The 281456-nt window shown below is 39.3% G+C and overlaps 4 protein-coding genes across 11 annotated transcripts; 2 read left to right on the forward strand and 2 right to left on the reverse strand.

Annotated features, from left to right (window-relative positions):
* Positions 1 to 5921: 5921 nt before the first annotated feature.
* Positions 5922 to 35860, reverse strand: LOC138213574 (coiled-coil domain-containing protein 85A-like). Of its 3 annotated transcripts, XR_011179536.1 has the most exons (5): positions 35616 to 35860; positions 33272 to 34352; positions 15314 to 15421; positions 13272 to 13329; positions 11461 to 11489 (listed from the first exon to the last, which is right to left on the reverse strand). XR_011179536.1 is itself a non-coding variant. In XM_069174766.1 (4 exons), the coding sequence occupies exons 1-4, from the start codon at positions 35838 to 35840 to the stop codon at positions 11474 to 11476; spliced, it is 1380 nt and encodes a 459-aa protein (XP_069030867.1). In that variant the 5' UTR covers positions 35841 to 35860; the 3' UTR covers positions 5922 to 11473. The 3 variants fall into 3 exon arrangements, 1 of the variants encoding a protein (XP_069030867.1); XM_069174766.1 differs by lacking the exon at positions 15314 to 15421 and having other exon boundaries at positions 5922 to 11489; XR_011179537.1 differs by lacking the exon at positions 15314 to 15421 and having other exon boundaries at positions 11462 to 11489; positions 33261 to 34352.
* Positions 35861 to 36156: 296 nt separating this feature from the next.
* LOC138213575 (uncharacterized) lies at positions 36157 to 43502 on the forward strand. Of its 3 annotated transcripts, none has more exons than XM_069174767.1 (5): positions 36157 to 36287; positions 39088 to 39274; positions 39380 to 39506; positions 41884 to 42040; positions 42443 to 43502. In XM_069174767.1, exons 1-5 carry the CDS (start codon positions 36157 to 36159, stop codon positions 42627 to 42629), a joined length of 789 nt encoding a protein of 262 aa, XP_069030868.1. In that variant the 3' UTR covers positions 42630 to 43502. The 3 variants fall into 3 exon arrangements, 2 of the variants coding, with proteins under 2 accessions (XP_069030868.1, XP_069030869.1); XM_069174768.1 differs by having other exon boundaries at positions 36227 to 36287; positions 37293 to 39274; XR_011179538.1 differs by having other exon boundaries at positions 36227 to 39274; positions 39358 to 39506.
* Positions 43503 to 74111: 30609 nt separating this feature from the next.
* On the forward strand, positions 74112 to 167778 carry slc24a3 (solute carrier family 24 member 3). 2 transcript variants are annotated; one of them, XM_069174807.1, is made up of 17 exons: positions 74112 to 74426; positions 112886 to 113005; positions 141106 to 141182; positions 144319 to 144393; positions 145690 to 145774; positions 146130 to 146233; positions 147134 to 147208; positions 147456 to 147481; positions 147646 to 147699; positions 150497 to 150624; positions 151830 to 151990; positions 156806 to 157046; positions 157382 to 157548; positions 158908 to 159022; positions 159386 to 159498; positions 161827 to 161892; positions 162007 to 167778. In XM_069174807.1, the coding sequence occupies exons 1-17, from the start codon at positions 74246 to 74248 to the stop codon at positions 162154 to 162156; spliced, it is 1938 nt and encodes a 645-aa protein (XP_069030908.1). In that variant the 5' UTR covers positions 74112 to 74245; the 3' UTR covers positions 162157 to 167778. The 2 variants fall into 2 exon arrangements, with proteins under 2 accessions (XP_069030908.1, XP_069030909.1); XM_069174808.1 differs by lacking the exon at positions 147646 to 147699.
* Positions 167779 to 167789: 11 nt separating this feature from the next.
* On the reverse strand, positions 167790 to 229209 carry LOC138213584 (ras and Rab interactor 2-like). Of its 3 annotated transcripts, XM_069174805.1 has the most exons (14): positions 228978 to 229209; positions 224982 to 225083; positions 223678 to 223733; positions 220516 to 220614; positions 218601 to 218698; positions 212876 to 213086; positions 211077 to 211188; positions 201878 to 201950; positions 195515 to 195606; positions 186203 to 187843; positions 174400 to 174708; positions 174150 to 174281; positions 173262 to 173425; positions 167790 to 172421 (listed from the first exon to the last, which is right to left on the reverse strand). In XM_069174805.1, the coding sequence occupies exons 4-14, from the start codon at positions 220573 to 220575 to the stop codon at positions 171945 to 171947; spliced, it is 3369 nt and encodes a 1122-aa protein (XP_069030906.1). In that variant the 5' UTR covers positions 220576 to 220614; positions 223678 to 223733; positions 224982 to 225083; positions 228978 to 229209; the 3' UTR covers positions 167790 to 171944. The 3 variants fall into 3 exon arrangements, with proteins under 3 accessions (XP_069030906.1, XP_069030905.1, XP_069030907.1); XM_069174804.1 differs by lacking the exon at positions 223678 to 223733; XM_069174806.1 differs by lacking the exons at positions 201878 to 201950; positions 211077 to 211188; positions 212876 to 213086; ... (3 more) ...; positions 224982 to 225083; positions 228978 to 229209 and adding an exon at positions 191435 to 191507 and having other exon boundaries at positions 195515 to 195532.
* Positions 229210 to 281456: the final 52247 nt, after the last annotated feature.

Here is a 281456-nt window from a genome sequence, read left to right on the forward strand (position 1 = left end):
CTAACCACTGGACCACCATGCCTTCAACCTCATCACAATATACCTGACATCATCCAAATCACTGCAACCTATGGTCAATTCAGAAGTCCAACACTCAATTTGTTAAAATATGCTAAATCAATTAATATGTCTAACTCAACAAATCCTTATTCGGACTCTACCAAAACTGACAGTGACATTCTTTGGATAGTAGATATAATTTTTAAAGGGGTTCAGTTTGGCCAAGCGGTGAGTCCGCAGTGATATTCAATATCTTCCTGTAATTTCTAAGCACAACATTTTCTATTTCCCCAAACATTTGATCAGACTTCAAAACAAGACACAGTCAGGGCTCAATCGCTCAACCTTCTTGCTGTGAAGCGACAGTGCTAACCACCCTGCCATTGCGGTCCATCTGACACCGTGAGAACAATATGTGATGTCTTTTGCACACGTGATATCTTTCTCTCAAGTTGATATACGGTTGTTCAAATGCATGTCTCCCCTGTTGCGCAGTGTAAGTCATCATCCCAGGGATCCAAAGGTTCATGGATGAAATCTCCTTTGGGACAAAACTGATCAACAATGTGTGAGGATTCCTGTCTGATCCTAGTGTGTTTCCCTCTATTTGTGTCCCCGATCACCTCTCCTCATGTGTGCTGTCATTTCCCTGTCTGTTTGTTATTGTATGCCACGTGCTTGTGTTTTGTTTTGTGTTCCTCGCAGTATCCTCCTCCGAGCTCTGCCCTCTGACGCACTTCCCTCTGTCAGCACAGCTGTGCCTCATCGCCAGCTGAGTTAAATACTCCGGTTATCATCCTGTTCCTCGTCAGTCCGTCCGTTAACCTACCCGACATCCCGTCCCATAAGTCTGTCCATCTCCTTGCCTGAGATCCCGGTTCTGACTCCCTGTCTGTTTCCTGCTTCCTGCCGTTCAGCATCGAGCCACGGGCATTCACCTGAACGAAGAAGATTCCAGTTCGTTCCACGAGATCAGCTGAGAAGCCTTGGCAATTCTGTGTGGAGCTTCAAGTGTCACACAGTGACCCTGCCTGTTTGCAGCCCGCTGTGGAGAAACCTGGGGATTCCCCAGCAAAGCCATACCCATGCTACGTACTTGTCTGCCTGTCTGCCTACCGCAATCTGCGACGGAGCTTCTGGCTCAGGAGGACAGGAGATTAGTCTCCTCGCTGAACATTGGGCTCAGGCCTCATACGGACTTGTATATTGTGTTTTCTCTGCCTACTGTGCGTCAGTGTTTGGTGAAAATAAAGGACTTCCTGGTTCAAAAAGAAACATTTTCCTCCTGTGTCTGGGTCCGTTACAACACCATATCGTAACACAATGTTGCGATGTGTGCATGTAATTTATTTTCATGTGCTTCCTGTCTTCTACTGCTTGCGACTTCCTTGTGATAATTGCAGCTATATTTTTCTCTTACAAGTTTTTAGAAAGAGTTCTAAAAACACTTTTAGTTGTCATTAAAACTGTCATCTAATAAAACAAATCACAACAGAATTCAGAGATCTGATGGGCAGTTTTTTTTTTTTTTATCACAATCTGTCTGTTTTCACTGGCAGACAGTTCCTTTCTGAAACCAAGTTCGTGGCCTCTGTAGTTTTGTCTTTGAATGATTTTTGGAAACAGGTCTATGCTTCTTTTTCTCCTCAGTCTCTCCAAAAATGCAGTGGCAATTCAGATTGTTACCTGAATTCCTAACACCATTCTCTGTATTAATGTTCACACACACACACACACACACACACACACACACACACACACACACACACACACACGTACGCGCCTGCGCACACTCTGACACGCGCACACAGAGCGAGAGGGAGATTCGTATGCTCACAGTTTTAAGTGTGCTGCTGAGGGATTCAGATGAGAGAATTGCAAGACAGCAGCAGCCCAGCTGACACTGAAGAATGAGAAAGCAATAAAGCTACTGAGACACTTTTTCATCCTTTTCCTTTCTTTAGCACTGATACGCACACTCACAAACATGTCATTGCGAGTGTGGATTAAAGCATGTTTTATTTTGATGTAGATGATCCTCTGACTGCATATGCAGGGATGCACAGACGTAGACGTTGTCACACGTGCTCAGTAACTGCGGTAGCAAACTGTAAAAAAATTATAATCGCACCAATAATGATTGGAATAAATGTGTGCAGATATAACTCATTTATCATGAATAATATGTTTAATGGTACACAATGATTTAGCTGAAAGATAGAAATATATGACATTTGGTTTTTACAAATATTTTATTGCAAATTGAATACCCTCAATTATGGTTAGACAGTTACACAATGTGTGTCCTTGGGCTCTAACTAATGGGTCAAATCAATGTTCTTCCTCATACAACATTTCTAAAATGCTCTCCTCTCACCCCAACTGGTTGAGGCAGATGGCCGCCCACCCCTGAGCCTGGTTCTGTCAGAGGTTTCTTCCTGTTAAGAGGAAGTTTTTCCTTCCCTCTGTTGGAGGTTTTTCTCCCTTAAAGAGGAGGTTTTTTTTTTTTTTCCCTCCTAGCTTATGTGGGAATTGTTGAATTGTTGGGTTTATCTGTATAATATTGTAACGTCTTGCTGTAAGGACTTTAATGTGTTAAGTGCCATGAAATAACCTATGTTGTGATTTGGCGCTACATAAATAAAGTTGAATTGAATTGAATTAAAGTTAATTGTTTAAAGTATTTCAAATCCTGTCTCGTTTCAGTGGGAATTTCATATTCATCACTGCTTTTATTGGCAACTTGCAGCACATCTGGGCATTTTACCACCACCTACAGGTCAGTGCAACAGTGAGAAACCACTGGCAATAATCTGTGTCCTTCCATCAATCCATGAGTCAAATAGAGTCCTAGAGAGCATATATTTTGTTTGTTTTTGAGAAAGAATTAACAAAAGTAACCATTCATTATCTGTCTGCCACATACTGCCATGGCATGAGGCAGTCATTGGGGCTGTCAGTAAACTGAGTTGGATATGGATTCATCAGTGGCTGATGTAAACCCATAATACCCAGCAGCGGTAATTGGAGCATTTCCTACCATTATCTGAACAGGTAAGAGCTCAAACCTCTTTGGAATGGATACAGTGGTAGATTGTCATGATAGATTGTTACTGCAATGTTTGAAGCTGCAGAGACTGTAGCTTGTCTCCTGACAAAGGATGTACACAATTTCTCAGTTTTGATAATCACATCATGGCAAGGGAGGAGAGTTTAGGTCTGTTACCATTGTGGCGGGGGTTATGTTAGCCAGCAGTTGTCCCGACTCAGCACACAATTATGTGAGAACAAGTAGGGTCAATGAGGCAGGAAGCAGTGTGTGTTTCTGTGTGTACATGAGTGTGTGTGTGCTTGTGATTTTGGGGATTAATGTGCACAGGAAATTTGCCTACATTTATCTTGACTATCTGCCTCACTGCCCATTACTTACTTATGACTGCCCATTTAGAACAAAGAGAAAGAAAGAGAGCATGTTAAATGAGATCTACGTAACTGCCCACTTCTCCTGTTGTCCAAAAATAAGCCCTCAGCTTCAGGGCTAGCAGGAGGAGGGCCAAGCAGACTCAGCTTGCATTCTTAGCTTGTAGACCAAACCAGATCTTTTGAGGCTTTATTCAAGAGCATGGTCTTTTTAATGAGAGCATGATTTCTTGATTTCACAAATCTGGATAGTGTAAGAATCCTTGTTTTTTTTTTTCTGACCATTCTTGAATCATATTTAGGTTTCACAGTAAATGGACAACACAGCATTTGAAAAAAGTCCATAACAGTAGATATCTATCTGATCATGCTCAGGGTTAGTTTATGACCAGGACATATCCTCTACCTGACATATAAAGCAAGTCTCAAGGATTATCATTGTGAGTTTTTAAACAGAAAGTTAACACAATACGCCATGAAGGAGTCCTGTGGGTGCCCAGTTTGAACAGCCACACTCTCTTATATCCTATATCACAGTGGCTGAAAAGATTCATATTTCTTTTTTTCTTTTTTTTTAAATCTTCAAAATACGTGTGGACTATTTCCTCTTTCAGTCAGCCAGCTAGAAATCAATCTGTTCACTGTACACAGCACATGCATACCAATACATTGTGCATGTGAATGAATACATAAAGAAAGCTTGAGCTGTTTACTGTACACATACACACACTACAAGTTATTGATGGGGCAACCATATGTGCACCGTAAGCAAAATGTGCTGCCGCAGAGCAGCTCCAGCCATCATCATAAACTACCATGTAGTAAATGGCAGCAGTTGGGTCCTGAATTGACTACATTGATTACATATTTTAACAGACAGATCTATCATTTAACTGGAACTACAAATGGCTCGTATTTTTTTCTCAATAATACAAAATTAAAATTTTCATAGTATTTGTATTTGAAATATCAAAAGGGACTCTACAATATTTATCTGAATGAGAAAGCATCTATATCAGCGAATTCTGCAACTTTCATATAACTTGAATGAAGATGTAAATGTTTTAATTTTAAAGAACAGCAAACAAAAAGTATTTTGTAATTTAATCGCGTATCTCCGCTACATGTAACAAGTTACTCAGAATGTCTCTTAAACCCAACTGGTCAAGTTAGATGGCTGCCCACCTCTGAGCCTGGTTCTGTGGGAGGTTTTTTCCTGTTAAATGGGAGTTTTTCCTTCCCTCTGTTGGAGGTTTTTCTCATTTAAAGAGGACCCCCTCTCCCCCGAGCTTATGTGGGAATTGTTGGGTTCTTCTGTATAATGCTGTAAAGTTCTGTTGTAGGGGCTTTATTATGTGAAGTGCCTGTATTTTAAATTGTATGTTCGCCTATCACATCCATTCTTGGCCTTGTATGTCCTTCCAGCAGGTTCTCTCATCTCTGTAGGACTTCTGTAGCTTTGTTACAGTTACAGTTGGGATCTTGGTCACCTCTCTTGTTTGGATACTCAGTTTGACAAAACGGCCCACTCTTGGAGTTTGTGGTGCATCCCAAGGTCACCTGGTCTTCAGGCCTGATCGTATGACAGATGATAGTAGGACAGAACCAAGGAGCAACTGACATATTATTTGGTTTTTGGCCTGACATGCACTGTGAATTGTGGACCTTGGATACACAAACTACTTTATATGTCAGGGAATGAACAGATGTTCTCGATACAAATCAAGGGTAGTTAAAGAAAAAAAGATGCAAATGACCATAATTTAATTTGGAGTGCTAGAGCCAATGAGAGATTTATATCTTTGATTTAGATTTAGATTTAGATTTAGATTTAGATTTTTGACTTTATTGATCCCACAGTGGGGAAATTCAGTCATCACAGCAGAATAGAAAGAACAAAAAGGTGAACACAATATGAAAAAGAGCAATGAATAAATACACACACACAGACTACATACACAAAAAAAATAAATAAATAAAAATAATTAAATACAGTTTGGGATGAATGGGAAAAGTCACCAGTGCAATAAAATGAAATAAAATGAATATGAATAGTGCCACATTATTTTATGGTGGTGTTGAAAAGACTAACAGCAGGCGGAACAAACAACCTGCGGTAGCGCTTTTTCCTGCAAGTCTGCCACTGAGGGAGCTGCTTAAAGCTCCTACAGTCTCATGGAGTGGGTGAGAGGTGTTGTCCATGATCGATGTCAGCTTGGCTAACATCTTCCTCTCACCCACCTCCTCTACGGAGTCCAGAGGACTGCCCAGGACAGAGCTGGCCCTTTTTGTATGACATTTTCAAATATTTTCTAATTTACTTTGTCATAGGGGGTATTGAGTGTAGATTGATGGATAATGTATCCATTTCAAATTTACGATAGGAAAAAGTATACACAAATTGAAGGGGTCTAAATACTTTCTGATTCTGCTGTATATGTGTGTATGTAGCCGATAAAAGCACATGTATACTGTACAAAGAACACTTTCTGCAAATTGAGTCAATTTTACATAAAGACATTTTATTAGTTGATGTATACATCTCTGAATATAATTATTATATAATACCAAGTCAAAAATAATAACTGTAGATATATATTTATAAAACTAAGCAGATATACTACTCTTGACTTTTTGAAAACATAAAGTCTATGATAATATATTATAGTTCCTGTCTTGTTGCATCGATCACCACCCCCCCCTCAAAAAAAAAAAAGAAGAAGAAAAAGAAAAACAGCCTCAGGGTTAAGAGGTTATACAGCATGGATTCAGAGTAGATGAATGTGTGCATGTCTTTTTGTGTACATTGTGAGGAGTCAAGGTGTGTATGCACTGAGTAAAATATTAAATTTTCCATACATCCAAAGCATCCAGTTTTAATAGGATAACACATCTTGATAATTTAATCTGGTAATGAACGCCCTGTTTCAAAGAAAACTATCTCCCTTATGAAGACAGATATCACCAAACATGAATCCAGCTGAAACTGAGATTACTGCAATGAAATCGAGCAGCCGTGGTGGATCTCCATTAGAATATATTTGTGACATAAACCTCCGCTTTGCTAAGTCAGTAAATCATTTATTTTTTATATTTTGACCTTCAATATTTTGCAGCTGTGCATTTACTTATTTTCCCATCTCAGAGAGAAATGAGCAGAACACAGTAAGGTATTTGTACATGGGAGAAGTTATTCATTAAAGAAAGCTGAAAATCCACAGACAATACAGCTTTAGTTCTGTCATAAACTCTGAAATAAACGACACTGCCGATACTCTGAAAACTAGGAGTCTGCATATGAATGAAACCAGTTGTTTAAATGTATGATTTCATATTTTTGTATCGGCATTGTAATTGAAAAATTTCGTTTGAAATAGAAATGTTATTTTATAACATACATAGTAGTCAACATCTAAATAAACTGCAGCAAATGAAAAGTTTCTGAGTTAGCAGGAAAATAAAAGTAATCTGGACTGGTTTCTGTAAATACAGTATATGAAGAGGAAAATTACTTTTGTTGGAGAAAAGGGACCAGTTTGCATCACTCGGATGATAAACAGGGGCTGTGTTTTGTCTTTTTGCAGTTCAAACTGGAAATTCTCAACAACTATTCAGCTGGTATTAATGAATAAAATCCACCCCTGAATATTGTTAATATTTCGTTGGTGCTAAGTCTACCGCTAATGTTGTACCTTAATAACTGTGGGGGAATCATTTTGTTATGTTGGGGAAGACTTGCAGAGCAGACTTGTGGAAGGCAAGGTATGAGGTGGAGGACAGCTGCATCCAGGTGTTCTAAAAACAACAGAAGGTTACTTATTGCCCACTTAACATAATTGACAGTTGAAGCAGCAACAGCAGCTAAAATAGCCTACTTTTAAATCTTTAACCCCAAGTGCTGTAAATTAAATCTGATGTCGGAGTCTTAACCTTCTCAAGTCTCAAAGTACATTTTCATGAATCCACTTAAAATAATATTAATACAAAAAACTTCAAAACTGGCCTGAAAATTATCTTCAGTGTCAAAGTAACAAGCAAATAGAAATTTCTAATTGCAAATTGCACCACTTAATTTCCAAAGATTTAACAAAGGCGGACAAAAAAACAGGGTTAATGTTGTACCCAGCAGCGTTACTAATTGAATCCATTGCAACATTACACTCCCTGTATGGTAAGTCTGTTAGTATAAACTAAGATTTGTTATGTTTATTTAAAGCTATGCAAAAGACAATGACGAAACATTTATGAAAATCAATAGTTGGGCTACTTTAATGATGAATAAATGGTTTCAAGGCACTGATTGGACTATATTTTGTAACTCCTTATTTCCTGACCATGCTGTGAGAAAATCTTTCTCAAGGCATGTTGTCGATAGCTGGATACTCAGCGGTGTGGAAAATGACAAGCATGCACACACACACACACACACACACACACACACACACACACACCTACAGAGCACCATATATCAGTCCCTCCAGGAAATCAAAAAGTAATTGCAATTATTAATGCTAATTCAACCAAAGCCCCCATTAGGGATAGCTTTTTTTTTTTTAAATCCACACAATATCTGCAGTAAAGGTACTCAATGGAAGCTTTTTGAAAGCATTACGGCACAAAGTAAGAATTTCCAAACAAAACTTTTTCAACAAAAGAACGCTTCATTGGCATGCAGCAAGGCCCTTCAATTTCCCCCTCTCATCATCAAAACAAAGCCCATGCCTGGCTAAACCAGAGGTGACAGGGTTTATGGGAAATGTGGTTTTATCACGAGAATTAAGTGTGTTTTACATTGCATCTTTATGACCCAGGAATTTTTGTCTAACTGTAAGCCCATGGTTGTTTATACCTGAAATGCATAACTTTTACATACAAATGAATGTCTGATTGCAACAAATACAAAAATAAAAAAAACTTGCAAAAGCTTGGAGGGACTGAAATATATGACTGAACGCTAATTCTGGTGTGATCCAAATTCACTGAGTGAATATATGGGTCTGGGTAAGCTCCATAAGGAATTGTTTTTAGTCATTGCATTTAAACCTTGGGGTTAATTATGAAACTCTTCGACCAGCTTTAACCAGTCAGTATGGCTGAAACCAGCCAAAACTCTACCAACTACATTAAAAAAAAAAAGAAAAAAAAAAAAAAAAAGCACAGACACTGGTAGCCAATTGGTCCACCCTTCAGAGTGTCTGAATGTTAATACAAAGAGGGTGTCCAGACTATAATCACAGCAAAGAAAAAGCTGTGAGCAAGAGTCTGGCGCAGCCAGGCTACTGAAAGCTAACACAAGGTTTAGAATTCTTTAACACTGTTGGTATTGAAACAGACCTTGACACAAAAGCTGAAAGAAAGAACAGAGAAAAAGCAAACCATTTCTTCTTCTCCCATACAATAACATATATAAAATCCCCCCATACATCCCTCTATTTTCTCTCTGTAACCCTTTAAATAACAGCACCCTAGTTAAATGCCATAAACACAGGAACGACATTTCACAGATTCTACACGTACTTTAAAACATGGCAACTGTATGTTTGATTCTCAGTTAGCTTATTCTTTTCAAACTGGAGGTAATTGTTAGCTGTGCTGGTACAACCCATTATCACGGCAAACGGCTGGAAACTGCTGTCAGATTTTATTCATTTTAATTTGGCTAGCTGGGTGATTGAGATTCCAAACTGACTTTGTTCTTCAAGAAGAAAACGGTTTGTTTAACTGTTAGTCAAAGGTATTCAAATAATAACCTATCTTAATTACAATCTGACTTTTAGTTTTATAGTTTGGACCATCATTTCTATCAGCATCAATAACCTTGTACCAGTGGAGACATAAATCTGTACAGCAAGTCCCTATAACATCCAAAAATTCTAACTTCAAGGTAGACTCGAGGGTTAGGTAATAGTATATTATTAAAAAAAAACCTAAAAAATAAATGTTTAGTGTGAGGACATATTTAGTGTTTGAGTGAGATAATCAGGGACGTGAAATAGTTGACTAAAATCCCGAATGCAAACACATTATAAACAGAGTATTTGTAATGAAAACAGCCAACCATATCCAAACCTTCAAGGCACAGAAAAAAATAACAATAACTCATATTGTGCAAGGAAACTGGAAGAGTTTTGATAAACTTGTCACTGTTTTGTGTAATATCAATATTTCCCTGTTATTTTTCACAAATGTATTTATCATGTGTCAATCAAGTGAGCAAATACTTTTCATAAAACAATACAATTTTTGTAGACAATGTTGTCTCTGTTCTATTTTAAATTAAATAGAGGTTCACATGATTTACAAATCACAATCACAATCTGTTTTTATTTACATTTTACACAGCGACCTGTTTTTGAAAACGGGGTTGTAGAGGATGGCTGCAACCCACTGTTGTTACTGCCTTAAATTAAGTTTTTCATTTTGCGGTGAATTCATTTCATCGGATTATTTTTTGCTGTGGTAATAAAATTTGTATCGAGAATTGTAGAATTTATTTGTATCGGTACTGACAAGAAAATTTCTGGTCAAGCGTTATCCCTAGTTTTTATATATAGGTTCAGCAGCCAGGGGTCTATACTAATAGGACAATATAAAATGCTCAGGATATGTTGTGTGTTAGTTTGCAAAAATCGCATGACCCTGCATTGTTTTTGTGAGCTCATTCTGCTACATTCATGATTATCTGTGAGGTGCAGTGCTTTAATTTTAACCATACTTTTTCTTTTTAAACATTTTCTTTTTAAAAGCCAAATTTGATAGGAATTCACTGTTAAAATGTTTGAGTCATGCAGCAGCAAGGGTAAATTAGTTCTGATACATCTGTGACAACACAGTCAGTACACTGTAATAAGGCTAATTATGTTACATGAAAATACAGTACTGACCTGAATATAGGACAAACCTTTTCAGGTTCCTTATTTTGGGGAAAAGTATTTTTTGAGAAAACATTTTTAAAATCATTCTGTTGGGAAGGTTTTCAATGACACTGAAGCCTTTTGTCTTGTATGCCAAAAAAAACTTTGGTGTCTTCATCAGTCACCAGACTCTCTCTCCTGTGAGAAAGATAAAGTGCCCTGTGACATTTAACATTTCCAGTCTCTTTATTCTCTTTTTTCATCATAAACCATAATTTCTTTGCTGCTTCTTTTATGTAATAAAGACATCAGAAGCAAAACATGTTACAATGCAGGTTAAACTTGGAAAATCAGTTATGCACTGCTGTTGGGGCTCAGTGAATGCATGTAGTTTTGCCTCCCCTGGCCATGGTTACATTTGAGGGTACATTACAGATCTAATTTACCTGCACAACAGTCTGTTTACCACCTGTCTGAACATGTTTAGCTTCTCACATTGTTTGTCCTTTTGGACTTTGCTGTAATACGTTCTTGTCCCCAAATCTCATCAGTCACTTTGGTTAGTACAAAATTATTATAATTGCTAAGAATGATGGCCAAAACTATCAAAATTACCCAAGAGAATGTTTTTCTTTGAAATGAAAATGTATTAGTAACTTTTGTGCTTTAAATTCAGCTCAACAAAAGTAGGTACCACCATCACAAGTTGGGTTTGCAAATGGATCCTTTCAAATGATCACTGGCTTGGCTGTGAAGAGATGGGGCTGTAACATCCAGTGGTATCAGGAGAAGTTGCACTTCACAGAGGGGCTCTATCTTTTCCCAGAGGTAGGACTATATTGTTGGCAACACATAGATTCTCGGCTGTCTTATTTATTTCATGTTTTTCCTTATGGCATTGTAGGAACAAGCCTCTGCCCATCCACACAATGTCATTCAGTCTTCTCTGGTGGTCCACAGGAAATGCATAGAGCAGCAGCAGCAGGAAGAGCAGACAGGCCAGAGAGTGTTCAAGTGTTTCCAGTGTTTTGCCACTTTGTTGGCTTGTTTCACTCATCTGTTCCCTCGCCTTTCCTTGCTTCATTTTGATTTTTGGGATCATTTATCCACTTAGTTATGCATCAATTATCTCATTCCTCTGTGTCTCTCTCTGGGGTGTGTGTTGTCGCAGCAGCATCTGATCAGGAGGCATGTTGTGGTCAGGAGGCATCGAAGCTGAAAGATAAAAAGCAAACGAAAAGTGTGTTTTTACATGTGTCTGTGTGTGTATGTGTATGGAGCCTGTGCCCAGCAGAATGCAGGGATGCATCCCTCTCCAGGTAAAAATGGTGGCTGACGTATTCAACCATTAGGAAATGCTTCATTATTAAATATTAACTCTGTGCCATCACTCAGTGATGCATTAAGGCATGGGTTACACTAGGCTGACCTTTACTACACGCACACAGACATGATTTTTCCAATACTGCAAGCCACTTTGTATTTGCTACTAATTTGGAGGCTGTAACTACTACAAAAGTCCTATTGTCAGTGATTTCCTTTCATTTTGTGGGTTTCACAACCTGATGAGAAATTCTATAATTACACATGAAACTTATTTTCTCAAACTGCCTCTCACAGAAAAACCTTGTTTTGCCAAAGTACAGTTTTGACTACTACACATTCCAGCAGTGGAAATCAACCTCTCCACTGCAGTGTTAGCACCACAGACTGTGTATACATCTGAGCAATATGGTAGCTCCTGAAAGTGAAGTCAGAATATCACCAAACTAGTAGCTGCCATTAAATAATGCCTTCTAACATTAGACTGTATGGAAATGGATACAAAGTATTTGTAATGTCCATTTTAAAATTAAATCTATATCGCACAATAAAGTGAGCAGGAATTGAAGGGTTCACATGGGTGTTTTTGGACTGTCAAAGTGTGAATACTTTCAAAAGTGATGCAAATCCATGTGATCCAATCCAAAATGTGCCCAAATGTTGCCGTTTTTGAAGAGGGACTTCAAGAGAACTCTAGTATATGAACACTAGATACCATCCGGGTACTGTACCGTGCTCTTAAGTTGTCTCTTTTTTTTTAATTTCATCAACATAATGTTATCTGTTATTCTAAAAATCAGGTTTTGGCATTGTGAATTGATTCAGAATTGTAGAAAGCAAACTTTTAATCCACCCTAACATCGGACTTCTGAACATTCAAAGGTGTTTTGTTTTTAGAGGCTTTAAATCTGCTGGTTGTAGAGTCAAAATTCTATTGTTATTACTCAACCTGAATTACATTTCTGCCATTGTGGAAATATCTTTAATACAGCACTAACAACATCATATAAAAGAAAACCCACTGAGAGTAAATATATTTCGATGGTTAAAATAGTATGTGAATTTGAGAAAATGTGAAAAACGTATTAACTTATTAAGTTGCCAGTGATAAACTAGTTAGCCTGTTTGGGTTAATTCTATAGAAATTCAGATTCATTACCTCAGTAGGAAGTCGGCATATTAACATACTATATTTATACATACACATAAAGAAAAGTTGCAAAATCTCCCTTTGTAAAAGTTGGAACCAGAGAATCAGTCATCAAAATAATTGCATGTTATTGTTCTGCCTATTTACAAATTGTTTCAAAACTAGAAACTAGTCTTAAAATCCTGACCATAGCCCTCCCATGCACCAACAGCTGGTGATATTTTTTCTAAGTTTGAGTTGGTGGAGATGAAAAACAGATTAAAAAAAGAGAGAAAATATGGATCTTACATTCATCAGGTAACACAGCTCCAAACCAATGATCAGCTGCTCAATTTCTGCTAAATGTTAAATTAGGCAACTGTTTATGAACCTTTTACGTGTAACATATTTATGAGGGCATAATGTGCGAGATGTTGTGTTGAAGGCTCATTGTGTTCCACTTTCTGTAAGTAGCCATGAAATCAATAAACGTAGAATTTGTTTGATTTTTTTTCTTTATATATGCTGGTGCTTATGCGACTCACCTGTCCCAAGGCTTTACACTTCGACAGGAGTTGGTGCAACAGCCAGCAGATATCAGAGCTGCAAAAGAAACCAACAGAAATAATCATAAAGTAACAGCACTCATCGTCAGTGTGTGTGTGTGTGTGTGTGTGTGTGTGTGTGTGTGTGTGTGTGTGTGTGTGTGCGTGCGTGCGTGCGTGTGTGTGCGTGCGTGCGTGCGTGCAAATTTAAACCACTGGCTGATTGTTTGGTTGTCTTTAAAAAAAATGAATTGCCACAGGCAGTGTTTGTTAGCCGTCATCTCCTGTCCTCTCTCTCTACCACAGAATCTGAATATTTTCTTGTTTTAATAATATAAAATACCTTGTTAAAATTCTAATGATTTCAGTTAGGCGAGGAGCTGCACAGCCAAAGACACCAACATTCCACCCGGTGCTATAAGGATTGTGAAAACTGCTTCATGTGTCCAGTTGTGACTCCTTGTTTATGTTTCTGAATAATGTCGCAACTAGTCACATCAAATATTATAAGCGTCTCCCAGACATATAATTACTCTGATTAAAGGAAAAGGAAGCTGTAATCTATAAATTGCTCTTGAATTCTGCTCTGTTTCACTGCCAGCAGATCTTTTTTTTTTTTTATAGCCACAGAGAGAATGCATCTAAAACAAGGATGTCAGCTCAGTTTGACAGGTTAGAAGACAACTCGCATCATTCTACACATCACACAAACATTTCTCTCACTGTCCGTGTGTTGTAAATCCAGTGATGATTTATATAGATTGGATGAATGTGTAGTATTACTTTTTAAGTCAGGTACTCTGAAAGAACCAGACTCAGGGAACCCTATGTACATCAGCTTAGGCGCAGCACAACTGCGCCAGTTGCGCAAGCAGGTGTGGCAAACTTGTTTGGTATGGTGGTGAACACAAGTGCAGGCGCAACTGGGGCGCAGCAAACCACAGTGGTGAAGTAGGACGAATTGACAATTAGTAGGTGTGTACCAGCCAACTTTCATCATGGCAAATCAAATCAGCTCCTCTTATTCATTTTAAACTGCTCTGGCACCATGTGTCGGCAGTTTCTAAGGGATGAACAAGGAGCAGATGGGTACTGCCATCCAAAATGTATGCAGCAGGAAACTCGAAAACTTTTCTGGAAGGTTCAGGTTCATAATCACCGAATTTATGGTACCACGAGTTGGCGTCCACATTCTGATGATGTGTAATTGGGCAGAGGTAACTAATGCCTATTCCCCTGGTATTATGAGAACTGATGCCCAGTGTTGAAAGCACTTCAATGATATAAGACAAAAACCTCCGTCTTATCGACACCAAACACTTCCATTAATTTAATGTCAAACTGAAAAAGGCATCCACTATACTGAAATCAAATTGGTGAAACGATGTTGAGGAGTGACTGTAAGAAAAATTCTGCACGCTTAAAGCTCTGGGAAAAATAAATGTATTACCAACACTGATAAAGGGCACTGTGAGCCGAAAGTCATTGATATTGTGGTGTTATGAACTGCATAGGGGGCTGTGAGTTGTCGGTTGATTTGGATTAAAAAAAAATGCTATCAAAGCCCAGCCCTTGGTCCTACTGCATTAGTTGGACAGTGTTGGTGGAATATTTATATTGCAAATCCCCTCATGAGGATGACCAAACACAGATGTGCAGTGTTTACCAGCACAAAGCGACTCCTTTGAGATGGCAGGGAAAGTAAAGGCATGCTGTTGTCACATAGCCACCCGTTTCTGACACTTTACCATAGTAACACCCAGGCCTGTTGAATGTGCTGTACCACTTCAAGTGAGCATGTGACACTGCAGCTGTGGAGAGGAAGAGGCTGACCAATGACTGTGGTCATCAGTGTGTGTGTGTGTGTGTGTGTGTGTGTGTGTGTGTGTGTGTGTGTGTGTGTGTGTGTGTGTGTAGGTGATGAATACTCTAATTAAAGAGCAAACACGGACAGTTTTTTGGATCAACATGTGCTACTCCACTTCTCTCTCACTCTCAATTCAACACTGAGACTGCCCTCGTTCTCATGTTGACCTGCTTACGCTTGTGGTCGAGTCCTAGTGGTCCAGGCTGTCACACACACACACAGATAGAACAGGCCTCTGGGCTGGTTCACAGCTGTGCGCTCTGCTTTGCTTCAGTGCATCTCACTGAGGGTGTCAGGCAGAATGATGTACAGAACGGAAGGATGAGAAGAAGAGAAGAGAGCGTTAAGATGAAGGAGAGGGAAGATTGGACACACAAACACATAAAAGAGGAACAAAGTGGTGGCTTTTCTGAATTTGAAGAAAATCTTATATATGCAATGCACAATCATAACCACCCACGTTTCCACACACACACACACACACACACACATACACACACACACACACACACACACACACACACACACACACACACACACACACACACACACACACACACACACACACACAAGGTGATAAGGCTGCATTTATTTGAATACATAACAGATAAAGCAGGCTTGGCACCAACACCTGCACACTTGTGGTTTTTATGTTCTCACATAAAGGGATTTTAAATATATGTGATTTTAAATATATGTGTGAGAACATGCATGTGAGTGTGTTGTATGTGTGTGGGGGAACCCGTGTGTGTTGATAAGCGTAATTGAATATAAGCTCCATTGATTTGCAAAATGTTCCCATGTTGAAATAATAGACGAAAAAAGTAGCTTCAAAGCTGACTGGAGATGAACTGTCATTGAAGCAGCTGTTGGCCTAGTTAGCAGGCCTGTCCTTAACACTGGACCTCTGATCACGCACACACACAGACTTCTATTACACACGCTAAAGCATGCTCACACACATTTAAACAAGTAGCATCGACTTGCACATGCATCACACAAGGTTCCATCTTCGTTTGCTCGTACAGCATTTTGTCTTCACCATATCTTTCTTGCTTTCCCCACATTGATACTGTCACACTCATTTTGCCAAGGTAATGCTCCCCTTCATCAGCATCAAAGTAACTGTGTTTTAATAGAGTAGCCGGAATCATGTGTAATATAAATCAGTATTCATAATAGCCAATGCATCTGTCGATGTGGCTTATTGTATGGTGTTTACTCTTTCTATTGATTTGTCAGCATCAGCTACATCTTAGCTTTGTTGCTATGCTGTGCTGTTGTTGTAGTTCTGCCACTGTAATACCTGCATAACACTTTTTCTTCATGGCTTTAATGACTTCAAATTACAGTAACACTGCACTGTGCAGTGCACTGCATTTTGTGATCAGCTGATTTGAGCTCAAGTAATAGTATGTTCTTGAAAGACTCCTTGGGGACTGCTTCAGCCTTTAGCTTGCTACCGCCAGTGCAAGCTGCCTCTGTTCTCCGCAGATCCCTAATCACTGCCAGGCGACCATCAATTGTTGTGAAACTACAATTATGATGTCATCTTGTAATTGCATTGTTTTTGATTTCGCAACTATTTTAGTTTTTTTTAAATAGATTGCTTTGTAACTTGATGACATGTTTCTTTATACAAAATTAATACAGAATTGAGGTTGTACTTTTCTCATCAAGCGATGTTCTACGGAATTTTACGCTGCAGGGTTCTGCTAGGTTTCTGGAGGGCATGGGAAGTGTGTGGGCAGTTATTTAATGAAAAACAATGCAGTTTCACATAAGTTTGGGCTCTTATCATAACAATATACATTTTAAAAAATGCACTCTGTAATATTTACAAAACATATGTAAAACAAGCCTGATAGTAAATGGATTTGAACTGCAATTTAATCATCCTTCCACAATCAGACTTTATCCACGAGCCAGTTATAGAGGTGGTTATGGTTATAGGCCCAATTTTACTTTCATTTTATCCATATTGTCATTGGTCTGGTCTTTATCAATATGCCTATGTTGTTGTTGTTGTTTTATTTATTTTTTTAAATCCTCATTCAAAAAAATAATACATTTAGAGAAGGATTACAATCATTTTTTTTTTATATTTTTTTTAAAATGTGACAAAATATTGGATTCTAAAGCAACAACAGTAATGCCCACCCTTTCATAGAGGCGGACATATGCGAGATTTCAGGACAGATGGCTGAAATGTTCTGTTTCAATCCTGTGGAGAAGATGGAAGTCATAATCCTCCAAAATGATGTCCTGCAAAAATCTCAACAGCATCCACAGCATTCCTGGAAACTAGGAAAACCAGAGAACTATAAGAACCTTCAACGAGCAGCTCTTAAAATATCTGCTATATTTGGGTCTACGTAACATTGTGAAGCAGCTTTTTCTGACGCGAATGCCATGAAATGTAACTTCAGAACAAGACTGACAGATGAACATTTAAATTACTCCATAAGTGTGAATTTAAGTGGATGCACTCGTGTTTATTTAGATGCTGTGCACAGATTAAACTGAGAAATCAAATTAAACTTGGAAGAGTTTCTGCTCTTAAGGCCATTATCGCCAGCTTCTCAGTTGCTAAATAAGTCACTGGTTTCCACATAGACATCCTCTGGTCTCTCAGCATTTTTATTATTGGCACACCACATACACTATAGGTTTTAAAAAGGAATAAGACTTGAAGAGAATAAAAAACAATCTGCGTCACTCTAAACTGAAACCATAAGCTAGCCCTTTTGATGAGCTGTGTGAATTGGAAGTTTACTTAGTTTAATGATAAGACTGAGCCAGCGTTACCCTCCTAATCACATCTCTCCTCTCCTCCTTCTTCCCACTCATTCCATGTATCCAATCACAGCACACGCCATCTGACATGGGTCATTCAGTTCAAATACTTTGCTCACTGTCCCTCTTGCTTGTCTCGCAGGCATTTACCGCCACCTCAGCTCTACCTACCACCATGGGGACTCAGATGCCCTCCTGCAGGGCACTCTGCAAGGATCTGTTCTGGCCACAATCACGCCAAATGATGTTACACGTTCTGCACCAAAATCTCTATATTCATATTGTCACAACCTTGTCAATGAATTGTTTCATTTCGTATTTATGTGGCGAAGTCTCTTCTAGTTGAACTGAGCTTTTGAAGCTTAACAGTGAAGTCTGCAGTGACACAGTCCCACCTTCCTGCCTAATCACTAACAGCTGTCCAGCTGTTTGAAGTAATAACTCTGACTTAATATGGAGATTACTCAGTGATATTAAAATGTTACATGTGGCATTTTAAGTACCAGAAAGAACTACTTACGTAGTTCAGATGGTCAGAGGATCTCTGAATGTGGTTGTGCTCACATTTATTTTAGTGACAGTCCAAAAGCTGCAGGTATCCACAACTGTGTGGCTTATGTTTATTATTAGAAGCAGCAGTGTAATATATTGTGCTCCCTTGACAGTGACAAGATGGCTGTGTGTGTGTGTGTGTGTGTGTGTGTGTGTGTGTGTGTGTGTGTGTGTGTGTGTGTGTGTGTGTGTACTTGGAGCTCTCTATGGCGATACTTTCCACTTATGCAGAGAAATGTGAGCTTGGGCCAACTGAGCCCAGTGCAAATTACTGTTTTCACCTGCACCTGGAGCACTGATGAAAGAAAACAAAGACAAACACTGACAGAAAAACTGTGTATTTGAAGTAAAGCTATGTGAATTTAAATAGAAACATTTAATTTATCTGGGACCTTACACTCAGCAGTAATTGTAATCATAACAGGGCATTGTAGAGGATTCAGCTTGTTCATTTTAAAGTCCATTAACAGATGAAGATGACAAAATCCTTTCTCATTTCCTGAATCCCATCTCAAAATAAGCGGGGTATCATTTAAGAGCCACAAATCCTTCAATCCATTTTGAAGCAATTTTAGAAGGGAAGATGTAATGAAGTAACTAACAATACTACTTAAATCAAAACCCTTTGGTGATCTTACCTCCCTTCTCTTTGTCTTAAAATTATATTACTTTACAACATTTGTGGGTAATCAGTGGAAATCGAATGTGGCAAAGGCAAAAAGAGAAAGAAAATAAATAGTTTTACTGCCTCCAAAAACTGCTTTAAGAAGCACAACATTTTGAACAAATTTCAACAGAAAGCAAGGACTTCTGTCAAATTTATTGCAGTTTCATGAGATTGTAATGATAACAATAAACAGAGATTAGGGAGAGGGGACTAGATAAGGACAGACCCGGAAGAAGGGAAGAATCCTTTCAAATCTTACACTTTTAATTTCCACTCAGAGGATCATTGGAAATATTTAAAGTAACACAATACCAGAAATCCATACATTTAATGGTCATTCTATTTGGCTAAATGGTCCAGACACGTGTTTACTAGAATTGAAATAACAGAAGCATGGGAAAAAGTGATTTAAGAAAATGTGACCTTCCTCACAGGAGGTGAACTCAGTTTAAATATGATTCCACAATTACCTGTAATGAAAAAAACTCCAAAACGCACGCTGTCAATGACTCCATAGTTGTATACGTCCCACTCTGCAGACATTAAAGGTCTTCACAAGTAAAAAAATTTGGTCCCCATCAAAAATTAACGCATTTATTTAAAAAAAAAAAAGAGACATCTGATTGAAGGTGGCACTGGGCACAACCAGACTTGACTCAATCAGATCCAAATCAGATTCTAGCCTGTCGGCACACCACTGTCTTAAACTGCAATTTCAAGAAATGGCCACATGTCATATTGTAACTGGGAACTGTCCTGCAGCGTGAAGCCACTTAAACTGAACATAACACACAATCCTGTGACAACTGCGTACTACACCTTTACTCTTTCTTATTACTAAGAAGACTGCTGGATCTGTGTCAGAGCAGCTTATAAAAAACTCTCTAATTGAAGAGACAGTCAGACGGATGATGGACCTTCATGAAAAAATGAAAAGTGAGATCATTTATGGAGAAGGAGAGGAAATGACAGCAGGAGGAAGGATGAGTGAATGTTAGATGGAGAATGTCAGCGTGTAGATGGACAATCGCAGAGGTGCATTGCCAGCTTAATCCCTCCCTCCTAGTTTGAGGATCTCTAGGGGGCAGTTTGACACCAAATCAGACCAAGTTCACTTTATGTATGCGAGCGCACACACACACACACACACACACACACACACACACGCATGCACACATTCATTCCACAAATTCAATTAGACCAGCACAGGCTAAATGGTCGTATCTGAACAGTGAAAGCTTGTTACATGAAGCCTTTAAGCCATGTGTGTGTGTGAGAGAGAGAGAGAGAGAGAGAGAGAGAGAGAGAGAGAGAGAGAGAATTCAAAGCAGAATAATTCTGTCCATTTTTACACCACAGCTAACTGACAGAGTAAGGAGCAGGGACAGATGACCCTCCCATTATGGTTTTGTTTATAGAGATGCTGTGTTGCTGTTGTTACAGATTCAGGTTTCATTTCTGTGTAGATGACAAAGGGTCCGACGGTTAAGATGTGAATGTTGCTGCTGCAAAACCTTTACACTGTGCGCACTGCATGCATAGACAGGGGATAAAACATGGTCTGTGTCAGGGAACGCATGCATGAAGCATGTGGGTTAGTTTACTGTCCAACTTGATCCCGAATCGTCTTGACAACATGTTATCACAGGCAACAATAATTAGAAATTGTTAGACCTCAAGGCATGATTGGAAACTCATCCCTGAATGGTTTGTATATTGGATTCTAAATTCAGACAAAACCGAAGTTATAGTATTTGGCCCTAAAACCTTAGAAGTCATATTCTAACCATAAAGTTACTCTGACCTTGACTTGACCTCCAGTACAACTGTGAGGAACTTTGGAGTTATTTTTGGCCAAGATATGTCCTATAAATTCACACATAAAGCAATTCTCTCGGAATGTCTTCTTGCACAAAATCAAAACATCTTTCAGAATAATGTCAAAAACTAGTACATGCAGTTCTTTCCTCCAGACGATTGTAATTCATTCCTATCTGGATCTACGAATTTCCCTCTGAAAAACCTGCAATCGATCCAAAATACTGATGAAATTTAGCCAGTGAGATAATATTTCTCCCATATAAGCCTCTCTTTATTGGCTTCTAGTAAAATCAAGAATATAATTTAAAACCCTTCTTCCTGCGTAAGAAAAACCTTAATGACTATAAACTCCAACATATACTGTATTAAAGATCTCATTATCCTAATAGAATCGCTCTCAGAGTGCAGGCTTATTTGTGGTTCCTAGTGTTTCCAAAAGTAGAACGGGAGGCATACCCTTTAGCTATCATTCCTCTCTCCTTTGGAACCAGAAGCCAGTTTGGGGTTAAAAAAAAGTTTAAAAATTCATCACGTTTTTACTGTCTGTCAGTCTTTTTACCGGTCCTTTGTTATTCAGGGAGCAGATAAGAGTGTGTTGTTGGTGTTTTTCCATGACTGTTTTCACTGACCAATCACTCAATTCTCTCAAGTTTCATCACCAAAGTTCAAAGTAGAGCCATAGTGCACATATGTCTATGGCAGGGGGAAGGAAACGTAGTTCCTGTCTTATTTCGACTGATTCTGGTGAAAGTGTAGTTTTTTTTTTCCTGTTGATAATACAATACACATTTAATTTAAATTACTGTCTTTAAATATCGATCTTTTAATAACCAAATTGATACTAGAAGAGAAACGTTTGGAATCGGAAGTATTGATATTTTTTGTATTAATGGGCACACTAGAAGGACATATTCCAAGCGATAAATGCAGAAGAACTTTTTCATAAGGTAGTTCTCATCTCAATGACAAAAGACAGAAAAAATATTATGATGATAGATTTAGAAAATATGGGATAAATCTTTATTGTCCAGCTGACACAGTGTCCACAGGTTTTAACGAGAGTAAAAAAAAAAATTTAACTTCCGAATTTTTTATTTTTTTTCTTCCAAATAATCCTCCTCCAAACTATTGTTATTATGCCGGCCTTTAAAAAAAACAGTTAGCTTTTGTTTAAAGGTAACAGGAGATTATAGGTATACCGATTGTGATTATACACTTATGAAAACATAATTAGCGTAAATATGTATTCCATTTCTACCCATACATCCCCTAAATCTTACAAACTTTTTTAAAGTTATACAAGATAACGGAATTTTGTTTATATGTTAATGTATGTTTGTCGATTATATAGGTCTGTTTAGTTGCAAGGCTATGTAATTGGGATACATGTAAGTGTGATCTTTTTGTGTTCAGTGTTTAAAGCTTGAAAGATACCAAACTATATTTAATGATACCATTTACTAACTCCACTAAATTTCCTCACACTTCACTGTACATATACTGGAAATTAATGTTCAAATGTCAGTGTCTGAATCTCATTTCAGGAGTTGAGAGGAGTGGTGATGATACTGAAAACAGCAGCACACACAGTTGAGTCACTTCTCAGGCTGAAGCCTCATTGCATTGGAGGGGCAATCCGAGGGGGGAGTCACAATCTATCACATCCTCACCAATAATAAGCGCCCCCCCCCCCCCAACCCCACCAGAGAAATACACGGTAGAGTGTGTCTAAGTGTGTATGATTGCTGCTGCTGATTAGAAGCGTGTGTGCATTAGCTTGTATGTGACTGCATACTTGTTGTGCTTCTGTAAGTGTGTGTGTGTACATATCTGTATGGACATGTTTAAATGAGATCGCATGCTTATGTAATGTGCCATTGTGTATGTGTGTTATCGGCCGTGTGTGCATGCCCTTAGCTCTGCCATGCATGCTTCGATCAAGAAAGATGTTGGGCTCCAAATGAAGTGAAGAGAGTCTTCTGTTCTCCTCCTCTGCAAGAACAAAGACTTTATCCAAAACCCACCATCATTTGTACTGAGGCCTGCTTTGGCTATGTACCAAGCCTAATGAGTTTTGCCTGCTAATTCTTCCCATCTGATTCAGCACATATCCACCCTGGGCTGGCAGCCACACCAGCTGGGCTCAACAGAACATCTCTACTAGAAAAAGGAAGACACAACTCGTTTATCCATGGCATCCATGCTGTTTTTTTTTTTTCAAACCAAAGCTCTTACAGTAAAAGTGAATGAAACCAAAAGTTATGTTGTCTTGAAAGAGCCACTGCAAAACATCATGTGGAAGTTTGTCATGGGTAGTACTAACGGCAGTTAGGCTGAGCGTCTTCTCTCAAGTTCTGAGAAAAAACCCTGAAGATGTCACAGGGATGTGATACAAGTTTTAAAGACATGGGCAACTCATTAGGCAGGGAAAAATACCAATGTTGACATACAATCCTTTCCTTTAGATCACTGCCATTCAAGTTACATTATGGGGGATGATCCAGACTTTTGGGTAATTGCAACATACTGGGGAATAAAAGTCAGGATACATTCATCTCAGGGCCCCAGTTTTATTCTGCCTTGGCAACACGCAGGCGCGCAATCATAATAAAACAGCTTTAGCTGCAGTGCCTTAATTGCCTTATTCCTTAGTTTGTAAATGGCCACTCAATGGCCTTGCACAGCTGGCTAAATTACTAAACCCGATGAGTTGGTGAAACGTTTTTTAAAATGTTACCCTTTTGTGTGTAATTTAATTGTAATTCATTTGTAGTTCATCCGAGTACCTTCTATATTTTATGGCTGACATTGGCTACTGCGTCATGACCATCAACTGTATATAAAAGTGGATGTAGTTTCCTGGTCAGAAAAAATGAGGCCAATGCTAGAGGGCCATAAACTGCAATACCACCGAGGGCCACTTGAGGTTGGCTCCAAAAAGCCTCCGGCTCCATAGATTCCTATTCAACTTCTCTAATGAAATACAAAGTCAATCTTTTTTTTTACACAAGTTATAATTATTAGTTTACCTCATAAAATAGCAACACAAAAACAATGAAGTGATCCTTCATTTGTCCAATTTTACAAAAGCTTGCAACTTCTGAAATGTCAGTCTTTATGCTGTAGTAGTAGGAACATCACAATACTCTGGTATTGCCAATACTGATACCAATGGTATACCAATATCATTGAAATTCCACGATTCTTGATACCAAATTCAATACCAACCAATAAATATGTTGTAAATCAAATTAATGTAACTTAACATAAACACTTTTTTTTTTTTTTTTTTTTTTTTTAATGGCTTGTGCTATCGCTATATTAGCCTGAATAAGCTAACGATAACCTTTCTGACCGCAGGTTATCAATTTTCTGACCAAATGTCAACAACTGTCTCAACTTCAGTTCTGTGTACAGATCTGGATGCCTGTCTTTGAGGTGCTTCAAAAGGTTTTAGGTGTGTCAGTATTTTCAGTCCATACAACACTGACGCTACTTTTGCTACCTATGCTACCACAGAAAATCAAATTCTGACATGTTTCCAGATTTTGGCATCAATTTAGTACGTTATCTGTTTTTTGTGACCTTCTCAATAGGTTAGGATTAAATGTGATACGATGAAGCACATCTCTGTGTAAGTGAAAATCACTCCGAAAATTTCAATATATTTCTTGTTTCCAATATGTAAGTCTTATATAACATGATCATAATAAAACAATAATGATTATGACATATCAGAAAGTTACTATTTGTTGCTACATTATGTTTTACCTACATACTTGGCTGATCGTAACTAACTCTATAAAAACAATCATAGTTTTTTTAAGCTGTTGTTATCTTATCAATGTCAATAACCCCAAATTACCTCAAAATACCTTCAGAAAGGATTTTGTTGAGACCATGGAACTGAAGAATCATTAATAATTCACAACACCCAGTGCTGCCATGAAGGCCCGTCTCATTCGTTGATGATAGTACTTTGACTGTGTGATGGTTCCGAAGTTCATCTGAATTTTTGTCACCAAACCATTTCCTCTTTATTGAAGTCACTTGCCTTCATGGAACAAACTTCACTGTGGAGCGCTTTCTGCAGTGCCTGTTATTTCTATGTGAAAGTTAACCACGGAACGTCTATCGTCCTGTTCTGCTGCCTATCGGTATTAAGTAGACTAATTACGTCAATAAGTTGGAATGCTCCCACTATCAAGATATGCATTTTATAAACCATAAGAAAAGTAAAACTGATATTTTTGGGAAATTCTACAACATGGAACACCTCTGGTTTACTGTCAAATAAAATACACACCTCATTTAATGCCCCAGCAGACAGCCTGAGGGTTACATTTGTTCTGTAAACAACACGTATTGTTACGAGCTGAACTCCTATAAAGGGGGGGGGGGAGAACACACAGCGCCTATTCAATTATAAGGCTGCAGTATAGACAGACCGTTGAAATTAATGACCTCAACTTGTAAAGGTGCTGGTACTTGATGGAGGCTGTTTAATGAGGATTTACACTCCCTGTGTGCAGGGCCCTGGATGGAAAATCAAGGTATGGGCAATCTGCCTGGTCACCGTGGGGCAGTATGACCCCAGAACCCACATGGTACGCCGATATTTTTTTTAATAAAAAATTAGTGTTTATTTTTTTATTTAAAAACAACAACAACATGATATACATAATACAACAATATGTAAACAAAATAGGAATTGAAGATAAAATTCTTGAAATAAATAAATTATTGTGTTTATGATCAGTATCGATGTTAACAAAAAATATTTGAGTGAGTGGAACATTTTTAATATACGGTATTTCTATGGCAAGTTTGTTATTCTCTGAAGTACTGAGAGTGAATTTTATTTTTTAGGTTTTTTAAATCTGACAAAATAATTATTTAAATATATATTAATATATATATTATTTATTTTATATTATTTATTATATATATATATATATATATATATATAATTTTTTGATATATCTCAAAATGTGATAACAGAAATTAAGAAAAAACACCCTGAGCATATATTCACTTTCATTCTTTTTTATATATATAACTATATATATATACACAAACAAACACACACTCTCTTCCCACTTAGAATACTCCAATGCTCTTTGGCAGAACATCTGTGGAGAGATGAGGAGTTACTAAACTTTAAATTCTTCTAAAAACATATGCTTGGTACTGTTTGGTGGTAATATATATGAAAAGGAATACAGCATCTCAGCTTACAGTACTGTACATTCAGCCACTATTGTTTCCTGGTAACAGCTGAGTCAGGGATCCTGCATCTACCTAAGGTACAAAGCTATTTCCCAAGGCCTAAGCTGTAATATAAAGCACTTCCACAGCACAGGAGAAATCATTGCTGTTCCTGGACTACCAGAGTGTCGCACCAATGTTACACTCATATTTTTAGCAAACTGAACTAAACATTTTGATGACGATACATTTTGGACTAAACATTTTTTTTATTTGGCTATCATGTAAAATAAATCCTCCTGCAATCCCTGATTTTAGACTTCCACAAATAGCTTCTCTAAAGAATAATGGTGTGAAGGACCTATTTTAATGTTCTTATTCTTTATGGGTTGAAGGAGTGTCGCTTTGCATTACGAGAACTCCTCTCATCTTTGCTCTCAGTAGGGATTGGAGCAGCTTCCCTTGTGTCGCAAAAACTCTTCTTGTCTTTTTACTTCTTAGTATGAGGGATTTGAGAAGCATCACTTGTGTAAACCCTTCCTGTCTTTGTTTTTACTAAGGGTCTAGCAACACTGCAGGAACCCTGTTGTTGTCTGAATATTGTATTTTAAGGAATTATTATTTTTCTTCATTTTTTTTACGGTGCCCCCTAAAATGCACCTCCACCCATAGTCACTTTTAGCTACATGTAACAAATGTGGTGGGCATTTGTATCTTATCAAGTTTTTTGGTGCCATAAACTAAACTTTATTGTCCATTATTTCTGATTTCAGGCTGATTTCAGGCTGGTCTCGTCCTGAAGGCATCGATGTGCCAATATTTGGTCATGGTCATAGCATCGCCTACTAGCAACAGGGAATGAAAAGCTTTATGCTTTCATGTGCTTCTTCAAGCAGGTTGACAAGATCAATTCCAGATTAGGTCAGAAAAGTCTTAAGACCCTGATGATGCCATATTCATAAGTTTGTCAAGTTTCATAAAGGGGTATTGATTTGGCGATGTGTCAAATTTCTTCATTTCAATTCTTCATGGCACAGGATTTTTTTGTTGAGGACCAGGGATGCTTGAAAACACACCAAACCTGCCATACCTGTCAGAAGAGGCAAAAATGTATATCTGATATGGGAGTCAGGATTGGGTGTTGCAAAGTGGCTGAAATATTGCGCCCTTTAAATGTTTAAGGAAGTAGCCCTGGTTAACTATTATGTACATTAACAATTAATCAGTTACTGATTGTTAACGTGGCCAACATGGCCCATGAAAGAAATTGGTTGGAATTTGTATCAGGCACAGTGCTGAGCGGTAGGTCACCCATGTTTTGGAAGCACTTAAAACCCAACACAGGAAAACTTACTTGAGGAGTAAAAATACTCTTCAGGTTGTGGTAAGGGGTGCACAGCTGAAGAAGAACACAAGTCATTCCTCCGCCTGTGTTAGCAGCTGGATTGATTAAAGTGCAAATCTGTTCCGTTGGAAACATTTTGTGAGATGAACAGAAAAACTCAGCTGAAACACCTCCTCTCCAAGGACAACTAGGACTTTCAAAGGGATGTGTCGACCACATTTGGCATTCTGAGTGAGTTTGTATATGTAAATGAAATTTTACATGCACAAGCAGATAGATATAAAATGGGAATTTATCACTGTGCGCTGTTGTGTTTGATGAATCTAAGTTTTCTTGGTTTTACAGATACAAACATGTTTCAAACCCTTTTCTATTCATGCTTTGAGAAATGAGGCTGCTGGAAGTCACTGTTCCTTAGCAAGAAAAAGTTGAGTAATTACTGTAGGCTTGAAATGTAATGCGATAAACATGATCAACACCTCCTCCATGTACCGTTTCATTGGACAGCCCAATCCCACCAGACCCTCCTGAAAGAATGATGTTCATCCCTCCAGTAGACTTCCACACACTTCAAGAACCTTTGACAACACACGCTGTTCTGGAGACATGTGGTAAAACACTATTTTGTCATATTTTATCATCAGTATATAACTATATTACAATGCTCAAACCCCTGAAAGTACAGCCAGCAACTAATAAACAGGTAAATGAGATTGGATTTCCCCTTATGCAGGACTCCTCTAAGTACTGCATACGGCAAAGCACATTACACACAAACAACTTATCACACACACACGCTACTACATGAATAGAGCAATACAAAGAAGTGCAGGAGCAGGTGCTCCTCCCAAACACCTTATCCACTAACAATCTTTTTAAAAGCAGTCTTAACAAAAACCTACCCTCAATGAAATTCCATTCCCTACTTTAAAAGATGGGTAAGTGAGTCGGGGCAGTTGTACTGTGCACTAGATCTGTGAACACAGTCGTCACACTCAAAGTTAATCCGCACAAACAGAGAAACAACTATAGCAGAAGTGCCACAAAGGAGCCCTTTAGAATATCTAATGGCAACCAAATTAAGCCAAGCTTAAAAGCTAAGAATTTTTTTTTTTTTAAATTCAATTACATTTTATTTATATAGCGCCAAATCAAAACATAGGTTAATTCATGGCACTTAACACATTAAAGTCCTTACAGCAGAACTTTACAGCATTATAGAGAAACCCAACAATTCAACAATTCCCACATAAGCTAGGAGAGAAAAACTCCTCTTTAAGGAAGAAAAACCTCCAACAGAGGGAAGAGCAGAGAGAAAAGGGCAGCATAGAGATTCACATCTGCTCTGCTATTTCAAAGCACAACATTTTTTGTTAAAATAAGCTTTTAAAAGTGTGCATCTGGGACAAATCAATGTGAACGTTAAATAAAAGTATTATTTGTAACACACTGTAATGACCTATTCGAATTGGAAATTTACAGTCAACAGGTGCATTTGACTGATTGAAGTAGTTTACCTTCAGATCCAGCAGAGGGTAGTCTAACAGTTTATCATCAGCTTGATATATTTGACCTGATTTGACAATTATTTTATGATACAATTATGAGGCAAAATGGAGGACACGAGTGAACAAAGACATCCTGAGCAGACAACCACAACACAAAAGCATCGGAGAAGCAGTATGTGGAAGTATTTCATCTCTGCAGCAGAGAGCACCGTCTATCATTCGGCACACTTCACCTCAGGAGGCCCTTTCGCCATAAGCTCGTAAAAATGGCATCACTATTAAGAAATCCAGTTGACACCAAGTCGCCAAATTCCAAGTCGCATGACAACCACAACTATGTGACACTTATCACAGACATGTAAACATTGCTGGCCAGACATGCTAATGTAACATTTATAGCTCATGGTTTTTCAGACTCCTGGGAAGTTAACAATTAAGTTTTGTGTGTTACCACATTGCAGAAGCAGTTAGGTTAGGTAGTTATTGTATTAATCCCCGAGGGGAAATATTTTCGCTGCTGCAGCATACAGAAGCAATAAGATAATAATAGAATAATAGAAAAGCAATAAAATAGCAGTAAAATAGCAGTAAAAATATAAAATATAAAATGCACAGCACAAACAACCAAGAAACACAGTCAACAGTGTTATTGTTATGTGATGGATTTTGCCAGAGGTGAGTTATTGTACAGTCATTGTTCGAATACTAGATTAATGTGACATCTCCCATAAAGAGCTGGCACCATGGCCTATGCTCTCGGGGCTTCCTAATGTACCCTGTTTGGTCCACACACTAAACTGGCAGAGTGTATAGCGTATAGACTAAAGCAAAACAGCAGCTCATTTTAGAAGGTCTCCAATTAGACTGCTTCTTGCGGCTTTTGAATAATTAATGGTTGAGCAACAAAAACACTCACTGACCTTAAAAAGTGGCAAAACCTACTTTACAGCATCAGCTGTCCTACCTCTGAAGCATGTCATGATATCTCAGAGGAGCACTCCTGATGCTTTTTATGAATCATCTCTCAAAGACGTGAGGCTACTTGACTTTTCTTTTGCATTAAATATTAAGTGCAAGCCTTAACCTAAACATTACAACAATAATTATCAATCAATATTAGCAATGTTAAAAGGTAAATAGCATGTGATATTGGGTATTGTTATCATTTACATGGGCAGGATGGTGGCATATTTAAAAATGTGCTAGGATGACGAGAGCACCAAATGGATGCTTTTCCAATAAAGTGGCCCTTCTGGACCCCTGATTCTCTTGCTTAGTCCAGCTTTCATAGTCTATGATAGCTTATCACAGGACACAAAAGAAAATGAGAGACGATGCCATTGTTGATCAGATCTAAGTCTCCTCTGATATTGAAAGTTGGATTGACATCTCTCAGTTAAACTAGAACCCTCTGGTAAGCACTCAAGTAGTGGCTTAAAATGCATATCTGTCCACACTTATATAGATGTGGCTGCAAAGAAGCTATAAATTCTAAAACCTGGATGTTTAACACAGCTACGTCAAGCCTGACAGTACAGAGGATCTATACAATCAGCACAATTTGTAAATGGACCCCCAGGGATAATGTCACCAATTCACTTTCTGTCGTGAATGAGAAATATGGTCACAATCTCCCTTTGTGCGCCTCAGTTATGGTGTTGAATACTAGACAGAAATGAAAAATAATCATTTTATCCCATTAAATATTTGTGCGAAATGGGTTTGATAACTAATGTATGAATTATTGAGTTATGGCCACATATAGGTTTTATGTTGACACAGTTACCTTTGAACTCCAGATTCTAATCAATACATCATTGATTCCAAGTTAATGGAAGTGCCAAATTATAAGAAATTACCTCCAGGCATTTCAGAGATATCTGAATATATTTAGAAGAACGAGATTGATGGATAGGACAGAAGGATTATTAAGGATGATGGACAGGTAGGTAACGGTACTGTAGTGCCACTTGTTGACGTAATTCAACAAAAATAGTATGCTTGCTCAGAGGCACTTACATGCTCCTGGGTCTAGTCAGAGGTTGAAATAAAGTGTTGCATGTATAAATTATATCCTAATTTCAGGGCATAATTTTTTTTCTCATCATTGCAACATTGCTCAGTGATTGTAGAAAAACTGTAAGGACCATCAACACCAACATTTCCAAACTATTTTTCAATTGTTAAAACATTTATCAGCAGTTTTGGTAAAGATTGGATGAAATATGGACAAAAATAATTTGTTTAGGGGCCATATTCCACAAAATGTATGTGTGTTCGATATTCCAATGTGCATAGATTTCTGAAGCTTGGTTTCAATGCCTTCATTCAAGTTACTTGAATTTGAAATTTTTAAGCACCCAAAAACCCTGCCCTCTAAACTTTGGAAACCAACTGCTCCTCCACATCGGGCGTATTCAATTTTTTGGGAGGATTGAATGTAGCCTGGTACAAACCAGTCCCAATTTTACCACGTGAATATGAGTCCAGGCACGCTTCATAGGAAATCGTTTGCAGTTGTTCCATCCTACTAGGTGTAAAACACTCTGCCACCGCTGTAACTACCTACAGCCCGTGCCCACCAAAGTGTTTTTTTTTTATAAAGCGTATTTTGAAAATTGTTTTAATAAATGCCAGCGGTGTTATGAGGTGCTGAGTGTTGAATGCGTGCTGAGCACTGAATGTTCAGCGATTTTTTTATTTTTTTAGTCAGCGAGAGTTTAAAATATTAACACTGCTCGTCACTGTCACCAGCCGTCCAATCACAGCTTAGAAGGGTTAGGAAAATTGCGGTTAACCACCGACACTGGTCAGTGATTGGTCTGCACTTCAGAGTGGTTGTGCAAACACTAATAAAAGCCGCGTTACCAGACTGCATTCACAGCAATGAAAAGTGAAGCTGGAGCCACAGACGGCGCAGCCAGGGTAGACTGAATGAACAGGGAGTGAAACATTTGTTTTACAGAAAAAAATGCAAATTGCCTGAAAATGTGTCCATGTTCAAGTCGGAGGTTCCAAATAGAAATTTTTTTACGATGGATCCAAGGAATTCCCCCCCAAAATTTTGTCTATCTTTCTATAAGTCATGGTGTGGATGTTATTAACGATAAACTGAAAAATAAAATAACTAATTATTGAGGTCATTTTTTTCACACAGAGGGAAATCCTTGTGGTATTAGTTCTACCAAGTGTAATGTCATTTGCTATTGCATTTTTTTTTATATTTCAGAAAGACAAAAACAATTCTATTCTCAAGTCATTCCTATGGGTCGCAACTTTATTATGATTTGAAAACAATTCAAGGGATCTCTACACCATTCCCAGTAGGGTCACCACATATTTGAATTTGGTGCATGTCATGTGCCAATGCTGGAGGAGGAGTAACCTGTGAAAACTTTAACGGCAGTGTAACAATAGCTCTTTGCACTTTTAGAGTGAGCACACCTAATTATGCTAATTAGATGTATTGCCAAGAGTTAGATGAAAATTTGGATACCCCTCTCATATGTATACTGTGTTAGCTATTGCAGCCAACAATTCTGTCATGCTAATTTTGAGGTTGCTAATTTCTGTTTTTGAGAAAGTAAGTTGACACTATAAGTTAGCAACAGATGCATACTTTCAAAAGGCTTCTCTTTGCTGACTCAAAAGACTGGACCTTAAGTTAACTTTTGCCAAACCTCTGATTCCAAAGTCAAAAATCAATTTTCATGCTTCCATCTTTTAATTTATAGCATGTACTAAAAACTGTTTTATAAAAACAGTATTTGGACCCTGTGAAAGCTTTTTCACTTTTTTCCTGTGTTCAGTATTTCTGATACCCCTCTTACCAGCAAAGTAACAATAAATCTACAGATAACCTACAGCCAGCAAGCTTATCATAGCATTAAAAAGACAGAGGTCTAATGTTTCAAGTAAATGTGATGCTCTCTAGTTTGTGTTAAAAAAGGGACCACAGAAACTAGAGGTTAGTACCACATGATAACTTCAAAAGGGTGACCATCTAGATTTAACTCTATTTAAGCGAATTAAGGAGGTTCATGTCACGTGCCATGATATATGTCAATGTGCCTGAATCCAAAAATCAGAGGTGGTTAAGTGATTAAGACTTTGAGCGGCCACAATAATAAGAATAAGTATCACATGAAGATACTTTTGGAAGGGTACTAATGTTCCTTACTGGGTCATAAATGGGTTATGAATATATGAACAAGGTAAAAGTTACCATGTGCCTACCGTTGTACAGACTCTGGTGGTGGGGGGCCATCTCCTCTCTCGCTGCCCTTCTCTGACCCCCATGCCTCCCAGGGGAGCCACTGCTATAACTCCCTTTGCTCTGCTCCACCCCGGGGCTGTGCTGATAGTGATGATGGTGCTGTATCAATTCTGGACTTCCCACAATCACCTGTCCCTTCCTCAGGTGCTCAGGCATCCCCATTGCCGCCTGGTTGGCCTTGGGACTCCCACAGCCAGCCTCCACCATGTTTACCAGCCGGTGTCTCTGACTAAGCTCTGGGCTGGACTTAGCTGAGCCCTTCCTGCAGCCTGGTGACGCCTGTCCTGACATCAGCACCTGTTTCTGAGATAATAGGTCAGAGCTGCAGGGTTTGGGCTGAGAATCACATGGTAGCCTGGTGGGTGACTTGCTGTGTTTCTCCAGACTGTGTCCTCGAAGGCCATGGGGGTCCAGGTTGGTGAGGGACCCCCCACGGGGGCGGCAGGACTGAGGGAACGTGTGGTACTCTGGGGTGGAGCTATGCCTCCTGCCGTTAGATTCGCACACATTTCCTGATTGCTCTGAGGAGATGCATAGTGACCCAGATCCGGGGCTGGCATTGGAGCTCCGGGGTGGAGGCTTTTGGTGGGGGTTATCGGGGCTGTCCGTGCTCCCAGCACTGGAAGTACTGCTCCCATCGCCAACGTCACGCAGCAGGCCAAGCGCAGGCAGGCCTCCACACAGCTGAGACAGACTATTCTGACTGTCTATAGAGCTCCTGCAGCCGGAGCCTCCTTGCCCAGACACTCCAACACCACCCCCCCCTCCTCCTCCAACGACAGCCACAGCCCTCTCCTCCTCCAGCATTAAACACACCTCCTTGAGCTCCAGGTTCTCTCGGATGACCTCCACCTGCCGCTGCTCCAGCTCCTTCAGCTTTTGCAGGTAGATGGCCATTTCCTTCCTCATCAGGCCGGCGCTGTAGCGGCCCAGGCGCTGCCACTCCCGTGACACCCGCTTCCCTTTCTGCCGGTCGTCATCCAGGAAGCAGCACAGGTCCCGCAGCTCCTGGTTATCCTCCTGAAGTTTCTGGTTCACGTCCTGGTTTACATAAACCCCCCCACACACACAGATGAACAGAAATACAGACACAGAGCAACACAACGGGGGATTACATACACATTCCTGCTGTGAACAATCATTTGGTGAATTAGATGAAAACTGTTCCCATTGAGTGTGTGTGTGTGTGTGTGTGTGTGTGTGTGTGTGTGTGTGTGTGTGTGTGTGTGTGTATGTATGTTTGTGTATGTTGAGGTGTTACTGCTATCAATCTTATATCACATTCCAATTATTTCATAATCTATTCTTTTTTTGAGCTACATTTAAAAAAATAAAACAACATACTTTTGCAGCATTCTCCTTTTTTCATATTGTAATATGATAGTAAACTGAATGTATTTAGCTTTTGGCCTGTTAAACAAAACAACAGTAATGATCATTTCTCAAAATTCCCCGGCATTCTATAGGCAAAAGGATGAATTGGTTTATGAAGAACACAAACATTAAACATGAGAGAAAACACAACTGCAATTAATAATTCCTGTCATTTTCAATTAGTCTGCCAATTTTTTTCTCCATTAACTAGTTAGTTGTTTTATGAATGAAAGGTTCAAAAATGGTGCAAATAATATCCAACACAGTTTTTCATTTTGTTGTTTTGTGCAACAACACAGATATTCAGTTGAAAATAAAATAACATAAAACAAAACAAAACAATCAAAAATGTAAAATCCACACACTGGGAAAGCGTGAAGCCATTTTTTTTTTAATTTTTTTTTTTACTATTTTTCCTTAAAAATGTTTACTCATTATCATAACTGCCAATTTGTTTTTAGCTGGTCCATTACTTGACCAATCATTTCAGCTCTAAATGAGACTATAGATGCAGCCCTTCTTGACTGGGTTAAACTGTATCATGTTTGAAAGCTGAAGATACAATCTACCTGAGGGCACCAATGAACATGTATTCATGTGTGGGGGAAATTCCATCATGTATATGTTAGTACAGAGGCACTTAATCCATATTATATTGTATTAACAATAAAGATAATTAAACTATTTTATAGATACCGTATACACTAATTTTTACTACCTCATATGCAACAGGTTTAACTCATTTCTATTCCTGATTATTTAGTTACTATTTTGACCTTTACTCACAATCTGTGAAATGGCCCTATCTCTGAAGGCTTCTTCTCCACATCCTGCCCGGGTCTAAATCAGTATGCTCGTTATAGCCAAAAAAACGGTATAACCCCCCCCCCCGGGGGCCCTGCTACAACCTAAGTTCCCCACCCATCTCACCTTCAAACTTCTTATCTCGTTCAAGTGCTGCTGGAGTCTCCGGTTCACCTCCCGCATTAGATTACCGTGCTCCACGATAACGCCCCTCTTCTCCGCCTCTGTCCTCCGCAGAAATTGAACCAGCTGCTCTTTGCCCCACTTCAGCAGCTCTTCGTCGCGGATTTTGGAGATGTCCTCGGCCGGACTCTCTGCGCTTTTGGGCAGCTGCTGTGCGCCTTTCTCCATCTTTTTAAACGCCGGTGGAGATTTAAAGGGAAACAAGTACTGTTTGGTGAAATTGAGAGAAAAAGACACCAAACCTAACCCCAATATGCACCTCTGATCCAAATGGTTCTCAGGATCCCCCCACCCAACTTCTTATACCCGTGGAATTACATCGCTTTTGCTTTGGATGTGCCTCTCTCTCACGCCCATGCTGTAGCTCCAATATCCACCCTGTGTTCTGCTGCTATATCCCCGTTGTTAGTGCACCAGTCTGCATGCTGCTGTGGCTCCGATTGAGCTCTTCGCCGGTTTGGCTGGGCGTTTTCTCTCCAGGTGCATGCAGGCCGCTTTGCGCATTCTCGCAGCTCAGTGCGCACTACCGTCGTTCGGAGAAACACGGAAGGAGGAGGAGGAAGACAAGGACTGCATGGAAAGGTTGCAGGTGCATCGCCACAGAGCCAAGATAAGGTACCTTTTCTCCTTCTCCATCACCCGCTCCTTCTCCTGAAGCTGCTTGGTTTTGTTGCGCCATCTGCTGTAGCTGTAAGGTATTGCTCCATCACTGTACTGACTGCTCAAAGTGGTGTTTCCATTTTCGATTAGTTTATCCTGGACTGGTAACACCTAATGTTGATTCTTCTCAGGGGAAGTTCAACTCTCCTCTTATTAAGAAAACCAATCACTAGTGTAGGAAGAGTCTATTCTTTTTTTACATGAGTAAAATTGTCAGTACCACATTGTAAAAACGATTATCCTAAGGGGTATGACATATAACTTGTCAGCACTGAAATGTGTTATATATTGTTTGGTTGTGTTTAGTGTTATGTTTTTAACAATGTTCAATCCGAAAGAATTCTGTAATTTTAATCAAGGTAATGGTCTGATTAATTAATATGCTCACCAACGTCGTCATTTGAAAAATTCCCCCTTGTGGGATCAATAAAGTCTCTATCTATCTATCTTTCTACCTACCTACCTACTAACCGACCGACCAACCGACCTACCTACCTACCTACCTACAACAAAAAAACTTTGAGAAAACTTTGAGTGCAAATTCTCGCACTCAAAACAAAAATAAAGTTTGCAATTTTGTAAGTTGGAAGCCACTAGACGACTACCAGTTAACGCACAATATGTGCCCACTACAAAAAAACGGCTGCTTACTGTGCTCAATCTCACCCCGGACTGCAGTGAAGATCTCCTTGCAGACACATGAAGAAAATGGCAATCAGCAACAAGTTCAACTGCTTCAGTTGAAATAAGGTTTTATACAAGATACTGTAAGCTTAAATCTCTTTTCTCTACTGTTAGTTGGATTTTTACAAACATATTTATTCTGAAGACTAAAAGGCTCTTATTTACCTTACATGTCTAATATGTGGTTTTATTGACATGATTAAAACTATAGTATGATGCCATCACATATTTCATTCAGTACAGTGCACACTCTGCACAATGTCATTGTTCTCACAGGTTTGTTACTGATGGTCACTCGATGGACTTCAAGACATCAAGACATCAACGCAGAAGGTGGTGTTTGTGACAAGGGTCTGGACTATGGCTAAACTTATTCAGGTTCCTCACACCTGCAATGCAATGGTTTATTTATTTTTTCTGAAAATGCAATTCTGACATTAAGGTATTGTTTGATTTCTATCACATTTCACATTATAGCGGCCTGAGCTCAACGTTTTTTTGTCAGTGACTAGCAGTCAGTGATTTGCAATAAATTTGTAAATAAGTTTTTTACTTTTACTTTATACATCTTTAATGTTTCATATATTTACAAATTTTATATTTCAACTTCATATTTAGATTTTTTTTTTCAAGTAAGATGAAATGCGGCAGTTATTGGCAGTGTGTAATGTGAAAATAATTGTATCTAAAATGCACTATATATTTTTCTTTTAACAGTTTCTGCAACCTCTTGATAATTTTTTTTTCTGTTCATGAGAACTTTGATCCATAAAGTAGTGCTCGACTGCACTAACCTGCATTTCACTGCACCTCCTAAGGATTGCATGGTATGGTCCTTCCTGGTGCAATGACCTTTGTGTCAGCTCTTAGTAAAGAGCTCTTGGCAATGTCTCTCTTCTCAAACCAACAATGGCCATCATGATGGACAAGGGGTACCTTGTGTGTGTGTGGGGGGGGGATGTGTGCCACATACATGCCTTGCTGTCCTGTCCGGTCAACAAGGTGTTTTACAGTGTTTGCCTCCCATGTATCCCATTCACACACACTTTTCCTGCCCATCACAGAATGTGTGACATTCCTCCATATTCTGGTTGCAGAGGATGTGTGCAATTAATCTTCTATTCAGTTTAACAATCCGAGACCCAAATTTTGTTAATGCTAATCTGAAAGTCAAAATCTTAGTTTCTCACACTAGAAAACACAAAAAACAGCTCTATTTGTTGTTGTTTATTGCCAGTTTAGTTGAAATGTATTTATAGCAGGGACCATGTACAGAATACATTAATCTCAAAAAGAGAGGAGATGCTCTGTACCACATTTTGATACAAGCTAATTTTCTTTTTCAGTCTTTGCACAGGCGCAGTTCTCTGATTTATAGTTTGATTTAGTGATTAGTACAGATAAAGTAATTATATCATGTTGATGTGAGCCATGGCATCCTCGAATATTGCATTTAATTCATTATTCGTCTTGATTGACTTTTATCAAAATGTTAATAAACCCACTTATTGTTATAATCTTAATGGACAAGCTCCAATTTATCTCCAGGACCTTATATTACCATCTTACTCCAATAAGGCTGTCCGAAAGATGGCCTGGTTGTGGTTCACCCTCTCTTGTGGAACCAGCTCCCAGTTTTGGTTTGGGAGCTTTTTTTTTGCAGGTATCCCTGACCCTCTCCTCTCACCTCTTCATCAGCCTCTTGAGGCTGATGAACTCCCACCTCTGAGACTCTGTTGGTTTCCTCTCTATAATGTTATATGGTACTTTTTTCAAGACATTACTATGTTAAGTGCCTTGACAAAACTTTTGTTGTGACTGAGCACTCTTCAAATAAAATTAAAAATACAAACATCCTGCAACAAATTAAATTTCTCACAGACTGGATACATGAATCTGTGTCATCATGTAGTCTGTGTTGTTTTTTTTCTCCAGAAAAGTGCAAGTGAAACCCTGTGCAGCAGTGCCATAGTAAACTGGCTTCTCTGCCTTTCAGGGACAAGAACTATGTGGAAGTGTCTGTCTGACCTGATAATCTGGTTCAAATGTTGGATAAGTATGTGCTTTAAAGCAGCAGGAAGGCTGCAGGGAGGCTACAGCTGTGCAGATTGTCTGTTAAGTCGGCGAGGATGGAACAACTGATGATCAAGATCATAGCTCTTGTCTTGGTGTCGTACTGGGTTGGACAAGCTAAGACGGATGAAGACTTCTGCTATAAGAAACAATGTCCTGAATACCGCCAGCTTGAGAAAAACGAGGTAGGCTTTGGCGTACATAATAATAAAAGACATAATAAAGAGCACACTGTCTGTTCTTCTTTTATATGTATGTATAAGTGTAGTTTTTGCTTCTGTTGTGTGCAGGTTTTTGAGAAGCGCTTGTATTATGCTGCTTACTGGACAACCACCAAGGTAGATGGCACTGGGAGCGCTGATGTCATGGCTGCACATGCAAGGCTGAAGGGTTATTTCCAGGGACACGGCTGGGCAAGTATGTCAGTGTCTGATACTTCAAGTTTCACTCGTACATTAGTTTGGTTTAAGATGCTAGAGCATCACAATGCAATTCCTGCCTATTTTTAAATAAATAAAACTCAGATATCCCTTCATGTAAATATGTTGTGAGGGAATAACAGCTTTCTAATGAACTAAGATGATAATCAAACCATTTCGTATGACATCTCAGTCAAAAGAATTCACTAGCTCTCAACTTAAGCACACTGCGCTAACAACAATCAAATCAAACCAAGCTTGAACTGGAATAGAATATAGATGGATTGTGTATCAAATGCTGGGAGGCTTTTAATTTGAAATAAGGGCTTTTAATTTCAAACATATATAGGAAGTTGCGGTATTAGGCCAACAGTGGTGTTTCCTCTGCAAGGAGTTTGCTTGCACCTTCCCGCCTGTGTTTAATACTATTGGGTAGGATATTAACTTTTGAAGCTCTGTTGTGTCATTGTTTTAGTCTGTTTGTGTTCTCTTTGTGCCCTTTAAGCCAGGCCAACATTCGTTTAAGGTTAATATAAATTTACTTAGACAAGCCGTTGATTAGTCACGATATATGTAAACTTCTTGATGTAGTGTATTGTAGTGTAGGGATATTCCCTTGGAGGAAACAACTTTGCCACTTCCTAGTTGCTCATGAAGGCGCCATTAATCCTCCCACAATGCAGCAATCAATCACAGTAAAGACTAACTCATCTGAGCTGTAGCTAAAAAGATCTGCTTGTGAGAAGTGTTGGTGCACAAGAAAAAGTCACAGTACAACAGGGTTAAATATAGAAGAGCCAGTACTCACTACCAGTAAGTACTACCCATTGTAAGCACCGGCCAAGACCTTATTAAATGGGTGAGGCGTATTATTGACAGAAAACAAACTGGCAGAGAATGGAATTAGAGACATGCTTTATACAGTATGTGAGTTAAAGGACTCCAAGATTCCTCACTGTGGTGCTGGAGACTGAGCCAATGTCATATAGAATAACTATTTGGTTTGATAAAGAATATCTAAGGTGTTTAGAGCTAAATACATCAACCATAGTTTTGTCTGAATTTAGAAGTGGAACAGTGTAGGTCATTCAGGCCTTTATGTCTTTTATATATGCTTGTTTCACCAACTGAAATGTTTTATTTAGTTTCATACGCTGATTGACATCTGCATATAAATGTAAATGTATGCTGTGTTTTCTGATAATATCGCCTAAGTAACCATGTATTCGGACCTGGCACTGAAGAACTTTGTGGAACTATATGGCCTTTTGTGTGTGTGGAAGAGTCGTTGTTGACATTGACAAATTGACATCTGTGGGGTAAATATGACTTAAACCAGCCTAATGCAGTTCCTCTGATCTTACTGACATGTTCTAGTCTCTACAATAAAATGTTGTCATAAATTGTTTCAAAAGCAGCATTGACATCACGGAGCACAAGTATAGAGATGAGTCCATCACCTGAAGCAATTAGATTGTCGGTCATTTTCACCAATGCCGTCTTTGTGCTATGATGTACTTTAAAGTCTGACTGAAAATCTTAAAAAAACATTCTGTGCGGATGGTTGTATAATCAATTTATAACAGTTCTTTCCAGGATTTGAGAAATAAACATGAGGTTATATATATATATATATATATATAGTTACCTAAACCAGCTGGATCAAGAGTAGGCTTTTAAAGTAAAGGTTTAATTACAGAAACCTTAAAAACCTGTGGTACATAAGCCTGTTAGTCAAAATACATCTGATCTGATCTGATATGGCTATGCTAATTGAGGCTGAAATGCGTTGTTGGGATGGGGTCTGAAAAAGAAGTTGAGTAGTTAGATAAAGCTAATTTTGCAGCTAGTTCAGTTCTCATCATAGACTATGAACTAATGTTACCCACCAGTCAAGCAGAAACAGGGCAACCTGCATCCATCTTCATGCCTTTCAACTCTCTGCAGTCTCTCCATTGTGAGAAAACCTCAGCAATAATGACACAGCTCTTCACCTTTGCCTGATCATATCATTTAATTGTCAATGTTGTTCTTATGACCTGTTATAAGACTGTTTATCAGTTATCTCTCTTCCTTAACATGCCATGTTGTGGAGATCCCCTGTCCTGCCATGTCCTCCTCCCCCTGTCATGTGGGTACCATGTTGTTGATTGGCTAGAATAGTGTGCGGCTTGATCTGAGTCACTTTGTTTGTTTCCTATTTATGGAGCCAGGGCAGAGTGAAATCATTGGATTTTTGTTCAAAATACACAGAGAATACACAGCGAGCAGACCATGAGTGATAATCTGTAAATTTTACAAAAAAGGCCAAGGATCAGAATTACAGGCTCCTCTTTAATTGTACATTTGTTTTGTACCTATTTTGTCTCTTCTAGCTGATAAAAACTACCCAGTACTGGTCAACGTCACAGAACGGGGAGGACCTTCTGATTATTCATTGTCCTGGTTTGTTCCTCCTGGTAACCAAATATCTGAAAGCTCTGATCCATCAGTCACACTGGAACTCAAACCGGAGGCCATCTTCTATGTCATGTGAGCATCACCTTCATTTTGATTTAATTTAATTTCTTTAAATCACAGTTATCTCTACAGGGGACTGTTTTTTATTTAACATTTCTGCAGTTCACTGATTCACAAATAGTAACAAGAAACAAAATTTTATCTCGGGGACATTCCAATCTAGATTTGAACTTTGGGGCTAAGAACTGAATGAAAAAGTGAGAATTCTGCACCCTGCTAATGTGGAGATTGAGGTGACAGGATAGTTTGGCACAACTCAGTGATAGCAATAGAAAAAAAAGTGTGTGTGAATGCATCCATCAGAGCAGACAGGGAAAAGAAATGAAACACACAGGCCTAAATCTCAGTGAATAATGGCTATAACAAATCTGAAACTATAACTCTATTCAATTTTGTTCTTGCATCTATCATAAGGTTTTTCCATGGTACTCCAAGCGTCGAGTTGTGCCTACAAAATGCAAACATTCTTCGTGAGGCCTTGGTGACGGCTGTGAAAACCTTTGATCCCCACACATACATTGGGGCTGGCTATGAGTCCTATTTTTCCATTCTTCACCACAATGAAGTCTGGATCCCCACCACAGCAGACGTCATCAGCTAAACCCGGTAAACTGTGCGTTATGAAATCACTGTGGCTTTTCTACTGTCATCCACTCAATCAAGGTTTTTACTGTTCCACTTTCTTTTTAAAATGTCAGAAAACTGTTACAGAAATACAGGCACTTTTTGCACTTATTGTACCTGCGTAGTCTGCATGATGTGATGCTGAAATGAACAGATATATATAGTTTAATAATAATTGCGGGGTTTTTTTTTACCAATATTTTTGTTGTCCGATACCAATTCCTGCTCCCAAACATACTGTATCTGCTGTTGATCAAAAAATATGCAGATGCAAATCTGTTCTTGCTTTCAACTATAAACTTATTGACAGTTTCATCTTTGCCTGCATGTGTATAGAAATGTTTTGTTTTTTGTTTGTTTTTCTGGTACAAGCTGTTCCTTTCTGACTCAGATAAATAGAATGTTTCCACCAAAGAACTTCCTGATCTCCTGTCACAAAAATGCAGGCTACTGGTTTGACTTGTTTTCTTGTTTGCACGAGCATAAAGCAGTTTCACATTCAATGCTGGTAGGGTTGTCCTAAAATACTTGTTTTGGAAGTAGATTATTAATTGTAAAGTGTGGTTTGTAGTTAAATATGTATTTGTCAAATTGTCTTTGGCAAAAGGTAAAGAAATTATTTCAGTTACACCCACTGGATCTAATTTTGAAAGATAGAGTAAATATTTTAACTGTTCCAAAGAATTCAGTTTCAGCATCTAGTTTGAATATCAGTAACTAGGTACATGTAATTAAATTACAAAATGAATGTAATTGTAAATCTGTAATTGCTATTCAAATTGTTGGTGATTCCAAAGGGGTTCAATTCAAATATATTATTTTTAATAAAAAGACTTGATGTAGAATATAATCATTCTGTTGCTTTGCATCTTTTCACAGGAGTGCCTTTTATCTAATTCTAGACAGGCTCCATTCATTTTGCAGTATTTGTATTTGGCAAATTTTGAGCTATGTTTTTTAATGGTTCTCTTGTTTAAATTTGCACAGCCCCTTGTCTGTGAATCAAATCATTGTGCATTACTTTAAATAACCACGCAGTTGTTGGTGCCATCTGATGACAAGAAGAGATATCTAAAAAGAGGCATTTAGGAACCAATGTCAAAAAATTGTCAACAGACAATCCTGATGATATTTTTATCTCTACTCAACATGGTGTTGACCTGATTTTAGACCTGGTTTGAGAAACTGGTAACATTTTTCCTTTTGCGTCAGTCACTTGTGATCTACTTACTTGTGATTTGTTTTGGTGGTTGTGGTTTAAAATCAAACACACTAATCTTAATTATATTTATATTGAAGAACTTTAATAAAAAGCAACAGTAATAAGTGTTGAGTACTGTGGTGAGATTTACACTGCCAAGTTTAAATGGATTTTTTTTAAAGACTTTTCAGGTTTATTGTACAGTTTAAATTACTTTGATGAAGTATTGCAAATATTGAACTTACTTTTTACATATTTAACAGGATAATTAGTAAGCTGTAACCTATTACATTTCAAAAGTAACACGGGACATCTGATTTGTTACACAAACATTCTGCCATAGAAATGTGTAAATCCAGATAAAGTAACTTGTTAAATGTGCAGTAACTACGGAGGTAAAACTGCACTATGGGTTGGTAATATGTTAACTGTATAGGACTCTCCAACAAACATGCTGTAGAAAGGCAGCTAACAACATAGCTAGGTAAACTGCACAGCTAAATTCATGGAAAGGTTATACGCTAACTTAGGCTAAGTTCAGTTTTCTTTTAGTGTCACCTGGAAATTAAAAAAACTTTTTTTTTTTTTTTTTTTTATACAGAATGAAACAAAAAGCAGCTAAACACCTGTAAAAGGAGGAACTCAACATATATCAGCTGCCACCTTTCGTTTTTCATGTGATAGAATTTAATGTGATTTGGTACTTAATTTGGTATTTTATATATTGTATTAATTTCAGAATAAATATTAATACTGGGACAGATAATAAACCAGTCAAACACACATAAACAGATGAAATGTATGTCTTTATTACAAGCAAAAGTTCTGTAGAGGTGAAAATATGGTTTTTTTTTTAAATTGTGTCTCAGAAGCTATAACGATTCATGCCCAAATAGCAATGAGGGACTGTAGTGAACTACAGGATAATTTACTTGGAGGAAACACGTGTATTGTGTTGCCCGATCTTTAACACTAGATGGTGATGTAGGAGTGGCTAGTTTATTTGTTCGGCCACACGTGCATGATTGTGTCCCACTTGCAGTGTTAGAAAAATGTATTAAGCTGACAGAGCTTGATTGTTTCCATGTCAATATAAGATACGAGATGTGAAAGATTGTAGAAACTACATCTTGTAGAAACTACATCTTGTAGAAAAAAAATTGTATACGAAAAAAAACAGCATTTGAAATCTTCAGAAAAGAATTGTGAAACAAATGTACTTGTAAGTAACATTACTAATTTATTCATGTGCAAGTGGAAGCAGTATTTTAATGTTGGTGTGGAGCCAATTTAATAAACCTATACACTTGGATATTTCAATCTACCAGAATGCCCATTTAAAAAAAATTAGGATAATTACTTCTTAATCTTAAAAAAGCCACTAACAAGTGTAATTCTACCTCTTTATGTTTAGCAAAGAGGAAAGTATTAGAAAATTAAAAAAAAAAAATCAACTTAAGTACTAATAAACTGGTTATACTGTAGAAAAAAAAAAAATCAGTCTTAATACAGTTCTTATATTATACAATTCACTGTACAGAAATGTGACCATGTGAACAAGTCTATAATTATATGATTTAAATTTTAGCTAGGTCTCAAGTTTAAAGAGTACTGTAATCATGTTGCACATAAAATTTAGTTTAAGTGGAGCATCATGCAGCAGAGTGGAGTCAACAAGATGAAGATTTTGTTTGTATTGTCTCCTGAAAGAGCAAAAATGGCTGAAAAAAAGTGTAAAACTGAGAATGGAACAAAGGAATGCACTGATTGTGCTTCTTAACAGCGTAACTGAATTGTGTTTGATATTGTGTAGCAGATGACCATGTTCAGGGACCAGGGGGTCCATATCGCTGCATCAGCACAGGGCAAGTGCTCTGCCCAGGCCCTACTTCCCACACAGCAAGGCATTTGGTCAATGCCTTGCTGTGCAGATGGGAACAGAGACTTACTGTATTTCACATTCTCCCAACTGTCTCTCCATAGGGCCCAAGGGTTGCCATTTAGATGGTTGTGGAGCTGTTACTGACTGAATTAAAAATATGAAATTGCATATGACTGACTTTACTTTAACAAAATAAATAGTAAAAAGTAACTGTATGTACAGTATGTATGTATGTACTTGTATGGCAATCCCAATAGAGGGCTGAATCTGAATTTACATGCTGCACACCAGACTTAGACTTTGACTTTATTAATCCCACAGTGGGGAAATTTAGTTGTCACAGCAGCATAAAAACACAAAAAGGTGCACACAAAAAGAAAAAAAAAAATACAAATACATATACATATACAATAAAATAAGATAGATACAAATATTTGTTGAGAAAAAAATAATAGCAATGAATAAATACACACACACACACACACACACACACACACACACACACAAACTATATCCACAAAAACAAATAAAATAAATAAATACAGCTTGGGATGAATGGAAAGTTTCAGTTGCCATAAAATTAAATGCAATACAGTGCAACGTTATTTTAGGGTGGTGTTGAATAGTCTGACAGCCGTCGGAACAAACGATCTGCGGTAGCGCTCCTTCCTGCACTGAGGATGCATCAGCTGAGGGAGCTGCTTAAAGCTCCTAGAGTCTCATGGTGGGGGTGAGAGGTGTTGTCCATGAGCGATGTCAGCTTGGCTGACATCCTTCTCTCACACACCTCCTCTATGGAGTCCAGAGGACTGTCCAGGACAGAGCTGGCCCTTTTGACCAGCTTGTTCAGTCTCCTCCTGTCCCTCTATGTGTCTGCACAGCCCCAGCAGACCACTGCATAAAAGATGGCCGACAGTATCGTAGAATGTCTTCAGCAGAGTCCTGCAGACTCTGAAGGACCTCAGTCTTCTTAGCAGATGGAGTTGACTCTGGCCCTTCTTGAAGAGAAAATCCGTGTCGTCCGACCAGTCCAGTTTATTGTTGAGGTGAACACCCAGGAATTTATGTGTCCACAATAACCAGGAACAACATCCATTGACTGTAGCCCCCTGTCATCATTACAGGATGAGGTCAAGTTATCTTTTTCTATCATGTAACAGTATGAATCATTGATTTAGAACCACAGCATCTCCAGAGGGCTCTAAAAACTGTTCCGCTATGGTTAAACAGCAGGTTTCTCTAAGAAAACAGAAAGCAGCCTTTCACTGAAGCAGTACATCACTGTTTCTAAGCGCAAAAGATATTAACTAGAAAGCTGAGACAACAACCATGCCTACAGATCCCATCAGGCTTTCTACTGTAAAAATACGAGGGGATTTTCCACAGGGTACCCTAAGCAGAACAAAGACGTCAGGCTCAATTCAAAACTGCGCTGTCCTCCATGTTCAATCTCTTTCCTGTTCATTGCCGATGCTGAAAGGTCATCACGCTGCTCATGTTTTTCTGTTGTGTCTGTTTTGTAAGTTCAGCCTAAGTCTTTAACCTTACTGGACGAGGCACAGGCTGTCTGTTTGTCTCTTTTTTGGTTTTACTTTCTTTCATTTTCTTTGAATTCAATTAAAGTTACACTGCAGAAGAGAAACAAATTGCATTTTCTGTAAGAAAGAGGAAGCCCTGAGCCTTTTCTTCCAAAAGTCGACTCCTTTGTTCCCTCTGCTGCTTATGGAGACCAGCCACCAGTGAGCCACTGAACGAACACCATCAACCCGCCACCACCTTTGAGTTGAAGGGGAATTCCACTGGACATTGGACGGACACACACACACACACACACACACACACACACACACACACACACACATATCAATCGCCTCTCAAGCGACTGAAGTTAGACGTTTCTGTTGTCTGGTCAGAGACAGTTTCATTAATGTGTTTTGAATGACCAGAGACTTGATTATAACAATAGCTGGGTGGTGAAGTCAATGCTCAGATTCTGGCCACCACTGCTCGCTTTATGAATGCTAACGCCTATCAGACATTGGCAATCATATGTGGACAACCTTTTGAGTCTGATTAGAGCTTGGTTATTGGTTCCTGGTAACAGGGTAGTGCGCCATAATTGATAAACACTATGAACAATTTCTAATAATATCAATAATTATATCTGATAATTATTTATAATCTGCCAATAACCAAACCTGCTTTATTAATGCACAACTCCACAGTGCCCATAAGGGGCGCCTGCGGCTCTGATGGTAGAGCAGGTTACTTACAAATCATAAGGTTGGCAGTTTAATCCCAGGGTCCTCCTGTCAACATGCTTTAATGTCTTTGGGCAGGAGGGCACTTTGCATGGCAGCTCTGTACCATTGGTGTGTTAATGCATGAATAGGACAAAAATTGTAAAGCACAGTGCAGACCATAGAAGGTGGGAAGCAAGGACTGTTGCTTCAAGTATAGTATGTATCCAGACAGTTTTTATGAAAAGCTGGAATAAAGGTAGAAGTGTGACCACATGACTCATACTTAAAGCTTATCTTACCTTATCTTTTATCTGCCCTCAGGCCATTGAGGGAATGAATCCACAACTTTAAAGTTGCATTAGGTACTATATTATCCCCATGAGGGAAACTATGGCAGAAGCACCAGATGATACGATGTGGACTTAAAAACGGGGAAAAAGCACAAGACATAGGTCTCCTTGTTAATAGTGCAGTAAGCGCACTCATGTCGGTTAAACGTTTTGGAGAAGTAGGACACGGGATGTTCCATCAGCACCATTCTTGAAGAAGAACGACTCCCGCTTCTAGTTCTCTAGCATCAATTGCCAGTTTAATTGAATAAGCTACATCACTATCATGTTTTAAGACAGTTATATATGAAGACCCATCAAAAAACAACTGCTTATGGGACAAAATCACTTCCACAATGTTCGCATGTTGAGTCTCAGGCAAATGTTCCAGTCTGGCACCTTCAGCACTGGACAGCGCCACCACACAAACATAAACAGACCTGCCAGGATCAGCACTGACCAGCTCTGCAGAGACAATGGCAGGACTTAAAAACTTGAGAGGTGAGGGACTGGCTGCCGCAAAGTCCGGACTAAGCAGAGCCTTATGCTCATGGTGCGACTTCAACATGTTAACGTCCATCCATCCATCCATCCATCCATCCATCCATCCATCCATCTATCCATCCATCCATCCATCTTCTTCCGCTTATCCGGGGTCGGGTTGCGATGGCAGCAGGCCAAGCAAGCTGACCCAGACTCCCCTCTCCCCCGCAACAATTTCCAGCTCATGCTGGGGGATCCCGAGGGGTTCCCAGGCCAGCCAGGAGATATAATCCCTCCAGTGTGTCCTGGGTCTTCCCCGGGGTCTCCTGCCAGTTGGGCATGCCCGGAAAACCTCCAGAGGGAGGTGCCCAGGAGGCATCCTGATTATATGCCCGAACCACCTCAGCTGACTCCTTTCGACGCAAAGCAGTAGCGACTCAACTCCAAGTTCCCTCCTAATGTCCGAGCTCCTAACCCTATCCCTAAGGCTGAGCCCGGCCACCCTACGGAGGAAACTAATTTCGTCCGCTTGTAGCCGTGACCTCGTTTTTTCGGTCACGACCCAGAGCTTGTGACCATAGGTGAGGGTCGGAACATAGATCGCCCGGTAAACTGAGAGCTTCACCTTCCGGCTCAGCTCCCTTTTCACCAACACGGTTCAGTGCAGCGCCTGTTATACTGCTGCAGCCACACCGATCTGCCTGTCGATCCCCCACTCCATCTTCCCCTCACTTGTGAACAAGACCCTGAGATACTTAAACTCCTTCGCTTGAGGCAGGCACTCCGTCCCCACCTGGAGGGAGCAATCCGTTGGTTTCCGGCAGAGAACCATGGCCTCAGATTTGTAGGTGCTAACCCTCATCCCCGCCACTTCACACTCGGCTGCAAACCGCCCCAGTGAATGCTGGAGGTCGTGGTCCGAAGAGGGCAAAAGGACCACATCATTTACAAACAGCAGAGAGGTGACCTGGAGACCCCCGCGCCTAGTTATCCTGTCCATGAAGGTTACAAACAGGATCGGTGACAAAGGACAGCCCTGGCGGAGGCCAACACCCACTGGAAACGAGTCTGACTTATTGCAGAGAATACGAACACAGCTCCTACTGCGGTTGTATGGAGCCCGGATGGTCCGTTGCAACGGGTCCGGTACCCCGTACTCCCGCAACATCCCCCACAAAACCCCCGAGGGACCCGGTCGAAAGCCTTCTCCAAGTCCACAAAACACATGTAGACTGGATGAGCAAACTCCCAGTAGCCCTCCAGTAGTCTTGTGAGGGTAAAGAGCTGGTCCACTGTTCCACGACGAGGACAGAATCCGCACTGCTCCTCTTGAATCTGAGGTTCGACAAACAGTCAGGGCCTCCTTTCCAGCACCCTGGCATAAGCTTTGCCGAGGAGATTGAGTAGTGTGATACCCCGATAGTTGGAGCACACTCACCGGTCCCCTTTTTTGAAAATGGGAACCACCACCCCAGTCTGCCAGTCCATGGGCACTGTTCCCGACCCCCATACGACATTGAAGAGGCATGCCAGCCAAGACAGCCCAGCAATGTCCAGCACCTTCAGCATCTCAGGGCGAATTTCATCCACCCCCGGCGCCTTGCCACCGAGGAGCTTTTTGACTACCTCAGAGGCCTCTGCCAGGGATATGGGTGTGACCCTCCCCAAGTCTTCAGACGCTGCCTCCTCTCCAGAGGACATGGTGGCCGGGTTTAGGGGTTCCTCAAAGAGCTCTTTACACTGCCCGACAATGTCCCCCATCCGAGTCAGCAGTCCCCCCCCCCTACCACCACCACTGAGAACAGCCTGGGGTAGTCCCTGCTTTCCCTTTCTGAGTCGTCGGATGATTTGCCAGAACTTCCTTGAGGCCAACCGAAAGTCCTTCTCAATGGCCTCCCCGAACTCCTCCCATGCCCGAGTTTTAGCATCAGGACCTCAAGATTCCCCCAGCACCACCTCCCTCCTGGTGAGAGTCGGTGGAGTTTCCCTCCCAACTTGGGAATCAGACACTGACTTTGGGTACCAGCTTTTGTTGAACAATAAAGACTGTTTTTTAACTATATCCTGCCTGTCACCTGAGTCTGTGTGCCTGCGTTTTGGTCCAGGAACACCTCACCTCATAACAGAGGTGTTTTTTGTGGACATCCTGCTTATTCACCAGAATATCTACATGTTGGGCTATTTGAGTATTTGGTTTCTAAGGTAGAAAGGCTATAGAAACTGATTAGTTCATACATTAGGGAGTGATTGAGGATTCCCCCATGCCTCAGTGGCGTAGCGTTGTATTACCACTATCCAGCGTCAAAGAGGAATTTAGGTGTACTAAGGTAAGAGTTGAGTTGCAGTTGGTAGTAAGCAAATATGAGGTTGCGAGGAAGTTGGGACCAGCGCTAATGATAGGAAAGAAGTGGAATGAAAGGCAGGCAACAAAAGGCAGGCAGAGGTGGTGGGTAGGATGCAGCAAAGAAGGGGAGGCTTAGGTTTTAGCACAGGGAGTCCAATGTTGAGTGCATTTGGCCATGCAGAGAAGGAAATTAGTGGTTGATCAGGTGCATTGTAAGGAGAGTAATAAGAGAGATATGTTAAGGCTAAGGGTAAGTAGGGACAGTGGATGAACTGGGAGAGTGTAGAATAGAGAATACTCAGTTAGAGGGACCTATGGTCCATGGAGGCGAGTCGTATAGCCTTTCTGCTGCAACCAACATATGACGTGCTTTCACCACCACAGGACCTCAGTCAGTGGGGAGGTGAGGACGCAACTTGCCCTTTATGTTCAGCGGTACAAACAGTTCAGTACATTCTGTCTGGCTATAAGACTAGTTTGGTGCATGGTAGGTACACATGGAGGCATAACCAGGTACTGAGGTGCTTGGCTGCAGCCATTGAGAGGGGGAGAGTGGAAGTAAGAGCAAGGAAGAGTGGAAACAATAAGCAGCTATTAGTTTTGTTAGAGAGGGGGATGGAAAGCAGGGAGGAAAGGGCCCAGATAGGCAAGCTGTTAGTGTGTTAAATAAAAGTAGGGACTGGGACATACAGGTAGATCTGGGTGGAAGCTAGTGATTCCACAAGAAATAATTTGTACTAGCCAGAGGCCAAATATTGTGTTGTAAACAGGTAGCCACGAATAGTTTATTTTATGAAGCTTGGGAAAGCTACTATTGTTGAAGCATGAGAGGTAAAGAGAAAGATATTCCGAACTAGCAGCTGAGATAGAGGGGTGTGGGTGGAGCGTAAAGGTGCGTCCACTAGATGTAGGTTGTTGAGGGTCATTTCTTGGGTCAACAACAGCACTATTGCTTGGAATCTGGGGACAAAGCCTGCAGCAGGCAGTGAGGGAGAAGCAGCTGCACAGGACAGTCTTTGGATTTGGCAGAAAAGGGATTGGTATTGGGCAGCACAGGGGTGCAGTGGTTAGCACTGTCGCCTCCCAGTGAGGAGGTTCTGGGTTTGATCCCAGCCTGGGTTTGCATGTTCTCCCTGTGCCAGCTTGGGTTCTCTCTAGGTACTCCAGTGTCCTCCCACTGTCCAAAGACACACATGTAAGGTTAATTGGTGATTCTACAAACTGCCCTTAGGTGTGAATGAGTGCGTGAATTGTCTTTGTTTTCTGTCCACGGTGTAATGTAAGTGTCTGGAACCATCAGCAAGTAGGTACGTGGTCATGGAGGCAAACAGTGATTCAATGGTCACTACTAACAGAGCTTTAAAAGTTCTCGCAAAGGTGGGAGAACCTGCAAGAAGGACAACAATCTCTGCCGCACTTTTTTTTTTAGCCTTTTCTGATTTAATTGAGCTTAAAGGCCTTTGTTAAAGACACTTACCATCCCCCTTGGAACTAACTTGATTGCATGTAAGGGACTAAGGGTGCAAGGAAAACAATTCTCTAAACTGATGAGTCAAAAACTCAAACTCTTTGGGCAGAAGTACAAGCATTTTTTCTGGGGAAAACCAACACTGCTGACATCATAGGCAGTATCAGGAAAACCCAATCATATCTATCAATGAAACCAGATGAAGAAAAAAATAATTTGTAAAACGTCTAGCACAGGGGTGTCAAACTCATTTTAGTTAAGGGGCCACATACTGCCCACTTTGATCTCAAATGGGCCAGACCAGTAAAATCATAGCATAATAACGCATACATAACGACAATATTTCTCTATGTTTAAATCATTGGTGAAGGTTTTTGGATGATAAACCCTATTTTAAGGTCTTTCTACAATAAACTAGAAACATAGAAACAAAGACCAAAAACTCAGACATCAGCCCACTGTTTATCTGCCTGGGCTCTCCTCTGAAGATTCCCTCGCTCTGTGACGCGGTTGTCGTCAAACGCGTCACAAAGCGAGCAGCGAGTGCTGCTGCCTGTGGCAACGAGCGCTTCTGCCTCCAGAGCAGACATCGCATTTACGCTGTTTTTGAAGCAATTACTGGATCGATTAAAAAAATTACAAAACGTTTGTACTTATAAATCTCCATATTCTCATAGAAATGCAATTTATGTCTTTCTGTAACTTTCACACTTAGCAAAGTCATGGGGGCTGTATGTTTGACACCCCCGGTCTAGCATGTCCAAATGACATAAATGCCTACCGCTTAATTTTAACAAAACAAAACGTGCTTTGTTCTTTGAGTTGTTTTTTTCTTTAATGATTTTGAAACGTCATAACTCATGACTCACATTTATGTGAGATGCTGAATTGGTGAACCTACTCCTGGGCTAGTAACTGTGGTGACTGGATAGAGCGTCATGCTGTCAGGATTGAAAATGTGTATGAAGCATTTTAGAATTTATAGCTTCTTTGCTGCAACAACCAGTTGTTTGGACAGATATGGATGCAAACTACAACTAAAGCACTTAGGAGAGGCATACAACCTTAAGGCTGTAATTCCAGTTGTTCTCTGTCTTTGTACTTCCTTAATAAGTTGTCTTGTTGTCTCCCTTTCTTGCTTTTATGCACATACACACATGGGTCTGCCTGAACCATGTGCCCATGGGATTTTGTGAGAGTGTGTGTGTGTGCGTGTGTGTGTGTGTGCGTGTGTGTGCGTGCGTGTGTGTGCGTGTGCGTGTGCGCGTGCGCACGCGTGCGTGTCCTCTTGAGGACAGGGCAGTCTGATAAGAGAAGTCAGTGTCAGCCCTGAGGGGAGACGCCTGCTAATAGAGTTTGCTCTGTGGACGAGAGTATTCTAAGAATGCAATGTGGATGTATTCAACTCAGTGTGTGGGTGTGGATGGGGGGCATACATGCACACAGTTCATAATGGTCCATCAAACTGACAAGCTCTTAAAAAGCTCCATCTGGGGATTTTTCTTTTACTCCACTGCAGAACACCTGCAGGTCTTTTGGGTTAGCATATCAACCCAAGTCGGTGCTTCCCATGTATCATCCAGACCACATTTTTGGAAAAGTAAATAGTAAGCAACCTCTTTTGGAGATAATGTTTTTCTTGTTTTATATTCTAATAAATATAAATATATAACAAAAAAATAATAAATAAATTACCTAATGTCCACCCCAAAAGTTATTATCGCATGCATAAGGAGCCCCAAGAACACAAATTACAAACATAGATGCTGTGTTCCAAATGGTGCATTATTGTACATTGTACATTTGTGGTGCATAGGTGTGTTCACACTGTCAAGTACAGAAATATGCAGTGCACTAAAAGTAGCAGGATGATGCAGTCAAAATGGCCAAAAAATAAGTGTGAAACACTGGATACTTTTCACCCAAAACGGTCATCAGTGTGTTTATTGAGTGTGTCAAACAGAGGGAATGAAAACACATTAATTTCTGGTTAAACTAATTAAAGCTGCAGATATTTTGACAGGTGATGTATTCACATGCTGAGGTTATTTCCACTCACCGCAGAAAGGCAAAGTACAATTTGAAACAACACTACCCTGTCAAAATTGCTGCACTACACAAGTAAGAGTCCTAACATGTAACAGCACTATTTATTAGAGTATTACTACAACTACTACTGATAATGATAATGATAATAATAATAATAATAATAATAATAATAATAATAATAATAATAATAATACAACTCAGAAGTTAAGATATAAAGTGAAACTTCCCTCAAATATGCAGAATAGATTTGTTTTTTTTACAACCAATACTTGACACTGACCTGCCCAACCCCACACATATTACACAGCAACACATATTACATATATGATCTGACCTACACCAGAGGAACTTCCCAGAATTCAAAACTTAGGTGACTTTTCAAAAACCCACGAGGTTTGACAACATTGTCCCCAATTCTGAAGGGAGTCCTGGAATGATCTTTATTATAACTGCTTTTTATATATATATATATATAATTTTATACTGTACATATTCACGTCACATTATTTTTTTTTCTTCAGATTCTTTTCCTTAAAGTCAAGACCAGAAACGTGTCCCTAACCTTAATATGTACAGCCTTAGGCTCCCCCCCCCCCCCCCCATTTCCACCAGAAGAAATATTCACAAATAAGTCACTGACAGGCGCACAAAAATGTGAGGTCAAAAATAAAATAAATTGGGCTCTGTGGATGAGACACTTACCAAAACTTTGGAATGCAGTAAGTCTCTCTGTTTCTTAACATGTTTGCTTCCACCTAATAAAGACAATCATAACTGTAGAGTAAACAATAAGACCCCCAAACCGTCAGTCTTGCTAAGATTTGATGCAGGGTAAGTGTTGCTTTGCTTTGAGTAACCAATTGACTTCTGACATTTTTACTTAATTCTGATTTAATTGGTTTCCACTATCACAATTCTACTTAGTAAGCAACGTCTGGCTGGAAATGTGAGGCACAGCTATATTCATGAAAGGTGAATAATGAACAACGGCTGCAAGTTGATTTACTTAAATAAGCCTCTGACAAGTTGGTGAAATCATGAGTGTTACCTGAAGGCTGCTTCAATGGAAGGATACAAGTTAAGGAATTCTGACCGTTTGTACTGATGAGTTAACATGGTCAATACCAGTAATTCACTTGAGTTTGATTGCTGACTTGGAAATAGTACAGAACCTTTAATATTCCTTCATAATTTTACATGTTAGAACATCTTGTGGTTTTCGAAGGATTCTAAATCCTAAAACGTATTTCTAGGCCTAGATTATATATGACACATAGTATGTGTGCTCTCAGATTTTTTGACCTCACTGTTTGGTATGTTTTTATACACCTGTATTTGCAGGAATCCATGCTGGCCATTCTGTAACACTGTCCAGCAGAGCTTTTAGGCTAGATACCAACTGGCTCACAATGTCAATGATAAAATGCCGAACTTTCACAGGTATACTCTTTGACATATTAATATATATCTCAGCATGCTAGCATAAGCTAAACAGCACAAAACAGAGAGTGTGGGTAATATGAGACATATTAGGTCAGCAAAGATTTATCCTCTGGGGAACATGTGTGTCTCAGCCAAATTACATGGAAACCGACCCATTAGTTTTAGACATTTCTTATTTGAAATGATTCCACATCACTGTGGTGGAGTGATAGGCCATCAGTAGAGCCATGAAGCCCCCCCCCCCCCCCCACACACACACACACTCTTCATTATTTTGCAAGTAGACAAAAGACCAAACACAGTCCAATCAGAAAGAGGAGAAAAATGCATTAAAAAAACATAAATGGCAGTTTAGCTCAAAAGCAGCAGCAGAGTAATTAGCGCTTAGCATGTTATATGATCTTGTTGCATAGAAAATGCCTCTTGGAAAATGTATTTTGGAAAGACACATTAATTCTGAGCGGGAAGCCTTTATATGGACATAGTGTCATATATTCATATATGTCCAAAAGTACAGTGTTGAGATGGACTTGTTTAGATTATATCATATATTAGTTTGCCTACATTGTGTTATGAGGTGGGTGTTTTACCAGGACCCAAATGCAGGCTCACAGACTCGGGTATCGTTTCCAAAATACAGTCTTTTATTTCCATAAATAAAAACAAACAAACGAACAAACAAACCAAAACGTGGCATCTATAGTGTCCACTTGCTTCCAAGTCGGGAGGGCAACTCAACCGACTGATCTAGGGAGATACGGCTGGCAGGGCAGCCGGCAGACCAGCAGACAGGACTGCTGGAAAAAGCAGAGTCAATAATCCTCCGAGTCGGGAGGGCAACTCCACTGACTGGTGACTCTGACAGGTAGCTCTGCAGGTGGAACTGGAGCAGAGGGAACGGGAACGGGAACAGGATGGATGGAGAACGGACGGAGGACGGACGGGTGACTAACTAATGAACCGACAACCAGAGGAGTGCAGGGGCAGGGTACATAGAGTCCAGGGAGGTGATCAGGGAGATGCAGCACACTGCAGGTGGTGATCAGGGGTGAGTGGCTGCAGCTGCTGGGACTGCTGAGGGGCGTGGCCACGGGAGATAAGAAGAGGAGGACACAGAACAAGCAGATGGGGGACTGAGGGGACATAGGAGGAGAGGTGATCGGGGGCAAAACGGAGGAAAACCGGACTCCTGACACATTGGGCTTTGTGCAAGATCAGCCGATTCATTTAACTTAAATTCAAAAGGCTTTATTGGCAATAAAGTTAAAAAGACAACAACAACAACAATATATCCAAAGCATGTCCAAATATTTGGACATCAGTAATATAACTTTTAACACCACATGTTGTATATTTATTATATATATATATATACAGTATACAGTATATACACATTATATTAATCCGTGTTTGTGTGTGAATATGTGTGTGTGCTGCGCACTGGCCTTCAGCTTGTGTCATGCTGATACATATTGGGCAACAAGATACGTCCTGTCTCCTTTTCTGAGGAGTCTTTATTTTTTTGGAAAAGTCATGAAGTTCTTTGAAATCTGAAATCAAAAAGTTGAACTTATAAAGGTAAGTGTTCCTTATTTTTTGAATGTTTTAAATTGTAGGAGGAAGTTAATCTGTTTTGTGGTGGGACTGGATAGGACCCAAACGCAGACACAGAACAAACTTTATTTTCACGAGGATGAACCAGAGGCGGGACTCTGGGAGGAGCAGGCTCGATGTCAGTGACGATATCTGTGGACGAAGCAGGACTTGGAGGCCAGAACTGACTGGTGACCTCCGTGGGACTACACAGGACAGCAGGTGAGAGTCGACAGTGGAATCTCCGTGGAGGGCATCAGGTCAGTCCAAGGCAAGACAAGGGGACAGGTCAGGTATAAACGCAGACACAGAACAAACTTTATTTTCACGAGGATGAACCAGAGACGGGACTCTGGGAGGAGCAGGTTAGTCCGAACAGACTGGTCAGAGACCAGTCTACCTGCACAAAGCACATGGCATACCACAATTTACAGGGAAATGACAGCACACATGGGGAGAGGAGATTGGCTCGAAACAAAGGTCAAAACACAGGGTCAGGCAGGGATCCTGACATAATCTTCATCTAAACCTCACCTGTCAAACAATAACCACATATTCAGTTTTTATTTTGTTTGCCATGATTTTTTGTGCTTTCTTATTTTTCCAGTGTTTCAAATAGGTTTTGTCAGCACTGAGTTATAATTTGATTTATGCTGATTGGTATGTGGAAAGCAGCATTGTTGTGAGACTGGTCAGAGTGTGTGAAAGGGGACATTTGGTGTCAGCACTAATTGACATAGAGCTCTTGGGTTTGGAATTCTTGTTTCTCTTGTGTGTAATTCATTAAATGTTAATTAGCAGCAGGTATTTGCCAAGTTCTACTCTACATGCATTCTTTGATGTTTCTGTGTTCCTGTGAAATATACTTGCAAAATTCTACATGTAAATATTCTGTTGGATATTTGTCTCAACAGGTATACTATAGCTATAATGACTGTATGGATTACTTAACTACCACACAGTGCAATAGGCTGGATGGCACTATCAAATGTTTGAAGCCATCTTAATTTGGATTCTAACATTTTCTCTCCATTCCATTTAGAGCTCTTTGATCTTTTTCGTTTTGTGCATTCACTGCCATGTGGTAACGTAGTGATGTTGTTATGCTGATAGTAGATCTCCTTTCTCAAGCAGTTTTTTTTCTTTTTTCTTAGCAGGTATCCCCGATACTGGAGCTGCAAGTTTCTGATCTGTTGTTACTTGCCCCACCATCAGTTCATTTTCTCCTGTATTTCTATGCTCTTCCTTTCTTTCTCCCTCTACCCTCACCCCAATCAGTCTCGCCAGATGCCTGCCCATCTCTGAACCTGGTTCCATCTGAGGTTTATTTCTATTCAGAGGGAGTTTTTCCTTCTCAGTTGTTTTTTTTCCTGTTGAAAGTTTTTTCAAGCTATTACTCATGTCAGAGATAACAATGTATGATTCTGTTTTTAAGGACTTCACTACTAAGTGCCTTGAGATAACTTGTGTTGTGATTTGGTGCTGTCGAAATAAAACTAAATTGAATGGGGGGAATGAACTTTTAGTTTCAGATGTCAGGAAAACCTCCTGATTGTAAAATGATATCAAACAACTTCAACAGAGCACCCTGAATCTATGGGGTGCTGCATTTGAGCATTTCATTTTTAGTACTGTCTGGATCACAGGCTTTCCTTGGCTGGAGTGATTGCATTTGTATGGTCAACTATTTCCAAATTTCAGGAATTTAAGGGTTTTTTGGTGGTTTTTAATACGTTATTCAAATGTTTGGAGTTTTTCCTTTGTCATACAATGATCTGAATCAGAGTTATTTATAAGTCCTTATGCATATTTAAAAAATGCTCTCTATCTTACCCTTTCGGCATAGTTAATACTTGTTGTTGCTTTGTCTTGAAGCTGTTCCACATACCCCAGAATGGATTTTGGTTCATGCCGTTTACGGTTTGTTCCTAATTTGACATAATATGGTAATATTATATCTTCAACCAGAAGAAGATTCTTCTGGTTGAGGTCGGGGTGCATGAAATTAGCTTCAGTTTACAAGTCAGCACTCTGACTTTGAGAGACGTTACATTATGGAGGAGATGAGAAATTCCAGGGTTTTCGATTAACTAGAGCTCAGCACAAATATAGGTCTTTAAAAGTGTTATTTTCTGCCGTGGACAGTTGGATGGAAATATTGGCAGGATTATTCGTTGACTGACAATATTTCAGCATTTCTTTGTCACAGCCGCTAATTTTTTTGACACCAGCCAGAGACATATTTTCAATCATTAAGTCATGCTGTATTTTTTTACCCAATCTCTTCCTCCAGCTTGTGTTTGTGTGTATCATGGTGTTACACAATGTGTCTCCTCTAATATGACATGCCAGTGTTTGATAATCTGCCATCAAGTCTCCCAGCTATCCCAAAATAACAGATTATTCTTCTGAAAGTGATGGCTGCAGATCGGTTCACTTATCTATTTATAGGCTTTTGCATCATCCCACCATGTCTTCCATTCTCTAGCTATTTTTAGCCACGTCTCCTTCTCTGGAGGGCTATAGGTGATCCATTTCTCATTGTAAATGTTTTAAGAGCCAGATCAGTTTCTATTTCTATTTTAAAGGCAAGCAGACTTGTACCGCACTTTGGACAACAAAAGTCAAAAAGTGCCTCACAGCATGAACAAATTAAACCATGCGTCTTTATCATTGCTAATGTTAAATGAGAGGCAGAAGCCCCAGGGACATGACACAGCCCCCCAAAAATTATGTCAACACCTCAAATATAGCATTTCCCCATGCTCCTACTGAAAACTAAGAAAAGTATTATTAACTTCTGCCTGAAGGAGGATGTGGCACTTAAACTTGAATCTCAGTGAATTTTGGACATGTTGTGTCACAGTATTCTTTGATACGCAGGAAACTAGTGTAAAGATGTTAGAACGGGATTGTTGCGATTCACTTCGCTGGTCTTGAAAGGACTCTATCAGTAGAAGTCTGAAACAAAGCACTTGTCTCATGGACCAGTTGGGACAGGGAAGAAACACTGGCAAGTTTTGTTAAATCCTGTCGAGATACACTGCTCAAAAAAATAAAGGAAACACTTAAACAACACATCCTGGATCTCAATGAATGAAATATTCCATTTGAAAATCTTTATTCATTACATAGTGGAATGTGTTGAGAACATAATAACATAGGAATGATCAATGGAAATCAAAATCATTATCCCATGGAGGTCTGGATTCAGAATCGTACTCAAAATAAAAGTGGAAAAATCAGATCACAGGCTGATCCAACTTCTGTGGAAATTCCTCAAGACAAGTCCAAATGAGGCTCAGTAGTGTGTGTGGCCTCCACGTGCCTGTATGCACTCCATACAATGCCTGGGCATGCTCCTGATGAGACGACGGATGTTCTCCTGAAGGATCTCCTCCCAGACCTGGATCAAAGCATCAGTCAACTCCTGGACAGTCTGTGGTGCGACGTGGCGTCCCAGATATGATGTCCCAGATGTGCTCGTTTGGATTCAGGTCTGGGGAACGGGCAGGCCAGTCCATAGCATCAATGCCTTCATCATGCAGGAACTACTTGCATATATTGCATACCATATTGTCGTGCATCAGAAGGAACCCAGGGCCCACTGCACCAGCATATGGTCTTCCAATGGGTCTGAGGATCTCATCCCGGGACCTAATGGCAGTCAGGGTACCTCTGGCTAGCACATGGAGGGCTGTGCAGCCCTCCAAAGAAATGCCTCCCCAGACCATCGCTGACCCACCGCCAAACCGGTCATGCTGAAGGATGTTGCAGGCAGCAGAACGTTCTCCACGGCGTCTCCAGACTCTGTCACTTGTGCTCAGTGTGAACCTGCTCTCATCCGTGAAGAGCACAGGGCGCCAATGGCGAAGCTGCCAATCTTGGTGTTCTCTGGCAAATGCCAATCGCCCTGCATGGTGTTGGGCTGTAAGCACAGGCCCCACTTGTGGACGTCGGGCCCTCGTACCACCCTCATGGAGTCTGTTTCTAACAGTTTGAGCAGAAACATGCACATTAGTGGCCTGCTGGAGGTCATTTTGTAGGGCTCTGGCAGTGCTCTCCCTGTTCCTCCTTGCACAAAGGAGCAGATAGCGGTCCTGCTGCTGGGTTGTTGTCCTCCTATGGCCCCCTCCACGTCTCCTGGTGTATTGGCCTGTCTCCTGGTATCTCCTCCATGCTCTTGACACTGTGCTGACAGACACAGCAAACCTTCTTGCCACAGCGTGCATTGATGTGCCATCCTGGATGAGCTGCACTACCTGAGCAACTTCTGTGGGTTGTAGACACCGCCTCATGCTACCTCTAGTGGTGAGGACACTGGCAAAATGCAAAAGGGACCAAAAATCAGCCAGAAAGGATGAGGACAGAGAAATGGTCTGTGGTCACCACCTGCAGAACCGTTCCTTTATAGGGTTGTCTTGATAATTGCCTCATTTCCACCTGTTGTCTGTTCCATTTGCACAACAGTAGGTAAAATTGATTCACAATCAGTGTTGCTTCCTAACTGGACAGGTTGATTTCCCAGAAGTGTGATTGACTTGGAGTTACATTGTGTTGTTTAAGTGCTCCCTTTATTTTTTTTGAGCAGTGTATATAGTGAGATCCCAAAGTTTAACAGCACTATATTTGTTATTAATTTTGAATTGACAATATTTTGCATCGCAAACGACATTATCAGCTTAATAATTTGAATAAAAAGGTGAATTTCGGACAAATGTCCACAAATCTTTTGCGCTTCGTGAAATGTTTTGCACTTTGTGAAATGACAGCTGTTTTGTGAAATGATTTTGCGTTTTGACCTTTGTAGCTGCAATCAACTGACTCATCACACTGGATCAAAAAACATTTGCACCGTTTTATGTGCTTCACTGCATCAGTAGCCAGTGCATACATTCTCCTTGCCACAGTGTTATCACCAAATTGTACATCGCCAATAGCAGACATAACTTCTGTCTTACTTTTATGGAATAAATAATAACATTTCAGCCACCACAGTCATTGCCTGTTTTACAATCCTGCCATAGATAAAGGGCTTTTTTTTTTTTGCTTCGTTAGGATGTACGCCACTTTAAACGAAGCCTCTGTTGCTGTGTTGGCCTTTGTGATCGGTTTGGTAAATAGAGACTGCTGTCTATTAAGTGCGGTTTTCTGCTCATTCACCTCCCCTGTTTGGAGAACACTTCCAGATGTCTTTCTCCTCTATTTAGTGATTTAAAACACAAACTGCTCATGATGTTTGTTTCACCAAAGCCTCCCCTGGGTTTAGCTGTTTTTCATCTGTAATTTCTGACACACATGAGACCCACAGCTGTGGAAGAGCCCCGCACTCTTCCATTGTTCAGATATCCACCAGATATTCCGCTGGAACAAGGAAATAATCTGAACACACCGATTGGTCCAGAGAATTCAGGTTGTAAATTACAAACTTTGTCTACTATACTGTGTCCATACATTTACAAAATGTGAAATAGGCCTACGTCATGAATTTCTAACAGATTAAGCATTAAATTAAGGCTCAGACAGATGTCTTTTTTTCCTCAACTCCTGCGTGCGTCTTTGTGCATGGATGAGTACAGACTATCCAACCACACTTTAGGCTGAGCAGGGAAAACTATTATTGAGTGACACATCCATAATTTTTCTTATTTAAACTCAATTTTGGGTAGGTCTACAAATAAAAATCAATCAGAAAGTTAGAATAATTTTATGTTGAAATCTGTGAGCATCTCACCATGTGCCTGTAGACTCTCCACCTTGTATTTGAATAGGATTTGTACAGTGTTGTGAACCGCTGCATCTACTTAATGTTTGTTATTTCCCTGTAAGAAAGACATGGTGAGTGCAGCTGCCTGTCGCTGTCAATCAGTGGTGGTGCTGAACCAATCCTTAATCGATGAACGTAAAGTGTCATGCGCTGTCCTTGGTGCTACACCATTTGAATGTGACTGGTAACCTGTTTTCTTTCTTTCTTTCTTTCTTTCTTTCTTTCTTCCTTTCTTTCTTTCTTTCTTTCCTTCTTTCCTTCTTTCTTGCTTTCTTGCTTTCTTGCTTTCTTGCTTTCTTTGTTTCTTTCTTTCTTTCTTTCTTTCTTTCTTTCTTTCTTTCTTTCTTTCTTTCTTTCTTTCTTTCTTTCTTTCTTTCTTTCTTTCTTTCTTTCTTTCTTTCCCCAGAACAAGTGAACAACTGATCATTATATTTATCTAATATGTGTTGCAGAAACGTTGTTGCAACAGGAACCATACGTCACTTAAATGAAATGACTCACTGATTTGTCACATTGCTCAAAGCAGAGAAGGAGAAGTGGTTGTAATCTTCCACTCAAGCTTATCAATCAATTTGAGACCAAAACTTAGTTATAACTCACTTTAAAGCTCTCATCTAAGCCTCTCACACCCAAACTGGAAAACACAGGAAACTGTTCTAATTGTAGTTGTTTATGGTCACTAGCCTATTACCCAGTATTTTTCTGGGTTCTCTGACTTTAACTGATGTTGCAAATGACAGTCTCAGCACTGCATTTAATTCATAAAAAGACTTAAAATTTATATAAATGCACTTATTGTTTTAATAACACTCTTGACCTTGTTCTGACATAGGTCATAGAAACTTAACATATAATAGTATTTTCTCCTTTGAACCCTTTTTTGTCTGACTATCTTTTAGGGAAAAATAATTTTGGATAATAAATATTGTGAAAAAGCTGCCTATCATTCTTGACATTCAAAAAAACCATACATTAAACACAGCCAGGTTGTTAAGAATATGACATTTTTCAATACAGAGACAAGCTAAAATTCTTACAGTCATGTGTCCCAAAGGAAGTACAGATTTCACCTGGCTTTTGTAGCAAGAGAAAGCACCTCACCATAAGTCACACCAGTGGCTATACAGTACATTTACCCAGAGAATCCTTTTACATTTACTTTGAACCTCCGCCTGTAGTTCTCTGGGACCAACTCACAGGCACAGAAGATGGCTGCCTTTACAACTTCATGATCAATACTTTGTGTGAGTGTTGGCCTCTTGAGCTTTATCTGTCAGTACACAGTGCAACAATAATGTCCAGGATTATTTAGGCCATGCTGAGGTGCTAGCTACATACTTATAATGGGGAAAGTGTTTTTTGACATCCTTTTCACAGACCTGAGGAACTAAACCTATACTGGGTTGTTTGTGTTTACAGTACTTACTACCGTTACAGTATATGATCAGTACTAGTATAGCTTCCTGCTGAATAACCACTTCTATTTTACGCTCTGCAAACAATATTGTCTGGCTGTTTTTTTATTGGGTGGATGCTACAAGAAGAGAAATCTAGCCAAAGGGGACTGAAGGATTTGGGAGTTTGAGATCAGAAACTTGCACACTCTGCATCCCGATAAATGTAGGCATGTGCCAGCACGTCTCTGCTAGCAGGTTAACTCAGGGAAATCTCAATTTAACATGCACAGAGGTGTTTATTGCTTCGGTTGACTACATTTACCATCAATAGTGAGTTGACATACACATTACACAAGTACAACAATTTCTTAAAGGTAATCATTTCATTATTCTGATGGTGTACCATAAGTGCCTCAGTACAAACTGATCTAGACATTATTTTGTTGCAACTGAAAATTACAACATTCCCCTCTGTAATTTTCAGCATATATCAAAAAGAATTACATTGTTACATACCCTGGATTGCTGCTTGTCATAATTTTTTACCATTTTTACATTTAGAACCTGATTTTCTAAGATCTCAAATAAAGGGTACTAAATGGCCTGTTTATTCCAAAAGTTTACACATTTATTTTGCACCCATTTTGCGGGTGATTTACGAAGATTAATTGCATCTTTGATATCAAGTGCAAATCGCTGTATTTAAATGAGATATTTGCATCTGTTGAAGTGATTCCAGCTGTTCTAACAGAACGATCGCAAAAGCAAAAGGAAATCTGATCCCACTGAAATGATTAAACAAGACAAACAAGATATAACAAGACAAAACGCTGTATAGGAGATTATCAGCGATGAAGTCAATGCTGTGGGAATAACAAAAAGATCAATAGATGAAATTATGAGAAGATGGTAAGATATTGGGCAGAAAAAAACCCCGGCTTATATTAAAACTTTGGCAAATAAAAGAGGAGGAACGGTGGATGAGATGCCTCTAACAAACACCGATCAGCAGGTCCAGCTCTTTCTGTGATGAGCAGGTGAATTAATTTCAGTCACTGCCTCGTGAGTGCTCGGGAACCGTAAGAAGCTACCTGTGAATTCTGTGGGACACATTCAGGACCTTGGACAGCACACCCGAATAACGGGACTGAGTGGGATATCCAAGCAGCGATACACTGGAATGACCCAGAGGCAGGACAATGCTGAGTCGTAAGAAGTTTTGACATTGCTGGTATTGCTTGGCTCCTCCTTGTTATTGCCTTTAAATCATCTTTCAGTTCATTCAATAACTCAGAAATGTTATCGCTGGATGGACGACATGTTTGAATAATGTATGCCCCTGGCATCAAAAATATTTACACAGGTGGAAAACCGCATTCTCTGCTTATTCTTTTGTTTCCCTGTGTCTTCCTCTCACCACAGTAAGAGCAGCCCTCTCTCCTCATGTGCGCATCTGATTAATGCAAACCTTTCAAATGTACTAAAATACACACGCAATCACTTCTCCTATTTCTACATTCAGATTTAGTAAATATCAGTGCGGGTGCTAAATATATGTATTTGCATTTCCCCTCCCAGTATTTTGCACGTTCAAGTAGAAATGCCCAATATTATATATGCATTCAGGCAAACACGCAAAATGGACAACGTGTGTTAAATTGCACATTTGATAGAGGCAATCCTCACTGCACGTCGTTAGTAAATCAGCTTGGACATTTTTTTGCGGGTGGTGTGGAGTTTGCACGTTATTTTACACACGCAAACCTTAGTAAATCAGGCCGTTATACCCCATAACATGATAAAAGAAAATTAGTTTGAACAATAATAGAGAGCTAGATGTGTAATTGAAGAAAAAGTGAATGAATTACACCAGGTTAAATATTGACCTGGATCATGAATGACCCAAGGTATGCATTTGAGGGTTTAGTAAGTGAGAGATGATATTAAATTTTAATTAAACCAAAATCAACTGAATTTGACCCAAAGTAAACTACCACCCTTTTTGTTTTCATTTTACCATTACCTCACCTGACCTCGTCTCGTACTTAATCTCCCTCCCTCCTTCCTCTATTATCTTCTTCCATCATACCCTCCTTTGTCCTTGGTGTGACTTTGCAAATGGATCTCTTCCAAATATAGAGAAAACAATCTAGCCATCACTTCTAGAATAGCCCAGAAAGTTAAGACATAAGAGCTGTGGAGAATGCCCCACAGGAGAATCCTGGCTGCAGAGAACAGCTGCAGGAAGGCAAAGCAGTGACCAACTCTATTGATCTGACAGGAGCCCCACATTAGAACTCAGGGACAGACAGAAAGCCACGTGCATTAATCATGTGCTGCACTTGGAAATAACGTGGAATATTCTTTTCTTAATGTAATGTATCTCTGTAACAGCTGTAAAAGGAAGACTTCTGAAAAACATTGTCTATGCACAAAGATAATTGCTTCATCCAAAAATGCAGGTTAAAACTCGACGCAGAAACCATAAAACAACATGATCCAGAGGCACTGCCGCCTCCTCAGGGAGTTCATTTAAGATGTACTGAGGCGAAGTGAAAAACTGTCGTATGGTCTGACAAATCAAAGTTTGAGATTCTTTTAGGGAATCATGGGTGCTGCATCCTCCAGGATAAAAAGGTGAGGGACCACCCAACTTGTTATCAGCGCACTGTTGAAAAGACAGCAACTGTGATGGTACAGGGATGCATTACTTAAGTTTTTGATGTAGTAAAATAGAAAGTTTAACTGGGGGAATGTGATTGTGGAAATTGAAGGGATCGGTTAGACCAGGGTTTGCGAAGATACTCAGTATCTTAGATTGCATAGCTCTTAAAAAATAAGGTGGCATAATTTAGAAGGTTGTACACATTTTTCAGTTTGTCACAATTTGCCCGGCCATGTGTGTTTGTGTGTGTGCATGTGACCGTGCATTCATTCATGTGTGTGCACATCTGTGTTATTATAAACAAGAAACCTGAACAAAATACTCCATAATCTTCTTACAGAGGACAGGATTATTTCATCCAAAGGGCAGAAAGTATTTAATACAAGCTTCCAACGATATGCACTGTCTCGTAAGTTTAACTTGTGTTTGTTTCCCTTTGGACCTTGTTTTTGGCTTGCCTCCTATACCTTAGCCGGGGTTTTTTTAGAACTGTTTTTTGGATCATGAACAGTACACTAGAGCTGAGGGATGTCTCCCTGTAACTACTTCCGATTGTCAAACTGTTGATACTAGTAAAATATTCTAACTTGCCATTGAGTCATGCTTTTGAGTCCTGTACCTGAATTTCTAACAACAATGAGTTTTGAACGAGAAAGATAAAGTCAATATTAAATTGGGACACTGGAAAGCTGGCACTTTGGTGACAAGAAATATCTGTCACTTTTGTCCAACAATTAATGATTGGCTTATCATTTCAGTCTTTCAACTGCAGTCACTGGGAAGAGAGAGCAACTTTGGAAGTAGTTTGAGTCCTCTTCACAAAGATGCAAAAAAAGTAAATTTCTTTGTGTATTAAATAGTAAGCATTAATTGACAATGAAGTCTCCCTTCTCACAGTTCCAGTGATAAAATAAACTTTCTTTCCACCTTTGGGGGATCCTGCACAGAAATATTGGTCTGGCTTCATTGAGTCCACCAGATGGCTGTTATAAAACTTCTCTGTCATGTCAGGTCTTCATATCATGAGTCATATTGTGTACAGGATTGAAATAAAAGTTTTTTATGTTGCATACATTTTTTACTTGGACGTGTTTCATCTTTATTTAGGATGATCCCTGTTATGGATCTTTGTCAGTCAGGGCACACCATTTCCCAGTAATTTTATCGCTTTCCCAAGAAATGTCTCCACATTGGGTGTTTGTCACCTCAGGCTTAAACATCATCCATTAAACATCTTCAGAATGTTGCAGCTATGTTCTATCTTTAATATATAATATTACAGGAATATTTTATGAAAACTGATCTCTGGCGGTAATAACATTCTGAAAAAAAAATCTTACTGATGCATTGATAATGCTCATCTTTTTTCATCATGTAATATTGTGGGAATATTTTATAAAAGAATATTCAAACATTCTATGAACTGTGACCTCAGAAAACATCTCTAAATCATCATCTGAATGCTGCTGTTAAAGTCTATGTAGATTTTCAGACAAGGGGTGTGTCTGTAAAGATACAGTGAAGTGCAATTTTGGTGTCACTTTAGGGCTGATATTAAGCTTACGGTTCCACTAACTCAAACTAGGTCTAAGTGCACTGCAGCTGACAGAGTGTATTGCATAGTGAGTATTTTTGTGGCTTAAGTGTGCAAGAGCACAAATGAATAAACTTATCATCAACCCCACAAACAGGTTTGGTGGATGTCCTATGTATTTCATCCTACTTACGTAAATAATTGAGACAAGATTTTTTTGAATGCAAACTTCTGATTCAATTAATTATATAAAAATACTGCTGACTCTTGTCTATTGAATTGGATGTTAATCAGGCAGTTGGCTTGCATCATGATGCAGTAACAAATCTCAGCCGTATAATATAAAAGGCAACTCTACAAATGAAGTTAATTACAAATGAATTGCAATTAAATTACACATGAAATTACATAGTTCAAAAGCCTCTTCACCTACTCCACTGGTTTAATAATATCTCCAGCCATTCAAAGCCATTGAGTGTGACACTCAGTCATTAGCACACAAAATGGAATATCTAAGAAATTCTTCCAAGGACCAAGCACAATATAGGACTTGGAACACCCTGCCATTGGCAGCAAAATATAACATGTTATTGTTATGTTGTTGATGTATTAAAAGAACCAAGAGATAGGTGGTCAAATACTTTTTTGAAAAAAAGTAGAAATAAAAAAACAATATCTAACTCTGCAGATCAGAGGATGAAGGGTAGAAATCCCTCACTGCCCCCTAATCCAGCTCACTTTATATGTCATTGTCTCGAATCACGGATGTCAAACATTATTGCTCAGGATGAGGATTATACCCAATCCGTCATGAAGGAAGTGTGTGTTCATATGTGTGTGTTTGTTTGTGTTTGTGTGTGTGTGTGTGTGGGGGGGGGGGGGGGTATAAGCATAGACCAAGGGACTGTGGGTGTAATCTGGGAGCTCATTCTCTAATGCCACATCGCCATCAAGCTCTCACATGGCATTATGGTTCTCCAGTTTCAGTCCATGGTGCAATGACATCATCACACCTCAACAGGAGGGAAAGAAATGGAGGAGGAACTGGAGTGATTTCACTTTACACATTAAGCTTTAGTGTATTCGTGATGTTCTTCACAATGATTATGTAAGATTAATTTCAACTGGCAAACTCAAATGCCTTACTATGGACTGTGCTCTTTTCTTTGAAAAAAATAAAATAATAATAATAAAATAAAAACATCTCATTGTATTTAATGGTAATGCTCATAATGACTGTCCCTTTGAATGAAAAAGATTTCTTCAGAATGTATTATTACAATAGAATTTCCTTCTCATAACGGCACTATATATATTTTTTTACCAAGGGACACATTTAAAAAAAAAAAAAAAGCCTTCTTTTTGTTTAACTGGGAAAGAAGCTAAACACAGAAAAGTCTTTACCACAACATTACAGCGAGGAACCCAACAATTAAAAAGTTCCCGCATGAGTGATAGAAAAAGTCCCCTTTACCAGGAGGAAAACACCAGCAAGAAACCTCCATTTTATAGGCCATTGACCTTCCATAAACTGGATATCATAATATCATATCATAATCTAAACGTCAATTTATTTATGCAATATCCCATACAGCTAATGTATTTGTATCTGTGACCCAGAATGCAGACTACAGGTATGTGAAACACATAGTCAACTTAAATAAAACACAAAAAATTCTGTTAATGTAATTCCAAATAGAGGGACTTTAGACTGAATTCACCTTAATGTAATTAGGCAGTTTTTTTTTATTGCATTCTATTGTTTTCACCTGGAAACTGTTCTTTAAATTATTTCATTATTAACAGGGCATGGGAAATTTGAGCTGCAATTTCATTCTGTCTCCTGCATAAATCTGCTAGTTAGGTTTGAAGTGTGTCGAGGCGTGTTTCTCTCAAGGCTGTATCTATATAGATAGAGAGATAAATATTTAATTCATCCCAACGGGGAAATTTAAATGTCCAGGAGCTCACACAGAAATATTGATTAAAATGCAGAAAAATAAAATAAATAATGAATAAAATCAATTGTAGGCCAAAAACAGCCCCAAAATAATTAGGTTGTCATGTTGAGACTGTTTGCCAGCATGGGGCTTTTAGTTTGTGATTGAAGAGCACGGGTATTGCATGGGTGTGCAATACTTGTCACTTGCCACAATAAAAGGCCATAAATGTGCAGTTTTATCTTTAAAAAAAAATTGCAGTACAAGGCACAATTACACACCAGGCACAGCTAGTCAGTATCTGGTGTGGCCACCACCATTATCCTCATGCAGTGTGACACATTGGATCGAGTTAATCAAGTTGTTGATTGTGGCCTGTGGATTTATATGCTGTCCTTTTCCCTCTCTGCTCTCCCCTCACCCCAACCAGTACAGGCAGATGCTCCGCCCACCTCTGAGCCTGGTTCTGTCAGAGGTTTCTTCCAGTTAAAAGGGAGTTTTTCCCTTCCCTCTGTTGGAGGTTTTTCTCCCTTAAAAGATGAGCTTTTCCCTCCTAGCTTATGTGGGAATTGTTGAATTGTTGGGTTTCTTTGTATAACATTGTAAAGTCTTGCTGTAAGAACTTTAATGTGTTAAATGCAATGAAATAACTTGTGTTGTGATTTGGCGCTATATAAATAAAATTGAATTGAATTGAATTGAATTGAATTGAATTGAATTGAATTGAATTGAATTGAATTGGAATGCTGCTCCACTCCCCTTCATCAATGGGTGTGCCAAGTGCCAAGACATTGGCAGGAATTGGAACGTGCTGTTTTATATGCCTATCCAGAGTGTCCCAAACATGCTCAATGGCTGACATGTCAGGTGAGTATGCAGACCATACAAGAACTGGGATTTTTTTTTTAGCTTTCACAAATTCTGTAAAGAATCCTTGCATCAATGGCACCTTGAATTATCATGCTGCAACATGAGGTGATGGCGTCAGATGAATGGCATGATGACGGGCCTCAGGGTGTTGTCACGATATCTCTGCGCGTTCAAAATGACATGAAAGAAACTGCACCCGTGCTTGCTGTCCGTAGCTTAGGCCTGCTTTTACCATGACCCCACTGCCATTATGGCCCACTCCGTTTTCAATGTTCTCATCGGTTTCTAACAGTTTGTACAGAAACGGGTTGTGCAAACCAACTGTTGCATCAGCTGTCTGGGTGGCTGGTCTCAGACAATCTTTGCAGGTGAAGCTGCCATATTTGGTGGTCCTAGGCTGACATGGTTACACATGGCTTGCAGCTGTGAGGCCGGTTGAATATACTGCCAAATTTGAGACGGCTTCTGGTAGTGAAATGAATATCAAATTCACGAGCAACAGCTCTGGTGGGCATTCCTTCAGTCAGCTGGCAAATACAGCTCTGTCAGAACATGAGATACCTGTGGCATTGAAAGATGTACTTCTGTTTCAGGATTTTTAGCTGCACATTCATTCTAAGATAATTGCTTAAGTTTATCATTCCTAAGAAACAAAAATAATTTCATTTCATTAACTGCGTTGAATAAACTCAAATCAATGCATTGATTAATGTAAAGTTATTCCCTAATTATCAATAAAACTTGGAATTAAATTATTTGTAGTACCATTAACAAATTTAGGAGTTTGTTTGTCATATCAACTTGAAAATTGGTTAAGATGTTAATTCCTTCCTGTTTTCTACTTATTATTTTCTAATATTAAATGGATAACTGTAAAGGGTTTTATTTAATGTATATTTACTCAATACCAAACTGTTATATTTGATCACCTGATACTCCTTTTAACTGTTGTCCTAATTGTATTGAATAGATATAATGTATGTTTTCTTTTTGTGCACTGAAGTTATCTGACAGTAGTGTTAATATACTAAAATGCATAGATACGTATATGTATGAATATTAATGCATACCTATTGTCAACCATGCCATGTCTGTTTTTTGTGTACTTGGTTGTTTTCTGTATTCAAAAACATTTTAATAGCCTGATTGTTTTTAACTATAACAGCCTCTCTGTTTTGTAGTGGTATAACACATGCTATACATATGTTGTGAACTTTCTAAAGATAGATAGTCTTCTATCTGTCAATCAAGTTCACTTCTGTTCTGTTAAATCTATTCAATGTTCTGTTAAATCTATTCAATGTTCTCCACTGACAAGAAAGTAAAAACACGCTCGATCAATATTGCTCACTCTGTCCAGCTCTCTCGCTCTGAGACACACTCGCACACGCCCCTTCCTCATATCTCTCCTTGTAACATCTCTATTCCCGAAGAAACAATCGCCTACATCCGAGCCTGACGTTAACAAGCCACCGAGCTACAGCGCTTCTACATCAATAGAGAAACTACCACTTCTGTCCCGGGTCGTTTGACCAGCAGGTCTGTCTCCAACCACGGAGGAGGAAAAACGGTGGAGAGGCACTTTAGATCAACCACTTCTAACTTCATCAAGTGTCCTAGAGTTACCTAGCAACCGGAAATCATATTTTCAAAAATAAATGCGGAGACCAGTGTTTATTTTTTTTTTATATATATTTGGTAAAAAATTGATGATAGTAGCAACACGATAACAATATTGTCTTCTTTAAATATAGGCTATCTTTTCCTCCCTTTAATACAATTGAGGCTCAATATCCACTTCATAATAACGTCAATATTTTTCTTTATTATAATTATGATGCCTTTTATTTCATTCTGATTTAATGTGTAGGCTAGTTTTTATGGGCCTACTAGTTTGTTACACACTCTTGCTCCCTGCGAAGACCTACATTTTGGGTAAATTATAATTTTTGTTTTACTTAGATTTCATTGCAGATTATAAATGTCCACACCACCATCATCCACCACTATTATAGCCTACTATTTTCTTACTGGCTATCATTTGGGAAAATTATTGAAGATAATTAATGTTTAATCCCAGAATCCTTTGTTTGCTTGCCAGGCAAATTTTACCCAGCTATCCAAAATGTTGCAGTAGGCTAATGAAATTCATAATAATGATCACTGGATGTTTTATTTTGAAACTAGACCCCGGACGTTTTCTTTCCATGCATTGTACTCAGTGATGTGACTTTACGAAACCATAGACGAGCCAGTGATATATATATTTCCAACGAGTACCTTCAGTGTCCATTCAGTACAGATCTCCGTCTGCCACCTGAATTATTCGTTCCTTTGCACCACCACCGGGTGTTCCGCTGGAACGCTCGCCCGCAGAAGAGCGACATGGCCCGCGTGGTGGTTGAAGGGATGCCGGAGACAGCCAACGAAGGAGGAGTGATGCTGCTCCGGTGGAGGAGCAAAACCAGGCGGAGAAAGCGAAAGGAGTTGTTCGCCGTCCAGATGTGCTTTGTGGGGGTACTGCTGGGGCTCATCGTGGGGTTGCAGTCGGTGGCACAGAAAGCAGGTGAGGGGCAGTTTATACCTCTTTGTCTTCCACCGTGAATTATGTCTGTTTAAGAAAAATAATAAAGCATTTATACAGAATTTGTGGCAAGAGGGAACAACAGGGTGTTTGGAGGCAGAGAATCATAGCCTACTAACATAGGTACATTTCCGATTTTTCTGCTTGTTCCTTGTGCATTTTGTTGCCTATTGCAGCAAAATAAGCTTAAACGGTTCTACAGTGATGGGTGACAAAAATGATTTTGTAGGTGATATGGCATGTTACCATTATAAATTAAAAAAGGAAATATGGAATTTAAGATATTCGCCTAAGCAGAGAAAGTGTTTGGCTGATTAAATAAGTCTATATCTCAGAAGACCACTGTATGTGTAAAACTGACCTGCTACTGTAGATCTTATCAGGATTAGTGTAGATATATCAGATTGATTTTTTTTTTTTAAGGCACAGCTTTACTGTATCAGCTCACATTTGCAATCACTGTGAAGACCAAAACAACAACATGCCTTCTTGAAGCGCAACATCTGTAACTAATAATCCCCTGGAAATGGTAGCCATGACTGTGTTGCTCTGTTGCCTGAATTACTTACCAGAAATCTACTTTTTCTACTATTGCAGCAGCAGACGCAGCACAGCTGATTAGCTGAGGTGGTAATGTCATATACGTCTGTTTATTGTGTGAACGCAGATGACACTGACTCCTTGACAAGTATGTTAAACATGAATGAAAGAGTACTCTTGAAAAGCCTATCAGAGCCAAGAAGGATGCTCATGGATTGTGGCTGGCTTAATGAGGCTCAGTTTTACCTTTTAAATAGTGGGAAAATTCAGATTTTTGATTACCAGCTCTGGGGTTAGCCAATGTTTTTGTATCTTATGCCAAGTAGCCTAGATTTTGTTGATGGTGGAGTGAGCAGCCTTGTTGATGTGACTGAATACTATCAGTAAGCCTAGTGATTTCTTCAGGATATACAAGTCAAGAAGACAACAATGTGAAATGATCACAAAGACATTAGCAGAATTCCATATGTCTCAAATAGAAATTATCATCAGTGGCAAATTTTCTGCCTCTTAAAAATATGTGAAATTTCCCAAGTCTGGGTTCACAGGTGCAAGACATTTAATTTCTGGGGGATTTTCGACGTACGCAGGTATGAAATGTGGTCATTATAGCTCAACCTGCGTTTTGAAGCAACAGAGGAATAAGCATCCACATCCAAAGATCTACCATGAAATGAATGAAAAATGCTGTACTGAAATTATCTGTTGGATGATTGATTCAGTTGATTCAAGAATAATGAACAATTTAGAGTAAAGATGAATTATTTTTGTCATTTATGGGGCTAAAAAGGCTCCTTCTCTCTGTTTTCAGCTGTAGGTCCAAGCAAAACGAGGCATTTTTCACAAATTGCAAATCCTTCCTCCTCGTAAAAGCCCAAGTTGTTATCTTAAGATGTCTTGTTTCAACCCTCATCTAGTCCTAACCCTAATCAACAATCTAAAGGCCAGAGATATGCAGTTTACAATATTTCAAGTTCCTAATCCTCTTTTTGATTTGATTATCGGCATAATTGACACTGCCTAAAAACTTCAAGTTTGTTTTTTCTATATATATAATTGTATAATGTTGTAAAAGCAATTGAAGAGGATTTGTAGAATTCATAGATTTTCTCCTCAAACTTTACAATTTTATTCAGGAAAATTCACGAGTGATTCAACTCTCCGACATATAAACTTTCTTTAGACGGGAAAACAGTTTTGCTAATTTTAGTTTTGCCTTCATTGAATAGCATCAGTAGAGATACAAACAGGAAATTAGGGGGTAAAAGAAGGTTATGACATGCAACAAAGATCCAGACTATCAGGAGTTGAACTGTGAACATTCTTTAATATGCAATTTAACCATTAGTGTACTGATTGCATTACAGTGGCTTAATCTGAATCAATTTGGGTATATATATATATATATATATATATATATATAAATTGATTGAATTATATTAATTGATTATGTTTTTGGTTTCCCTAATTGATTCAGATTAAGCCACTGTAATGCAATTAGTACACTAATGGTTAAATTGCATTTTATAGAATGTTCACAGTGCAATTCTGTTTGACAGTCTGGATCTTTGTTGCATGTCATAACCTCCTCTTACCCCCTAATTTCCTGTTTGTATCTCTAATGATGCTATTTGATAAAGGCACAAAAAAAAAAATAACATTAAAATTAGCAAGACTTTTTTCCCGTCTAAAGAAAGTCTGTGTTGGAGAGTTGAATCACTCATGAATTTTCCTAAATAAAATTATAAAGTTTGAGAAGAAAATCAATGAATTCTACAAATCCTCTTCAATTGCTTACACCTGTCACTTAAAGAATAATTCTATATTTCAACCTTGTGTATTTCCATTGTGTGCAGATATGTATGCCATTGATTTGTTCAGCTGACAGTTTTCTAGCAATTTCAATTCAATTCAATACAATTTTATTTTTTTAGGACCAAATCACAACACAAGTTACTTCAGGGCATTTAATATGGTATAGTCCTTACAACAGAATTTTACAACATTATACAAAGGAACCCAACAATTAAATAATTCCCACATGAGCATCTAAGACTCCCCTTATACAGAAAGAAAAAAACAGTGGGAAGGAAAAGCTCTCTTTTAACGGGAAGAAACCTCATACGGGACCAGACTAAGAGGCAGGTGGTGATTGGGATGAGGGGAGAGCAAAGAGCAAAAAGAACAGCATAGCAATCCAGGACAATGAACTGTTGGTGGGGCCGGTAATTGCAGACCAGAGACATACATCTCCAGGGCCAGGGATATCCATAAAAGAAAGCACAAAACTATGCAAGCAAAGGGGAACTGCATAGAGAGAAAACAAACAATAAGCAAAACTATGGGAAAGAGCAAGCATGAAGTTAATGAGATGTAATGGTGCCATATAAATTCATGAGTGACATAGAGAGAAGAAGCTCAGTGCATCATAGACGGTCCCCCAGCAGCCTATGTCTATAAAAGCCTAACTAAGGTTATTTGCAAAATGGCAGGAGTTTTTTTTTCTGTGTTTACTTGCAGTAAGACTTGAAAACCAAAGTTTAAAATTATTCAAGCAAATGTCAGTTTGTTTTGGAAAGCTGCAGGGAATTCATGCTAGTTACCTGATTTATGCAGTTCTGCAAGATTCCACGTTTCCCCAAATCTCCCAGGTTAAAATAAGCCAGACTTAGAGTAGATATGCTCATATGACTTGCACGAGGGCCACTGTCTGATTTGCAATAATGGCTGCCCACCTCTACCACCTAGACCTTGTCGTTAACTCCTCCTTTCAGCACTTGGATGAACATGCGTTAGACTAAGCTCTCCATGACAGCCTCCCCTGATAGAGTTATGTGTTCTTAGTTGGGTGCTAATTGATGGCATGGACTTGCACATGGGAGAACAGAACCCCCTCTCATGTCAGTGATATAGCCCTTGGTGTTTCACATGCAAAAACTCATGTATTCCAAGTGAACTGGCACGTGGATGTGCATGCACCTCTCCTCATCTCCCTATGTCCTCCATCTGTCCTTATGTCTGACCTCTTGCCTCATCTATCCATCCATCCATCCATCCATTCGTGAGTCCATCTGCATCTCACCTCCAGAAGTCACAAGATAAACAAATGCAGGACAAAAGTACTATAGGAAGCAGGATTACCCATACTATTGAACACATGATTCTGCTGCTATTATCTCCAGGTTTTTAATATAATTGAGCTCCACTTTAAGCCAGAGTCCCTCCATCATCCATCTGTGACAAACTAAAAGACATGTGTACTGACCAGACAAATGGTCATGCTATTGAGAAGCCACTAATGGCTACTTGGCATATCTGATATACAGCATTAGTCTACAGATGATCTCATTACATAATTTAAAGATCTTGTTGATAAGTCCCCTTCTCTTTGCATGCTAGCAAGGGAGGGATGGGGAGAATGGAGGAAGACAGACAGAGCACTTTGCGCAGACGAAGCCTCAGGACTCAGAGCTGAATTAGACAAAAAGGAAAAGAGACAAGTGTGGAAGGGAAGAGGGAGAGAGGAGGAGTGTTTGTCAGTGGGAGGATGGGGGGGGTGACAAGTGAGGACAGCTGATGCAGTGATGGCAGGAAGATGAAGGAATGCATGAGCGAGAAAGTGAGATGAAGAGGGTTAGGGGAAGGAAGGAAAGAAAAGGTGAGCTGAGAGGAAGTGAATAGAAGTAGGGATGTTGCCCATGTAGTGCAAGGCTTTTCTTAAAATGTTGAAGCTAATAATACATTTAGCTTTTAGGCATTTTATTGAAGGCAGCGTCTAATGGTGCAGCAGCAAAAAAAAGCTTCTTTTTTTATAAGTCAAATGAAACGAGAAGGAAATCAGGATCTGGGATAACAGAAACATAGTCAAGTCAAACTTATTTAGGAGAAAAAGTTAAGTTGAACATTCAAATTGCAGTAATGTAAAGTATGCATTACATACATTCATTACAGTTAGAACAGACTTTTTCAACTTTTTATGTGGTCACTTTCCGTTTTAGTTTCCAAAGTGGGATACATACTCTGGCTCTACTGTCTGTTATTAGGTTTGGCTGATGATTTATTTATGGGTGCTGTGATTTTACATGGATATTTCCAAAATAAATTCAACACAATTTGCTATTAATTGCATGGGAAATGTGGAATGAGTTAGTTGCTTCAGCTAATATGATATTACCAAGTAACATTTACATCATTCTTCTAAAAAAGAGCTTAGAAGTATTTTGCTGTTTTTTTATTTTGTATTATTGGATGGTGAAAGTGTGAAACACTTAAGTAGTGAAACAACTAGAGTTCAGACCTATCTGATCCATATCCGCTCCAATAGAGATATATTTCACTCATCGGATATCAGACTGAGGTTACCAATCCAGATTCCGTTGTCTGATTATTTTTTAAATTGCTTTTCAAGATGGCAGCACAAATGGATGCATCAGATTGATGCTCCCTGAAAAGGTCTTTGTTACTTTTTGTGTCGCTTTTACTGTTGCTTGTTTTGGACTGTAAAGGTGAATTACTGTTCAGTAATTCACCTAAAGTGGCAGTGACCTCCCTAAGATTTGGCACAACATGCAGTTTGCATTTTACCACACAGATTCCAGCGGAAACCGTGACATCACTGGTATCAGTTTGGGCAACTATCCCTAGAGGAAGATGGCGGCAGCTGAGAGAACAAAAACAGCAGGAAACGCTGGCTGGGCTAAAAGCTAAGTTAAACACTTAGCTAAAAGCTAAGCCTTTAGCCCTCCAGTTTCACACATAGTCCAGCCATGTACAAGGTTATGACCTTGATGTGTTTCTTTCAGGAGGGGCAGAGGGTCCCAATCGAAGGGAAACACTGGATTTTCTTAGATAAATCTGCTGTTGTGATCCGAAATGTGTGTAAAAAGTATTACTTTGGTATTGTTCACAAAAAGAAGCTTATTCAGCTGGTTTGGGTGGAGCTCATCTACAGTGCATCCGGAAAGCATTCACAGCGCTTCACTTTTTCCACATTTTGCTATATTACAGCCTTATTCCAAAATGGATTAAATTCATTTTTTTCCCTCAAAATTCTACACACAATACCCCATAATGACAACGTGATTTTTTTTTTTTTGAAATTTTTGCAAATCTATTAAAAATCAAAAACAAAACAAAAAATCGCATGTACATAAGTATTCACAGCCCCCCCAGCTTATTTTACTAGACACGTGGTGAAGAAGTTTCCCAGTTGACCACAGTAGATGCACCTCCCTTCTGGATGACGGTGCTATCGTTTCTCCAGTGAGAGCTTGGTCCTTCATGACTAAGTTTTGTGAGAACAAAACAGATTTTACTCTGATGGATATTATCTAAACCAGCCTAGTGTGGTTCCTTTAAGCCCAATGACACGTTCCAGTCTTTGTAGTCTAGTATTGCCTGAGGGACTTTCTTCAAATTTGGCAAAATAATTCACTTGAATTTAAGGATGAACTGATTTGATTTTGGGGATCAAAGGCAAAGGTCAGTGTGACCTTGCGTCCATCTAACTTGGACTCACTGATGCAATAACTACAATTTGGTGGTCAACTAACGTCCATTTGTCCATCCCTGTCACGTCTGCGTCCATAACATTAGAATGAATATGCTAATTATAGCAAAATTTCACATAAATGTCTAACAGGAGAAATTGTTGAGGTAATGCTATTTTCTATTCAGAAGTTTATAGGTTAACTTTACTGTAACACATTTCCGTTATGGCCATTCTTCTATGCCATTACCGTGTTACACATTTGGCCAAATATGGAATTGGTGTCACTAATCTTGGGAATCCATCCTCAAAGTGTGGATTATATTATGTTGTACTCTGTGGTGTTTTAGAATTTGTAGCTTCTTTGTAGCAATATATATTTCTGAAGCATTAGCTACCATCATGGCTACAATTTTGTAATCTGCTAGAATGATCTTTATTGGCAAAGCATGCGAAGACATACATATATTATTTTAAAGATTTTACTCCACATGACTCTCAATAGACATGGATCTAAACGGTAAACAGGCTGTTATTTAAGTTTTCAGTATTTATTAATGCTAGTACCGAATAATATGTTTTGTATTGTAATTTTGTACATGTATCTTCCCATAACAAAAAAAAAACAAAGCTGAAGCTGCACTAATCATAATTTTTCGATAAACAATGACCATGACCAAGACAAATGACCATGTGTAACTTTTAGTAACAAGCCCTGTCAATTACCACTCTATTCTGCAGTTCCCTTTTGTTTTTGAGTAGCACATAATATACCTAATTTATCATTATTTATTTGAACAATCCCCTGATAAACCAACTGTATAGTTACTGCTAAACACCAAATGTGAAACGCTGCCTTTAGGTTGTGAAGCATTTCGCAGCTAAAGAGGATATTTTCTCAAGAGTTTGCTTGATAACAAAATATATCTAAAACCGAAGAAATATTGGATTTATATTCATCAGGTAGACATAATCTTCACTGGAATATTAATGTTGCACTGTATCGATTGAATCTTTAAATAGGTTGTAGTTTTCTAACAGCAGGTAGTAGCCTTGTCAACTTTAGAGGGCCATGATATATACATTTTTTTTAATTCTCAGCTGCTGTCCAAAAAACAAGACTATATATATATATATATATATATATATATATATATATATATATACAGTGGGTACGGAAAGTATTCAGACCCCTTTAAATGTTTCACTCTTTGTTTCATTGCAGCCATTTGCTAAAATCAAAAAAGTTAATTTTATTTCTCATTAATGTACACTCAGCACCCCATCTTGACAGACCCTTTGCTCAGTATTGAGTAGAAGCACCCTTTTGAGCTAGTACAGCCATGAGTCTTCTTGGGAATGATGCAACAAGCTTTTCACACCTGGATTTGGGGATCCTCTGCCATTCTTCCTTGCAGATCCTCTCCAGTTCCGTCAGGTTGGATGGTGAACGTTGGTGGACAGCCATTTTCAGGTCTCTCCAGAGATGCTCAATTGGGTTTAGGTCAGGGCTCTGGCTGGGCCAGTCAAGAATGGTCACAGAGTTGTTCCGAAGCCACTCCTTTGTTATTTTAGCTGTGTGCTTAGGGTCATTGTCTTGTTGGAAGGTGAACCTTCGGCCCAGTCTGAGGTTCAGAGCACTCTGGAAGAGGTTTTCTTCCAGGATATCTCTGTACTTGGCCGCATTCATCTTTCCTTCAATTGCAACCAGTCGTCCTGTCCCTGCAGCTGAAAAACACCCCCATAGCATGATGCTGCCACCACCATGTTTCACTGTTGGGATTGTATTGGGCAGGTGATGAGCAGTGCCTGGTTTTCTCCACACTTAGAATTAACGCCAAAAAGTTCAATCTTGGTCTCATCAGACCAGCGAATCTTATTTCTCATAGTCTGGGAGTCCTTCATGTGTTTTTTGGCAAACTCTATGCGGGCTTTCATATGTCTTGCACTGAGGAGAGGCTTCCGTCGGGCCACTCTGCCATAAAGCCCCGACTGGTGGAGGGCTGCAGTGATAGTTGACTTTGTGGAACTTTCTCCCATCTCCCTACTGCATCTCTGGAGCTCAGCCACAGTGATCTTTGGGTTCTTCTTTACCTCTCTCACCAACGCTCTTCTCCCACGATTGCTCAGTTTGGCTGGACGGCCAGGTCTAAGAAGAGTTCTGGTCGTCCCAAACTTCTTCCATTTAAGGATTATGGAGGCCACTGTGCTCTTAGGAACCTTGAGTGCTGCAGAAATTATTTTGTAACCTTGGCCAGATCTGTGCCTTGCCACAATTCTGTCTCTGAGCTCCTTGGACAGTTCCTTCGACCTCATGATTCTCATTTGCTCTGACATGCACTGTGAGCTGTAAGGTCTTATATAGACAGGTGTGTGCCTTTCCTAATCAAGTCCAATCAGTTTAATTAAACACAGCTGGACTCCAATGAAGGAGTAGAACCATCTCAAGGAGGATCAGAAGAAATGGACAGCATGTGAGTTAAATATGAGTGTCACAGCAAAGGGTCTGAATACTTATGACCATGTGATATTTCAGTTTTTCTTTTTTAATAAATTTGCACAAATTTCTACATTTCTGCTTTTTTCTGTCAAGATGGGGTGCTGAGTGTACATTAATGAGAAATAAAATTAACTTTTTTGATTTTAGCAAATGGCTGCAATGAAACAAAGAGTGAAACATTTAAAGAGGTCTGAATACTTTCCGTACCCACTGTATATATATATATATATATATATATATATATATATATATATATACAAAGAGGACATTGAAAGTTCCTCACCTCGACTTGATTTAACCCCTAAAATCTCATTTATGATAGTCAAAATGACATATTTATGGGTTTTTTCCAAGAAACAAATCCCCTAATGCTGTTAAGTGACTTTGATGTAACTACACATTTGCCTTCATTTAGTACTTTCAGATTCATAAACCTGTAAATAGTACCTGCCTTTCCGACACTTGCTTACAGCTAGAGCTGGCAGCTCTGTGGAAACCCTCACCCTGTAAATTGATGGGATCCGTTACTTAGGTACGTGATGTCTGAAACCCTGGCTGTCCAAATTTGTACTTTTTAGACTATTGGTGGAAATGGACAGCCATGGCGTTGACTGCTTATTTCGCTCGTGATCTGTGTTCTCACATAAACATCCCATGGACATGTTAACATGGATTGAAAACTTGATTTTATGCCTTTTATGCGAAATTTAATGGCAAATAATTGTTGTTAACTCAAGTTTCCTTTTATATTATAAAGCGACATGACGCATGTCAATGGCCTGGTTGAATTGCAATTCAATAGACAAAACTCATTTTAATCTTTTACATAACTCTGTCCTATCCATCAATTTGTTCCTCAACCACCTTACTCTCCATTCAGAGTACAACCATTCCTTCCGTTTCGCTGTCACAATGCCCTCATCCTGTCCCTCTCTCCCTCAGCTAACATTTCCGTATATCCCACTGTAGATTTAACCATTTTGGACTTCCTAGCACATTAGCCAAGCAGCACCTTTTTTCTCTGTCTTTTTTTTCTTTTTCAACCTCGCTTTCTCACTCTGTAGCTCAGACCACATGTGCATGCGGTCTGGTCTCCCATGTGGCCAAATTCGTTTAGCGATGGGTACCCAAACTGTACAGACAGTAGGGGAGATTTGCTTGAAAACTGAACTAGTAGGCTATAAAGCAGCTGTTAAGTGAATAAAAACAAAGAGTATTTACCTGATACTAGTTTCACCAAAGCCTACACTCTGGGTTTACTTTAAGTTTTTCAGGTCCCAGTGCAGAGCTTGTCTTTTAAACTCATTGTAATAATTATCTAATGTGATTGGGTAGGGTTTGGGTAAGTATGACAACATCAATTTTAATATGATAGAATAAGTGACAGTAATAACTTCCAGATGTGAGATATACGGGGTTAGATCAGTTTCATAATTCAGCCAATCATATCAGTATGGATTTGAGGGCATGATTATTGTGATAGTTGCGTTACAATTTTGCAGTCTGCAAGCTGGCGAGCAGCACATTTAGCAAAGTAGCAGCAGTTGCCAGTGCTCAGTCGGTATACACAGTGGCCGTTTAGGTACAGCTGGAGTTTGTAACATTGCAAAGAAGGTGGAATTTGGTTGTTAAGAGGAGGCTGTCTAGCTCACAAAGGCTAGTAACCATAGCAACTGAACCAGCCAGGTACATGCCGGTAAGAACGAAATATCAGCTTTATTCCACATAACTAGAAATGCCATGTTTTACAGTGATTGTGGCCTGGATATAGTTTAGCCAGATAAGTTGGTCCTCATTTCATTACCCATGTGTTTGGAAAAGAGCAGTCGAATTCAGTGATAATGTTACATTGTTTTTTAACATAGAGTAACTTGGCTGCATGTTGACTTGTTTGCTTGGTTAACGTTGGCTATCATATTACAGTAGCTACTATAGCCAGATGGATTGTAAGATCAAAATTAAAACTGTGCGTCGGCTCCCCGAAGCCGGCTCCCCAACATGCAGCACGCGAGGGACCGCATATCCCCGCTTAAAGTTGCTATTTTTGTATCGTTTCCTGTCACCAGCAGGGGGCGCTATGACTATGAGGGAATAATACTATCAGGTGTCTTCAGACTGCTATCAAAGATATAATGTTTGAGGAAGATCGGAATATGTACATAAAAGTTAGTCAGTTGTAGGTTCATGGCGAGACGCTCAAAATGGCCGCCACAATGAGGTCACACAACCAACGAAAACAAATTCATGATGCCGAGAGACTTTTCGGTACATCTCTGTGTGATACACGTGTTCAACAAATTTGGTGCATGTAGGTGAAACTAGTTGCCGGGGCTGCAGTTTAGGGGGCGCCTGCGAGCCGTTTGGCCACGCCCACTCGCAAAACACATCAGCACACCGGATGTATGTGACACATTTCGTGAGGTTTCAAGCATCCTTTGACCTTAAACATCAACTTCCTGTGTCACGGCGAGACATCAAACTTTGCCTAATCGTCACGGCGACGCCCATTGACAAAGTCGAACGAATGTCTCAATATGTCATCAACTACATGTTTAGGTTATTGTGACCCGACTTTAGGTTCATGTGATCAACCAGCTCGACGTAGAATGTGAAAGTATGAAACGTTTAATTTCCAGTGGCCACAAGGGGGCGCTATGACTATGAGTGAGTATTACCACACCACACAGGTGTCCTCAGGGTGGGGCTATTATCATACCTGTGATGTTTGGAGAAGGTCGGTCCATGTACATAAGATTTAAAGCAACTTGTAGTTTCATAGCGAGGCCCTCAAAATGGCCACCACTTTACGGGCACACGTATCAACGAAAATGAATTCTTTTGATAACTTCTAATCCCAAACATGTTAACTGTGCAGAGAACAAAATTCAAGTCGTTTTGACAAAATCCCTAGGAGGAGTTTGTTAATGTACAACATGTGCAAATCGCCAAAAATGGTGACCAAATTCAAAATAGCGGACTTCCTGTCGCGTTGACGTAATGGTGCAATGTAACTTTTTTGTGCGTTTGGGTGTGATACAAATGTCCACCGGATTTCGTGAATGTAGGTAAATGTGGCCGCTGCACCTTTGGTGCTCGGGCCCTAAAAAGTTGGGACACGGCCAGGTTTACCACTGTTTTGTATCATCTCTTCTCTTAACAACACTGTAAAAGTTTGGGAACTGAGGACACCAGTTGCTTGAGTTTTGGACATGAAATGTTGTACCATTCTTGCCTGGATTTCAGCTGCACAACAATTCGGGGTCTCCTTTGTCGTATTTTTCATTTCATGATGTGCCAAATTTTTTCAATGGGTGAGAGTTCTGGACCACAGGCAGGCCAGTTTAGTACCTGGAGCCATGCTGTTGTAATTTGTGCAAAATGCAGTAGGACATTGCTTTGCTGAAATAAGCAAAGCGTTCCCTGAATAAGACATTTTCTGGATGGCAGAATATGTTGCTCAAAACCTGTGTATATCATTCAGCGTTAATGGTTCCTTTGTAGATGTGAAAGCTACCCATTCCATGTACACTAATGCATCCCTGTACCATCACAGATGTTGGCTTTTGAACTGAGTGCTCATAACAAGTTGGATGATGACTCTCCTCTTTAGCCCGGAGGATGCAGCGTCTATGATTTCCTAAAATAATCTCCAATTTTGATTCATCAGACCACAGGACAGTTTTCCACTTCACCTTAGTCCATCTTAAAGGAGCTCGGGCCCACAGAAAGTGGTGGGGCTTCTGGAGCATGTTTATATCTGGTTTCTTCTTTGCATGGTTTTAACCAGCATTTGTGGATATTGTGTTCACAAATAATCGTTTTATACTATTGTGCATTAAACTGCTGTAAAATATAGACAATACAGCTGCTACAGTACATGACAGGAGGGAATGGTGTATGTGTATATGCCTCTTGGTGTTCATCTTCACAATTAACGGGACTACAATTAGTGGATTTCTCTCATTTTCTCATGTGCTTTTAATTGCTGCTGCTTAATTCTTTTTCCACCCTTCTTTCTTTTTTCTCTTTTTTTCTTTTCTCACGCAGTACACCTCTTGATCCGTCGGCCATGTAGCACTTCATTATAAGAGCTGCTTTTTGCAGGCTTCGTGACAGCTAGTGCAGGTTTTGATAGGTGGCTTTGTATTTTTGTAACAAGTTGAGCAACTAATGGGGCTCTGTGTTCTCTCCAGGCTGGATTGCTCAAATCATATTGTCCTCTTCTTTGACTGAATGATGGATAACAGTGCACTGTGGTTATTGAGTCTACTGTAACACTTTTGAAAGCTATAACTATATGCAGATACACATAGCTAGCCATGAGCATCTGCGGGCCCATTCCAAGGGCTAAAATGGGGCCCTACTCGCCATTATGCACTCTATGTAAAGATAACAGATCATAATCCTGTAACCTGCTCTTTGCTCCCATTGCATTACTCTATAAGATGCAGATGTCTCATTATTTATCTTTTTACATTACCCATTCTATAAACATAAGGTGGATCTTAGATCAATGCTCAACTAACTTAACTTATGGTGCAAAGTGCTTTGTTTCATGACAACACTCTAGAAACAAAGTATAATTAGTCTCAGAACCAATAACACGATTGCTTTTTGCCACATAACATCTGTGGGGGTTTAGAATAAAGAGCATTTGTTCTAAACCACTGGCCAGTGGTTATGTTGGATCCTGAGTTTCTTATTGCAGCCAATAAAATGTGTTACAGCTGGCTAATAGCTACATTTACTGTCAGTCAGACTTCAAAACAAATTTTAAAATGGTTCTCATAAAAGCTGCATGAGTTGCCCAGATATACACTGTTTTGAGCAACTCCTTGTTTCCCCAAATCTTTACATCAGCGGTAGAGAGGGCAAAGTTAGTATGACCCATAGAGCCACAATTGCCACATTAATAGTGAATACACCATATTGAAATGAAGTTAAATTCTCTTTTAAGTCCATATCCTTGACACACAACAGTTATGTAAAAAACATACCGGGGAAAAGCGGTCCTGATGTTACATCACAGGTTAAGTCCAGACATCATGTGGTGTGTCTCTTGCCTAAGGAGACTTGGTGTAGGCACTCAAGCTGCTGAGACACAGTCAGGATAAAAGGATCTGCGAACAATGTGTGTTTTTTCAAATCAAAAGCTGGAGAGAATTGTTATTGAAAAAGCTGCCGTAGTTATGGTAGGGGCGTCTTTTTTTAATTTTTTACATAGATTTGTTGGCATCACTCCAAAATGTATGCCCTAATCCAGTGCTTTGAACAGTTTTTAAAGATCCCCTGAAATGTATTTGTTAATGCACTTTAGAAACACTTGGGATCCAAATGTCCTACTTGCTAACTGTGTGCAGTATCAATTCTAAAGGTGATCCTGCACATGTAGCCACATCAACAGCAAATGTACCTCCAGTCTGCATTTGAAGATCTGCAATAATAAGTTATACAAGGCATTAAGTTTAACAGTGGAAGTTAGATATGTGATAGTGGTTTTTAAATTTTATTAAACTGGTCAAGTTGCAACAATTAGTTGATAAATCAACTATGTCATTGACAGACATAAAGCTGTTTTTAGTCCTTTAAAAACAAAAAAATAATGGAGTTGCTGTTTAAAATGTGAGGATATTACGGACAATAGTTTGTGTGTGTATATATGTGCTCTTTCTCTCCAGGTACCACCTCCTCTCAGCTGGGTGATTGGCTGCATCTAAATCTGATTTCCCATCGGGGGCAGGGTGAAACAGCCTGAAGCAGCATACAATATGGTTGCCAGTCAGCCATTGACTCTAAACACACGTGTTGTGGCAGCCTACTTTGATCACTATGTGACAGTGGTTGTGTACCGGAGTTGGTTACTTTCTTTTTATTGTGTCTTGTTTGTTGGTAGCCAAGTTGATTCGTTGTCCTTTTTTTGTGTTTTTTGTCAGGTCTTTGTGTTTTTGCACAAAGTTTTTGTAATTTAAGTTGCCTGTATCCTGAATAAATCTCTGAGTTTTCCTTATACGTTTGTTTTTTTGGCTACTTTTTATTTCCCGTGGCTTTTTTTTCCCTTGTGTTGCTCCCTGCATCTCCGAGACCCACTCTGGGAATGTAAAATAATTGGGGGCTTGTCCGGGATTGTTTTAAAAAGGTATCAGAATACTGATTTATTATATAGGTTTTAATTTCTGTAGCTTCAATTCTCTGGTAGTTGGTCCAGTGAGTATTGTCTGGTTTCATTTCCCATTTTAATGACTTCTCCAGATTTAGTCAGGTGAGTGTTCAGTTGGGCTGTATCAGCCTTTCTGTCGGACACGTTCATTATTTTGCCCTTTTTATTTTTTGATAAATCCTGGACTTGCAAGATCCAGAAGATAGGTAGGTAGAGTTTATGCTTGATAGGATTCTGGGGAAAGTTGTTTGTTTTTTGTGTGGCTAGATGGGTCATTTGTGTAGCATCCAGTATTGATATTCTCGTATTCGCTATTGGTGAATGTGTATGAGTTGATTAGCTTACTACTTTAATCTGTTGGTTTAGTGTTATGCTTTTGGCAGACCTGTAAGCAAGAATGTGAAAGATTAGACTGTAAGCAAGACTCTCTTGCTTACAGTCTAATCTTTCACATTCTCATTCCCTTGCTCCCAAGTATGCCATGGCTTATTCATCACCCAGCTCGAAGCCTATTTTAGCACCCGGCGTATATTCTGGGATCCTCGCTTGGCTCAGAGAGACAGATGGAAGAGGAATTGAAGAGAGGGGTCCATCCTGAGGATCAGTGTGACCATTGTAAACGATTCTGTAGAACTTCAGTGCTATTCTTTCATTTTCTTTCTTTATGCTTTCATGTTCTGCTCACTTTCTTCCATCCTGTGTGTGCTCTTTCCTTGACTGTTCCTCTTCTCTACCCTCCTGTTCCACCTCATTGACAAGTAAGCTCATTGTTACATCTACTGGTAATTACCAATAACTTGTGGCTCAGTGTAAGACTTAACACTTTCATCCATTATTGTAATTTCCTGTAGTTTGAGGAATTCATTTTAATTCTCCAAAACACTGCCAATGCAAAACAGTAAACAGACGTGTTGCTGTTGTTGAAATGCAGGAAATGTTGAATTTGTCAAAATGTGCTGCACATTAGGGCGAGCTGCATGTGCTTCCAAAAAAATTCCCAGATAAACCTCATGTAAATATGATAAACCTCATCTACATAAATTCAAATGCTGTTCCTTGAATGTGGCAGAATATAACCTAACCAATTAGCTTTTGTAGCTAAGTTCTAAAGAATTTTCTTTTGAGACAACTTGGATAGCCATGGTAGCTGCTATTGAACTGCAGTAATAACAAAACATTTGTCCATCTATTAGCTGTAGGGATGTCATGATACCAGAAATTTGGTAGTTCGTACCAATATCACCACCTCTATCTCCACCCACCTCTGTGTCGCGCATCAGCAGCACAAGCTGGCAGCTTGATGACATGGATAGCTCCTCCCTGCCAGATGAAGTATGTGTTTTTTAGACTGGTCCAAAGTGTAAATGCGTAGCCATGGCAGACTTCTTATTTTGCTCATGATAAGGCTTGCACGATATAAAAAAAAAACTCCATATAGACATTTGAACAAGGTTAAAAACGTAATTTTATTTCAAGAGGTTTTTTAAAAATAAAACTGCTGCACATACAATGTGCTTCCCAGCTGATGTTATCAGCTATCTACACCTGCACTTGCCACTGCCATTTCTCGTGTTAATTTCCAGTATCTTTAGAACCTGCGGCATCTACAGTGTTTTTAGTACAATAGGAAAAACAAGTAGTCACAAAGTCATAATTCTTAAATTGATACCAAAGTATCTACTTGTTTTCATGGCATCCCTAATTACCTTTATCAACTAGGGATGGGTCATACATTTTGAATATTCGAATAGTCCTTCACATATTAAAATCGAATAGGATATGCAACTATTGTCCATCCTTATTTCCCCTATTTTTACCGACGCCTGTTAGAAATGTGTTACTCCCGTCAGAGGGTGGTGATAATGCACCTTAAAGCTGTTTGACAACCGAATTAAATGACATAAGGAGAAAAAGAACACCTCTACCAGCCTTGCCAGTAAAACGGCAATGTGTGGCACCGTGACATTAGATCCTGTGGTGCAAAGAGGAGAAACATGTAAGTGCGACTACAGCCCTAAAAAATTCTCTGTTGGAACTTCTTTTAAAAAATAAATGAAGATGAGGTGCAGTACAAACTCTGGTAGGTAAAGCTATCATATAAGTCAGCTATGCACAGTAATTTGAGTAAAGCACTGAACACAAGTCCTTCCACAAATCAATAATCAGTGGCCACCAAAATAAGATAGATGTTGGACATGTGGCACAAAAAACAAGGGAAGGGGCCTTAATAGACAAATAATAGTCAAATAGTTCAGAGCGATTATAGAATAGTTTTTTTTCCCTTGAAAAGCCCATCCCTAATACCAATTTATACTTTTGATGGCCATGCGGGATCCAGTCAGTCACAGGCTTGTAAAATTGATTATTTATTTAATTATTTAAACTATTTATGAGGCACACATACAGTGTGGGATGAAAGTAACATGTGCATGCTTTTGGTCTATAGACAGAAGGAAGGCAGTGATTTGTAATACGAATGGTTTCAGAGTCAACACACAGCTAATTTAAGTAATTAAGTTACTTTTAAACCCTTAATGAGTGGTTTGCATCAAACTTCCTGATTCAGAAATTAGTCAAATTGGGACACAAATTGCAGGTTTTTTTTTTTTTTAATATCATGACTGCAGATGTCCATTGCAAAATAAACATCTTGAAAACTGCTTAGAAATTAGAGAGAAAAAAAAAAAGATGTTTGTTGGAACTCTAGAGCTTTTTAAGTTTTATTCAGTTGCATAGTAACTGTCCAATAACAGTAAATAACAATAATAATAATAGTTGTCTGTACGCCAATGAATAATTCTGTGCTAATGGTGCCAAAATGTAAACAAATATGAGGGTGAAATGGGTTCAAGGTTTAGCCCACTGCATAATTGCCAAACAACAGTCTCAAACTCAAAGATGATATGTGTGCCCGGATATGAGAAAGAGAAAATACCAAGCACAAATGTTTGGACTTTGAGCTTGAAAACAGGCTCAAATGATTATTCAAATATACAAATTGGCAGTGATTAGTTTTCTCCCTGATTATAAAATATCACACTTTTGGTTAAAATATGTACATTGTTGTACCGGGAGACAATAAATATTAATTTTCTTTTCCTTAGCCAACCACTGTCTTATCATTTCCCAATCTTAATATATAGTAGGTTTAAAAATGTCCCACTGCTATTTCAAGATGACCTGTTGACATACAGCTATATTACATTACATTTTTACATTATATTTCATTTAGCTGACGCTTTTATCCAAAGCAACTTACAATAACAAAAACAATATATAAAGACAAGCACTGTAAAAGTCTTCATAAACATTTGATTGAGGACCTTGGCAAAGACCCACCATACCTCTCACCACCTCTCTCCATTCTGCCTTTCCATACAGAGGAGTCCCTGCCTGTGCATTAGAGATGAAACGGACCTGGTGTTTCTTGAGTCTTGTAGTATTGGTTTTCATAAGTGAGAATTATAATACAGTGAGGCAATAGATTAAAACCAAGATTACATTTCCATATCGTGTAATGTAAGACGGGTTTAAACAAATATTTGAACAGAAATACAAACTTATGTTAAAGACAGTAAGTCTATGAGGGGACAAGTCCAAAATCTTAAATGAGCTTGGGCCCAGAGAAGATAGCAGCGTTTTTGGATCATGTTTATATCTAGTTTCTTCTTTGCGTGATAGAGTTTTAACCTGCATTTGTGGATGCAGCAATGAACAGTTGCTTCAGTTTTCTTCACTGTGATAACAGTCTGGTTACTCTGCTCATATTAGCATTTCCGCAGTCACTCTGAAGGGCGGCTAATATTTTTCAACTCGCGTTGACCATACATTTTTTTTTTTTTTTTTTTAAATCGCCAAACATTCAGCATTCAGCACTGAATAAACACTCAACACCTTGTCTAGCTGCTGGTGTTCATCAAAACAATTTTAAAAATGTGCTGTATTAAAAAAAAAAAGCTTTGGTGGACAAGGGCTGTAGGTAGTTGCAGCAGTGGCAGAGTGTCCACTGGTTTCGGCGCATGCTGATTAGTTAAAATGAATGGGATGTCTACACCAATTAGGATGGGAACACATGCAATTGATTCTCTATGGACGGTGGCCATATCCATATATTCACAGAGTAAAATTGGGTTCTGGTTGGCACCAGGCTAGGCCAGAATATCACGACCATCACATATTAATTTCCAGCCTTGTCCTTTGCGTACAGAGATTTATCTGGATTCTCCAAAACTTTTTTTTAATGATTTTATGCACTATAGATAATCAAACCCTAAATGTTCTGCACATTTCCAAAGAGGAAGTTATTCTTAGATTGTTGCACTATTTGCCTAAAAGTCTTTCCTAGAGTAAACAGAAACGGGTAACAGTAACTGATCCGTTACCAATTAAACTAATTGGTTGTTGCACTAGTTGTTTTTTTTACCGTCACACAACATTTCCAGTCTTTTGTTGCCCCTGATATCGTCTTTGTTTTGTTTTCAATTCAATATGGGTTTACATGATTTGCAAATCATCACATTCTTATTTCATTTACGCTTTGTAAAAACACAGCCTCCTGCCGTTTTTGGAAACGGGGTTGTAATTTAGTTTGAATATAAGGCTTTTGAGCCACCAAAGAGAATATTAGGCCATCCAAATTGTGTGCCTACTTGAAGACAGGAATGCCCTCATCAGCATTCTTGGACCAAGAATCCTGCAAAAAGAAAAAAAAAAGAATCCACAATATTGTCTAACATAACTTGCAATTAACAAAACTTATTTGCACCCTTCATTGTTTACTCCATGTTGAATACAAATGAGACTTCCCTCTATATTTTAAATAATAAAACAAATGGAAATGTGATAGAAAAAATTATGGTTCCCAATATTTTGTTGCACTTTATAAGATAGAATTAAGTTGAAATAACTGTTCATTTGGAGAAAACAATAAAAGTGAATTCAAGGAATATGAATAAGCGCTCAACATGCTTCAAGGCATCTCCTACATATATATCATCAGTTTTGTGGTGATGCCAGGATGCTTTCAATGAATACAAATCCCACATACAGGTAAATTCAAAGCCAAGGTTAATTAGCAATAGGTGCAAACAATGAATATTGGCTAAGTCTAAGGTATTTGTGTATGCAATTCAAAGATGTGCCTGCCTTCATTGAAACAGCTTCCAAGGACAAACAAACAATCTGTTAAGAAATTCATAAAATATGAACTCTTTGCATGGTGCTGCCTTGCTTGTACATCACTGGTTAGTTTGTCAGTGACATAGTAGACATACAGCTGTTGTAAGGAAGCACTGTCTCCAAGCTTTCCAAGCTACCTATTTGTGATGAAGTAGAAAACATAATATACTGTAAATTTGCATTTTATACCCGTTCTACTATTTTTGACCTGCATAGAACATAAAACTGCCTTTGTCTGAGATTATTGTCACATTTAATCCATTTCAAACTTCCTGTGGGATGCACACAGATAATGTACCATGCACTTCTCCCAGTCTATTTTTGGACAATTTAGGCAAAGGCACCCTGTTTACATAACTGTCTTGTCTGAAGTTGTTTCTACATTGAAGAGGCAATTTGTGCTGAAATGTGTGTAAGGCTGTGTGTTTTGTCAGATGATAATCTTCCTCTGTCACACCCATCCGTTGTTTTTGTTGCCTTGAAGTCCATACAATTTTTGGCCTGTGTTGTAATTTGGAAATTAATTCATGCAGTATATCTTTATGGGGAGGAAGTGGAAATCTGTTCAGATTCTGGATCTGAATGTTTCTTACATCATGTGTGTCTGATTGACATGACACTTATTATTATGTCAACATTCACACACTGTGTCATGTTGACATAATGTTAATTATTGTATGTGACATGTAAAATGGCGGAGCTGCTCATGCAAATCGACATGAATCTGATGTGGGACAAAAAGAAAGAGCAGCTTGACTTCATTTGTCTGCAGGAAAGGTCCGAAAAGTCAAATGGATGATTTGTTGCTCATTCCTCATTTTTGTTTTTCCCCTTGGCTTTACTGAAGACGATGTCAATACTGAACAATACTGAAGACACATGAACACGAAATAGATGGAATTATGTAAGAATAAAAAGTGGCAAACTGTATTCAATTTTAGATTTAGGTTTACTGTTATTTTCCACCGGTTACATCTGCGACAAAGCTGCCAGAGTGAATCGCCATCATTAAAGTCAATGCTTCACCGTTTCCGCCGCGGTCCGTCTCACGGGCCCGTCTCAGGAGTGGGTCGCTGCACTGCTCTGGTAAAGAAAGGTAGCGAGTCTATTTTTGACGGAAGCCGCTTTGAGACCGTGGCAAGCTAAACAGAGCAGATCGGCCGGGCAGGAATTCAGTCGAGAAAGTAAAATAAAATTCCTGTCAATTTTCTAAATGAAACACCCATGTGCAAACTCCCAATTGTAAAACATATCACCATCTAACTCAGGGGTGTCAAACATACAGCCCGCGGGCCGGATCCGGCCCGCCAGGGGGTCCAGCTCGGCCCGCCGGATGACTTTGCTAAGTGTGAAAATTACAGGAAGACATAAATTGCATTTCTATGAGAATATGGAGGTTTATGAGTACAAACATTTTTACTTTTTTTAATCGATCCAGTAATTGCTTCAAAAACAGCGTAAATGCGACGTCTGCTCTGGAGGCAGAAGCGCTCGTTGCCACAGGCAGCAGCGCTTGCTGTTAGGGAATCTGCAGAGGAGAGCCCAGGCAGATAAACAGTGGGCTGATGTCTGAGTTTTTGGTCTTTATGTTTCTAGTTTATTGTAGAAAGACCTTAAAATAGGGTTTATCATCCAAAATCCTTCACCAATGATTTAAACATAGCGAAATATTGTCGTTATTATGCTATGATTTTACTGGTCTGGCCCACTTGAGATGAAAGTGGGTAGTATGTGGCCCCTTAACTAAAATGAGTTTGACACCCCTGATCTAACCCCTCTAGTTTAGTAATCTACTCAACCATGCAAGTCTACAGAATGTGACAAAAAGGTTTCGTAAATGTATATACAACTTATAATAATAGTAATAACAACTTTATTTCTATATCGCTTTTCAAAAACAAGTTACAACGTGCTTTACATCCATTTAAAACACAATATACAACAGTATAAAATATAATAATACAGCAAAAATACAACAGACAATTAAACAGAAAGTGAATCAATAAAAATGCAGTCAACAAAAGGCAAGTCTAAAATAGTGCGTTTTTATCAGTGACTTAAAAGAAAACAATGTGTTGGTGTCCCTGATCTCCTCTGTCAGGTCGTTCCATAACTGACGGGCCCGAACAGAAAACGTCCGGTCACCTTTAGTTTTATGGTTAGTTCGAGCTATGGTCAGGAACGACCTACCAATGGATCTCCGGTTGCATGTAGGCTCATCGGGGGACAGGAGGTCAGCTATATATTAAGGAGCCAGCCCTCTGCGAGCCTTATAAGGGATCATTCAAATTTTTAAATCTGTTCTAAAACGGACAGGGAGCCAATGAAGTGATTTTTAAAAAGGTGAAATGTGGTCTCTCCTGTTGGACCTGGTTATGAGTCTGGCTGTGGCATTTTGAATGAGTTGAACTGTTTGTTTATATTAAATTGTGTTGGGTAAGAGTACAGTGGATTGCAGTAATCTAAACGTTATGAGATGAAAGCATGAATTAATGTTTCTAGGTTATTGGGGGATAGAAATTACCAATTTCTTTTTATTTCCCTGAGTTGATTTGACAACAGAGTTGATGTGCTGGTCAAAGTTGAGATGGTTGTCAAAGAATACACCAAGGTTTCTGCAGGAGGAAGTAATATTGCCTGAGAGGGAACTGAGATGGGAGGAAATATAATTTTTGGAGAAGTCTGTTGGAAGATGAACCTTCACCCCAGTCTGAGGTCCAGAGCGCTCTGGAGCAGGTTTTCATCAAGGATGTCTCTGTACATTGCTGCTTTTACCTTTCCCTCCATCCTGACTAGTCTCCCAGTTCCTGACACTGAAAAACATCCCCACAGCATGATGCTGCCACCACCATGCTTCACCGTAGAGATGGTATTGGCCAGGTGATGAGCGGTGCCTGGTTTCCTCCAGACATGACGCTCGGCATTCAGGCCAAAGAGTTCAATCTTTGTTTCATCAGACCAGAGAATTTAGTTTCTCATGGTCTGACAGTCCTTCAGGTGCCTTTTAATAAACTCCAGGTGGGCTGTCATGTGCCTTTGACTGAGGAGTGTCTTCCATCTGGCCACTCTACCATACAGGCCTGCTTGGTGGAGTGCTGCAGAGATGGTTGTCCTTCTGGAAGGTTCTCCTCTCTTCACAGAGCAACGTTGGAGCTCTGTCAGAGTGACCATCGGGTTCTTGGTCACCTCCCTGACTAAGGCCCTTCTCCCCCGATCGCTCAGTTTGGCCGGGCGGCCGACTCTAGGAAGAGTCCTGGTGGTTCCAAACTTCCTCCATTTACAGATGATGGAGGCCACTGTGCTCATTGGGACCTTCAATGCTGCAGACATTTTTCTGTACCCTTCCCCAGATCTGTGCCTCGATACAATCCTGTCTCAGAGGTCTACAGACAATTCTTTGGACTTCATGGCTTGGTTTGTGCTCTGACATGCACTGTCAACTGTGGGACCTTATATAGACGGTGTGTGTCTTTCCAAATCATGTCCAATCAACTGAATTTACCACAGGTGGACTCCAATCAAGTTGTAGGAACATCTCAAGGATGATCTGTTTGGGTTCAAGTTGTCACTCCTGAAGAGGTCTCTCCTTCTCCAGGATGGCTCAAAGTGGCTAACAAAACTGTAGCCATTTGCCAACTGTCCAGGCTAAAAAGACGGCTGAACAGCTCACTTCCCTTGGTAGGGATGGTAGGAATTGGGCCAGACAGCATACATAATTGACCCGGGCTTTCTATGGTTATGGCAAGTGTTTCAAACTCCTGTTGCATTTTTATGGAATTTCTAAGTTTTAAGTCATTGTTGACTACATGAATTATGACTGTAAGGGATCGCAGTCGAGGATGGGGGGGGGGGGGGGGGAATGAAGTGTAATAAGTCATTTGCTTTGGCCCCAGAAAAGCACTAGGTTTATTTTTTTCTGTAGTTCCACAAACCTGATTATTGAGTCCCCAATTAAGAAGAACTCAGGGTTGCTGCAGTCGCTGTTGTACACAGTGAGGTTAGAGGGTGCACAGCTTGGAGTGAGATCAACATGATCACTCTAAATTGCCTGGGTGACCAACGTGATTGCATCTCGATAAGGCCATTTAATTAATGGCAGGAATGTAAAGTATGCATACTCAAAGTGGCCGATGCATTTAATTAGTGAACATCACAACATCAGTGATGTTTTGAGCACATTGCTCTTCATCAGTTTTGATGAGTCCACACCTACATGCTGCTCCAAGTGCACAGAACTTAGACCTGCATTTCCGCATTTTCCTGATGAGAGTCAGTCTCATCACAGCGTTTGATATTCTTTGCAACTGTACTTGCAGCTTTAAAAGCGCTTGGAATTTTCTAATAGTCTCAAAGGCGTTAAAAGGGCAAGAAATCCCAACAGCTAACATTTAACAAGGCTCAGCAAAATGGAAAAAAAAAATCAAATATCAAGATGTTTTTGACCAAATGCCTTAATATATAAATATCAATAGAAAAGTTACCTACTATTATACCTACAATATTGTTGGGGTAACTATTTGTGCTTGCACAAAATGTCTACATTATTTTAAACACAAAGACAGCTAAAGAAAAGATTGATTTTAGAAGACAAGCTCCTCTCTGTCACCTGCAGCTGTGAATGACACCACCATTGAAAATTTGCAGAAGTATAAGTAAATAACAAACTGGACAGGGTCGATAAACGGGGGTGGCATTGTGGCAAGATAACTAGGGGACAATTGTGCAGTATCACTCATGACAAGGTGCACCTTCTATGATCTGAATCAAATGCTACTTTCAAGGCGAAGGGCATGCCCAGGATAAAGACAAAAAGAGGCAGATATATACTTTGTTCCACAAGAACAGCTGCTAGCTGATGAAAAATGCAGATTTTAAAATTTTTAAACACATATAACCTTAGGAGACACAGAGGAAATAAAGACAATACATTTTGACAATAAAGTTTGACTTTCAGACATGCTTAATAACTAATACTTTCCCCCTTTTAATGTGATAATAGCTGTTGCTCTAAAAGTGTTGCATGACTTTATCGTAGTTGGGGAAAAGATGAAGTTTGGGAAACTTTGAACTTTAAACTAGCTTTATTTTGATTTGTGGCCTTCTTTTATTGCAAATTTAATTTGATAAAATCTGCTTGAATTAAGCAATAATATGCTTTTTTTTCAAAAACAATTTCGACATTACAATCAATTTTATTTACTATGGTTATAACTGCCAGTCTATAGAGGGAAAAAAGATGCATTATGGCCCAGTGAGCTTTTCATTGTTGAAATCTCCCCTGTTTGGCTATTATGTGGCCACACTGGCTCTTCATACAGTTGAAACCAGACGTTTACATACACTGTGCAAAAAGACACATAACACTTTTTTTCTCACTGTCTGAAGTTAAATCAGACATGAGGTCAAACATGTGAGTTAATTGAAGGCACACCTGGGGATGTATTTTAAGGCCACACCTCAAACACTCTGCTTCCTTGTTTGAAATCATGGGAAAGTCAAAAGAAATCAGCCAAGAAATCAGGGAGAGAATCGTGGAGCTCCACAAGTCTGGTTCATCCTTGGGTGCAATTTCCAGATGCTTGAAGGTGCCACGTTCATCTGTGCAAACAATTATACGCAAGTATAAACATGGGAATGTCCAGCCATCACACCGCTCAGGAAGGAGACGGGCTCTGTGTCCCAGAGATGAACGTGTTTTGGTCCGACATGTGCAAATCAACCCCAGAACAAAAGCTAAAGACCTTGTGAAGATGATGGCTGAAGCTGGTAAGAAAGTATCATTATCCACAGTAAAACGAGTCCTGCACCGACATGGGCTGAAAGGCTACTCAGCAAGAAGGAAGTCATTACTCCTAAAGAAACATAAAAAAGCCAGATTACAGTTTGCAAAAAGACACCAAGACAAAGACCTTAACTTCTGGAGACATGTCCTGTGGTCTGATGAAACTAAAGTGGAGCTGTTTGGCCATAATGACCACCGTTACATTTGGAGGGAAAAGGGGGAAGCTTGTAGACCTGAAAACACCATCCCAACTGTGAAGCATGGAGGTGGCAGCATCATGTTGTGGGGCTGTTTTGCTGCAGCAGGAACTGGAGCTCTTCATAAAATAGACGGCATCATGAAGAAAGAACATTACCTGGAAATATTAAGGCAACATCTCAGGACATCAGCCAGGAAGCTAAAACTTGGGCGCAAATGGGTCTTCCAAATGCACAATGACCCTAAGCATACTGCCAAAATAGTTAAAAAGTGACTTGAGGACAACAAAGTCAATGTCTTGGAGTGGCCATCACAAAGCCCTGACCTGAATCCCATCGAAAATTTGTGGGCAGATCTGAAAAGGCGTGTGCGAGCGAGGCGGCCAACAAACCTGACTCAGTTACACCAGTTCTGTCAGGAGGAATGGGCCAGAATTCCAGCAGAGTACTGTAAGAAGCTTGTGGAAGGATACCCAAAACATTTGACCCAAGTCATGCAGTTCAAAGGCAATGCTACTAAATACGAAGGAACTGTATGTAAACTTTTGACCTTGAAGAAAGTAATGAAAAATTCTCTAAAATATTCTCTTTCTCATTATTGTGACATTTAGCAAAAGTTAAATAATTTTGGTAATCCTAACGGACCTGAAACAGGAGAGGTTTAGTCTGATTTAACTTCAGACAGTGAGAAAAAAAGTGTTATGTGTCTTTTTGCACAGTGTATGTAAACTTCTGGTTTCAACTGTATATCAGCTCTCTCTATCCAAGCTGCTCACCACAGTGCAGGAGGAGTGAGCACCCCCAGTCACCCCGTATGAAATCTCTTTCCTGGGCAGAGAGAAACTCCTCTGAGTCTCTCCAGCCTGGGCCATATCTTAAGACAGAAAGAGAGATGAGATCGAGATAATATAAATCGAGATGAGCAGCAGGACTGTCGTCTGAAACTGTCAGCTAATGAAACACTTAAGAGCTGTAACATTCTATAAGGCATATTTTAAATCCCCAGCTTTGCATAAAGTGATCTTTTATCCAGGCATATTTTACACCAAAGTGCATTATACTAGATATACTGTCTAACACAGTAAAGTATCCAGGAATTATTCCCCCTGGAACATCTTTGTGACACCTTGTGCAGATAATGTTATTTTTCTTAAAACATAAGAGACCATGTAATTCTAACCCCTCATAGTCATATTGATTTATTGATGGGCAATCACATGCGAGGCTTATCTCCTGCCTGCATCTGAGAGCAAATGAGGTGTTAGAATCGCTGTTTCACAGCAGTAATGACTGAATTTTACTCCGATCTCGCTCTGAGATATTGAGTGGATACAGCTGAGCACTTGCAGAAAGCAGTGTGTTTCTGAATTTCATTTGGCAGCATCACAGTTGAGATTTGTAACAGTGTACTAAGTGCTTGATTGCCTGGAAGAATAAATTCTGTATGGAATGTTGCTGCAGTCACTTTTTGACTGATGTTTTGGAAATTAGCTCCCTGAATTTAACTGCATGAGAAGGTGAGGTAGAATAGCACCAGCGCTTATTTTCTGCCTGATCCCAAGCAAAAACCTGGCTGCCTTGTGTGACAGTAGACATTTTTCAATTCTACACTCCCAGGGTTGTGGAATGAAATTGAAGGATACTTTCAGGATTTTTCCTGTCTGTCTTACAACAACAGTGATGTGCCCATGAAAACACCGGTGCAGAAATGCACTTTGAACATGGTTAAAATCCCTGACCAGCAGAGTTAATGGTAAAATCACCCACCTCCTCCAATTGGGTTTTTTACTCTTACTGCCACACCTGTTCTCAATCAAGAAATCACTTAAATAGGACCTGCCTGACAAAGTGAAGTAGACCAAAAGATCCTCAAAAGCTAGACATCATGCCGAGATCCAAAGAAATTCAGGAACAAATGAGAAAGAAAGTAATTGAGATCTATCAGTCTGGAAAAGGTTATAAAGCCATTTCTAAAGCTTTGGGACTCCAGCGAACCACAGTGAGAGCCATTATCCACAAATGGAGAAAACATGGAACAGTGGTGAACCTTCCCAGGAGTGGCTGGCCGACCAAAATTACCCCAAGAGCGCAGCGACGACTCATCCGAGAGGTCACAAAAGACCCCACAACAACATCCAAAGAACTGCAGGCCTCACTTGCCTCAGTTAAGGTCAGTGTTCATGACTCCACCATAAGAAAGAGACTGGGCAAAAATGGCCTGCATGGCAGAGTTCCAAGACAAAAACCACCGCTGAGCAAAAAGAACATTAAGGCTCGTCTCATTTTTGCCAGAAAACATCTTGATGATCCCCAAGACTTTTGGGAAAATACTCTGTGGACTGACGAGACAAAAGTTGAACTTTTTGGAAGGTGTGTGTCCCATTACATCTGGCGTAAAAGTAACACCGCATTTCAGAAAAAGAACATCATACCAACAGAAAAATATGGTGGTGGTAGTGTGATGGTCTGGGGCTGTTTTGCTGCTTCAGGACCTGGAAGACTTGCTGTGATAAATGGAACCATGAATTCTACTGTCTACCAAAAAATCCTGAAGGAGAATGTCTGGCCATCTGTTCGTGACCTCAAGCTGAAGCCAACTTGGGTTCTGCAGCAGGACAATGATCCAAAACACACCAGCAAGTCCACCTCTGAATGGCTGAAGAAAAACAAAATGAAGACTTTGGAGTGGCCTAGTCAAAGTCCTGACCTGAATCCTATTGAGATGCTGTGGCATGACCTTAAAAAGGCGGTTCGTGCTCGAAAACCCTCCAATGTGGCTGAATTACAACTCTGCAAAGATGAGTGGGCCAAAATTCCTCCACAGCGCTGTAAAAGACTCATTGCAAGTTATCGCAAACGCTTGATTGCAGTTGTTGCTGCTAAGGGTGGCCCAACCAGTTATTAGGTTTAGGGGGCAAACACTTTTTCCCACAGGGCCATGTGGGTTTGGATTATTTTTCTCCCTTAATAATAAAAACCTTCATTTAAAAACTGCATTTTCTGTTTACTTGTTATCTTTGACTAATATTTAAATGTGTTTGATGATCTGAAACATTTAAGTGTGACAAACATGCACAAAAATTGGAAATCAGGAAGGAGGCAAACACTTTTTCACACCACTGTATGTAATCTGGAAAATATGCTGGTTTATTTCATACTTTTAAAGTACCGGCATCGATTAAACTCCTAATAGGATATCAAAATTATATACTTCGATTTTGTTTTTTTGTCCATGAAAATAATTTTATAAAATGATGTAATGGAAAGCCCCACCCCAAAAGTTGACAGAATTAGCTCCTAAGGCAAATTATTTATGAAACCTTGGCTTTTTGAATCCATGGTTTTGAAACTCTCAGACTGTCACTGCATTTCCAAAGTCACTGAAATTGATATTGAATGCTTATTTAACTTATGATAAGTCTTCTGGTATATAAAAAACCTACATGGAAATGTTTTAACAAAGTTAAAAACCTAGATTTTCACTGGACGGTGTCTTTAAAAACTAATCCCATTGCCATCATTCTCAGTTATACTTTGTGTTTATGTCTAATTAGCAAATGTTATCATTTTATCATGCTAAACGTTCTAGTTTTCCATTCGTCCAAGAGCTACATTCATTTCTTACTAAGATGATACTACTGGTTTCTGAAGCATTACCATACATGTAGAATGCAGTGTTGTTGTAATGAGTAATGTAATGTTGCCTTTTATAAGTATAATGCATATAATATACAATTCAATTCAACTTTATTTATATAGTGCTAAATCACAACATAGGTTATTTCATGGCACTTAACACATTAAAGTCCTTACAGCAAGACTTTACAATATTATACAGAGAAACCCAACAATTCAACAATTCCCACATAAGCTAGGAGGGAAAAAAAAACTCCTCTTTAAGAGAGAAAAACCTCCAACAGAGGGAAGGAAAAACTCCCTCTTAACAGGAAGAAACCTCTGACAGAACCAGGCTCGGGTGGGTGGCCATCTGCCTCGACCAGTTGGGGTGAGAGGAGAGCATAGAGAGAAAAAGACAGCATAGAGATAGAAGAGAAGAACTGTTGGTGGAGACGACAAGCGCAGGGCCGAGACATGCAGCTCCATGACGGGACATCTGCAAAAGAAAGAAGAGAAACTACGCGAGCGAGGGAACTGAATGGAGACAACAGACAATAAGAAAAAGCTATGGGAGAGAAAAGAATGGTGAGGTATGAGTCAGTTAAAGAGTAGGAGGAAAGAAAAGAAGCTCAGCATGTAACGATGTCCCCAAGCAGCCTCGGCCTATAACAGCATAACTAAGGGTTGGTTCAGGTCTACCTGAGCCAGCCCTAACCATAGGCTTTATCAAAAAGGAACGTTTTGAGTCTAATCTTAAAGCTAGAGAGGGTTTCTGCCTCTCGAACACAAACTGGGAGCTGGTTCCACAGGAGAGGAGCCTGAAAACTGAAAACACTGATTTCGCTAACTTTACGTTCTGCAAAATAGGGTCTCCAATAACCAGGGTTGGTTTCTCAGCGGGTGTTTCGCCGAGTGGGGAAAATCGGTTGGAGACGTAAAGGGGTCGGTGGTGAACCGTGAGCTTCTGCTTGGGACTATGCCTCCTTCTCAACCAGCCGCCTGACTGTTCGGGTGCTGCAGGGGACTAACTAAGCCTGCAGCTCTTGGCAGCTGCGCACCCACTTCCTGAGAAGCTCCTACGGCTAGCTGGTTATTTAGCATGGTGCACAGCCGCGATTCTAATTCTATGATCCTGGCCTCCAGAGCCCTAACTACACTACATTTATTACAGGCAGTATTATTATTAAGGGAGGCAGGGTCGGAAAAACAAGAGGTGGAGGGAGAGAGGGAAGCCATTGCTAACTGCTAAGCTAGCAGTACCAAAACGGCAAGTTAAGTGAACGTTGGTCAAAGTTTTAACAGTAGAATTGCTCAAGAAGGGCAAGCGTGAGTTTTAACTTGAGATTAGAAGAAGTGTGGAGAGAGTTAAGATATGTATAATTCAGGAAGAGAAGCTGAAATAGCAGAGAGAAGTAACACTAGTCACAATGTTTGTAGACAGGAAGTGATGTAATACGCTCACCATAATGTCAAACGAGAGAACGAAGATGTGTTCAATCATCCAGTGGGTCATCAGTGGGTGACAATGATACATAGTGAACAGTAATCTACATGTTGTATGTCCTATGAGGAAGAGCCAAGGGTGTTGGCATCACGTGTCGCATGTTATGGCACCATAGTACAAGCCATGTGCTCATGGCCTGATTATTTTCTCTCTGGGGACAATTGTAGCTCGCATTCATGCACACACGTGAACTCACATCCACACACAGGATGGCCCTGTGAGGATATACTGTATACACATCACTCGTGCTACACATAGAAACATACTCTGTGACACAAATAGAGCAGGACTTGTCTTAATGGACAGAGGAATGTTGTAACACACAAACTTACCTACACACACAAACACACATGCCTGTCAAGAGATAATAATGAAGATAAAGTAGCTAATTAAGTATGATAGAGAGCGATGGGTGGGCCATGTTATATGATGTTATGGGGTCGGTTTAGACCTATAGACACAGGACTTAGGCTAATATAGGACACTGTGTTAGTGAGAGACAGGGGAATGGATGGGTGAATGTAGCCAGGGGAGAAAGTGTATATCAAAATATATTAATATGGGTAGAATATTTTTTAGGTTTATTCCAGTTCCCTTGGTGTTTAAGATGTCTCTGTAGCCTTCTTCCTACACACACACACACACACACACACACACACACACACATACTGCTGACATACATCGATAAAATGAGTAATTCCAGCAGGTACAGTACACCTTGGTGTACATTTATTAACCTTGCACTTACAGGTATTCGGTTTTTGATTTGTCTGTTCATATGTATTTGTTTCTGTCACTGTTTCTCTTTAAATCAGTACTGATCACTATTTAAATACATTGTAGGAACAGGATAATCACACTTTGTATGAGTCATGAAAACACATCTTTTGTTTTTGTAAATAGATTATGTTGCTTGTTTTTGGGCTGACCTGGATCTAAATGTGTACATGTTTGTGCTGAGGTGGCATGAGGACATTTCATCGTTCCCCTTGGCAGAATAAGATGGCACATTAAACTTTATGTGAATCCAGCTAATGCTTTTTAACTTCCTATGTAGAACGTTAAGAGTTGAATCTAAGTATGGCACTACAAGTAAGCTCATGGAATTTTTAAAAGGGTAAAGGTTCAATCCTCTGAGGAGTATGGAATGTGCTTCAAATTGAAATCATTTTCAGGCATTAGGGTTTTGATATTTCCTCTGTAGAAATGGTAATTTTGACACATAATGAAACATTCAAATTTACCGCCTTGGGACCATGAATATCTAAAGAAAATCTTAGAAAAAAAAAACATCACCATGATACACTGATATGGACTAAAATGTCACAAAATGTTGTTCCTTACTGGTCAGTATTAGAATTGTGAGGTATCCTGCTCTGACCAAGGTTTTTGGCACTTTCAGTAAGGCAAAGCATACCAGAAACGTGTCCAAAAGGCACTGACAATTTCATGACCTTTAGTAGTGCAATCATATACTGCAAATATATAAATGTGATACAATGATCATTTAAAAGACTAGTGTTTCTCACAAACCTTTGCGTCAGTGCACCCCCTTCAGGCTGATACGAACAAGAAAATCTGACTTAGACTTTGGAAATGATAACTTTTAACATAAAAGTTGAAAAATTTAATTTTTAGCTGTTCACTTCATCCTGATCAGCATTGCTCACATTCTGTTTTCCTATGTTGAAGCACTGCATCATAGAGCTTGTAGCTGCTGACTATATTTACCTGTGTGTGACTGTTTCACAGAACATGTGCTTGTAGTTTGGTTAGTCGCAGTTGAGTGTGTATGCATGTATGCGAGTTACTCTGTGTTATGTCATGCACCTCCCCCCACCACTTGCGTCTCATCATTTACTTCACGTCACCATAGTAACCTTGGCAGTAGTGATGCATTGTGCTTCACTGGACCACCAGCCCCCGAAAACACTCACCATCTATGTGTGCAGGCATCTCATGCGGATGAGGGTGTGTGTGTGTTGAGTATTTATTGTGTGTGTGTGTGTGTGTGTGTGTGTGTGTGTGTGTGTGTGTGTGTGTGTGTGTGTGTGTGTTCAGTTCAATGGAGCACAGACTCAAGTTATTAAAGGGCTATTTCACCTCTTGAAAGTTTTCTTAAAACTGGGCTGTCTAGCACTGGTGTTAGGTTTGATACTTTTCACATTATACATGCTTCCCTCAGGTAGTGTTATGCTGCATACATTTCCATTGTTATGCAGATGTCACCTAGTTATATCCATCTGTGAATGCGGATGAAACAAATCTGTGGGTGAAACTTCACGCATGTCTAAAAGGCAGATAGTCCTAGTTGACTCCCCCATAATGTTCTACTTCCAAAATTAAAAAAAAGAACTAAAGTTATTGTATTTGACCCTAAACACCTTAGAACTTTATTATCCAACCAAACCAGCCCAGTATCATGGTAAAGCGTGAAATAGACACGCTCGTCCACTACAGCAAAATGTCAAAATAGCTACACTTGGCAACGTCTCGGCGAGACAGTTACAGGTTTTGCTGTAGTCAACCGATGTGTTTATTACATGCTTTGTAGTCTTGAAATTTACACGCATGTAAATGTTACATGGCGAAGGAGCTTGGAACCGTGGTACCGTAACAGAGGTCCACTACATAAGTATAAGTCCACTACAGCAAAATGTGTAACTGTCACGTCCAATATAACCAAACAGTTACTCTAGGTGAAATTGCCTTGGTCTCCAGCACCACTGCAATGAATCTTGGAGTTATATTTGGTGAAGATATTTCCTTCACATCCAACATAAAGCAAGTCTCAAAGACTGTTTTGTTTCATCTACAAAGTATTAATACAACCAGGAACATTGCGCCTCCATGTGACATGGAAAAGTGGATATATGTCTTTAGCTGACATACAAAGTGCTTAATGGCCAAGCCCCATCTTAATTCAAAGATCTCATTGTGCCATATCGTCTTAATAGAGTGGTTTGCTCTCGGAATGCTGGCCTGCTTGTGGTTCTTAGAGTTTTCAAATGTAGAATGGGAGGGAGAGGTTTTCACTTTCAGGTCCCTTTCTTCACTCGGTTAAAAAGACAGCATAATAAAATAAACAGCCGATAAAAGTCAAAGTCTGTGTACTAAGAACAGAAGGTTTACTAAAATCAACCCATCAATAAATAAATAGATGAATTTAAAAGAGTGCCACTGATTATGATTGCACTAAGTAGTCCTGGAAGTCCTGTCACAGCTAATGCTGTCAGGAGTTCAGTTTTGTCCTCCGTTTTGCCCCCGATCACCTCTCCTCCAGTGTCCCCTGTTTTTGTCTGTGGCCACGCTCCTCACCTCCCGTGGCCACGCCCCTCACCGGTCCCAGCAGATGCAGCCACTCACCCCTGATCACCACCTGCAGGTGTACTGCATCTCCCTGATCACCTCCCCGGACTATATGTAACCTGCCCCTGCACAACTCTGGTTGTCGGTGCATTTTTGTTAGCCACCCGTCCGTCCTCTGTCTGCTCTCCGTCCGTCTTCCGTCTGCTCCCCGTCAGCTCTCCGTCAGTCCTGTTCCTGTTCCTGTTCCTCCGGCCTCTGTGTCTCCTGCGGATATCCCCCGTCAAAATCACCAGTCGGTGGAGTTGCCCTCCCGGCTTGGAAGATTGTTGACGCCGTCCCTTCCGCTGGTCTGCCGGCTGCCCTGTTACCCGTGTCCCCCTGGAGCTGTCGGTTGAGTTGCCCTCCCGACTGGACGTAAAGTGGACAAGCTCGGTGCCACCTTTTGGTTTGTAGTTTTTTGTTTGTTTTTTGGACAATAAAGACTGTATTTTTGGAACTTGAAACCTTGAGTCTGTGAGCTTGCATTTGGGTCCTGGAAAAACACCCCACCACATAACAAATGCACAAGCTGTGTCACCACTGTGCATTTGCTGGGGGACCATTCATGATACACATCTCCTTTATTTCACTCTCCATGCATTTTTATGCCCCCATTGCATCTGATTAACTTCATGCTTTGTCTCTCACATCGTTTTATTTATTGATTATTATCCATTTATGCAGTTCTCCTTGCCCGGATAGTTGTGCGCTCCTTTTTCGCATTTAATTCTGCCACTGCAAGCTCTGATCTGCAGATACCAGACTTTCCATCAGTTTATTGTCCCTATGTCTCTATACCATTGTTTTCCTTCTCACTCTTCCCTCTCCACGACCGGTTGAGGCAAATACCTGCCCACCTCTGAGCTTGGTTTTATTTGTAGCTTCTGCCTTTTAAAAAGGAGTTTTTTCTTCCCAATAGATTTTTGTTTTATATAGGTTTTCCGTCCTATTAAAAGGGAGGTTTTTTTTTCCCCTCCAGCTATTGCTTTAAAAAAATGCTCAAAGGTTTTTTTGTAAGGACTTTACTAAATTAAGTGCCGTGAGATAGCCCGTGTTGTGATTTGCCGCTAGATCAATACTATTGAATTGTACCGGGTGCAAGATAGGTGGAGATGGGTTCAAATATTTCTGAAATTGGTGTTACATGACCAGATAAAGCTATGAAAAAAAGGGCTGTTGTATTCCCTTTTGCTCCAAACCTAATGTACTTCACTCATTGTCTTCCAGAGCCACTCCTAAACCTCTCCTATTGACTAGGCATGTGTAATGTACAAAATGTAGGAGAAAGCTAACATTTGATGAATATAATGATGCTCCTGCAGAGCAATTGCATACAAAGTAAATGCAAAGATGAGAATGTCCACAAATTCACAGCAGGCGACACGAAAGGACTAAAATTTGTGTCCAAATGGCTTACAAAATATATATTATAATATTTCTGAATACAACATAAGGCATTTAGCAGAGAAAATATCACAGCATGTCTCTGTTTAATAGACATGGAGAACGTAAAAAAAACTAGATGAACTACGAAAACAAATATAATAGGGAATATCGTACTACATTTCCTAGTGCAGCACAACACAATTTTTTTGTAAACACAATGCCTTATTTTCAAATTTTCTTTGGCTTATTTTTAGCTGACTTTGTTTAAAAAAAACAATAAAAAAATAGTAAGTATGCATTGTTAGGGCTACATATATAACACCGTGTTCTATAAAATTAAGGCTAAATCTATCAGACAATAATTGAAAAGTCCACAATCACCAGTTGCGCATTTGTGTTGACGATTTATAGGAAAGGGAATTGATATCACATTTTTTTTGTGAAATTGGATTCCTTAGAGAAAACTTCTCGAAAATGCATCATGATGATATTACTCAGTTTAACCTCTTAGGTTTTTAGGAAGAGGATTAAACTATGTGTTTTGTAAGCATACAATTATTTTGTATTACGATTTTGGGCTGCTGAGGTGTAAACTTACCCAACCCCTTCAACCAGAGAACGCTGGGTGATAAACTGGGGCAATGTACGTGCTAAATTAGTCTGGAATGAGTCTCATAAAATATGATTTTCACAGTAATGTTGGTAAATGAGTGACAAAACACTGTTGCTATTGCACTTACTCTATGCTCTGACGTCTGTCTAACCCTGCTGGCTTCAGTTGTTATTTTCAGGGGTTTTTTCAGGATCCCAAAATGTGTTTTGAGCACTCCTGTGTCCATATGTGGGCAACAGCTTTGGGGTTACATCACATATGTTTTTGCCCCCTATCTCTGTCAATTTTTGCAATTTCATTTAAAAGAAACTGGCCTCTGTGAAATTCGCTGCGGCACAGCGACTGTTAGCAACGTTGCACATTTACCGCAATGGCACCACCAGTTTCTCTGGCATGGGCTCGGCACATTGGCTCAGGGGAAGAACATACAGTAAGAGGTGTCACAACTGCATAGAAGCTTTGGTGTTGATGCATTGTGGCAGATGTCACCCTATGGGTCTCCTTGTACAACTGTACACACTGTAAGCAAGTGTCAATGCACTGTGCTTTGCGTGCCTTGTCTTTGTTTTAAGATTTTTTTTTTTTTTTCTTTTTCGAGAGCTATCCAAGGCTATGTTCATCACAGTGCCTTGAATTGTACTTAGTCATGCAGATGATTTCTGTTTTATTTGGCAGGTTAAGATGTCTGTCTTAAAGATGTCTGCATCCAACCCAGTAAAGCTGGAGAGGAATATAATTTAATTTGTGACTTTCACAGCGTTGAACAGTTAGGTATTACTTTCAATACAGCATGCAATTCAAACTTAGTTGTAGGATTCAGACACTAATAAAATATTTACTGGTCACTACTAGAGCTTAAATAGGGGTAAAGTGGAGGAATACAACACAATGGAGAAGAGTTATTGAAGTACTGGCTACAAAACAAAATTTTGAAATTTTGAAAAAAATTGTATTAACCTTTATCGTGTGGTTAAATGGTAAAAAAAAAAGGGAGAGAAGCTACTGTATGTAGTACTGTATTAGAGCCTGTACACATAGATGGAAGCACTGGCACAATGTCCTCGTGCTGAACTCTGGTAATCAGAGTGCATTTAGGTTTGTCACTATCTTCAAACTATTAATTCATCATTTGTTAGAAAATGTTGTTCTCAGGACTTTACTATGTTAAGCAACATGTTTGTTATGATTGAATGACTCTATGGTCTTGTAACTTTGTACCTCCATGACAGAATGACTGCTAAATGTTTACTTCAACATAAAAGGTTGGACAGTGGGCCATGTTTTTTAATCACTCTAGTGCAAATCCAATATTGTCATAAAGCAACAGTGCCGAATACAATAAATATATTCATTACAGCATATTAGGAAAGCAGTAAGTAGACAGTCCTTATCCTATCACAACTGGTAACAGGCCAAATGATATTGTATCAAAAAAAATTCCATAGCTCTTTATCTTTTGATGCCCCCTTATCATTCCCCACCTTTATTTATAGGGGAGGAAACACATTCCTTTAACTGGAGTAACAGTAAGTTCTGCATTTTTGTCTGAAGGATAGTTAACCACGTGCTTCCAAGCACATAATGCTTACATAATGTTACAGCTGCAATCATCACTCCAAATCATCCTATTCCAGCTCACTGCATGCCTGTGCTTCCACCTTCCTGCAACATAGTGGTTTGCAAAATGTTGCAAACGTTTCATGTGAGTGCAGTGCTATTTATAGAAGCCCCAACATGCCCTCCAGCTAAGTCAGGGTCTGTTGCATGGTGGGAGAGGAGATGGCATGGAGGTGGGGTGCTTGAGGATACCGCAACCCAAATGGAATGATCAGCCTCATGGCACGCAACGTGCTGCTGTACTAATGCTCCTGACGGGTGGTGACACAAGATGTGTGTCTCATCTGCCTTTTGTTTTGTAGAGAGATAGAGAATTATTCAGAAATGTCAAATGTATCAGTGGAACTAAGACCTTGTGCATCACAGCCAGTTGGTGTATGGGTTTGTATGTGCCTGTGTGTGTGTCTGTGGGGTAGGGGTGGGGGGCTACAGACAACATACATAATCAATACTGACACTTTATTAAAACCTTTTTAACCTTTCTATTTGTTTGTGTCTGTTTTTGACTCTTAGGATATCATATTTCCAGCTCCTTGGCTGTGGAGGAGGCAAGATGGGAGAGTCGTCACCTTCTGCAAGAAGACAATGAGTCCAATCTCTACTCAGAGCCTGAAAAAAACTGCACTGAACCAGGTAAGGTAGTGGAGTTAATGTCAGTGCCCAAAAATATTCCCCATGTGTTAGTTAGTTTGTTGTAATTTAATTAATTGAAAATTTGATGGTTTATGGCAGGGGTGCCCACAATGTTTTGGCTTGCGTGTTACTTCTAAAATGGTCGGCTCGATGCAGCCTACCAAGGAAAAAAATCTGTTGCTGAAAATGCATATTTGCATGCATTATGGTATAAACCCCCCCATTACAATACATTTATTTACCTATTTCTGATGACTTGCACTGAATGGAGTCAGCCAGGGTTTCATAATCCGGATGGTAGCTGCTGGTAGCTAGTCTTAAGAAGGCCATCTGTCATGGTGGAACTTTAAAAATCGAAAGGGTTGAATCAAATAAGTTGAGCCAAAAAGTGCAGAGGTAGCACATTTCCTTACGTTCAGGTACTTTTCCTGCAGCTGGGTTTTGTTCACAATATTTTTTAATGTCTTAAAAATGTCCTCACTCCGAGTGTGTTCCTTCATTGGTAAGATTGTTAATAGTTCCTCTTTTGCTGCCATATCTTTGTGCACCATCCTAATAAAATGCACAACTGCGATGTATCATTCATGTCCGTGGACTCATCAAGCTGTAGTGGGAAACGCTCACAGTCTGCAATGTCCTTCCAAAGCTGCTGCTTTAAATCATCATCCATCACTTCACAGTGCTGTGTAACTGTGCTTCTTCATAACTAAATAGTTTTGATAGCTAAAAGTACTTCAGGTTTGTTTTTAAAATCGTGAAACAATGAATCTGATGCCTCTGCGAAGGCCTCTTTTAGCATTTGTACATCTTGAAAGCACTTCGACATTCAATGATGGTATGACTCACCCGGAATGATGCTACAGTGAGTCAGTAAATTCTCGTGAAAGAAAACAGAAATTTACTGACAAAGAATTGTCAGTGATGAAGCCATGCAGAGGATGGAACACAACTGTCACCTGCATTTTTGGGGAAAATCCAGGTGTTTTGTTTTGGGCTGGCAGTGAAGTTGAAGGCCCTTCGGATTGCGGGCAGGAAGGCAAGAACAAGCCGAACATTGTAGTTTTGGACAGACGAGGATTGGACAAGGAGTAGATCACACTCGATGGGTCCATGCACATGGACTGACAAACACTCCTCTGACTGAGGGTTAACGGCAATGGCTGGCATGTGGTGGGCAGGAAGGCTCAGGGACTGGGGAGGTAATGATAGACCATGTAGCAGATGTGGCGTTGACTGCCCCTGAAGCTGGCTGGGCAACAGTGGACGGTGGTGCAGGCTTGGGAGCTGAAGCAGGGCGTTGAACAGGAGTGGTGCTGTCAGAGCATGGGGCAAGGCATGAAAACTGGGCAGTCAGAGATTTCAGCAGGGCGTGGGACAAGAGTCTCCCATCGAGTCATCCAGTGACGAGAAGTTTCTGTTGAGCAACCCAGGAACAGTAGAGACCATGTCAGCACATTCAGGAACAAGAGAGGTGAAGAAGAAGGATGAGGAGAAGATTCAGGAAAAGGTTACAAGAACCCGGAAAAGACTTATTAACAGGAGAAGACTCATAAACAGGCGAAGACTTAGGAGCAGGCTTTGCGTCAGCAGACCCAGAAGCTCAGGCTGGAGACTGGAGCCCTGAGCACTGGAACCTCCAAGGCAATCCGCTGAGGGACCTCTGTGGCGCGAGGCAGCAGGATCTCAATGGCGCTGTGCAGCATGATGTTGACGATAGCCATGTCGTCTTCTGGAGGGCTCTTTAAAAGCTTAAGTAGTTCTCCAGAATGTTGACTCTCTGGGATATTGGGATATTGGTTAGCCTTGCCTACCGATTTTGGCCCTGTGATAAATGTTAAAAACAGTAGCACATGAAAACATGTAGAAATGTAGCATACAAATAATATTGTCCTCCCAACATTATTTCCTTCCTGTGATGGTTTATATGGATGACGGCGAGGTTGTTTGTCACTTTTCTGTATTCTGACAGCAGAAATAGAGCCGAGAGCAGGGGTGGGCAAACTAGGGCCCACGGGCCACATCCGGCCCGTTGGTCTTTTTAATCCGGCCCGCCGAAGATTGGCACAGAATTGCCCAAATCAAATCAAATCATATCATAATTATGACTGCATTCATTTGACCTTGTCCTGTAATACCTGGCGGTCCACCAGGTGGCGCACTAGGCGCAGTGATACATTGACTTGATTTTGCGGAGGCCGGGCTGCTCTCTGTTGTTACTCTGGTGCTGCTCTGAACCCATCTGCAACAATGAACGGGCCAAAGAAAACAAAAGTCGACAGCGAGTGCCGAGTGTTTAATAAGGAATGGACAACTAAATACTTTTTCACTGAAGTCCGGTCGAAGGCTGTGTGTCTTATTTGCCAAGAAACCGTTGCGGTTTTAAAGGAATACAACATCAGCCGTCACTTTTCCACCAAGCATGCTAATTGCGCTAACAACCAGTCAACGCAAGAATGGACGGCGACCGCTCAGAGGTCAGCAGCTAGTTTGCAGGCTCAGCAAAACACCTTTATCTGACAAACTGCCATCCAAGAATCAAGCACGAAGGCAAGTTATTTGCTGGCATTCAAATTAGCAAAGACCAGCAAGCCTTTCTCCGAAGGGGAGTTTCTCAAAGAGTGCATGGTAGAGACAGCAGGTATCTTGTGTCCTGAGAGCAAGAACAAATTTGAAAAAATGAGCTTATCACGCAGGACAGTGACTCGCCGTGTTGAGCTAATTGACGAAGACTTGGCTAGCAAGCTAAACAAAAAAGCGGTCATATGCATTATATTCCTTGGCACTGGATGAAAGTAATGACATAAAGGACACCGCTCAGCTTTTAATTTTTATCAGAGGGATTAATGACAATTTTGAGATAACAGAGGGGTTTTGGCCATGGAATCCCTGAAGGGGAAAACACGGGGAGAGGACTTGTATGACAGCGTGTCGGGGGTCATCGAGAGGCTCAAGCTACCTTGGAGTACGCTCGCCAACGTTACCACAGACGGATCGTCAAATCTGACTGGAAAAAACGTCGGGTTGCTCAAAAGAATCCAGGAGAGGGTGAAAGAGGACAACCCTGAGCAGGAGGTCATTTTCTTACACTGCATAATCCACCAGGAAGCACTGTGTAAATCCGTCCTGCAGCTCGACCACGTAGTGAAGCCAGTTGTAGAAGTGGTTAACTTTATTGGAGCGAGGGGACTTCACCATCGTCAGTTTATTAAGTTTCTTGAAGAAACTGACGCTGATCACCAGGACTTGCTTTACCATTCCAATGTCCGCTGGTTAAGTTTGGGGAAAGTATGTCAACGAGTGTGGGAGCTCAAACAGGAGATTATCTCATTTTTGGAGCTACTTGAGAAAGCTGACGATTTTCCTGAGCTGAGTGACACAGATTGGCTTTGTGATTTAGCTTTTGCTGTGGACATACTGACACACATGAATGAGCTGAACATGAAGCTACGAGGGAAAGACCAATTTGTCCATGAAATGTACACAAACGTCAGAGCCTTCAAAACCAAGCTAGCTTTATTCTCAAAGCAAATGTCAAACAAGTCATTTGCTCATTTCCCCACGCTGGCTACGCTGAAAGACGCCCCTCGACATGTGAAAAAATACAGGAAATCACTGGACAACCTGCACGGAGAATTCTGCCATCGGTTCTCTGATTTTGGAAAAATTGACAAGTCACTTCAGCTGGTGTCGTGTCCCTTCACACAAGACCCTGAAACGGCGCCACAGGAGCTGCAGTTGGAACTGATTGATCTCCAATGTGACACCGTCTTAAAGGAGAAGTTCAACTCTCTTAAACTGGATGAGTTTTATGCTTCATTAAGCGCAGCCAAATTTCCAAACATCCAGAAGATGGCACAGAAGATGCTGGTGTTGTTTGGCTCTACGTACGTGTGTGAACAGACTTTTAGTGTGATGAACACCAACAAAGCACCTCACAGATCCCAGTTGAGTGATGAACACCTCAGATCTGTTCTGAGAATTGCCACAACAAAACTAACATCAGACTTCGATGCACTGGCAAAGAAGAGTGATCAACAACACTGTTCCCACTAAAAGTGAATGTACGTATTAACACTGAAATGCTTTTTTTATGTTTATGTTTGATATGTATGCATCTGGTGCTGGCCCGGCCCGTCTGTCAAATTTTAAAAGTCAATGTGGCCCCTGAGCCAAAAAGTTTGCCCACCCCTGGCCTAGAGGGCTGACGTCAGAGTCAAGTCAAAGCCTTCAGTCTTCTGACAGTTGTACTTGGGTCTGATGCTATGTTTATCACTATCACACTCCATGTAATGGAATTCTAACAGGTGAACAATGACTGTAAGTTTATTTACTTGAACACCTCTGATGAGTAAATTGTGTACCAGAGTGTTATCTCAACCTTGCTTCAATTAAGAGGGGAATAAATGAATACAATTTTATCTTTTTTACAGAACAGTTAAAATTTTAATTGAATCAGTTACAAGAAAATATTCATAAGGTTAACTGATATTGAAAATAACCATTACTTATTGCCCTAATACTTTAAATAAGATTTGAATGTTCAATTCTCCTGGTTTTGTCTTTCACTATTCAGTAGTGATAAATTATGTTGATAGAAATGACAACAAGAAGAAAAATATACAGCCTGCCTCCACTAACCTTCACCTTTACACACACACACACACACACACACACACACACACACACACACACATAACACACACTATCTGGTCTCAAGCTCAAGAGAGTTGGCTACAGAGGACCTGAATTGTGTATAAAAAAATGAACAGCTCTCTCTGGTGAGGAGCTCTGGACACAGAGAGAGAGAGAGAGAGAGAGAGAGAGAGAGAGAGAGAGAGAGAGAAGTGAGGGTTATATGATGAAAGCTGATGAAGAACAAACTTCTCCCATGAATTATCTCTGCTCTGCTCTCCTTGAGACTGAACACTGCCAGTGTCACTGTGTGTGTGTGTGTGTGTGTGTGTGTGTGTGTGTGTGTGAGAGAGAGAGAGAGTAATTCTCCTTCTCAGTCTGTACCAAAAGCTCTCAAGATGTATGTTTGTTTTCTCTTTGGGCTTGTGTGTGTGTGTGTGTGTGTGTGTGTGTGTGTGTGTGTGTGTGTGTGTGTGTGTGTGTGTAAGTGTTTTCCATGTGGAATCCTGGGGCTTTACAAGGCTGACATCCTGCCAAACATTCTCTTGATCTCGTCGTAAACATACAGCCTCCATCTAATGCGTTCATGCACACAGACTCCTTCCTCTTGCAGTATGAAGATGCAGATATATTGCAAAGTGTAACTGGATTCATATGGATGAGTTATATTTAGACACTATATTGTTTATAGACTGTTTCTGTTTAATTACACTTTGTCTCCTGAAACTCTAATTACCATAATAGGGATTATTCCTGCTTTCCTGCACTAAAAGGAGCCTTAGCAACGTTTTCCTTACGCTTCACTCCCTCTCTCTCTCTCTCTCTTTCTGTTGCTCTGTTAACATCTGTTTTGGCCTCTGGTCTCCCTGGAGCACTCGTCTCCTGCTCCTGTGTCTTTCTTTTCTGTCTGTGTGTGTGTGCAGTTTTTTATTTTTTATTTTATAGAAACAATCATCAGTTCAATTCCAAGTCGTGAAGTGGCGCCATGACACACTGCAAAAAACAAGACACAGAAACATTCACTCGCTTAGAAGACATGTGCATTTGCATCTATGTGCAAATACTGTATGTCATCTCATGTCATCTTATTATACTCAAAACCAGTGGGACACACATGGTGAGTTTCTGATTACCTGTCTCATTTGTTAACTTTCTGCAAGATTGAACTCAAAACCAAATGGCAGCCTCTTTTTTTAAAGATTATCTCCTGTTTCGTGATATTATTTCTTTCAGGTTGAATTACTGTATAAACAACTCAAATTATGTCACCCACCTGCTAAAAAACTGTTGCTTGATAAAGGGGATAAGAAGTAAATCAAATCTTAGTTGTTACTGCTGGTGAGCTTTTACCATAGTTTGCAATAGTTTGGGGGAAATAGCCACTAGCTCCAATACTTGGTGGTGTTCACTTTACAGTCCCGTTGCAAATATGTATCAATGTAGTCTTTTACACGTGATGGATAATTCCCCAAAGTAACTTTTGCTTCTTGTTGTACCCTGTTGAGTCAGGGTAGTTGGGGCCTCTGTGGCTGTAAGTGCGCAAATCAATGGAACTGGACTGAGATTGATCCAACTTAAAGATCCTCTCCTGGCCCTAAGTAGCCTCTAAAAAAAACCACCTCATGCCTTTAAGTGACTTACAGTAGCTGGAACTCTACACCTTTGTCTTCATTTAGTACATGTGGATCTTTGAATGTGCAAATAGTCCCCATATCTATCACCACTCAGCTGACAGCTCAATGATATTGAAAGCCACACACTACAATTTGACAGGATTGGGGATTCCTTTAGGTATGTGAAGTAACAAAATGGCTGTCTGAATCTTTGTTTTTATGCCACTGCACTGGCGATAGCAATAGCATTATGTTTTTGGGTTGTCTGTCTGTCCATTCGTAATACGTACATACGTATGTCCTATTCTCATCAATGCAATTTTTTTGAAAACCTTAAAGAGAATTTTGTTGAAATTGGAAAAAAGATTCAATTGGTACCAAGGACGGACTGATTTGATTTTGGGGGTCAAAGGTTTCAAGGTCGCTGTGATCTCATGTCCCTCTCATTCATCCATCGTGTTCTTGTGAGCGCACTATTTCAACAATATGTTGAACGCATTTTTCAAACTTGGCAAAAACATTCACTTGGTACCTACGATGAACTGCTAATATTTTGGTGGTCAAAGGACAAGGTCACTTCAAGATCACTTCTTTCTAATTCTTGTGAACACGATATCTCAGGCCTTGATGGAATCTCTTCAAATGTGGCAAAAACATTCACTCGGTCTCCAGAAAAACTGATTCAATTTTAGGGATCAGAGGTCAAGATCACTGTCACCTGACATTGACCCATGCTTGTGAGCAAAAACACCTAGAAGGAATGTCTTCAAATTTGGCACAGCTGTTCACGTGGACTCAGGGATTCCAAGTTCATAACATGCAAAGAACATGCAAACTTCTTGCTGTCAGGCGCCAGTGCTAACCACTGCACCGTGTTCATTACATGTGAAGGTGAAACAGTAACTCTGGCAGCGAGCTCCCCCATCTGAAAAACTGTGTGGAGTTAAACTGTTTCACTCAGAAACTAATTCACTAATCTGTCAGCAGAGATGTTTTTTTTATGCATTCCTATAACGACAATTGTCTCTCCAGCACTGCTGTAATTGCTCAGATCAATGGTACTTCCCTTCTCCTTTCATTCCACTGCACACAAACATCCATACTCATACTGGTAGAACATCAAGTGACAGGCTGTGACAAAAAGTGTTGAAAATTCACGTTCAAATGCGCACACACACATGAAGCAAATAACTTTACACACAATTCATTTTTCCCAAATGGTTTTTGGGATGGATGCAATTTTATTTGTAATTTTCCATCAAATTAAAAAAGTAAAACTCTTTCTGAGGTAAAACAAGCAAACATCCAGATATGATAACACAATGACTGCGTTGGAATAGAGATAATCATGTTTACAATTGCCGACTTTCTCCTATTTGTTCATGCACTGCAAACAACAACCTCTGCTTCAGTAGAATGTATATATTTATTTGTCTCGATTTCTGTGTTTGTGTGCATGTGTGCCATGGCAGCAATAACCTCTGGCTGTCATTTTCCGCTGTGACTCATATCTATTCTTATCTAATTCAATCTCGCTCCATCATAAACATCAGCACAAATAGATGATTAGTCTTTGTCTTCTAACCCGCCTTATCAGTTACACTTTTGTTTGCATTTCGGTCCATCACTTGTTACTGTCTTAATTGCACTCGGGTTCACAAATGGATAATAGTTTAAGGGATTTCCCCCCTTTTAACTCTCTTTGTCTTGTGTTTTTTTAAGTAGAGTAATAAACTGAAACATTGAACAAACTGGAATTACAGACATCCGTGATTTTCTGGACAGTTCACAGTTTTAATGTTGGGGCCTGATTTGGATTCAGATACATTTACTAAATTTTCACCACTGTACAATTTGTCTGGTTTTAACCAAAGTAACCAACAAAAGCTGTTAAACTAATATTTTTAGTCAAAATTATTAATCTTCATATCTTCCAAGCAATTTACTTAATTTCACTTAATGTTGCAAATCTACTCTCTATTTGTAATGCTTTCCAGGGAGACCTGGATTCATAGATATTAACAGTAACTATTTGTGACTAATGCCTGAAGATGATCTTTGACAAAAGAATAATTATGTTCATAGTACTTAAACAATGCTTAATATTTTATTTTTAATTCATTATCAGTATATAAAGTTTTTTTCAGCAAGACGTACCAAATTCAAGTTTCTACAATGTATCATTATTGAATTATGCAGTTATCAAAATAACACAAAGTAACAGACACCAGCACAACAGCATAATGTCCAGCAACAGACTATCTAAATGTTGCAATCAGTGGGTGGCACGGTGGTGCAATAGTTAGCACTGTCACCTTACAGCAAGAAGGTTATGGGTTGGGACCTCGGCTGATGCTGGGGGTCTTTCTCTATGTAGTTTGCATGTTCTCCCTCTCTGCCTGTATGGGTTCTCTTAGGGTACCCTGGATTTCTCCCACCATCCAAAGCCAAAGACATGCATGTTAGGTTCACTGGTGATTTTAAATTGCCCATAGGTATAAGCATTAATGGTTGTGTTGTCCTGTGTTGGTCCTGTGATGGACTGGCAACCGGTCCAGGGAGCACCCTGCCTTCGAAGTCAGCTGGGACTCCAAGGGGCTCCAAGTGGTGTGACGGGTGACTCCACCACAATATTTAAATTGTTAGACATCATCAAAGTGTTCTGTGAACGTGAGAGGAAAACATTTTCTTGAAAACATCATTAAAACTTGTAGGTAATGTTAGTTATGGGAACGTTCCCTGTTTTCTGGGGTATTGGCTGAGCTACCAAGAAAGTGAGCTACAAAGAGAAAACAGCAACTGGTGGTACTTTTGCTCAAATTTCCCTCTGATGCCAACAAAAACTAAATCATTCTGTTGCAATTAATTTTAGCCTGGGTAGATTTTGTTGTATGCTGGTACCAATGCTGACTGAGAGAGCCTGGGTGGCTGCACCTTGGTATACTGGAGTTTGTTCCTTACTCGGACAGAGGTTGTGCTTGGAGACCTTTGTCAGGATACTGATGATAAACTGAAAAAGACAAACTCAGCAGGCCGGAGAGTGCCGATGACCATTGAGTGAGCCGTCTTTCAACCTAATGCCATGTTTTGGTCAGCCAAGATGGGTGGAACATCACAACAAAGGGTGGTTCGGGAAAGATACTCTTATGCAGTGCAATTTTGGTGTCAATCATGAGGTGAAATTGCGCTTGTGCCAGCTCAAATCAGGACTAAGTGCAGCACAGCCGACCAAGGGCTATTTTTCGTGGTTTCAGAGGAGACCAGTTGAGAGTTCACATGAACAGATTAGGGAAGGGCAATTCAAGAAAAAATACCACAAAAAAAGAATTCTGAACTAATTGACTCTTAGTTGAACTCTTAACACTACAGCCGTAGTGTTCTTTGCATATTTCTCCTGTTAATACTTTTGCATCCAATGTCAAGTTACCTCCTCCCAGGCCAAATTAGATTAGATTCAACTTTATTGTCATTGTTCAGAGGACAATGTCATCAGCCTGTGGAGGCCGACTTGTAGTAACATCAATCTGGTGTTTACGAGCCTGAACCTCCTGGATAAAACGTCAGTTTCCTCCTGCGTAAGATTTGGCTGGTAGTACCAGTCTGCTCCTTTTTCAGCAATTACAATATTGACAGCGGTTTTAAACGGGATGAGAGGAGCTTATTTGATTGGCCATGATAGAAGTTGGCTGTGACACACCTACCAATTATCTATTCCTCCTACTTTACCACTGCACAATGTCACCAAATCAGCAGAGAAGTTGGCCACACTACATCTACTCCCAACACACAGAACTTTAGGCTATTTTCATATGGTTCCGTCTTTGACGCATTCCGTCGCCAACTACTGGAGTGATTCGCTGTCATTAAAGTCAACACTTCATATCACACCGTTTGTGCAACGGTGCGTGTCAGCAGTGTTCCAGAAGCAGGTCGCCGCTCTGCAGTGCTAAAGGTAGGTGGCTAGTATACATTTGAGGGAAGGTGTTTGGAGGTGTCTGGCAAGCTGAACAGAGCAGATTGGCCAGGCAGGAAGTCAGCCGGAGAAAAACAAAGAGAATCCAGTCAATTTTCAAAATAAAATACCCATGTGTATACTCCTCTTCATACAATGTAAAACACATCACTATATCACCGTCTACCCCAACAATCTTTCAATCTGGACAAGAAATGCGTTCTCCTCTCGCTACAGACACAGTATTTGAAATACTTAAGCAATAAGGAGTAGAATGAATGGGTTCATGTTTTTAATGACTGACACACGTCAAGCTGTATTAACTTTGTCTGTAGACTGCAACACAAAGAAACCGTAACAATGTTAACCTGCTAGAAACACAGAAATCAATTAAACATGACCAAATCAGGAAGTAAGATAAAACGAGCAGACAAAACACTCCTCGTGGGATATGCAGCTGTGCAGAGGATGGGACAAAATTGCGGTGCACACGCGATGTGAAGGAGCCATGTTCTGTGGAATATGCAGTTTAGTCCTGCATTTACTTGTGATTAGATTCACAAAAATAGAAGCCATTGTGTTTATGTACATTAGCATCTAACATTATGGTATATAAGTACTAGGAGCTTCCTAATGAATAACCACTCTCTGTAGTCTTTTGCTCTTTTCAAATTTATAGATTTTCTTAGATAATGGTTGTTGGTTTTTTTTGTCTTGCTATTAGTCACTTTTTTGCTAAGTGAGTGCTGTGAAGGGAGAGACTTGGGAATCGAATGATTTTAGGGTCACTTGTCAGAAGCTTGCTTGCAATGCATCAGTCAACTTTTTCAGTCAATATAGCATGCGCTGAAGAATTTATTGATTTAATTAATAATATTTACCATCAACACTTAGTCGACTGCCAAAGAGGTTGTAGTTTAATGTAAAGGAATCACTTAGAATGACAAATCTTAACTGCTCCTTGAGAAGCTAGCGAAGCTCACATTTTCATCCTTCATGAAGTACAGCAGGTTCTGCCAGCTCAGGCATAGCAGTCACGATACATTTCAGCAAAGACAGGATCTTAAAATAAGTATCAAAACGTGTGAATTTTCAGCCGGTGAATCAATGACTGCCTCATGGTAAACCTTGGGCAGCACCCGAAGTAGTGAATTATCAAGTAATCAAATACACTACCTCTGGTGGTGCTTAGGAGCTAAGAGGAGGGCAATAGTGTCATATTGAGGCATCATATGACATTGGAACATTTTCAGCAAAAAGTGGGTGGACAGATTCAAGTGGACACCACTTACTCAGAACAGCTCACCTCCCAGACAGACTCTACAGTAACAAGACAGCAATGTTGTTTTGAAGTGTTGCATACTGTTGCTTCATCATTGTTGGGCATAATTGTCATGCATGTGTTTGTGTGTGTGGTTGTGCCAGACAGACTCACATATGCTGTGTGTCATCTCCTGTGTGCAGCTGGAAGTAAAGCCACACTCAAAAAAGGGTGTGATATTGTGCATAGTCTGGCACTGCACTTACTTTTTCTCTGCATGAGAACATGTGTGCATACACATGCACACACAACCCCAGACATATATGGGATTAGGGTTTAAATATGTTATTACTCAGAAGCGTAACGGTAAGGCAAGTTACACAAAAGGTGTCAGATTTCATCAGTGTCTGGCAGGTGTGTGTTTTACAGTAGTCTCCTTGGTTATTTGTCCTGGATTTATCCTGGATTATCCTTTTAGCAGAACCTGGTTTAGAGCTTCACTCTGAGCTCCACCTTTTGCTGAGACAAACCATACAGCATCAAGATGGAGTAAAGGTGCAACGGAAAAATTTAGTTAATGTGTATGAAAAGCTGTAAATTTGTACGTGTCCATTAGTCTGTATAGTGCATGCTCACCTTCTAATTCCAGTGGACCTTGTTGCTCTTCAACCTCATACTGCCTGCAGTTTTCAGTGTCTTGTCAGTACCGTACTTTTTCATGAATATGAAACAACAGCAGAGGCAAAGCCACAAATCCAAGGCTACTACTGATATACTGCGTCTGTATACAGTCATGGAAACTTGCACTCAGTTTCTGTCAATAGAGCTGTCAACTTAATGACTTTATAATTTACAAATTCAAAAAAAATTACAACTTTAAAATAATTTCCCCCTAGTGCCTCTGCCTTCTCAAACAATAAATAATAATACATCTTTTTTAGCCTTTGCTTTTTAATTTTTTAAGCACAAACACACACTTCGACGTTTGTTTTACTGTCGCTGCAGGGATTCTCCATTTATTCAAGGCCTTCCTTAGCACCTTACCCTAACTAACCCTAACCTCACTCTAAGTTTAGCCTTAACCCTAAAACCAGGTTTTATCCCTCAAAAAGTAGTCTGGACCCCTAGGGACCTCAATTTTGGTCCTCACAGTGACAAATGTTCCCATGTGTTTTAAATTTTTGGTCCACACTGGGACATAAAAACATGTACACACACACACAGACAAACCTGCATATGTATTGGATGAGGTTGTCATCGGGATTATATACCAATATACTGTATGTTGACAATCTGACAACTTCGACAGACTTGAATATTCCAGAGGGCTTCTTAAGTATCCCCAGGTGTTTCTATACTATGGGCTATGTCTGTCCTCTCTAGATAACACATGAAAGGGCCCCAGATGTTGTGAAAGGGTGACTGATTTCCCCTCATAGCGTATGTAAAAAATTGTCTAATGGCATAAGGTGTAAATAGTTCAGAAATACCTTTATTCTCACTCAGTTTATTTTTTTTTAATGATAAAGTAGTAACTCGCTTTGGCCTCTTCCAAACATAGTTGTAGAAATCCTTGATGTCTCCTTCTAATTTCATAATTAGCTGAACATAAACCCAGTTTTAAAAACTAAGTGTCTGTAGGTATTTGTATGGATAATATGTCTTGTATACATTCTCTTACTACTTTCCAGAACCTTTTTTGTATTTGTGAGCACTGCCAAACACAGTGGACAAATTTACTTTTTCCTTACTGCATTTAATATCAGGTCTACCTCTACAACATTTATTCAGCTTTTCTGGGATTATAGATGTTAGAAAAATTACTCAGAGGCTGTATTCAAAATCAAACACATCGGACATTTATTTTTGCAAGAAGGAGCAAATACATGTACACTCAAAGAAGGATGTCCAGCATTGCTCCACGTCTCTCCTCCGTAGGGCAGCTTTTATACAGTGTGACAAACAGTTGACAGTCACCCCCACTCCCTCTGTACATCTGTTTTTGTAGATTACAGATAGTATTGAGTGAGGTCGTAGGTCACAAGATCAAGACATATGGACGTCGTAAATTAGACCATGCTGTGCACAGATAGTACTGAGTGAGGTCGTAGGGCACAAGATGAAGGTACAGAGACATTGTGTCTGAGACCATGCTGTTCACGGATAAATGGGAACCTCCTTCCTGAGATAACAGATGTTGTGCAACAGATAGACAAACATTCGACAAGTATGATGAGTTCATTATTTTTCCATCAATAGACCTTTGCATCATCCATGTGTGTTGATTGATTGTGATTGTACAAATCCTCGCCCATTCCTCAATGGTGATGTCTGAATTTAGGTCGTCTCTCCATGCCTTTAGCTGCATTAAGGATGACTCTGAGGACTTATAAGATAATAAATCTTGAAGCTCATGCCCCTTTCATAACAGTTCATCAACATTACCCTTTATATGAGTGACATTTGCATTGTCTCAAATCAAATGAATGTTTTTAAAGAGCTGAATGGAAGATATAGTACATTTATAAGCTATTTCTATTGGGACTTCTTGGTCTTGAATTTGGATTTAGCCTGGGACTCGTGGGTCTTCATTTGGGACTTGTTGGTCTTCACATGGGTCTTGACTTAGAACTTGCTGGTCTTGACTTGGGACCTAGTGTACTTGAATTTGGACTTGGTCTTGATGTAGGTGTTGCCAGTTTAGAATTAGAACAGGAGTTTGGACTTACTGGTCTTGAATTGGAACTTGACTCGGCGGGACCTTCTGTAGTTCATTTGGATAGGAATTGACTAAGAATTTTGGGCTTTAAAATGGGACTTGACTTGAGAATTCTTGATCTTGAATTAGGGCTTGACTTAGAATTTTCTGGTGTTGTTTTGGGCCTTACTTGTAACAAAACAACAACTCCCAGATGTTTGACTGAATGGGTATACATGTTCAGTAGTATCCTGGTCAAGATTAAGTTTTCGTAGTCCGTAAATGTGATGGTAAACTATAAAATAATGCTCAACATGCTTAAATAACGGGCATAAGCTATGCCCTTATGATCAGGAAGATACGATTTTTAATACGTTCATTACTACATTATTGCGTTATTTCATGGCATTAAACATCAATTTCAGAATACAATCTCTAATCTTAGATGTACATTGGATACTGTACTGACATACATTAAGACTGATTTTATCCAGCCATAACTCCAGTTTACCTTCACATCCAACAGTAAAGTTGATGAATGTCTGAAGGCTGATTGGAAGCTAGAAAATACTTCAAGAATACAGAAACGGAAATGTTACTGATCACAAATTATTTCAAATCCAGTTGTGGATTTGGCTAGTAACCTTGTATTTACAAGGTCAATAAATCTCCCTTCATGCACACAGTACATACAATAAGAAGACCTCCACAATTCCACGCTGCAGTGGTGCCTTGGTGTCTTTTTGTCTCATCAGAAGAAAATCAATGTTAATTGATTGTTACTGTGTTTTAAGCAAACATGTCACTGGGTTAAAAAAGATAAATTACCTATTATGGGGCCCTGTGGGATATTATTTATTCTCGTCACCTGAGTTCACGCTCTGGGTCTGTCCCAGACATCAAACCTACACATTGAGTGTTAGACATTTTACTTGTCCTTGTGTGATCATCTAGGGAGCTGAATGTCCCCTGTGACTAAGCAGTCCTTTAAAAGAAAACATATTTTTGGTTTGGTTTTAAACCTAAAGTTATGGCTTCATAGTACTGGTAGAGCCCTTTACAATGCTGGAGGGAATAAATACTATTGGAATCCTATCCTGACATTTGCCTGAGACAGTTGGAGGAGAGCCACCAGATTCAGAAACTGAATCCCTAGCATACTAAAATGTTTTTAATATGCTATTATAAGTCATTGTAAATTAACAAAAAAAAAAAATCAGTTTTGTGGGAAAATAGAAAAATGTGGTGAAATGTTAATGGAATGCCTGTTTGAAGGAAAACATCTACTCTCATTTGAACAGCTGGTATATATTAAATAGAATATACCAGGAAAGATTTGTGAAAGTTTATGCAAATAAGGAGTTGTATAATACAGCAGATGGACAGAAAACCACAGAACACGCACCAGAGCTGGTGCCCAGAGCTGGGCCGGGTAGCACTGACTAGTAGCACTGACTGGAGGCACTGACTGTTAGCAGAACAGGTACCGGTACTGGAGCAGGAGCAGGAGCAGGAACAGGGACGGACGGACGGACAGACGGTGTGACTGGCGACAGATTGTGGGTGACTGGTGACAGATTGTGGGTGACTGGTAGTATGGAACCAGGTTGATATAGTCCAGGGAGGTGATCAGTGAAATGAGCCACCTGCAGATGGTGATTAGTGAGAGAGGTGGCAGCTGTTCAGACTGGTGAGGGGTGTGGCCATGGGAGGTGACAGGAGGACACAGAACACATGGGAAAACAATAACAAACAGACAGGGGAGTGACAGCACACATGAGGAGAGGTGATTGGGGACAAAATAGAGGGAGACACACTAGGGTCAGACAGGGATCCTGACAGTAGCCCCCCGTCAAAGGGAGCCTCTCGGCGACCAGACTGGGCCGGACTGGGTGGGAGGAGGGGGACCGGAGGAGGGACGGAGGACCACAACAACACAAGACACAAGTAGGGAAACCTAGGTGGATGGAGGACGGGCATGGGGCAGGACAGACTGGGCTGACCACTCCGGAGGATGGCCATGGGGCAGGACAGACTGCCCCTTTGGGGGTAAGGCTTCGCTGGGGGAATCCCGAGGTCCTCCACAGTGAGCAGCAGCGGACTGGGTAGCACTGACTGGTAGCAGAACAGGTACCGGTACTGGAGCAGGAGCAGGAACAGGAATCCTGACATTATCCCTGTTACTTGAACACAAGGTTTAATATTGCTGTGAGATCATCTCTGTTAGACCTTGTCAAAAAGAATTTGATTTTTTTTTTTGTCGTCCTTGTTATGTTTGGTTTTTGCTCGGTACACTGTTTGTAAATTCACAACACAGGTTTAAGTGCTGGAAAAGTAATAGAATAAGTTAAATCCATTAAAGTGTCCCACAGGGAGAAAACTGTTTACTGCAGGATTCTCTTGAAGTAAGGAAATCAAAATGTACTTCAGTAAAGAGAGAGAGAGAAGAGCTGCTGATACAGTAATACAGTGTGCACAATACACATGCAGAAACATGCTGGATCTGGTAGTGATGTCATAGTTTGCCGTGGAGAGTGGATGTAAAGTGTTAAACATTAAAGTGACATGGCAGTGTGTGTGTGTCTCTCTGTGATGAGATTAATATCTGGCCCATCTGTTTATGTACATAGAGATATCATATATATGATGACAGCATGAGCTTATGAGCCAGATATTAATCTCATCACAGAGAGACACACACACACACACTGCCATGTCACTTTAATGTTTAACACTTTACATCCACTCTCCACGGCAAACTATGACATCACTACCAGTGATGTGGGAACATCTTATGCCTACCAACAATACGTATTGCATATAGTCTTTTTCTGGCAGGTGAGGCTGGTGCTTTATGGAGTTCTATGGATGATAATGACATCACATTTTGGAATGGAGATATTAATGATTGTTGGCTAAACCATGCAAGCTAAAGTCACAACTGTGAAAATTAGCGCTTGATGAAAGTTTGCACAAGGTTAATGATTATTTGTTAATCCATTAATTGACATTAACACTTAATCAATTAAAAAGATATTAACTGATAATGCCAATGTCATATAATGTCTGGTTAAATGATCAGAAAAAGTTATGTACTGTAGTACCTGATTATGATCATATTTGGAGTCTCCTACTCTTTAATGAGACTGAGTTACTGAGTGCACCTTCCTGCCATTCAAGAAATAAGAGTAAATGCCTGCCTGAACTGTGACAGTCATGTTATTTAACTTCAGCATAAAGTAGTGAAAAATCTTTTGAGTTGTAGTCTGACTGCTGTTCAGTTTCACTTGATTTTTAACATTTAATCAACTATCAACTTTAAAAAAAAAAAAAAAAAAAAAAAAATGCAATTCTAATCTGCAGCCCTGTTTTTGTTGGCCAAGGCATAGTGCAGCCTGAACTGACATGTTTGGGTGGAGCCTAATGGTTTAGATTGTGAATTACAGACTCACTGAACTATGTTCACATAGTTATGATTATGTATACATAATAAATGTATAATTAACGGCACAATAAATTGAGGCTTGACTGAGACTCTCATTATGTTAAATGCCTGTCGCTTTAATTCCTCTCCTCGCGTTTCTGTATGTGTTACCGTGTTTATTTTCTTTCGTATAGAGCAAGAACATTGGATCTGATCACGAGTGGTCTACAGATGCATATGAAGACACATTCTAATGCCAGTTGTAAAGAGACATACTTTGAGCTATCTTCTTAGAGCTGATTTGGATAACTTTATCTGGGGCCATCCTCAGCGCCAGATATCCGGCTTTTCAATCTTTGTTTTAGAATCAATTACTACACATAAAATATGTAATCAAAATGTATTCATATTGTGGGGCAATTTGCTCTCAAAATACAAAACTTTTGGTTAGTGTGATCTCCGTTTCCATGGCAATTCTTGTTATGACAAACAACTGGAAAACAATCAGTCACCTCAGTAGAAGCGAATGTAATGTATGCAATGTTTACCACTCCAGGAAGTAGTCCGACCCTCAGGAACGACCGAGCAACAGAGATGAGATCTAGTCTGTTTTAGTGCTTTCTGCAGATTGTTTCTCAAACTAAATAAATACAGCACTTAGAAACACAAAACTGCTTAGCTCGCTCGATTTAGTTGTAAGTAAGTAATCCAATGAAAAAAGTTATCGATGGACTCATGTATTTTTGAGATTTTAACACCGTGTCTTGCATTAAAATGTTACCGGTCAAGCTACCCGCCACCCGGATTTTCAGTGGTCGACTATCGGTACGGCTGCTCGGAGCGACAAATAAGGACCAAAAGAGACCTGATTTCACCAAATGGGTCACATTTAATAGACCAATAACAAGTATAAACTATATTATGCTGCATATTATATGACATTCAATTCCAATTATATATTCCCATTGAGGAGGCGGAGTGATATTTCTAGTGATGATCAGGGTATGATGTTATGCTGATTTGACATTGTTCCAAATGTTCAGTTTACCAATCAGATCTCTGGGTCTGAACTACTTGTTGTATGATGATGAATTAATGCTGCATGTACAATCCACTGTGACCACAGTAAACATTTCTTTTCAAACATCAGTTTAAGGTTGTCACTGTCAACATTTTAACAGGTTGCTTAAATCATTCCTACATCTTATTTGTGTCGTTGTTGTGTATACCAATACTTGCTTTGTTTTTCACATGTATCCAGTGAACTGTGTTCAAAGATGTGAACACACTACTGAACAGGGGTGTAGTGTTATTTGTTCAAATACTAGAGCGTATCGGTGACAGGCACGCGCGCGCACACTGCTAATTTCTAAAGTGTAACCACTGTTCCCATGGAAGTTCACATAAAATAGTCAATGATGTATATTTCCATTACTTTATTTTTTTAAAGTCAACAGAATTATTTTTTGAATGGTTATTCAATGGTAGCTGATCATAAAAAGGCTTGAAATGGATTTGGTGGAGCCATTAATACAACTTAAATGCAAATATGGCATTTGACCAATCCAATGGCTGCAAATATTTTTTTTTTAACTATAACGGTCATCCTCCATGAATTCCACTACTTTGTGAGATAAAGTTGAGACCCAGCTAAGAAAATGACAGTGATAGCAAAACAACAAATAGGGAAAATATATTAGTTAGATGTCAGGTCAGCACAGATCATATTCTGATTTCTTGCTGCCCACGTTTGCTGCCACACTGATTAAATGCCAGTATTACCATGTAACCTTTAGCCATAAAGTAGCGTGGACACACACAAACTCAGAGTGTAGCTGTTTCCATCTCCAACAAAAAACAGCTCTTGCTGTCATTCATCTTCACCTGCCTCCATGCACAAATACATGCACTCCCCTCATCCTTCTTTCCCTGTTTTTTCTTCTTTCTCATATCCATGCTCTCTTGTTGAGCCAGCTTTTACCCTGTCTTCCAGTGTGGTGTGATTTAAGTCCTAATAAAATGGGCCCACTAGTTTAACCAATGTTTGTATGTATGGGAAAGGTGGGGAAGGGTAGATTGAGAGATAAGAAGTTTGTCCTTCAGGGCAGCAGGTGAGGTAGTGAGTGGGTTTCTGCATTCCTACTGATGTTGTGACCAAACCTACACCTTTGGTTTGATATAAATATCGATCACAATTTACATACTGACTTTCTACCTTCTGTTAGTTTAGATCTAGTTCTATTTAGAGCTCAATTTTGTATCCGATCCGTTTTGCAAAACCCGGAAGCTTGAATGCTTTTGAAACTTTGTTACTCCTTACTTATTCTCTCTTTGTCATTCATCATCTGTATGAGCTTTTATTGGATTGTGTTAATTTGATGTATTTATGTAAACTTCATGTCCAAGTCCTTGTCTGCACTATATCTCAGATTAATTTCCCTGAGGAGACAACAAAGTTGACATCTTTTTCAGCCTCATCACTGGTGACAGCTGTGACCAGTGTCATTATGTTTTGCAATTGTATGGCCTAGGCCCATGAATGCATTATCTGAAGAATACCTACAGGGAATTTCTTCAAATTTGGCTTGAACATTTACTAGGTCCCAAGGATAAACTTATTCAATTTTGAGAGTCAGTGGTCAACCTCACAGTGATCTACTACCATTCTTGTGCACACAAGATATCAGGAATGCCTTTACGAAATACCTTTAAATTTATCACAAACATTCACGTGGACTCAAGGATGAACTCATATGATTTTACTCGTCAAATGTGGTATGTATGTATGGACCATCCATATTAAATGCTTTTGTCTAATGACAACACTCCAACTTTGCGCTCTTATCATAATCAGCTTTATAATTAAAGTATGCGAAAACAAAGATTCCTTTAAAAGTGTAACCTAAATAGATTTGGTAAGTGTCTCACAAGGATTCAGAGTTGATAAGCGGTTACAAATTGTTTCAAACAAGTAATAGAAGAGCAGAGATGAGGACAAGCTCAACCTGGACAGTTCATTCACCCTTCCTGATCTGCTGACGAATGTCCAATACGTTGGGAAAAAAAAACACCCACATACTTGTAAGCACTTCCGGTAGAAAATATGTGGTTACATTTAACCACATGCTGCAGTTTGTGAATATTTGTGCATTTGCATGCTTTCTTATGCAACAACTAGCAGACATAAGGTTAAAGGGGTTTAACAATTGAAACTTGCATAGAATTTCTCCCTCCGACCTGCTGCTGTATAAATGTACATTGGACGCCTGCATTCTTAAGCTGCTCAGTTCAGGGAATAAATACATATTTGCATTAAACTGTGAACCAAAAAAATGCTGTCAGAATTGTGCTTTGTCAGGGTCTAAGCCCTATCTAACAGTATCTCCCGATACATTACAATGCAGCTGTCACATTAGGACAAGCCCTCACTATGCCTACAAGTAAAACATTGTTTTCATCTGCCATTGTGAATTAAAAAAAATAATATTTTGAGACATTGCCAAATAAACTTTTGAAAACAAGTTAGACTGGTTTTATGGACACTTCTTATTTCCCATACAATCAAGCTTTTTCCAGAACAGCTTATTAAAGTTGAAATCCACAGGCTGGACTGGCCACTCCATTATAGACGGACAAAAAAAAATCTCTAATTATCTTTGGACCTTTGTCCTGTTGTACAACCCCATGTCCAAAAAAATTTTGATGCTGTATAAATGTAAATAAAAAAAAGATTGTAAACCCATATGAAATTGTGAAAATAGCACAAAGATAACATCTCCAATGTTAAAATGAGAAATGTTATTGTGTTTTGGAAAAACTATGCTCATTTTGAATTTGATGCCAGCAACATTTAAAAAAAATGTTGGGACAGCGGCATGTGTTGCGTCATCCTTTTCTTTTAACAACACTCTCCACTCACACCAGAAGGGTGTGCTATGAAGTTCAACAAGTTCAACAAACGCAGGCTATCCTTGTCTGAGCTGACACAACAAAGCGGAAACTAGCAGTCAGAAATAATTGGTAGTACGACGTTATCAATTTATTAACTTTCTTTTTTATAGACAAGTGTACTGACAGCAGTTAAACACATAATCCAGGTTGAAAGCAGCAATAAAATATTTTCAGTTGATTGTCAACCACTTCTTGGATAATTTCCCCTAAAGAGGGAAATTAGGAGTTAAATAAATTATATTTGTGGGACTTCTACACTAAAGAGTGGAACAAAAACTGTATAAATTAACGTATTCTCATGACATGTATGAACGTTTTACCCTTTCACCCGCAGCCCCGGAGGTGTCAGACGGAGTGAGGACCAAATAAGAGGATATTTTTAAAATACACTTCAAAGTGGTACCAAGCTCCATGAGACTTTTTAGAATTGGTGATGACATTTTTCAGAGAGAATTGATTGGTCAGCACACGGTGCTTTTGAACATATTGATCTGATATCTCAGACATAAACTGCTCAGGACAAGGTTAATTTTGCAGCATAAATTACCACAGTGATCTAGCCAGGTTAAAAGAGAGCCACCTTTGTGACAACTTTGGCTTTAGTCTCGACATACCTAATTAACCTACTAATCTGGTTTAGTAGTACACCCTTCCGTCACTTGAGTATTGAAAGTGAAATGTTGTCCCATTCTTGCCTGATATATGATTTCAGCTTCAAATGTTTGGGGTCTATTTTGTCATATTTTTTAGTTTTATGTTGCGCCAGATGTTTTCAGTGGGTGACAGATCTGGACTGCAGGCAGGCCTGTTTAGCCCCCAGAATCTCTTTACTACAGCCATGCTGTATTATTTATGTGCAGAATGCGGTATGGCATGGTCTTGCTCTTCTATGACACAGACGTTGTCTGTATGGCACCATATGTTGCTCCAAAACCTGTATATATTGTTCAGCATTAATGGTGCCTTCCCACATGTGAAAGCTACCCAATGTTCTAATGCACCCTCATACCATCACAATATCTGGCCTTTTGAACTGTTGTTTGTACTGAGTTCCAAAAAATAATTTCCAATTTTGATTCATCAGACAACCGGACAGTTTTCCACTTTGCCTCAGTTCATTTTAAATAAGCTCGAGCCTATAGAACTATTCAGCGTTTCAGCATCATGTTTACATATGGTTTATTCTCTGCACGTTAGAATTTTAACTTGCATTTGTGGATACAGTGATGGATGCATTCACAAACAATGGTTTTCGGAAGAGTTCTTGAGCCCATTCACTGATTTCCACTACATGATACTGAGGGCCCGTGCAATATTGTTTTCTGGCCTTATCCATGGCGTAACAGAGATATCTCTGGATTTTCGTAATCTGTAATCTGTATTATGTACAATAGATGACAAAATCCCCAAATTCTTTGCAATTTTACGTTGAGGAATATTATGCTTAAATTGTTGCAATATTTGCCAATGCAGTCTTTCAGAGAGTGGTGAACCTGTCCCCATTTTCACTACTTTAGAGACTTTGCTTCTCTGGAATTCTCTTTTTATACCCAATAAATAGTTGAGATGTTTCACCAGGTTCAAAAGTAACAAATGGCTATCGTAGTGTTTATCAGTGTCGCCTCACAGCAAGAAGGCTCTGGCTTCAAACCTCAGCTGGCGCTGACGCTGAGGATGGTTTTAAACCTCGGCCCTTCTGTGTCGAGTTTGCATCTTCTCACGATGCCTGTCTGTCTTGCTGTGTACTGGACTGGCAACCTATCCAGGGAGTACCCCACCTTTGCCCGAAGGCAGGTAGGGTAGGCTCTAATTTAAATTAAATACATTTTCAATCAAGTCTAAATCCATGTCTCTGTATTTTCTTACTAATAGCTGTGGGGTCAACTTCTATTTACTTTTCATGGGGAATCAAAGCCTAGGTATCATTTCCCAACCTTTAGAGCACTAGCCTCTTCACTTTTCCTTGGTTACGTTTGTTTCTGAAAACACTCTCCTGTACACACTACATGCGTGTGTTTATGTGGTCAACACAGCAGAAGCTTTGGCTTCTTTTGTCATAGATGGAGGAAAAGCCATCTGTCCTATGCTTAAAGCGGCGTCTTTTCTGCGGCTTTTAAACCACAGCGGCTTCCTCAGATCCCTTTCATGAAATGTAGGATTTGTGGGATTCTCTCTCTTTCTGTGGAGCTCTGTTTCTGTTGGAACATCAGAGCTCTTATGTAAAGCTTGTGGCATTACGTAAGTGTTAGGGGTAGCAGCAATGTGGGTTGAGGTAGGGTCGACGAGATTGAGAGATTAGTTTAAAGGTTCAGACTTGGTTTTAGGGTTCAGGTAAGAACCAGGTTTAGGTTAAGGTTAGGTTAAGGGTTTAATTTAGGCCTCAAGTTGTAATGATTACAGTTAGGTTAAGGGAATAGAGATTGCATTCTTTCTGTGAATGTCCTCACAATCATGGAAAAACAAATATTAAACCCATTCCCAACTGAAAGCCTGAAAACTGTGTTTCAGGTAGGTGTGGCAGGTAGGGATGCTTAAAAAGATACAAGTACTGATTCTATTGTGGTAAAAATATAATGGGAACTACGTCACACTTTTTAAATCTGCACATATCTTACTGTTGTAATATCTTTTCAGATCCAGATATACTTGTCATTCTAAACCTGTTTATATTTGAAGATGCTGCAAACCAGTCAAACATTCAAAGCTATTACAAATACAGTAGGCAGACGTTAGAAGGGTCATACTTTCCAGGGGGGAAAGGGAGCAGGACTAGGAGGAGATGAAGAATCATGTATGTCATTGCAGGGTCAAAAAGAAGAGCAAAAACACTGAGCAAACATTAGTCTCTGGCACACCTGCAGACAAGGAGATGAAGGGGGATCTCCTCTGTGGGAGACCTAAGGTTACTGCATGTCAGACGATGGTCCAAGAGCAGAAGAAACAAACCGATGGCAATATATGAGAAAACCTATGGTGTTATATATGAAACGCATGTATATTCCCATGCGAATCACATACATTTACATATGTGAAATCTATGTGCATTGCTATGTGAAATACAGGGGTCATCTGGATATTGCAACCTGATCCTTCACTGGTAAGTGATCATAAGAAAATACAGATGAATATCCCTTAATCAGTTGTTCACTGCTGACCAGTAAATGCTTACCTAGTGCTGACCCTAAAAGATATCAAATATCAGGTAAATATCTCGTTTTTATTCTAACCCTCGCTTCATCAAGTCAGATTCCAAATCTTGCAGATCTCTCTCTCCTCTCTCTCTCTCTCTCTCTCTCTCTCTCTCTCTCTCTCTCTCTCTCTCTCTCTCTCGCTCTCTTTCCCTACTGTCAGTTCCTATGAGCTGGGAGGTCTGTGTTGTGTTTGGACCACAGCAGGGCAGGCTGAAGCTGAAGCCGCCTGACTCAGAGGCTCTCTATTTTTGAGAGGGAGAATGTCACTGCACATTGGGTTGCCTCCATGTTACACAAGCACACACACACCTAGCAAACAAACATACAACAGAGAAAGTTCATGCACATACAGTGCACAGATAGTACTCACGCAGAGCAAGTCAAGCAAATTCCCCACACACACCCACACACACAGTCACACTGGGCTGAGGCTATTTTTAGCCTGGCCACTCATAACCAGACTCATATTCCAGAGGAAATGCACACTGTGGCTATGAATAGAGATGCAGTATTTTTTGACATGTTGTGATTGGCTGCTGCTGTCGGACATATATTGATTCGTGCTGTCACCTCTGTCAGCAGAGGTGATAATGGAAGGACTGAGTGTTGTCAAAGTGCTTTCTCATTCTGGTTTGGCTCACACTGACCATGTGTGGACTTCTGGAGTCAAACCGGGGCTGTCCCTTTTTTCATGCACCTACAAGCCGAGTGACACAAAGTAATCACATCTGAATGTCCGAAGATGCAACTTTAGCTGCTCCTTTCAAGTGATTAGCATAGTGGTGAAATGCACTCATGGGGCCTGTGGTGGTTCTGAACAGATCAGGTCTGAGATAGCTTTATTCAAGTTTGTTCTGCTGAGGGTGTCTGTCACGGTTCATTGATGTTTAGTTATGCCCCTTTGTCTTATTAGTTCTTTCTTGACCATTTCAGTCTGTTCTTGTTTTCCTCATCATTTAGTTTGTCTCTGTCCTTAAAGTCTTTCATGTTCACTTCCTGTTTCAATAGCTCTACTTTTTGTCCTACTCTGATTGTCCTCCCTGCCCTCATTGTTTCCAGCTGACCTCATGTGTATGACGTCTGTGGGCTCTTTTGAGATTAACTGCGCCTTGTCTGGAAAGCAGTACCTGGCAGTAGCAGTCGGGGGCGGAGCCAAACAGCTGCAATCAAGTCGGACAGTTTTCAGCAGCCTTCAGTCTAAACAGGTCTATGAACAGGAAGTCAGAGAAACACTGAAATCCTGTTTTGACAGAGGAGCCTATTAAGATATTGATCAGGTGATCTGTGATCTCTGTTAATGGTTCAACCTTCAATTTACATCAATTCTCATGTAAATCTGCATTTTAGCAGTTTGTACTGTAAATAAATCCGCTGAGCAACCTGTCCCTCTAAAACTACAGCTATAAAGTGAAAACATGAGTGAAGAGTAAAATACAGAAAAAGAATACAAAACAACTTTTACTGTTGATAAATCAGAAGACTGTCACATCTGTACACATTATTATTCAGAATTCTCACATTCCACTCATGTTTTTATGTCGTTAAATCCTTAAATTAAATAAATCAGTCCAATGCTAATATACAACAGACTGAACTGTGATACATTGTGTGCAGTTTATTGATCTGAATGTACTAATCCTCTCTGGGAGGAAACATCACTTTCAAACAACATTTATTATGTTCAAAGAATAAACATCCAGAATCAGACAAATTCAACCTGAATCGCTCCTTCTCAACAAAAATCAAAGTTTCTATCAAATGTCATGTTGGGGCAACATCTAAACCAATCAGCTGTTAGATCAGCTAAGAGCCAGGCGTTTCCAATCATACCTTGAAGCGGCGCAGGAGAGCAACTGCGGCCGCCTTGATCTCGCGACGTTATCGCTGGTGACATTAAATGACGTCAAAGCAAGTCGGACTCAGGCGGGTGCAAAGTTGAACGGACATCTAACCAGCATGCATTGCGCGCCGATCGTCGGTGATCGGACCTGTGCCCGCCTTGGCTCATCTCAAACGAGTCTTGCGTGATTCCCTGTCTCTTTTGTCAGAATCTTGTCATGTTGTAGCCGCTGTTTCTTAGCTTGTCAAGCCAGTTTTCTCCCGATGATCTGTACGTTTTTGCTGTTTTGACCCTCGTTTGTCTCGTGGACTCTGTTCTTGGACTTTCCCTTCGCTACCTCTGCGTGTACTCTTGCTTACCTGGCTTCTGACCCTGGATTTGTGTTTGACGAAGACTGTGGATTTCCCCTGTCATGGATTTAACTTTTGTTTTTGCACTTTATCATTAAAACTTTTTTTTTTTTCTGTTACTTGCGTTTTGGGTCGTGCATTTGAGTCCAAAAACTACTTTCTGATGTGATGTACTACATGCAGAGTTGTATAAACCCCAAAGAACGTTGCTTTAAAAATATAAATGATGGTATAAATATATAACCATTCAACCAAATCTTTTTGCCCACAGGTTTCATTAGCATATAGGCTTAAGAGTAGAACAGCATAGAAAGAGAAACAATTAAAACAAAAACTATGGAAGGGAGAAGGCATGAAGTTGGTGAGATGCAATGGTGGGATATAAATGCATGGAGAGTAAAAGAGAGAGTAGTGTAGAGGAGCTCAGTACATCATGACAGGCACCCTCGTAGCATAGCCCTATAACAGCATAATTAAGGAATTACTCAAGGTCATCTGAGCTAGCCCTAACTATAATCTTTGTCAAAAAGGACATTTTTAAGCCTAATCTTTAAAGTAGAGAGGGTCTGCCCCCCAAATACAAATTGGGAGTTGGTTCCACTGGTGAGCATCCTACTTTTGAAAACTCGAGGAATCACAAGCATGCCAGCATTCTGAGATTTAACTGCTCTATCCGGATATTCTGGTACAATAAGATGGAGAAGGGGCCTTTTTTTAAGTTTCTAAGTCAGCGGAGGAATTTTGAATTCTCTTCCTGATTTATTGGGAGGCAAATGAGAAGCTAAAATGGGAGGAATATTATCTCTCTTGCTAAATCCTGTCAGTAGGAGGCCAAGGCAATGTCATCTAGAGTAATTATGTGGTTTGATAAAGAACTTTAAAGATTAAGTGGCAAAATAATTAAATATATGTATTCTCACACACACACACACACACACACACACACACACACACACACACACACACACACACACACACACACACACAAATAATATTTTGAATAGTTTTTCTTTGGAATAAAATCCAGTCATTCATTTGACTGCATCAGTGCTTGATTTATTTGTATATTAATTGTTGTTTTGCTGATTCGACATACAAACAGTCCCCAGGGTATCTTTTTTTCACTTGCAATTAATTCTAAGTTGTTCATAGTTTGCCTTTGTTCGTTTGTTCCTTTTTTGTCTGCAGCAATCCATGAGTTCCCCCGGGATTATTTCACCAACCAGGAGCGCACTGAAGGAGCAGTGGGCCTGCATGTCCTCTGTGTGAGTGTCACCTGCAGAGTGTTTTATATTGGCCAGTTGTTGCATGTCCAAAATAGCTATCTTCATGTGTATAGGTTTATATTCCGACTGCAGGCAAATCTGATTTTTTTTCTCAAACCAGATCTTTTGGGCAGACTGTCAGTATTGTTATTTGCAAGTAAACCAGTCAGATTTGGTGTGTCCAGACATCATCATCCTATCTTGCTGTAGTAACAACGTACGCCCAGCTAGGCTGGTGACAAGACTTTTTTAACACAGAAGCTGCCGGAACGTAAGTAGTAGTAGTAGTAGTAGTAGTAGTAGTAGTTACTACGTAAGTAATAGCAGACAGTTTATTTTGGCTTCTGTCTGTGGCGTGTTGTTGTCGCTGTCCTCAAGAGCGCCAAAATCTGCACTCTTTGATAGCGCTCTGCTAGAGTGAACAAAGACTCTGCTCACTCTGCCTCTTTTAAAATTATGTCACATAATGTCATGTCGTAAGTGACGCAAGAGTTCCAATGTGAGCCAGCACAGTGTCCGGACTGAGGCTCAACCATAGAAATCCAATTGGAATCGCATTTCAAACCACCTCCAAATGTGGTTTGGACTTGGATTGCAAAAGTAGCCTCACGTGTGTTTTTTGTTTTGCTGTCCAGCCTTTCAAAAATCAGTAAGGATACAATGTGGATATGAAAAAAAAAAAAAAAAAAGATTTGCTTGGCAATCTGAACATGGTTTTATACATAACTGGAAAAGACCTCTATGACGGAAACAGAAAATAAGATTACAAGAGCTCTTTATGTAGACACTATTTTAAAAAAGGACTTTAAAAAAGACTGCTGATTGCTGATATTTTTTCTCACAATGGTAACATCAGGGTTGTCTTTGAGGATTTTTATGCCGCAGCAAATCAGTGTGCAGGTGGTATAAAAACCACAAACACAATGTGATTTACATTACATTTATCTGACGCCTTTATCCAAAGCGACTTGCAATAAGTGCATTTCAACCATGAGGGTTCAAACCCAGGACAACAAGAATCAAGAAAATACAATTTCTTCAAGAAAGCCAAACTACAAAGTGCTATAAGTAAGTGCCATTTTAAGCGCTACTAAAGTGCTACCTATTTACCGATTTAGCTATCGATGAATCCTGGCTGTAGGCAGTGAGCAGGCTGATGTACACCCCATCTCATAGTTAAGCATTACTCCTTTACATACACTGTCATGCATGTAAACAATTTCAATTTTGGAGTTATTTTCTGACCAGCAGATCCTGTTGAACCTGTTAATGCTCTCACCTACCCATTCATTACGCAAAAGAACAAGTTCTACATCACGGAAGTATATGAGTAAATAGGCACAAGTACAGGAACAGATACATGAGAAGAGGAGTTTAAGCAGGCATTTAACAAAACAAGACATCTTGGCTAACTGTCCATCATTTCAATGCACCATCTGTTAAAAATATATGACATATTTCACTTTGGTAAATGTCTGACTGGAGTTTGTAAACCTACTTCGCAGCCTGAGATCCAGACCATATCCCGTGGATCAAAAAACTGTGGGACGCAGCAGCTCTCCCACAACTGTGGGTCTGATGTGTTTCAAAATGTACTCGATATAAACTAGTAAAACAAAGATAAACCCAGAGGAGTGTTTGGTGAAGCAAGCATCATGTGCAGTCTGTGTTTTATTGTATAAGCAGCTGCTTGCTGTATGCTACTTGTCTTCTCTTTTCTTAGAGGCAACATTTTTCTCAAAGAAAAACTATATTTCTTTTGTTTTTTAATTTATTTGTGACGAAATTGAAATGTTCATCTATTTCTTAATAGTTCTATTTCCGTACCTTTGGACCGACCCAGACTTCTTCTTAAGCTGCCCATCTTAGTCAAAGTTAGGTGGCTGCCGGGGCTAACTTCATATTTACTGTCCAGACATGAGAGACGTATCAATTGTCACATCTGATTCTTGGCAGATTTCTCACAATGTCAAGTTGGATTACTTGTTCTTTAAATAGGTAATGTAATCATATATATGGTGGAAGTTGTGCAAAGCCCAAAATTGAGCCAAAGTTTATTAGGGAGTCGCTGTAGTGAAAATTGTATTTTAGTCACCTAAAAAGAGGCCTACCTCAAAAAGTATCTGTTTAAGTGTACGCTATATTAAAAATACTTTCACTGCTTTACATTGCCTTGAGAGCAATGTCAAATTTTATGTAAAATCATGTTTGGGTTTCCACCTGTTTAAACCAGGTCTAATGCAACACAGCTAATGGCTATTTTCAGGACTTTGGTGGAAAGTGTGCACATGAACAGAACCAGCCAAAATCACATAGGCAGGTTTGGTGGATGTCCTACATATTTAATACAAACTTTTAATGCTACTTTGTTATTCCGTTAATCATATAAAAAAAATGGGCAAACTCTTGTCCATTTGGATTGTATGTGAATCAGGTAGTTGCCGTGCATCATAATGCAGGTTTATTGTAAATGACAATTCAATTACACATAAAGTGGTAACAACACCTGCTCATCTGGTTAGGTAATATATCCAGCTGTGCAAGACCAGGGAGTGTAACACAATATAATTCAGTGCAATAAAGGTTAGGGTAATTTACGCACAACAGCTTTGGCCAGTATTTATCAATTGGAAAAGAATTATGCACTTAAAAAAAACCCCGATGATATTCATTTACCAACACCAGAAAATCAGTGACATTTCAAGCACATAGCTCTTCATCAGTGTTGTTAATAAATGATTTGCATCAAGATTTTTGAGTGTGTGTAATTTATTAATGCTCACTCTTCAATGTCAATCCAGCATATGATTTCAGTATATTGGATGTGTTCTTTGTTCACCTTGACATTTAAATAATGATGAAATAGCAAGTGAAACCTCTGTGTCCATTTAGAAATATTGGTTATGGATCTTCTGCACTGTCAGGATTAAAGTTGTGTGTGAACCATCCACATTTTAGCATTCATAGCTTCTTTGCAGCAACAATTATATTTGGAATTTGGACAGATATGCATGTAAACTACAACTTGAGTGGTTAGCGGAGGCATACAACCGCTGGTCAGTTTCAGCCAGTGTCTTGCCCAGTTTGTGTGTCTATTGTTCCTCACCTGTGTTTGTGTGTGTTTTGGTCCGCACAGGCAGTCTATATGTTCTACGCTCTGGCTTTGGTGTGTGATGACTACTTTGTCCCCTGCCTAGAGAAGCTTTGTGAGGTAAGAAATATAGATGGTCACCATTTTCGAATTTTCAAAAGAGCTGTTAAGTTATCCAACTGCTGTCCTTTTCATAAAAAATATATTTTTCCTTTTTTTTTTTACTGGCGCCAAGTATTAACACATTACTACCACTAGAAGGCAGCAGTAATCTACCTTAAAGCTGTTGAACAACCGCTATTAAGCATTGAAGGAAGGCAATAAGGTCTTGCTGGTTTGGTACTAGAGTGAATCATACAAAGGGATACCCGCTCTAAACTTGACGCTGCTCAGATTGTTGTGTTAATCAACTGGTACCTAACCCAATCCCTAATCCTAAAGCCTGCCCAGCATCGATCATTGACGACCAGGGCACAATACATGCCAATTAGAGTACTGTCCCACTTGCTTTTATGTCATTTAACGTAGTTAACGTCAAAAGATCAAGGCGATTTCAGTTGTTGAGGACTCAGGGGAACAATTACTGACTTTAACAGCTGATTGGTTTCGATGTCGGCTCAACAATATGACATTTTATAGAAACTTAATTGAAACTACACAACTTTTCAAGTCTTTTGTTCCCTACCCCAACTTTTTTGAAACGTGTTGCTGCGTTCAAATTCAAAATGAGCATAATACTTTTTTGTAAAGAAATAAATTTGTTTCAACATTTGATATTTTGTTTTTGGTCTATTTTCAATTAAATATGGGTTTGCTAATAATCCCATTGTTTTTTATTGACAATCTAAACAGCGTTCCAACTTTTTGGAAAATGAGGTTGTAATAAAAATCAAGAATCAATGTTTATTTTCACCATACAACTATGTTTAATGTATTTGTTATACAAATGAACAGAAATGTGATATTTCAGTTTGCCCCCAAAAAAATTGTTTTGGTGTAGAATACATAATACACAAACACCTGCTGGAGCCCCTCTCTTAGCTGGTCTGGGAGGAACTTCAGCAAGTTGCTTTTAAAAAGTTATGAAGGTGCTCTACTTGCCTGCTTGATAAACAGACAGAAAATGGATGGAATATGCGACTTAAATTTACTGAAATTTAACCATTTGTTTCCAATAGTTAAAAGTTGCAAGGGTTCTGTGAAAGTATGATGTAATTAATTCAATCATGAGGGCAATGCTTAGATTTGTTCCCAACAAATGTGAAATATTATTTTTACATGAAATGCTCATTTCTAGTCAGAGATAGTTGCTACTGCATCTCTACTGAGCTTACATCAACACACACTCTCTACCTAATGCTTTGTAATGGATTTCTGTTAAGAACGTCTTTCTCTCTCCCTTTCCCTCTCCACCAGCGTCTTCATCTAAGTGAGGATGTTGCAGGAGCAACCTTCATGGCAGCAGGCAGTTCAGCGCCTGAACTGTTTACCTCTGTCATTGGTAAGAAACACACACAATCTCACACACAATCTTTCTTTCTGCATCTGTTTCCATTTACCCATGTATTTGCATGTAATTTTCATACATTCACACATCTTTTGAGGGTGATTCATCAAACACAAAATGACTTAAGTATCGTATAATACTTGAGAAGACTGGGAAGAAAAAAAAAAAAAAAATTCATATATTTTACATTTATTCCAGCACCCAAAGAGGCAAACCATTGTGGACTAGAGAAGCGCCATATTTCCAAAAACTTTAACATAATATAAAGTTACATACTTTATCTGTAAAATGAGGACGGATAGGTTGCCATATCTGGCAATCAATGTGTTTTCTTTTTGCTGCTGTACAGGAGTTTTCATCACCAAAGGTGATGTTGGAGTCGGCACCATCGTGGGCTCTGCTGTCTTCAACATCCTCTGCATTATTGGAGTGTGTGGGATATTTGTTGTGCAGGTACAGAACAAAACTCATAGATATATGCAGATTTTTAGCAAGAATTTCAAATGCTGCATTTATGAGATTACTTGTACATTGCATCAGTTCCAGCTGGGATAACATAAAAAACACTGACAGATGAAGCATGAAGTACAATATTCCAGCCCAGCAATAAATTCATGAGGATTGTATTGCTCAGTTGATATTAAATCTAAACGAGAGATATATTTATATATTTAATTAATCATTTTTGAGATTGTAATCTGTGTTGCTGCTGAACTCCAGTGAGTCATGCTGAGAGGTGTTCCTGAAATTTCATCAACACAATACGGGACAATATAAAACAACACCCCTCGAATAACAACTGAACTTTATAATCATAATGAAATGAGGATCTATTACTGAATTTATCACCTGTCAGTAGTTCTAATGTTGCGTTGGATTGGTGTATTTCCTCTGATCTACTCCTCATCCACTAGCCTTGCTAGCAGCTGCCATGGTTCACTGTTTGTTTTTTGGAGTATCACAGTGCAAATGGGATTTTTCTACAGCAAGCCCAAAGGGGTAAAATACGATAACAAAATGCAAAGCGTGGCTGAGCCACTTTGTGTTCACAATGCACAGGTCAAGTGAATTGCATCACGGACTGGAAAGTGAACACAACTTTGACCACCATCTTCACAAGGGTCTGAGTTTGGTTAGTGTTTGCATATGTGCAAAGAATGCTGACTTCATTTCCAGGGCTGAAAGGTGTAAAAACACCCCTAGATTACATGTCACATAAGAACATAAAGACCTTGGTTTAAACTTGGTGGTAAAAAGCAGTAAGTGCCTTGTGGGATGTGGACAAAAAATGTAGTTCAGTGTCGTCAAGTTTTAGCATTTGACTCCTTCTTGCTCTGTCTTTCTTGCTCCCAGACAATACACCTCTCTTGCTGGCCTCTGCTTAGAGACTCTGCCTACTACACCATATCTATCTGTGCTCTTATAGTGGTAAGGAAGGTCTTCATATTAAAATATACTGTAACATTGCAAATACTTTATAATACCTTAATACCTATAAATACTTGGTTTAATAGGCACTTTAATAACTCTGATTGTTCTTTTTCCTTGTCCTGCTGTAATTATACTGATGTTCAAATAAAAAAAATACTGTAAATAAATGAAGGTATAAGTTATACATGTTATTTAATTCTGTGGGTTTCACTTTTTTCTGCTAATTTTCTTTTCCATACTACAGTTCATATACGACGAAAAAGTGGTTTGGTAAGTCAGATGTTTGTAACATTTATTAATACAGTTATATTAAAAGTTATATTATAAAATGAATCACAAAAATTATGAAAAGACTGCCACTGACTTAATTTACAGGCACAAATGACAGTGCACAACAATATACATAATGAACTGATCCCATCTGTATTTTGTAGGTGGGAAGCTCTCACACTAATTTTGATGTATTTCGTCTACATATTGATCATGAAGTGAGTATGATACATCAACTATGAGGCCTAAATTAACAACATTGTTCTCTATGGATAAGAGACATTTGGAGAAAAAAGGACCGCAGGGGATTTATTGACACTTGAGGACACTTTCCTAAATTACTACCAGTTCAAAACTATTTCTTCCTGCTGCTCTTGTTTCATATTGAAACATAAACTTTTTTTTTTTGTTAGTGCTGGCGACAGCCCATGCTGGTGACATTCTGTTTTGGGATTTTTTTTGTTTTGTTTGTCCCATTGTTGTGAACACGACATCTCAATAAGACCTTGAGGGAATTTCTTCGACTTTGGCACATACGTCCGCTTGGTCTAAACTCTTTAAATTTTGGATGTCAAAGGTCAAGATCACACTTCTTGTGAACACAATATTTCAGGTATGCCTTGAATTCTTTTTTTTTCAAATTTGGCATAGGTGTCCACTTGGCCTGAGGAATGAACTGATTTGATTTCAGTGAGCAAAGGTCAAAGTACCAATGCCACACGTCTCTGTGTGCCTGTCACATCTTTGCGAACCCTTTATCTCAGGCATTCCTGAAGGGAATTTCTGTAAATTTGGCACAAATGTTTACTTGTACTCAAGGATGAAGTGATTAGATGTTTGGGGTCAAAGGCAAAACACAAAGTTCACTGTGGCATCACCCCTCTCCCACCCATTTGTCCTATCCTTAGCGTATTATCTCAGGAAAGCCTTGAGGGAATTTTTTATTGGCACAAAATTTTGCACTAATGTTGTCTCAGATTTAAGGATGAATTGATACAATTTGAGTGGCCAATAACAAATGTCTAATAGGGTTAAATGCTGAAGTGATGACACTTCATATCCAAAAAGTCAAATTGAGACATCATAAAGTAAGTAAAGGTTATTTGTATAGCACCTTTCACAGATATTAAATGATGAAGTGCTTTGCATCAATAAAGCAATGCCAACGGTGCGGTTTGCACAAGGCTAAATGGTTTAAATAACAGCAACAACACACAAACAAGGACACAAGAAGGAACAAAAAAAAGCTCTTAAGACCGGTAGAAAAATAAGCCAATAAAAATAAGTAAAAGGGAGCTGTTATATAAATAGGCTAGTAAAAAGCTTTGTCACTGAAAAGGGGAGAGAGTTCCATAAATTTGGTGTGACAGTTTGAAAAGCAAAGCACTTGAAAAGCACTTTGGGCTTAGAAGCGGCTTCAAGGAACAACCAGTAATTTTTGATCAACAGACCTTAAAACCCAATTATCTTCTTTAGCGTATAAGGAAGGACGACAGCAATGTACAGGGGTGTTTGACCATGCAAGGCTCTAAAAATTGTGAAAGTAAAATTGGCAGGATATGTGATCTCTTGTTACGTCCAGTTAAAGGTCGAGCAGCTGCGTTTTGGACATTTTGGAGACGGTTCAAAGATGTTAGACTTAACCAGGAAAAAAGAGCATTACCATAATTGAAATAAGAAGTAAAAACATTAATAATCATCTCCACCTCAACCTTTGGTCACCACAAATGTTAAAAAATGTTTTCAAAGACCTTCATTAGAGGGATTAGCAAACAAATGACACCTACATATTAAAGCTTATGCTAAACACAACACTTAACGACCCCATATACTGGTTGATGTTTAAAATTATATTTTCAGGAGGGATGATAAAAGCTTCTGTTTTATTTGCATTTAACTAAACACGGTTGTCACGAATTCAAATCTTGATGGCATTCAAATGGTTGGTAAAAAAAATAATTTGGCTACTTTTACAGTTTTAAAAGAGCAGTACAGCTGTATACATCTGCATGAAATTAAAAAGCCACTATAACAGCTAACGATCTTTCCAAAAGGACAACATAGGACCCAGAACAGAACCCTGTGGGACACCACAAGATAAAGGTGCGTCAGGCATAAACTTACCCACAAAGACAGAGAAACTAATATCAGCAAGATAAGATGAGAAACAAGACCCGGAAATACCCACCAGTTGATTTAGCATATTTAATAGAATACAAAGATCAATGTATTAAAAGCAGAGCTAAGGTCAAGTATTGCCAGCAATGAGCATTTCCCATCATTTGCAGCGATCATGTCATTTATGACTTTAAGAAGGGCTCTTTCTTTTGAATGCAGTTTACGAAAAACCTGATTGAACGGAGTCATACTGGCTGTGTGTTTGTAAGACAGCTATGATCTGCTTGGCGACAACATTTTTAAGCAGTTTGGCCAGAAAAGGCAGCTTGAATATAGGTTGATATTTCATAGGGAGGGTGGAGTCCAGAACTGTGGCATTTCCATGGCTTTGACCAGGGACAGAGCTCGATTAATGGGAGAGATTAATCATATCTAAAATAGTGGAGCCCCTGAACTAAAAACATTTAAAAACAGGGATGAGGGAAGAATGCCAAGGAGGCCAGACAGAGGCTTAATTTTGTGCAACAATTGGGTGATGTCCTCTGGGGAAACAGGAGAAAAGGACCTCAGGATTGTGAAGCCTGAAATACCAATTATATTATGGTTTGGGGGAATACTTACTCTGCTGTTACTGACTCATCCAAAAAACATTTTCAAGAAGTTATTGTATTTGCTTTTAGAGAAGACACTTGATCATAAAATTTGGGGGGAAAAGAAAAAGTACATAAAATAGGAACTACAGATTTATTTTAAAACATAATAAATTTCCCCAATTATAAAATAATCTTTGCTACAGCTTACAACAACAAAATAAAAATGGTACAACAATCTGAAGTCATTTGGCAGTTGCACATGCATTGAACATTACGTAAAGTTAACCTGATCCAACCCTTACAGGTTGAACTCCCACATTGTTCGCTTTCTGGAGAGGCGAAAGAAGAACTTGTCCAATTTCAGGAATGGTGCAGACAATAACGGGGAACTGGACGATGGCTGTGATGCTACGGCTGTTCTCTTGAAGAAAGGTGCGATTTATGTTGAAGTGGGTTGAAACAGATGTACACATTCAGTGGGCAGATAAATAAAGTGCTGCCCACCTACTTGAACCACAAATGTTTTTTTTGTTTTTTTTTTATTTCTGTTTGTTTTACCTATTAAACAAGAGAAAGTACATGTTGGTAGGCATATTTTATAACTTTGGACAGAAATAGACTATCTATTTCTTCCTGCTTGCAGTCTTTATGCTAGACTAAACTAATCACCTCCAGACTCATAAAAGGCCTTCCCAGTATATTTCATCCTGGCATACAATGGCAGATCAAAAAGTTCCATGATTGCTCCAGTTGCATGCTAACTGTGCAGCAATGTGACATGCGTGGAGCTGGAGAAAGCTATAACCCTCGTGAGTAAGTGTTCCAAATTATGTTGCTTGATCAACCTCAGCACAAAGTTACACGCGTTTTTGTGAGTAGTGGTCCGAGTGCATCTGCAATCACTCAGTTGACATGAGCAGAGAGTGCATGTCAAATTTGTCTAAAACTCTGGAAATCGGCAACAGAAACCTTTGAAATGCTGTAACTGCTGTAACTAGCATACTGCACTGACACAAAGAGCCTAGGAAGTGTTTTGAGTGACATTAGCATTTCTGAGGGGTGGAGGGTCACTGTCTACTACCAAAAAAGGCGCATCAGGTCAGTAGAACAACCAGGGTGGGTTTGCTTTGACATTTGCTGGGTTGTGTATTGAGAATTTGTCCCTCAGGGTCTGTCAACACCAAGTGCTACTTTGATGTTCTGAGGCATCTGAGGGAAAACATTCGGTCCAAACAACCTCAACTGTTGCACAATTGCTCTTGGGTTTTCCAACATGACAACAGGCTTTGCTTACAGCACATTTCTTTTGGATTTGACACTATGCCACTTCTTTCTGTTCCCCAAAAAATGCTACGTGCACTCTCTGATCAAGTTTCAGGTGCATGGAGAAATCACAAACATGCCAGACCACCGGTCACAAAAACATTAAGATGTTGATCAAGCAACAAAACTTGGCATACTTACTACTAAAGGTAGTAAAGCTAAAGGTTATAGCTTCTCCCAAAAATTTCAGTTGGAAGAATTCTGTTTAACCACTGTACCATCAAGGATCTGAGGATACTAGAAGTGTTTTAGCACAGATGTTTGAGATGGATATGGTTTTTTTTGGTGTTAGTGCGTATGTGTGTGTCCTACAGCAAACCACCACAGCAAGCCGTCGGTGCTGATGGTTGACGAGATGCTGTCAGCGTACCCGCACCAGCTGTCCTTCTCTGAGGCCGGCATGAGGATAATGATCACCAGCCACTTCTCCCCTAGGACTCGCCTAACCATGGCCTCACGAATGCTCATCACTGAAGTAAGGACAAACACAAATGCACCAATCTTGCACTTTTGATTGAGAAAAAAGAGATTGCAGCCATTTTCAAATTGAAACCAACTGCAAGGTATTTCAGACAGTCTCTTTCATGAGATAATCTGGAGCTGAAGATTCTTTATATGCAGTTCGAGCATTAGGGAGGCAATGTTATTAAACTGCCAATTTCTTTCCAGCCAGTGATGTTTGCTTTAAAGAGCGGATTTGTAAATTTTACCTAGGAGAAAGCTACTCAGATTAATTTCTCTCTTTTTCAGAGGGGCAGCATTATCAAGTGTTGTATGCAGTGAGGCTGCTGCACAATCAAGAAAATTATCCACTTGTGTAAAGTTGAGGTAGCTGCCCGCCATATGGCATTAAAGTATAGCAAAACTGGAATCACTTCCTTAATTTTGGGTACAGCAATAACACAGACATCTACTGAAAATTAGTTTTCACCCAAATGCTGTGTAGTCCATTATTGTAAATTAAAATGTTCAGACAAACAAAATTCAGACAAAAGAAGGTTTTAAATATTTAGTTTCCATGCTTACTGTTATGTGGTGGAGTGAACTGGACCCAAACGCAGACACAGACTCAGGTAATGGTTCAAAAACAGTATTTATTAGTACAGGGTCAGGTGCCTAATGGTTTTTTTTCCGACGGTCTCCTTCCTCGTCCTTGAGTCGGGAGGGAAACTCCACCGACTTCTCACCAGAGAGGGCGGAGCCAGCTGGTGCGAACACGAACCGAGTTCTGGTCCGGGCAATGTCTGGGCGAGAGTCGTAGACACGGCAGTCAGGCTGGTTGGAAGGCAGATGGACAGGCAGTACGTGGAGTGGGGCGCGGCGTCGCTGGGGGAATCCCAAGGTTCTCCACAGCGGGCAGCAAGCTGACGTAGTTCTTGCGGAAAATCCCGAGGTCCGCCACAAACACCGCAGAGCAGCTGTGGCGACCCCGCACTCAGCCCTGGCAGGATTGGGCGGGAGCCGTAGACACATCAGTACAGGACAGGACAGCACCGACTGGTCGCACTGACTGGTAGCAGAACAGGAAGAGGAACCGGAACCGGTGGACAGCTGGTGTGACTGGCGACAGATTGTGGGTGACTGGCAGTTTGGACTGACAACTAATGACTGCAGGAACCAGGTTGATATAGTCCAGGGAGGTGATCAGTGAAATGAGCCACCTGCAGGTGGTGATCAGTGGGAGTGGTGGCAGCTGCTCATGCCCATGTGGCTATGGGAGGTGACTGGAGGCGGGGAGAGAAGGACACAGAACACATGGGAAAACAATAACAAACAGACAGGGGAATGACAACACACATGAGGAGAGGTGATTGGGGACAAAATAGAGGGAGACACACTGGGATCCTGACACTTACGTGGTAAAAGTCAGAGAATTCAGTAAAAAAAAAAAAAACTGAGGAAAGGGCAGATGGGTGATAAACAACAACAATAAACTGAGACTTACTAAAGGTAAGGCTTTTAAATTAGCAGAACTAAGTGTGAAAATGATTGTTGAGCTTTTGTGGAAAAATGCTGCAAAACCTTCACCATGGCCAGAATTTTGAGGAATGTGATGATGACTGGGAGAAGGTGATTAATTTAGACTAAAATATTGTCCCTGCTGGAACCAGGGGTGTGTTTCACAACAGCAGAATTAAGATATCCAGGATAATAGAGAAATGCCAGGCTTGACCTAGTCAGTGCATCCTGGTTTAATCTGTTTCACAATTGCCAAGCCTGGCTGATCAGGTGCGGCTAGTTCAAGCCAGGTGTAATTTATCCATTAAATGGGCATTCACGAGGTTGATCATAGATTCACTGATGGAGCAATGGAAAAGAGGCGGGCCGTATGCTTAAATCATTTGTAGACTTTAATGCCTTAAAAGTGAGCAGAGCAAGTTAATGGTACTCATATTATTCACCATGAAGATTACAAACCCCACTCTCTCTCTCTCTCTCTCTCTCTCACTCTCTCTCTCTCTCTCTCTCTCTGTGTATGTGTCTGCGCACACACACAAATACACACACATATAATCTGTAATTCATTGTACCTGCAATTTGGTCAAATTCCTCCTTAATATCGCACATAATACTTCTGTGAGAAGATAATGAAGATGCGAGAATATTGTTTCAATGCCAAATACAGTCTTCTAATGGAGCTACAAATACTGGCTTTGTTCAGATTTTCAGCATCTCCTGCTGCATAAAGACACACATGTCACTTGAATTTGGTTTTAGCCCAGAACAGATCATCTGTAGGACGGTGCTTTGCGGCGCTGAATCATTGGACCGATCATGCTGGCGGTCATTAAGAAAAGCCAAGTGGTCCAACCTGTCCAGAAACACTCTTTTCCATCAGAAAGCCTGTATATCATCAATGACATCATCAAGGGCACTTGATTGTAAAGGGAGAAACACCCATGATTTAATACTTTATTGCCATCATGACTTAATTTAAAACAAATTCACAATTTCATTATCTGTTTTTTAATCCTCTCAATAACTGCAATAAAATATTCGTCAAACTTCAAGTAACAATGAAATCAGCAGCCTTCATGACATTTTATTATTTATTCTAAAGCAAAATGGCCAACTTCCATAAGGACATGGAATAACTGTAATAAATTGGTTTCTGATCAAAGGTTTAATCTGGATTTAAAAGTACCAGGATTGATTAGGCCTGGCTGTTAGTCTGATCTTGACCAGGCTCGATGCACAGAATGAATCTCCATGGTAACTTCTGTGCCACTGCTTTCATGAAACAGAACCAAGACTTAATTAAACCAGAATACCTGAAAAATCATGGCTTAATCCCTTATCCATGTTTTGTGAAACAGGCCCCTGAGGGGAGGGGTATGCTTGCAACAAACTAGTTCCTACAGTCACTTCTCTTGAAAAGTGTACTTTTATTTTCATTTGTGTAATGTAATGTGTAACACATTATAATCATCCAAATGGAAATAAAAGTGCACTTTTTCAGTCTCTCCTCAATGACTTTCATGGGGTTTAGCTTTTATTTCATGTGCAAAGTAATAGAGTTTGTGAAAAAGGGAGAGCTGAAAAAGAGGAGTTCATTTTTTTTTTTACAAAGGCATGCATAAATAACATTTAGTATTTAAAGAAATATTGAGCTTTTTCTGTCGGATAAAAATATAGTTTGTGCTGAACCATTAGAGCTGACCTACTCCCTTGTCTGTATGTGTGAGCTTCAATTCAATTCAATTCAATTCAATTCAATTCAATTCAATTTCATTTATATAGCGTCAAATCACAACACAGGTTATTTCATGTCACTTAAGACATTAAAGTCCTTACAACAGAACTTTACAGTATTATACAGAGAAACCCAACAATTCAACAATTCCCACATGAACTAGGAGTGAAAAACTCCTCTTTAAGGGAGAAAAACCTCCAACAGAGGGAAGGAAAAACTACCTCTTAAAGGAAGAAACCTCCGACAGAACCAGACTTAGAGGTGGGCGGCCATCTGCCTCGACTGGTTGGGGTGAGACAGTAGAGAGAGAAAAGGACAGCATAGAGATCCAAAACATGAACTGTTGGTGTGGCTGACAATCACAGAGCGGAGACATGCAGCTCCATGACGGGACATCTGCAAAAGAAAGAACAGAAACTACATGAGCGAGGGAACTGTATAGAGAGGCAACAGACAATAAGCAAAAACTATGGGAGAAAAAGCATGAAGTGAATGCGATGTAATTGTGAGATATGAGTGTATAGAGAGTGAAAGAGTGAGAGGAAAGAAGCTTAGTGCATCACATGAAGTCCCCCGGCAGCCTAGGCCAATAACAGCATAACTAAAGGATGGTTCAGGGCCACCTGAGCCAGCTCTTACGATAAGCTTTATCAAAAAGGAAAGTTTTAAGTCTAACCTTGAAGCTAGAGAGGATTTCTCCCCCTCAAACCCAAACTGGTAGCATTCCACAGCAGAGGAGCCCTAAAACTGAAGGCTCTGCCTCCCATTCTACTTTTGGAAACTCTGACAACCATAAGCAGGCCAGCATTCTGAGTGCTTTTTCAGGATGATATGGTTCTATAAGATCTCTGACATAAGATGGAGCCTGGTCATGAAGAGCTTTGTAAATCAGTAATTTGGACATTCTGACAACAAGGAATTACAATAATCCAGCCTGGAAATAACAAATGCATTAATTTGCTTTTCTGCATCATGCTGAGGAAGGATTTTCCCAATTTTATTTATATTACGTAGATGAAAGAAGGCACTCCTTGAGACTTGCTTTATATGGTGGCTAAAGGACAAATCTTCATCAAAGATGACTCCAAGGTTTGTCAGTGGTGCTGGAGGCTAAGACAATGTCATCCAGAGTAACTAAGTGATTAGAGAAATAGTTTCTGAGGTGTTTAGGACCAAGTACAATAACTTCCGTTTTGTCTGAATTTAGAAGCAGGAAATTGTTGGTCATCCAGGCCTTTATGTCTTTAAGACATTCTTCAAGTTTTACTAACTGATTTGTTTCATCTGGTTTTAAAGATATAGCTGCGTGTCAGCTGTATAACAATGGAAGTTGATGCAATGCTTCCTGATGATATCTCCATATGGAAGTACTAATTAAAGGGAAGACTTCCTTGAGGAGTTTTGTTAGGATGGGATCCAAGAGACAGGTAGATGATCCAGATGAGGAAATAATTGCAATTAGCTCGGAGAGCTCAACACGAGAGAAATGTTCAAGGTACAAATATGGTCCCACGGTCGCTTCCAGGGCTGCTGTGCCTAGCAACACAGCTTGTGCATGACTAGTTACTCATGTTTTTCTGTGTCGGTGATGTACAGAGGCAGCGTCTAATCAACACAAGGACTTTCACCAATGGAGACTCTGATGTCCAAGGGAAAGGAGGAAGTAGGCGGGGCATGGAAAACGGGCTGTCCAGAGCCGAGAAGGGCGTAAATGTTCCCCATGATGACCAAGACGGAGGAAATGAGACAGAGAACGAGGACAACGAGAACAACGAGAATGACGAAGAGGAAGAAGAAGAGGATGGGGAGGGACCCTTTGTACCTTTCCAGTGCCCAGGTAACTTCTGGACATATGGATTATTGGGTTTCTGTCACTCCTGCTCTTTCCAAGGGTGAGTTTTGACAGGTATAGACCTACACAGAGGAGGGAATTGCCCCTTACTCTAGACATATTATCATCCACCAGGGATTATGTGCATTTTAGATTTTTGCATAAATAAAAAATCCTGGGTGGATGTAAACAGGAATTAATTTTCCTTTCCTTTCCAATTTTGTTCAAATCCAAATTAAAATTTGTGATACATTTAGAGGTGTAAGAAGGCACATTCCTGGACCCAACAATATGTCGGTCTAAACCCCTTGTTATGCTGTATCTTGCCCGCATTTCTGCAGTGGGCATGTTCAACAAGCTGAAGTGGTTACTGGCCTGGCCTCTGTGCCTACTGCTGTACTTCACCATCCCAAACTGCTCCACGCCTCGCTGGGAGAACTGGTTCATGCTGTCCTTCGTTTGCTCCACTCTCTGGATCGCTGCTTTCTCCTACATCATGGTCTGGATGGTAAGTGACAAAGGGGAAAAAAGTTTGAGAAAGGCACAATATTATTAATATCAAGTAAAGTGGATTTGTTTGAAGTGTGGAAGGAAATTTCAAAACCAAAGGAGAGCAGAGAGGAAGGTCTGCTGCTGGTAAGGGTGCATTTGTTAATTATGAAAACATAAGGGCAATTTACCGTGGTCACTCATTGACAAGTGCAGACAAAATCGATGGAAAGAGACTGCAAACAGTCAACACCACTTTTATTCTTTTCATTTGAACACCTGAGTAATGTGAAGAGAACAAAACAAAAAAGTACGAAAAGGCAGCGGCAGCTGGAAAGCTAAAGCAACCTCTATTATTTACCACTTCAGTACTATATATCAAATATTTTTACCATAAAAGATGGTCTGATCTCATAGAAAATCCAACTAGTTGAATTGCATGTACCTTGAGGGAGCGCACATAGCTAAAGCTCTAAGCATTAAGGGCTATTCAATGCCTAAGCAGAATGGCTGCAAAGGAAGATCACTGGTAATTCATAGAATGTATTTAACAGCTACAAATAAATCTTAAGCCTTGTTCAGACCAAACGTGAAGCGAATCACTCCCGCAGAGTGATTACGTACAAAGTCAATGCAAAGGCGACGCGAAAGGATGCAAATTCCTGCCGGGCGACGCAAAAGGATGCGAATTTGCATCCGCACAAGTTTATTTATATATATATATATATATATATATATATATATATACAGTATATATATATAAGTAACTTGAGTGTCCGTACTCGCGCGAGTATGAACACGGTTTTACACTAACAGAAAAATGTTAATAGACATAGTAGAACATGCAAGACCACCAATAGACATACTAGCAGTAGGCTATCTGGCCCGCAAGGCGTAGATTTGTTCCCTCATAAGGTAGTTTTCTGTTCTTTGTGCTGTGGCATAGTTTTTTATTTTGTAATGGACCCATGGATATATAGACATCAATCACTAGATTACTGGGATACTGCAGAAAACATAAAAAAAAATAAAAAAAAATGTCTGTGATATTTTGTTGGTGTCTTTTTTTTGGTGATTTCTTGCTTTTTTCCTTTGGTATGTCCTGCTGACCAAATCCCGTAATGTTCCTGTCCTAATGGGGTTGAAGCTCGGCAGAGCTGCAGAGTGAAGTTATAATTGTGTGAGGGTTCCTCACTGTGAGTCAAGTCAAAAAATAAAGATGTTTATGTACAAATACAAATTTAAATTCAATTTGGGCTCAAACCCATCTCACTCTGTTCTTATTGTTCTCCTATCTTTCTGTCTCCACCAGTAGTTTTGACATGGTTGCCAAAACATAATCATTAACAGTCTGCTTCTGTCTTTGTGTGTCTCTCAGGTAACAATAATAGGCTTTACACTTGGTATCCCAGATGTCATTATGGGCATTACCTTCCTGGCAGCTGGCACCAGCGTCCCTGACTGTATGGCCAGCCTTATAGTGGCCCGGCAAGGTAATCAAACACAAAAACATACATTGGAACACACTCACATTCTCTATTAAATAATGGTACAAATGGCCCCCCCAAAAAAAGTGAGGGCAGTGATCTAGTCGCTGCTTTATCCTTTCTTTTGGTCTATCCTCCGCTTCACTGTTTCTTTTGGACATTAGTTGAACTTATAGCTACACTGAATTCTTCTGAGTTCACCTGGAAGTAGGTGGAGGGGGAGGGTTGGAGGTAACCCGCCTCCTCCCCTATGAACCTTCTTGGCCCCTCGATGCTCACTGCCTTTTCCTTTCATGCTGTCTCTCTATAATTTCTCTGAACTGCTCTCTTTCTGCTGCCTCATAAATACACCTCTGTCTTTATTTTCAGGAATGGGAGACATGGCGGTGTCCAACTCCATCGGTAGTAACGTGTTTGACATCCTGGTGGGGCTCGGTCTCCCTTGGGCACTGCAGACCCTGGCTATTAACTATGGCTCTGACGTGAGTAGGACTCTGCTCCTTAATCTTAGTGCCTGATGTGTGACTACCAGTTTACAGTTTTTTACATTAGCGTAGAACAAGACTGAAGACATCAAAACTATAAAACAACACATTTTGATTTATGTAATAAACAAAAAATGTAAAACAAACAAAACATATTTTAGATTATGCAAAGAAGTCACCTACTTTCACACCTTTCCTTTCACTCTGCTGTCCAACTCATCCCAAACTATCTCAGTTTAGTTTAGGTTGGGTGGTTGTGGTGGCCAGGTCATCTGATGTAGTACTTCATCCTTCTGGTCAAACAGTCCTTAGGCCGGAGATATACTTGCTGTTGGACCACACGTTTGCATTTACAACCATACATGTTGTGAACGTTATTGCTCACATACTTGACAAGGTACTACACGTGTTACTGGAGGACACCACTAGAGGGCACACCAGAGCACCTCAAGACGGGAACTGAGATAGTACGGAAATTCCTGATTTGCACAGTGTAAACAGTGAGCACGGTGACACTTGAGGACATAGGCATTCAGTGAATGTTTACAAGAATTTAAAAAAAAAAAAAATTCCATTAACATTAAGTATGTCAGCTGAGGGAACAATAATTGGATTATGTTGCTTTCAAAATCAACATAAATGTAGCATTCTTCCTATCACATTGTCTTTGGGGCAGTAACAGTTAATTTTGTTAGCAGGCTAGTTTGCCAAAAATGTAAACAACAACAACAACAACAACAACAACAACAATAACTTACCAGTGCTGACTTTCACAGTCTTTCAACATTTGTTGTAAAAACTTAAAACAAATCAACTCAAAGCACAATAGTACACTGCAGGAATGCAAACACTGTCTGTTCATAACACATCATCTACTGCTTCATCTCCTTCATCTGCCTTTTAGCATCATATGAGCCAGCTCCTGAAGGAACATTGTAACATAATTTCCACAACTGCTGTATATATTCTGCGATGCACGCACCTCCTCCCTGACCTCAGCCAGCCTCTGGAGGAGGGTGGAGTGAGCAGGATCCATCTCCGGGCATCACTTCTTCTTTCTTTGGACTGAAGGTGTTTTGGATGAGTCAGAGGGCTCAATGGCGGACTCAGACGACAGCTCAGATGTTGACAGTAGACGGATCGACTGACTTCAAGAAATGAAACATCACCTTTGCTATATTGAAAACTTGCCATATTTTCTGGAAAAATTGGTCTCTGTGGACCGGTGATTGACAAAATTCCTCAGCCAACTCAGACATCTAATGACTGGTGGACAAAATGCACCGTCGGCTCCATCTCCACATAGTTTTTTCATAATACATGTTTATTCTGGATAAATCATAAAAAATGACACCAGCAAAGACCCGCTACACACAAACGCACAAATTGGCAATTTTTGTGCAGCGCAAGGGGCTTTTCCTACACGCAAGTTACAATTTCTGTGGCTCAATCTGAAGCCAGCAGCACCGCGGAAAAACACAATAGGGGATGTGTAAATAAAGATAAGCCAGTGCAGTTAAATTTTGGTGTCAGTTTTGAAGAGAACTTGAGCCTGCGCCTGCTCAAACCAGGTGAAAGTAGCTGTTTTGGTGGCTTTAGTGGGCAAGAGCACACACAGACAAACCTACCCACAAACCCAAAGACAGGTTTGGTGGAAGTCCTACGCATTTAAATTCCATTTACATAAATGATCCCAAGAAGATTTGTTTTTAATATAACCTTCTGATTAAGTTAATCATATAAAATATTATGTTGACTCTTTTCTGTTGATTCGGATGTGAATCAGGCAGTTTGCGCACATCATGATGCAATAGCCACAGTGGTTTAAAGGGAAAGAAAGGAACTCATTTGATTACTTATTCTTCCAACTGCAGCACTGGGCCATGTTGCACCATGGCTGTGACTGCGCATCTCATCACCAAAATACCAAACAAGTTGGCCACAACTACTTACACTTTCACTGCACCAGTGCTTGCACTGCCCTGCGCCTAGGCTGATGAAAATATCACCCTTAGTTTTCTTTCTTTGGGCCATCTTCATGAGAGCCCGTATCATCAGCCCGTTTTTTTGTTTTTTTTACTTTCAAAGTTCATTGACGTTTCTTGACTGACTGACCTTCATGTCTTACAGTACTGATGGACTGTGGTTTGTCTTTGCTTAGTTAGTGTACATTGTACAGTGTCACCTCCAGAAATCCAGTAAAGTCCAGGCCTCTGTGTGTCGTAAAGGTCCTTTCATTAGGGACCAATAGCGTATTTTGGCAGATGGTCATAATAGTCTAATCAGTGTATAGAAGTAGTAATGTCTCACATTTTCTTCTTGCAGATCAAACTTAATAGCAAAGGGCTCATCTTTTCTGTTGGGCTTCTGCTGGCATCTGTGTTTCTGACGGTGAGTCCGTGAAAGGTCTGCTTTGAGCCGCTTCATCCCATAATTCTCTTTATTGATCTGTCTACTGATCGGCTCATCTCTGTGGTCCCTCCCCTTTGCTCCCTGTCCACTCAGGTGGTGGGAGTTCATCTAAACAAGTGGACATTAGACCGACGTCTGGGTGTCGTATGTCTCCTACTCTACTCTGTCTTCCTGTGTTTCTCCTGCCTCATCGAGTATAACATCTTTACCTTTGTCAACCTTCCAACTTGCCGGGATGACTGAGTTGCACACAACACACAAACACATCAATACTGTGCATGCACCCACACTCACACAGGAAGTGGTCTTTGCAAGGAATTAAGAGTGAAGTATTACAAATGAGTAATACTCGTGGGGTCCAATGACAGAATGACAACCAGTAGGTCTAATTCTTAACTTAATCAGTAAGAATTAATTGCAAATACCATTTGGCACAGGTCTGATTCTCACTCTGTTTCCTGCCTATTGTCTCTTATGTGAGAAGAGATCCCACTTTGTACTTTTTTAAAATGCTTGTTTTTCGGCTCAGTGCAATGTAGAGCTGTTCTGATGTTTACTCCCGACCAGACTAGAGCGTGGGAATGATTCTAGAAACAGAAAGATTCTAAAAGATTCTAAAATCTAGAGATTTTATGACTCATTACAAACCCTCATTAAGGGAAACACAGAGCACAACAACTAGAGATGCAGAAACACATACTCCTCGTGTGACTACTGCTTGCTTTTGATGTAAGGACCTTTTATTTTAAAATCTCCTTTAGGTGCAATGTTTTCCTTGCTGCTATATTTTCCTCACACTAAAGGTTTTTTTTTAATTTTATTTTTTTATCTACAACCTGAGAGTAATAATTATAAAAGCAATGATATAGAGGGGTGGGATGTATAAGTAGATGTATCGGGGTAGTTTAGCACTGTGGGGTAGATAATGGTTAACAGTTAGGGCCTCGTGTCGGAGTCTTCAGGCTGAGAACAGGATCTGTTAAGCAGATGAGAAATTTTTTCAAACACCATTATCTTAGGACAATTTCTACTTTTATCATGTGATTAAGTCAGACTTGACTTTTCCATTTATGAAATACAGACCTTCTACACATCACCTTTTTATGAATTAACTCACAGCTGTACATTTTGTTTGTATTAATGAGCTTTATGGGGATTTTTTTTTTCTTTATTTTTATTTCTGTAAATATCACACCTCTGTAAGTACATCCAGATGTCCTATTTATTATTTATTCATGTCATATGCACATTTCTACACTGGAGGTCACAAAACCACCCAGGCAGGTTTTACTTCTGGAGCCAGGGTTGCTGAAATCAACACAAAACAAGCAACAAGTGTAAAAAAAAAAAAAAAGTACAATTTCTTTGGAAGTTGTTGTGTTGATTTTTTTTTATTTGAATGTGTAGTTTTTTGTTCATGTAAAATACAGAATTCAAACTTGCACTGAAGAGCTTCATGGAGATAAGGCGTCTCCTAATAATGCTGATTATACCTCTGTAAGTACAAAGCATCCTTGTAAAATGAAGCCGGCTCGTATGGAATTCATTCATTCGTTGTTGTACTAGTCTGGCACCCAGGGACAAAGAATAACGGACTGCTGCTTTTTCTCCTCTTTAAGACACTGACCGAGCAGACTCAAAACAGCATTGGCATTATTTGAAACAACAGCTGGACGAGGTGTTTCCCATGTGGTGAATGGATGCTGCTTCACTCCTCTATGGAAACCACAGTGGAAGTTAGATATTTAACAGGTTAAAATTGCATGAGTTTTTAAGGTAGGGGGATTGGGGATGGGGGGGCTTTGTATTTCGCAATGCCTAATGTCTATATTTGTCCAGATATTGTAGGTTTCTGGCATATAAATATTTCTACTAGTTTTTAGAGCATGTTAAATGTGGTTTGTGAAACCCTCTAGGGGATTTTTATTCCACTGTGGTACATCAAAGTCGTACTGTTCCTCAAAGACTTCCACCAGAAGTTACCGGTCATCACTGTTAATTGTTACGCACTATCAAAATGTCAGCTTTTACTCCAGATAGGTTCCTTTCAAATATCAAATGCCCTATTCATTCGATTTTCTCTCTCAATGAGGGAAGATAATTGCTGAAACAAAAAAAATAAGTTATATGTATTCATGTATTACTAATAAGGAAAAGATAATACATAGGTCATTTAAAATCTGAGAAATATTGTCTTTTGAATGTACAAATAATTAATGTTGTTTATGTTCATCATATGCATTTATTTATTTCATAGTCACAGGCAGACCTCTCTGTTATGACCGGAAAGCAGGGTTTGAATCTTTATGTGATGCAATAACTATAAGCTTTCACATATGTAAATATGCCACTTTAATGATTAAAGATCAATTTATATAGTAGTACAGTTTAAAAAGATGTATTAAAATTCCAAATGATGTCTGTTAATATCAGCTTATTATTTGTAATTAATTGATTTATCATTCACTACTCAATCAAAACTGGACTGTTATCAAGAGAATCTTACAGCTCTAAACCTCATAATGGAATTACTAAATACCTGAACCTTTCTACAAAGCTAAGTAAAAAAAAAAGTATTGATATTGATAGGATAAAATGTCAGTCCAAGTAGAATTTGATATTTACAAGCTGAGGTGATAGTTTTATTTATTGGTAGCACGTTGAATCAGGGTGGAAATGTTTATTTCCTCATTTCTTTGAAAGTTTCCATGAAATAGCTTTGTAATGTGGTGCCCATTTCCACCAGAAAAAGAAAACAACTATTAAAAGTTTAGAATGAAAAAGGGGAGCAAATTGATACACATTTTTTGTATGTTCTAAGTAATTTTACATGTTGCCAAATACAATTGTATAAACTCTAATCCATTTAGACTGCTCATTACATCCAGTCAAGCTTACATATCAAAGTGTTTCAAGATTTAAGAAAAATATATAAAAGTAGTAATCAGTAAAGCACGCAAGAATTATTGAGCAAAAAATATATATAGACAACCACATATTTACAATAAAATCACATAACATAAAGGCTTGTGCCTCCAACCAATGCATCTTTTCACTCCCTCCCTCCCATTTTCTCCTTCAGTCATCTGCTACAGCTGCACTTTTGCCTCCGCCCTGCTTCTCTGTCACTTCCTCTGCTCTGGCCTCCGCTCACATTTCAGCTTCTCTACTACACTGCCTGCCCTGTCGAATAGGACTTAGAGTTTATAAAATTGCTCCCCTTTTAAAACCTTGCTGCCATACATCAGAGACCCACCTCCCCAACTCTCCCAAAGAAACCTCCTCCTCATCATTACGAGCATTACTTCTCTTTCTTTCTTTGATCAGACAAGTCTTTTGAACAAATTTCAAAAATTTGCATGAAACGGACAATTCATTTTTTGTTTGAGCCATATTACCCAATGGGTGAAGGTTTACGTACACTCTGGGTTAGCCAGTGGCAGCTGCTATTAATTCTCCCCGTTTAACATTTTTTACAACCCTTTTTTCCAGAAATAATTTGTATCACCACACTTTTGTATTATCAGTGTTAATTTACTTAAATATAATGATATTTTCAATGATTACTTACATTTACAACATTCCTTTGAGGTAACCCTGTCTAAATAATATGTGTCTGTGAAAGAATTTGTCAGTTGTCTTTGACATTGACAGCTTTCACATGTCATGGTGGCCTGCCTCTAGGAAGAAGAAAACAATCGGTGCATGTACAATACCCAGTATCTTTGTATAAAAATGGATCTTTCAAATATTGTTTATTTTACAAATATACTGTATGTTTCCTTGCATATTCCTATGAAATGAGTGTGTTATCTGTAATGTTACTGTGCAATATTCACGTTACAAATTGCAGGACTGTTTCCGTTCATCCAATGATAGTCCCAAAAACCCGATCACCCTTTCTTGCCTCATTGTTGACATCTACCCGGTTCTTGTTCTGCAATTGTTGTGCTGTCATAATCAGGTTTCTTATTTATATGCTTTAATCAAAGGTGTAGTGCAAAACAATATAACTCTCCTCGCCTCTCAAAAAAAAAAAAAAAAATGCCCAAAAAAAACCAGCAGCAGTCTGCATTTTCCAGCTATTGTGTAAATGGGAAACACTGCAAATTAGGAGACACTAAATACACATTGAGATACAAAGGCAAAATTGTAGAAATATAAAGTCATGGTTATGATGGTAAAATTTTGTTAGGCGAAACTTTAAGAGAAGTCAGATTGAGGATCTCATCAAAATGATGAGATACGTTATAAAATGTATGAGAATAGAAGCACAATTTTCAGGTAAAAAACAGATAATGCAGGAATACAACTGCTCGACCAAGCAGACTCTTTGCCGAGGTTCCAACTAAAAATGGTTATTAAAAGTTGTACTCGCATGGGTCTACACAGTATTTGGATTAAAAAGTCATCCTTTTTGCTAAAATTCTTGTTTTAACTCAGCATTTAGTTTTATTATCTCATAAATGGACTGAAAATCACATTTGATTGTAGTCACTCATAATATACACACATAATTTGGATTTAAAAATGTATTCTAATTCTTACGTACTATCTCATTTTACTTAGTGTCTTGAGTATTTGACTTTAAAAATGACTGTTGAGTTATGATGGGTAATTTATCTTTATTCCTGGCAGAAGTAGACCTCTGTGAATTATTCCAAAGAACTGCAACTATCTTTATGAATGAGTTTCATTTAACCCAATATAAATGTTACTTATGTGTAACATTCATAATTGGAAACTTTATTTGTTAAATATAGAATTTGTACAAAATGTTTGTTTCCAGAAGCCATCCTTAGAAGTTAAAAATACATGTAATTTCTGTTTTTGTAAAATTAGCTATGGAAAAAGACAACTATGATTATTTTGTATCTCTCCCAAAACTCACAATCCTGATAACTTGTTCAAAATGGAATATCAAAACATCAACAGCGTTTTTTTTTAATAAAATCAGGTGGTGTATTATTATTAATATGTGTTGTAGCATTTCTCTCTCAAACAAGCATCTGCCACTAGCCTTTAAACTCTGCACTGCTCAGTGTTGGTAGGATGACAAAGATCTAAATACTTTTACTCAGTCAAATGAAAAGCTTGCTGTTCAAGACAAATTACAACAATATATCAGTCATCCATCTCTTTATAAATATACCTTTATAACCCAGGACATTTCTTTTGGTTTATCATATTCTTCAGAAAACATCTGTATCATGCACTTTACCATCAAACCAACTTATGCAACGGGTGATACACCTGGTGATTTGGTTCAATACATTCTGTGCTGCTATTCACTGCTTGTACCTCCCACCTAAACATAAGGTACCATATCTATGAAACCAACCAAAACACCACAGACACTCACATTATGAAAAGAGCAGTCTTGTAGGGGAGATTTCTAAATAATTTGTGATATTCACATGGGTACTATGTTGCTGCTGTACATATGTATATAAATAGGTGTAAATGTAATTATATATTTTTGTCTCAATCTGAATATCTGTTGAATATATTTTCATAGTTCCTAGATCTCCCTTGTGCTCCCCTTTGTTTTGATGTGTTTGAGACCTCTGACGCTGTTGTTCTTTGTTTACTTGCATGGAGATATTTCAATATGATAAATTATTTATGGTGAATCTTAATGTACTTTGAAATTAAAGTCTCATGGGATTTTAGATGGCACTGGATTTAGTTTGAACTGGATGGATGTATAGGAGATGGAGAGTGAAGTTTAATTATTTGCTTTACCTCTTCCTACATTGGAACAATTTCAATAGAATGGTTTACTTTGTGCTTAGATGTTTCAAATCGATTTTTTTTTTTTCTACCTGAGCATTAATAAAGTTGTTTTTGCTTAAGGTAATGCAACCCTGTGTTGGACCCAAGTTTTATTCAGACCCACAAACTCACACATGCATGTAGTAACCTACCAATAAAAAGATGTTGGTTGGTACTTAATGGTGAAATGTACACTTTAATTATATTTTTGACTACTTCTGTCTTCTATATAGAGATATGTTCAGGCACAGTATTGAGTGTAGGTCACTCACCTTTTGGCAGTGCTCAGGCATTGTGGAGAGTAACTAAGTACACTGACTCAAGAATTGATTAGAGTAAAATTGTGAGTATTTCCATTTTATGCTACTTTATACTCCTACTCCACTACATTTCAGAGGGAAATTTACTTTCTACTCCACTACATTTTTTGACGGCTTTAGTTACTGGTTACTTTGAAGATAAGATTATCCACAATGGAAACAAGCTTTGAAAACAATGTATGACACATTGTTAAAGGTCAAGATGTCTATGAGCAAATAAGTCAGTTTTTTGGTCTTTTACTACAACAAACTTCATTGTCAGATGTCCTACAATTGAGAGATAAATATGAATGGTGTGACCAAAACTGCTGTATATTGCATTATATTTCTATTGCCTTTCTAGAGTATACATACTGTATGAGACACGTTTCTGCTTCCAAGCAGACAAATGTGTCATAAATCTGTCTTCTGTGTCTGGTAGTTTTCATTTCAAATTTGGGCCACCGCTGATGCAGTATGAAGTATGACTCATGAGCACCATGTAGTGGTGATGAACTGGTGCAACAGGATTGATATAAGAGCACTGTTCAAATTCAAACACTGTGCAAGACATATAATCTTATTTCCACCATTTATTAAGTGCAAAATATTTCTGATATTGTTCAATGAAAGTTAATAAGGAGGAAGATGTCTCCTGAATGCAAATTACATTTTGACACCTTCAAGAATATTCTAGACATAGAAAAGCCATCTGTGAAAAATCCCTGCACAGAGACATAAATACTCACTTGGTCAAAGAAAGTTATGGCCACAAAGAAACTTCATAGTTTTCACGTGGCGCCACGTCCCTATAGCCACACCCACCTGGAGGGCGAAACAAAGCTTTGTCCCACTGCCTGCCAGCAAGTTTACCAGGCTTGTTTAGCCAAAATACTGGATAGTTGTTGGTCAAATGGATGCACAAACAAACAAAGACTTGTGCCTGGGTTGTGCTTTTACTGAATTCCGTTTGCGAAAAAAAAGCCAGAGAAGACAACAAGATGGGAACAAACTTCTCCTAACCCTGCCATACAAATACAGGGGCCACATTGCACCAGTCCCTCCTCATCCACAGCAACACAGGCTGTCAAAGGCGAGTTGTTCAAACTGTAGCTTGTCAACACTGCTGACTACAATGACCCTGAAAATAAAACATGAATCAGCCAACAAATGTACAGCGTAAGTCTGTTGTGAATGAAGGCTGCAGCTTCTCAAGGCAAAGTTGGAGCTCCTGTGTGTCTTTTCATCCACTGTTGAAAGTGTTAAAAGTATGTTCACCCTGAAACTAGCACTAGGTTCTGGCCTGTAGAAAATCAACTTCTCCCGTGTTTCCCTGATTACTGTCTGAAATCAGAACAGGAAAGTTTAACACTATGAGGAATAGCTCCCGTTGCGGTTTATCAAACTCAGCAGGAGCTTTAAAAATCACAGCGGCATGTATCTATGGATCATAGATCCCCAAAACTTGAAGTTTGTTCCCATATCTTTGTTTTTCATCTGCTGAGAGGTGATCCAAATTGCGGTGGCTTTAAACAGATGGAAAATGTATGAACCTGCTCTGCAACACTACAGATTGTCCAGTATGAGCTGCTGTGTTAGAATGATGTTTTGCCCTCCCGGGCTCCGCGGTGGTCATGTGACTGAAAACTATGAACAACATGGCAGTACATATGAATTCAAACTCTGAACACTTAGTGAACTTCACCATTAGTGTGGTGAGCTCCATACAGGTTATAATACAGACCATACATGTCATTTAATGCTACTAAACTGCCTCTTACAGCAATTGCTTTTTCCTTCAGCCACATCACTTTTCAGTTTCGTCTCTACTGACTACACCTCTGACATTAACATTTCACCCCCACGTAAAAATAAAATGAATGAAGTTCTACAGTTCAATTTATTTCCTAAACAAACAACATTGTAATTCTATTTTCCAACTACTGAAATCTTTTATATTCAAGTATTTTAGACAGGCAGTACCAAAGTCAACATTGATGTAGGCGTTTGTATTGTATTGCAGATCAATCTCACTACTATTCATTCTCCATACCTATGCATCCTCCCATACCTTTGCTTGTTTCAAAAATCTGCACAATCCATACAGCATGTTTGGCTGTGTGGAACCTCAGACCAGCTTAGAAGTCCACACAACCTTTTTATAACTGACCACGTCAGTAATACAGAGAACCTGTCAAAACTGAAATATGACAGACAGCCCAAATTCTTCTGGCACGTATTGTTAATCTGAATCTAACCTGAATGGAGATTATCAAGCAACATCATGTATAATTGAATCTTGTTCATATTATCAGGATAATCAGTAAATACGTCAACACTGGCATACCCACCTGTTTTTAACAAACAAACAACAAACTTAAACACAAAAAACAACATTTCACAACATTTTACAATGTTAATCCTTAAGATTATCATATAAAAGTCCAAGATTTGATCAAGTTTATACTAACATTTTGTAGCAACTCATTGTGTTATGGTTATGTAGGCACTTGTTCTTCATTAATAATGTGTCAAAAAAAAAAAATGCAAATCATCGGACAGTAAAAATGCTGTATGATGAAATCAGAAGGAACAAACCAGTGGCTGTGGCTTTTTGACTAACAACTAATGATTTGTAAACCAGAAGCCACGGCATTACAGAAACACAGTCATTTGATTAACCTTTGATGCCAATTCAAAACTAGAAGAAGTTTGCATCACAAACTTGTGATGTTACAGAGAATTTGTTTTTGGTTCCCAAATACCTGCTTCTGTAAAACCCTTGAATTGGAACTCTACCAACTGTTCATATCTCTCGCGTGGTTACTTTTCACAAGTTGGTTTATAGTCGTAAGTGATGTCAATTTGAGTAAGGAAAATAAACTTTTTGTAGAGATACGAAGAAGTGAGCTCAAACCTCTGCAGCTGCTGCTCATCTCCGCTCCATGCTATATTTGTTGCATAGCACACCTAAATCTCCGACCAAATTGCCATGGGTTGCATTGCATTGAAATCAAATTGCATTGTGGTGGATGTAGACACCAGGTTTTGACAAGGAAGAGAAAGGCAATGAATAAAAAACAAAAAAACACTGGTACTGCTGCTTAAATTTGTGTAGTGCTCCGTTAAAGCTTACTGTTTAGTTGTAATTTAATGTGTAAAGTTCTTTTTCACTGAGAAAAAGAATAACTAGTTGCAGAGTAACTGCTGCAAAGTTAACTTTTTGCCACTGCTGATTGTTCATGTTCTTTTCTTTTCTTTTAGAAGAACACCTTTACCAAAAAATGCCACCACAAACAGCCATTTGGACATCCATTCCTCTCTAAAACAAGAGAGGGAAATGTGTTGGTCTCTAACTGGTGGCTAATGTAGCCAAATCACAGAATTAATGTAATATCTTCTTCTTAAGGATGTCTCTGTATCTTCTCCCTTTTTTTCTTGCTGTAAAGATTTGCAGGCAAAAAATTATGTTTTGGAAAATATTACATTTCTATGGGCATCAGTCACCATGTTGCTGCCAAATTCATCCAAATCAACAATCTAAAGGTAAGTAATTTATAATCACACTGATTTATCACCTAAATAAACTGCATACTGAAGAGTGATTAATTACAAAAATGGTCTGATTTCCTTCCATGCACCCGAAAAGCAGCAACGGTAACAGCTTGCCCTGAAGCACCATCATTAAGGCGGAGATGTGTTTACCAAAGTGCTGCTCTGATGCCAAATCCAGAGCCAAGCAAGCAAAAATAACTCTACCACTCTCATTTCCTTCCCTCTTTTCTTCTTTTGCTGTTTCACCCGTGTCTGTCAGACAGAACTTCCCAGCTGGGGATGTTGAGTGAGACAAAATGAGAAGTCAGGCTTTTAAAGACTCGCACAACGCAGAGATAATGCCCGATACAGTGGCAGCAGGGAGACAAAGACCCCCGTTCAGGGTTCCACTTGTTGCTACAGTCATATAGAGATGGAGTTACTGTTGAGGTCGCTGGGCGGCAGGCTAAGGCTCAGAGTTGGGCTGAGACCTAAGCTGACACTGGGTTTGGGGGAGGGGGCCAACATGTCAGTAATTAGGTCATTCAGGTTGGCCTGGGGCTCAGAGGTCAGGGTGAGGTCGTTCAGGTTGGGTGTAGTATCGAGGTGAGGTGACGACAGGGAGGTGCAGTTAGCCACATGGCGGAATACAAAGTGGAAAGGAGCGGCCTGCGGGTGGCTGTGGAGCTCAGCTTTTATCTTCTGAGGGTGGGTGTCTGGTGCCAGCTGCTGGCTGCTGCCCTCCATCAGCAGGAACAGGCCGTAGTTCTCAGGGTTGGACACTTTGAACTTGTGGGCACACAGCTTGCATACCTCCTCCGCGGTGGTGTAAGGTCCCACCTGCATAGTCTTGGCTGTGCAACCACTGTCCAGCTCCTGCAGCGCCACCCGCAGGTAGTTCTGAGGGACAGTAAGAAGAAGCACAGTCAGAAATTCGGCAGTAGCGCTGGCACTGGTACTGGATACCTCAACTGTTGTGGTATGAGACAACCTTTGCTGAAAGCAGTGGTACAGTTTATGCAATACACAGGTATATGACATATACCCACAAGAAAAGCTCTAGGATTTCCCCCTGAAAGCTGCTCCTTTATGGTAAAACACTTTAAATAGGTTAAACAGGATTTTTTTTTTCTGCACATAAACATGGTCAATAGACATAACAGAGATTAAAAGTCGCAGTTTGTGTACTCTTTGAAAAGTGCACACAGACTAGAAGTTTAAAAGGAGGTTTTTTTGTTGCTTCTAGTGATTTGTGGAATTTGGTTTACTCTCGGCGCAAAGAGAAACTGCAGGTTTATTAAATACCTGCAGCCTTTATACCATGGCACTTTTTATTGCAAGAGAATTGAGCACATTTATGTATAGTTCATCAATTACTAACGCAAAGACGAACCTGTCAGAATCAGATCAGAATCTAACAGCAAATGACAATGATTATACACGAGCTGTCACACAGAGTCACAGTTTATTAGATACAGATAAAGTTATTGTCACAGGTACATGAGGTCTATCCTTAGGTTGAGGATTGATATTCCTAAACAGCAGTTGGAATACTTTTTATTTCACTGTTAGTAAAAGTCTGATCTGTTTACTCAAATCAGAAATATTTTTCGGCCAAAAGCAACTCGAAAGCTAAAAGGCAACCTCTCAAAAAATGCTAAAAAATTTAAGATACCCTAACACTGAAACAAAACAATCTAATACAAAGCATCTTGTACTGTTGTGTTTGTTCATGCTGACCTGAAAGTCATCAATTGATGGTGCAGAGCGCTGGGTGGTGCGTCGACGGTGCCACTGGTTGAGTGTATCTCTTGTTTCAGAACTCAGCACTCTGGCAGCCTGCTCCTCCTGGAAGTTCCTGATCAGAGACATGGCTCCGTAGGAGCTGGTCAGGTAGTAACCACCTGGGCATAAACATATGGAGACGGAGTGTTAACAATAGACAGTCGCATGAAAAGAAGATAATCTTGGCTTCTAATGGAGATATTCATTTTTTCATTTTAATTAAGATTAGATTACATTAGATTAGATTTTATTTTATTAATCCCACAGTGGGGAAATTTACTCGTCACTGCAGCATAGAGAAGACAAAATTTACAAATACTTGAGATATATATATAAGGTAGATAAAAAAAATTTTTTTAAAACAATAAAATAAAATAAGAGCAATGAATAAAAAATACACACACGCACAGACTATAAACAAAAACAAATAAAATAAAAAAATAAATATAAAAATACAGTTTGGAATGATGAATGTAAAGTGACAGGTGCTGTGGAATAAGGTGCAACATTATTTTATTGTGGTATTGAAAAGTCTGATGGCCGTCGGAACAAACGACCTGCGGTAACGCTCCTTCCTACACTGAGGGTGCAGCAGTCTGCCACTGAAGGAGCTGCTTAAAGCTCCTCCAGTCTCACGTAGGGGGAGAGGTGTTGTCTACGTCAGCTTGGCTAACATCCTCCTCTCACCCACCTCATATATGGAGTCCAGAAGACTTCCCCTGGACAGAGCTGGCCCTTTTGACCAGCTTGTTTATTCTCCTCCTGTCCCTCTCTGTACCTGCTCAGATTAAATTAAAGAGTAAAGAGTGCTTATAGTACAGGTTATCTGGAATCAACAAATACCTTCTCCGTGAAGCAGTGAGGGGTCCAGCAGTTCCATCATGTAAAGTATCTCATTGTCCAGCTGAGGCATGTCACACTGGGCCAAAACGTAGGTCAGCATGGGCAGAAAGTCATCAGCACCATACAAACGACCTGAAGCAAAAACACAGCAGATACAGGTTGAATTTCATCATTTGATACATTTGAAACTCTATCTGTTGATCACTAGGCGATATACCGCACAAAAGGGTTGTGATTTTCAGATCTTTACCTGAATTGTCCTCCATGACAGTGTAGATAAGTTTGCAAACTCTTAGAAGCATGGTGACCTTCTTATCTGGGGAGTAAAGTTTACACATGGTGTGGAACTTGTGCTTGATCTTCTCTATGGCCACAGGGTCTGGGGGCAGTGCGTCAGCTACACCCATTTCTTGCGGCTGTCGGGCCTTTGCCAAAGAAAGGTTCTCCTTTAGCTCCTGCCACGCCCCGTTGCGTACCTGGAACTCCTGCAGGGCCGCAGTCACCACTGATTTGAGGGGCTTCAAGACACACTTGTGCATGGCCTTCTCCAGGACATGGTCTGAGGAAAGGAAGAAACCACTGAGGATTTTGAATGGATTTAGATTGTTCACCAGACTTTCAAAAAAATAAACATATAAGAAAGGCTTTTTCACCAAAAGTTCCAGAACCTTATACAGTGCATCCGGAAAGTATTCACAACGCTTCACTTTTTCCACATTTTGTTATATTACAGCCTGATTCCAAAATGGATTAAATTCATTTCCCCCTCAAAATTCGAACACACAATACCCCATAATGACGTGAAATAAAAAATTTTGAAATTTTTGCAAATCTATTAAAAATCAAAAATGAAAATATGACACGTACATAACTATTCACAGCCTTTGCTCAATATTTTGTTGAAGCACCTTTGGCAGAAATTACAGCCTCAAGTCTTTTTGAGTATGATGCTATAAACTTGGCACACCTATTCTTGGGCAGTTTCTCCCATTCTTCTTTGCAGGACCTCTCAAGCTCCATCAGGTTGGATGGGGAGCGTCGGTGCACAGCCATTTTCAGATCTCTCCAGAGATGTTCAATCGGGTTCAAGTCTGGGCTCTGCCTGGGCCTCTCAAAGACATTCACAGAGTTGTCCCGAAGCCACTCCTTTTGTTATCTTGGCTGTGTGCTTCGGGTCGTTGTCCTGTTGGAAGATGAACCTTCGCCCCAGTCTGAGGTCCAGAGCGCTCTGGAGAAGGTTTTCATCAAGGATGTCTCTGTACATTGCTGCTTTTACCTTTCCCTCCATCCTGACTAGTCTCCCAGTTCCTGCCACTGAAAAACATCCCCACTGCATGATGCTGCCACCACCATGCTTCACCGTAGAGATGGTATTGGCCAGGTGCCTGGTTTCCTCCAAACATGACGCTTGGCATCCAGGCCAAAGAGTTCAATCTTTGTTTCATCAGACCAGAGAATTTAGTTTCTCATGGTCTGACAGTCCTTCAGATGCCTTTTGATAAAGTCCAGGTGGGCTGTCATGTGCCTTTTACTGAGGAGTAGCTTCCGTCTGGCCACTCTACCATACTGGCCTGCTTGGTGGAGTGCTGCAGAGATGGTTGTCCTTCTGGAAGGTTCTCCTCTCTTCACAGAGCAACGTTGGAGCTCTGTCAGAGTGACCATCGGGTTCTTGGTCACCTCCCTGACTAAGGCCCTTCTCCCCCGATCGCTCAGTTTGGCCGGGCGGCCAACTCTAGGAAGAGTCCTGGTGGTTCCAAACTTCTTCCATTTACGGATGATGGAGGCCACTGTGCTCATTGGGACCTTCAATGCTGCAGACATTTTTCTGTACCCTTCCCCAGATCTGTGCCTCGATACAATCCTGTCTCGGAGGTCTACAGACAATTCTTTGGACTTCATGGCTTGGTTTGTGCTCTGACATGCACTGTCAACTGTGGGACCTTATATAGACGGTGTGTGTCTTTCCAAATCATGTCCAATCAACTGAATTTACCACAGGTGGACTCCAATCAAGTTGTAGAAACATCTCAAGGATGATCAGTGGAAACAGGATGCACCTGAGCTCAATTTTGAGTGTAATGGCAAAGGCTGTGAATACTTACGTACATGTGATTTTTTTCGTTTTTGATTTTTAATAGATTTGCAAAAAATTCAAAAAAATGTATCTCATGTTGTCATTATGGGGTGTTGTGTGTAGAATTTTGAGGGAAAAAAATGAATTTAATCCATTTTGGAATAAGGCTGTAATAACAAAATGTGGAAAAAGTGAAGCGCTGTGAATACTTTCCGGATGCACTGTATGTTCTGAAAAAAAACTGATGTCTAAAATCCCCTTTAAAATGGACTACAAAGCTTGTTGTTAGTTCACCAGTTCTAAAATCCCTGGAGAAGCAGAAACCCACATTTCCGTCTAATTAGTTTCTCAGCAGTCTAAACCCAGCTCATTTTCCCAATTTGTAGATGAACCATCCAGTGCTTGGTGAATTCTGTTTCACAGTGAAAAAGGATCAAACATCTAAAGATCAAAAAGCAACATTGCTGTGAATGCTTGGGCTGTTCCATTCTGATTACTGTTGGGTAAAAACAAGCAACACCACATGTTTGCAGTTGCAATTATTACAAATATATAACAATGCTGAATAAAATTCTACTATACTTGACCAACCGATGACCCCGTAGAAAAGATTGAATCTTCACAAAGTATTTAAAATACCCTGGAAACTAATTTAGCTCTTCATTCCTCTGATGGAAACACAGGTAGAGGAACTGAGTTCCTAAAATAGTTGCTGTTCCCCGGGAAAGTTGCTAAGGTGGAAACGCACCGAAAGCCAAAATTATGTCAAAGTTATGAAGGTATTTTTTTGTCTACATTATGCAAGCAAAAAACAGTTTTGAAAGCAAATTTCTCACAATGAAATCAAGTCAAGTTTGTACGTAAAAATACATGAACTGAGAATAAAATGATCTGCATTGCAAACAAATTTGCTCTTACCGTTTTGTTAGTTTTAGTCACAAAATTTAGAATTTTGCTTATGAAACTAGACTTTTTGGTCAAAAACGTTTGTTCGCAAAGCCAAAACTTTTGTTAACCAATTTAAAAAAAGATTAAAAAAATAAAAAAAAAACTTTGTAAGTTGATTTGGATGTAGAAGGTGGGACATATCCTGGAGACAGGAGTTTCTATTGGTGGTTGGAACCACACAGCATGGCTTTTCTTCCTCCAGCAGCAGAGTGGCATACTACGAAGTAAGTTCAACATACCCAGTCACCTACCACCACTACGATGGTGGCTATCAACTTTCTTTGTTAACCCAGGCTTTCCGTTTTAGACTCCGAGCGTGTTCAATGAAAGAGGTTTGTAGCATCTGTCCAATCACAAACATGGACAAGTGTGCTGACCGCACACAACATATTTCACAATCGAGGAGCAAATTATAATATTTGCCCATATTTTAACATGCTACATTATATGTCTTAATTCTTTAAGTTTCCAAAAGTAGAAAGGGGTGGCAGAGCATATAGATTTCAGGCTGCTATCCTGGGTTCCCAGTTTGGGCTTGGGAGGCAAACATCCTCCTTACTTTTACAATTAAGCTGAGCAAGGTTCTGTCTCAGCTATCTTTCTGAAAAATAAGACTTTTTCCTTCGCACTGTTGCTCGTGGGGAATTTCAGAATTGTTAGGTTCCCCTCTATAATGTTGTACGGTTTCGTTGTAAGGACCTTGCTATTTTAAGCCAGATGACTTTTGTTGTGATTTGGCGCTATATAAATACACAGTTCAACTGAATTGAATTGTGAAAGTGTGAAACATTTAACATCTGTACATATAAAATCTAAGACAGATGAGTGTGTTATTGTAGCTGGAGTACAGATGTGTATCTGCACAGTAACACTGTCAACCTCCTTTTTTACAAGCTCAGCTCGTGCAGTCTGACCAACAAATACCTTGATATCAAAACAAAGACAGGATGGATGCAGAGTGGGAGGCAAAACCACAGCACTGCTGAATCAGGACCACGTGTAAGGGCTATGTGTGCATCTTGTTGACTATTCTCCAGAATGCTGAGGTTAGCAGCTTTTTTGGCCCTGTTCATCTGCATATTCAGATTTTACTTGTCACCACAGCTGGATGATATCTAACATCTGCAATCCAAAAAAATAGGTTAGGTTAGGTTAGGTAGTTACTTTATTAATCCCCGAGGGGACATTTTTTTTCGCTACAGCAGCATAAAGAAGCAATAAGATAATAATAGAATAATAGAAAAGCAATAAAATAGCAGTAAATAGCAGTAAAAAATATAAAATGCACAGTATATACAGTATATACAGTACAGTATATATCTATATATATTATATACAAAATAAAAAAATAAATCTGTCACTTAACGTGTTGCATATACAGTGTTTGAGTCCACTTCCCTCCTTTACGCAACACAATGGAAAAATACACCTTGTTGAGCTACGTGGAGGTCAGTTGACATTACTTTGCTCTTTTCTGTCGAATTGCTTTTTAAATATGGCAGCACAATTTTCAATTTGGTTATATTTTAATTTGTCACGTCACCGGCATGATGATCATTGCAGTGGCATATACAGTGAAGGAAATAATTATTTGATCCTTTGCCGATTTTGTAAATTTGCCCACTGACAAAGAAATGAACGGTCTGGTAATGGTAGGTTTATTTTAACAGTGAGACAGAATATAAAAACAAAATCCAGAAAATCACATTATATAAAAGTTATAAATTGATTTGCATTTGATTGTGTGAAATAAGTATTTGCTCCCCTACCAACCAGCAAGAATTCTGGCTCCCACAGAACAGTTAGATTAGTCCTCTCGCTTTAAGAAAGTACTCCGAATATCAACTCGTTACCTGTATAAAAGACACCTGTCCACAGAATCAATCAATCAGATTCCAACCTCTCCCCCATGGACAAGACCAAAGGGCTGTCTAAGGACATCAGGGACAAGATTGTAGACCTGCACAAGGCTGGAATGGGGTACAAGACCATCGGCAAGCAGCTCGGTGAGAAGGAGACAACTGTTGGTGCGATTATTCGGAAATGAAAGAAACACAAAATGACCATCAATTGCTCTCGGTCTGGGGCTCCACGCAAGATCTCACCTCGTAGGGTATCAATGATCATGAGAAAGGTGAGGGATCAGCCCAGAACTACACGGGAGGAACTTGTTAATGATCTCAAGAATGTTGGGACCACAGTCACCAAAAATAACATTGGTAACACACTATTCCGTAATGGATTAAAATCCTGCAGCGCCCGCATGTCCTCCTGCTCAAGAAGGCACATGTACAGGCCCGTCTGAAGTTTGCCAATGAACACCTGAATGATTCAGAGGAGGCTTGGGAGAAGGTGATGTGGTCAGATGAGACCAAAATCGAGCTCTTTGGCATCAACTCGACTCGCAGTGTTTGGAGGAAGAGAAATGCTGACTATAACCCCAAGAACACCATCTCCACTGTCAAGCATTGCGGTGGAAACATTATGTTTTGGGGGTTTCTCTCTGCTCAGGGGACAGGACGACTTCACCGCATCGAGGGGAGGATGGACGGGGCCACGTACTGTGAAATCTTGGGCAACAACCTCTTTCCTTCAGCCAGGACACTGAAAATGGGTCATGGATGGGTCTTCCAGCACGACAATGACCCAAAACATACGGCCAAGGCAACAAAGGAGCAGCTCAAGAAGAAGCACATTAAGGTCATGGAGTGGCCTAGCCAGTCTCCGGACCTTAATCCCATAGAAAATCTGTGGAGGGAGCTGAAGCTTTGAGTTGCCAAGCAACCGCCTCGAAACCTTAAGGATTCGGAGAGGACCTGCAAAGAGGAGTGGACCAAAATGCCTCCTGAGATGTGCGCAAACCTGGTGACCAACAATGAGAAATGTCTGACCTCGGTGCTTGCCAACAATGGTTTCTCCACCAAGTACTGAGTCATGTTTTGCTAGGGGATCAAATACTTATTTCACATAATCAAATGCAAAACAATTTATAACTTTTATATGATGTGATTTTCTGGATTTTTTTTTTATATATATATATATATATATATATATATATATATATATATATATAAAATTATGTCTCTCATTGGTCAAAATAAACCTACCATTACAATTATAGACCGTTCATGTTTTTGTCAGTGGGCAAACTTACAAAATTGGCAAGGGATCAAATAATTATTTCCTTCACTGTACATCGTTTCCTAAAGCTTACGCAACTGGCTAAAGAGCAGCATGTCGGTATAATGTGAGGCTATTAGGAAACAGTACACCACTGGCTAAACGTTTTGAGAATGACACAAATATTATTTTTTTCACAAAGTCTGCTGCCTCAACTTTTCTGATGGCAGTTTGCATATACTCCAGAATGTTATGAAGAGTGATCAGATGAATTGCAATTAATTGCAAAGTCCCTCTTTGCCATGAAAATGAACTTAATCCCCCCAAAAACATGTCCACTGCATTTCAGCCTTGCCACAAAAGGACCAGCTGACATCATGGCAGTGATTTTCTCACACAGGTGAGTGTGTTGACAAGGACAAGGGTGGAGATCACTCTGTCATGCTGATTGAGTTAGAATAACAGACTGGAAGCTTTAAAAGGAGGGTGGTGCTTGAAATCATTGTTCTTCCTCTGTTAACCATGGTTACCTGCAAGGAAACACGTGCAGTCATCATTGCTTTGCACAAAAAGGGCTTCACAGGCAAGGATATTGCTGCTAGTAAGATTGCACCTAAATCAACCATTTATCCGATCATCAAGAACTTCAAGGAGAGAGGTTCAATTGTCGTGAAGAAGGCTTCAGGGTGCCCAAGAAAGTCCAGCAAGCACCAGGACCGTCTCCTAAAGTTGATTGAGCTGCGGAATTGGGGCACCACCAGTGCAGAGCTTGCTCAGGAATGGCAGCAGGCAGGTGTGAGTGCATCTGCACGCACAGTGAGGCAAAGACTTTTGGAAGATGGCCTGGTGTCAAGAAGGGCAAGCAAATAAGCCACTTCTCTCCAGGAAAAACATCAGGGACAGACTGATATTCTGCAAAAGGTACAGGGGTTGGACTGCTCAGGACTGGGGTAAAGTTATTTTCTCTGATGGTTGTTTGGGGGCATCTGGAAAAAAGCTGGTCCGGAGAAGAAAAGGTGAGCACTACCATCAGCCCTGTGTCATGCCAACAGTAAAGCATCCTGAGACCATTAATGTGTGGGATTGCTTCTCAGCCAAGGGAGTGGGCTCACTCACAATTTTGCCTAAGAACACAGCCAGGAATAAAGAATGGTACCAAAACATCCTCCGAGAACAACTTCTCCCAACCATCCAAGAACAGTTTGGTGACGAACAATGCCTTTTCCAGTATGATGGAGCACCTCGCCATAAGGCAAAAGTGATAACTAAGTGGCTCGGGGAACAAAACATCGAAATTTTGGGTCTGTGGCCAGGAAACTCCCCAGACCTTAATCCCATTGAGAATTTGTGGTCAATCTTCAAGAGGCGGGTGGACAAACAAAAACCCACAAATTATGACAAACTCCAAGCATTGATTATGCAAGAATGGGCTGCCATCAGTCAGGATGTGGCCCAGAAGTTAATTGACAGCATGCCAGGGCAAATTGCAGAGGTCTTGAAAAAGAAGGGTCAACACTGCAAATATTGACTCTTTGCATAAACTTAATGTAATCGTCAATAAAAGCCTTTAACACTTATGAAATGCTTGTAATTATACTTCAGTATACCATAGTAACATCGAACAAAACGATCTAAAAATACTGAAGCAGCAAACTTCAACTTCCTGGTCATCTTGACATTGACAAGATGAAATACAAATAATAGAAACCATTACCATTACCATTACATGCTGCTACATTTAAAACCATTTTAAATAAAAAAGATCAATATGACCTTAAATGACCTCCATGTAGCTCTATCCACAGTCCTCTCTGTAGTGTTTACAGAGGAAGCGAGGGGGTTCACATTTTGCACTTTCACCAATTTGAGTATTTTCTGCTTTTATATCACGTAAAAATATATATATTTGGATATTGTTCTGACCAAACACAACACAAGATGCCACCTGTTTGTTTGTTTTTGCATTAATTGTGACATTTTATGGAAAAAATAATTTATTAAGAAAATAATCTATTTCCTATTTCTTGTGGAGCTCAGTGGACACTGAACTCCCAGGATCAGGCATAACCATGGGGCCAATGACCCGGGGCCAGTTAAAGCTTATGCAAGGCCACTCGCAGCCAATAATGGTCTGAAATGTGCATGCCAACGGCTAACTGGCTAACGATAAACTAGCGGAACGAGTGTGTGGGTGAGCAAGAGAGAGAAAGCAGTGGTGGAGCTGTTATCAGGATGGATAAAGGTGTGCTGATCAGTACAGCTAGACCGGCTTTGTTCTGAGTTAACAAAAGCCACCCTGTAGCATGAATAAAGCTCACTAAATAGCATGTTATATTTCATTTATTTAATATGCTAGGTGAAAATAAGGTGAAAAAAAATAAACGATTATGATTTGACAAGACTGGGCTGCTAAGTTAACAGGCTGCTGGCTCCAGTTATCAGATGGGTATACTAGTTTTTTTGAGCCTGCTGCTTTTCCTTTTAGGCTTGAAGGGAGAGCAAATAGTTGTAACATATATGTAGTGTAAGAGAATATCTGCAGTATTTGACTTGGTTTCAGAATAGGTCATGTCTATCGAATAAGCAAAGGATGATGTCTACAGTGAAACACTGCAAGGTAGATATGTAAAACAAACACAGAAACACCCCAGGTGTTATCCAGCTGCTGTTAATATAACACAGAGAAACTTTGTAAAACACCACACACAAAGGTTCACAATGTCAAGATGGCTCAGGCGATCTGCTGGAGGAGAGCCTCTCTGTATGGGATGAGTGGATGACAACGAACTCTATTCTGCTCCTGTCCCCATTCTAGCTCTGTCTGTGTATCCAGAGGGGAAAAAAAACAACCGTGTTTTGGACAGGTGTCCACGCTGTGTCACTACCTAAACATGGATGCCCTGATGTAACGTTTTATCTGGTTTTTAGATCAGCTCTACGTTTGATGTATTTTGCCAAAGTGTCATTGCATTTCTTGGTATTTATGACAGTATTCCAGTTCCAGTGAATATACTGTGTCCCACTCAGTCAGCCATCATTTATACGTTGTACTAAATACTGCATGAAAGCTCCACAACCCAAACACACTGTCATCATACATTAAAGCAAGAGGAGTGGAAAACAGAGACACTGTGAGACAAGTTGTGGTAGGGGGCCTGCCTCTAATCCTCTAACTCTGATTGGAGAGTTGGTATAAAAGAACTGAACTTGGAATTGCAAGACTTGGCAGACAGCCATCCAGATGCATCTGAGCTGGCCTGGCCTTTAAGCGCAACAGAAGACACTCTCTGAAGCTGCCACAACAAAATATTGTGCAACTATTCCAAGAAGTAAAAACCGCAGCAGTTCTGATTTTATTTTCCGTGTGTCATCCCTGTGAAAAACATGTCATTCCAAAAAAAAAAAAGGCACAAGAGGGGGCCATAACATGCACATGCATTTTCAATTTTAGTTTAGTTTCTGACATCTGCTAATAGATGTCAAAAAAAAAAAAAAAAATTATCTTTAATAATCTTGTGTTTTTTCTATATATTTTAAAAGCAATATATACTTTTATTAGACTGTCAAAAAACAGAGAAATTATATATTGGTGGCCCAATAAACTTTTTTTGATATAGGTACAACTTACCAGCTTTAAATCATTTTTCAAAACACCCAAAGACATTGCCAGAAATAAAGCATCATGCAGCAAGTTAGGATGCAACAAAACATTTTCTGGTTTGAAAGTGTACTGAAGTCCATAAAGTTAGAGTTCATAATTGAAACAGCAGAGGATGAGACATCTTGACATTTTATCCTAATATGGGTCAAGCTCCGAAAACACTGGATTGTACGGTTTCCAAAATTCAAATGGATACATCTCTTATTATCAGTTTAAAATGCAGCCTTTCTATTGAAGACCCTGTCCATTAAAAGTCAAAGATTTTTAACCGTGTTGACATGTCCATGTGATGTTTTTTCATATGCCAGAGGACATAACATGAGTCAAATTAGACAACAAACAGCATGGAGGAACATTTCCACTTCTTTCCACACAATCATGGTATCTGTAAAAAATGTGGGATACCGGTACAATACAAGTTGACTTCAATACCGGTTAGAAGAAACTTGCGGTCAGAAAAAAAAAAATTACATTACACATTATGGTACAAATCTTTCGATGGGGAGATTAAAACCCAGGTTATCATCCGTTGCTGCATTGAACAGATTTTCCCAAAAGGCCTCAATCTACCGCTAGATATTACAATTTATCCATGTTTGCTAAACACCTCACATGCTATCAGTAGATGCTAACTAACCAGGTTCACGCAGAGAAACCACAAGTCACTGCAGTGCATGCAACTGAAACAAATATCTGGCCAAAACTAGTTTAAAAAGAGAGAAATAAGGAATTCTAATGCAAGGTTTGAAATTTAAACGTGACACCGAGTTATTTTATCTATACGGGCAAGCTGCCCATGTAGAGCTTACCTATGGGAAATACTTTAGTCCTGCCTAAACATAGCAATGTTTATATATTTTAAACAAAACATGTTAGTGTGGATGTAGCCTCGGAATAGAAATTTGGTGCCAGATTAAGGCTTTTTTTCAGTAGTGGATAGTATTGGAGCATTTTGGTCGATGCCATAAAAGTATTGACAACTGGTACTCAGCCTTACGCATTCTAAAGAAACATATCCTGTCAACTTGTAGAGGATGGTTTTCCACATCATCGAGCAGCCAGTTTAAGCTGCAGGCGAGTGGCAGAGAGGAGAATATGTATTTCTGAATAATATTGATGAGATTTCATGAGTTTAATCAATGACAGGAGAGAGACTTGAAGACATTGTAAAGCAGAAGCAGGGGCTCTGATAACTTTAATGATATCACTATGCCATTATAATTTTTTTCGGCAACAATATTCATCTCTTCAGAGGCTGAATCGTACTTAAGTAAATATAACTATGAGAAAAATGGTGAGGTGGCCCTTATATAAAAATGAGAATTAAAAAAAAAAGCTTAGTAAAAATATAATTTAAGAATCTTTCTAATAGTTAACAGCTTGCTAAAAAAAACAACAACATTTAAATGTCACCACTCCTAGATGGATGTTCATGCCGTGTGGTAACGACTGACAGCAATTTTTTACCCAATTCATGACTTCATACTTTAATAATAGCCCTTTGCTGAACTATTTGAATGAAGCCAGTAGAAACAGGTTATTTGAGCACCCCCTTTCCTTTTGAGATAAAACTCCCTTTGTGCTCTCTGTTTACATGTTTCTCTGTCCAAGGTCTTACGCAGCTGCTGAATCTCGGCCTAAATGATTCAGACTGCATGTGCTTGTGTGATCTTGTGTATCTATGTGTTTGCGCCTGGTTCTCCTCTTTCCTTTTGCTTCCATGGCATTGTAAGATGCAATGAAAGATGGCTATAATAAATGTCAATAAGAAAAAAAGAGAAATGTTATTACTGTCTGACAGAAGATGTGCACTCCGTTTTAAAAAGTAGAATCATTTGTTACTACTTTGCTATTCAAAGTAAGCCAGCTGGACATGGCCTCACCAGTAATGTATACATACATTACGTATACAACACGTGCAGACATACAGCTACTAACACGTGAGGACAAATTTTTCCATGTCCTCACAGTTAAAACACTGAAGTGAAACTGCTGCAAAGGCAGAAAAGGATTTCTCCATAATTACACCATTCATTCACACTTTCCAAAGAAAAGTCAGATTTGCAAACACAGAGAAATGAGGCCGACCACATTCTGTGTGGAGTTGGGAATGAGGTCATGAAGCTTAAAAGTTTGACATGCTGCAACTAAAGAGTCTGATTAGCTTATATCAGCAGTAATCTAACTTGAGTTGGCCAAACACAATTACTGTAATTAAAGTTTCAGGCTGACTATTATATTCTAACTCACCAATCTGGTCTTCAGGGATGAGGCTCTCGATTGGTGGATTCATCTCTGAGCTCTGTCGCAGGTAGCTCTTCATCTGGGTGATAAACTGGCGGAGAGTCTGCAGCAGCTCCATTCCACAGGTGTAGCCCTGCCAAGGCTGGGTGCCAGCACCCTCACCCATGTAACTCAGATAATCTTGCACCAGGGAGCCAAAGTATGAGCTTTTATCCCTGGACAGCTCAAGCACTTTGCGGACTGCCCTCTTCTCAGGTGTCAACAGCGAGTTAAAAACGTCACTCATCTTGCGCAGATGTCCTCGCAGGGCCCTCTGGAGGACCAACGCGCTGGCACTGGGGCGCCGCTTTGTGCGGTGCATAGGTGGCACCATGGTTAGGTTCTGGTCTTGATCCTGATCGCTCTCCAGGCCGACGCCATAGTCAGGCTCCTCGTCATCCTCATCGTCCTCATCGTCCTCATCTTCCTCCATGTTGTAGTAAGGCAGGTGGGATGGCGGGAGGGATAGGGGGAGGTGGGTGTTAAAGTCATCCGCAGTGGGAGGGCTGGGGTCATGCAGAGGAGGAATAAAGAAGGTAGAGTACTGTGAGAAATCCATCATGTCTGAGGAGTCAGTGGAAAGGCTCATGTCACTGAGCCTTTGGCTGCCCCCACTGCATTCCTCGTCTGCTTCTTCTTCATCTGCCACCTCAGCATGCTTGCTTGCAGTCATCAGGGAAGGGTCTGGAGGACTGCAGGAGTCCTGGATGGTGGTTCTGACATCATTTTGCTGCGACAGTTTGGCCTTGATGAGGGCTTTCTCAATAGTCTGGGCCTCTAGCACTAAATGGCACTGGGCATCCTCTTGACTGGATGATGGTGAGGCTTTGGCTCGACATGGAGAGGAGGAAAAAGATGATAGAGAGAGGGGCAGAGATCGCCGGGGGATAGATATGGGGGAGCTGATGATAAATCTCTTCGGAGGGGAGGATGTGGGGCCCGTGCTTAACGAGGAGCCAAGACGAGAAAGGAGGCTTGTGCGAGGCTCCCTCTCCTCCAGCTTCTCCTTGGGGGCATTGATCCAGGAGATCTTTTCTGGCATACTGCGCTGTCGAGTAGGAGGGGCTGACACAACGCGTGTTGCCAAGCAAGGTTGAGGTGGACGAGGGGGTGGGGACGGAGACACACCTTCTGCACCACTTAATTTCTGACAGATGATGGTCTGCCTGTTACTGTCTTGTAGCTCGGTGCTTCTGCCAAGGCTTTGAAGGTTTCTTTGCCTTGACTGGCGGCCATCAATGTGATCTGAGCTCCAGATCTGAGGACCATCACAAGAAGTGTTTTGAGCTTTCTTGTCTGGGGTTTCTATGTGTTTGGACTCTTCTCTCAGGTCCTGTTTTGCTGTGTCGAGGGGCTTGGGAGTGGCACTCTGGTCACCACCTTCTGGCTGATGAACCTTTATAAAGAGGGGGTTGATGAAGTGCAGCGCTCCATTGGACTGGCTACATTCAAGCTCAGATGGAGTGCGAGTTCGAAGCCAAGGGCACCCTGGGGCAGCTGCAAAGGAGACAAGTCTCTGGGCAGGTGGAAGTGATCTGTTGGGAGTTGCTTTCCTTGTCAATGACACTGAGACCTCTCTCTCGCGGCACAGCTGAGCATCCCAGAAGCCTGTGTGAGACAGTGAGATGAAAATATTGTAACTATTAAGTGGGTGTGATTTGGTGGACCCCGTAAGTGCTAAATTTACTTAATTTGCTTCCTTACTCATATCCAGGACCGTGATCCATACAGCTTAGTATGTAGATTAATATTAATATATCAATATTATTTTAGCCCAATCTGGCCCACAGATTTGATAGATGTCTTTTCACAAGCTTGCAGGCAAGAAACATTATAAGAACAACAATTGGAGGTGTAAAAAGTAATCTCCACAAACTAAATAATTACAGTTTTAGTAGTCTACAGCAGATGAAAAATATTAACTGTAACCAACAGGAAAGCTTTGAAAGTATTAGTCAAATTGCTAGGCAATCTATTCCAATAAAATGGGCCCATTAGCAGGAAAAATCCCCGATTTAGATTACAGCAACATCAAACAAGTGGTATTAAATCAACTGAACATGCTAATTTATTTATGATGGTATGTCAATCAACAGAGGTAGTCTAAAATAATTTTGTCCAAATCCATCTTCCCTTAGAGGTGAAACAGCATCTCACTGCAGAATCACACAGGGCCAAAACTAAATGCCACAGAAATGTATTTTTCTTCACATGCATAGTTTTGGTATTAGCAATAGTGACAATCAGAACACAAAAGGCTAACAGTCTTTAAAAAAAAAAAAAAAAAAATACAACAACACAAAACTCTGGTATCATTCCATCACGCCCAACACAAAAAAAAGTTAGTTGTCAGCTATTTCTCCAGCTGTACTTTTTGGGAGCTCGGGAGCTGAGACTTTTATAGAAACAAATCAAACGGTACAGTGAGCCACAGCAAAATACTTAACAGTGCTCTCATTCACTTCCAATACAGTCCTTCAAAAACAGGCAGCTGACTGCAAAATCACTGCTGTTTACATTTCCAAAGAGAACTTAAGGCTGTCAGGGAGTTTATTCCCAGTAAATGAGACAGGGGAAAATAGCAGTAAAAAAAACTTTCAACACAACCATTTGTTGAGCCTTTAGAGCTGTACCAGACAGAACAAATCAAGATGGACACCAGTGGAAACAATAGCGCATCAGGAGTATTAGTGCCAGCCACAGTGCAGTTCCTTCATACAACCACACAGCAGAAAAGAGTGCAGCAATACTTACTATGATCCCAAAACCGAACAACACAGATGCGCTGTTGATATCATACCGAGTCTAACTTTCCCTGTGGAGCAAGAAGACTTGCTGCTGTGTCTCAAAAAGGTGAAACTACACTGGTTTCTGTGGTTCGCTCACACTCAGTCTATACTATGACTCACATTAATGAATGTGTGGGCGGACTGTTAGCACACTGTTCCCTCCTCTCCTTCTCTCGCTTTTAGTTGAAGTTGCATGGCCTCTTTCTCTGTTGTTCTCTCTCCCTAATACTATGACAAGTTTTTTTCCTATTTCCCTCCGAATCACATTTATTCTCTTTTCTATAAATATATTTAATTTATTTAGCTGTTGTATGCTATGACTGTATTATTGTTTTTTATCAGGTCATTAGAAACTGTATGTATGCAAACAGTTTGTTTCTCTGGCACTTCTACTAAAAATCGATTTACTTACAACAAAATGCATAACGGCATGTTCAAACAAGTGAAGCATTGTTGTTTAGTGTTCAAACACACATACTACACACTATACAGGAAAGAGAGAGTAATTTAGTTTGCCATGGTTTGTGTAAGAATACAAAAAATTAAAGCATGTTGAAAAGAAATATGACTAAAGTAGAGACAAAACAGACAAAACCAGCACACTGTACTGAGACATAAAGTCAGCCATTGCAGTTATACCAGAGCTGCGTATATTTCAACTGAATTGACAATGTGTGGATCAAACAAAAAGGTCAATCAAACAAACATACACTTTTCAATGTCAGTGTGAGCAGTACAGTTGGCTTTGATTGCCATCCTGCACATCTTCTATAGGCAGTGTATTAGCGATGGCCAGGAACACTCCTAAGAATCAATTGCAGGTCTAGTATAGGATAAAATAAAGCAGATCAGAATCAGCACAGCTCCGCTTTGACAGCTCACAGTGCATGTGCAAGTAATAAAAATGTATTTGGGCACTCCCACTGAGTCACTGTCAGCTCAAACAATGAAGCTGACAACATACTTTTTTTTTTTTTTTTTTTGCAAACTCAAGCATTAAAGAGTGTTTTCTTTCCTCTCTTTTTGTTTTTGGCAAAGCAGAGTTTGCACAATATTCAGGTAGCAGCTTGTTATTATCATATAGTAGTCACTCTATTTCAGTGGTTGAAATGTAAAATACTTTGATGGTAGCTCATATCAGCTGTCATTAACAGATGTTCATTCTGAGAGTAACTTAGTGGCAGGCAAAAATTTTAACCAAAGATCATTTGTGATGGATAAAAGCTCTTCTTGTAAACAATACTATACATTCAGAGTTGACTGAGTGTAACCTTACCAATAAAGTCAGGTTTTGGATAATTCAGCTTGTTAGGAATGTTGGCTTTAAGTAGCCAAAGCTGTTACACATTTAATGTAATCAACATTTGGGTAAATGTAACTACTGGACTGGCCTCAGTATAGAGCTACTCAAAATTTAAAAAAATCTGGACTGGGATTGAGGTTGAAAAGGATTTTGGAATATCAATCATAAAAAGAAAAAGAAAAACATTATATCAAAGGTAAAAAAAAAAAAAAAGAGAACCTGTAGGAGCTCTACAGCTGAAATTTTAAATGATATGTGGCTGAGTCTATCAGATATACGTGTCAGACTGGTAAACTGAGACACATTTATAAGAAAGGCATTGGGAAAATAACAATATATGTTGTTTGCAATAATAGTTTGTCTTTGTATCTTTAGACAATGGCAAACAAACAGCAAAGCAAAGTTGATCCTATCAAGGCCCAATCCAGGTACCTCTGCTATAGCTCCACTTCAAATATTAGTATTTAAGCCAGATGTTTTTTGGGAACAAGCCCATTTCTCTTAACTTTTAAACCAGAGTCTGAAGCCACTTTCAACATATACAGTTACATAAATCATCTTGCTTATTAAACATTTGACTGAAAAGCACTGACAAGTTGCTAAATGTGGCTTGCAATAGTTTTGGTCAATAAGTAATATCAATTTCACAAAGACAGTTCCATTAATTTCCTAACTGACCATTTATTCTGTAAGAAAAAATGTCAACAAGATGTTGGAAGTCACTATATATAACATATACACATGGACAAGCAGCAGTCCACAAACATGCAAAATATATATTTTTTTTTTTAAGTTTCAATGTGAAACAAAGAAAATGATTATCATTTACATCAATCTGGTCAATCTGTGCATGAGCAGATCTGTCTCCACTGCAGAGAAGTTATTTCCTAGTTCTGAGCAAATCTGCTGTTATGATGGCAATCTGCCCAGGTGCAACCACACATGAGAGATGACATTTTGACTGGTTTATTTAATTTTATGGCCAAATCACACCTATGATTAATTATGAGACTAAGTACAAGCCCCATGAACCATGCCCTTTACTTTGCTCTCTGACTATCCGCCATTAAATTAGCAAAAGTGGATTTGAACATATGCTTAATGTACCTGCACAATGCATTTTATTCCCTTTACGGGGTAGGAGGTATAGCTGGTAGCTTCACCCCTGACACCAGGCCACCTGCAGACAACCACACAAACACACAGAGAGAAGGAGAGGAACGGGAGCTGCTCTGAGGAGACCTGAGATTACCGCAGGTCAGATGATGTTCCAAGGGCAGATGTCACAAACCTGTAGGATTATGTTAAAAATGTGTGTTTTACATGTAAAAGTCACATATATTCCTAAATGAAACCCCTGCATTTACCATTGTCTCTCTCTGTGTGTGTGTGTGTGTGTGTGTGTGTGTGTGTGTGTGTGTGTGTGTGTGTGTGTGTGAGAGAGAGAGTGTATATGCATTGTCTCAGTCGCCCAGGTCTCCTCAGCAAAAATGAAGATTTGGGCAGTAGAAATGTCTAGCATATATTCGTCAAAAAAAAAAGCTTCATTTCATTTCTATCTGGATTTGGATATGGTGTCTCTTAATTTTTGTGCCACGCAGGCCTCGAACTCAGTCTCTCCAATGCCCCTGTGAACTTGTTTGACTATGTATGAGAAATTACATAAAATAAAAAATGTACTTCAATACTCATGAAACAAATGCAACACAAATGTCAGCGCTCGATCCAAAAGTACACAATTTTATTTAGATTGGCTTATGATCTCACTTTGCATTGGGAATGGCTATTCAAATCTTTAAAAAAAACAATGACATTTTTGTGTCATAGGCTGATACAATTGCATTTCGCCCAACCCTTTGTTACGGCTCTGTCTTCTCTCCCCGACAAGCCCCCTTCTTCCGATATATGTATTGATATCATTTGTTATGAGTGCTGAACCTTTGTGTTGATATAATTTGTGCTCACATTACTGCACTTGTTGATAAGGTGTTGGCAAAAATGTACAGTATTTTTGACACATTACAATACAGTGCATCCGGAAAGTATTCACAGTGCTTCACTTTTTCCACATTTTGTTATGTTACAGCCTTATTCCAAAATGGAGTAAATTAATTTTTTTTCCTCAAAATTCAACACACAATACCCCATAATGACAAAGTGAAAAAGGTTTTTGGGAAATTTTTGTCTGCGGTCCCAAAGGTCCCAATGAGCACCTCCATCATCCGTAAATGGAAGAAGTTTGGAACCACCAGGACTCTTCCTAGAGTTGGCCGCCGGGCCAAACTGAGCGATCGGAGGAGAGGGGCCTTAGTCAGGGAGCTCCAGCGTTGCTCTGTGAAGAGAGGAGAACCTTCCAGAAGGACAACCATCTCTGCAGCACTCCACCAAGCAGGCCTGTATGGTAGAGTGACCAGACGGAAGCCACTCCTCAGTAAAAGGCACATGACAGCCCGCCTGGAGTTTACCAAAAGGCACCTGAAGGACTCTCAGATCATGAGAAACAAAATTCTCTGGTCTGATGAAACAAAGATTGAACTCTTTGGCCTGAATGCCAACGTCATGTCTGGAGGAAACCAGGCACCGCTCATCACCTGGCCAATACCATCCCTACAGTGAAGCATGGTGGTGACAGCATCATGCTGTGGGGATGTTTTTCAGTGGCAGGAACTGGGAGACTAGTCAGGATGGAGGGAAAGGTAAAAGCAGTAAGGTACAGAGACATCCTTGATGAAAACCTGCTCCAGAGTGCTCTGGACCTCAGACTGGGGCGAAGGTTCATCTTCCAACAGGACAACGACCCGAAGCACACAGCCAAGATAACAAAGGAGTGGCTTTGGGACAACTCTGTGAATGTCTTTGAGTGGCCCAGCCAGAGCCCAGACTTGAACCCGATTGAACATCTCTGGAGAGATCTGAAAATGGCTGTGCTCCCCATCCAACCTGATGGAGCTTGAGAGGTCCTGCAAAGAAGAATGGGAGAAACTGCCCAAAAATGGGTGTGCCAAGCTTGTAGCATAATCAAAAAGACTTGAGGCTGTAATTGCTGCCAAAGGTGCTTCAACAAAGTATTGAGCAAAGGCTGTGAATACTTATGTACACGTTATATTTTTGTTGAATATTTTTGCAAAAAAAAAAAAAAAAAAAAAAAAAAAAAAAGTTTTTTCACTTTGTCTTATGGGGTATTGTGTGTAGAATTTTGAGGAAAAAATGAATTTAATCCATTTTGGAATAAGGCTGTAACAACAAAATGTGGAAAAACTGAAGCGCTGTGTACTTTCCAGATGCACTGTATGTGGAAAACTTATTTACCCCATGTTATCATATGTTGCAACGTGTGGTAACATGTTTTCTACATGTGATCACGTGTAACAAAATTGGGCAACATGGGCAATTCATGCAATTTTTCCGCAAAGGAAGCCTCTCATACTGTAGCTTAGTCCAATTCAATTTTAACTTACTAATGATGAACAGAAGTTCCTTCAAAAACCTAGTTAACCATCAAAAAACATGACAGACTGTTTTCTAAGGAAAAGTGTTACTACAGGTGGAGCAATACATAACTGAATGACACTGTGTAGACAGAGTAAACAGTACTTTTTTTTTAGCTTTCGCAGCAATATGCCAGTCAGTGGAAAAGACAATTCACACACACAGTTTTTTGTATGTACATCAAACCTGTCTTCTGCACTCATATCTCCTCATCACATCTCCTCAACTTAATGCTTTTTCTCTCCCATAGTTTTTGCTTATTGTCTGTTGCCTCTCTATTCAGTTCCCTCGCTTGCGTAGTTTCTGTTCTTTCTTTTGCAGATATCCCAGCCATGGAGCTGCATGTCTCTGCTCTGCGATTGTCAGCCCCACCAACAGTTCATGTTTTGGATCTCTATGCTGTCCTTTTCTCTCTCTGCTCTCCTCTCACCCCAACTGGTCGAGGCAGATGCTCCACCCACCTCTGAGCCTGGTTCTATCGGAGGTTTCTTCCTGTTAAAAGGGAGTTTTTCCCTTCCCTCTGTTGGAGGTTTTTCTCCATTAAAGAGGAGTTTTTGCCTCCTAGCTTTTGTGGGAATTGTCAAATTGTTGGGTTTCTCTGTATAATATTGTAAAGTTCTGCTGTAAGGACTTTAATGTGTCAAGTGCCATGAAATAACCTGTTTTGTGATTTGGTGCTATATAAATAGAGTTGAATTGAATTAAATCCAACAAGGGCTGTGTTTGTGTGAGGCGGTGGGGAATAATTCGAGAAGTCATCCGAAATGCCATCAAATCATTGCGTCACACTGAACTTTTAAAGAAGCTGTTATCGAATTGAAGGGACACTGAAAGTCTGTGAGTTGGCCTTGAGTACACATGAGAGTTAAGAGCTGAGTCACAGCAACAGAGCCTGAATAGACAGAAAGTGGTTTATGAGTGGGTTATGGAAAGGGAAGTGGTGTGGAAGGTTTTCCTCAGCTAACTCTGCATACAAAATGGTCTTGTTATGATAAAAAAAAAAAAACATTGTCTTTATTACAGTAAAACTAAATTCAGTCCTTGAAGAACTACAGTTGGCAGATAATAAAGAATTTTGCGGGGAAAGTTGTAAAAAAAAAAAAAAGGAAGAAGCATTCCATGTTTGCTGGAAGGGAATGTGCTAGAGAGGTGCCCAGCTTTTCCTGAATCTATGTCCAGCTGAGCAACACTGATCTAGACCTGGAGGAGGCTTTTGTTCCTGGCGGTGAGTCATTTACCACCAGCATGCTGGTTAACCCTTAAAGCAGCGGAGAATGTGGTTTAGATGGGCTTTATGAATGACATACCTCAGGAAGAAAAAAAAAATCCCTCCATTTCTTACACATGGGGTGAGGGAAAACACTTTTAAAAGTTTCCAAGAGGCTGATCGGCTGATATACAAAAAGAACTAAAGCAATATCACAAGTAATAATTGCTTTAAACTGACTGAAGAACTGATGCGAAAGTAAATTAAAAATTACCTACTATATGTCTAAAGGTTTTGTTGTAAAGACCAGATGAGAGGATCTCCTTGGTGGAAATCCGTCTCCAGTGATTTCCCCATCTCTGAGTTACTACACTATTTAGGGTACGAACAGCAGCTAATGATAATGATATCACTCCCTGTGTGAGTTCACAGACCTTCCCAATGCATGCTTGTCCCAAAAACACATTCTATATAGAAATTAGAGAACAGACCTTCTCCAAGTTTAGCAACCTCTTCAAGATCAGCAAAAGTTCTGGCTGAAGCGATGGCCTGCGGAAGTCTCAGAGTGAAGGGCAAGACATCCCTAAGACAAAGAGAAAAAGAGGAATTGAAAGCCTATTTCTAAAAGTGAGTCACTGTAAAATAAGTGTGACAAGTGAAAATAATAATGACCTGTTACATTTTAATAGTTCATAGTCCTAAATAAGATTAAAATCCTGTAACAAGGTTAAAAAGATCATATGTTATGAAAAAGAATGTGTTCAAAAATGGTTTAAAACAGCAAGAACTCATCAGAAACTTGTATTTATTCATTGTTTATTTCATTCCTTTTTGTTAAGACTTTAAATCAAGATAGTATTATCAATCATCTGCTAAGAAACCTGATCAGGTAGCCTGGGATCGACTGCTTATGTCTTTCCCTGCATACCCGGGGAATTTGCTGTGTTTTTCCTCATTCCAGTAAACGCGTTCACTGAGGAAACATCACCACATCACTCTCGTGATTATTTCTCATAGTTTTTATGTATGTTGTTGTTGTTTTACAGTAGTAAAGTGGTTGTAATCATTTTTTAATGAGTTCTAAGTGCCAAGAGAATGTACATGTAATATTTTAAATAAGTTAGTGGAGAGTTTTGTCGAACAGTGTAAAGTGTGTTTGTATGAGTGAAGTCGCACTTGTTAGCTCAGTTCAACCCATAACTTCACTGAGTGATTCTGCCATTTTGTGAATTCACCGCTCAATGTAATGTATGTATGTAAATGTTTTTTATACAGTTTATATACTGTTTATTTCACAACTATTTTGAGTTTGGTATGAGTTAATTCAACCACAGCTGCATGTTACTCACCAGTGATGGTATGTAAATGGTAAATGGTAAATGGTCTGTACTTGTATAGCGCTTTATCACCTTACGGTCTCAAAGCGCTTTTAATGTAATGAGAACTATGCACTCTGCTGTAGCTAAGTGTTGTTATTTTGTTCAATTGTATATTGTAACTGTATTTAATTCATTTCAGTAAATGTGTTCACTGAGGAAACATTACCACGTCACTCATGATTATTTCTCCCGGTTTTCAGTGGCGTAACATAAGCATTGCTCAGCCTAGATATGTAATATTGCCTGAGCTGTAGGCTGCTGCTCTCCACATCACAGCAAGATAGACTGAACATGCCATTAGTGTGCAGTGCAACGGGCAACCTGGTAAGATGAAGGAGAAGCCAGGTCAGGACAAGGAAGGGGAGGCAGCGGACAGGATGCAATGGGAGTTGTTCAAAAGGGACATGGATCAGGTGCTTAAATTTGGTCTTGCTGGCAACATAGGCTGCAAGGTGGGAGCAATGTCCACAATAATCTGGAACATGGGAGGCGACTGCAAACCTACAGGGCAACCTGAAAGGCTGAGGAAAGCCTTTCTTCAGGCATCAAAGTGCTAGCAAGAGACAGAAGACGCAGAGCAAAGGAGAGCGCTAAATTCATTCAAAACCCTTTTATGTACTTGTCACAGCTCCTTGGGGACAAAAGATGAGGGGAGCTAAAGACAACAAGGGAGGAGGCAAGAAGATCTTTAATTGGGAGATAAAATGGGCTACCCCAAGGAACTAGCCGTCTCATTTGATGATGGAGAGCCCAGATGGAAGAAGGTTAATGACTTCATCTAAAAGTGCCAGGGGAAGATCAGCACCAGGGCCTCAGAGCATTCCAGATTATACAAGAGCTGTAAGAGGCTAAGGAGATGTACAGTGGTGTGAAAAAGTGCTTGCCCCCTTCCTGATTTCTTATTTTTTTGCATGTTTGTCACACTTAAATATTTCAGATCATCAAACAAATTTAAATATTAGTCAAAGATAACACAAGTAAACACAAAATGCAGTTTTTAAATGAAGGTTTTTATTATTAAGGGAGAAAAAAAAATCCAAACCCACATGGCCCTGTGGGAAAAATTGTTTGCCCCCTAAACCTAATAACTGGTTGGGCCACCCTTAGCAGCAACAACTGCAATCAAGCGTTTGCGATAACTTGCAATGAGTCTTTTACAGCGCTGTGGAGGAATTTTGGCCCACTCATCTTTGCAGAGTTGTAATCCAGCCACATTGGAGGGTTTTCGAGCACGAACCACCTTTTTGAGGTCATGCCACAGCATCTCAATAGGATTCAGGTCAGGACTTTGACTCGGCCACTCCAAAGTCTTCATTTTGTTTTTCTTCAGCCATTCAGAGGTGGACTTGCTGGTGTGTTTTGGATCATTGTCCTGCTGCAGAAACCAAGTTCGCTTTAGCTTGAGGTCACGAACAGATGGCCAGACATTCTCCTTCAGGATTTTTTTGGTAGACAGTAGAATTCATGGTTCCATTTATCACAGCAAGTCTTCCAGGTCCTGAAGCAGCAAAACAGCCCCATACCATCACACTACCACCACCATATTTTACTGTTGGTATGATGTTCTTTTTCTGAAATGCGGTGTTACTTTTACGCCAGATGTTATGGGACACACACCTTCCAAAAAGTTCAACTTTTGTCTCGTCAGTCCACAGAGTATTTTCCCAAAAGTCTTGGGGATCATCAAGATGTTTTCTGGCAAAAATGAGACGAGCCTTAATGTTCTTTTTGCTCAGCGGTGGTTTTCGTCTTGGAACTCTGCCATGCAGGCCATTTTTGCCCAGTCTCTTTCTTATGGTGGAGTCATGAACACTGACCTTAACTGAGGCAAGCGAGGCCTGCAGTTCTTTGGATGTTGTTGTGGGGTATTTTGTGACCTCTCGGATGAGTCGTCGCTGCGCTCTTGGGGTAATTTTGGTCGGCCGGCCACTCCTGGGAAGGTTCACCACTGTTCCATGTTTTCTCCATTTGTGGATAATGTCTCTCACTGGTTCGCTGGAGTCCCAAAGCTTTAGAAATGGCTTTATAACCTTTTCCAGACTGATAGATCTCAATTACTTTCTTTCTCATTTGTTCCTGAATTTCTTTGGATCTCGGCGTGATGTCTATCTTTAAGGATCTTTTGGTCTACTTCACTTTGTCAGGCAGGTCCTATTTAAGTGATTTCTTGATTGAGAACAGGTGTGGCAGTAATCAGGCCTGGGTGTGGCTAGAGAAATTGAACTCAGGTGTGATAAACCACAGTTATGTTTTAACAGGAGGGGCCAAACAATTTTTCCCACAGGGCCATGTGGGTTTGGATTTTTTTTTTCTCCCTTAATAATAAAAACCTTCATTTAAAAACTGCATTTTGTGTTTACTTGTGTTATCTTTGACTAATATTTAAATTTGTTTGATAATCCGAAACATTTAAGTGTGACAGACATGCAAAAAAATTGGAAATCAGGAAGGGGGCAAAAACTTTTTCACACTACTGTATGTGTAGGTTGCTGAGGGTTGCATGGCAGAAGAACCACCTGCCAGAGAGCCACCTCATTGCTGAGGGTTGGTTCAACTCCTCCAGCATGAAAGAGTTCCATACAATATCCCTACTAAATGTGAAGGGGAATGTGTTTTGGACCTACAGCAAGGAGACTGACTCTATTCCTATTAAGCAATAAGCGCATTGAAACCTCTTAACAGGAAGGCATAATAATCTCTGGAGTTCCCAGTTACATCTCCAAAATCATTGAGGATTCAAAGAGGAATGAGAGAAATCTGGCAGCCCTTTTCTATGGAACCTCTAGCAACTTTACCACCATTTGGTGGTTGGAAGTCGGATTTTGGAAAGTCTGGTGGAGTTTACAAAGCAACCCGAATGGAGTTCAAATCTTCCAAGTCTAAAAGCCTAGTTCTCAAGCGAGGCCATGTTCAGGACTGCTTTTGATTTTAAAATAGGTAAAGATGCCATTACAGCTGTCACTAAGAAGCATGTAGAAAGCCTTGAGAGGTGGTACATAGCCAAACTGAATAATCTGACGAGTATGAAGGAGATGCTTCAGCAAGCAGAGGTGTGGCTGAGAGCCGTCAAGAGGAGTGGCCTTCCAGGGAAATATAAGGAATGGGCTACCGTGGAGTCCTTTCGAGGCTCCTGTGGCCACTACTTGTGCATGAGGTTCCCTTGTCAAAAGTAGAAGCTTTACAGGGGAAAATCAACAACTTTTTGAGGAAGTGGCTGTCTGTCACCAAGAGCTTTTAACTCATTGGCTTGTACAGTTCAGAGAGCATGCTGCGCAGCCAACGACGCCAGTTGTAGAGGAGTGAAAAACAGCAAAAGTCTGATTGGCAATGATGTTGAGGGACAATGAGGACAAGGCTGTCCAGCAGGCAAACATCAGCATCCGGACAGGCTGCAAGTGGACAGCTAGCAGTGCAGAGACGATGAGCAGCGGCTTCAACATGTTGACATGGCGTGGATAGTGAGTCAGGAGAAGCTGGGACTGGATCATCTTATCAGATCTTATGATCTATGCATCCTACCAACATTAACAAATCTCCAAAGGTGTAAACTAACTGTTAATCCACACTGTTTGCCGTCTTGGAAACCAAGCAAGCCTGGCCCACAGGAGATTAATGTGGTGGCAAAATCGGAATGCTAAATACCAGCAAGCCCCAAGCGAAAGGCCCTCTCTTGAGGCAACTCCAGGCAAGGCAGTAGAAGGTAAGGCAGCAGTGAGATGACGGTGTATAAAGACTGTGCAGTAGTTTCCTGAAACTCAATTTACGACTGACAGTTCAGATGATGCTCCAAACACTTAAGATTGAATTTATGAATGCATCCAAAATGCTCAGTTAGTTAACTTTTTATTATTAATGCATGTTGGTATAATGTAGTTAGTTGTGTGGGCTGGAGGCTATGAGCATTTATAACATACCTGGGGCAATGACAGATGAAATACAAGCAAGGCAGTCAGCCATTTCTCCACCCGTGTGGGATGGACTTTCGCTTGATGTTTTGACATACTGCTTGTGTTTGTCTCTTGCATGCAAAAGACATGTTGCACTTGTGGCAGAGACCATCGTCAGCATTGACTTTAAATCTCGCTATCACGAAGAGCTGACGGGTCTCTGTGTGTACTGCTGCATAGCGCTACAGCATGTAACAGAGAGCTGCCCCGCACTGGTGGTTCAGAGGCTCCAAGACACAGATTTCTCTTCTGGATTGGGAACAGTGAAAATAGATAAATGTCTTACCCTAATTTTGTCTGAATTTTCGCACTTACGGCGGTGGCCAAAATAGGCATGGAAAACGTGCTTGGTAGTCTGGTAAAGATAGGCGCAGAGCGCACCGCGACTTAGCGGTGAAGGAGGTGGTAAAGATAATTAGGTGTGCCACAGCCAACTTCAATCATGGCTAATCAAACCAGCTCCTCTCATTCCCTTTAAGACAGTTTCTTATGAATAAAGAAGGAGCAGACCAAACCCTCCACACGAACACGCAAACGGAGTGAGTGAGAGAGCGTGTATTGGGGGAGGGTGTAGGGGCCAGTTTGGAATTGGGCCAATTTGTCTGGGAGGTTCAGGCTCAGGATCTAATATGAAATAGAGTTGGTGAGATTAATGTGAAGGATAATGAATATGTAGCAATAGTAAATATGAAGTATATTTTTCTTAATTGAACCACTATTGATAGCAGAACCATTAACGTAGGCGCTTATGAATACTATCAATACTTTGGTACCTATGATGTTTAATACTAGATCTCAGTACCCACCCCACAGCCAGATACAAAAAAAAATACAAAAAAATACTGTATGTAAACAATATGAGACTTATGCAACGAGAAAGTGATTCAACACAGTACATAGAGCTCAATAACAAATGTCAATTGCCTGTCAATATTATTAATCACTGGGGACTGTAATGAAGAATTTTATTACTCATTATACGGACAGAACGAATTAGCCAATCAGAGCCCTTGTTGTTGGCGTGCCTGTAATGCATGTGCTTGTTGTCGTTGAATTGTTGCTGCAGCGGTAGGTGGGTGAAATATATGTATTTGATCCTTGAGTACAAGTGAACATTTGAGCCAAATTTAAAGAACATTCCTCAAGGTGTTCCTGAGATATCACGAAATTTCAGAGTATTACTGAAACTACTGAAGAGTATTTTATTATCCATTTAAATTCATCATATAATTGCAACAAAACAAATGTTTTTGTTTTATGTCAAAAAAAGCTGTAAAAGCTAACATATCCCCATGGTTTGTTGTACATCAGATTGTTGGTAACCAAATAACTTCCACACACCTGAAGTTGCTCCCCTTTTTGGAAGTAATTCCTACAATGTCGATTCGCTCTCGTTGTTGCTATGTACATGTAACTGTTACTGTTACATGTTACTGTTACAGTAAATAATGGCATGCCATTCGTCAAAATGTCAGGAATAGTAATATATTTTCCATAGTTTGCATGTCTGTTCAGGTGGTGGACTCACCTGCTGATGCAGCAGAAAGCCACGAGCCGAAAGAGGTCTGTAAAGCTCAGGCCTGAACCCTTCAGCGAGAAAGCTGTAGGAGCACAGAACAACAGGATAAACACACTGCAGGAAACTGTCAGAAAAAAAAACCATTTGAAAAAGATCAGTCAAGCAATTTCTTTGATTTGGTTTAAAGAACTGAATCTAGATTTGGCTGAAAAACATGGACACATGCAGGACCCACATATTTTAACCATAGTATGCAAAGTAGTGGTTTAATTTTTGTTTGTAATGCCCTAATTAACAGGAATTTCCCCAAAGGTAAAAGAATCACACTGTCATATAAATAATGGGGGAAAAGGGGCATGAATTAATGTGAAAGTAACAATTTTGCTCATGTGGACTTGGAGTAATGCTTTATAAATTTGAGATGGAACACTTCTGGAAAAAAGATCATACAAAAAATGTAGGGGAGGAAACAACTACACGTATGTTGATGGTAAAACAAAATTAAAACGTATTTTCTCACTTGTTGGTGTACAGTTAAGATTCCTGATACAGAACTAGGGGTCGACTAATATGGCTTTTTCAGGGCTGATACCGATTATTGGTAATCAAGGAGACCGATAAACCGATATTTGGAACCGATATACAGTTGCATAAAAGATGAAAATCTGTGTAAAAATTTGGAATAACAAATTCAAACACAAGACTTAATTCAAATGCATTTAAATTAATGAATGCTGCCACTATGTAATATTATTATGAAGGTATACTGCAATGTGTGGTATTTATTGTAAAAACAAAGAATTCCTTTATTGAAGCACCAGCAGAATGTTTGATACATGATTTTAAAATGTGCTTTTTGTTTTTTGTTCATTGATAGCTTAACTTTGGGCTTTTATTGCATTTTTTTTGACAGTCACGTAAAGATTGTAGTTGTTATAAACTCGAGTAACGTTCACCTGCGTCCACCTTCAGCTCTGCCTCTTCTGTTCGACTGCACTGTGTCTATGTAAAAACACCCCGCCCCGTCCTTCATGACACACAGAAAGCGAACATAAGAGCAGCAGCACAGAAATTAGTGTGACTTTCTGTGACAGAATACAGAGCCCCTAAAGGGTCATGGGGAGGAGTTTTTTCAGGACTACTTTTACATTATTATTACTATTACTATTACATTTACATTACTTACTGATAGCACTTTGTAGTTTGGCTTTCTTGAAGAAATTGTATTTTCTTGATTCCTGTTGTTCTGGGTTTTGTACCCTCATGGTTGAAATACACGTATTGTAAGTTGCTTTGGATAAAAGCATCAGCTAAATGAAATGTAATGCAATGTAATGTAATGTACATTCCCTCGCAATATGTTTTGCGTTCCCTCGCAATAGTTTTGCATTACCTCGCAATACTTTTCTTCTGCCGTTCAGTCTGAGCCATATGTTTGTTGTTGGTCCATGTCAGCTGTAACACTCATGCTACGGGAATTAGAGATGATGTGACGAGTTGTGCATTTAGTGCTCATTCATGTTAAAAGGCCGATCTCAGACAGTATTCAGCCTCTTGTTGTGAGCAGAGCTGCAGCTGCTCTGTCTGCTGCGATGGTGAAGCTGGGGTTACGTTGGTTATTGTTTGGACTTTAACTGCTGCTGTGGTTCAGGCTGCGGTGTTATGGATATTTCTAGATGTTACTATTAAAATTTGCGATGCTTCTATGAGAGTGTGTTTTGCAACCACTAAAAACTAATCGTAATCGTAAAGACCAAGGAATGAAGCCAGCTTCTCATTCATAGTTTTCCAATCAGCGTTTCAGGGGCAGGTTAAGGGAAATGATTGAGTTCTAAGCTACACAGTCTCTGATAATCTAGTCCAGGTTTGACCTGTCTAAGTATGGTAGTTTTAGATCCTAACCTGGACCAATGTGGTCTATATTTCCCATGCAAAAGTATTGCATTATGGTCCCGTTGGCCAGGCTGCCCTCCCCAGACAGTGGTGGGAGAAACACAGGATAACGAGTCGCTACGGCCTGAGACGAACTGCTATGAAACACAAGTATTGTTAAACTCTTAAAAAGAGCAAATAAATATGCCATGATTGTGGTGTTTTTAACGGCTGCCGTGTCTACTGTCTTATCTTTGAAACACAGTCTGATGAGGACTTCTCTGCCACTGAAGCGAAGTGAGGTTCTTCTGTAACAGAGAAGTTCTCAGCGTTGATTGGCCATTAGTCATGAGGTGTAACCAATCAGATAAAGTTGTGGGTGGGGCATTGCTCAACACCACAGAGTTGTGACTATGGACTGAGAGATACAGCTGCATCAGAGCCGAAGCATCAAATTTGGAATTCATTAATTTTAACAGCGTTTGCATAAATAAAATAAAAATACCGACAATCGTAAAAATGCTAAATATCGGTCGACCCCTATACCGAACTAAACAAGATCAACATTTGGGTATGGTAAAAAAGGAATTAAATAGTGACAAGTATGCAGAAAGAAAAAGAGAATACATGTTTAAAGGAAAGTGGGTTAAATCCAAACATCCTTCTAGAGGGCAACACATCTACAACCTACAACTGTTCTATTCTCAAATAACTTTAGTGTAGTTCAGATATTGTTTTTTTTAATACATAAAAAGTGTTACTGTGTATGTAGTTTTTGTTTGATTTATACGATATCTGATCTGATTTCAGACAAACTAAAACCCCATTTTGTCCCTTCAGTATGGTATTTACTTAATTTCCCCAAAATAGTCAACCAAAAATTAGTGAATGAGAAGTGAGAGTTTTAGTCACTGAAGTTTTCTTTAGTCTATTAGTCACAGGGGAATTTTTTTTTTTTTTTTTTTTGAGTCATTCACAGTACCACAACCATTGGCAGAATTGACACTATTGGAAAATGGCACTATATAATAACAACGTAGAACAAATGGTCTTCCTGCCAACACTTCACTAGCTATAGTAAAATCTCAGGCTGTATTTGTGGCATGCTGGTATAGATGCGCCAAAGCCAATATACATTTTCCAAAGATGGATTGTTTTGCTGATGCCAGTGCAATGACCCACTTCAATAAATCAGGTTTTTGGTCCAGAGTCAACATTACCTCAAAGTCCATTCAGGAGTAGCCCTTTGTCGGAGACATTGTCATTAAAGGTATTAGATTATGTTGGGCAAATCCAAAAGTGTAGGGGCCAAGAAGTCAAAATGCAATGTAGGACTTAGCAATTTTAAAAGAATATGTGCTTCGTGCCAAACGCAAAATACATACCATGAATGGGTGGCAAGGGGCCCAAACCAGGGACTCACACTCAGCGCACACGCCCATGTGATATGTGCCAATAACTCAGCTGTAGTGTAGCCCCACAAATACATTGTGTTTTTTCTTCATACAAATTGAGAAATAATGTCATTTCTATGTTGGAGACAATACAGAAATCAGCTGTGATTTTTAAAAGGGATTAGATAAAAATGCTTTGCCGTACAGAGAAACAACAGGTACCATCAGAAAGGTTAAGTTCTGCTGTTTATCTTGATATACATTACGTTGTAAAGAATCTGGACTTTGGGAATTATTCAATTTAGAGTAGTGGGGGTGGAGATGGACACAGCACTTAATGCAGAGTGCAATGACAACACAACTTGAACTTTGATTTCTCTGCAACGTTTCGTTAAAGAGACGGGGCACTGACATTGTTGGAAAAGCTCATGTCGTGCAGTTTAATAGGATATGCTTCTCCATCTCTCTGTGATGAAAACTTGCTGCGCTATTCAACAGAAAAGAAAGGATGGGTATATAAATGCAATTTACGTGAATCAGGTTGCAAGGGTGAAAGCAGTGTGTAAGTATGCCAAGTGGGGACATAAGCATAGCACGATAATAAACCAGCCAATAACGTTAAAAAATAAGGAGGGGTGAAAAATTGGAAAAGGAGAGAGCTGTCAGGTGCACCCTGACGAGAGACTTCTCGGGTGACTCGGAGGAGAAGAGAGTTTTGCTAGCAAGGGGGAAATAAATAATGTAGAGGCTCCTGGTCGGACATTGGCCCGAGTGGGAACAGAATGCGATTGAGAATATAAATGGGCTTATTCACAAAATCAGACAACTGGCAGCATGACTGCCTGTGAGACAAGCAAGAGGGACAATGAGGAGAGAGTGCCATACTTAAATGGTATGAGCTATGATAGAGGGTTTGACGCATGAAGTGATTGGACGAATGGGATGAGTGGGAGGCAGGAGGAGCAAGGAAAGGTGTGACTAGGAGGAAAAATTCATGAGTGAACCTGGCTCAGTCTTGTCGTTAAACTGCAGTAAACTTCCCATGATGCAACTGCCATGTGCTTGTATTCTGAATATGCATCAGGGGTGGGAAATATATCACTAAAGATGGACAAAAATTGCATCCAAATTCCCAACCCTTCCTCTCTGTTGAATTGCGTAAGTATTCATCAGAGAAAACGCATGACTTTGCTGTAGCCATCAAATTAAAAAATAAGCATGTATTTTTAATAAAACAATAACATTTGTCGGTTTCAACATTTGATATGTTGTCTTTGGTCGATTTTCAATTAAATATGGGTTTATGTGATTTGCAAATCATTACATTCTATTTTTATTGCATTTTACACAGCGTCTCCAAATTTTTGGAAACAGGATTGTACAAGAACATCGGTGAACAATTAAAAGTAACCATTAACTAGCTGATAGTTATGGGTGCATTTATCAATTCAATCTGAAATGGTCAGAGGGCGGGGCGGCACAGTGGTACAGTGTCACCTCAGTGAGAAGATTCTGGGTTTGAACCTCAGCTGGGGCCTTTCTGTGTGGAGTTTGCATGTTCTCCCTGTGTCTTTGTGCGTTCTCTCCGGGTACTCCGGCTTCCACCCACCATCCAAAGACATGCATGTAAGGTTAATTGGTGATTCTACAAATTGCCTTTAGGTGTGAACTGACCATGGGAAGCTGGGTAATTTATGCTGACACAGTCCATATTGAAATATGCATTCAGCCTTGCACTCTTGATGAAAGATATCTTAACGAGGTAGGAGCAAACTGATGGAAAAAAAAAGGACAACAAACCAGCAGAGGCACTCACGAGCTGTAACTTGCCAACGCCCAATAAGACCAAAGTTCTCAGAGTAACTCGGCTTAAGATATTTTTTACAAATCTAATTGAAACAAGCCGATGTCAGAAATTAACCAGAAGAGTCGCTGGTTGTTGTTAAATCCTGTGGCCAATGACAGAGCGTGTGTGCGTGATGAGAGCTGCAGCAGTCTGTATAAACTAGGAGGTGGTGGGGGGCTCTGTGTAGCTGGCCTCAATGTGTGCACAGGGCTTGGGTCTGTTAGAAGCCTTCGTCAACACGAATATTGACACAATTACTCGGATGATACTCGTAAAAGTACATTATCCGTACCGGTTTCTCGTTTCTGCCAAGTACTCGTCTCATCCCAAATCAATAAGTATCGGTAAAAATAAGCAGTAACAGTGTTGGTATCTACACAATCTACACCCCCATGGAAAGTGTATTGGTGCCGTTTGAAAGGTCAAGTTGACCATAGACAGTGAAAAGACAAACATCATGTTCCAGGATGGTTTTATCTGGTGAACTGATATAGGGTGAGTTTGTGGAATAGAAACGTGTATTAAAAAATGTTGTAGACAAAATACACATACACACAAAGGCTGTGCAAAAACATTGACACTTTTTTGATGTGTAACTGAAGTTGAAGGATCATGATATATTAACCGAGACATGGCTGCACTCACATTTCCCGGACCACAGCGCAGCTGTAGCCGGCTTCAGGACTGTTCAGGCGGACAGGGACGTTGTGCAGAGCGGCAAGAAGAAAGGTGGTGGGATTGCAGTCTATGTAAACGAGAGGTGGTGCAATCCCGACCATGTGTGTGTGAAGGAACGTTTCTGTAGCCCGGACATTGAACTTCTAGCCGTGGGGATGCGCCCATATTATTTGCCGAGGGAGTTCTCGTCCGCCATTGTTATCGCTGTGTACGTTCCTCCATCAGCTGACGCAGAGGCAGCAGTGGACACCATCCACTCCACTGTGTCCAAACTTCAGACTCAGCATTCCGGTGCATTTTTGGAAGTTACTGGAGACTTTAACCACACCACTCTGGATAAAGTACTGCCAACTTTGCACCAGTATGTTAACTGCCCCACCCGGAACAATAAAACTCTGGACCTACTGTATGCTAATGCCATGGATGCATACAGTGCTACTGCCCTTCCCCCCCCTTGGTAGGTCGGATCACAACCTGGTCCTGCTGACACCAAAGTATGTTCCTCTGGTGCAGAGGCAGCCTGTAACCACCAGGACTGTGAGGAGGTGGACACAGGAGGCGAAAGATGCACTGCAGGACTGCTTTGAGTCCACGGACTGGGATGTGCTGTGTGGACCACATGGGGAGGACATCAACAGCATGACGGCCTGTATCACAGAATATATCAAATTCTGTGAACACACCACCGTACCATCCCGGACTGTACACTGCTTCCCCAACAACAAGCTGTGGATCACCAGTGACCTGAAGGTGCTTCTTAAGAAGAAAGCAGCCTTCAGGTCTGGGGACAGGGAGGAGCTCAGGAGAGTTCAGCACGACCTGAAGGAGAAGCTGAGAGAGTGCAAGGACTCCTACAGGAGGAAGCTGTGACGACTGGCCAGGTTAGGAGACAGCTGGAGACTCCACCAGCACAAGGCTGCAGGACCTGACGGCATCAGCCCCGGGGTCCTAAAGACCTGCGCCGTCCAGCTGGCTGAGGTCCTGCAACACCTCTTCAACCTGAGCCTGAAGCAGGAGGAGGTCCAGGTACTGTGGAAGACGTCGTGCCTGGTTCCAGTCCCCAAGAAGACGACTCCATCTGGCCTCAACGACTACCGACCGGTTGCCCTCACATCTCATGTGATGAAGGTGCTGGAGAGCCTGGTCTTGGCTCACCTCAGGTCACTGGTGAAATCTTCACTGGACCCTCTGCAATTTGCGTACCAGCCTCATGTGGGAGTGGACAACGCCCTCATCTACCTGCTGCAACGAGCTCAGTCGCACCTGGACAGAACCGGTGGCAGTGTGAGAATCACTTTCTTTGATTTCTCCAGTGCATTTAACACCATCCAACCACTGCTGCTGAGTGAGAAGCTGCGGGTGGTGGGGGTGGACACGTGCACCGTCTCCTGGATCACTGCAAACCTGACAGGCAGACCACAGTTTGTCCGTCTGGACAGTGTGCTGTCTGATACAGTGGTCAGTGGTACTTTAGCTCCACAGGGAACTGTTCTGTCTCCCTTCCTGTTCACCTTATACACCACTGACTTCCAGTACAACTCAGAGTCCTGCCATCTGCAGAAGTTCTCTGATGACTCTGCAGTGGTCGGGTGTATAAGGGATGGACAGGAGGAGGAGTACAGGGCAGTAGTGGAGGACTTTGTGGAGTGGGCGGGTAGAAATCACCTGCTCCTGAACGTGGCCAAGACCAGAGAGATGGTGGTCGACTTCAGAAGGAAGACGACGGCTCCACAACCGCTGAGAGTTCTGGGAGAGGAGGTGGTCATGGTGGAGGAATACAAGTACCTCGGTGTCTCCATCAACAACAGACTGAACTGGAAGACCAACATCAACGATGTCTACAAAAGGGGATGAGTCGACTCTTTTTCTTGAGGAAACTCCGATCCTTCAATGTGTGCAGCAAGATGTTGGAGATGTTCTACCAGTCTGTTGTGGCCAGTGCATTGTACTTCGCTGTGGTCTGCTGGGGGAGCAGCATTGGAGCCGGCGACACCAACAGACTCAACAAACCGGTTAAGAAGGCCGGCTCCATCATTGGCTGCAAACTGGACAGCCTGGAAAAGGTGGTGGAGAGGAGGACGCTGAGGAAACTATTATCTATATTGGATAATCCTGACCACCCTCTCCACCACCTACTGCAGGGACAAGCGGAGCACTTTCTCCAAAAGACTCCTGCAGCTCCGCTGTCACGTACAGGAGATCATTCCTGCCCACTGCAATAAGACTGTACAATAAATCACCTCTGGCAAAATCAATCACACAATAATAACACCGTTGTCTGTTGTCTGTTTTTCTTGGTTGTTTAAATTTAAAAAAAAAAAACTTTGCAATATTATTTAGTTTTAATTTAATTATTATATTTTATTTTATTATATTTTATTGTATATACTGTGCATTTTTATATTTAATATCTTTACTGTTATTTTATTTCTTTCCTGTATCTATAAATGCTGCTGTAGCGAAAGAATTTCCCCTTGGGGATTAATAACGTAGGACGGAGGGACGGACTACCTACCTACCTACCTACCTACCTAAGTAACTATCTATTCAAAGTTATTTGTTTTTGTAGAAGAAAGTGTAAATGTTCGTATCCATGTGTCCTTATGTTGTCATTTGGTGAAGTTGGTGATTAGTAGTTGTGACATATATGAAGCAACGAAAGGCCCTGACAGAGATAAATTTGGAGTACATTGTTTGGTGTCATTGTTGGATTGGTTGGCAATGTCCAATGTTGTTAATCCGGACTCCTCCTCTTCTTCCAAAGCAAAAAATCGAAGGAAGATTGTATTCATTATTTGTCGTTTACGTCCATGGGCCCCAACATTTATTCATATCCTCCGAGGTAGATCCTACAGTTTGAAATATCTCCAAAAACTGTTAACGGTTTTTCCTGTGTCTTTACTCCATTACAACTTGTCACTGCGGTGAATATGCTGATGACGACACAACCAAAGTTGTTAGTACAAAAAACACAGTTAAGAGGGTCCCTAATGAATATACTTAAACCACATTTTATTGAATGACACAAAATCATCCTCGACAAGTTTGTCCAATCCCAAGAAATCTGGAGTTCATCTTGAGAAGCTAACATTTTTTATCTGAAAAATTAAACTAACTATCAATTTTTACAATTATATCCCTCGCATATAATTAGCAATATCTAAAATGTTTTTGATAATCATTAACAGAGGTTCCAATGATTTGATTGACACCCTTTGTCACTGAGTTTAAAAAAAAAAAAAACACTAGTTTGAAAAAGTGGCAGAAATGGGCGTGGCCTATACCAGCAGATGCAGCACTATGTAAGCAGTTATTTGTGTCCATGTTAAAATCCGACCAAAACCAATAGGGTTCCATCACCGTTGGTGGTTGGACCCCTAAAAAGAACAGAAAGCCAAACACATGAGGGAGTGCTTACTGTACTGGTTCTCCTTGACAGGGAAGTCTTTCACAGGAACTGCAGAGTTTTTGTCCATGCGTAACGATATTACTTTCTTCTGAAATCTGGTTGACCTCCTCACTACAAATGTCTGCAGACAAGGAAGAGGAAATCCTATCAAAACATTTACTGCAGTGTTTGCAAAAGAATCACTCCTAATGGAGTTCTGCTGACTGAACTGTCCTTTATAAAGAATCTGGAATATGGCAAGAAATGTCAGCGTCTTAGCTTATAAGTATATATTTAGCAATAGTGATGCACTGTAAATTTAATATAATAAATAAAAGACAATATAACAAGTTTGCTTAACTAAACAATGTTCACCATAGAACAATCAGAAAAATGTTTTCAATGTTCTTTGTATTTTTTTAGTCATTATAAGCACTCCGTACAGTAAAAGCATAGGTTTAGGTTTAGGTTTTTTTCTGCTGAATTCTTTTGAGGGTATAAAATCCTGTAAGTCCAAAGGTTCCTTAAACTAAACCAGAATAAAATGAATGTTGGTACCCTTAAATGAAAAAAAAAAAAAAAATTCTCTCAAATAATTTTAAATGGACAAAGGTAAATCAGCATCCATTATTTCTATTCCATATTTAATCAAATTCAGACTTTATTTTTGATTTAAAAGAATATTTTAAATAAGTAGACAAATGAAAATGGCAATGACAAAATTGATGGGATGCTAAAACTAATATTTTGTTTCACAACCTTCAGACACAATTACTGCAAAAAATTACATCCGTATTTCTCAATGAGATTTGTGCACCTATCAACTGGTAGTTCGATTCAATCTTATAGAGCAAACTGTTCTAATTGTCTCGGGTATCAAGGGTGCCTTCTCTAGCCTGTATCCAGTTCTAGCCAGTTCTTTCCATAGATGTGTGATAGGATTTAGATCAGGACTCAAAGAAGACCACTCCACAATAGCCCAATATTTTGTTCTTAGCCATTGTGATTTTAGCTATGTGTTTTGAGTAATTCATTTTGGAGGACCAATGACCTGTGATTGAGATTTTTGACAGTGGGCAGCATATTTTGCTCCAAAATGCCTTGATAGTCTTGAGATTTCATTGTGCCCTACACAGATTTAAGGCACCCTGTGCCAGACACAGCAAAGCTTCCTTAAAACAGGACTGAACTCCATTTGTAACAGCAGGTCCGGTGTTCTTTTCTTGGAAAACTTCATCTTTACATTTCTGAACAATGAGCTGACGTGACTTACCAAAAAGGCTGGATTGAAGACAAGATTGAAGATAGGTGGTATATTATTTAAAGAAAACAGTAAGTTTGAAATATCACGACGATCCAATTATTTCAAATATTTTTCTGGGGGTACCAACTGTGAAGGCCATTTTAGAATAATCTCTGTAGAAGCTGCAATAATGTATCTATTTTTCAGACTTTCTTGGCTTTACTCTTTGACATACTAAGGGATGCAGGTATAGATGAGAAAAATTATTTTTAATTGCATTACTTTTCAGGAGGAATCGAGCATTTTTCATTGAGCTGTTTAGGGAACCAACAAATATATCCATAATTAAATTTGGCCCTACAGACTACCTCGGCAACACACTTATTAAAACTCTATGCATAGGTGTTATCCTTAAATCTTGTCTGATTAAAACTCTGTTATCAGCTGATGGAGGGCTGTTTGATTGTAATGCATTTATTGCTTTTAGAAGTGTACGTGTGTCAAGAAGTGACATTTTTATGCCAAAATAAGTGCTTTAATTCAACAGTGTTGTGATACAAAAAGTCAGTGATTGGTGTTCCCTTACCCCAGTGGGCTGGCTCTGCAGTATACGTATGGCCTCCTGATGGCTGAGGCCAAGCTGTAGCCACACAGCATGTGTATGCACCAGTCTGTCCAAGATATTAAGCCGCAATTGGAGGGACTTGTAGCCAGAGTCTCTTGCTCCGGCCACTCCTGCACCAACTCCAGAACAAGGTGAGACCTGCAAGAAGAGGTTTTCTGTCTCTTCACCCAGCCTGAAAATGAAAAACAAAACAAAAAAACGGCAATTATGTAATTTATAATATCGGCAAAACATTTTGAAACAAATACAGAGGCTCCCAGGATTTCATAATAACGCCAATGCAATGACAATAATGCCATTATTCATAAATGTATTCTTTGGGAAAACAATAAGAATTTCTGAAGAGGATGAGGTGTTTTCTTTATGTTAAGTTGATGACATACAATACATACATTTTTATTAGAACATACAAAGATTTAATATACTATATAATTTTATTTCCACAGAACAACATAGTTCAACTTTTTTGGAAGCCACAAAGGAACACATGAATGTGTAAATACAGAGACATTCTCACTTTTCCTGAAGGCCAAAAAAAATTGACACTTCACCCAAAATAGTTTACCTTGCTATTTTACCCAGTTATTTGAGATGAAAAGGAAAAGAAATGAAAGAAAACTTAGTGATTTAGAAAGAATTTTCAGTGGGCAGTAAACATTAGGTGAGCTGTGGCTCTGCACTTAAACCAGATGAAGTGGAATACAAAATAATAATGTGTCTCTCATCCACAGCCCTTTGCAATTTGCCATTTTGGTTGATGTTTTCAGCCTCTTCTGATTTAAAATCATGTCATGTCAACTGTTTTGGCTCTAGTTGTAAACATCAAATAAACAAAAATTATGAGGACAAGAAACTGTGACTGGAGGAGAAACTACTTCATCAACAAACACTGCATGATCATATCTGACCCAGTCTTCAAAATCAACTCCGTTAATTATAGTGTGTGTCTGCTGTAAGGCTACAAGAGGCCTTGTCTACAGGTCAGTGTTCTGTAGAGTTTGCTCTCCTTTTCTTTGTTAGATCATTTATCAGGGTTTTAAACTCGCATGCTTTTGGTGTGAGACACACTTTTCTGCTCAAACAAATCTTATGCCAAATAAAAGGTAGCATCAAAGCCCCTCCTTTATGTAACCACACTTTTTTTATGAAAACATTACTGAACATTAGGGTTTTTTCACACTTTTCAGCACCAACATTGGTCAATAATAAGGCTGTTCCCGACTTGTAGTGGGTAATAGCTTAGCCAACACTCGACTAATCATCGATTATTAATGATATTAATTTAAATATTGAAATATATGTTCTTTTAGTGCATCAGGCAATTGTCTCGGAAAAAGGTTCCGGGGCTGACAAAGAATGTAATAAGAAACACTGTTTACACTGGGCTACATTACAGAGAAATACCAAACTGTAATTATGAGCTTTTGAAATTGGCAATGCTAATAACAATAGCAGTAATGATTCGTATTATGTCATCAAACACACTGAACATTTAGTTTATTTATTTTAACACAGTATATAGTATCTACTAACAGATTATTGACAGCCAAAGCATATGTATGTGAATGTCTGTGTCTATGGGTATCTGTGTCTGTGTGTTTTGTAATCAGGCTTTAATATCCACAGCAACTCTGTTCACAAGTCAAAAATGTAAAGAATTTAGTCAAAATGTCAAAAATAAAATTTCAATTTGATTTTGTAAATAAAATCGAGATGTTACTTCTCATTTGAGAGTTCCTCATTTCCCACAACAGAGACCAAGTGGATCTAAGTTGCATCAGGTTACCCATGAGGATACCTTCCTACAGGGAAAAGTCTGCAATCCGATAAATGTTTAAGTTATTCATCATGTTTCTGGCAAGGTCCGGTTTGAGGGTTGTTTTTTTTCGTGCAACTAACTGACTAATGAAAGCTCAGTAGACAAAGACTTTTTACATTTACTAATGCTGAGGTGACTATTTGGGGGCTTCAACAGTCATAAACATTACAGTGAGTGCAATAGAGTGCAGTATAGTATGTACTCAAGTTGCCTAAGGCTCCCCTTTATTATGCATGCTTCCGTTAAGCTATAATATAAAGAAATACTGCATAAATGTCCATTGTTATGAAGACGACACCCAGCTATATCTGTCTATGAAAGCAGGTAAAACAAATCAGTTGGTGAAACTTCAAAAATATCAAAAAGACACGCCTGGATGATCTGTAATTTTGTACTTATTAAATTTGAACAAAATTTAAGTGATTGTGTTTGGCCCTAAACACCTTGGAAATTCTTCATACAAATATATAGTTACTCTAGAGGACACTGTCTTGACCTCCAGCACCATTCTTTAAAAAAAAATGTTTTAAAGCCTCCAGTTGATCCAAAATGTTGCAGCAATAGCAACATTGCAAAATTACAAATTTAGCAAAAAGGTGATATTTCCTTTATTATAGCTTCTTTTTTATTAGATTCCGATGAAATAAAAAAATGTATATCAATTTTTTTTTTCTCCTCACCTACAAAGCTCTTCATGGCCAAGGTCCATCTTATCTCAAAGATCTTTTATTGCCATATCATCCCAATAAAGGACTTCAACCTAAGAATGCGGGCCTGCTTGTGGTTTCCTGAGCATCCAAAGGCAGAATGGGAGGAAGAGCTATCAGCTTTCACACCTCTCTCCTGTCGAATCAGCTCCCTGCTTTGGTTCGGGAGGCAGACACCGCAGACATAATTTAAGTTGATGATCAATTATCAAATCATTTTATTAAATTTTATTCATATAGCGCCAAATTCCAACACAGGTTATTTCATGGCACTTAACACATTAAAGTCCTTACAGCAGAACTTTACAACATTATACAGAGAAACCCAACAATTCAACAATTCCCACATAAGCTACGAGGAAAAAAACACCTCTTTAAGGGAGAAAAACCTCCAACAAAGGGAAGGAAAAACTCCCTTTTAACAGGAAGAAACCTCTGACAGAACCAAGCTCAGAGATGGGCGGCAATCTGCCTCAACCAGTTGGGTAGCCGGTTTTAGTAACAGGAGAGTTCTAATATATTATAGTCCACATTTAATTGTCTGGTTTTGTTCTATTAAATTAATAGTATCAATCTTTATTAGAATTGTATGGATAACTCTTTTGATAAAATTTGATTTAGTTGAGGTGGTCGGGGAACAGACACAACCTCTATGGGTTATTGAGGGTTTTGGGGGGTGATAGCTCTAAAATAACAGCAGAGAAAACATGAGACAACAACTCTGACTCCTGACCTCAACTCTGGAATGCTATTGTTGCAGTAAAACATGGTTTGTGGGTCAACTGAAGGAGGGAGAAATGTGTGGTTCAGGGAACGGTGCAAGGAAAGGACATAACAAACTCCAGTGTTTGGTAATCACTGATTACTCTCACTACCTATAAAGCAGCAGTAGCTTGTAGCTTGCTGGGACTGGCTCCCTTAGACTCCGGAAGACCCCAGGACAAAGTGCTGTGTTCCAAATGGCGTACTTGTGTACTAACACTCACTATTTTAAGTGCATGAATGCATTTACACTGTCAAGTACAGAAACATGCAGCGCACTACGAATACCAGGATGACAAACTCAAAACGGTCCAAAAAAGAAGTGTGAAACCCTGGACACTTTCCAGCCTAAACGGTCGCCATCTTGGCTACACAGAAGAAGGGGTGGAACTGACAATGTAAGGAATTTTCAAGTTGAGGCATCTGAAGAAGCTGCAGCTGTTTCCTGAACACCAAACAACAAAAGTGTTTTGTTTTCAATACTGCTGCTAGACAGAAGAATCAGTGTTCATTGAGTGTTAGACATGGGGCAAAAATATCAAAAATTTCCAACATGATGATTTCTTAGATTTCTATGACAGTAAACTAAATGTTTAAAAAAAAAAATTAAAAAAAAAAAAAAAAAATTGTGTGGTGGTGTGGTGTGATATGATTAATTGCTTTACACACAGAAAACCTAGAAACAATTTAATAAAAACCCAGATTGACCTTAATATAAAGATTTTAGGTCTTTGCAGACGCTGACACAAGATGCAATTAATCTAATTTTGTTATGGTAGCAAATATGTCTTTTAAAGCAGTGGTCCCCAACCTTTTTATCACCGCGGACCGGTCAATGCTTGACAATTGTACTGCGGACCGGGGGGGGGGGGGGGGGGGGGGGGTACGTAGATTGTTTATATTGCGAATATAATAAACGTGATAATAAATAATAAAGAAATATATATGATAATAAAACAAATAATAAAATAATCAACGTTATATAAAATACGAAGAACCAGCAATTTCACATTTTTATTATTAAACACTCCATGAATGTTATTTTTCAACAGCTGAAATAAAGTTGTCAGTTTGAACCGTCTCCTCTCCTCTCCTCTCTCCCTCATCCCCCTCTGTTGGCGACCACAGCCCTAACGCTCTCGGACTCTGGTCGCTATGGTAACGTTTAAACATGCCTTCACGATAAGCTACAGATACACCACAAAAATGAATATAAAGTGCATGAAAATTTTTACTCACCATAACGCTAAATCAATGAGAGCCCTGAGCTTGTTTCTCTGCAACGAGATGGTCCCATCTTGGGGTAATGGGAGAGACTGACACCCGAAGTGTGTTGCTTATGTCCAGTCTACTCCGTTGTTTTGTTTTGGTTGCTGTCACGGCAGAAAACCCCGCTTCACACAGATAGGATGTCGGAAATGGCAACAGGGTTTTCAGTGCTGTGGTTGCGATCTCCGGGTATTCTGCCATTACTTTGATCCAGAACACCGGCAGAGTTGTTGTCTCGAAAATACTTTTGAAGCCGCCGTTGTTTGCGATCTCCAGCAGTTGATCCTCTTCTTGCACAGACATGCTGGATTCCCCTGGTTTGTTGATAAATGGGTCGCGGATCCATTCCTTGGCAGTTCGTGGGTCTTTTTTGGTTGGGAAGTAGCGCTCGAACTCTTTTAAAAGCAAAGACAGGTGATCGTGCACCAGCTGGGAGAATGAAGGCTCAGGCTCAGTCTCACACAAAATCCCCGCTAATGTTTGAAACATGTCCAATATGCCTCTGTTCACACGCCGTCCCCACAAATCCAGTTTGGCTTTAAATGCAGCTACTTTATCTGCCAAGTTGAAGACCGTTGTCATTTTCCCCTGAAGTGACAGATTTAATTCATTGAGCAGGCTGAATATGTCACACAAGTATGCCAGTTTTGCGACCCATTCCTCGTCACTGAAATGTGCTGCCAGCGGTGACTTCTTTTCTGAGAGAAATCTTTGCAGCGGCTCTCGTGGAGGTTGCACTTATCAAGCGGCAAGATTGTTCAGACATGTTCGACATGTAGACAGGAGGAGACAGGGATCGAACCCCAATATTTTTTGTGTTTTCTGAAAAATGTTTGCATTCTGTGAAACATTTTTGTGTTTAGTGAAATGTTTTTGTGCTCTGTGAAATGCTTTTGGATTTAGTAAAATGTTTTTGTGTTCTTTGAAATGTTTTTGTGTTTTCTAAAATGTTTTTGTGTTTTGTGAAATGTCATTGCATTTTTTATAATGTTTTTGTGTTCTGTGAATGAAGGCCACCATAGGTAGCCACGGGGAACTGCACAAGATAAAATTAAATTTGCTCGCACGCACGCACGCGCAACCATTAAAACGAGAAAATGTCTTATATAGAGACACAGTATGTGCTTACCGTAGCAGTGTATCTGTCTCTTGGTCTCCAGCATACTCTGTCTTTTTCCCCATCTCCTTCTTCAGAGTGCCAATTTCCCAGGCAAACGTGTCGATCAGCTACAAAGACACAAACACAACAACTCAACAATTGTATGTACAAAATTAAAGGGCAGAGATCAATTAAAAAAGTTCATGTAAATGTTTTCACTGTTGTTCTTGTGATATGAACTAATGTCTGCAGACTTAAAGTAGAGAATTTTGGTGTACTACTGTACCCTTGCAAGGTCAAATTTGAGGTTTGGACCTTGAGAGTGTGGATAATTAAGGAAAACAAGAATAGTTTGACCTTCAAAGGGCTGTTCAAGAGAGTTCAAACTAGGATTTAGGGTTCGGGGGAGAATGAGGTTAAAATTAGGGTTACAATAAGGGTTGGAGATAGGAATTTAGTTGTGCTGGTTAGAAGTTAAGTGACAGAAATCACAAACCATCACAGGTCCCACACAGGTTAACCTTAATTGTAAAGTATTAAAATCTTCAGTACTAGACTCAGCCTGGTTAGTGTTAGGGGGTTAAGTAAAACACCAGTATTTGCAGAAGAAGATTTTCAGTGCCACACAAACACATGGTGCCTTACAGGAGTTTTTATGTCATCAGCTTGTTTTGGAGCTGAAAAAAATGTTTTTTGAACTTATACCCGAGTCTGTGTGTCTGCATTTGGATTCAGTTACACAACACTATATCATAACAATATTTATACTTTTCCTGTTTTCTCTTTCTATTTTGCACACTGTGGGACAGTGAGAAACAATATTTCGATCTCTGTATGTTTGTACATATGGTGGATTGACAATAAAGTTGACTTTAACTTGTCATACTTCTAGTGCATTTTGCTAATAATACTTACATGTTTTTACTTAAAGCTTTTAAATTGCAGGACCTTATTTTCAGTGTGGTAATAGTACTTTGTAAAATATCAAAATCCTTCTTCAACCACTGAAAATACAGCTAATATTACTTTAATAAAAAAAATATAGTTTTGTCATAAATCAGCAATGATTGAGTAGATAGGCTTTACACCTTACAGTCTATCTACAGTCTGGGGTCATTCCTCTGTCCTCTTGCCTCTGCTGCATGGAGGAGGGGAGATTTGGGAGGACAGCACAGAGTTTGAGCAGTTTAAGCAAACGTTTGGAACTAATCTGAACTCAGCAGGCACACGTTTCTCTATTTTCCGTTTACGCAATCGTTATCGTTACACAGACGCGCTATGTCGGGCTGTGTTACCTCGCAGTGGTCAACTCTCCCACTCGGCATATGCGAAAGTAAAAGTAAGAGCACTTCACTGCTTTTAAGTGGAAGGCAAACCCTATTTCTTTGTCGTCTTCTTATGAAAGTTAATTGAGATTAAATGTGTCGCAATTATCTACCCGTGCAATTAACTGCTCCAGTGACTGAGGAACAGGACACAAAACCAAGCGAGTCTGCACCTGTAAAAAGAGGCACTGGTAAAACTCGTCCACAGCTGTTCGCTTGTAATCCCGAGGTGGGGGATGATAGTATCAGGTCCCACATAGCATCCACGGGCAATGGAAAACAAAATGAAGCAAAGCACATTGAGCCCAGTCCCGCCTGTGCGGTCAGCAGAGAAGGGGATAATGGCTAAGAGGGCTCCGTCTACAGCTTCACAGAGCTGGGTTGCCATCAGGGGTTGCCATTGTACGAACCTCCAAATGCAACACGTTTGATAGAATTATTATCATCAAGCGTTTTGCGTCTCCAAACCGCACTAAAGTCGCCACAGTGCACAACCTTGGGTCCCGAGCAACAAATCCACTGAGTTTGAAGCAAATGGGATGAAGGGTTCTTGAGCTAGGTCAAGGACAGTCATAGAATACTACCAATTCTGTTTGTAAGTACTCTTGAGTGTCACGCACCTTGAAGAAACTGCTCTTCTTCTCCTGCTTGTAGGGTTGACTGATGATACTTGTAGACATGTTGTTTCTATAGTCTTCTCTGTGTGTCTGTTGCACTGTCTATGAAGGAAAGAAAATAGATATAGACAATTAGAACAACAATTAGTAGAGGTTGTATCCCTGTGGAGTTGACATGCATATCTATCCAAACTCGTATAGACGTTGCTGCAAAGAAGCTATAGATTTATTATTTTTCCAGACAGTAACATATCTAAATAGGTAATGGCATAGTTGACGACGCAATAAATAATGTTTCCGGTTCACTAATATTACAATACATTGTACACTCACTAAATAGTTTGCTAAACAGCCCTTCACTATTTACAGTTACTTAAAGTGCTAGAAACATTTGTTTTGTTGTTCTGTTCAAACCCACCAGACTTGAAACCAAATCCCGTGTTCGAGTTTAAATTATTTTTTTTCTTAAATCCAGTCTAATGAACATTCTGAGGCTAAGTCCTCTCCTCTCAAAGTTACCAACTACAGCTTTAAAGACAAAAACATGATATGGATGTCACCACAGTTTTTAACATTGGTACCGAATGACAAGGTATTTTTTTATACTAGATCATAATGAAGCATAATAAATAAAAGTATCATAGTGCGGTACCAAGCCCTAAAAGATAATGACAATATAAATTACAAATATTTTTTCAATTTCTGTGTCTAATTGAATTAATAAAACTCTCGACCCTTTTCGAATAATCTGCATTATGTAACCGTCTTTCAAGAATACATTATTTTTTTTCCTTTCATTCATCACCCACCTATACAAACACAAAGATTATACTCTAGGTAGACTTTACAATTTGTCATATCCTGCATGGTACTGATAGGGCTTAATATAGCTGCAAGTACAATTGGAATATTGCCGCAAAATGTGGAAATGGAAAAATGAATCATGCCTCTGTGTGTCTCTGTGTCATCACAGTTAAGCAGCCACCAAATGCATAGACGTCTCTACAGTACTTCATGATCCTACAATCAGCATGGATGTCAGATTCCTCTTTACTACTATATGTGACTCTAGTTTCATCCGGTCAAAATTTATGAATGTTAATCACTTCCTAACATTTAGAATGTTTTAATTTTACTGTCATTTAACATTTAGATGTATTTGCTAAATAGAGCATCAGATGTGTCATTTAACAGATTTTGAAAGCCAGTAAATCAGCAATTGTGAGTCTTTTACTTTTTTAATATGGCCATCATTTCACATTATAACTAGAGTACCAGTCAAAAGTTTGGACACACCTTCTCATTCAATGTTTTTTCTTTATTTTTATTTTTTTTCTACATAATAGATGAAATAGAAATTGAAGACATCCAAACTATGAAGGAACACATATGGAATTATGTGGTAAACAAAAAAAATGCTCAATAAACCAGAATATGTTTCATATTTTAGATTCTTCAAAGTAGCCACCTTTTGCTTTGATGACAGCTTTGCACACTCTTGGCATTCTTTCAATTAGCTTCATGAAGTAGTCACCTGGAATGGTTTTCCAACAGTCTTGAAGGAGTTCCCAGCGGTGCTGAGCACTTGTTGGCTGCTTTGCCTTCACTCTGCGGTCCAACTCATCCCAGACCATCTCAATTGGGTTTAGGTCGGGTGATTGTGGAGGCCAGGTCATCTGACGCAGCACTCCATCACTCTCCTTCTTGGTCAAATAGCCCTTACATAGCCTGGTTGTGTGTTTGGGGTCATTGTCCTGTTGAAATACAAATGCTGGTCCCACTAAGCGCAAATCAGATGGGATGGCATGTCGCTGCAGAATGCTGTGGTAGCCATGCTGGTTAAGTATGCCTTGACTTGTGAATAAATCACCAACAGTGTCACCAGCAAAGCAGAGGTGCTGCCACACATGTAGAAACCATCCGCTTACCTTTTCTGCGTCTTACAAAGACCAATTTTGGCGGAACCAAAAATTTCAAATTTGGACTCATCAGACCAAAGTACAGATTTCCACTGGTTTAATGTCCATTCTTTGTGTTTCTTGGCAAGTCTCTTCTTGTTGTTCTTCCTCAGTAGTGGCTTCTTTGCAGCAATTCTGATTCACGCAGTCTCCTTTGAACAGTTGATGTTGAGATGTGTCTGCTTCTTGAACTCTGCAAAGCATTTATGTGGGCTCTAATTTGAGGTGCTGTTAATTTGCGGTTTCTGAGGCTGGTAACTCTAATGAATTCATCCTCGGCAGCAGAGGTAACTCTTGGTCTTCCTGTCCTGGGGCAGGATTCCGGATTGACTGACCTTCCTGTCTTAAAGTAATGATGGACTGTCGTTTCTCTTTACTTAGTTGAGTGGTTCTTGCCATAATATGGATTAGAACTGTAGTCGAATACGCCTATTCACTGTATAGAACTGTGCACCAACCCTGCCTCTACACAACACAACTGATGGTCTCAAACACTTAAGAAGGCAAGAAATTCCACAAATTAACTCTTGACAAGGCACACCTGTTAATTGAAAACCATTCCAGGTGACGACCACGTGAAGCTGATTGAAAGAATGCCAAGAGTGTGCAAAGCTGTCATCAAAGCAAAAGGTGGCTACTTTGAAGAATCTATAATATAAAACATATTCTGGTTTGTTTAACACTTTTTTTGTTTACCACATAATTCCATATGTGTTCCTTCATAGTTTGGATGTCGTCAATACTAATCTGTAGAAAAAAATAAAAATAAAGAAAAACCATTGAATGAGAAGGTGTGTCCAAACTTTTGACTGGTACTGTACATGCGCACTGAAATTGTAATGAACACTTTCAGTTATTACAAAGAGTTGCTTAAAGTAGATGTCTCAGAATTTGGAGCTTTGCCGTAATTTAACTAACTAAACACATAAAAATTCAGATTTTGTTTTTGCTAACTGAAATTAAAACATCCCAGCAGCAGTGATGGAGCTACTCAGCTTTGACCTAAGAGGAGACACTGTCAAACAATAATTTAACTGCAACTCATAAAGTGCGACTCTGCGACAGCTAACCTTTCTGAAGTGGAGAAAACTAGGTTGACACATTGTCATTTGCTGTTACATCCTAACCAATCCGATCAATGTGTTGGAAGTGTAATTTATTAAGTTAGGACTGTCGTGCATTGTGCATAAATTTGCGCAACTCTTACTTTGGAAACACTCCTATGGATCCTGCTGCTGTGCGAAATTGCAGGTATCTAATAACCTCAAAGAAAAGAAAAGGAGAGGAGAGGAGAGGAGAGGAGGACTCAGTCTCATCTCCTTAAAAACGTGCGTTAAATTATTTTGCGCTACAGATGCAAGCATCTAAACTTTCCGCTCAGCTGACAATTAGAGTACAACAATGAGCAGTGGGTTGATGTTCACAAGCAGCAACAGTGATCACATTTTCAAGATTATCATCCACCGAACAGAAAACACTCCTGCAGCTTCACATCAGACGTTCAGACATTACAAATATCCATAGACGGCAAGTTCAATGAAATGTTTGGTTCATAACAAGGCCACAAATATGTGCTTCACTTTAAACTGTTTGTGATGATTACACGGTAGATGAAACATGGTTTATGTCAAAATGATATTCTTCCCAAAATAAATTTAATCTATTGTCAAGCAATAAAAAATGTTTGTTCAAAGCTTTGCAATGTTATTTTAAATAAATGTTAATGAAACTTATATGTTCATGGAAATTGTGTTCATTTTTGATAAAAATAAAAACCTACTTGTTGCAAGGAATTTATTGTTTATTGATCTCTTTCAATAGATTTTTAACTATACGAGGGCCTCATGTCTTTTGGAGCGACAACACATCAGGTGACACGACCAATAATAGCCATAACCGTATTAAATTCAAAATAGGATGACTGATTTATTTGGGTAAAATATGTATCTTTAATACAGTATGCTTATGTGAATGATATTTTTCAATCATTTTTTTCAGTTTTATGAAAATTACAGAAAATATAAGTACGTGAGAAGGTTACTGTGCCATTATAGAACAAAAATAGGATATTAATATTTACAAAAACAAAACAAAAAATGCAAGTACTTTGTTTCTAAACTTTATATTACTGAGAACCTGTGAAACATGTCAAGCGTGTTAAGGAAATTAATAAATTTGAAGATATGTCACACCACGACATTTTTTAAGGTCACTGCCAATTCATGCCAATATAAAAACAATACAAAACAACAAATTTAAAATTTTGATCTGGATTTTTGCATACAAGACATTCTTATTGTTTGCAACAGGTATTCTTATTTCTTGTATTTTAAAATTGGCCTGTTGAAAATCCTTATACATCAATGACCCTGGAACTAACCATATCGGACAAAATATTATAGGAATTTATACAATACAATCACACAGGATTATATCTTTAATCCGTTAGGATAATTCCTATCAGATTTTATGCAATAAAACATGGTGGGAAAAAAATAACTTCAAACTCACCTTGAAATTATACTCTTTTCTTCCTTTAAACTTGTCTTCATCTGCACACTTTGGAGCAATCAACTTTTTAACTTCATCTTTTCCTCAGATTTGGCATGTATGCTGCAGGTCAAAAAAAGTTGCCACATAAATATTCAGTTAGTTTACACAGCGAGGACTGTTGTTTTTTTTCCAAGAGTTTATAAGAATGATTTATGGGCAATAAAACCAAAAATGCATGCATCATAAACTGTGTTTTTATAATCCCAAACTTGGGTTTATAACTTCTTACAGCTGAATGGAGACAAGACAGTGTAGCCTCTAAGGTTGCAGTGTATTGGGTCCCTTTACTCATCCGTTCAGTCCAATCTAAGAAACATCAATGTTATTTTTGACGAAGCTATGTCTTTTCAGCAGTATATTAAATCACTTACTACATGCTTCTTTCATTTCAGAAACATTATAAAACAGAAATCCGTTGTATCCAAACCAGAACTGTAAATGATCATTCATGCTACTGTACTACTGTAATTGCCTTTCCACCTGTATCAAGGCAAAATTCTACCTTTTATGTCTGGGACGTATTCCATCTCCGACACATCTACCGGTGTAAACTACCGAACCTAAATTTTTTTTTTTTTTTTTTTTTTAATTAAAAAAAAAAAAAAATTCCCCTCAGGGATTAATAAAGTAACTACCTAACCTAACCTAACTCGCAGTCATTATAGTAAATGCTTCATATCCCACTGGTAGCACCGCGGTGCATGTCAGCAGTGTCCCAGAAGTGGATCGGCGCTCTGCTGTGCTAAAGATAGGCGGCTAAAATATTTCTGACGGAAGCCACTCGGAGACCGTGGCAAGATGAATAGAGCAGATCGACTGCGCAGGAAGTCAGTTGGACAAAAACAAAGAGAATCATGTTCTTCATACCACACATCACTACATTACTCATTTCAATTTGGAAAAGAAATCCATTGTCCTCCCGCTACAACATGGTATTTGAAATAGTTACGCAACAAATAACAATGTTTTGTAATGACGAAAACAGAGCAAACTATATTAAGTGTCTGTGGGCTGCAGCACAAAGTAGGAAATGACAGCAATAAACACAAAATGGACAAAAGAAGAAACAATTTACCAACGTTTACCAACGCTAAAAGTACAAAAATCAAGGAAACATGACCAAATTAGGAAGCAGGCAGACAAAATGCTCTGCTTCTGAATAACTCCCTGTATGATATGAAGCCGTGCAGAGGACGGAACAAAATCGAGGCCCACATGCGGCGTGACGGCCCCATGTTCAGTGGAATATACAGGTCAGCAAGTCATTTTGGGATCGCCTACAACTGGTTCAAAATGCTGCTCCAAGGCTCTTGACCAGGTCCCATTTTATCCTCCCCTTGCCCATCCATGGTTGCCCATCAGGTTCAGCATAGAGTGTAAAGTAGGAGTGGGCGATATTTAGAATATACTTGCTTTTTCGCGGTTTATCATACGTGGGATGTATTAAATGACTATATCGTGAACATCGAATACAAATTAAGCCTCCGCTGGCATGAGATACACTTTTGACTTTACGCTTCCCTCACTCCATCCGACTGTGTGCTTCTCGGAGAGATCCGTGTCGGAACCTCTGAGCAAGCGGAGGAGGACAGCTGTCGGTTTGCAGCTGCAGCACCGGCTGCAAACACACACAGAGCCTCTGATCGACAATGGCAGAGAGAATACGCATACAAAAGTGCAGTTACTCTTCACTACAGTCGATGCTGACAGTCGTTTGCGTGTAAGGGATGAAATGCGACCAGTTTGTTGAGACATCCAGAAAGTCCGTCACATACAGGCTTGAGAGATGCAAAGTTTTTCCGACCAGCTTGAGGGCCAGTGCGCCAGTATGAAAGCAGCCTGCAGCCACACAGTCAACTGATTAAGAACATGGGTTAACAATAAAAACTAGCCATTAACCAGCTGATATTCATGGGTGTGTTCATGAATTTGCTCTGAAATACTCCTGTTTAAAAAAAAATGGTGCTGCAGTTTGCTACCCAAGAAATGTCATTTATATACAGCTCGTGATGTGGTTGTTTTTTCAAAAGAACCAATCGGATTGCCATTGACATGACGTACTGAATCAATAGACAGGATTTAAAAAGAATTGATAAAATAATCGTTGAATCTTGTCTCATCTTTATTTTGATTTTTTTCTAACAAATTGTGGCGAGTAGTATTGATAAGCGTTTCAGTACCAATAATTGATATCTGTCCAGGGCAATAGCCCTGCTGGCTCGAATAAATACTTTGTTGTGATTTTCCCCTTTTTGCATGTAAATTTAAAATGGTTCCAACAGAAACCACTAATGGATATAAACAAGAATGTTTGAATGCAGACATGTTGCAGGAACTAATATAATTACCATACTGGTATTATTTTAATGCATCAAAGGGTTCAATTTCTGGCATTTCTGAAATACTTTTGAGAATATTCCAAAATATCACAATATATATTGTTTATTGCAATACAGGTTAAAAATATTGCGATATTATTTTTAAGCCACTTCGCCCAGCCCTAGTATAAAGTCATCGTTCTCACCGATAGAGACCCTCTATGGTCAGGCCCTGGAATACATCACTAACCTGATCTATCATTATACCACTAATGGGTCACTCAGTTCTTCTGACCAGGCTTACTTTACTTGTTTAAAGAATAAAGGTGAACATGCTTTTAAAGTGGTGGCTCCGACCCTGTGGAATACTCTTCCCCAGCTTCTGTCAACGCCTTCAAAAAAAAAACACAAGACACATGTATTCAGATTGGTCTTCCCTAATGTTGTCTCGTGCTTGTATTACAATAATGTTGTTGTTTGTTGTGATTATTAGTTTCTCTTTTAATATTGCTACATTTATTTTGTTTTTATTATTGTGAAGTGCTTTTTTACTTTGTCTGAGAAAGGTGCTATATTAAAATAACTTGAATTACTTACTAAGATTGACACGACAAAATAATACTTTTGACTTCAGTAAACTGATTAGACTTTTACAAACAGCGAAAAAAATATCCCAAAAGTCTCAACCTGAGGATGAACACTGTGTAACAATATCTATCTATCTATCTATCTATCTATCTATCTATCTATCTATGTCTACTAAAATCATATTTCTGCAAATAATTACAAATTTCCCCCCAAAATAACAAAATTAATATTGTAGAGATCTACATTGACATACAATCTCTTTACAGATGTCTTAAGACAATATTGGATATATAGGCTATTGAATGATTGAAAATGCAGTTGTTGATTGTGTTGCCAACTGAAAACATTGTAACATGCAGTTTTCACTGCCCCTTTAATACATTCCCAAAATTGCTTTCACTTGTACAATACATTCCGCAGAAAAAAAGTTGCTTATTTTCGAATTTTTGAATTGGCTTTCATGGCTCGCCTTCGAGCTTCCGTGGTACAAGCACAACAACGCGCGTCCTCCTTTTTTTTCCCAGGCGGCCAGGGTTTGGGGTAAACCATATCGATAGGATAACAGAGTTCCAGTTGCCTTTATCCCATCCGTGATCTCGGGCTGTTTTATTTCATTCAACATTTGCAATTTCTTTAGTAGGTTGTGTTGGATTATTTGGCTAGTAGAGATTCGTAAAAGTCTTCAACCACATCCTATGTCATATGTGACTTCGCAAAGCAGCATATGGGAAATTATAACTGCGAAATATTAATACGTAGCCTAACGTAATCGGTAATCGGTCCAGTGGCTTTCCATTAATACGGTTTAAACACTGACGTCGCGCGACAGGTGGTTGATCAATTTTACAACACGTCACGTAGGATTCCTCATATAAAGTGCAGCTCGATAATTTATGGTGACGCAATAAATCGACTATCTTCCGCTTTTCTCGGAAGGCAAGGATTAGATTTGAGTTTAGAAATTGATTAGTGGCGACGGAAACACGGCTCTTACCAACGCAGAACGTCAACACAAAGGACAACTAGTTGAACCTAAATGGTACTTTACCTGTTGCGGAGATTGTGTCGGATGCAGTTCAAGCGAAGTAAAGTCCACAGATCTGACGAGTTGCTGCATATGTAACATATAATAGCTCCATGTCGAGGTTACTCTCTCAGTTGTTATAAAATGTGAAAATAAGTAGCCCACTTCTCAAAGTCTCGAATGAGGAAAGCAAGTGAACAGAATCAGTCCCGCAGCAGTTTTCTCCATGGTCCTAAACTCTTTCTCAGGAACTCCTGGCTGCGTTACTGTCATCGACTAATATGACACGCTGGAAGAAAGGGCTTCTTCTTCTTTTGTTTAATGGCGGGTGGCATTTAGCGTTTAAGGTGCATTACCGCCACCTACCATGCTGGAGTGTGAACCCAGTTCTTCATTTCCCTTGGGCTCAAACATTTAATTCTGTTCATGAATTGTTTTTGAGAAACTCTAATAAGGCTTTATGTTGTCTATCCTCAATGCTAAATACATTCTCTAGATTTAACATGCTCACTCCACACTTCCTTAGTTCCTTTGTTAGTTTTTTTCTCAATGGCAGTGACAAATAACATGTTCAACCATTTCTACTACTAATTCACATCCACACAGCCCTGATTGATATTAAGTGCCTTGTACTGTTTATCCCTGTGTGCCCTAACCTCAGTCTTGATATTAAGTTCTCATTTTTATTTTCTTCTGGACACAAAGATCCACAAATACAGGAAAAATTACTACATCACTGTTACTAGTCAGAGCATCCCATTTCTTCTGCCACTTTACTACCTGCATAAACAAAACATGCAACCTTTGCTTTCCACACTTTCCCAGCAGGGTCTAAAAGGCCTTCACAGCTTGTGTTCCTGGGTGAACCTGCTCTTCTTTGTGCCCTTAAAAATTGTCCCAATTATCTGTATTTTAGATTCAGTGTAATTTTTTAATCACTTCCAGCTTTTTTAATAATAATGTTTCTGCTGCAGACATACTCCCATAATCAGTCACAGATCTCTTTAAAGCAATATAAATATTCTTCAAAGCCTTCTATTTGCTCCAAACCCTGCCACACATCTAAACACATCCAGAACCGTCTTGCATTTTTCTGTCTGTTATTTATATAATAACTTGCTTACAGGTAAATTACCCAATAAAAAAAATTTAATTCAACTAAATGCTATTCCCATTTAATCTAATTTAATTTAATCTTAAACTTAAATTTAATTTCTGTCTGAACAATTAAGTGATTTAACATCATATTACAAATTTGGTCTGTCCTTGGCAATGTTAACCCAGATTTTGCAAGAGCTCCCTTCTTTTCTTGTATAATAAAGGGTGTATCGATCGCACAACATGTACACTCCTGTCTTCTCTCCTCAATATCCTTTCTCGGTTACAATATTATCAGCATGCATTTCAATGAATGTCTTTATGTCTGTTTTATCTTTATTTGTCACTGCTGTTGACTCCAACTTTGCTGTGTACTGACTAAGGATTCCCTTCATTTTCCTTATCATCCCCCAGACATTGCTTGTGGGAGCTCCTATTCCAATTCTGTTACAAAAATCATCCAACTGCTTAAAAATGTTCTGACTTGACTTGCACTCTCTTGGTTGTTCCTGTTGTCTGTTATGTTGGCCTGTGAACCAAAGGAGGGGGAGAATTACGTGAAGCATTAGAGAAAACTAGTGAATCATGTAATTATACCCCTCCTTTGGTTCACCATTTTGCTTCTGCATGTGTCGTCTTTTTTGCACTCTGATCTGTTAAATCTGTACCTCCCTTTCTATCATTTCACACCCCCGTTCCCCACGCTGTGGCAGCCTCTGCAATTGCAACATTTAGATTGCATACCTTTCCTACAGTACTCGTAGTCATGCTCCTCCCCACATCTGGCACTGTCTCAGTAATGTAAAACTACATTACTGAGACACTGCCATTTGAAGAAATACTGTGTGGTATGACATTGTCCACACAAAGTGACTTGAAACCACTTTGGCCATGTATTTTATCCCACTTGCCATCGTTCTGAGGAAGAAACTTTTTAGTAAACACTTAGTTGAAGCCGTGGCGCTGTGATGCGTTAGGCTGATAAAAGCAAGATTTGAAACACTGTTTTCAGTGAAATTGCGGTTAGGGTTAGTGTTATGGTTAGGGGTTAGGGTTAGGGGTAGAGGGTTAGGGTTGGAGGGTTATGGTTAGGGTTAGAGTTGGAGGGTTAGCGTTAGGGTTAGGGTTAGTGGTTTAGGGTTAGGGTTAGGGTTGGCTTAGGGTTAGAGTTAGGGTTAGAGTTAGAGTTAGCGTTAGGGATTGTGTTAAAGGGTTAGGGTTAGGGGTAGGGGCTGGGCTTTGGGGTTAGGGTTAGGGTTCAAATTAAGGCTTAAGGGTTTAGGTTTAGGGTTAGGGTTAGGATTAGGGTAAGGTTTGGGTTAGAGTTAGGGGTTAGGGGTTAGGGTTAAGGTTAGGGGGTTAGAGTTAGATGGTTAGGGTTAGGGTTAGATAAAGCTGTTTTGAAACATTGTGTTTCCTGTGAAATTGTCCACACAAAGTGACTTGAAACCACTTTGGCCGTATCCCATTTGCCATAGTTCTGAGTAAGAAACCTTTTAGTAAACACTTAATTTATGCCATGGCTCTGTGATGCAATTTTACATTAGGCTGAGAAAGTGAGATTTAAAATACTGTTTTCTGTGAAATTGCAGACACAAAGTGACTTGAAACCACTTTGGCCATGTAGTGTATCCCATTTGACATAGTTCTGAGTAGGAAACTTGTTTGTGAACACTTAGTTTAAACCTTGGCATTAATATGCAGTTTTATGCTGTTTTTGAGCTTCTCTCGCTGAGATAAGGCTGTTTTTGAAACATTGTGGTTCCTGTGAAATTGTCCACACAAAGTGACTTGAAACCACTTTGGCAATGTAGGGTATCCCAATTGCCATCGTTCTGAGGAAGAAACTTTTTAGTAAACACTTAGTTTAAGCCGTGGCACTGAAAGCAGTTTTATGCTGTTTTTGAAACATTGTGTTTTCTGTGAAATTGTCCACACAAAGTGACTTGAAGTCTTTTGGCCATGTAGTTTATCACAATTGACATAGTTCTGAATAGGAAATTTGTTTGTAAACACTTAATTTATGCCGTGGCTCTGTGATGCAGTTTTACATTAGGCTGAGACAGAGAGACTTGAAATGCTGTTTTCTGTGAAATTGCAGACACAAAGTGACTTGAAACCACTTTGGCCATGTATTTTATCCCATTTCCGACAGTACTGATGAAGAAATTTGTTTGTAAACACTTAATTTATGCCGTGGCTCTGTGATGCATTAGGCTGAGAAAGTGAGATTTAAAATAATGTTTTCTGTGAAATTGCAGACACAAAGTGACTTGAAACCACTTTTGACATGTATTTTATCCCATTTCCCACAGTATTGATGAAGAAATTTGTTTGTAAACACTTAATTTATGCCGTGGCTCTGTGATGCATTAGGCTGAGAAAGTGAGATTTAAAATACTGTTCTCTGTGAAATTGCAGACACAAAGTGACTTGAAACCACTTTGGCCATGTAGTTTATCCCAATTGCCATCGTTCTGAGGAATAAACTTTTTAGTAAACACTTAGTTTAAGTCGTGGCATTAATATGCAGTTTTATGCTGTATTTGAGCTTCTCTCGCTGAGATAAGGCTGTTTTTAATACATTGTGTTTCCTGTGAAATTGTCCACACAAAGTGACTTGAAACCACTTTGCCCATGTAGTGTATCCCATTTGCCAAAGTTCTGAGTATGAAACTTGTTTGTAAACACTTAGTTTAAGCCGTGGCGCTGTGATGCAGTTTTATATTAGGCTGAGAAAGTGAGACTTGAAATGCTGTTTTCTATGTAATTGCAGACACAAAGTGACTTGAAGCCACGTTGGCCATGTCGTGTATCCCATTTGCTGATGAACAAATTTGTTCGTAAACACTTACTTTAAGCCGTGGCGCTGTGATGCAGTTTTACATTAGGCTGAGACAGAGAGACTTGAAATGCTGTTTTCTGTGAAATTACAGACACAAAATGACTTGAAACCTCTTTGGCCATGTAGTGTATCCCATTTGCCATAGTACTGATGAAGAAACTTTTTAGTAAACACTTAGTTTAAGCCGTGGCACTGTAAAGCAGTTTCATGCTGTTTTCGAGACATTATGTTTTCTGAGAAATTGTGAATACAAAGTGACTTGAAACCACTTTGGCCATGTATTTTATCCCATTTCCGACAGTACTGATGAAGCAATTTGTTTGTAAACACTTAATTTATGCCGTGGCGCTGTGATGCAGTTTTACATTAGGCTGAGAAAGTGAGATTTAAAATACTGTTTTCTGTGAAATTGCAGACACAAAGTGACTTAAAACCACTTTGGCCATGAAGTTTATCCCATTTGCCAAAGTTCTGAGTATGAAACTTTTTTGTAAACACTTATTTTAAGCCGTGGCGCTGTGATGCAGTTTTACTGAGAAATTGAGACTTGAAATGCTGTTTTCTGTGTAATTGCAGACACAAAGTGAAGCCACATTGGCCATGTAGTGTATACCATTTGCTGATGGAGAAATTTGTTCGTAAACACTTAGTTTAAGCCGTGGCACTGTAATGTAGTTTTACGATGTGTTTGAGCTTCTCTTGCTGAGATAAGGCTGTTTTTAAAACATTGTGTTTCCTGTGAAATTGTCCACACAAAGTGACTTGAAACCACTTTGTCCATGTAGTGTATCCCATTTGCCAAAGTTCTGAGTATGAAACTTGTTTGTAAACACTTATTTTAAGCCGTGGCGCTGTGATGCAGTTTTACTGAGAAAGTGAGACTTGAAATGCTGTTTTCTGTGTAATTGTAGACACAAAGTGAAGCCACATTGGCCATGTAGTGTATCCCATTTGCTGATGAAGAAATTTGTTCGTAAACACTTAGTTTAAGCCGTGGCACTGTAATGCAGTTTTATGCTGTTTTTGAGCTTCTCTCCCTGCGATAAGGCTGTTTTTGAAACATTGTGTTTCCTGTGAAATTGTCCACACAAAGTGACTTGAAACCACTTTGCCCATGTAGTGTATCCCATTTGCCAAAGTTCTGAGTATGAAACTTGTTTGTAAACACTTAGTTTAAGCCGTGGCGCTGTGATGCAGTTTTCCATTAGGATGAGAAAGTGAGTCTTGAAATGCTGTTTTCTGTGTAATTGCAGACACAAAGTGAAGCCACATTGGCCATGTAGTGTATCCCATTTGCTGATGAAGAAATTTGTTCGTAAACACTTAGTTTAAGCCGTAAAACAGTTTTATGCTGTTTTTGAGCTTCTCTCGCTGAGATAAGGCTGTTTTTGAAACATTGTGTTTCCTGTCAAATTGTCCACACAAAGTGACTTGAAACCACTTTGTCTATGTTGTTTATCCCATTTGACATAGTAGTGATGAAGAAATTTGTTCGTAAACACTTAGTTTAAGCCGAAAAGCAGTTTTATGCTGTTTTTGAGCTTCTCTCGCTGAGATAAGGCTGTTTTTGAAACATTGTGTTTCCTGTGAAATTGTCCACACAAAGTGACTTGAAACCACTTTGCACATGTAGTGTATCCCATTTGCCAAAGTTCTGAGTATGAAACTTGTTTGTAAACACTTAGTTTAAGCCGTGGCGCTGTGATGCAGTTTTACATTAGGATGAGAAAGTGAGTCTTGAAATGCTGTTTTCTGTGTAATTGCAGACACAAAGTGAAGCCACATTGGCCATGTAGTGTATCCCATTTGCTGATGAAGAAATTTGTTCGTAAACACTTAGTTTAAGCCGTGGCACTGTAAAGCAGTTTTATGCTGTTTTTGAGCTTCTCTCGCTGAGATAAGGCTGTTTTTGAAACATTGTGTTTCCTGTCAAATTGTCCACACAAAGTGACTTGAAACCACTTTGTCCATGTTGTTTATCCCATTTGCCATAGTAGTGATGAAGAAATTTGTTCGTAAACACTTAGTTTAAGCCGTGGCACTGTAAAGCAGTTTTATGCTGTTTTTGAGCTTCTCTTGCTGAGATAAGGCTGTTTTTGAAACATTGTGTTTCCTGTGAAATTGTCCACACAAAGTGACTTGAAACCACTTTGTCCATGTTGTTTATCCCATTTGCCTTAGTAGTGATGAAGAAATTTGTTCTTAAACACTTAGTTTAAGCCGTAAAGCAGTTTTATGCTGTTTTTGAGCTTCTCTCGCTGACATAAGGCTGTTTTTGAAACATTGTGTTTCCTGTCAAATTGTCCACACAAAGTGACTTGAAACCACTTTGTCCATGTTGTTTATCCCATTTGCCATAGTAGTGATGAAGAAATTTGTTCGTAAGCACTTAGTTTAAGCCGTACAGCAGTTTTATGCTGTTTTTGAGCTTCTCTCGCTGAGATAAGGCTGTTTTTGAAACATTGTGTTTCCTGTGAAATTGTCCACACAAAGTGACTTGAAACCACTTTGCCCATGTAGTGTATCCCATTTGCCAAAGTTCTGAGTATGAAACTTGTTTGTAAACACTTAGTTTAAGCCGCGGCGCTGTGATGCAGTTTTACATTAGGATGAGAAAGTGAGTCTTGAAATGCTGTTTTCTGTGTAATTGCAGACACAAAGTGAAGCCACATTGGCCATGTAGTGTATCCCATTTGCTGATGAAGAAATTTGTTCGTAAACACTTAGTTTAAGCCGTGGCACTGTAAAGCAGTTTTATGCTGTTTTTGAGCTTCTCTCGCTGAGATAAGGCTGTTTTTGAAACATTGTGTTTCCTGTGAAATTGTCCACACAAAGTGACTTGAAACCACTTTGTCCATGTTGTTTATCCCATTTGCCATAGTAGTGATGAAGAAATTTTTTCGTAAACACTTAGTTTAAGCCGTAAAGCAGTTTTATGCTGTTTTTGAGCTTCTCTCGCTGAGATAAGGCTGTTTTTGAAACATTGTGTTTCCTGTCAAATTGTCCACACAAAGTGACTTGAAACCACTTTGTCTATGTTGTTTATCCCATTTGACATAGTAGTGATGAAGAAATTTGTTCGTAAACACTTAGTTTAAGCCGAAAAGCAGTTTTATGCTGTTTTTGAGCTTCTCTCGCTGAGATAAGGCTGTTTTTGAAACATTGTGTTTCCTGTCAAATTGTCCACACAAAGTGACTTGAAACCACTTTCTCTATGTTGTTTATCCCATTTGACATAGTAGTGATGAAGAAATTTGTTCGTAAACACTTAGTTTAAGCCGAAAAGCAGTTTTATGCTGTTTTTGAGCTTCTCTCGCTGAGATAAGGCTGTTTTTGAAACATTGTGTTTCCTGTGAAATTGTCCACACAAAGTGACTTGAAACCACTTTGCACATGTAGTGTATCCCATTTGCCAAAGTTCTGAGTATGAAACTTGTTTGTAAACACTTAGTTTAAGCCGTGGCGCTGTGATGCAGTTTTACATTAGGATGAGAAAGTGAGTCTTGAAATGCTGTTTTCTGTGTAATTGCAGACACAAAGTGAAGCCACATTGGCCATGTAGTGTATCCCATTTGCTGATGAAGAAATTTGTTCGTAAACACTTAGTTTAAGCCGTGGCACTGTAAAGCAGTTTTATGCTGTTTTTGAGCTTCTCTCGCTGAGATAAGGCTGTTTTTGAAACATTGTGTTTCCTGTCAAATTGTCCACACAAAGTTACTTGAAACCACTTTGTCCATGTTGTTTATCCCATTTGCCATAGTAGTGATGAAGAAATTTGTTCGTAAACACTTAGTTTAAGCCGTGGCACTGTAAAGCAGTTTTATGCTGTTTTTGAGCTTCTCTTGCTGAGATAAGGCTGTTTTTGAAACATTGTGTTTTCCTGTGAAATTGTCCACACAAAGTGACTTGAAACCACTTTGTCCATGTTGTTTATCCCATTTGCCATAGTAGTGATGAAGAAATTTGTTCGTAAACACTTAGTTTAAGCCGTACAGCAGTTTTATGCTGTTTTTGAGCTTCTCTCGCTGAGATAAGGCTGTTTTTGAAACATTGTGTTTCCTGTGAAATTGTCCACACAAAGTGACTTGAAACCACTTTGCCCATGTAGTGTATCCCATTTGCCAAAGTTCTGAGTATGAAACTTGTTTGTAAACACTTAGTTTAAGCCGCGGCGCTGTGATGCAGTTTTACATTAGGATGAGAAAGTGAGTCTTGAAATGCTGTTTTCTGTGTAATTGCAGACACAAAGTGAAGCCACATTGGCCATGTAGTGTATCCCATTTGCTGATGAAGAAATTTGTTCGTAAACACTTAGTTTAAGCCGTGGCACTGTAAAGCAGTTTTATGCTGTTTTTGAGCTTCTCTCGCTGAGATAAGGCTGTTTTTGAAACATTGTGTTTCCTGTCAAATTGTCCACACAAAGTGACTTGAAACCACTTTGTACATGTTGTTTATCCCATTTGCCATAGTAGTGATGAAGAAATTTTTTCGTAAACACTTAGTTTAAGCCGTAAAGCAGTTTTATGCTGTTTTTGAGCTTCTCTCGCTGAGATAAGGCTGTTTTTGAAACATTGTGTTTCCTGTCAAATTGTCCACACAAAGTGACTTGAAACCACTTTGTCTATGTTGTTTATCCCATTTGACATAGTAGTGATGAAGAAATTTGTTCGTAAACACTTAGTTTAAGCCGAAAAGCAGTTTTATGCTGTTTTTGAGCTTCTCTCGCTGAGATAAGGCTGTTTTTGAAACATTGTGTTTCCTGTGAAATTGTCCACACAAAGTGACTTGAAACCACTTTGCACATGTAGTGTATCCCATTTGCCAAAGTTCTGAGTATGAAACTTGTTTGTAAACAATTAGTTTAAGCCGTGGCGCTGTGATGCAGTTTTACATTAGGATGAGAAAGTGAGTCTTGAAATGCTGTTTTCTGTGTAATTGCAGACACAAAGTGAAGCCACATTGGCCATGTAGTGTATCCCATTTGCTGATGAAGAAATTTGTTCGTAAACACTTAGTTTAAGCTGTGGCACTGTAAAGCAGTTTTATGCTGTTTTTGAGCTTCTCTCGCTGAGATAAGGCTGTTTTTGAAACATTGTGTTTCCTGTGAAATTGTCCACACAAAGTGACTTGAAACCACTTTGTCCATGTTGTTTATCCCATTTGCCATAGTAGTGATGAAGAAATTTGTTCGTAAACACTTAGTTTAAGCCGTAAAGCAGTTTTATGCTGTTTTTGAGCTTCTCTCGCTGAGATAAGGCTGTTTTTGAAACATTGTGTTTCCTGTCAAATTGTCCACACAAAGTGACTTGAAACCACTTTGTCCATGTTGTTTATCCCATTTGACATTGTAGTGATGAAGAAATTTGTTCGTAAACACTTAGTTTAAGCCGAAAAGCAGTTTTATGCTGTTTTTCAGCTTCTCTCGCTGAGATAAGGCTGTTTTTGAAACATTGTGTTTCCTGTGAAATTGTCCACACAAAGTGACTTGAAACCACTTTGCACGTGTAGTGTATCCCATTTGCCAAAGTTCTGAGTATGAAACTTGTTTGTAAACACTTAGTTTAAGCCGTGGCGCTGTGATGCAGTTTTACATTAGTATGAGAAAGTGAGTCTTGAAATGCTGTTTTCTGTGTAATTGCAGACACAAAGTGAAGCCACATTGGCCATGTAGTGTATCCCATTTGCTGATGAAGAAATTTGTTCGTAAACACTTAGTTTTAAGCCGTGGCACTGTAAAGCAGTTTTATGCTGTTTTTGAGCTTCTCTCGCTGAGATAAGGCTGTTTTTGAAACATTGTGTTTCCTGTGAAATTGTCCACACAAAGTGACTTGAAACCACTTTGTCCATGTTGTTTATCCCATTTGCCATAGTAGTGATGAAGAAATTTTTTCGTAAACACTTAGTTTAAGCCGGTAAAAGCAGTTTTTATGCTGTTTTTGAGCTTCTCTCGCTGAGATAAGGCTGTTTTTGAAACATTGTGTTTCCTGTCAAATTGTCCACACAAAGTGACTTGAAACCACTTTGTCTATGTTGTTTATCCCATTTGACATAGTAGTGATGAAGAAATTTGTTCGTAAAACACTTAGTTTAAGCCGAAAAGCAGTTTTATGCTGTTTTTGAGCTTCTCTCGCTGAGATAAGGCTGTTTTTTGAAACATTGTGTTTCCTGTGAAATTGTCCACACAAAGTGACTTGAAACCACTTTGCACATGTAGTGTATCCCATTTGCCAAAGTTCTGAGTATGAAACTTGTTTGTAAACACTTAGTTTAAGCCGTGGCGCTGTGATGCAGTTTTACATTAGGATGAGAAAGTGAGTCTTGAAATTGCTGTTTTCTGTGTAATTGCAGACACAAAGTGAAGCCACATTGGCCATGTAGTGTATCCCATTTGCTGATGAAGAAATTTGTTCGTAAACACTTAGTTTAAGCCGTGGCACTGTAAAGCAGTTTTATGCTGTTTTTGAGCTTCTCTCGCTGAGATAAGGCTGTTTTTGAAACATTGTGTTTCCTGTCAAATTGTCCACACAAAGTGACTTGAAACCACTTTGTCCATGTTGTTTATCCCATTTGCCATAGGTAGTGATGAAGAAATTTGTTCGTAAACACTTAGTTTAAGCCGTAAAGCAGTTTTATGCTGTTTTTGAGCTTCTCTCGCTGAGATTAGGCTGTTTTTGAAACATTGTGTTTCCTGTGAAATTGTCCACACAAAGTGACTTGAAACCACTTTGTCCATGTTGTTTATCCCATTTGACATTGTAGTGATGAAGAAATTTGTTCGTAAACACTTAGTTTAAGCCGTAAAGCAGTTTTATGCTGTTTTTTGAGCTTCTCTCGCTGAGATTAGGCTGTTTTTGAAACATTGTGTTTCCTGTGAAATTGTCCACACAAAGTGACTTGAAACCACTTTGTCCATGTTGTTTATCCCATTTGACATTGTAGTGATGAAGAAATTTGTTCGTAAACACTTAGTTTAAGCCGAAAAGCAGTTTTATGCTGTTTTTGAGCTTCTCTCGCTGAGATAAGGCTGTTTTTGAAACATTGTGTTTCCTGTCAAATTGTCCACACAAAGTGACTTGAAACCACTTTGTCTATGTTGTTTATCCCATTTGACATAGTAGTGATGAAGAAATTTGTTCGTAAACACTTAGTTTAAGCCGAAAAGCAGTTTTATGCTGTTTTTTGAGCTTCTCTCGCTGAGATAAGGCTGTTTTTGAAACATTGTGTTTCCTGTGAAATTGTCCACACAAAGTGACTTGAAACCACTTTGCACATGTAGTGTATCCCATTTGCCAAAGTTCTGAGTATGAAACTTGTTTGTAAACAATTAGTTTAAGCCGTGGCCGCTGTGATGCAGTTTTACATTAGGATGAGAAAGTGAGTCTTGAAATGCTGTTTTCTGTGTAATTGCAGACACAAAGTGAAGCCACATTGGCCATGTAGTGTATCCCATTTGCTGATGAAGAAATTTGTTCGTAAACACTTAGTTTAAGCTGTGGCACTGTAAAGCAGTTTTATGCTGTTTTTGAGCTTCTCTCGCTGAGATAAGGCTGTTTTTGAAACATTGTGTTTCCTGTGAAATTGTCCACACAAAGTGACTTGAAACCACTTTGTCCATGTTGTTTCTCCCATTTGCCATAGTAGTGATGAAGAAATTTGTTCGTAAACACTTAGTTTAAGCCGTAAAGCAGTTTTATGTTGTTTTTGAGCTTCTCTCGCTGAGATAAGGCTGTTTTTGAAACATTGTGTTTCCTGTGAAATTGTCCACACAAAGTGACTTGAAACCACTTTGTCCATGTTGTTTATCCCATTTGACATTGTAGTGATGAAGAAATTTGTTCGTAAACACTTAGTTTAAGGCCGAAAAGCAGTTTTATGCTGTTTTTGAGCTTCTCTCGCTGAGATAAGGCTGTTTTTGAAACATTGTGTTTCCTGTGAAATTGTCCACACAAAGTGACTTGAAACCACTTTGCACGTGTAGTGTATCCCATTTGCCAAAGTTCTGAGTATGAAACTTGTTTGTAAACACTTAGTTTAAGCCGTGGCGCTGTGATGCAGTTTTACATTAGTATGAGAAAGTGAGTCTTGAAATGCTGTTTTCTGTGTAATTGCAGACACAAAGTGAAGCCACATTGGCCATGTAGTGTATCCCATTTGCTGATGAAGAAATTTGTTCGTAAACACTTAGTTTAAGCCGTGGCACTGTAAAGCAGTTTTATGCTGTTTTTGAGCTTCTCTCGCTGAGATAAGGCTGTTTTTGAAACATTGTGTTTTCCTGTGAAATTGTCCACACAAAGTGACTTGAAACCACTTTGTCCATGTTGTTTATCCCATTTGCCATAGTAGTGATGAAGAAATTTTTTCGTAAACACTTAGTTTAAGCCGTAAAGCAGTTTTATGCTGTTTTTGAGCTTCTCTCGCTGAGATAAGGCTGTTTTTGAAACATTGTGTTTCCTGTCAAATTGTCCACTCAAAGTGACTTGAAACCACTTTGTCTATGTTGTTTATCCCATTTGACATAGTAGTGATGAAGAAATTTGTTCGTAAACACTTAGTTTAAGCCGAAAAGCAGTTTTATGCTGTTTTTGAGCTTCTCTCGCTGAGATAAGGCTGTTTTTGAAACATTGTGTTTCCTGTGAAATTGTCCACACAAAGTGACTTGAAACCACTTTGTCCAGTTGTTTATCCCATTTGACATTGTAGTGATGAAGAAATTTGTTCGTAAACACTTAGTTTAAGCCGAAAAGCAGTTTTATGCTGTTTTTGAGCTTCTCTCGCTGAGATAAGGCTGTTTTTGAAACATTGTGTTTCCTGTGAAATTGTCCACACAAAGTGACTTGAAACCACTTTGCACGTGTAGTGTATCCCATTTGCCAAAGTTCTGAGTATGAAACTTGTTTGTAAACACTTAGTTTAAGCCGTGGCGCTGTGATGCAGTTTTACATTAGTATGAGAAAGTGAGTCTTGAAATGCTGTTTTCTGTGTAATTGCAGACACAAAGTGAAGCCACATTGGCCATGTAGTGTATCCCATTTGCTGATGAAGAAATTTGTTCGTAAACACTTAGTTTAAGCCGTGGCACTGTAAAGCAGTTTTATGCTGTTTTTGAGCTTCTCTCGCTGAGATAAGGCTGTTTTTGAAACATTGTGTTTCCTGTGAAATTGTCCACACCAAAGTGACTTGAAACCACTTTGTCCATGTTGTTTTATCCCATTTGCCATAGTAGTGATGAAGAAATTTTTTCGTAAACACTTAGTTTAAGCCGTAAAGCAGTTTTATGCTGTTTTTGAGCTTCTCTCGCTGAGATAAGGCTGTTTTTGAAACATTGTGTTTCCTGTCAAATTGTCCACTCAAAGTGACTTGAAACCACTTTGTCTATGTTGTTTATCCCATTTGACATAGTAGTGATGAAGAAATTTGTTCGTAAACACTTAGTTTAAGCCGAAAAGCAGTTTTATGCTGTTTTTGAGCTTCTCTCGCTGAGATAAGGCTGTTTTTGAAACATTGTGTTTCCTGTGAAATTGTCCACACAAAGTGACTTGAAACCACTTTGCACATGTAGTGTATCCCATTTGCCAAAGTTCTGAGTATGAAACTTGTTTGTAAACACTTAGTTTAAGCCGTGGCGCTGTGATGCAGTTTTACATTAGGATGAGAAAGTGAGTCTTGAAATGCTGTTTTCTGTGTAATTGCAGACACAAAGTGAAGCCACATTGGCCATGTAGTGTATCCCATTTGCTGATGAAGAAATTTGTTCGTAAACACTTAGTTTAAGCCGTGGCACTGTAAAGCAGTTTTATGCTGTTTTTGAGCTTCTCTCGCTGAGATAAGGCTGTTTTTGAAACATTGTGTTTCCTGTCAAATTGTCCACACAAAGTGACTTGAAACCACTTTGTCCATGTTGTTTATCCCATTTGCCATAGTAGTGATGAAGAAATTTGTTCGTAAACACTTAGTTTAAGCCGTGGCACTGTAAAGCAGTTTTATGCTGTTTTTGAGCTTCTCTTGCTGAGATAAGGCTGTTTTTGAAACATTGTGTTTCCTGTGAAATTGTCCACACAAAGTGACTTGAAACCACTTTGTCCATGTTGTTTATCCCATTTGCCTTAGTAGTGATGAAGAAATTTGTTCTTTAAACACTTAGTTTAAGCCGTAAAGCAGTTTTATGCTGTTTTTGAGCTTCTCTCGCTGAGATAAGGCTGTTTTTGAAACATTGTGTTTCCTGTCAAATTGTCCACACAAAGTGACTTGAAACCACTTTGTCCATGTTGTTTATCCCATTTGCCATAGTAGTGATGAAGAAATTTGTTCGTAAACACTTAGTTTAAGCCGTACAGCAGTTTAATGCTGTTTTTGAGCTTCTCTCGCTGAGATAAGGCTGTTTTTGAAACATTGTGTTTCCTGTGAAATTGTCCACACAAAGTGACTTGAAACCACTTTGCCCATGTAGTGTATCCCATTTGCCAAAGTTCTGAGTATGAAACTTGTTTGTAAACACTTAGTTTAAGCCGTGGCGCTGTGATGCAGTTTTACATTAGGATGAGAAAGTGAGTCTTGAAATGCTGTTTTCTGTGTAATTGCAGACACAAAGTGAAGCCACATTGGCCATGTAGTGTATCCCATTTGCTGATGAAGAAATTTGTTCGTAAACACTTAGTTTAAGCCGTGGCACTGTAAAGCAGTTTTATGCTGTTTTTGAGCTTCTCTCGCTGAGATAAGGCTGTTTTTGAAACATTGTGTTTCCTGTGAAATTGTCCACACAAAGTGACTTGAAACCACTTTGTCCATGTTGTTTATCCCATTTGCCATAGTAGTGATGAAGAAATTTGTTCGTAAACACTTAGTTTAAGCCGTAAAGCAGTTTTATGCTGTTTTTGAGCTTCTCTCGCTGAGATAAGGCTGTTTTTGAAACATTGTGTTTCCTGTCAAATTGTCCACACAAAGTGACTTGAAACCACTTTGTCTATGTTGTTTATCCCATTTGACATAGTAGTGATGAAGAAATTTGTTCGTAAACACTTAGTTTAAGCCGAAAAGCAGTTTTATGCTGTTTTTGAGCTTCTCTCGCTGAGATAAGGCTGTTTTTGAAACATTGTGTTTCCTGTCAAATTGTCCACACAAAGTGACTTGAAACCACTTTGTCTATGTTGTTTATCCCATTTGACATAGTAGTGATGAAGAAATTTGTTCGTAAACACTTAGTTTAAGCCGAAAAGCAGTTTTATGCTGTTTTTGAGCTTCTCTCGCTGAGATAAGGCTGTTTTTGAAACATTGTGTTTCCTGTGAAATTGTCCGCACAAAGTGACTTGAAACCACTTTGCACATGTAGTGTATCCCATTTGCCAAAGTTCTGAGTATGAAACTTGTTTGTAAACACTTAGTTTAAGCCGTGGCACTGTGATGCAGTTTTACATTAGGATGAGAAAGTGAGTCTTGAAATGCTGTTTTCTGTGTAATTGCAGACACAAAGTGAAGCCACATTGGCCATGTAGTGTATCCCATTTGCTGATGAAGAAATTTGTTCGTAAACACTTAGTTTAAGCCGTGGGCACTGTAAAGCAGTTTTATGCTGTTTTTGAGCTTCTCTCGCTGAGATAAGGCTGTTTTTGAAACATTGTGTTTCCTGTCAAATTGTCCACACAAAGTGACTTGAAACCACTTTGCCCAATGTAGTGTATCCCATTTGCCAAAGTTCTGAGTATGAAACTTGTTTGTAAACACTTAGTTTAAGCCGTGGCGCTGTGATGCAGTTTTACATTAGGATGAGAAAGTGAGTCTTGAAATGCTGTTTTCTGTGTAATTGCAGACACAAAGTGAAGCCACATTGGCCATGTAGTGTATCCCATTTGCTGATGAAGAAATTTGTTCGTAAACACTTAGTTTAAGCCGTGGCACTGTAAAGCAGTTTTATGCTGTTTTTGAGCTTCTCTCGCTGAGATAAGGCTGTTTTTGAAACATTGTGTTTCCTGTGAAATTGTCCACACAAAGTGACTTGAAACCACTTTGTCCATGTTGTTTATCCCATTTGCCATAGTAGTGATGAAGAAATTTTTTCGTAAACACTTAGTTTAAGCCGTAAAGCAGTTTTATGCTGTTTTTGAGCTTCTCTCGCTGAGATAAGGCTGTTTTTGAAACATTGTGTTTCCTGTCAAATTGTCCACACAAAGTGACTTGAAACCACTTTGTCTATGTTGTTTATCCCATTTGACATAGTAGTGATGAAGAAATTTGTTCGTAAACACTTAGTTTAAGCCGAAAAGCAGTTTTATGCTGTTTTTGAGCTTCTCTCGCTGAGATAAGGCTGTTTTTGAAACATTGTGTTTCCTGTGAAATTGTCCACACAAAGTGACTTTGAAACCACTTTGCACATGTAGTGTATCCCATTTGCCAAAGTTCTGAGTATGAAACTTGTTTGTAAACACTTAGTTTAAGCCGTGGCGCTGTGATGCAGTTTTACATTAGGATGAGAAAGTGAGTCTTGAAATGCTGTTTTCTGTGTAATTGCAGACACAAAGTGAAGCCACATTGGCCATGTAGTGTATCCCATTTGCTGATGAAGAAATTTGTTCGTAAACACTTAGTTTAAGCCGTGGCACTGTAAAGCAGGTTTATGCTGTTTTTGAGCTTCTCTCGCTGAGATAAGGCTGTTTTTGAAACATTGTGTTTCCTGTGAAATTGTCCACACAAAGTGACTTGAAACCACTTTGTCCATGTTGTTTATCCCATTTGCCATAGTAGTGATGAAGAAATTTGTTCGTAAAGACTTAGTTTAAGCCGTAAAGCAGTTTTATGCTGTTTTTGAGCTTCTCTCGCTGAGATAAGGCTGTTTTTGAAACATTGTGTTTCCTGTCAAATTGTCCACACAAAGTGACTTGAAACCACTTTGTCTATGTTGTTTATCCCATTTGACATAGTAGTGATGAAGAAATTTGTTCGTAAACACTTAGTTTAAGCCGTACAGCAGTTTTATGCTGTTTTTGAGCTTCTCTCGCTGAGATAAGGCTGTTTTTGAAACATTGTGTTTCCTGTGAAATTGTCCACACAAAGTGACTTGAAACCACTTTGCCCATGTAGTGTATCCCATTTGCCAAAGTTCTGAGTATGAAACTTGTTTGTAAACACTTAGTTTAAGCCGCGGCGCTGTGATGCAGTTTTACATTAGGATGAGAAAGTGAGTCTTGAAATGCTGTTTTCTGTGTAATTGCAGACACAAAGTGAAGCCACATTGGCCATGTAGTGTATCCCATTTGCTGATGAAGAAATTTGTTCGTAAACACTTAGTTTAAGCCGTGGCACTGTAAAGCAGTTTTATGCTGTTTTTGAGCTTCTCTCGCTGAGATAAGGCTGTTTTTGAAACATTGTGTTTCCTGTGAAATTGTCCACACAAAGTGACTTGAAACCACTTTGTCCATGTTGTTTATCCCATTTGACATTGTAGTGATGAAGAAATTTGTTCATAAACACTTAGTTTAAGCCGAAAAGCAGTTTTATGCTGTTTTTGAGCTTCTCTCGCTGAGATAAGGCTGTTTTTGAAACATTGTGTTTCCTGTGAAATTGTCCACACAAAGTGACTTGAAACCACTTTGTCCATGTTGTTTATCCCATTTGCCATAGTAGTGATGAAGAAATTTGTTCGTAAACACTTAGTTTAAGCCGTAAAGCAGTTTTATGCTGTTTTTTGAGCTTCTCTCGCTGAGATTAGGCTGTTTTTGAAACATTGTGTTTCCTGTGAAATTGTCCACACAAAGTGACTTGAAACCACTTTGCACGTGTAGTGTATCCCATTTGCCAAAGTTCTGAGTATGAAACTTGTTTGTAAACACTTAGTTTAAGCCGTGGCGCTGTGATGCAGTTTTACATTAGGATGAGAAAGTGAGTCTTGAAATGCTGTTTTTCTGTGTAATTGCAGACACAAAGTGAAGCCACATTGGCCATGTAGTGTATGCCATTTGCTGATGAAGAAATTTGTTCGTAAACACTTAGTTTAAGCCGTGGCACTGTAAAGCAGTTTTATGCTGTTTTTGAGCTTCTCTCGCTGAGATAAGGCTGTTTTTGAAACATTGTGTTTCCTGTGAAATTGTCCACACAAAGTGACTTGAAACCACTTTGTCCATGTTGTTTATCCCATTTGCCATAGTAGTGATGAAGAAATTTGTTCGTAAAGACTTAGTTTAAGCCGTAAAGCAGTTTTATGCTGTTTTTGAGCTTCTCTCGCTGAGATAAGGCTGTTTTTGAAACATTGTGTTTCCTGTCAAATTGTCCACACAAAGTGACTTGAAACCACTTTGTCTATGTTGTTTATCCCATTTGACATAGTAGTGATGAAGAAATTTGTTCGTAAACACTTAGTTTAAGCCGTACAGCAGTTTTATGCTGTTTTTGAGCTTCTCTCGCTGAGATAAGGCTGTTTTTGAAACATTGTGTTTCCTGTGAAATTGTCCACACAAAGTGACTTGAAACCACTTTGCCCATGTAGTGTATCCCATTTGCCAAAGTTCTGAGTATGAAACTTGTTTGTAAACACTTAGTTTAAGCCGCGGCGCTGTGATGCAGTTTTACATTAGGATGAGAAAGTGAGTCTTGAAATGCTGTTTTCTGTGTAATTGCAGACACAAAGTGAAGCCACATTGGCCATGTAGTGTATCCCATTTGCTGATGAAGAAATTTGTTCGTAAACACTTAGTTTAAGCCGTGGCACTGTAAAGCAGTTTTATGCTGTTTTTGAGCTTCTCTCGCTGAGATAAGGCTGTTTTTGAAACATTGTGTTTCCTGTGAAATTGTCCACACAAAGTGACTTGAAACCACTTTGTCCATGTTGTTTATCCCATTTGCCATAGTAGTGATGAAGAAATTTTTTCGTAAACACTTAGTTTAAACCCGTAAAGCAGTTTTATGCTGTTTTTGAGCTTCTCTCGCTGAGATAAGGCTGTTTTTGAAACATTGTGTTTCCTGTCAAATTGTCCACACAAAGTGACTTGAAACCACTTTGTCTATGTTGTTTATCCCATTTGACATAGTAGTGATGAAGAAATTTGTTCGTAAACACTTAGTTTAAGCCGAAAAGCAGTTTTATGCTGTTTTTGAGCTTCTCTCGCTGAGATAAGGCTGTTTTTGAAACATTGTGTTTCCTGTGAAATTGTCCACACAAAGTGACTTGAAACCACTTTGCACGTGTAGTGTATCCCATTTGCCAAAGTTCTGAGTATGAAACTTGTTTGTAAACAATTAGTTTAAGCCGTGGCGCTGTGATGCAGTTTTACATTAGGATGAGAAAGTGAGTCTTGAAATGCTGTTTTCTGTGTAATTGCAGACACAAAGTGAAGCCACATTGGCCATGTAGTGTATCCCATTTGCTGATGAAGAAATTTGTTCGTAAACACTTAGTTTAAGCTGTGGCACTGTAAAGCAGTTTTATGCTGTTTTTGAGCTTCTCTCGCTGAGATAAGGCTGTTTTTGAAACATTGTGTTTCCTGTGAAATTGTCCACACAAAGTGACTTGAAACCACTTTGTCCATGTTGTTTATCCCATTTGCCATAGTAGTGATGAAGAAATTTGTTCGTAAACACTTAGTTTAAGCCGTAAAGCAGTTTTTATGCTGTTTTTGAGCTTCTCTCGCTGAGATAAGGCTGTTTTTGAAACATTGTGTTTCCTGTGAAATTGTCCACACAAAGTGACTTGAAACCACTTTGTCCATGTTGTTTATCCCATTTGACATTGTAGTGATGAAGAAATTTGTTCATAAACACTTAGTTTAAGCCGAAAAGCAGTTTTATGCTGTTTTTTGAGCTTCTCTCGCTGAGATAAGGCTGTTTTTGAAACATTGTGTTTCCTGTGAAATTGTCCACACAAAGTGACTTGAAACCACTTTGCACGTGTAGTGTATCCCATTTGCCAAAGTTCTGAGTATGAAACTTGTTTGTAAACACTTAGTTTAAGCCGTGGCGCTGTGATGCAGTTTTACATTAGGATGAGAAAGTGAGTCTTGAAATGCTGTTTTCTGTGTAATTGCAGACACAAAGTGAAGCCACATTGGCCATGTAGTGTATCCCATTTGCTGATGAAGAAATTTGTTCGTAAACACTTAGTTTAAGCCGTGGCACTGTAAAGCAGTTTTATGCTGTTTTTGAGCTTCTCTCGCTGAGATAAGGCTGTTTTTGAAACATTGTGTTTCCTGTGAAATTGTCCACACAAAGTGACTTGAAACCACTTTGTCCATGTTGTTTATCCCATTTGCCATAGTAGTGATGAAGAAATTTGTTCGTAAAGACTTAGTTTAAGCCGTAAAGCAGTTTTATGCTGTTTTTGAGCTTCTCTCGCTGAGATAAGGCTGTTTTTGAAACATTGTGTTTCCTGTCAAATTGTCCACACAAAGTGACTTGAAACCACTTTGTCTATGTTGTTTATCCCATTTGACATAGTAGTGATGAAGAAATTTGTTCGTAAACACTTAGTTTAAGCCGAAAAGCAGTTTTATGCTGTTTTTGAGCTTCTCTCGCTGAGATAAGGCTGTTTTTGAAACATTGTGTTTCCTGTGAAATTGTCCACACAAAGTGACTTGAAACCACTTTGCACATGTAGTGTATCCCATTTGCCAAAGTTCTGAGTATGAAACTTGTTTGTAAACACTTAGTTTAAGCCGTGGCGCTGTGATGCAGTTTTACATTAGGATGAGAAAGTGAGTCTTGAAATGCTGTTTTCTGTGTAATTGCAGACACAAAGTGAAGCCACATTGGCCATGTAGTGTATCCCATTTGCTGATGAAGAAATTTGTTCGTAAACACTTAGTTTAAGCCGTGGCACTGTAAAGCAGTTTTATGCTGTTTTTGAGCTTCTCTCGCTGAGATAAGGCTGTTTTTGAAACATTGTGTTTCCTGTGAAATTGTCCACACAAAGTGACTTGAAACCACTTTGTCCATGTTGTTTATCCCATTTGACATTGTAGTGATGAAGAAATTTGTTCATAAACACTTAGTTTAAGCCGAAAAGCAGTTTTATGCTGTTTTTGAGCTTCTCTCGCTGAGATAAGGCTGTTTTTGAAACATTGTGTTTCCTGTGAAATTGTCCACACAAAGTGACTTGAAACCACTTTGTCCATGTTGTTTATCCCATTTGCCATAGTAGTGATGAAGAAATTTGTTCGTAAACACTTAGTTTAAGCCGTAAAGCAGTTTTATGCTGTTTTTGAGCTTCTCTCGCTGAGATTAGGCTGTTTTTGAAACATTGTGTTTCCTGTGAAATTGTCCACACAAAGTGACTTGAAACCACTTTGCACGTGTAGTGTATCCCATTTGCCAAAGTTCTGAGTATGAAACTTGTTTGTAAACACTTAGTTTTAAGCCGTGGCGCTGTGATGCAGTTTTACATTAGGATGAGAAAGTGAGTCTTGAAATGCTGTTTTCTGTGTAATTGCAGACACAAAGTGAAGCCACATTGGCCATGTAGTGTATGCCATTTGCTGATGAAGAAATTTGTTCGTAAACACTTAGTTTAAGCCGTGGCACTGTAAAGCAGTTTTATGCTGTTTTTGAGCTTCTCTCGCTGAGATAAGGCTGTTTTTGAAACATTGTGTTTCCTGTGAAATTGTCCACACAAAGTGACTTGAAACCACTTTGTCCATGTTGTTTATCCCATTTGCCATAGTAGTGATGAAGAAATTTGTTCGTAAAGACTTAGTTGCCGTAAAGCAGTTTTATGCTGTTTTTGAGCTTCTCTCGCTGAGATAAGGCTGTTTTTGAAACATTGTGTTTCCTGTCAAATTGTCCACACAAAGTGACTTGAAACCACTTTGTCTATGTTGTTTATCCCATTTGACATAGTAGTGATGAAGAAATTTGTTCGTAAACACTTAGTTTAAGCCGTACAGCAGTTTTATGCTGTTTTTGAGCTTCTCTCGCTGAGATAAGGCTGTTTTTGAAACATTGTGTTTCCTGTGAAATTGTCCACACAAAGTGACTTGAAACCACTTTGCCCATGTAGTGTATCCCATTTGCCAAAGTTCTGAGTATGAAACTTGTTTGTAAACACTTAGTTTAAGCCGCGGCGCTGTGATGCAGTTTTACATTAGGATGAGAAAGTGAGTCTTGAAATGCTGTTTTCTGTGTAATTGCAGACACAAAGTGAAGCCACATTGGCCATGTAGTGTATCCCATTTGCTGATGAAGAAATTTGTTCGTAAACACTTAGTTTAAGCCGTGGCACTGTAAAGCAGTTTTATGCTGTTTTTGAGCTTCTCTCGCTGAGATAAGGCTGTTTTTGAAACATTGTGTTTCCTGTGAAATTGTCCACACAAAGTGACTTGAAACCACTTTGTCCATGTTGTTTATCCCATTTGCCATAGTAGTGATGAAGAAATTTTTTCGTAAACACTTAGTTTAAACCGTAAAGCAGTTTTATGCTGTTTTTGAGCTTCTCTCGCTGAGATAAGGCTGTTTTTGAAACATTGTGTTTCCTGTCAAATTGTCCACACAAAGTGACTTGAAACCACTTTGTCTATGTTGTTTATCCCATTTGACATAGTAGTGATGAAGAAATTTGTTCGTAAACACTTAGTTTAAGCCGAAAAGCAGTTTTATGCTGTTTTTGAGCTTCTCTCGCTGAGATAAGGCTGTTTTTGAAACATTGTGTTTCCTGTGAAATTGTCCACACAAAGTGACTTGAAACCACTTTGCACGTGTAGTGTATCCCATTTGCCAAAGTTCTGAGTATGAAACTTGTTTGTAAACAATTAGTTTAAGCCGTGGCGCTGTGATGCAGTTTTACATTAGGATGAGAAAGTGAGTCTTGAAATGCTGTTTTCTGTGTAATTGCAGACACAAAGTGAAGCCACATTGGCCATGTAGTGTATCCCATTTGCTGATGAAGAAATTTGTTCGTAAACACTTAGTTTAAGCTGTGGCACTGTAAAGCAGTTTTATGCTGTTTTTGAGCTTCTCTCGCTGAGATAAGGCTGTTTTTGAAACATTGTGTTTCCTGTGAAATTGTCCACACAAAGTGACTTGAAACCACTTTGTCCATGTTGTTTATCCCATTTGCCATAGTAGTGATGAAGAAATTTGTTCGTAAACACTTAGTTTAAGCCGTAAAGCAGTTTTATGCTGTTTTTGAGCTTCTCTCGCTGAGATAAGGCTGTTTTTGAAACATTGTGTTTCCTGTGAAATTGTCCACACAAAGTGACTTGAAACCACTTTGTCCATGTTGTTTATCCCATTTGACATTGTAGTGATGAAGAAATTTGTTCATAAACACTTAGTTTAAGCCGAAAAGCAGTTTTATGCTGTTTTTGAGCTTCTCTCGCTGAGATAAGGCTGTTTTTGAAACATTGTGTTTCCTGTGAAATTGTCCACACAAAGTGACTTGAAACCACTTTGCACGTGTAGTGTATCCCATTTGCCAAAGTTCTGAGTATGAAACTTGTTTGTAAACACTTAGTTTAAGCCGTGGCGCTGTGATGCAGTTTTACATTAGGATGAGAAAGTGAGTCTTGAAATGCTGTTTTCTGTGTAATTGCAGACACAAAGTGAAGCCACATTGGCCATGTAGTGTATCCCATTTGCTGATGAAGAAATTTGTTCGTAAACACTTAGTTTAAGCCGTGGCACTGTAAAGCAGTTTTATGCTGTTTTTGAGCTTCTCTCGCTGAGATAAGGCTGTTTTTGAAACATTGTGTTTCCTGTGAAATTGTCCACACAAAGTGACTTGAAACCACTTTGTCCATGTTGTTTATCCCATTTGCCATAGTAGTGATGAAGAAATTTGTTCGTAAAGACTTAGTTTAAGCCGTAAAGCAGTTTTATGCTGTTTTTGAGCTTCTCTCGCTGAGATAAGGCTGTTTTTGAAACATTGTGTTTCCTGTCAAATTGTCCACACAAAGTGACTTGAAACCACTTTGTCTATGTTGTTTATCCCATTTGACATAGTAGTGATGAAGAAATTTGTTCGTAAACACTTAGTTTAAGCCGAAAAGCAGTTTTATGCTGTTTTTGAGCTTCTCTCGCTGAGATAAGGCTGTTTTTGAAACATTGTGTTTCCTGTGAAATTGTCCACACAAAGTGACTTGAAACCACTTTGCACATGTAGTGTATCCCATTTGCCAAAGTTCTGAGTATGAAACTTGTTTGTAAACACTTAGTTTAAGCCGTGGCGCTGTGATGCAGTTTTACATTAGGATGAGAAAGTGAGTCTTGAAATGCTGTTTTCTGTGTAATTGCAGACACAAAGTGAAGCCACATTGGCCATGTAGTGTATCCCATTTGCTGATGAAGAAATTTGTTCGTAAACACTTAGTTTAAGCCGTGGCACTGTAAAGCAGTTTTATGCTGTTTTTGAGCTTCTCTCGCTGAGATAAGGCTGTTTTTGAAACATTGTGTTTCCTGTGAAATTGTCCACACAAAGTGACTTGAAACCACTTTGTCCATGTTGTTTATCCCATTTGCCATAGTAGTGATGAAGAAATTTATTCGTAAACACTTAGTTTAAGCCGTAAAGCAGTTTTATGCTGTTTTTGAGCTTCTCTCGCTGAGATAAGGCTGTTTTTGAAACATTGTGTTTCCTGTGAAATTGTCCACACAAAGTGACTTGAAACCACTTTGTCCATGTTGTTTATCCCATTTGACATTGTAGTGATGAAGAAATTTGTTCGTAAACACTTAGTTTAAGCCGAAAAGCAGTTTTATGCTGTTTTTGAACTTCTCTCGCTGAGATAAGGCTGTTTTTGAAACATTGTGTTTCCTGTGAAATTGTCCACACAAAGTGACTTGAAACCACTTTGCACGTGTAGTGTATCCCATTTGCCAAAGTTCTGAGTATGAAACTTGTTTGTAAACACTTAGTTTAAGCCGTGGCGCTGTGATGCAGTTTTACATTAGGATGAGAAAGTGAATCTTGAAATGCTGTTTTCTGTGTAATTGCAGACACAAAGTGAAGCCACATTGGCCATGTAGTGTATCCCATTTGCTGATGAAGAAATTTGTTCGTAAACACTTAGTTTAAGCCGTGGCACTGTAAAGCAGTTTTATGCTGTTTTTGAGCTTCTCTCGCTGAGATAAGGCTGTTTTTGAAACATTGTGTTTCCTGTGAAATTGTCCACACAAAGTGACTTGAAACCACTTTGTCCATGTTGTTTATCCCATTTGCCATAGTAGTGATGAAGAAATTTGTTCGTAAACACTTAGTTTAAGCCGTAAAGCAGTTTTATGCTGTTTTTGAGCTTCTCTCGCTGAGATAAGGCTGTTTTTGAAACATTGTGTTTCCTGTCAAATTGTCCACACAAAGTGACTTGAAACCACTTTGTCTATGTTGTTTATCCCATTTGACATAGTAGTGATGAAGAAATTTGTTCGTAAACACTTAGTTTAAGCCGAAAAGCAGTTTTATGCTGTTTTTGAGCTTCTCTCGCTGAGATAAGGCTGTTTTTGAAACATTGTGTTTCCTGTGAAATTGTCCACACAAAGTGACTTGAAACCACTTTGCACATGTAGTGTATCCCATTTGCCAAAGTTCTGAGTATGAAACTTGTTTGTAAACACTTAGTTTAAGCCGTGGCGCTGTGATGCAGTTTTACATTAGGATGAGAATGTGAGTCTTGAAATGCTGTTTTCTGTGTAATTGCAGACACAAAGTGAAGCCACATTGGCCATGTAGTGTATCCCATTTGCTGATGAAGAAATTTGTTCGTAAACACTTAGTTTAAGCCGTGGCACTGTAAAGCAGTTTTATGCTGTTTTTGAGCTTCTCTCGCTGAGATAAGGCTGTTTTTGAAACATTGTGTTTCCTGTCAAATTGTCCACACAAAGTGACTTGAAACCACTTTGTCCATGTTGTTTATCCCATTTGCCATAGTAGTGATGAAGAAATTTGTTCGTAAACACTTAGTTTAAGCCGTAAAGCAGTTTTATGCTGTTTTTGAGCTTCTCTCGCTGAGATTAGGCTGTTTTTGAAACATTGTGTTTCCTGTGAAATTGTCCACACAAAGTGACTTGAAACCACTTTGTCCATGTTGTTTAACCCATTTGACATTGTAGTGATGAAGAAATTTGTTCGTAAACACTTAGTTTAAGCCGAAAAGCAGTTTTATGCTGTTTTTGAGCTTCTCTCGCTGAGATAAGGCTGTTTTTGAAACATTGTGTTTCCTGTGAAATTGTCCACACAAAGTGACTTGAAACCACTTTGCACGTGTAGTGTATCCCATTTGCCAAAGTTCTGAGTATGAAACTTGTTTGTAAACACTTAGTTTAAGCCGTGGCGCTGTGATGCAGTTTTACATTAGGATGAGAAAGTGAGTCTTGAAATGCTGTTTTCTGTGTAATTGCAGACACAAAGTGAAGCCACATTGGCCATGTAGTGTATCCCATTTGCTGATGAAGAAATTTGTTCGTAAACACTTAGTTTAAGCCGTGGCACTGTAAAGCAGTTTTATGCTGTTTTTGAGCTTCTCTCGCTGAGATAAGGCTGTTTTTGAAACATTGTGTTTCCTGTGAAATTGTCCACACAAAGTTACTTGAAACCACTTTGTCCATGTTGTTTATCCCATTTGCCATAGTAGTGATGAAGAAATTTTTTCGTAAACACTTAGTTTAAGCCGTAAAGCAGTTTTATGCTGTTTTTGAGCTTCTCTCGCTGAGATAAGGCTGTTTTTGAAACATTGTGTTTCCTGTCAAATTGTCCACACAAAGTGACTTGAAACCACTTTGTCTATGTTGTTTATCCCATTTGACATAGTAGTGATGAAGAAATTTGTTCGTAAACACTTAGTTTAAGCCGAAAAGCAGTTTTATGCTGTTTTTGAGCTTCTCTCGCTGAGATAAGGCTGTTTTTGAAACATTGTGTTTCCTGTGAAATTGTCCACACAAAGTGACTTGAAACCACTTTGCACATGTAGTGTATCCCATTTGCCAAAGTTCTGAGTATGAAACTTGTTTGTAAACACTTAGTTTAAGCCGTGGCGCTGTGATGCAGTTTTACATTAGGATGAGAAAGTGAGTCTTGAAATGCTGTTTTCTGTGTAATTGCAGACACAAAGTGAAGCCACATTGGCCATGTAGTGTATCCCATTTGCTGATGAAGAAATTTGTTCGTAAACACTTAGTTTAAGCCGTGGCACTGTAAAGCAGTTTTATGCTGTTTTTGAGCTTCTCTCGCTGAGATAAGGCTGTTTTTGAAACATTGTGTTTCCTGTCAAATTGTCCACACAAAGTGACTTGAAACCACTTTGTCCATGTTGTTTATCCCATTTGCCATAGTAGTGATGAAGAAATTTGTTCGTAAACACTTAGTTTAAGCCGTAAAGCAGTTTTATGCTGTTTTTGAGCTTCTCTCGCTGAGATAAGGCTGTTTTTGAAACATTGTGTTTCCTGTGAAATTGTCCACACAAAGTGACTTGAAACCACTTTGTCCATGTTGTTTATCCCATTTGACATTGTAGTGATGAAGAAATTTGTTCGTAAACACTTAGTTTAAGCCGAAAAGCAGTTTTATGCTGTTTTTGAGCTTCTCTCGCTGAGATAAGGCTGTTTTTGAAACATTGTGTTTCCTGTGAAATTGTCCACACAAAGTGACTTGAAACCACTTTGCACGTGTAGTGTATCCCATTTGCCAAAGTTCTGAGTATGAAACTTGTTTGTAAACACTTAGTTTAAGCCGTGGCGCTGTGATGCAGTTTTACATTAGGATGAGAAAGTGAGTCTTGAAATGCTGTTTTCTGTGTAATTGCAGACACAAAGTGAAGCCACACTGGCCATGTAGTGTATCCCATTTGCTGATGAAGAAATTTGTTCGTAAACACTTAGTTTAAGCCGTGGCACTGTAAAGCAGTTTTATGCTGTTTTTGAGCTTCTCTCGCTGAGATAAGGCTGTTTTTGAAACATTGTGTTTCCTGTGAAATTGTCCACACAAAGTTACTTGAAACCACTTTGTCCATGTTGTTTATCCCATTTGCCATAGTAGTGATGAAGAAATTTTTTCGTAAACACTTAGTTTAAGCCGTAAAGCAGTTTTATGCTGTTTTTGAGCTTCTCTCGCTGAGATAAGGCTGTTTTTGAAACATTGTGTTTCCTGTCAAATTGTCCACACAAAGTGACTTGAAACCACTTTGTCTATGTTGTTTATCCCATTTGACATAGTAGTGATGAAGAAATTTGTTCGTAAACACTTAGTTTAAGCCGAAAAGCAGTTTTATGCTGTTTTTGAGCTTCTCTCGCTGAGATAAGGCTGTTTTTGAAACATTGTGTTTCCTGTGAAATTGTCCACACAAAGTGACTTGAAACCACTTTGCACATGTAGTGTATCCCATTTGCCAAAGTTCTGAGTATGAAACTTGTTTGTAAACACTTAGTTTAAGCCGTGGCGCTGTGATGCAGTTTTACATTAGGATGAGAAAGTGAGTCTTGAAATGCTGTTTTCTGTGGAATTGCAGACACAAAGTGAAGCCACATTGGCCATGTAGTGTATCCCATTTGCTGATGAAGAAATTTGTTCGTAAACACTTAGTTTAAGCCGTGGCACTGTAAAGCAGTTTTATGCTGTTTTTGAGCTTCTCTCGCTGAGATAAGGCTGTTTTTGAAACATTGTGTTTCCTGTCAAATTGTCCACACAAAGTGACTTGAAACCACTTTGTCCATGTTGTTTATCCCATTTGACATTGTAGTGATGAAGAAATTTGTTCGTAAACACTTAGTTTAAGCCGAAAAGCAGTTTTATGCTGTTTTTGAGCTTCTCTCGCTGAGATAAGGCTGTTTTTGAAAAATTGTGTTTCCTGTGAAATTGTCCACACAAAGTGACTTGAAACCACTTTGCACGTGTAGTGTATCCCATTTGCCAAAGTTCTGAGTATGAAACTTGTTTGTAAACACTTAGTTTAAGCCGTGGCGCTGTGATGCAGTTTTACATTAGGATGAGAAAGTGAGTCTTGAAATGCTGTTTTCTGTGTAATTGCAGACACAAAGTGAAGCCACATTGGCCATGTAGTGTATCCCATTTGCTGATGAAGAAATTTGTTCGTAAACACTTAGTTTAAGCCGTGGCACTGTAAAGCAGTTTTATGCTGTTTTTGAGCTTCTCTCGCTGAGATAAGGCTGTTTTTGAAACATTGTGTTTCCTGTGAAATTGTCCACACAAAGTTACTTGAAACCACTTTGTCCATGTTGTTTATCCCATTTGCCATAGTAGTGATGAAGAAATTTTTTCGTAAACACTTAGTTTAAGCCGTAAAGCAGTTTTATGCTGTTTTTGAGCTTCTCTCGCTGAGATAAGGCTGTTTTTGAAACATTGTGTTTCCTGTCAAATTGTCCACACAAAGTGACTTGAAACCACTTTGTCTATGTTGTTTATCCCATTTGACATAGTAGTGATGAAGAAATTTGTTCGTAAACACTTAGTTTAAGCCGAAAAGCAGTTTTATGCTGTTTTTGAGCTTCTCTCGCTGAGATAAGGCTGTTTTTGAAACATTGTGTTTCCTGTGAAATTGTCCACACAAAGTGACTTGAAACCACTTTGCACATGTAGTGTATCCCATTTGCCAAAGTTCTGAGTATGAAACTTGTTTGTAAACACTTAGTTTAAGCCGTGGCGCTGTGATGCAGTTTTACATTAGGATGAGAAAGTGAGTCTTGAAATGCTGTTTTCTGTGTAATTGCAGACACAAAGTGAAGCCACATTGGCCATGTAGTGTATCCCATTTGCTGATGAAGAAATTTGTTCGTAAACACTTAGTTTAAGCCGTGGCACTGTAAAGCAGTTTTATGCTGTTTTTGAGCTTCTCTCGCTGAGATAAGGCTGTTTTTGAAACATTGTGTTTCCTGTCAAATTGTCCACACAAAGTGACTTGAAACCACTTTGTCCATGTTGTTTATCCCATTTGCCATAGTAGTGATGAAGAAATTTGTTCGTAAACACTTAGTTTAAGCCGTGGCACTGTAAAGCAGTTTTATGCTGTTTTTGAGCTTCTCTTGCTGAGATAAGGCTGTTTTTGAAACATTGTGTTTCCTGTGAAATTGTCCACACAAAGTGACTTGAAACCACTTTGTCCATGTTGTTCATCCCATTTGCCTTAGTAGTGATGAAGAAATTTGTTCTTAAACACTTAGTTTAAGCCGAAAAGCAGTTTTATGCTGTTTTTGAGCTTCTCTCGCTGAGATAAGGCTGTTTTTGAAACATTGTGTTTCCTGTGAAATTGTCCACACAAAGTGACTTGAAACCACTTTGCACATGTAGTGTATCCCATTTGCCAAAGTTCTGAGTATGAAACTTGTTTGTAAACACTTAGTTTAAGCCGTGGCGCTGTGATGCAGTTTTACATTAGGATGAGAAAGTGAGTCTTGAAATGCTGTTTTCTGTGGAATTGCAGACACAAAGTGAAGCCACATTGGCCATGTAGTGTATCCCATTTGCTGATGAAGAAATTTGTTCGTAAACACTTAGTTTAAGCCGTGGCACTGTAAAGCAGTTTTATGCTGTTTTTGAGCTTCTCTCGCTGAGATAAGGCTGTTTTTGAAACATTGTGTTTCCTGTGAAATTGTCCACACAAAGTGACTTGAAACCACTTTGTCCATGTTGTTTATCCCATTTGCCATAGTAGTGATGAAGAAATTTGTTCGTAAACACTTAGTTTAAGCCGTAAAGCAGTTTTATGCTGTTTTTGAGCTTCTCTTGCTGAGATAAGGCTGTTTTTGAAACATTGTGTTTCCTGTGAAATTGTCCACACAAAGTGACTTGAAACCACTTTGTCCATGTTGTTTATCCCATTTGACATTGTAGTGATGAAGAAATTTGTTCGTAAACACTTAGTTTAAGCCGAAAAGCAGTTTTATGCTGTTTTTGAGCTTCTCTCGCTGAGATAAGGCTGTTTTTGAAACATTGTGTTTCCTGTGAAATTGTCCACACAAAGTGACTTGAAACCACTTTGCACGTGTAGTGTATCCCATTTGCCAAAGTTCTGAGTATGAAACTTGTTTGTAAACACTTAGTTTAAGCCGTGGCGCTGTGATGCAGTTTTACATTAGGATGAGAAAGTGAGTCTTGAAATGCTGTTTTCTGTGTAATTGCAGACACAAAGTGAAGCCACACTGGCCATGTAGTGTATCCCATTTGCTGATGAAGAAATTTGTTCTTAAACACTTAGTTTAAGCCGTAAAGCAGTTTTATGCTGTTTTTGAGCTTCTCTCGCTGAGATAAGGCTGTTTTTGAAACATTGTGTTTCCTGTCAAATTGTCCACACAAAGTGACTTGAAACCACTTTGTCCATGTTGTTTATCCCATTTGCCATAGTAGTGATGAAGAAATTTGTTCGTAAACACTTAGTTTAAGCCGTACAGCAGTTTTATGCTGTTTTTGAGCTTCTCTCGCTGAGATAAGGCTGTTTTTGAAACATTGTGTTTCCTGTGAAATTGTCCACACAAAGTGACTTGAAACCACTTTGCCCATGTAGTGTATCCCATTTGCCAAAGTTCTGAGTATGAAACTTGTTTGTAAACACTTAGTTTAAGCCGCGGCGCTGTGATGCAGTTTTACATTAGGATGAGAAAGTGAGTCTTGAAATGCTGTTTTCTGTGTAATTGCAGACACAAAGTGAAGCCACATTGGCCATGTAGTGTATCCCATTTGCTGATGAAGAAATTTGTTCGTAAACACTTAGTTTAAGCCGTGGCACTGTAAAGCAGTTTTATGCTGTTTTTGAGCTTCTCTCGCTGAGATAAGGCTGTTTTTGAAACATTGTGTTTCCTGTGAAATTGTCCACACAAAGTTACTTGAAACCACTTTGTCCATGTTGTTTATCCCATTTGCCATAGTAGTGATGAAGAAATTTTTTCGTAAACACTTAGTTTAAGCCGTAAAGCAGTTTTATGCTGTTTTTGAGCTTCTCTCGCTGAGATAAGGCTGTTTTTGAAACATTGTGTTTCCTGTCAAATTGTCCACACAAAGTGACTTGAAACCACTTTGTCTATGTTGTTTATCCCATTTGACATAGTAGTGATGAAGAAATTTGTTCGTAAACACTTAGTTTAAGCCGAAAAGCAGTTTTATGCTGTTTTTGAGCTTCTCTCGCTGAGATAAGGCTGTTTTTGAAACATTGTGTTTCCTGTGAAATTGTCCACACAAAGTGACTTGAAACCACTTTGCACATGTAGTGTATCCCATTTGCCAAAGTTCTGAGTATGAAACTTGTTTGTAAACACTTAGTTTAAGCCGTGGCGCTGTGATGCAGTTTTACATTAGGATGAGAAAGTGAGTCTTGAAATGCTGTTTTCTGTGTAATTGCAGACACAAAGTGAAGCCACATTGGCCATGTAGTGTATCCCATTTGCTGATGAAGAAATTTGTTCGTAAACACTTAGTTTAAGCCGTGGCACTGTAAAGCAGTTTTATGCTGTTTTTGAGCTTCTCTCGCTGAGATAAGGCTGTTTTTGAAACATTGTGTTTCCTGTGAAATTGTCCACACAAAGTGACTTGAAACCACTTTGTCCATGTTGTTTATCCCATTTGCCTTAGTAGTGATGAAGAAATTTGTTCGTAAACACTTAGTTTAAGCCGAAAAGCAGTTTTATGCTGTTTTTGAGCTTCTCTCGCTGAGATAAGGCTGTTTTTGAAACATTGTGTTTCCTGTGAAATTGTCCACACAAAGTGACTTGAAACCACTTTGCACATGTAGTGTATCCCATTTGCCAAAGTTCTGAGTATGAAACTTGTTTGTAAACACTTAGTTTAAGCCGTGGCGCTGTGATGCAGTTTTACATTAGGATGAGAAAGTGAGTCTTGAAATGCTGTTTTCTGTGTAATTGCAGACACAAAGTGAAGCCACATTGGCCATGTAGTGTATCCCATTTGCTGATGAAGAAATTTGTTCGTAAACACTTAGTTTAAGCCGTGGCACTGTAAAGCAGTTTTATGCTGTTTTTGAGCTTCTCTCGCTGAGATAAGGCTGTTTTTGAAACATTGTGTTTCCTGTCAAATTGTCCACACAAAGTGACTTGAAACCACTTTGTCCATGTTGTTTATCCCATTTGCCATAGTAGTGATGAAGAAATTTGTTCGTAAACACTTAGTTTAAGCCGTAAAGCAGTTTTATGCTGTTTTTGAGCTTCTCTCGCTGAGATAAGGCTGTTTTTGAAACATTGTGTTTCCTGTCAAATTGTCCACACAAAGTGACTTGAAACCACTTTGTCTATGTTGTTTATCCCATTTGACATAGTAGTGATGAAGAAATTTGTTCGTAAACACTTAGTTTAAGCCGAAAAGCAGTTTTATGCTGTTTTTGAGCTTCTCTCGCTGAGATAAGGCTGTTTTTGAAACATTGTGTTTCCTGTGAAATTGTCCACACAAAGTGACTTGAAACCACTTTGCACATGTAGTGTATCCCATTTGCCAAAGTTCTGAGTATGAAACTTGTTTGTAAACACTTAGTTTAAGCCGTGGCGCTGTGATGCAGTTTTACATTAGGATGAGAAAGTGAGTCTTGAAATGCTGTTTTCTGTGTAATTGCAGACACAAAGTGAAGCCACATTGGCCATGTAGTGTATCCCATTTGCTGATGAAGAAATTTGTTCGTAAACACTTAGTTTAAGCCGTGGCACTGTAAAGCAGTTTTATGCTGTTTTTGAGCTTCTCTCGCTGAGATAAGGCTGTTTTTGAAACATTGTGTTTCCTGTCAAATTGTCCACACAAAGTGACTTGAAACCACTTTGTCCATGTTGTTTATCCCATTTGCCATAGTAGTGATGAAGAAATTTGTTCGTAAACACTTAGTTTAAGCCGTAAAGCAGTTTTATGCTGTTTTTGAGCTTCTCTCGCTGAGATTAGGCTGTTTTTGAAACATTGTGTTTCCTGTGAAATTGTCCACACAAAGTGACTTGAAACCACTTTGTCCATGTTGTTTAACCCATTTGACATTGTAGTGATGAAGAAATTTGTTCGTAAACACTTAGTTTAAGCCGAAAAGCAGTTTTATGCTGTTTTTGAGCTTCTCTCGCTGAGATAAGGCTGTTTTTGAAACATTGTGTTTCCTGTGAAATTGTCCACACAAAGTGACTTGAAACCACTTTGCACGTGTAGTGTATCCCATTTGCCAAAGTTCTGAGTATGAAACTTGTTTGTAAACACTTAGTTTAAGCCGTGGCGCTGTGATGCAGTTTTACATTAGGATGAGAAAGTGAGTCTTGAAATGCTGTTTTCTGTGTAATTGCAGACACAAAGTGAAGCCACATTGGCCATGAAGTGTATCCCATTTGCTGATGAAGAAATTTGTTCGTAAACACTTAGTTTAAGCCGTGGCACTGTAAAGCAGTTTTATGCTGTTTTTGAGCTTCTCTCGCTGAGATAAGGCTGTTTTTGAAACATTGTGTTTCCTGTGAAATTGTCCACACAAAGTGACTTGAAACCACTTTGTCCATGTTGTTTATCCCATTTGCCATAGTAGTGATGAAGAAATTTGTTCGTAAAGACTTAGTTTAAGCCGTAAAGCAGTTTTATGCTGTTTTTGAGCTTCTCTCGCTGAGATAAGGCTGTTTTTGAAACATTGTGTTTCCTGTCAAATTGTCCACACAAAGTGACTTGAAACCACTTTGTCTATGTTGTTTATCCCATTTGACATAGTAGTGATGAAGAAATTTGTTCGTAAACACTTAGTTTAAGCCGAAAAGCAGTTTTATGCTGTTTTTGAGCTTCTCTCGCTGAGATAAGGCTGTTTTTGAAACATTGTGTTTCCTGTGAAATTGTCCACACAAAGTGACTTGAAACCACTTTGCACATGTAGTGTATCCCATTTGCCAAAGTTCTGAGTATGAAACTTGTTTGTAAACACTTAGTTTAAGCCGTGGCGCTGTGATGCAGTTTTACATTAGGATGAGAAAGTGAGTCTTGAAATGCTGTTTTCTGTGTAATTGCAGACACAAAGTGAAGCCACATTGGCCATGTAGTGTATCCCATTTGCTGATGAAGAAATTTGTTCGTAAACACTTAGTTTAAGCCGTGGCACTGTAAAGCAGTTTTATGCTGTTTTTGAGCTTCTCTCGCTGAGATAAGGCTGTTTTTGAAACATTGTGTTTCCTGTCAAATTGTCCACACAAAGTGACTTGAAACCACTTTGTCCATGTTGTTTATCCCATTTGCCATAGTAGTGATGAAGAAATTTGTTCGTAAACACTTAGTTTAAGCCGTAAAGCAGTTTTATGCTGTTTTTGAGCTTCTCTCGCTGAGATAAGGCTGTTTTTGAAACATTGTGTTTCCTGTGAAATTGTCCACACAAAGTGACTTGAAACCACTTTGCACGTGTAGTGTATCCCATTTGCCAAAGTTCTGAGTATGAAACTTGTTTGTAAACACTTAGTTTAAGCCGTGGCGCTGTGATGCAGTTTTACATTAGGATGAGAAAGTGAGTCTTGAAATGCTGTTTTCTGTGTAATTGCAGACACAAAGTGAAGCCACATTGGCCATGTAGTGTATCCCATTTGCTGATGAAGAAATTTGTTCGTAAACACTTAGTTTAAGCCGTGGCACTGTAAAGCAGTTTTATGCTGTTTTTGAGCTTCTCTCGCTGAGATAAGGCTGTTTTTGAAACATTGTGTTTCCTGTCAAATTGTCCACACAAAGTGACTTGAAACCACTTTGTCCATGTTGTTTATCCCATTTGACATTGTAGTGATGAAGAAATTTGTTCGTAAACACTTAGTTTAAGCCGAAAAGCAGTTTTATGCTGTTTTTGAGCTTCTCTCGCTGAGATAAGGCTGTTTTTGAAACATTGTGTTTCCTGTGAAATTGTCCACACAAAGTGACTTGAAACCACTTTGCACGTGTAGTGTATCCCATTTGCCAAAGTTCTGAGTATGAAACTTGTTTGTAAACACTTAGTTTAAGCCGTGGCGCTGTGATGCAGTTTTACATTAGGATGAGAAAGTGAGTCTTGAAATGCTGTTTTCTGTGTAATTGCAGACACAAAGTGAAGCCACACTGGCCATGTAGTGTATCCCATTTGCTGATGAAGAAATTTGTTCGTAAACACTTAGTTTAAGCCGTGGCACTGTAAAGCAGTTTTATGCTGTTTTTGAGCTTCTCTCGCTGAGATAAGGCTGTTTTTGAAACATTGTGTTTCCTGTGAAATTGTCCACACAAAGTTACTTGAAACCACTTTGTCCATGTTGTTTATCCCATTTGCCATAGTAGTGATGAAGAAATTTTTTCGTAAACACTTAGTTTAAGCCGTAAAGCAGTTTTATGCTGTTTTTGAGCTTCTCTCGCTGAGATAAGGCTGTTTTTGAAACATTGTGTTTCCTGTCAAATTGTCCACACAAAGTGACTTGAAACCACTTTGTCTATGTTGTTTATCCCATTTGACATAGTAGTGATGAAGAAATTTGTTCGTAAACACTTAGTTTAAGCCGAAAAGCAGTTTTATGCTGTTTTTGAGCTTCTCTCGCTGAGATAAGGCTGTTTTTGAAACATTGTGTTTCCTGTGAAATTGTCCACACAAAGTGACTTGAAACCACTTTGCACATGTAGTGTATCCCATTTGCCAAAGTTCTGAGTATGAAACTTGTTTGTAAACACTTAGTTTAAGCCGTGGCGCTGTGATGCAGTTTTACATTAGGATGAGAAAGTGAGTCTTGAAATGCTGTTTTCTGTGTAATTGCAGACACAAAGTGAAGCCACATTGGCCATGTAGTGTATCCCATTTGCTGATGAAGAAATTTGTTCGTAAACACTTAGTTTAAGCCGTGGCACTGTAAAGCAGTTTTATGCTGTTTTTGAGCTTCTCTCGCTGAGATAAGGCTGTTTTTGAAACATTGTGTTTCCTGTCAAATTGTCCACACAAAGTGACTTGAAACCACTTTGTCCATGTTGTTTATCCCATTTGACATTGTAGTGATGAAGAAATTTGTTCGTAAACACTTAGTTTAAGCCGAAAAGCAGTTTTATGCTGTTTTTGAGCTTCTCTCGCTGAGATAAGGCTGTTTTTGAAAAATTGTGTTTCCTGTGAAATTGTCCACACAAAGTGACTTGAAACCACTTTGCACGTGTAGTGTATCCCATTTGCCAAAGTTCTGAGTATGAAACTTGTTTGTAAACACTTAGTTTAAGCCGTGGCGCTGTGATGCAGTTTTACATTAGGATGAGAAAGTGAGTCTTGAAATGCTGTTTTCTGTGTAATTGCAGACACAAAGTGAAGCCACATTGGCCATGTAGTGTATCCCATTTGCTGATGAAGAAATTTGTTCGTAAACACTTAGTTTAAGCCGTGGCACTGTAAAGCAGTTTTATGCTGTTTTTGAGCTTCTCTCGCTGAGATAAGGCTGTTTTTGAAACATTGTGTTTCCTGTGAAATTGTCCACACAAAGTTACTTGAAACCACTTTGTCCATGTTGTTTATCCCATTTGCCATAGTAGTGATGAAGAAATTTTTTCGTAAACACTTAGTTTAAGCCGTAAAGCAGTTTTATGCTGTTTTTGAGCTTCTCTCGCTGAGATAAGGCTGTTTTTGAAACATTGTGTTTCCTGTCAAATTGTCCACACAAAGTGACTTGAAACCACTTTGTCTATGTTGTTTATCCCATTTGACATAGTAGTGATGAAGAAATTTGTTCGTAAACACTTAGTTTAAGCCGAAAAGCAGTTTTATGCTGTTTTTGAGCTTCTCTCGCTGAGATAAGGCTGTTTTTGAAACATTGTGTTTCCTGTGAAATTGTCCACACAAAGTGACTTGAAACCACTTTGCACATGTAGTGTATCCCATTTGCCAAAGTTCTGAGTATGAAACTTGTTTGTAAACACTTAGTTTAAGCCGTGGCGCTGTGATGCAGTTTTACATTAGGATGAGAAAGTGAGTCTTGAAATGCTGTTTTCTGTGTAATTGCAGACACAAAGTGAAGCCACATTGGCCATGTAGTGTATCCCATTTGCTGATGAAGAAATTTGTTCGTAAACACTTAGTTTAAGCCGTGGCACTGTAAAGCAGTTTTATGCTGTTTTTGAGCTTCTCTCGCTGAGATAAGGCTGTTTTTGAAACATTGTGTTTCCTGTCAAATTGTCCACACAAAGTGACTTGAAACCACTTTGTCCATGTTGTTTATCCCATTTGCCATAGTAGTGATGAAGAAATTTGTTCGTAAACACTTAGTTTAAGCCGTGGCACTGTAAAGCAGTTTTATGCTGTTTTTGAGCTTCTCTTGCTGAGATAAGGCTGTTTTTGAAACATTGTGTTTCCTGTGAAATTGTCCACACAAAGTGACTTGAAACCACTTTGTCCATGTTGTTCATCCCATTTGCCTTAGTAGTGATGAAGAAATTTGTTCTTAAACACTTAGTTTAAGCCGAAAAGCAGTTTTATGCTGTTTTTGAGCTTCTCTCGCTGAGATAAGGCTGTTTTTGAAACATTGTGTTTCCTGTGAAATTGTCCACACAAAGTGACTTGAAACCACTTTGCACATGTAGTGTATCCCATTTGCCAAAGTTCTGAGTATGAAACTTGTTTGTAAACACTTAGTTTAAGCCGTGGCGCTGTGATGCAGTTTTACATTAGGATGAGAAAGTGAGTCTTGAAATGCTGTTTTCTGTGGAATTGCAGACACAAAGTGAAGCCACATTGGCCATGTAGTGTATCCCATTTGCTGATGAAGAAATTTGTTCGTAAACACTTAGTTTAAGCCGTGGCACTGTAAAGCAGTTTTATGCTGTTTTTGAGCTTCTCTCGCTGAGATAAGGCTGTTTTTGAAACATTGTGTTTCCTGTGAAATTGTCCACACAAAGTGACTTGAAACCACTTTGTCCATGTTGTTTATCCCATTTGCCATAGTAGTGATGAAGAAATTTGTTCGTAAACACTTAGTTTAAGCCGTAAAGCAGTTTTATGCTGTTTTTGAGCTTCTCTTGCTGAGATAAGGCTGTTTTTGAAACATTGTGTTTCCTGTGAAATTGTCCACACAAAGTGACTTGAAACCACTTTGTCCATGTTGTTTATCCCATTTGACATTGTAGTGATGAAGAAATTTGTTCGTAAACACTTAGTTTAAGCCGAAAAGCAGTTTTATGCTGTTTTTGAGCTTCTCTCGCTGAGATAAGGCTGTTTTTGAAACATTGTGTTTCCTGTGAAATTGTCCACACAAAGTGACTTGAAACCACTTTGCACGTGTAGTGTATCCCATTTGCCAAAGTTCTGAGTATGAAACTTGTTTGTAAACACTTAGTTTAAGCCGTGGCGCTGTGATGCAGTTTTATATTAGGATGAGAAAGTGAGTCTTGAAATGCTGTTTTCTGTGTAATTGCAGACACAAAGTGAAGCCACACTGGCCATGTAGTGTATCCCATTTGCTGATGAAGAAATTTGTTCTTAAACACTTAGTTTAAGCCGTAAAGCAGTTTTATGCTGTTTTTGAGCTTCTCTCGCTGAGATAAGGCTGTTTTTGAAACATTGTGTTTCCTGTCAAATTGTCCACACAAAGTGACTTGAAACCACTTTGTCCATGTTGTTTATCCCATTTGCCATAGTAGTGATGAAGAAATTTGTTCGTAAACACTTAGTTTAAGCCGTACAGCAGTTTTATGCTGTTTTTGAGCTTCTCTCGCTGAGATAAGGCTGTTTTTGAAACATTGTGTTTCCTGTGAAATTGTCCACACAAAGTGACTTGAAACCACTTTGCCCATGTAGTGTATCCCATTTGCCAAAGTTCTGAGTATGAAACTTGTTTGTAAACACTTAGTTTAAGCCGCGGCGCTGTGATGCAGTTTTACATTAGGATGAGAAAGTGAGTCTTGAAATGCTGTTTTCTGTGTAATTGCAGACACAAAGTGAAGCCACATTGGCCATGTAGTGTATCCCATTTGCTGATGAAGAAATTTGTTCGTAAACACTTAGTTTAAGCCGTGGCACTGTAAAGCAGTTTTATGCTGTTTTTGAGCTTCTCTCGCTGAGATAAGGCTGTTTTTGAAACATTGTGTTTCCTGTGAAATTGTCCACACAAAGTTACTTGAAACCACTTTGTCCATGTTGTTTATCCCATTTGCCATAGTAGTGATGAAGAAATTTTTTCGTAAACACTTAGTTTAAGCCGTAAAGCAGTTTTATGCTGTTTTTGAGCTTCTCTCGCTGAGATAAGGCTGTTTTTGAAACATTGTGTTTCCTGTCAAATTGTCCACACAAAGTGACTTGAAACCACTTTGTCTATGTTGTTTATCCCATTTGACATAGTAGTGATGAAGAAATTTGTTCGTAAACACTTAGTTTAAGCCGAAAAGCAGTTTTATGCTGTTTTTGAGCTTCTCTCGCTGAGATAAGGCTGTTTTTGAAACATTGTGTTTCCTGTGAAATTGTCCACACAAAGTGACTTGAAACCACTTTGCACATGTAGTGTATCCCATTTGCCAAAGTTCTGAGTATGAAACTTGTTTGTAAACACTTAGTTTAAGCCGTGGCGCTGTGATGCAGTTTTACATTAGGATGAGAAAGTGAGTCTTGAAATGCTGTTTTCTGTGGAATTGCAGACACAAAGTGAAGCCACATTGGCCATGTAGTGTATCCCATTTGCTGATGAAGAAATTTGTTCGTAAACACTTAGTTTAAGCCGTGGCACTGTAAAGCAGTTTTATGCTGTTTTTGAGCTTCTCTCGCTGAGATAAGGCTGTTTTTGAAACATTGTGTTTCCTGTGAAATTGTCCACACAAAGTGACTTGAAACCACTTTGTCCATGTTGTTTATCCCATTTGCCATAGTAGTGATGAAGAAATTTGTTCGTAAACACTTAGTTTAAGCCGTAAAGCAGTTTTATGCTGTTTTTGAGCTTCTCTTGCTGAGATAAGGCTGTTTTTGAAACATTGTGTTTCCTGTGAAATTGTCCACACAAAGTGACTTGAAACCACTTTGTCCATGTTGTTTATCCCATTTGACATTGTAGTGATGAAGAAATTTGTTCGTAAACACTTAGTTTAAGCCGAAAAGCAGTTTTATGCTGTTTTTGAGCTTCTCTCGCTGAGATAAGGCTGTTTTTGAAACATTGTGTTTCCTGTGAAATTGTCCACACAAAGTGACTTGAAACCACTTTGCACGTGTAGTGTATCCCATTTGCCAAAGTTCTGAGTATGAAACTTGTTTGTAAACACTTAGTTTAAGCCGTGGCGCTGTGATGCAGTTTTACATTAGGATGAGAAAGTGAGTCTTGAAATGCTGTTTTCTGTGTAATTGCAGACACAAAGTGAAGCCACACTGGCCATGTAGTGTATCCCATTTGCTGATGAAGAAATTTGTTCTTAAACACTTAGTTTAAGCCGTAAAGCAGTTTTATGCTGTTTTTGAGCTTCTCTCGCTGAGATAAGGCTGTTTTTGAAACATTGTGTTTCCTGTCAAATTGTCCACACAAAGTGACTTGAAACCACTTTGTCCATGTTGTTTATCCCATTTGCCATAGTAGTGATGAAGAAATTTGTTCGTAAACACTTAGTTTAAGCCGTACAGCAGTTTTATGCTGTTTTTGAGCTTCTCTCGCTGAGATAAGGCTGTTTTTGAAACATTGTGTTTCCTGTGAAATTGTCCACACAAAGTGACTTGAAACCACTTTGCCCATGTAGTGTATCCCATTTGCCAAAGTTCTGAGTATGAAACTTGTTTGTAAACACTTAGTTTAAGCCGCGGCGCTGTGATGCAGTTTTACATTAGGATGAGAAAGTGAGTCTTGAAATGCTGTTTTCTGTGTAATTGCAGACACAAAGTGAAGCCACATTGGCCATGTAGTGTATCCCATTTGCTGATGAAGAAATTTGTTCGTAAACACTTAGTTTAAGCCGTGGCACTGTAAAGCAGTTTTATGCTGTTTTTGAGCTTCTCTCGCTGAGATAAGGCTGTTTTTGAAACATTGTGTTTCCTGTGAAATTGTCCACACAAAGTTACTTGAAACCACTTTGTCCATGTTGTTTATCCCATTTGCCATAGTAGTGATGAAGAAATTTTTTCGTAAACACTTAGTTTAAGCCGTAAAGCAGTTTTATGCTGTTTTTGAGCTTCTCTCGCTGAGATAAGGCTGTTTTTGAAACATTGTGTTTCCTGTCAAATTGTCCACACAAAGTGACTTGAAACCACTTTGTCTATGTTGTTTATCCCATTTGACATAGTAGTGATGAAGAAATTTGTTCGTAAACACTTAGTTTAAGCCGAAAAGCAGTTTTATGCTGTTTTTGAGCTTCTCTCGCTGAGATAAGGCTGTTTTTGAAACATTGTGTTTCCTGTGAAATTGTCCACACAAAGTGACTTGAAACCACTTTGCACATGTAGTGTATCCCATTTGCCAAAGTTCTGAGTATGAAACTTGTTTGTAAACACTTAGTTTAAGCCGTGGCGCTGTGATGCAGTTTTACATTAGGATGAGAAAGTGAGTCTTGAAATGCTGTTTTCTGTGTAATTGCAGACACAAAGTGAAGCCACATTGGCCATGTAGTGTATCCCATTTGCTGATGAAGAAATTTGTTCGTAAACACTTAGTTTAAGCCGTGGCACTGTAAAGCAGTTTTATGCTGTTTTTGAGCTTCTCTCGCTGAGATAAGGCTGTTTTTGAAACATTGTGTTTCCTGTGAAATTGTCCACACAAAGTGACTTGAAACCACTTTGTCCATGTTGTTTATCCCATTTGCCTTAGTAGTGATGAAGAAATTTGTTCGTAAACACTTAGTTTAAGCCGAAAAGCAGTTTTATGCTGTTTTTGAGCTTCTCTCGCTGAGATAAGGCTGTTTTTGAAACATTGTGTTTCCTGTGAAATTGTCCACACAAAGTGACTTGAAACCACTTTGCACATGTAGTGTATCCCATTTGCCAAAGTTCTGAGTATGAAACTTGTTTGTAAACACTTAGTTTAAGCCGTGGCGCTGTGATGCAGTTTTACATTAGGATGAGAAAGTGAGTCTTGAAATGCTGTTTTCTGTGTAATTGCAGACACAAAGTGAAGCCACATTGGCCATGTAGTGTATCCCATTTGCTGATGAAGAAATTTGTTCGTAAACACTTAGTTTAAGCCGTGGCACTGTAAAGCAGTTTTATGCTGTTTTTGAGCTTCTCTCGCTGAGATAAGGCTGTTTTTGAAACATTGTGTTTCCTGTCAAATTGTCCACACAAAGTGACTTGAAACCACTTTGTCCATGTTGTTTATCCCATTTGCCATAGTAGTGATGAAGAAATTTGTTCGTAAACACTTAGTTTAAGCCGTGGCACTGTAAAGCAGTTTTATGCTGTTTTTGAGCTTCTCTTGCTGAGATAAGGCTGTTTTTGAAACATTGTGTTTCCTGTGAAATTGTCCACACAAAGTGACTTGAAACCACTTTGTCCATGTTGTTCATCCCATTTGCCTTAGTAGTGATGAAGAAATTTGTTCTTAAACACTTAGTTTAAGCCGAAAAGCAGTTTTATGCTGTTTTTGAGCTTCTCTCGCTGAGATAAGGCTGTTTTTGAAACATTGTGTTTCCTGTGAAATTGTCCACACAAAGTGACTTGAAACCACTTTGCACATGTAGTGTATCCCATTTGCCAAAGTTCTGAGTATGAAACTTGTTTGTAAACACTTAGTTTAAGCCGTGGCGCTGTGATGCAGTTTTACATTAGGATGAGAAAGTGAGTCTTGAAATGCTGTTTTCTGTGGAATTGCAGACACAAAGTGAAGCCACATTGGCCATGTAGTGTATCCCATTTGCTGATGAAGAAATTTGTTCGTAAACACTTAGTTTAAGCCGTGGCACTGTAAAGCAGTTTTATGCTGTTTTTGAGCTTCTCTCGCTGAGATAAGGCTGTTTTTGAAACATTGTGTTTCCTGTGAAATTGTCCACACAAAGTGACTTGAAACCACTTTGTCCATGTTGTTTATCCCATTTGCCATAGTAGTGATGAAGAAATTTGTTCGTAAACACTTAGTTTAAGCCGTAAAGCAGTTTTATGCTGTTTTTGAGCTTCTCTTGCTGAGATAAGGCTGTTTTTGAAACATTGTGTTTCCTGTGAAATTGTCCACACAAAGTGACTTGAAACCACTTTGTCCATGTTGTTTATCCCATTTGACATTGTAGTGATGAAGAAATTTGTTCGTAAACACTTAGTTTAAGCCGAAAAGCAGTTTTATGCTGTTTTTGAGCTTCTCTCGCTGAGATAAGGCTGTTTTTGAAACATTGTGTTTCCTGTGAAATTGTCCACACAAAGTGACTTGAAACCACTTTGCACGTGTAGTGTATCCCATTTGCCAAAGTTCTGAGTATGAAACTTGTTTGTAAACACTTAGTTTAAGCCGTGGCGCTGTGATGCAGTTTTACATTAGGATGAGAAAGTGAGTCTTGAAATGCTGTTTTCTGTGTAATTGCAGACACAAAGTGAAGCCACACTGGCCATGTAGTGTATCCCATTTGCTGATGAAGAAATTTGTTCTTAAACACTTAGTTTAAGCCGTAAAGCAGTTTTATGCTGTTTTTGAGCTTCTCTCGCTGAGATAAGGCTGTTTTTGAAACATTGTGTTTCCTGTCAAATTGTCCACACAAAGTGACTTGAAACCACTTTGTCCATGTTGTTTATCCCATTTGCCATAGTAGTGATGAAGAAATTTGTTCGTAAACACTTAGTTTAAGCCGTACAGCAGTTTTATGCTGTTTTTGAGCTTCTCTCGCTGAGATAAGGCTGTTTTTGAAACATTGTGTTTCCTGTGAAATTGTCCACACAAAGTGACTTGAAACCACTTTGCCCATGTAGTGTATCCCATTTGCCAAAGTTCTGAGTATGAAACTTGTTTGTAAACACTTAGTTTAAGCCGCGGCGCTGTGATGCAGTTTTACATTAGGATGAGAAAGTGAGTCTTGAAATGCTGTTTTCTGTGTAATTGCAGACACAAAGTGAAGCCACATTGGCCATGTAGTGTATCCCATTTGCTGATGAAGAAATTTGTTCGTAAACACTTAGTTTAAGCCGTGGCACTGTAAAGCAGTTTTATGCTGTTTTTGAGCTTCTCTCGCTGAGATAAGGCTGTTTTTGAAACATTGTGTTTCCTGTGAAATTGTCCACACAAAGTTACTTGAAACCACTTTGTCCATGTTGTTTATCCCATTTGCCATAGTAGTGATGAAGAAATTTTTTCGTAAACACTTAGTTTAAGCCGTAAAGCAGTTTTATGCTGTTTTTGAGCTTCTCTCGCTGAGATAAGGCTGTTTTTGAAACATTGTGTTTCCTGTCAAATTGTCCACACAAAGTGACTTGAAACCACTTTGTCTATGTTGTTTATCCCATTTGACATAGTAGTGATGAAGAAATTTGTTCGTAAACACTTAGTTTAAGCCGAAAAAGCAGTTTTATGCTGTTTTTGAGCTTCTCTCGCTGAGATAAGGCTGTTTTTGAAACATTGTGTTTCCTGTGAAATTGTCCACACAAAGTGACTTGAAACCACTTTGCACATGTAGTGTATCCCATTTGCCAAAGTTCTGAGTATGAAACTTGTTTGTAAACACTTAGTTTAAGCCGTGGCGCTGTGATGCAGTTTTACATTAGGATGAGAAAAGTGAGTCTTGAAATGCTGTTTTCTGTGTAATTGCAGACACAAAGTGAAGCCACATTGGCCATGTAGTGTATCCCATTTGCTGATGAAGAAATTTGTTCGTAAACACTTAGTTTAAGCCGTGGCTGTAAAGCAGTTTTATGCTGTTTTTGAGCTTCTCTCGCTGAGATAAGGCTGTTTTTGAAACATTGTGTTTCCTGTGAAATTGTCCACACAAAGTTACTTGAAACCACTTTGTCCATGTTGTTTATCCCATTTGCCATAGTAGTGATGAAGAAATTTTTTCGTAAACACTTAGTTTAAGCCGTAAAGCAGTTTTATGCTGTTTTTGAGCTTCTCTCGCTGAGATAAGGCTGTTTTTGAAACATTGTGTTTCCTGTCAAATTGTCCACACAAAGTGACTTGAAACCACTTTGTCTATGTTGTTTATCCCATTTGACATAGTAGTGATGAAGAAATTTGTTCGTAAACACTTAGTTTAAGCCGAAAAGCAGTTTTATGCTGTTTTTGAGCTTCTCTCGCTGAGATAAGGCTGTTTTTGAAACATTGTGTTTCCTGTGAAATTGTCCACACAAAGTGACTTGAAACCACTTTGCACATGTAGTGTATCCCATTTGCCAAAGTTCTGAGTATGAAACTTGTTTGTAAACACTTAGTTTAAGCCGTGGCGCTGTGATGCAGTTTTACATTAGGATGAGAAAGTGAGTCTTGAAATGCTGTTTTCTGTGTAATTGCAGACACAAAGTGAAGCCACATTGGCCATGTAGTGTATCCCATTTGCTGATGAAGAAATTTGTTCGTAAACACTTAGTTTAAGCCGTGGCACTGTAAAGCAGTTTTATGCTGTTTTTGAGCTTCTCTCGCTGAGATAAGGCTGTTTTTGAAACATTGTGTTTCCTGTCAAATTGTCCACACAAAGTGACTTGAAACCACTTTGTCCATGTTGTTTACCCCATTTGCCATAGTAGTGATGAAGAAATTTGTTCGTAAACACTTAGTTTAAGCCGTGGCACTGTAAAGCAGTTTTATGCTGTTTTTGAGCTTCTCTTGCTGAGATAAGGCTGTTTTTGAAACATTGTGTTTCCTGTGAAATTGTCCACACAAAGTGACTTGAAACCACTTTGCACATGTAGTGTATCCCATTTGCCAAAGTTCTGAGTATGAAACTTGTTTGTAAACACTTAGTTTAAGCCGTGGCGCTGTGATGCAGTTTTACATTAGGATGAGAAAGTGAGTCTTGAAATGCTGTTTTCTGTGTAATTGCAGACACAAAGTGAAGCCACATTGGCCATGTAGTGTATCCCCATTTGCTGATGAAGAAATTTGTTCGTAAACACTTAGTTTAAGCCGTGGCACTTTAAAGCAGTTTTATGCTGTTTTTGAGCTTCTCTCGCTGAGATAAGGCTGTTTTTGAAACATTGTGTTTCCTGTGAAATTGTCCACACAAAGTGACTTGAAACCACTTTGTCCATGTTGTTTATCCCATTTGCCATAGTAGTGATGAAGAAATTTGTTCGTAAACACTTAGTTTAAGCCGAAAAGCAGTTTTATGCTGTTTTTGAGCTTCTCTCGCTGAGATAAGGCTGTTTTTGAAACATTGTGTTTCCTGTGAAATTGTCCACACAAAGTGACTTGAAACCACTTTGTCCATGTTGTTTATCCCATTTGACATTGTAGTGATGAAGAAATTTGTTCGTAAACACTTAGTTTAAGCCGAAAAGCAGTTTTATGCTGTTTTTGAGCTTCTCTCGCTGAGATAAGGCTGTTTTTGAAACATTGTGTTTCCTGTGAAATTGTCTACACAAAGTGACTTGAAACCACTTTGCACGTGTAGTGTATCCCATTTGCCAAAGTTCTGAGTATGAAACTTGTTTGTAAACACTTAGTTTAAGCCGTGGCGCTGTGATGCAGTTTTACATTAGGATGAGAAAGTGAGTCTTGAAATGCTGTTTTCTGTGTAACACAAAGTGAAGCCACATTGGCCATGTAGTGTATCCCATTTGCTGATGAAGAAATTTGTTCGTAAACACTTAGTTTAAGCCGTGGCACTGTAAAGCAGTTTTATGCTGTTTTTGAGCTTCTCTCGCTGAGATAAGGCTGTTTTTGAAACATTGTGTTTCCTGTCAAATTGTCCACACAAAGTGACTTGAAACCACTTTGTCCATGTTGTTTATCCCATTTGCCAAAGTTCTGAGTATGAAACTTGTTTGTAAACACTTAGTTTAAGCCGTGGCGCTGTGATGCAGTTTTACATTAGGATGAGAAAGTGAGTCTTGAAATGCTGTTTTCTGTGTAATTGCAGACACAAAGTGAAGCCACATTGGCCATGTAGTGTATCCCATTTGCTGATGAAGAAATTTGTTCGTAAACACTTAGTTTAAGCCGTGGCACTGTAAAGCAGTTTTATGCTGTTTTTGAGCTTCTCTCGCTGAGATAAGGCTGTTTTTGAAACATTGTGTTTCCTGTGAAATTGTCCACACAAAGTTACTTGAAACCACTTTGTCCATGTTGTTTATCCCATTTGCCATAGTAGTGATGAAGAAATTTTTTCGTAAACACTTAGTTTAAGCCGTGGCACTGTAAAGCAGTTTTATGCTGTTTTTGAGCTTCTCTTGCTGAGATAAGGCTGTTTTTGAAACATTGTGTTTCCTGTGAAATTGTCCACACAAAGTGACTTGAAACCACTTTGCACATGTAGTGTATCCCATTTGCCAAAGTTCTGAGTATGAAACTTGTTTGTAAACACTTAGTTTAAGCCGTGGCGCTGTGATGCAGTTTTACATTAGGATGAGAAAGTGAGTCTTGAAATGCTGTTTTCTGTGTAATTGCAGACACAAAGTGAAGCCACATTGGCCATGTAGTGTATCCCATTTGCTGATGAAGAAATTTGTTCGTAAACACTTAGTTTAAGCCGTGGCACTGTAAAGCAGTTTTATGCTGTTTTTGAGCTTCTCTCGCTGAGATAAGGCTGTTTTTGAAACATTGTGTTTCCTGTGAAATTGTCCACACAAAGTGACTTGAAACCACTTTGTCCATGTTGTTTATCCCATTTGCCATAGTAGTGATGAAGAAATTTGTTCGTAAACACTTAGTTTAAGCCGAAAAGCAGTTTTATGCTGTTTTTGAGCTTCTCTCGCTGAGATAAGGCTGTTTTTGAAACATTGTGTTTCCTGTGAAATTGTCCACACAAAGTGACTTGAAACCACTTTGTCCATGTTGTTTTATCCCATTTGACATTGTAGTGATGAAGAAATTTGTTCGTAAACACTTAGTTTAAGCCGAAAAGCAGTTTTATGCTGTTTTTGAGCTTCTCTCGCTGAGATAAGGCTGTTTTTTGAAACATTGTGTTTCCTGTGAAATTGTCTACACAAAGTGACTTGAAACCACTTTGCACGTGTAGTGTATCCCATTTGCCAAAGTTCTGAGTATGAAACTTGTTTGTAAACACTTAGTTTAAGCCGTGGCGCTGTGATGCAGTTTTACATTAGGATGAGAAAGTGAGTCTTGAAATGCTGTTTTCTGTGTAACACAAAGTGAAGCCACATTGGCCATGTAGTGTATCCCATTTGCTGATGAAGAAATTTGTTCGTAAACACTTAGTTTAAGCCGTGGCACTGTAAAGCAGTTTTATGCTGTTTTTGAGCTTCTCTCGCTGAGATAAGGCTGTTTTTGAAACATTGTGTTTCCTGTCAAATTGTCCACACAAAGTGACTTGAAACCACTTTGTCCATGTTGTTTATCCCATTTGCCAAAGTTCTGAGTATGAAACTTGTTTGTAAACACTTAGTTTAAGCCGTGGCGCTGTGATGCAGTTTTACATTAGGATGAGAAAGTGAGTCTTGAAATGCTGTTTTCTGTGTAATTGCAGACACAAAGTGAAGCCACATTGGCCATGTAGTGTATCCCATTTGCTGATGAAGAAATTTGTTCGTAAACACTTAGTTTAAGCCGTGGCACTGTAAAGCAGTTTTATGCTGTTTTTGAGCTTCTCTTGCTGAGATAAGGCTGTTTTTGAAACATTGTGTTTCCTGTGAAATTGTCCACACAAAGTGACTTGAAACCACTTTGTCCATGTTGTTTATCCCATTTGCCTTAGTAGTGATGAAGAAATTTGTTCTTAAACACTTAGTTTAAGCCGTAAAGCAGTTTTATGCTGTTTTTGAGCTTCTCTCGCTGAGATAAGGCTGTTTTTGAAACATTGTGTTTCCTGTCAAATTGTCCACACAAAGTGACTTGAAACCACTTTGTCCATGTTGTTTATCCCATTTGCCATAGTAGTGATGAAGAAATTTGTTCGTAAACACTTAGTTTAAGCCGTGGCACTGTAAAGCAGTTTTATGCTGTTTTTGAGCTTCTCTTGCTGAGATAAGGCTGTTTTTGAAACATTGTGTTTCCTGTGAAATTGTCCACACAAAGTGACTTGAAACCACTTTGTCCATGTTGTTTATCCCATTTGCCTTAGTAGTGATGAAGAAATTTGTTCTTAAACACTTAGTTTAAGCCGTAAAGCAGTTTTATGCTGTTTTTGAGCTTCTCTCGCTGAGATAAGGCTGTTTTTGATACATTGTGTTTCCTGTCAAATTGTCCACACAAAGTGACTTGAAACCACTTTGTCCATGTTGTTTATCCCATTTGCCATAGTAGTGATGAAGAAATTTGTTCGTAAACACTTAGTTTAAGCCGTACAGCAGTTTTATGCTGTTTTTGAGCTTCTCTCGCTGAGATAAGGCTGTTTTTGAAACATTGTGTTTCCTGTGAAATTGTACACACAAAGTGACTTGAAACCACTTTGCCCATGTAGTGTATCCCATTTGCCAAAGTTCTGAGTATGAAACTTGTTTGTAAACACTTAGTTTAAGCCGCGGCGCTGTGATGCAGTTTTACATTAGGATGAGAAAGTGAGTCTTGAAATGCTGTTTTCTGTGTAATTGCAGACACAAAGTGAAGCCACATTGGCCATGTAGTGTATCCCATTTGCTGATGAAGAAATTTGTTCGTAAACACTTAGTTTAAGCCGTGGCACTGTAAAGCAGTTTTATGCTGTTTTTGAGCTTCTCTCGCTGAGATAAGGCTGTTTTTGAAACATTGTGTTTCCTGTGAAATTGTCCACACAAAGTTACTTGAAACCACTTTGTCCATGTTGTTTATCCCATTTGCCATAGTAGTGATGAAGAAATTTTTTCGTAAACACTTAGTTTAAGCCGTAAAGCAGTTTTATGCTGTTTTTGAGCTTCTCTCGCTGAGATAAGGCTGTTTTTGAAACATTGTGTTTCCTGTGAAATTGTCCACACAAAGTTACTTGAAACCACTTTGTCCATGTTGTTTATCCCATTTGCCATAGTAGTGATGAAGAAATTTTTTCGTAAACACTTAGTTAAGCCGTAAAGCAGTTTTATGCTGTTTTTGAGCTTCTCTCGCTGAGATAAGGCTGTTTTTGAAACATTGTGTTTCCTGTCAAATTGTCCACACAAAGTGACTTGAAACCACTTTGTCTATGTTGTTTATCCCATTTGACATAGTAGTGATGAAGAAATTTGTTCGTAAACACTTAGTTTAAGCCGAAAAGCAGTTTTATGCTGTTTTTGAGCTTCTCTCGCTGAGATAAGGCTGTTTTTGAAACATTGTGTTTCCTGTGAAATTGTCCACACAAAGTGACTTGAAACCACTTTGCACATGTAGTGTATCCCATTTGCCAAAGTTCTGAGTATGAAACTTGTTTGTAAACACTTAGTTTAAGCCGTGGCGCTGTGATGCAGTTTTACATTAGGATGAGAAAGTGAGTCTTGAAATGCTGTTTTCTGTGTAATTGCAGACACAAAGTGAAGCCACATTGGCCATGTAGTGTATCCCATTTGCTGATGAAGAAATTTGTTCGTAAACACTTAGTTTAAGCCGTGGCACTGTAAAGCAGTTTTATGCTGTTTTTGAGCTTCTCTCGCTGAGATAAGGCTGTTTTTGAAACATTGTGTTTCCTGTGAAATTGTCCACACAAAGTTACTTGAAACCACTTTGTCCATGTTGTTTATCCCATTTGCCATAGTAGTGATGAAGAAATTTTTTCGTAAACACTTAGTTTAAGCCGTAAAGCAGTTTTATGCTGTTTTTGAGCTTCTCTCGCTGAGATAAGGCTGTTTTTGAAACATTGTGTTTCCTGTCAAATTGTCCACACAAAGTGACTTGAAACCACTTTGTCTATGTTGTTTATCCCATTTGACATAGTAGTGATGAAGAAATTTGTTCGTAAACACTTAGTTTAAGCCGAAAAGCAGTTTTATGCTGTTTTTGAGCTTCTCTCGCTGAGATAAGGCTGTTTTTGAAACATTGTGTTTCCTGTGAAATTGTCCACACAAAGTGACTTGAAACCACTTTGCACATGTAGTGTATCCCATTTGCCAAAGTTCTGAGTATGAAACTTGTTTGTAAACACTTAGTTTAAGCCGTGGCGCTGTGATGCAGTTTTACATTAGGATGAGAAAGTGAGTCTTGAAATGCTGTTTTCTGTGTAATTGCAGACACAAAGTGAAGCCACATTGGCCATGTAGTGTATCCCATTTGCTGATGAAGAAATTTGTTCGTAAACACTTAGTTTAAGCCGTGGCACTGTAAAGCAGTTTTATGCTGTTTTTGAGCTTCTCTCGCTGAGATAAGGCTGTTTTTGAAACATTGTGTTTCCTGTCAAATTGTCCACACAAAGTGACTTGAAACCACTTTGTCCATGTTGTTTACCCCCATTTGCCATAGTAGTGATGAAGAAATTTGTTCGTAAACACTTAGTTTAAGCCGTGGCACTGTAAAGCAGTTTTATGCTGTTTTTGAGCTTCTCTTGCTGAGATAAGGCTGTTTTTGAAACATTGTGTTTCCTGTGAAATTGTCCACACAAAGTGACTTGAAACCACTTTGCACATGTAGTGTATCCCATTTGCCAAAGTTCTGAGTATGAAACTTGTTTGTAAACACTTAGTTTAAGCCGTGGCGCTGTGATGCAGTTTTACATTAGGATGAGAAAGTGAGTCTTGAAATGCTGTTTTCTGTGTAATTGCAGACACAAAGTGAAGCCACATTGGCCATGTAGTGTATCCCATTTGCTG

This window comes from Embiotoca jacksoni, unplaced genomic scaffold (genome assembly GCF_022577435.1).
Source record: "Embiotoca jacksoni isolate LCO1_2020_lvr unplaced genomic scaffold, fEmbJac1.0.p SCAF_61, whole genome shotgun sequence".
Lineage (NCBI taxonomy): Eukaryota > Metazoa > Chordata > Actinopteri > Embiotocidae > Embiotoca > Embiotoca jacksoni.

What these genes read in the sequence shown, in the direction of transcription:
- LOC138213574 (XM_069174766.1), bottom strand. Translation starts at nt 35,840, where the DNA reads ATGGAGAAAGGCGCACAGCAGCTGCCCAAAAGCGCAGAGAGTCCGGCC. An exon ending in ACGAGATAAGAAGTTTGAAG is followed by an intron (nt 34,353 to 35,615) that starts GTGAGATGGGTG and finishes TATGTAAACCAG; the next exon opens with GACGTGAACCAGAAACTTCA. An exon ending in CCACCAGAGTCTGTACAACG is followed by an intron (nt 13,330 to 33,271) that starts GTAGGCACATGG and finishes TTTCTTTTGCAG; the next exon opens with CTCTGATATCTGCTGGCTGT.
- slc24a3 (XM_069174807.1), top strand. Translation starts at nt 74,246, where the DNA reads ATGGCCCGCGTGGTGGTTGAAGGGATGCCGGAGACAGCCAACGAAGGA. An exon ending in AAAAAACTGCACTGAACCAG is followed by an intron (nt 113,006 to 141,105) that starts GTAAGGTAGTGG and finishes TTTTGTCTGCAG; the next exon opens with CAATCCATGAGTTCCCCCGG. An exon ending in CACGAATGCTCATCACTGAA is followed by an intron (nt 151,991 to 156,805) that starts GTAAGGACAAAC and finishes GGTGATGTACAG; the next exon opens with AGGCAGCGTCTAATCAACAC.
- LOC138213584 (XM_069174804.1), bottom strand. Translation starts at nt 220,575, where the DNA reads ATGTCTACAAGTATCATCAGTCAACCCTACAAGCAGGAGAAGAAGAGC. An exon ending in GAGACAGATACACTGCTACG is followed by an intron (nt 213,087 to 218,600) that starts GTAAGCACATAC and finishes TTTCATTTTCAG; the next exon opens with GCTGGGTGAAGAGACAGAAA. An exon ending in CTCACTGCTTCACGGAGAAG is followed by an intron (nt 173,426 to 174,149) that starts GTATTTGTTGAT and finishes GTTTATGCCCAG; the next exon opens with GTGGTTACTACCTGACCAGC.
- LOC138213575 (XM_069174767.1), top strand. Translation starts at nt 36,157, where the DNA reads ATGCAGGCCGCTTTGCGCATTCTCGCAGCTCAGTGCGCACTACCGTCG. An exon ending in GCCAGCTTGAGAAAAACGAG is followed by an intron (nt 39,275 to 39,379) that starts GTAGGCTTTGGC and finishes TGTTGTGTGCAG; the next exon opens with GTTTTTGAGAAGCGCTTGTA. An exon ending in GAGGCCATCTTCTATGTCAT is followed by an intron (nt 42,041 to 42,442) that starts GTGAGCATCACC and finishes ATCTATCATAAG; the next exon opens with GTTTTTCCATGGTACTCCAA.